This window comes from Anser brachyrhynchus (genome assembly GCF_964034855.1).
Source record: "Anser brachyrhynchus genome assembly, chromosome: 1".
NCBI lineage: Eukaryota > Metazoa > Chordata > Aves > Anseriformes > Anatidae > Anser > Anser brachyrhynchus.
The window spans coordinates 18,979,444-19,238,792 of record NC_137694.1 but is presented as its reverse complement, the minus strand read 5'-3'; the positions used below and the strand labels follow the sequence as shown (position 1 = coordinate 19,238,792).

Sequence of the window (259,349 nt, the reverse complement as noted above, 5' to 3'; positions counted from 1 at the left end):
AACAAACAAAAAAAATCAACAAAACAAAAAAAACTAATGTTAATTTTAAAACATCTAAATGATTATGTTGAATTTCGTGACTGTGAAGAAACAAAATATTAATGTACGCAGGTCATCATCTAAATGATAAAGTATGTAAAGCCAAAGATAGCTATTCACCTACAGTATCTAAGAGAAGCCTATTTTAATCTTACTTTTTAACTCAGCACCTTTAGTCATAGGGTTATTTTCTGTATGACTTTGTAAGAGAAATTAAAACATAATTAATAGGTGTGCTCTGCATACTGTCCATAACAAAAATTAAAGACAGATTACTGATACTCTTTTTCATTTTCTGTGTAGTATATACATAGATTCTGGGATCATCATAATGAAATGCGACTCATGTTATATATATACATATAACATATATAACTGTTTTGTGAGCTGTAGGAGTGAGAATTTTCATTGTTTACATGTAATCTCCTCAGAACACCTTCATTGTGAAGATATTTCAGCCTGATTTAGCTTTTAAATCCAGGATGAAGGCCTAGTTTCTTGATGTAGCTGTAACTATATATTGAATTGATGTCAAAAATCTTACTTCCAGGTGTATTTCCATGGTTTGATTAGTTTTATTATGTTGTGATGCTTTGCCCATGAGGTGCAGTAGAAAAAATATGGTACATAACAGTGTGTGGGGCAAAGCAGAGGAAGAACACATACAATGCTTTGCCATTTTTTGAGCACTTGGTCCTAGAAATGCATATAAAAACTATATGACTATCAGACCAAATATTACACACACATATTAAAAGAAATCTTTTTCCCTCTTATCGCTATCCTAATTAGTTTCAGTACCAAGCCAACCAATTAATTATACCTTTGGAAGATTAACTTTTCCCCTTCTAAATTCATTTAAGTCATTCCCTTCCCCTGTCTTCAGGCTTTACATGTTCAGTTTCAATTTTTTAATCACTTGTAAGTATTAAAAATAAAAATAAAAAACTTTCAGATTACCTTGGAAGTCCTTAATCTACGTAGAGAGATAAATATAGACATCAGTCTTATGAAAACAGAACAAAACAAAACTGTAGAGAAGTTTGCAGTTGGAAGTAAAGAAAAAAATAATGGTTTATACCAGGGATTTTTTCTGTCTGTATGTGTTTCAGCCTAGTAAATCATGGTGAAGAATATGTCAGTCTTTGATACAAATTTATTTCCAGTGAGTTAATGATATTTAACATTTTTTTTGGTGCCTCAGACACACATGAACTTTGGAGAAAAATGTAAATGAAATTAAGTCCTTTTAAATATGTATCCACACACAATCTCTAATTTCATAATTTACTATTTCTGTTTCTGAAACACCACCATGAAAGCCTAGTGTAAGGTATAAAAACAGTTACATAGCAGTCAGTTTCAACAGTCACATTACTTCTTTATATGTAACAAATTACAATAAGTTTCCTGTAAGTGAAAAGTGCAGCAATTATAATAGAAACCACCACTGGCATAATAGTGTTGAATTTGGTTTTGTGGCTTCATAAATTTCAAGAACTTTTTTTTTTTTTTTTTTTAATGAATCAGAAAAGCAACTATGAAGTGTCAAGACTTAGCCATTACGGTCTATAACTAAGATGCCATGTTTTGATGTTCTGTGCTATATAATAGAAATATACATGAAGACTTTTTTGATGTTTACAAATTCAAAGAATGCATTAGATTACATTAAAAAAAAAAAAGCAATTAGGCAAGGAGCTTTTGTTTTACAGTTCAGATTAAATGGCTAGTATGCATACTAATGAGCTAATTTAGACTATCTGAAGAAATAAAATCAGGAGATAAACAACCTAGATGTTCTGAGCTTAGACTCAAAAATGCCATGATCCCTTGTGTTTCAATTTCAGCACTTTATTTGCCTGCAGGAACAGAACCATGAAAGATCAGAGTTGTCCAACCTGCAACCAATTCTGAAACCAAGAAAAAAAGGTTTCCTTCCCATCTGCTTTCACACCTTCTTCTTTAGTATAGATAAAACAATTCAGATCGAGATCTCAGTATTCCTACTGTGCAATACATTTGTTAAAATATTAATTCTGGGTCTTATCTCCAATTACCTTGCAAACAGTTTTCATGCTGTCATTAAAGTCAGCCACAAAAAAGAACAGCATTATGTTTGTGTGTATGTTTGTCAGTATGTTACAATTAAAATACTGCTCAGCATACAGAGCCACTTGACCTCAATTTTTTATATATGCACAACAAAATATTATTATCAAAGTATTTACAAAGTCTGTTCAATATATGAATGAAACACAGTAAACAAAATAGAGAATTGATGGATGAGCAATAATACACATATGAGGCCCTCAAAAAATTATTTCTTTGCATAGAAGAATATTTGATAATATTGATAAAAGGGCAAAACACCTTGCCAACACTTTAATCATAAAGAGATCTTTATTTTTCTTTCATCTCATAAATATATTCTTCTCAGACTGGTTAATATGGTTCACTATTTATTCATTTTAAATGTGTGAAAATAACATACCATTTATAAATTACACAGAGACAAGTATACTCAAATAGGATTCAGGAAAGTTTTCAAACATTGAAGAACACATTTTTTCTCACTTCTATCTGAAATTTAAATTGGCCAAACTTCAAGAGTACTGAGATTTTAGTCTCTTACACATAGACAAAAAAAAATAAAAAAAAAATCCACACACGTTGTTTCTAAATTCCTCTAAAAACAAAAACAAAAACAACTATTTTAAACTCTTCCATTTCTAATTCTATAGGTAGACTTTGTAGAGATTTTGAAAATTAAATTATGGTAACATTGTGGGAAATTCCTGATATTTTACTTGAAGTTTTCAAATAATGCATAAAGTTTAGTCAAAAAAAAAAAAAAAACAACCCTAAAAATCTAATTTCCCACTGATTTTAACTTAAACTTCAGTGAAGCCAGTAAGTGTACTCTAGTACACTTAAAGAGTTGCCATATCAGGTCATATGAGGAAAAGGAAAAAAAAAAAAGAAGAAGATTTTTTTCTCCTTAATTTGATATTATTTTATAATATAATTAATATTTTAATGTTATAGTCTCCTGTGTGTCTATTTTCGTTCTAGATAAGGATTACATTTCAACATGCTAGTGTGCATTTTGATCTAGTACTCAAGCTTGTGTTTATTATAATAATCTGAATGATTAGTCCCATTGAATTATTAGGAGCTAGTAACATGATTGATGATGATCACCTAGCCCAGTAAGACTGCATTGGAAAACTTAGCATGTGAGATGCAACCCTTTGAGAAAGAAGGTCTAAGACATGATTAGCAAAAGAGCATTGAAAAGAGATTTATGGTAGACTTTCTAATATCTTGAAAAATAGTGTCATTCAGGTTTACACAATGCATTAAAACCAGACACCTTTCTAATAAATGCAACATAGAACAAAAATAAATGTGATAATCTGTTAGCGTGCCCAAATATTATAGGTCTATCAGGTAAAATCCAATAGAATCCAAAGAATGCCACACTTTTTTAATACCAAATGTTAGAAACACATTCTAAAACAAAGCTTTCAAAAGTTCAAATAGTATAGAAAGAATTATATCTTTACTAATATCTGCTGTAATGTAATGTAATGTAAACCATTAGACAGAAAAGACCATAGAAAAACACTGCATTGTTTCTCCTCTCACTGAACATCAGAACTCAATGAGATATACTACTAACATAATATGGAAGAAAACTCATTTGTGCTATTCCATAATTATGTTAACAGCAATATCTTAAATATAAAATTGTGAATAATCATCACAAGGACACCTACATTCCATTAAAAAATGCATATACATCTCTGAAGTAAGAAAGCAGGACAGTGCAGAAAAACATAAAATTTAAATTAATATATGTTTACCAGACTCTTATTACATTTTACAGACTCTTATTACATTTACAGACTCTTATTACAAGTCTTACAAGAAGCAGCTGAGGGAGCTGGGGGGTTTTAGCCTGGAGAAGAGGACGCTCATGGCTGACCTTATCACTCTCTACAGGTACCTTAATGGAGGCTGTAATGAGGTGGGGATTGGTCTATTCTCCCATGTGCCCAGTGATACGATGAGGTGGAATGGGCTAAAGTTGCACCAGGGGAGGTTTAGGTTGGATATTAGAAAAACATCTTTACTGAAAGGGTTAGGCATTGGAATAGGCTGCCCAGGGAAGTGGTTGAGTCACTATCCCTGGAGGTATTTAAAAGATGTTTAGATGTAGAGCTTAGTGATATGGTTTAGTGGAGGACTTGTTAGTGTTAGGTCATAGGTTGGACTAGGTGATCTTGTAGGTCTGTTCCAACCTAAACAATTCTGTGATTTAAATGTAGCTAAACTTATGGAAAATATGAATTCGCATGAAATTTAGGATCCAAGAATTTACTTACTTACCTGTGAGCTGTCCTGGTGATTTTTGTTGTTGTTTGTTTTGTTTTGTTTTGTAGGATTTAATTTACATTTATCTACAGTCAACCTGATTTCATGTACATATGCTTTTATACATTAAAAAAAAAAAAAAAAAAGAATAAGAAGAAGTGAGGAAGGCCAGATGCCTCTATCCTCTTTTGAAATCCTTTGGTAACTATCATAAGTATGTTTAGAACCTAAATTTGACTGTTAAGTAATCATGATGGTATTTTAAAGCACAGTCAGAGAACCTACTTTTAAGAACATGACGTTGCTTCCCAGAAGGTGCTTCGTGTTCTATGAATAATACTTAGCCTTTTGCTTATTTTGTGTTTGTCATAATAATAAGAATGCTTAAAAAAAAATGGGAAAAAAAAAAAAAAAAGACTACTTTGGGTATCTTAGAGTTTCTATCTGTTGATCTGGTTCAGAAAGCAGAAAATCAGGAAATCCATCTTTATCAAAAGAGGAATGTTAAATCTCAGTTGCTGGTGAATGGAAATATCACTGGATGCACACACTTTATAGTTTTTCATTTTAAGGTCACATTTAGCACAATGACTGCATGCACTGTGGGCACAAAGCTGTGAAAGGAAGAGGGGATCCTGAGCTGATCAAAATCTCAGCTAGCCCTCTTTACATATTCAGGAGTATTCAATGTATACTTCCTCAAAGTAGTCTCACTGCGATAAATAATAATTAAACTAAACAAGACATAAATCACCCCCGGTGATTTATTCAGTGTCATAAGGATGTTTTTCATTTAGTTCTCTATCATTTTCTCAATACTTCCTAGCACTTGATTCCAAAACCAATAAGTAAAGACCACTGAATTGCAGGTGCACCTCATCTGATCATAGAATCATAGAATCGTTAAGGTTGGAAAAGACCTCAGAGAACATCTGGTACAACCATCCAACATTTCCACCAGTATTACCCACTAAACCATGTCCCTAGGCACCATGTCCAGCCTTTCTTTGAACACCCCCAGGGACGGTGACTCCAACACCTCCGTGTGAAATGTCTTCCAATGCCTAACCACTCTTTCTGAGAAGAAATTTCTCCTAATTTCCAACATGAACCTCCCCTGGTGCAACTTAAGGCCATTCCATCTAGTTTTATTACTAGTTTTCTGTGAGAAGAGGCTGACCCCCAGCTTCCCACACCTTCCTTTCAGGTAGCTGTAGGGAGCAATAAGGTCTCCCCTGAGTCTCCTCTTCTCCAGACAAACCAACACCAGTTCCCTCAGCTGCTCCTAATAGGACTCATGTTCCAGGCCCTTCACCAGCTTCATAGCCCTTCTCTGGTCATGCTTCAGAGCCTCGATGTCCTTCTTGTACTGAGGGGCCCAAAACTGAGCACAGTACTTGAGGTGTGGCCTCACCAGAGCACAGGGGAACAATCCCTGTTCATCCACGATGGTCTTCTTCCCCACCTCCACATCTTACAGTAGATATTAGAAAGATATCTAAAGTTGATTTCCTGTATTGTAATGTACTAAAATGGCAAAGAAAATTAAAGTATTGCTAATATACAAAAGAAAAACTGGATGGGATTAAATTCCCTCGACTAGCAAAGACTGATGTCAGTTTGTATTATGCACTGGGTAGACATTTGTGGGAATGTAGCAAGAATGTAAAGAAGATGAAAATTAAATACCCAAAAATATGAAAATAAAGATCGAGATACATAATGAAATATGCTTTCCATATCCCCACCATTTGGTAACACTTCATTTATTTTGAATGCACTTATTATGTGAAAATATTTTCAAAATCATTTGCAGATATTGCTTGAGCCAGTAAGATATTCTACAGATTTTGAATTGATTGCATAGTTCATGTATTATGGGACTTATCCTTGAGAATATGGAATTACATGTACAAATCTAGGACATATCACCCGTGTGTAGACGAGTGACAGTTGTGAAGGATTGGTCCATTCGTTTGTAAAAAAAAAAAAATGTTTTGAAAACTGGTCATCACAATTATGGGTTATTTTTCATTCACAGAATATGATTGGTCATGTTATTCAACTTTCATGATTGTTTATGAATTATCTTAACAGAAGACTAAGAATAAAGAAATCAATATCAAAGGAATAAATGTAATTAATTTATAATAAAAATTCATCACAATTTCTGGAGTTCTAAATATGTTAATAATCATAAATACTTTATTCCACAGATTTGTGTATAACTCGTAGTGCACATTATTGAGAAGCAGTCAATCAGTTTTGACTTGTATCCTCAACAATATGTTATCATATCCATGTTTTATTTTTATTTAGTTATTGTTAGTCCAAACAAGATGATGAAAATAAAAGCAGTTATAGCTCAAACAGTGGAATAAGATTATTTTATTTTATTTTATTTTATTTTATTTTATTTTATTTTATTTTATTTTATTTTATTTATTTATTTTATTTTTTCACGGTAAGAGTTTTTGCCACAACTGAAGGCAGAAAAAATGCAATCTATTTCTGTTTCTACTCAAGCATGAAGACCTGAATATTAATTTAGTTGGTGGCAATTATGTGGTCAAACAAAGGAAGGAAGATGCAAAGAAAGAAGTCTAATATTATGTCTAATCTTTAGCACCTAACTGAGATGCTGGAAACTTCTTGGGCTAGAATACCCCCTATACTGCAGCTTTACTTCAGGTACAGAGATGAGGCCATAAATGGTGATTTATTAATTTCATGTTTGAAACAACATTCTGGGTTTCAAACAAGAAAACAAGAAAAATAGCTTTTCTGAAAATAGATTTATGTAATCTAAGTAACCAATATTGGTCTGAGTAACCAATATTGCTAATGCAGCGCAATAAAGTAATGCAATGAAAAGACTCTTAATGGAAGTGTCCTGGTTTCAATTAGGACAGAGTTAATTTTCCTCCTAGTAGCTGGTAGGGTGCTATGTTTTGGATTAGGATGAGAAGAGCACTGATAACATGCTGATGTTTTAATTGTTGCAGAGCAGTGCTTACACCAAGCCAAGGACTTTTCAGCATCTCACTCTGTCCTGCCAGCGAGCAGGCTAGGGGTGCAGCAGGAGTTGCAAAGGGACAGACCCAGGACAGCTGACCCAAACTGGCCAAAGGGGTATTCCATACCATCTGACGTCATGCTAAACAATATACAGGGGTGGCTAGCCGGGGTGGGGGGGCCGGCTGCTCGGGGATAGGCTGGGCATCGGTCAACGGGTGGTGAGCAATTGCATCGTGCATCACTTGTTTCGTACACATTATTATTAGCAATACTATTATTATTATTGTTGTTGTTATTATTATATTCCTGTCTTAATAAACTGTCTTTATCTCAACTCACAGGCTTCACTTTCCCGTTTCTCTCCCCCATCCCAGAGAGGGAGGGGGGAGGGTGAGCGAACGGCTGTGTGGTGTTTAGCTGCCGGCCCGGTTAAACCACAACAGGAAGGAAGAACAGGGGGGAACAGGGAAGAACAAGTGGGAAGCAGGAAGAGTGAAGGAAGTGGATCATATCATTGTAATAAGTGTTTATGAATTCAAGGTAGTTGCTGCTATTTTTCTGTTTTGTAATTGTTTGCTTTCTTTAGCATAATATACCCACAAAAATTGACATTGAAGCTTTCAGACCCAGGATTAGAAGTGTATTTGCTTGATCATTTCAGTTTGAGATTGGAAACTGCTGCCATTCAGTGACTTTCATGCCTTTCATGTCACACTCAGTGAGACGTGACTTTCATGCTCTTTAACCTGCTTTATAAAAAAAAAAAGCAAATGCAATTCATCTGAAAATACAATATATCCTTGAAATATCTTCCAGATAACCAATGGGATCTAACAGTCAGTTTGCACTGATTGCATACACAGAGGCACTGATTGCATACACAGAGGAGTGTTATATTCTGCCCAATAATCACAAACCTATAAAGTTGGTGTTTCAATGTAAAAAAAGAATACCTTTTCCCTTGAGATAAAATATCATCAAATGCCATCTGTGCTGCCTGTAAATTTCATCATAAATCCTTGTTGTATTTATCATAGATTTGTTTTTCAAAATAGCTAATTTTCATCTCAGATTCAGCCATACTCTAATTTTCTTGCTTCTTTCTTGCTGAGAAATCTGATATAATAGCCTCTCATAGAAAGGGTTTGGCACTTGCCCAAAACGAAATAGGCTCATCTGCTTGCATAGAAATAGTTTCCTTAATAGGGCAGCAACTTAGAATCATTAAATACAGTAATTAAGAAGAAAAAGAAAAAAGGAAAAAAAAAAAAAGGAAAATAAAACAAGGCAAAGTTTACAATTAAATTTATATTTAAGCAATTTAAACTCTGAGGGTTAAAGGATCATGCAGGCAGAAAAAAATAAAGTATTTGATATATGAGAACGGAAGGAGCATGGAAACATTACCAAGTCTGAACATCATATGGCTTTTTTGAATGACAGATAATATTCATGGGAAACATACAAAGTATGTTTCACTTATTACCAAAGACAGAATGCCTGCAACAGAATGAATGAAGAAATGCCCCAAAACAATGTGTCCTCAAGCATGCCAGTTTATTTTTTTCTTACATTCAGTTGCCATTTATGAATTTAGTCTGTTTGTATTTTAAATTGAATTGCTGCTCATTGCTCTCAAAGAAGAGTTTTGCATTGGTCAGTTACCCTGACCAACACCCTGAGCTTCAACCCAAGAACTTCGGAAACAGGAGTCAACACCAAATGCAGAATCACAGGATCAAAGAATGCCTGAAGCTAGAAGGCAGCTTTGGAGAATGTCTTGTCCATCCCCCTGTTCTAAGCAGTCACCTCTGCTGGGAGGTTGTTCAGGGCTGTATACACTCATGGTTTTAATTTCCCCAAGGATGGAGATTCTACGTCCTGCCTAGGCAACATGTTCCACTGTTTTACCAATTTCATAATAAAAAGTAAAAAATATTTAAAAAGAAAAAAAAAAAGTTTTTTCTTATGTTTATATAGACTCTATTGCATTTTAGTTTGTGCTCATTTCCTCTTCTTTCACCGGGCAGGACTGTGATAAGCCTGGCTCTATCTTCTTTACTCCTCCCATCCAATATTTTTCCACACTCTTAAAAGTGCCCCGAGCCTCATTTTGCCCAGGTTGAATAAGTACCAGCTCTCTCAGCCTCTCCTTGTATGACATATTTTCCAGTCCCTTAACCTCTTTATGGCCCTTCACTGGAGTGTCTCCAGTATGTCCATGTCTCCCTTGTAGTGGGGAGGCCCAGCACTAAACTATGCACTCCAGATGTGCTCTCACCAGTGTTGTGTAGATGAGCAGGATCAACCTGCTTAATGCAGAATGGATGATCTTACTTTCTGTTAGAGCACACTGCTGGCTCATTTTCAACTTGATATCCATCAGAATCCCTAGATCCTCTTCTGCAGAGCTGTTTTCCAGTTAGTCAGCCCTCATCTTGTGCTAATGCATGCTCCTTCACCCGATACAGGACTTCACCTAACTAATTAACTAAATAAATAAACAAATAAAAGTAAGTTTATTTTTTTTTTGTGCCACAGCACAGAATTTCTAAAATAAATAAAAAATCTGGTCCAAGAAGGAATTTTGTCTTATTGATTTTGAGCATCAACCAATTTTCCTTTGTCTGCAACACTTATAGTGTTTTCACTGGACTCTCAGAGATAAGTTTAGATCTATGTTAAAATACTGTAAGTAGGACCAGAATTTGGCATTAGAGATAGAAAAAATGCAGAACAAACAGTGAAGAATATAGCACCAAAAATCAGGCACTGTCAAAGAAAATCATAAATCATTCATTAGCAGCACCACACAGCATAACAAAATTTACTGTCTTTCCTTCTTTCACTTTATTACTATACACAATTTGAACTTTCTGAAAGCCAGACTCCAAATTAGGCAGCTGTTCAAAACATGCAGAGCAAGAACAAGTGGTTCCAATGGGAATCTCATGAAAGCTCTCAGTGCTCCTTTCTCATTGATTAACACTTTTAATTGCACAGGATAATTCATTACCATTTTGCACGATTCACAAATAGGCAAGTACATACTATGTATTTCACTGATTTTTGTTTGTTCGTTTTCTCTGCCAAAATTTCCTTGTGCAATGTGTACAAACTGGAACACATGAGGTTCCATCTGAATAGCAGGAAGCACTTCTTTACTGTGTGGATGACCAAGCACTGGCACGTTGCCTAGAGAGGCTGTGCAGTCTCTGCCCTTGGAGATCTTCAAAAAACATCTGAACATGGCAGCTGGTGTCCCTGCTTGAGCAGAGGGTTGGACTAGAGGACCTCCAGAGGTATCTTCCAACCTTAACCATTCTGTGCGTCTGTGAAATTTAAAATTCTTGAAAGGATATGAAGGAAAGTCCTTACTACAGTATGGGATATGTATTGATGGGTTAGGTCATATATATCAATTGCATCTATAAGCAGACAATGCTTCAGATGCTTAAAACAAACAGCAAATTAAAAATGGGTGTGTGATAGATGCCTTCCAGTGTGCCTTCTGCTCTCCTTGCATGGAAGGCACAGCTGGGAGAAAAAAAAGATGATATTCAAGATGATGAAGGTGAATACCAGTCACATAACCTGTCATTTGGAAGCCTCAGAGAAAACAGAAATGAACAAAAAGATAATGTTGCAGCCTTTCAATACTTAAGGAAATACTTTCAATACTTTATAAAAAAGATGGAGAGAGATTACAATGGCATGTAATAACAGGACAAAGGGTAATGTTTTCAGACTGAAAGAGAATAGATTTAGATTATAGACTAAGGAAGACAGACAAGGATTATAGATGAGTAAGAAATTCTTCATGATGAGGGTGGTGGAACAGGTTACCCAGAGAAGTTGTGGATGCCCCACACCTGGAAGTGTTCAAGGCCAGGTTCATGAGTCTTTTGGCAAACAGACGGAGTAAAAGATGTCTCTGGCAATGCCAGGGAGGTTAGACTAGATGATCTTTAAAGGCCCCTTCCAATCCAAATCATTCTAGGATTCTAGGATTGATTCTATGATTCTATCTGTGAGCCAGCCAAAGGCTTAAAAAAGAAGATAAACACGAGAAACAAATCCAAGCAAAAAAATGTAAGAGATTTAACCTCTATATTAGTTTTCTTTCTTTCTTTAAAACATCTTTGAAGGAAGACTAAGAAAAAACAAACAAACAAACAAAAACAACAAACAAACAAAAGAACCTAAATGTTACAGATGTAATACTTAAACAAAACAAAATTTTAGAATTATGTCCCAAATCAGCCAGTACAAGAATAATCAAGTAAAATTATATTGCTTATTATTTTGTTCTTCCTCTTAATCCATTGTTCTTTTTATGCTTCATTGTCTTTATTTTCATCCCTTTGTGTACATTTGTGATGATACATTCTCTGTCAGTTTATTCTTCTTTTTGTTAATTTATCCATCAATCTGATCAATCATAATTCAGATTAGAGCTGTATTTTAACCTACAATTCAGATTTATTGGAATAAAAATTCTAGTATGAAATAGGCTTAAATTATATGCACAGATATTGAATGCACATAAAACTTGCTGCTGTTTTAAGAATCAAGGTGGAAGACAGTTTTGGAGAGATAATTGTTGCTATTTATAGGAAATGGGTGCTCATTAAAAATAAAGGTTAAATGAGGAAGTTATCTCCATCCTGACAGAGAAATTTGCATTTCTTTGTAAAGTGACAGCTTTCAATAGCAACAAATTCTAAATTTAACTTGCTATATAATAGACTTCCTTCCTTATTAAATTCATTTTGGACTTAATGAAAACAACTTTTCTTAAAGTTTATTGCCGCTTATACTTGGCTTCCTCCTTACAGCAAATATTTCCAAACATTAGAAAGATTCAAAGATATCAGGAAAGGGTTTTTCACCAAGAGGGTGGTCAGGCACTGAAACAGACTCCCCAGGGAAGTGATCACAGCACCGAGCCTGAGTTCAAGACAATGCTCTCAGACACATGGTCTGATTATTTATTTATTTGTTTGTTTCTTTGTTTGGAGTGGTCCTTTGGGGACACAGGAGTTGGAAGAGATGATCCTTGTGGGTCTCTTCCAACTCAGGACATTCTATGATTCTGTGATTCTATGATTAGACAAAAATCCCTTCAGCCATTTTATAAGAATAAGAATGAAATCTTATTTCATAAGATCATGAAATGCATATTCCCATGTAAATGCTAAATTTGACCACCAGTTTCTTGGTGGAATAGGTTATTCAAAACCAGCTGAACTTTGCAACTTTTAGCTTGGACATGTGGATGCTCCAAGGAAAAAAGGAAGGGAGGAAGGGAGGAAGGGAGGGAGGGAGGGAGGGAGGAAGCAAGGAAGGAAGCAAGGAAGGAAGGAAGGCAGGCAGGCAGGCAGGCAGGCAGGCTTAGAAAACAGTAAAGCAAGGATTTTTCCTCTGTATATGTTCTAAAAGATTGTTTCTCCCACAGCTCAGACCTTGAGGTAAATGTTATGATGCAGAGATATTTTTCCAAGGAAAAGGATTAAAGTAGAAGTTGCAATGAATACAGAGAAAGATGCATCATATTTTGACAGAACCACTGCTTAAGGAAGCTTCTGCTCATTGGCAGAACAGACTCACATCTACTTAAGAATGAATGGCTAGATATTCAACAGAGAAAAAATGCTTTCTCTCCAATATGTCTAAAATATTTTCTTATTTCTTAGAATGCTTTTCTAGGTAAAGCTTATGACCACAAATATTACTAACTTTAAACTGGAATATTCATGACAGAAATAGCCCATTAGGTTCTTAGCTAGAGATGTGCAGAAGGAAGCACATTTCTGACTAATGTCTTGCCAAATGGATAGAAGAAAGATTCCCATTCTAATGATTTTTTGTTGTTGTTGCTTTAAATCTGATTTTCAGCTGATGATGTTTTTTGGATGATATTTTCGAATTGTGCGTGATGAGTCAAACTGAGTCAATTTTTCAGTAGCTAGAGTACAGTTAATCTTCATGCAATTCTCTATCAATTTCTACATTGACAATTCTTGTTTAAGAAACAGAACATTGTCCTGTCACTAAACAGAACATTGTATTTAGAGGGAATTGTAAATCATATTAAAGGGACATACCAGCTGTATAAAGAACTACATTGTAGTAAGGAATAACCACTAATGAAAAGTTCTCCAGTAAATGCATGCTTTTTTTTTTTTTTTTTTTTTTTTTTTCTGAAACGCTTAAGAAGTGCTGGGAGAAATACAGATATAAGCACTATTGCTTCTATTGAAGAGTCTTGAAGAAAGTTCATGGTTTATCTTTTTGGTTGCCATTCTTTAGGTATTAAATGAGTACCTTTAAAAACAAAACAAAACAAAACAAAACCTGTGATACTAATATATTTTACTTTTCTGTAGCTGTTTAGCTCTAGCAGGAACATTCCTTTTAGATGTTTCTATACAGCAATTCTCATAAAAAGAAATAAAATAAAGATTGTGAAAAACTGCTTACAAACTACTGACTACAGGTTGCTAAACATATGGAAATGAAAGTGCCAGGCACAAGAAATACTAAAATTTTCCAATCTGTAGCAAAGACAGCCCTCCTTGCATGAGATGTACCTTGACAGCAAATCTTCTAAACCTAGCAATTCATTCTTTACTAACTTTATGAGTGTATGTATTATCTTCAAAACAGTTCTGCGTAGAGACACAACTGCTGTTATAAACACAAGTAACAAAAGAGAAGGCAACAGATGTATAAACATATTTTAGGTATTTATTAAATATCTGCTGAATTGTTATAATCCTGTTGCCTCATTAATGAAATCTCTATGGATTAACTACTGACTCCCAACACCTTCATCTAGAAAGATGCAAGGAAGATTTACATTTTCACCTTATCATTATCATTATCATTTCACCTACTCATTATCATTTCTTTCATATGTTACTAATTATAGGCTCTTATATGTCTTTGCTCTTTTCTTCTTGGTAAGGGCTGACAGAATTGCTGACTGTATTGGAAAACAAAAGGATATGTAAAGGAATCCAATGAATACATACACCAAACTAAAAATTTCTTTTTCAAATTGATCAAAGTTAAGAAGTATCAACTAGCAAAAACCAACCAAACAACAACAACAAAGTCTTAGTTTTTAGAAAATGAAAAGACCACGAGGAGTCTGCTCATAACAACAGGATTAATTTTGACTCCACTACATGTAGGTTTATAAATTCCTGGAGAAATTTCTTTCTTTTCACACTGTATAGCTGAATAACTGGACACTTACAAAAACTTTAGAGAGCATCCTTTCTTAATATGTATAAGTCAGGAACATCTGATGTACATTTTGCATAATAAGTAAGCTTTTCAGAAGCCATATCACAAATTCCACTTTCTGGACCCATCAGGGTTTATATTTAGCGTGTATGACCCTAAGAAAGGGAAGATATAACCTCTTCCAGTCAAGTCCTCCCACTGTTACAGAAAATGTGCCGCTGTCAATAGATGAATTTCATTCATCTTCCCAGTGTAATCTTTCCCAGTGCTTCATATCAGAATTATTAGCTCTAGCCCTTAACTTTTACCCAACTGTCATAACCAGTCAATGTGCTTGCTTCCTGTTTCCCTCTACTATTCAAGGATTACACCCCACAGGTTAATACAGCAATGCAGAGACATGTCTGTCCTGAAGATCATAAACAGGAGTGACTGAGGCAAATTGAAACAAAGGATATTCTTTGTGTTAAACAGCAACTACACCAGGATCAGTTTGCATTTGGATTCTGTACTTTTGAGAAAAAATCAAAGTTTCATATCAAGTAAACTTTTTGGTCATGACTTGGCAAAATAAGTCTGTAATTTTGTTTTAGGTTCTGGAAAACTATTCTCTCTGGCCTTCAGTTGCAGCTAAAAAATACTGAAAATGTCTCTTAGTCATCCAAGCTCCGTGATGATACCTAAGATACACAGCTGCATCTCAAATGGTACTAGTTAGCTTTATCTAGAAAGAAGAAACTAGTCCCTAGGGTGGAATCACTTTTGAGATTGGGACTGCTACATTTGAGGGTCTATATATTCTCATGTGTTTAGTAGTCTAAACCTCACTGGATATTTATTCTGTACAGGTGATGTAGACTAAAGAGAAATAAAGGTAGCCAGCCACCAGGTTTCTAATGTAGGGTGAAAAGACGCATCCTCTAGGCTACAATGACTTTGCCAATCAACATATATGTATGTTTGTATTTATTTATTTATTTATTTGTTTGTTTGTTGTGGACTTTAGGCATGTTTCTTATAGATAGATGCACAGACAGCATGTTTTGTAAAGAGAATTGACACAGAAAAAGCCTATAAGGGTAAAACAAAACAAAACAAAAAACAACAACAAAAAACTGGTAGTTACACTTCTGGAACAGTCAGGAGCTGTCAGAAGGCAATGCGGAGAGGAAGTTCTAATGGGCCATAAAACCAGTGTCTTATTTAATCCCTGATTTTTAGAATGCAGTGGAACTATTCCCAGGCTTGTCAGTTGAAGGTATTTTCATGGTCTCCCTTGAGGATCACGTCTGAGAGATTTTTCACTTGTTTTGTGAAAAAATATTTTCTTAATGGTTCAGGGCATTTCTGTCCTTTATTTATGTCTGTGTGAGTTCCTTTTGGATGACTTCTCTTAGGGCTCTCTAAGACTTCCAGTAGTGAATTGAAAGTTGATGAGTGAGACTAGTACATCCCCCACACACATTAAAGTATTCTTATACTGGATCTGCAATGGGTTGAAAACTGCTGCAGTTTATGAGCTGACCTAGGAATGGATTAGACTGTTTTTATTTTAGGTGTAATAACAGCATCTAGCAAAGGACAAGTCGGATTGGTGAAAGTCTCAGACAATCATATTTTATTCAATATCATGTCTGTCATATCTTGTTGTCCATAGTATTTCTTTCAAAGTGCATGTACCACTCAGTATATTTCCCACAAATTTCACTATCTTAGCAAATGCTTTTAGACAGACGTCCAATAAATAGATTTTCATTTCTGTCCACAAGTACTTTCTCATTTTAAGAAAAGAACATCGGAAGACAAAACATCATGTGAACAATATATGTAGTAGTTTTGTTCTACGCATTCCTGGCCAAAAGTAAATAAATAAATCACATCTCACATAGTTTTGCTTTATGATTTTAAGCTAGTTTGTTACCTGAACTGATTTTTATTTACCTAAAAGGAACAGTCATAATGGACAGACATGCTTAGAATAAAAATTCAGGATTAACCTCCATGATTAAAAAAAAAAAAAAAAAAAAAGGAAAAGAGGAAAAGTATTTACTCATTAAAAATAGCAGTAATAAACTAGCATGTAAAATACTATAAAATGGTAAAATGTCATATGAAGTATTTTGCATCACTGGATTTTGACTGGAGTTATTTTCAAAGATATAGTGTACAGTATCACAAATGTGGTTTGTAGGAAAGCATCTCTGAAAGCTTTGAGGTATTATAATACTCTTTGCTTATGGTACATTATATATACATGCATATATTTTTTATTCTATTTGCTAGTTCACAGTTGTTGATTTTGTTTCACTTTTGTGTGCAGCTAAAGAGGACAAACCAGGAAATCAATTCTAATGTGGGTTGTTGAAGCAAAGAAATGTTGGAGACTGTAAAGAGCTAATCTGCACTCAACACATTGACTGAGAATATAGAAAAAAAAAAAAAAGTGTTAAAGACAAGAACTTGAGTCAGTCCGCATTGCATTAAAAATCAAGGATACACTGGCCAGAACTCAATCACCCCAAAGAGAAAGAAAGAAATAGGATTCTTATTCATAAAGAATAAGAAGAAATGGTCAAATTCACAGAAACATGACATGGACCTACATGGGTAACTGAAGGAAAGATATAGAGAATGACTTCAATATCACTACATTTTTATTAACTTCTCTCTTCCTTCCATATTATACATTTAACTGGAGATAAAACAAGACAGTAAGGCTCATTAAATAGCCAATGATTCGTGGAGAGGTCAGTTCAGACCATCTCCTCCTGATCCTTCTTTTTGTCTCCTCAGAATATACAGAAGGAGAATCCAAAGGAACATTATTGTAGTAAAAACTTCAAGCTTACCCTTATCTTCAGGGAGAAAAGCTCTGACAGTCTGACAATTCTTTAGATGAGAATAGCTTGGCAACAGAATACCCCAACATCCAGCAACCCTGATTACAGTGCTCATGAAAGGCTCTACAGGTTGAGTCTTGTTATTCCAGTTAATTTCATCACTGTTCAAGGAAGAAGAAATGTAAAGAAATGGTGACAAATAGGCCTGATCCACTTGAAAGAATACTGGGCAGTCCAATGAATCTGTAATTGTCTTTCCTAAATCTCCTTTACTTCTGAGGTAACTACAGCCTATATTGTATTTCTGATAGCTGAATATATCAGAATTACTGCTATCTAACTCCATTGTGTCTTAACATTAATACACTTACTGTTTCTTATTATAATTTAACACCGTCTTCTATATGCAACAAAAGTAAAAAGCTTTCCAGACACATGTCACTGTGTGAGAGCATAGGACAGTTAGACAAAGGAAAAATAATTTCCAAATACCTGGAAAGACTGTTTGTTGAGATGGATTCATGGAGAGGTATGACAACTCTGAGATATAAGAGACAGAGCTGAATGATTCCTTTGCTGTTAAGGAGCATAGCCACTTCACAAACTTCAAAGAGGCATGAAAAAGATTGAAGATCCAATGAAATTTTCCTCTTCCTTACTCAACATTTGTTATTCCCTACTACATCTATTAGGAATCCCCTTCGGAGCTCATATGAAAACCAACACTTGTTTGGCAAATTTTCTTAGTTTTCACATTATGATATATGTGCTGCTTGCCACTGAAGTCAGAAATGGCAATAACAACAATAAAAGTTAAAAAACAGAGAGGTTTTCATTAAACAGCACTAAACTGAACTTGTGAACAGCTTGTGCTTTTTTTTTTTATTCAAGATTATGAGTGCTTATAACTTTTTGAAGCTAAGAACTATCCCCCAACCACCAGTCTTTAATGCCATTTTCTTGACAGAACTCTGACACTGACCACATAGAAATGCAACTTTATTTAGTCATTGTCCTGGTTTTAGATTGGTGCCATGTCTAGCGGTGATATATTGCTAATTTATTTTGTTACTAGACTTTAGGATGGGTACGAAAACTTTTTCTGTATGGGAATACACAATTAATAGAGCTAGCCTAGATTTGGCAGAGTTGGCTCTGGAAATAATATACCAAACAGAAAATAATATTAATAATAATAATAATAATAATAAATAATAATAATAATAATAATAATCCATGCTATTTCTGTTATGTTTCATTTTGTTTTAAAGTGTGTAAAAGGCAACATTTATAAAAGAAGTCCTATAATTCTATATATTTAACAATTTTGTAGAAATCAGTTCTGTGGATGAGTCATGCTCTGACAAGGAAATAGAGTATAGGAATAATTTATTTCTAGTTTTTACAGAGCTAGAAATTAAACTGTCAGGTATGTTGAACATAATGAGAAGAACATGTAGCAGTCACAAAATGGTGAAAGCTGTAACTTTAAGAAATCCTCTGTCCCAAACCCCTGCTTATACCAGGATAAGTTAGAATAGGTTGGTGAAGTATGTGTCCAATCATAGAAGTACAGAATCATAGAATCATTATGGTTGGAAAAGACCTCAAAGATCATCTAGTCCGACCTACCACCGATGTCATCCACTACACCATGCCCCTGAGTACCACATCCAACATTTCCTTAAACACCTCCAGGGACAGTGACTCCAACACTTCCCTGAGAAATCTGTTCCAATGCCTAAACACTCTTTCTGAGAAGAAATTTCTCCTAATTTCCAACATGAACCTCCCCTGGTGCAATTTGAGGCCATTTCCTCTAGTCCTAATTATACGCTAATACTAGTTATCTGTGAGAAGAGGCCAATCCCCAGCTTCCCACACCTTCCTTTCAGGTGGCTGTAGGGAGCAATAAGGTCTCCCCTGAGTCTCCTCTTCTCCAGACTAACCAATCCCAGCTCCCTCAGCTGCTCCTAATAGGACTTGTGTTCCAGGCCCTTCACCAGCTTCATAGACCTTCTCAGGCCATGCTTCAGAGCCTCGATGTCCTTCTTGTACTGAGGGGCCCAAAACTGAGCACAGTACTTGAGGTGTGGCCTCACCAGAGCAGAGTACAGGGGAACAATCACCTCCCTGGTCCTTCCAGCTACACTATTCCTGTTACAAGGCAGGATACCATTGGCTTTCTTGGCCACCTGGACACACTGCCAGCTCACATTCAGGTAAGCACTGACAAGCACCCCCAGATCCTTTTCCTCTGCACAGCTTTCCAGCCACTCTGACCCAAGCCCGTGGTGTTGCCTGGGGTTGTTGTGGCCAAAGTGCAGGACTCAGCACTTAGCCATGTTGAACCTCATTCCATTGCTCATCTCTCTGCTCATCGATCCAACTTGTCCAGGTCCTCTGCAGGCCTTTCGTACCCTCCAGCAGACTGACACTTTCCCCCTAGTTTGGTGTCATCTGCAAACTTACTGAGGGTGCACTCAATTCCCTCATCCAAATCATCTATAAAGATAATATAGAGGATGGTCCCAACATCAGCCCCTGGGGAACACCACTCAGGACCACTCCATTCACCACCACTCTCAGGGTCCAGCCATTCAGCCAGTTTTAAACTCAGCAAAGAGGGTACAAGCCATGGGCTTGTACAAGCCATGGGCTGCCAGCTTCTCCAGGAGAATACTGTGACAGACTGATTAAAAGGCCTTACTGAAGTCTAGGTAGACTATGTCAACAGCCTTTCCCTCATCCACCAGGCTGGTCACCTGGTTATAGAAGGAGATGAGGTTGGTTAGGCAGAACTTGTCTTTCATGAACCTATGCTGACAGGGCCTGATCCCCTGGCTGTCCCATACATGTTGTGTGATCACATTCAAGATGAACTGTTCCATAACCTTCCCTGGCACTGAGGTCAGGCTGACAGGCCTGTTGTTCCCCGGGTCCCCCTTATGACCCTTCTTATAGGTGGGAGTCTCATTAGCAAGTCTCTAGTCATCTGGGACCTCTCTGGATGACCATGATTGCTGATAGGTGATGGAGAGAGGTGCAGCAATCACATCTGCCAGCTCCCTCAGCACCATCGGGTGGATCCCATCTGGCCCCATGGACTTGTGACAGTCCAGGTGTAGTAGCAGGTCTCTAACTCTTTCCACCTGAATCGTGGGGTGTTTATTCTGCTCCTGATCCCAGTCATGTTTTGAATATCTCCAAAGATGGAGACTTCAATATCTCTCTGAACAAGCTGTTCCAGTGGCTGATCACAATTACTATGTTTATTTATTTATTTTTCTTATGTGTTTCAGTTTGTGCTTGTTGCCTCCTGCCCTTTAACTGAACTTTGATGAGTCTGGTTCTGTCTTCTTTATTCTTCCCATCAGGTATTTTTTCACATTGAAAGGGAAGGAAAAGAGGCTTTCAAGTTTCATAATCTTACAACTTTTTCCACGTTTTTGAAATGTTCGGACACCATGCATATTAGTTTCAATGTGTACATTAGTTAATAAAAGCCAGAGAGGTCCATTAATATTAATATATTTTGGCCAGGTGACAGTGGTATCTTCATCCACAATTTGTGAACTGGAATCTATGTAACCTTGCATACTGTGTGATCATTTACACTTGTAATAAATGAATGTGAAAATTACTTTTTCATTCTGTAACATTTCACACTCATTTCACAGAAGCAAATGACAAGTACAATGGTGTATTAAACTGAGAATACGATGTAGTTGTAATCATGCTAAATACCTTTTAAAGGAACCATCTTAAAAGAAAAAAAAAAAAAAAAGCCCTCAAGGGATTAACATATTTAATGTAGATTTGAAAGTCTTTATATATTGAATTCTTTCCTTTAGTGAAATTCTTGAATTTTCCTTTGTACTTAGGCAGAGTAGATTGCAGCCAATTTTTATTGGAAAACTACTGACAAGCACTTTCCTTCTAGCTTCTGGCTATAGGTCTTATCATTTTAACAAGATTATACTCACAGGTTTCTACAAGCAAAGATGGTCTATCCAAGTCCGACTGGATCAAGTGAAAGCATTCTAGCTTTCATATTGCATAGTCCTGTTAAGTGGGAAAAAATATTTAGGACAACAAATGAAAAAACAGAGGCTATAGATGATTATTTGTATGTGTTCGTGTGTATCATCTGTTCTCAAACTTCAGGCATATTTTTAGATACAACTATATACTTATAGTGCTAAAAATATTTGAATTTAAATTATAAAAATATGTATATATTGATAGAAAATTATAATTAGTTTAGGGACTATTCCTGAAGCCAGACTTATATGTGTCAAAATCAGAATTTTAGCATTTTTGTTATGTTAAGATCTGAAGTGGTATAAAGTCTATTTTACACAGTGAGACTAAAGTGATCAAATATTTCATTTATCAAAGGGAAGGCTAAGACTTGATCACAGTCAAGAGAAACAAAAAGATTTCTAATAGTATAGGACTGTTAAATTTGTCCCAAGAAAACATACAAATTTTCAGTTTCTGTAGGGTAAAGGAGGATCATTCAGATAATGAAATAAAAGATGTAATTTTGGCAATACATGCAATTAACCACTAGGACAATATACCTTCTGATGTAGTAGTTTCTCTAACTACTGCAAAATCCCCAAATGTCTGGATGCCCTTTTTCTAAAACATACACTCTCAGTCCACTGGAATGTACAGTTTCATGGAGAAACTATTTGGCAATTCAGAGTCCTTCCCATTGAGGAGAACATATTGCTAAAGCACTGCTTCATTCCAGTCATCTTTGTCTAATAAGCATTTCCTTAGGCTTCCTTACTGACCAGCAAAATTCACAGCAGCCACATGGGTGCTCTGATACACACTGCAGTACACACTGACACTCAGCTGCTATGACTATTGAAATACTCAGCTAGACCAAAAAGCAGGGGCTAGAGTAATTAAAAATGGGAAACTTCCTTTGTTTTGGTGAATCAAAACAATCTGGGAAAGTGAGAAGACATTTAAAGCTGCAAGTACATTTTTATCATGGGACTTATTTTTGCTGCCCACCACATAGGAAGTTACGACAGTCAGGCTTTCCACATCTCTTGAATCCCTGAACCTCTAGGCAGGGGCTGGGGGAGCAAAGCTCACTGTAAGCAAAGAGCAGGTTTAAGATCACCTGATGCAACTGAACAGGTAGAAGTCTATTGGGCCCAATGACATGCACCCCAGGGTCTGGAGGGAACTGGCTGATGTGATTGCCAAGCAATGCTTCATCATATTTGAAAAGTCCTGGCAGTCAGGAGAAGTCCCTGGTGACTGGAAAAAGGGAAACATCACTCCCATTTTTAAATACTGCAGAAAGTAGGACCTGGAGAACTACAGACCAGTGGGCTTCATCTCTGTGCCTAAAAAGATCATGGAACAAATCTTCCTGGAAGCAATGTCAAGGCACATGTAAGACAAGGAGGTGATCCCAGACAGACAGCACAGCTTCACCAAGGGCAAATCGTGCCTGACCAATCTGGTGGCCTTATATAATGGAGTGACTGCATCAGTGGACAAGGGAAGACTAAAAGCTGTCAGCTACCTGGACTTCTGTAAGGCCTTCGACATGGTCGCACATGACATCCTGATCCACAGATTGGAGAGATATGGATTTGAAGGGTGGACCATTTCGTGGGTAAGGAATTGTCTCAATGGTTGTACAGAGAGTTGTGATCAACATTGTGGCTCTGTGTCCAAGTGGATGCTGGTGACAAGTCATGTCCCTCAGAGGTCTGTCTTGGGACAGGTACTGTTTCATATCTTTATCAGTAACATAAACAGTGGGATCAAGTGCACCCTCAGCAAGTCTGCAGATGACACCAAGCTGAGTGGTGCAGCAGAAGAAGGGGATACCATCCAAAGGGTCCTGGACAAGCTTGAGAAGTGTCCTGATGTGAAACTATTGAAGTTCAACAAGGACACGTGCAAGGTGCTGCACCTGGGTCAGGGCAATACCATACATGAATACAAACTGGGTGAAGAACTCATTGAGAGCAGCCCTGAAGAGAAGGACTCGGGGGTTCTAGTGGATGAAAACCTCAACATGAGCCAGCAGCAAGCACTTACAGCCCAGAAGATCAACTTCATCGCCAGAGGCATGGCCAGCAGGTTGACGGAAATGATTGTCTCCTTTTGCTCTGCCCTTGTGAGGCTCCAGCTGAACTACTGCATCCAGGTCTGAGGCCCACAGCACAAGAAAGATGTGGATATGTTAGAATGGGTCCAGATGAAGGCCACGAAGACGATCAGAGAGCTGGGTCACCTCTCCTGTGAAGAAAGGCTGGGAGAGCTGAGGATGTTCAGCCTGGAGAAGAGAAGGCTCTGTATGAGGAGGCCACATTGTGGCCTTTCAGTATTTAAAGGAGGCTTATGAAAAAAATGGAGAGCCACTTTTTACTTAGGCAGACAATGACATGCCAAGGGGGAATGATTTTTAAACTAAAAGAGGGGAGATTCAGATTAGAAGTTATGAGGAAATTCTTTACTGAAAAGATGGTGAGGCACTGGAACATGGTGCCCAGAGAAGTTGTGGATGCCTCATCCCTGGAGGTCAGGTTGGATGGGGCCCTGGACAACCTGATCTAGTGGGTGGCATCCCTGACCATGGCAGGGGTGTTGGAACTAAGTGATCTTTAAGGTCCCTTCCAACCTAAGCCATTCTATGATTCTATGATCTATATTTAGAAAAACTGGCAGAAGACCCAGTCATTTCATTGCCAGAAGTACTGATTCATTTTCTGTAAAGTGGCATTCCCAAATGTATTATTTACTACAGGAATTGCTTTGGGGAATAATTTTAATAATGCATGACATGTGGCTAGGGGAATAATACATCTAGATAGGGTAGAATTTTTTTATATTCAATAATCCAAAACAATTGTGACTAATGAATGGTAAATGTAAGCAAAAATGGGCCTCATCCTCTGCTGCATGCTAATTGCTTGGCAATTATGCGTAGAAAAGGCTAGCATAAAAGTGTTTTCCAGCTCAGTATGCTCTAGATTTGCAGAGGTTAATAACTGCACAATAGAGTGTTATGTAATATTGCCCTTTAACCTCAAGAATAGGAGAATAACAACTATTCTGCATGACTAACATTTCTGCCAGAGAATGTTCAAAGATGAAAAAATTCACTGCCTTTCTTGAAAGACTGTCTTTTGAAACTTTAGCTGACATTTTTTATTTGTGAAACAGGTGATGAACCTCATTAGGTCTCCAATATGTGTGTACAAACTAAGGCACTGTGCAAACTTCTAGTGACCGTATCTTCCTTATTCAGAATGGAAGCTGACGGCAAGTTAGACTCCATTTACTGTGCATGTAAGAGACCATGGAGGCTCAAAGAACGGAGGTACAAGGATTTCTGGAGAAAAGAGTAAAGCAATCCCATTTCTGCCGTTGAAGCTGGACACAAAGAATACAATGTTTGAAAGCAGAACAAACAAGATTAGATTTTTGTTTGCAGCTCAGTAATCCCAAAGATTTTCTAAGATATGGAAGTCCTGAACTCCAGTCTCTGCTTCTTGGATTTCAGAACCTTGGCTGTATTTAGCCTGGGGGAAAGTTCATACAGCTGAGTCTGTATCATCTACCCCTGTGATCAAGCAAATGAAATGTAGGTTTTATATAGATGACTCACCTACCTATCCATTCTGTTTCACTGCCCCCCAAAAAAATATTTTCATACAACCAAAGACAATCATATTCCAATTAGAACTAACTAGAATGATCAGGACAAAGACTCCTTCATGCTGTATAATTTCAAGAGGCATCCTTACTGTAGAAACCAAACTAGTAAATTCATACTTTTAAAATGCTTTAAATCTGAAAAGAGCCACAGAAGAACTCATTATTTTTATTCACCTTATTATTAGATCATTACATCAAGAAGACTCTTTAAAGATACATTATCTGTTATTGTTATCCAATCATTTCCATTTCTCTCTCTCTCTCTCTCTCTCTCTCTTTCCTTGCTAGCCTGTGCCAGCAGAGATTAAACAGAAATGTAACGGATAAAACAAAATTCCTAAAACCCATGTAACTTGCTTAGGTGCTATAAAACAGATCCAATTTTCTAACTTTGCACATATTTGAAGATGTGCACCTTTGTATTGCAAAGTATGAGCTATATTAAGTGATTAACACTGAAGGCTAAGTATTCAACTTGTCATATATTGTTAACCATCAGTAACATGATTTTAAACCATCAGTAACACTATCAGTAGCACCACCAACAGAACTGTTTTTACTAGTTTTGAACAAAATGAATGCTATATTCAATGCTACTAGGTTACAAAAATCTTGCATCATTTTTATTTGGAGCAATAAAACACAATCTAATTTTGATATGATGGGATAAATATCTCCCAATACTTTATCTTTTCCCTTTAACATTGACTGTAAATTAAATAAGACATTCCACAGTTCTGAATTTTAAACACAGTGAAAGGAAGCTGTATGTATTTGAAAAAAAAGAGTTCTAAAATTTACTGTTAGTGCTTTAATTAAATTGTTTGGGAAAACACACTAAGTTGTAGAAATTTTTGACACCATCTTCTTCAGCACATAGCAAGAATGCTGGTCAAGGGTTTTAAAGATCAGAAATTTAGAGCAAGGATAAGAGCCTGTTGTGGTTTAACCCATCCAGCAGCTAAGCATCACACAGCTGTTCGCTTACCCTCCTAACCCACTCTGTGGGATGGGGGAGATAATTGGTTGGTATTAAGGGAGAGTTCGTTCGTATTAAGGGTTTTAAAACTGGTGACATTAAAAGAAAATATTTCTCTGATGAATTATAAACCTCGTATATTATTTTCAATCTGAAATGAGTTTTGACTAGATTGTGCTTATTTCAGGTATTCTTGTTGAGACAATAGAAGCAGTAACTGTGAAAACTAAAACAATACATAATTTTACTTATTTCTATTTTTAAAAGTAAAGTTTGTTTTCCTTTACTAAGTGTGGTAACGCCAACATTATTTTACCATGTATCCAACCCACAAAGGCGCCTGCCAGGACATACCAATTTTTCATTACACACAGACAAGAATATTTTGGGAAAAAAAAAAAAAAAAAAGTTTCTTCAAAGGAGAATGCTTTCTTTCCAGAACTAACCAGACAGCTATGACTGACCATAGATAGAACTACTTATGCAAGTAACAGAAACCACAACTTCAGCATCACTATAACAGAAACTACAGCGTATTTAGATCTAGAATCATTGTTAGAGCAACAAAACCAAAGAAATCCAACACTGTTTTACTCACCGGTTCACTCACATGAAAGTGACTTGTCAAAAAGTAGGTAGTTATAGCAAAGAGGTTTAAAACCTTACACCTTACACAGAACTTATTGAAAGATACTATACAGGACAAAAATATATTATTCCTTAAGTGTTATTGTTTCAAAAGTAATGAAAGACAACATGAAAACTGTGAGATAAGGGAGGTTATTAGAGAGAAGTTACCCTTTGAAAAACTAATGATGTGTCTAAATGAAGAAAGTAAAAAGCTTTGTAAAGTCTATCAGATTACATGTGAAAAACCATAATACATCCCAAAGACAAATTGAAAAAAATAGCAAAAAGAACAAAAATAAGTACTATATATATATTTTTATTATTTTTTTTCAAACAAATGAACAAGAAGTTTGCAAGAGAACCTATGAACTCACATGATCATTTGGATATAAAACAATCTTTTAGAGGGTTGAAGGCCACCACAGCCTTGCAAATGTATATATATTTGCATCAGTGTTCACTGTGGAAAAATGGGGGTCATTCTTCTGAAATCCTGAAATTCTTTTTTATTGGAGACTCAGCAGAAGTTCAGTCTGAAATCAAAGTGACTGCACAAGGATTATTGGAACAGACTGACAAAATATTCTTTTTTTCATCATCTGAGTTGTAGAGAATACTAAGCTTTTGATGCAGTTAAGAAGAGGGAGCTATGTGGTAGTTTCTGACAAGGATAATAGAATCATAGAATGGTTTGTGTCGGAAGGGACTTCGATGATCATCTAGTTCCAACCACCCTGCCATGGGCAGGGACACTTTCCAGTATAGCACGCTGCTCTAAGCCTCGTCCAACCTGGCCTTAAACACTTCCTGGGATGAGGCATCCACATCTTCTCTGGGTGTACTCCAGTTGCCTCATCATCCTCATAGTAAAGAATTTCTTCTGTACAGCTAATTTAAATCTCCTCTCTTTAAGTTTAAAGCCATCACCTCTTGTCTTGTCACTATAGTTCCTGATAAAAAGTCTCTCCCTATCTTTGTTGTAGGCCCCCTTTAGGTATTGGAAGGCTGCTATAAGGTCTTCATGGAGCCTTCTTCAGAATTTGTGTGGGACTTGCTGCTTCAGCTGGATGCATACAAGTCTATGGGGCCCAATGGGATTCATCCCAGGGTACTCAGAGAGCTGGCTGATGGCATCACGAGACCATTCTCAACTAGTTTTCAGTGGTCTTGGGAATGTGGAGAGGTCACAGCTGACTGGAAGCTGGTAATCATTGTTCCAATTTTCAAGAAGGGCAAGAAAGAAGACCCTGGTAATTACAGTCCTGTCAGTCTCTCTTCAGTGCCTGGAAAAATTACGGAGAAAAATATTCTGGGAGTTATTGAAAAACACGTAAAAGATAATGCAATCGTTGATCATAGCTAACATGGGTTCATGAGGGGAAGGTCCTGTTTAACAAACATAATTTCCTTTTATGACAAGGTTACCCATACAGTTGACCAAGGGAAGCCAGTTGATGTAATCTTTTTGGATTTCAATAAAGCTGTTGATACAGCATCCTCTGGACAAACGTCCAGCATACAGCTAGATAAACATGTAATATAATGGGTAAACAATTGGCTGATGGATTGGGCTCAAAGAGTGATAGTGGTTACATCTGTCTGGTGTCCCGTCATCAGTGGGGTTCCCCCAGGCTCCATTTTAGGGCCAGTTCCCTTTAAAGTTTTCATAAATGACTTGGATGCAGGACTTATTACTCAGTTATACTGAGTAAGTTTGTGGATGACACTAAATTAGGAGGATCTGTTGACTCCACTGAGGATAGAGAGGCCTTGAAGAGAGATCTTGACAAATTAGAGAGCTGGGTAATCACCAACAACATGAACTTTAACAAGAGCAAATGCCAGATTTTGCACCTGGGAAGGGGCAACCCTGGCTGTATGTACAGACTGGGGGGCAAAAGGCTGGAGACCTGCCTCACAGAAAGGGATCTGGAGGTTTTGGCTGATGGAAAGTTGAATATAAGTCAACAGTGTGCCCTGGAAGAAAAAAGGCCAAGTATATCTTGTGGTGCATCAAACACAGTATTGATAGATGGTCGAGGGAAGTGATTGTCCCACTCTACTCTGCACTGGTGAGGCCTCATCTCTAGTACTGTGTCCAGTTTTGGGCTTCACAGTATAAGAAGGACATAAAACTATTACAGAGTGTCCAAAGGAGGACTACAAAGATGAAGAAAGGTCTAGAGGGCAAGACTTGTCAGAAGCAGATGAGGTCACTTGCTTTGTTCAGCCTAGAGGGGAGACCTCATGGCAGCCTACAGTTTCCTCACAAGGGGGAGTGGAGGGGTATGCACTAGTAACTTCTCTCTGTTGAACAGGGATAGGACCTGAGGGAATGCCATGAAGCTGCATCAGGGGAGGTTCAGGCTGGATGGTAGGAAAAGGTTCTTCACCAAGAGGTAGTCGGGCACTGGAACAGGCTCTCCAGGGAAGTGGTCATGACACGAAGCCTGTTGGAGTTCAAGAAACATTTGTACAATGCTCTGAGCCATATGTTTTGATTTTTTGGTGGTCCTGTTTGGAGCCAGGAGATGGACTTGATCTTTGTGGGTCCCTTCCAACTCAGAATATTCTATGATTCTCTTCTGTAGTCTAAACAACCCCAGCTCTCTCTCACCCTGTCTTCATAGGAGACACGGTCCAGCCTTTGACCATCCTCATGGCCCTCCTCTGGACCCTCTCTAACAGGTCTATGTCTTTCTTATGTTGGGGACTGCAGAGTTGAATGCAGTACTCCAGGTGGGGTTTCATGAGAACCGGGTAGAGGGAGAGAATCACCTCCCTGCACCTGCTGGCCACGCTTCTTTTGATGCAGCCCAGGACAAAATTGTCTTTCTGGGTTGCCAAGCATACATTGCCAGCTCATGTTGAGCTTTTCATCCACCAGTACCCCTGAGTCCTTCTCCACAGGGCTGCCGCTCATCCCTTAGCCTGTATTCATGTTTGGGATTACCCCAACCCAGGTGCAGGACTTTGCACTTGGCCTTGCTGAACTGCTTGTTGTTTGCATGGACCCACCTCTTGAGCTTGTCAAGGTTTCTCTGGATGGCATCCCTTCCCTCTAGTGTGTCAACTGCACAACTAGGTTTGGCACCATCTGAAAACTTGCTGAGATTACACTCAATTCCACCATCTATGCCACCAACAAAGATATTAAATATTACCATTCTCAATACAGACCCTTAAGGAGCACCACTCATTTCCTCTTGGACACTGATCTTAACTTAAAGCATAAAATGAAGGGAACTGAGATGACCACGTTAGTTACAGGAAGGCCTTGGTTTTATGACAGATAGTTCTAATGCTCAGTAACTGAAAAAAAATAATAATAATAATATAAAAAAAAGACAAAAATAAAAACAAGTGTCAGAAAATAATAATAATAATAAAAAAAAAGTGAATGAAATGGAAAATACAATTATGCCATTGTGTAAATTCAGGTTTCTACAACATTTTGAGTACTCTGTACAACTCTTGTCCTATACTTCAATCTGATTCAATATACTTCCTGGAAAAAAAAATACATAAATTTTTCATTGACGTAATATCATCAGTCTCACATTCTGTTAATTAATGTTTTGACTGGTTTCAGACATAACTTGATATTAGTCAATAACACATTCTTGCAATTATAACAGTGAAACTCACAAACTATGCAACATTTAAAGAGCTTAGACATTTAAATCCAACTAAGGGGTTCTCCATTAGAAAAACTCTACAATACTTACGATCTATTTAATTGTTCTACATGGGGGGGGGGGGGGGGGGGAAGTAGGATGTGAGAAGAGAAACGTTGTGTTATTTTGAAAAACAGTGACACTAATTTCACAACTATCATACACTCACATGTTTTTGAGGTCTTACAAAGGAGAATGAAGCAAGAATGTAGTGGCAATTGATCAGTGAGTGTATTAATCAACTGTGCCCACTTAACTCTTGAGGAAAAAAAATGAAACATTTAGGCTGTAGCAACTGTATTCTGGTTTAACTTCATGTCCTAACAACTGAGAAGAGGAAAACAATTCATGAAATTAACTCCCCAAACACCCTATTTTCTACAAGTCCTATGTATAAGACAGAAACCAGTTTTCATGGGTTATTCTGCATGTTTTGGAGCTTTTTGAATAGTTCCGAAGTGTGGCTGAAGGATTATCTCAGTTTATAACAGCAGTCCAAACAAGGTGAGTAAAGCTGAGTGCAGTGAGAGGTTATTACAACAGATAGATTATGATACACCTAGACTAGCTGCCTTGAATTTTTCACTAAAGTATTATACATCAAAATCTGTCTTACTAGGTTGATTTTCTCTAAATAAGATACCCAAACAAGCAATAAAAATGTCTTGCTCTTTCAGTTCTTTTTCTCATTGAAGTTAGCCTATCTTCTGCCTCTTCCAAAATATCCTCCTCAGTATTTGAGTCATACCCAAAAAACCAACATATCCATTGTTGTTCAGCTCCTGTAGTGTTTTGCTCTCTAGTGGAAGTAAGATTACTTTATCAGCAGGAAGTTTTCTGCTACATCCATTGAAAAGCAGATGCTTTAGAGGAACATTTTATATGATTATATGAGTTGCAATGACCACAGAAGAATCAATGGAGGCAAGTATCAGCATTATGCTGTTATAAATTTAGAACCTAGGTCAAACTGAAAGGATTCTGATCATCTGGGAGTTCTGATGGAGTTGAATGTTTTAGTTAAAGAACTGTTATTTAGAGTTCACGGTTCCTCTTGATTCTTTTTCCAATTGTTATTCTGTGAGTTTGTCAAATGCTAAATTAAGAAAGTAATAAAAAATGAGGTGACCTATCTGGCTATCTTTTGATTTGCATCCTAGCAAAGCCAGTTAGCAAAAAAACACATTTTTTTCATTTAAGACTTCAATGATTCTTTTTCCTGAAATCTTATAAAGCATCAAGATAGATTTAAGAAATACATAGATTAAAATAAATAAATAAATAAATTTCAAATTAAAAAGATAAAAGTTCCTTTATTTGAGAACATGCTTTTTGGAACACTAGGTTTTATTTGTGGATGGCTTTTTTCTGCTTTTTAAGTCACTTTTAGAGTCATTTGATTTTTTTTTCTTTTTTCTTATTTTATCTTCTGTTTCCACAAGGCCTGGATTCGACACTGGATTAGAATAATTTCATATTTTTATAATGCTTGACAGAAATTTTGGAAATGTTTTCTTCCTGTTAAGCATTAACCATAATGATTAATGAAGCTAGAAACTACAAAAAAAAATAAATGACAAAGGGAAAAAAAAACAACTTTTATATAGACTGCTGATTAGAATCAATTACCTTCTTCTGTGCTATTATGAAAACTTTCCATAAAGGTATTAGTTAAGGTGAAATTGAATAATATGAATGCATTCATTTATTGCTCTGGTGCTACCAAAAGTGACTCCTCAAAAATCACTGATTCCTGAGCTCTTCTGATACTCTACCTGTATCAGACCAGGGAGCAGGCAAAAAAAAAAAAAAAAAAAAAAGTACATTTCTGTCTGAGAATGTTTTTTGTCTGTTTGTTTGTTTGTTTGTTTGTTTTTCTGTTAGTGAGCTGAACTGTGTTAATGAGTGTTGTAGTCATCACGACCAAATGTACAAACACACAGCGCTGGAAAGTGAGATTGCCACTCTTGGCAGCAGTGAACTTTCAGATCTTCTCTAGTGTATCATGGAACATCATCTTTAGGATTTGTATTTAAAATAAAAGGTATTTTTTTCAATAGACTAAATAATCAAGACAACAAAAATAGTCATTTTTACTCTAAGATTGCAACAATCATAATCTTCAAGTAATCATTGCAAATATTTTCAGCAATTATATTTTATCTCTGTCTCTTCTTGATTTATGTTACTACTCAAATATTCACCAAATGAACTAATTCTAATGAAAACTGTTATAATAAATTAGCAGTCATTTGATCAATATTAATTCCAAATTCACAAGATAAAATTTCTTTTATGTGATCACCAATTAAAAAAAAAAAATAAAAACAATTCATCAGTTTCATGTATCACTAAGAGACAGTTTGTCTTATTACAGCATTTTATTAATGTCCAGAATCTATTTAATTTCACTTTTAACTGACTGCAGCAATTAGATAATTCATTTAATCTGGCAGGCTTTGGTGGCTTACATTACTGTGAGTTGGTAGTGATACAAAATGTCAGCATCACATGAACAAAATTTATGGATGTGAGAGAAATGATATTAAAAATCTAGAGGGCATACAGATTACATATAAGTTATAAAGGACATAAAATTTTTTTCCTCTTGTAGTAGGTTGTTTGTTTTTTTTTTTCCTCCTGTGGGCCTCATTTTGTAGTTCAACTCTGTGATGAGTGTCATGCACAATAGAAATGAGATGAACTGAAGTTTGCAAACGCATTTTTTTAGCCATTGGGGAAAACAAAATTTATAGAAAAAATAACTCTTGAAAAATGTTTCCTCTTTTAAAGGGAAGGATGGTGATTGTAACCTTGTTATAAGCAGGTTATAATACAGGACTCTACATTAGGCTCTGTATGAGGGCTGGAGGCATGGCTTCTGTGAGGAGTCCAGAAGCTGCTCCATGTTAGTTAAGAGCAAGCTCCAGTTGGCTCAAAGACAAACCCGCTGCTAGCCAAAGCTGAGTGACATTTTTTGTGCCTCTGTGACAGCAGATTTAAGAACGGTAAAAAACTGCTGTGCAACAGCAGCTGGGAGAGAGGAGTGAGAAACAACCAACCTGTAGATAACAAGGTCAGTGCAGAAGGAGGGCAGGAGGTGCTCCAGGCACCAGAGCAGAAGTTCCCTTGTGGCCTGTGGAGAGGCCCCTTGTGGAGCAGGCTGTTCCCCTGCAGCCCATGGGTCCCACATGGAGCAGATCTCCACGCTGCAGCCTGTGGAGGAGCCCCTGGTGGAGCAGGCGGATGTGGCCTGGAGGAGGCTGCGGGCCATGGTATCTCCCTGCAGCAGCAGGCCCCGGGCAGGAGCTGCAGCCTGTGGAGAGGAGCCCACGCAGGAGCAGGGGGTCTGGGGGGAGCTGCCACCTTTCGGGGGCCTGTGTTAGAGTTGTTTGCTCCTGAGTACAGACGGTGGTACAGACCCATGTGGGAAGCCCACACAGGATCAGTTCAGGAAGGATGGCATCATGTGGGAGGGACCCATGCTGAAGCGGGGGCAGAGAGTGAGAATGAAAGAGTGGTAGAGAGGAAGTGTTATGGACTGACTGCAACCCCCATTACCCATTCCCCTGTGCTGCTTCGGAAAAGGTAGTATAAAAGGTTGGATGGTGATAAAAGCATTTTTTAGGTTTTTTTTTAGTTGCTCAGTGCTCTGCTCTGTTAGTAACAGGCAATATATTACATTAATGTCCCTATGCTAAGCCTGTTTTGCCAGTGACACTAATTGTTGTTGACCTGTCCTTAGTAAACCCATGAGCTGTTCTTTCATCATATTTCCTCCCCCTGTTCTTTTGAGTGGGAGAGAAGTGTGGTGGTGCTTACTTAGCCATCACTGTGAAACCACCACAGACTTCTAATATTTAGTATCAATACAAAACAAAGATTAGCATTGGAAACTTGTGTCTGAAGATACAAAGAAAAAATACATATTTTTAGATAATACTTTGGTATTACTAAAGATGATAGGGATTGCTAGGGAAGAAGAAACTTCTCAGCATAACTTCCAGATATTTTTACTGAAGGTGTATTTCAAAATGAGTACATTTTCTAAAGTTGTTAATCTGAAAAAGGAAAAATACTTGTAAATATTTGTAATTAACTGTAGAAGGAATCTAGGACAAAGAATCTAAATGTTCAAAATGAAATTAAAAAAAAAAGTATCACAATATATAACAGTTTACAGTGAAGTGTCTTCTTGTTCATGTCAATAGGAATCAAGTTTTTGACTTAAACAAGACAAAATTTTCCTAGATAGAATGTTATTTGAACGCTAATGATTGGCAAAATTTTCTTGTGATAACCAGACTATCATTCAGAACTTCTTTTCTTGGGAGCAAAGACTCTGCTTTACCTGCAAAGGCCACTAAGGACACAGTGGAACTGTTTTTATGTCAGAATATATATTTCTGGCTATTACTACAAATAAATAAATAAAATCATCGTGGTCATAAAGTTATGATTTACTCAGGAACCACTAAACGTACAAAGTTCAAGTTATATCTGTTAATTATTTCATTAAAAAAAATGAAGGTAATTTAACCTTATTTTCAGAAATATAACTGAAATCAAAGGAAATTTAAAAGTCTAAAAATTGTATAACAGTGCAACGAAAACAGTATGGCTGCAGCAGACCAGGCTCCAAAATGTACTTTCTTAATTACATATGTAGACTATTCAGCCTATTTTGATTGTATGTCAGAGGTGTGAGATCCCTAAACAACTCAGATATGTTACACTACAGAATTGTTTCTGGTTTTCTTTCAGTTCAGATAAGCTAAGAGTTGGTTTTGCTAAAGGTAAGGTGTCTATCAGAGCTCATGGTAGAAGGTATCTATCACAGCTCAAGGTTGCTTTTGGAAATTCAGTGAGAGGTACTTACTATTACCTTTGTTTTCATTAAAATAAAGATCCTAATGTCTGCTAAGGGCCTGACTGTGTGGCCACACGTCTTGATGAATTGAGTATAAAGGTCTCAGTGTGAAAGAAAATTAATGGTCTTAATGATCAGTCCAAATTTTAGGACCTGTTATTTAATTTATTTATTTGCATGTGTGTGTGTGTGGTCATAGACAAGAATATCCTTAGGGATATATTAGGTATGTAAATGTCTATTCACACACTGCATATTACCTAGTCATAACAGCCATGAAGTTGAGTGACTGGAGAAATAATTTAGACCATCAACTATTACAATTTCACACCACCACCACCACCACCCCCCCATATGAGACAGGATTCTGATTAATACAAATTTTTTAAGAATACATTCTTATTTTATCCTTTCTCATCAAACAATGTTAATTGTTCAGTGAAAAGTTCTGTAATATTGATTTTAAATGCCTAGCATTTGGCAGGTCGATCTGTATCTTCAAGATACAGAGATGGGACATTTACTGGGGTTAAATGGAAGGTTGGGGTTAAATGGAAGGTTGGTTGCTGTCTTGCTGAGAATTTTGAAGTCCCTAAGTGCTAGCAAAGACCTGTTATTCTAGTAAGAAATTAAAATTTTAAAACTCCTGATCTACTGTTGTTCAACCTATATACCTTGAGGATCATACATGCCTGCTGTTTGATCATTTTTGTTACTGAAATTTCTTGTTTCAGTGTGTGTTACACATCCTGTTGAGTGTTTGGTCCACAGATACCAGTAACGCACTAAGTTAACTTAGTCAAGTCAAAACCATATTTTATTTATTTCTAGACATGACCTTTTGATAGCATTAATTAAATATTTTTCACTACATGCACTGACACTGTAACACCGTGTAAAATATATGAATAAGGAATATATATTGTATTCTTTTAATTATTTTGCATACTTTAAAGCATTTAGAAAAGTTTTGAAGCACAGAAGATGCATTTTAGCATGGGAGTGTTTGCTTGGAAATTCACATATCAATGCCTGTAGTTGTACAACCATAAAGTTATTGAATGATAAAGATACTGCCTTCAGTGATGAGTAATCTCTGATGTTGATAACATCCTCTGAATACTGACAGGTATGAGGGCTGCAAGGCAGAAGTGATATTCAGCTAACTTCTCTTTCAAGTAAGATGATTTTAAGAAGACAAAGAATCCTACGATACTTCATATATAAACAACCAAATCCCAATGTAGGGAAAGCTCATATAAATAGCAGGTTATATTATATGGGATACCTACTATGTGTAGAGATTGTCACCCCAGAGAATATGGACATTACAAATAGACTTCCTAGTATCCCTTTCTTTTTCAAAATCATTTTTGTTGATCCTTCTTTAATCTTAGAATCTCACTAAAACCACTATTTAAAGAATTTAATTAGTGCCTGCCACATTGCATGGCTGATATTTATAAGACATTATTTAAAGCTCATTTATATACAGAAACCTGAAAGAAACATCTCTTTCTTCATATCTCAAAAAAAAAAAAAAAGACAATGTAAACTGATATAAACATACAAAATCTGTTTAAAATTAAAAAAAAATAAATTCTTTTGTCGGTTTAGCTATTTACCCCGTGTTCAAATTACAGAGTATTGCAAAACCTAGACCAAAATAGTAAATTTCATTAAGCTTTATATTCGTTAAGCTTTTATTTATATGCTTGATTTTTTATTTATTGCCAGAAATTCTCTGTGAGTTTCCAGAGGTATGTGATGTGAGCATTTACCACTTCAAGGTGACTCACAAGGGACCACTGGAAAACAATGTTTTTCAGCTTATCATGACACTAATGTAAATCTGAAGCCAGAACGTGTTAGCCACGAGTTAGTCTTGTGACTCTAAGCTGTTTTACTAGGTGAGATGTGAGGCTTACCTGAGATATTGGATATTCTGAAATGATAATCTTGTCATGTTCACGTATTTTTTACATTATATATACCAAATTAAAACAAACAAGTAAGATAGGTGGCTTGTGAAACAATGTTGGGAAAAAAAAATTGTAAAACAAAATATAACTTACTAGAGATGTCAATTTGTCAGCTTTTGTGTTATTTTTTCCATTAGCATTTGCAAAAAAAATGCCTGCTATTAATGCTGAGGGAAACAAACCATACTATTTGCATTTTTTAAAATTGTTTTATCATCCATTCAGAATGTGCACAGCTTGATAAGATTCTGTAGTTTGTTAAAGATCTTGAAGTGTGATATCTTTCTTCCTCTTATAAAAGATCAAATTTGTTCTAAAAAAGCAGCTGGTAAATTATCAATAATTTTCTTCATGTGCTTAAAAGTGATTGAATCAACATAATAACATGCTACAAATGAACAGGTGCTTGAAACATGCCTTCAGACATCTCAGAAAAGATCAAACCAGGCTGAATAAGCTCAGTTACAAAAAGTAATCTTTTTGGTATTCCATCAGTTTTAAAATAGTGGAACGTTCTGAAGATGATTTTATTCAAAGCATGAAGAATCGGTTACCCTCAATTAAGCTTTTCATAAATCTCCCTGCAGCTTACAATAGTCACAGAAGACTGGTGGTTTTACCCCAATTATCCACGGTCCTGAGAAACAGCACTTCAGCAAATTCAGCGTATATGAAGGCATTTTTTGAGTTATGTGATGCATCTATTTCTTTTTTCATTTTAAAATGAACCTAATAATGTAATGTGCTTTTTTGTTTTGTTTTGTTTTTGTTTGTTTGTTTGTTTTTTAATAAGCTTCCAATGGTATGCAAAGCCATCTTTGGAGCTTCTTATTCCTGCTTATTCTTTAACAATGGGGTTACAAGATAACAACCCTTGGCTTCTCCTCTTCCTCTAAGAGGAAAGTTCAGTGTTCCTCTGCAAATCACAGTTCACTGTTGGAGTATGAGGTTTGTGGTGAGCTTTATCATACCAGTACAGGTAATGATAGCTAAAGTGACATTTTTGTCAACAGTATTAAGATTTTTACATGATACATTTACAAAGCACCTAAGCCTTACAAGAAACAGTGAAGACAAACAGTGTTTGTTACTCTATGAGCAAAGCCGTATCTCTATAAATTTATGGTAATGTGATAAGACATAAAAAAATGCCATAAACAAAGTCCCTAACTGATATCATTATTGCTTTAAACCAATACTGTGCTTATGGTAATCGTTATCCCAGATGCACCATGTAAAAGACTTTTTTAACCACACTAATCAGTTCACATTTCTTTGTCAAGTCAGGTCAAAAAGACATTTATTTTTTTGCTTAATACAAGGAAACTTAACTGTGCCATTATTCCATTGCATGAACCCAACCAATATGTGACAGGTATGATCATATATTATTTATGTTGGAAACACTGGAGATATCAATATGATAAATATATTAATTTTACTCCTTCCATTTTCTTTAGTGTAATTTTAGAAAGTAAGTATTGACTCCTGTTGTAATTTCTGGAATACAACAATGAATTTCTTAATTTATTTTATTTTTTCCCAGTGTAGTTTCCCATTTAAGTTCCCATAGCTTCTTACTCCTAAATCCACATTTGGATAGAAATTAGTCGTATGTATTCACCACAAAAGTATTCTACCTCCAGTATTTTTTACTAAGTAAAATTCTCATCTTTCTCTGAGATCTGAAATTAACAGTACAGAAGTAAAATGACCTGAGTTACATCACAGTAACAGTTAAAAAAAACCTCGTGTTTCTACTCTTCTTCTACTTTTAAAATTCTGTGTTAACCACAAAATAAGCCATTGACTTGATGCAGGAACTTGATTCAATAGCTCAGATTAGGATATGTATATGACAGACTGCTTTCCTCTTAAATATTTCTTTGGACTTCTAACACTATCCACCTGATTTTCAGTTTTGGCTCAGCTGAAAAATAGTTTATGCTTTTCTGCATTAAAGAATCACATACAAAGTGTCAAGCATTTAACTTCACATCAAGTAACTTTTTTGCATGGACAAATACTACCTCGGTGGCTGGTTTGGGACCTGAATAACTCATGGCAGTGTGAACAGCAGTACAGCTGGTTTACAGGTACCATCTCAATGCTTTGTGTGATGGAGCGTAGACTGTAAGAAAGTTGTGGTTTATGTTCTGTTGTGAGACCTATCTAATTCTTATAAGTGGAGTAGGGTAAGGTTCATAAGCTTGTTTTATTCTTTAGAGTATGTGATGCTCTGGGTTTTGTCAAAAAGCAGAACTTGACTTTATTTTTTTGCTCAGTTATTGGAAGGCTTCTAGACAGGGCTTCATTACACCCTAGATGTTTGGCCCTGATTTTTTTTCTTTGTTGAGTCTATTCTGTAAAGAGAACTATGAGACTTCCATAAAAGTTGAAAATTGAAGCCTTTCTGCCTTCTTTAAGAGAAATTATAATAGTGATATTTATAAAATAGAGCTATCACTCCTTAAAAAATATAATTCCCATATTTTTTCTTGTGAAAAACATTTTATTTGTCCTGCTTTGAATTTGAAATATAGTATTACAGACCCAAAACATTTCCTACTGTCCTATTAATCAGTTTGAGATATTTGTCTAAATTGTCACATATGCAAAATTATCATATATAAGAAACCACACATGAACAAAGAAGAATATACAAACCTTTTCAATAACAAACTGCAGCTATTTGTGAATACCTAGTTACAAATGAGTGAACAGTACAGTGTTACTTTCCCAGAGCACATTCCAAGATTCCATCAGTCTATGATGCAGTGTACATACCCGATGACTTTGCTTTAAGAAGTCTTTGATGGATTATGTTCTGTGAATATGTTCAGTTAATTCTGAATTCACACAAACTTGAAACTCCATCTCACATGTCTTTTCACAAATTATTATTATTTTCTTGTAAGTTGTGTGAAGAAGAAATACTTCTTTGCCTCCCCTCTGCCCTCATAGTCTTGTTCTGTCTTGAGACTCGACAGAGTTGCCCCAGCATGTGGTTAAAATGCATTCAGTCAGGGTCGGGGGTGGGGGGGGAGGAGGGAAGGAAGGGGAAGAGCTGAGGAGAACTGAGAGTCCATTGAAGGGATTAGTTGACAATTCCTTGAATTTCAAGAATGGGTGAATGCCAAACTACAGGCACATACAGTAGAACAGTCTAAATGATCTTAAATTTCTCAGCTATAATTTACTGAACTGATATTATGCAGGACAAAGTCAGTAGAACCCAAACAATTCATGATCATACTGTGAATTTGAATTAATTCCTTTCATGGAAAGATGAAGCTGAGATACTTTGACCATATACAGTCAAAGCAGACCTGGGTCAACTATCCATATGAAAATCCCAGTGACAAGCATCCATACTACTGCACTCTGGAATCCTCCTAGTTGTAGGCATCTCCTTATGCACCAAAAGAAAAAAAAAAAAAGGGGGGGGGGGGGGAGCAGAACGAGGAGCTCCTGTTACAGTAACTAGTGTATGAGAGAAGCTTTCCTCTACCTTCAATGGGAACAGGGAAAGTTTCTCTATCTCCATTTTTATCTCCTTCCACATCTGCCAGCTATCTGCTACTATTTAACTGTTTCTACACCACGTGAGAAGTCTGACTTTTTTTCAAAAACCTTTGCTTCTAATGAGTGAAAACTCATCACTTTCAAGCATAATGACATCTCCAAAATACCACTTTGTGGAAGGTCATCTTCTAAGACTGTTCTCAGTGATTTGGTACAGATGTCAGTACAGAGGAATTCTGAAGATAAGAAAGATCATCAACTGTCAGCAATTGCAGTCACCATTATTATTACTTTTCCTGTTCATTCATTATTTATACATTAAGTATAACAGTCCCAAGTAAAAAAGCGACATGAATAATTTCCTCCAAAGGAAACCCTTCTTAAATTTATCCCATTCATGCCAGTTTTCATAACAGCCTAAGGGAACTTTCTAGTATTTGCTTCAACCAAGTGAGCCATATTTTGCTTCAATATTTACATTATTTGTTTTTCTACAACAGTACACAGCGTGTCATGCTTCAAAGATAGCCAGCATACAGAAACAGTCTCCTGAACATAAAAGCTAGGATAAACACAGTCCAAAGTCACCCCCATCCATGTACAGGATGCTATTTCCAGTATCATGTAGATTTTCAGTGTTATTTTCTTTTTTCTCCCTCATTTTACCCCGATTCCTTCCTTAATATCCAAATTCCCTGACAGCTGGTCTTCTAATGGTGGAACTGTTGTGAGTGAATATAGATAAATAAAGTGGTTTCCTTGGAAACAGAAACTAACATACAGCATGTAAAAGATTTTAAAACATTTCTATTCCCACTTACATCCAGCCAGCAGTTTTCATATCATTTGTTCTTTTTTCATATCAAATGTTCTTTTTTTTTTTTTTTCTGATTAATAGCAGTACAGTACTGCTATTCCTTCTTCTCCCTCACCTCATAAGCTGTTTATCAATTCTACTGTTATATGAAACATAATTTAGTGGACATCTACACACTTTATAATGATACCAAAGATCTGCACATGTAAACAAGTGTTTTGTTTGTTTGTTTTTATATATATTTTCAGTAAGACTGCTGCTCTAGACTAAAGAGTTTATATAGACTTGAACTATATAACTGCACTAGGAGGAAATTCTAGAGATCATAATTTACACCTTCCAGTAGTGTTATTTCTCTCACTCTTTAAGTTCAGCTGATTACAAACAAATATGTGGCTCTGTAGAATTTTGATGATGGAAATTCAGAAATACATTTGTTGTTTTACCCAGAACTAGGTCCTATTCATTACCATGAACATATAACAGGGGCTTTCTCTGTTTGTTTTTTGTTTGCTTGTTTGTTTTTCTCTGTAGTCACCTAATAGTCATCCTGAGACAGAAACATTGCATTTCTAGAAGATTCTTGAAACAGTTGCTAGCTTAGTATATGGAGTTATAAGCTTAAAATCCAGTTTAGTGGATTTTAATTAAGTGGCTATTTGATTTGCATACTGATACATAATAAGGTAAACATAGAAGTGGCATAGGTGTTCGTTAGCAAACCCTTAACTCTGAGTTAGTAGTCACAAATGCTGGGGACTGCCAAGGAATTTATCCTAGTGTTCAAAGATACAGAGAGAATGATAAGGCAGAAGTTTTCCCTCCACTTTTACTCAATGACTATGGACAAAACATGAACTGCATGACCAAGTTCTTTTCCCACTTAAAATTTTACACACTAGAGCATTACACACTACAGAATACTTTGAGATCAAAGCTTGAGACAACACCACTCCCCTTATTCTCTGACTTAGTTAGGATGAATAGTTTACAACTGATCCATAGTCACCTGAAACAAGTTATAAAAAAATACCCCAGGTTGCAATAAAGAGTTATATATACTAAAATAAAAATACAGATACACACATACAAAGCCAGAAAGCTAAAAAAGTCTGTAAGACTTTGACTCTTATTTAGTGGAAGGAGAATAGAGTCCTCCAATGTTCTCAGTATATTGGTTTGCTGAGCTTCCAGCTCTCCAGTGGAACCTGTTATCTGTCAATGAGGGGGCACTACCCTCTCACTCTTTTATTGTCTGTGTGAATTAAATTGGTAAATCTAGGCATAAGCAATTTTTGCCTGGGACACTTTAGACACTCTTTTTCTTTTTACTCAATGTCATTCATTTTTTTTCATGTTTTTCAATTAAAATTACTTATATGATACTTATATTATTACTCCAAGTGGTTTATATTGAATAGAAAGAATTACAGAAACTAAATTGTGTTTCACTGTACCAGAAGCAGCATGCACCTCCCCGTTGAAAGGAGATTGGTGCTTGTAAATGACATTGAGGTGGAAAGAATATTAGTGAACCAAAACTACTACTTTTTTTTTTTGTTTCTTTGTGTATGTGTGTCCAGTGTTATCCCAATATAGAAATTAATCCATTTCTCCTCCCTGTGGAAGGGAAGCGTTCCTGCTTCAGGTTCTTTGATAAATGCTAATAACTAAAAGATTCCATTAGAGAGGACTTTGGCTACAAAGTTGAAATATAAATATTTCAAAAACCAATCTCCATTTTTGCTATATTAATTCAAAAATGGGATCATACTTTTCTGATATGACACAAATAGAGACTGAGCTCTATCTGGGTTAGTACAGAGTGTTTAGTATCTAAATTATTCTCTCTGTATATTATCAGAATATAATTTCTTTTTTTTTTTTTAAACAGCTTTCAGTGCTGTAAATTCTCTTATATAGACACTTTCTGTTTTTGCTTTCAGTTTATTAAATCTTCAAATGTTCTGTACCATGTTTTTCAGTTCTCATAAGTCTTCTTGAAAGCGTACTATTTTTAATCCTAGCATGATGAAGAAAAAAACTCTCAGATTTTGTGTGTTTTGGACCATGGAGGTTATTATTTGCCATCATAAGTTCTGAATTGATCAATGATTATAGGATGACAAATGACTCTCAGAACACAGGAATTCAGCTTTAATTTGTTTATACATTCTAGAGGATATGCCTATAACGTTTTGCTCAAGGCAACCTTCAAAATAAGTGATTGTTTTCCATACCTCAAGGCTGCATGTATGGCTTCAGGTGGAGACAGCAACTCCCTGAACCCTGTCCAACCATACCTGAGTTGCTATTATAATTTCAGCATGATTCACAAGCCATCACTTTAATGGAGATCAGTGGCATGTGCCTAAAACAGATAGAAAGATATTTTAGAACAGAATTTCTTATAAGGTTTCCAAAAAATCTGTTCATGATCCAGCTATAAATATCACCCAATCACTTATAAATTACGGCATGCTGAAATTCAGCCCTGTTAGAAATCCAGCAAAAGTTGTTACATTACATGGGATTTAAGCGGTGGATAGGCCTTGTGCTACATCTTCATATAGGAATAAATTTAATTGAGTGAGGACTAAAAAGGCTTATTTAGAAGTAAAGGAAAGACGATGTACAGCTCTTTTCTTGGTCAGTGTTTGATCACATTTGCTAGTCAATTTGTTTTAAGTAGATCTATTATTTTTTCAGCTATATTAATGATAAGCAGTTTATTTGGACTGTTTACCATTTATGTTGAGACACTGGTGATCCATGTCACAGGCTGTTATTTCCTCTAAACGGCTGGATGACTGAAATATGGTAAATTGTAGAAGACGCAGAAAAAATAATGAGCAAATAGTACTGATTTTCTATTAAATAGATATTTCTGCAGGAAAGGCTAAAACTTTGAACACAGAATATAGCTAATGAAAACCTTTGGCTAAGATCCAACTAATTAGTTGTAACCAAATAACACAGCCACTGAAACTACAAGATATTTAATTTTTGTTGACAGAAGAAATATATCATTTTTAGTCTTTTTTTTTTCCTTTTTTAAAGTCAAATTTTAATGCCAGTTTCAGTTAAAAAGTAGAACAAAGAAGAATGCAGCCAAAATAGTTGTCATTTAATAACCAAGAAAAAGGGTCCTTTTTATTTTGTTCCTAATATTGGAATAACTTTAATGAATGAAAGAGTTCTTAAAGTTATTAAAAAGCTTCAACCATCAGTGAACATACCTAGCTAAATGAAAACTGAAGAACTATTCAAATAAACTTGTTTCTCTAAAGGCGGTTAATTCTCCATAATAGACCAGATACAAATAAAAATATTATTTTAATAAATATTAAGAATGATAAGGCACCATAAGTTCTCATATACACGCACTCACAGAGGAATACTTTTTTGATTCATTCAAGGAAAGCAATTTTTCTCCTTTTTTTAAGTTAAGAAGGAAAATAGTTTTCCTGCCATACTTGTTTCAATATGAAGCACATACATGTTCAAAAAGCAGAACTAAAATCTGCAGATTATCTCAGGTTAAAGAAAAATACCTGGGGTTATATGTCAGCTAAACCTTAGTTTAAAAGGAGCACTCTATACTTTATTGATGCATGCATAGCATATAGCACATGACATATTTAATATTTGTATCTAAAAATATAGTGGGTCATACAGGTCAAAAGCAGCAACCTACTGTTTCAGTAAAAAATCATAATATTAAAAAAAAAATCCCTGTTTAAACAGATAGTAGGCGTAGGAGTAGTAGTACATGTGGACACATTATATTCACGCCTGTCTTTCATTCAGCAATTAATTTGAAAAGCCACGATATATACAGATATGTAGCTATTTCTCAAAAGGCTTTGATACCAGTTGCAGTGTAGCTAGAAAAGTGATTAAAATTACAATAACAAGTTAAGCATAATGATATGTAATTTGCCGTACAAGAAGATGAACCACATGATCTCTCATACCTCCGTCAATAAGAGGTAAAAATTACATGTAAGGTGACTTATACCTGATCTGGTGGGTGGCATCCCTGCCCATGGCAGGGGGGTTGAAACTAGATGATATTTAAGGTCCCTTCCAACCCAAGCCATTCTATGATTTTATGATGCACTATGACAGTAAAGCACAGCAGGTATTCAGTAAAAGCAGCCAGACTTTGAGATTATGGAGATCTTTATGAAGAAGGGACAAAAATTCTTAGATAAAGAATGCAAGTAAAGACAGAACAGTGGGAAAGGACAGAGAATTAGAGCTGTCAGCTGGCTTCGCATTTAGGATAGAAATGGAATGTCTTGTCAAGCTATTTTCACCATTTACTCCTGTCTTTTTTCAACTTTGCTAGCACATCACCCAGGGCTCTTCTGACTTGTGAGTATACTTGGATTGCCTAGAAACTTGATTGCTGTTCTCCTGAATTTCATTAATAAATAATAATAATAATAGCTTATTATTATTAGATTATTATTATTATTATTAGGATTACTATAAATGCAAAGTCTCACTTGCGAAATAATCCTAGATAATCTGAGTCACTCTCTGTGAGTATGTGTTTGTAGCCAGGTTCTTGCTGAGTGAGATAGATCTAATCTTTGGGATCTGGTTGAAGATTTCATATCTACTATACAACTGATTACTACTCATTACTGTATTTTATGAAAAGCTCCTAAGAGATAAATCCAGTGCTATTAGAGTTTTGTGACTGTGTGACTTGCATCTCTGAAAAGTAGGAAAGTAGGTTCTAAAAGCAATGGCCAATATCTCCAGTAGAAGACATAGTGAAATGCAGTATATTTGTAATAATATTTTTAAGATTCCCTTGAGCAGGAGGCTAAGCAATAAAACCATTTAATGTTCTTTGTGATGGACTGATGATCATAGAATCATTAAGGTTGTAAAAGACTTCCAAGATAATCTAGTCTAACCATCCCCTTCCACCACCATCACCCACTAAACCATATCCCTAAACACCACATCCAACCTTTCCTTAAACAACCCCAGGGACAGTGACTTCAACACCTCCCTGCAAAACCTATTCCAATGCCTAACCACTCTTTCTGAGAAGAAATTTCTAATCATTTCCAACCTGAACCTCCCCTGGTGCAATTCCCTCTTGTCCTTGTTGCTAGTTACCTGTGAGAAGAGGCTGACTCCCAGCTCCCCACACCTTCCTTTCAGGTAGCTGTAGAGAGCAATAAGGTCTCCCCTGAGCCTCCTCTTCTCCAGACTAAACAACCCCAGGTCCCTCAGCTGCTTCTCACAGGACTTGTGTTCCAGGCCCTTCACCAGCTTCGTAGCCCTTCTCTGGACACGCTCCAAGGCCTCGATGTCCTTCTTGTACTGAGGAGCCCAAAACTGATCACAGTACTTGAGGTGTGGCCTCACCAGAGCAGAGTACAGGGGGACAATCACCTTCCTGGTCCTGCTGGCTACACTATTCCTGATACAAGCCAGGATGCCGTTGTCCTTCTTGGCCACCTGGGCACACTGCTGCCTCCTGATATTGTATGCCAACACTTTTGCAAAGTAGGTACATCATATCTTCTCTTTTACATGTAGCATAATACAAAGTTGCTTCAATGTACAAAACATATTTCAGTTAATATGAAAAGTATCAAGAATCTAATTCTGACTTTTCATATATTTTACTATTATCATTTAGCAAACTCTTCTTAAACACCAGTTTATTTCCTTTAGTAATACCTTTGGCAAGACACCTCTTTCATGCATGTCTGGGCATGATTATTTGATTATAGAGGTTCCATGTGTGTATGTCTAACCTTCCCTCTTGTTCCCTAATTTTTTCACACACTGATTTCAGAATACAAGGTACAGAAACTGAAAGCTGCAACTCTTGTGAAAAGTCTTTAGAATCTCTGTTCAGTACTGCCAAAAGGGATAAATCATCCAAAAAATAAAGGTAGATATACTGTAAAGTCACAAATTGAAAGATCTAGACTGCATGTGCATCAGGAATATACTAGAAAACGTGCTATTTATTAAGGGGGAAAAACTGAGGAAGGAAAATTCCTGTCACTAATGAAAATAGACTTTAAAATAAAAATCACATTTCATTGTACAGAAATCAAACTGTTTTCTGATTCAAATTACCTATATAACTCTCAGACAAATAATACAATCCAGACTGAAACACAGGAAGTCTAGCTATTATAGGTGTGCTGTTGAAGTGATATTGTTCAAGTTAAAGTGATTAGTACTTTACTAATAGGGCAATAAGTAGGATGCCTGCAATCCTTCAAGACACACCTACAGTACTATATGATTTGCAGCTTAGCAAACATTTAAGTATAGCATCAAAAAGGTATATAACATGGACTGAACTTATGTTACTGATAATGACTGCAATTTGAGTATGTACAGTAAATGAATGAAGTAATTAACTGATTAAAACACTTGCTAGATGGCTGTAATGAACTTGACCAGTGTACATTGAAGAGTTAATGATCCACATGACAGCAAACCTGGGTAGGCACATTCCTGTACTGTGCTGCAGGTATAGATATACTATCAGTCACGTGATGCTCTGCAGGTATAGCTGTGCCATCAGGCCTGTGCTGTGCTGTGCATATTGCTCAGCTGCAGGATAAGCTTAGCCCAGTCACTGAAACAGAGGAGGCTGTAAGCAGCTCCTACTTGGTACATCCCCTTCGTGTCCTTGCATTTATCTAAAAGTGCAGCAAAAAATTCTCACATGAACATCTTTTCTGTTTCCCAGTAGAAGTTATCTTTTCTTTTGAGCAAATCCTCTAAGAAATTAAAAGACCAAAATGGGATGATCTGTCCACAGATGGGATCTGCAAAGTGTGCTGCTGCACCTTGAACAGAGGTCCATTCAATACCTCACAACCTGGTGCTCCCAGCATCTGAAGGAATGTAAGACTGTCTATACTATCCTCTTTCTTTATAGTATTAACTATCCATGATAAATGTAGTTACAATATAGAATAATTATATTAATTACAGTGTTAACATAGTTAATAAATGGCATTTTAAATGATACTTAACAGAATCTAAGAGCCTTTCTTACAGGAATCACAATGACCCAGAACCTCCTGGTACAAAACAATTCCTCACAATGCAAAACAGTTCCTGACAGATGAAAACAAGCAGTGGGAAAATAAAAGATGCAGTTTAAACATATAGAGAGGGAGCAATGGCTTGGATTTTGGACAAATTAATAAAAAACTTAAATGATCAAACCAATTTTATCTTAGTCTGTGATAAAGATAGCTGGGTGAATTCCTAATTGATAGAAGAAATCATTGAGTAGTCAGTCTTAACATTGGACAGTAGGCAAACTACAACCCTAGAACATCAAAGAAGGAAAGAAACACAGAAATTGAGATCCCATAAGAAATAATAAGCCAATTTAGCCAATTATATGAACACATGAGTTTAAAATACAGATAATCATGTGCAGAAGGATTTTATATTGCATGATTAAAAAAAAAAAAAGGAATAAGAGCTAGAAGGCAGGGGTATACTGAGCATAGACACAGAAAGAGAAGCCAACAAAAGCTCTGAAGTACTGATTGTTCTTTTCCAAATTTTTAATTCAAATTCAAAATCATTATGTGAATAGTGTTTCATTTCATACCTTCTCATTTCACTTGTATTCACTAAACCATAGAAGTATTTAAAAGGTCTAAATTTGCAAATCAACAAACATTAGACCTCACTCAAAATATGAATTAGCTAATTAACACAAGTAGTTCCTGAAGCCAACGACTTAGCAGTATTTAAAGAATAGTTTATTTAAATATTGGGTATGAAGCGTGTCCTGAGTTCTTTAAAACTGGACATTGGGGTAGTGGAATGGTGTGGAGGGAGAGAAATATATTCGGAGAAGAAGATTATGTAATAATTTAAGACAAATTGTTGAGATCCTTATTGATATTTCAAAAGGATAGCCAGGAAAGATTCCTAGGCCATAAATTATGGGAAGATAACGCTAATTTCAGCAGACAGTAAGTGGCAAATATAGTCAAACTTATTACCTATGATTAAGATACATTTCATTTAAAAATAAAAAAAATAAATGACAGCATAAAACTGGAAAGAGAATTAGAGTGATCAGAATTAAATACATGTCAGTAGCAGAATAATTCAGTATGGGTTTTGCAGGCAAATACATATGTCCAGCATATAATCCCAAAATGGATGTCCATTATGTCAATGAAAACTGTCATCAGAAACATGGAAGGATCACATGTTAGATGAAAATTGGATTCCAACAAGCTAGAAGAAAATCACTATGGGGAACAAAATTGATGCAGAGGGAGATTCTGTCAGATGAAGTGCAATACTCATGAAGGACTTGGAGCACCTTGAAATGACATTTAATCAGGATCATATTTTTTTTTTTCTCCTTTCCATGCTGTAACTTCAATAAATTCAATCAGACTGTTCTGGCTTGAGAAAGAAATTGTAAATATAAGTACAGATTTCTTGCGGTTCATTCTAATCTGTTCTGAGTTCCTCCTCCTGTTCTTAGCATACAACTATAATCACATCTTAAACATATACTTAAATCAGTGTCCTTTGGCTTTAAAAGTAACAAAATTATCGAAGATCTTAACTGAAGAAATAACTTAAAATAAAGCTAAGCAGCTTTCAGCTGTCTAAACATAGGCATCTAGAATTGTTTTAGGTTCTGTTGAGTAACTTGCCAGGGCTGCAGCTGTAACTTCAGAAGGGTGCAGGTCTCCCATGAAGGCTGTTTCACATGTGGCAGCAGATGTCACTTAATACCCTAGACCATTTTGAAATGGCATATCTACTGACAAACAAGTTAATCCCATCCTATCTGAAATCTCTTGCATGAAAAAACGACTAGATAAAATAGTTGTGAAAATCACATACATTTTTTGATGATTTATAAACAACATGAATATTTTGTTGCTGCTAATCAGTCATTTAGTTGAGCACTGCTGAAATCACTAATAACAGGATGAAATAGTGAAATGCTGATGAGTTGGAGTAACTTGCTCCATTCTTGTTTTTGTTACAATGCTGAACATGTGAGAGTAAAACTCTTTAACTTTGAACAATCTGCTTTCCGACTTGATATTAAAAAGTAAAATGAAAAAAAAAAAAAAAAGAAAAAAAAAGATTCAGCAAATATGTATTGAGGCATTAACCCCAAAGTCAAATCAACTGTGGAAAGAGTTCACCCATACATAATGGAGGTAAAATCTTGAGTGCCGTGACCTAACAAATACTGTTGGATGTTAGAAAATTGTCCCTATTGGGCTCTAGTGCATGTTTGAGAAAAAGAGAAGTTGAAAAACTGCATAAGTGCTGCCAAAAAAAAAAAAAAGTAGAAAGAAGGAAAGTGTCATGTATGAAATTATATGTTTCACTTTTAAGAGAGAAACAGCGGTATATCTATTGATTTCATGTAGTGATCTAAGAAACCTTAATCTTTGTTAAAGACTTAACGAGATTCAAGATGGGGATGGACGCTTGATTATTTACTGCACAGAGGACAGGGTAAGTCAGTCATGTCAGGGAGACCTTCCCACTGAATCACAAGTACCACGCTTCATTTCTAAATTCCCTGAACCAAAGAGGGAAGGAGTCTGGCTGCAGCTGACTCCACTCCTAATCCCAGACTTGATCAGTGGTTTATATCTAAGAATTATGTGCGCACAACTAATCTAAGATATAATCTTAGTGAAATTTACAAAGTTTAGCAAGCTATTAATCATTTACCGAGGATCTGTTGTAGTAAGGAATCTCTTGAGAGGAGTAAGGGATCACTGCAGCAGGTGTGACCTTGAGAGGCATCCTAACTCGTGGAGATCCTGCCATGCAGCCAGCTGCTGTGTGGAAGAGCTCAAAAGGCTCTTGGCCTGATCACAATTTATGGAGTAAGATGATGGACTAATAGTCACATTGGGTTTTGGTGCATACTTCTTTGTCCCTCAGCTGCCAAACAAGACATCTGTCTGTCAGTTTCTCCAGCACCCAGGTTAAGCTGATATTGTTGTCACTATCTGCCTGAGCAAGGCCTTGGGTGTATCGAGGACACCGGCCTCTGTCTGAACAAGGCCTTGGACACAACGGCCTGTGTTTGAGCAAGGCAACAGCCAGACTGAAGGCAAGAAGTGTGTGTGTGGGAGGGGGAAGCACACCATCACAGAAGGAGAGAAGGAAAAGTGAGGTTGTGTAACTTTTTTTTTTTTTTTCTTTCTCAGTGGAAATTAGCTGATTCTTGCATAGCAAGGGACAGACACTGGATGAGGGGAATGAAGATGACTTGAAGGAGAGAAAGTATTGAAATAAAAACTAGGATTAAAAACATAATAATTCAGTGGAGGAAATGAAAAAGATAAAAAACAAAACAACAAAAAAAAAACCAACAGTGGAAGTCATGCATAAGCTAGTACATATTCCCCAGAGGGATTGAGAAAGTGCTAGTGATGTGACCACATGGATGAACTATTAACTAAAGGAACAAGAAAAAGAATCAAAAAAAAAAAAAAAGGTACAAAAGAAAGAAAGTAAGAAGAATCATTCATCCTTTGTGATACAAGAATTGTTTGATTTGTTTGTCTACAGTTTATTGGAAGCAGGTCATTTCTTTCCCTGAAAACTGTTACAAATGGTTAGAAGCTTCAGAAGCAACCAGAAAGAGGAGCAGCAAGAAGGGGGAACAGCAGCATAGGTATGGTGACTTAAGCATTTGGGGTCTGTTGATTAATTGTTTGAAAGAAAGGCAGGGTAAGAGAGCAGTTTTACTGTCAGGTTCTGGACAAATCAAGGTCCCATCTTATCATATCATATCATATCATATCATATCATATCATATCATATCATATCATATCATATCATATCATATCATATCATATATCATATCATCATATCGTATCGTATCATATCATATCAAAGAGGAGAGGGAAAAGGGGTCAAGAACAATGCAGAAAGAGCTGAACAAAGACATAATGCAGATAGATTGGAAGTCCACTGAGAGCGCTGATAGACCAGCGCTTGATTTAGAAGTGAGATGAAGGAAAAAGTAGTGCCAGTTTGGCACTGCAGTGGTTCTGCAGTGATTAAATACTTAGTCATTTTACTCAAGTACTTAGTGATTTTGACTCAAGGACTTTTCAGCTTCTCCTGCTGCCCTGCCAGTGAGGAGACTGGGAGTGGAGAAAAAGCTGGGAGGGGACAGAACCGGGACAGTTGACCCAGAATGCCCAAAGGGATACTCCAAAAAATGGGATGTCATGCTGGATAATTATATGGGGTGGCCATCCAGAGAGTTGGGGGGAACATTGCTCAGGGATGGGCTAAGCATCAGTCAGTGGGTGGTGAGCAATTACATTGTGCATCACTTGCTTTGTACATATTATTATTATTACTATTATCTGCAGGGCCTGCAGGGATGGATGACCTCTGTGAGAAAAATCATAGAATCATAGAATGGAACAGATTAGAAGGGACCTTAAAGATCAGCTAGTTCCAAATCTCCTGCCATGGGCAGGGATGCCACGCACTAGATCAGGTTGCCCAAAGCCCCATCCAACCTGGCCTTGAACACCTCCAGGGACGGAGCATCCACAACCTCTCTGGGCAACCTCTTCCAGTGCCTTACCACCCTCTGAGTGAAGAATTTCCTCCTAACCTCTAATGTAAATCTCCCCTCTTTTAGTTTAAAACCATTCCCCCTTGGCCTCTCATTGTCTGCCTGAGCAAACAGTCATTCTCCATCTTTTTATAAGCCCCCTTTAAATATTGAAAAGCTGCAATATGGTCACCCTGGAGCCTTCTCTTCTGTAGGCTGAACAGCCCCAACTCTCTCATCCTTTCTTCATAGGAGAGGTGCTCCAGCCCTCTGATCATCTTTGTGGCCCTTCTCTGGACCCATTCAAACAGGTCAATAGCCTTCTTGTGCTGGGGGCCCCAGACCTTGATGCAGTACTCCAAGTGGGGCCTCACAAGGACAGAATAGAGAGGAACAATCACCTCCCTTGACCTGCTGGCTACAAGCAGACACTGCTGGCTCGTGTCAAGCTTTTCATCTACCAGAACCCCCAAGTCTTTCTCTGCAGGGCTGCTCTCAATGAGGTCTTCTTCCAACCTGTACTCATGTCTGGGATTGCCCTGACCCAGGTGCAGCACCTTGCACTTTGACTTGTTGAACCTCATTAGGTTCACGTGGTCCCACCAGGTAGGTTGTCATCAGCTGATTTCTTCAGGATCCTGAGATGCATGACATCAGGTCCCATTGACTTGTACTTGCTTGGTTTTATCAGGTGGTCTCAAACCTGCTCTTCACTTACAGTGGGAGGGACTTTGCTCCCCCAGCCCCCTTCATGTTCAGGGAAATGAGAAACATGGTAAGCCTGACTGGCAGAGAAGACTGAGGCAAAGAAGTCACTGAGTTATGTCCATGTCTCTATGTCTTTTGTTAACAGGTCACCCTTCTCATCCATCAGAGGTGGTATACTCTCCTTGGCCTTTCTTTTCTGAACAATGTACCTATAGAATCCCTTCTTGCTATTTTTTGTGTCCCTTGCCAAACTCAGTTCCATCTGTGCCTTGGCTTTCCTGATCCCATCCCCGCACACCTGGAGAAGAGATCAAGTATGCCAGACACAGCTGGTTCCAATGGCTCCAAAATGGACTCACCACTGACTAAAGTTGATGCCATCCACAAAAATGGTGGTTGCACCACAGTGAGAGCATATTTAAGAAAGGATGAAAAACAATGTGCAGCAGCAGTGACAGAGGGAAGTGAGAAAAAAAATGTGAATCAGCTCTGCAGACATCAAGGTCAGTGAAGAATGAAGGCAGCAGATGCTCCAGGTATAAAAGCAGAGATTCCCTAGCCAGCTTTAGAGGACTATGGTGAAGCAGGCTGTCCCCCTGCAGCCCATGGAGGACCTCACTGGAACAGATATTCATGCTGCAGCCCCTTGAGGACTCCACACCACACAGCAAGTGGATGTGCCCTGAAGGAAGCTACTGCCCATGTAGAGGAGCCCACAGTAGAGTAGGTTTTCTGGCAGGAACTGCAGCCTGTGGGGGACCCATGTTGGAGTAGTCTGTTCCTGATGGACTGCACCTCCTGGGAAGGACCCATGCTGTAGCAATGAAGAAATGAAGCTCCTGAAGAGCTGCAGCCTGTTGGAAACCCATGTTGGAGCAGGTCATGAAGGACTGAATCCCATGGTGGGGACCCCATGGTAGGGCAGGGGAAAAGTGTCAGGAGAAAGGAGTTTCTGAGTGTTCTCAACCCCCATTTCCTATCCCCCTGCACATCTTAGTGTGGGGAGGAGATAGAAGTCAGAAAGGAAGAAGTAAAGTTGATCCTGGTAAGAAGGGAGTGCTGGAGGAAAGGTGTTTTTCAGTTTTGTCTTCATTTCTCATTATCTTGCTCTATATTTAATAGGTAATAAATAAAAATCATCCTCAACACGAGTCTGTTTTGCCTGTGACAGTAACTGGTAAGTGATCTCCCTGTCTTTATCTTGATCTACAGGGTTTGTTTGTTTTTTTTTTTTCTTTTTCTTTTTCTACCTGTGCTGTTCAGGAGGGGGATTGAGAGAGCGGCTGGGTGGGGGTATGGTGGACAGACAAGGTTAACCCACCATAACTGCTCTTTATGCTTTAATGAAAAAATGCCATTTAAGAGTAAAATGGTTGTTAAGAACATAATCGGGGGCATTTCTTGGTGACAAATCAATCAGAAAAATGCTAATTACATATGCTCTAGTAGGCTTGTATTAATTTATTAATAATTAAAATGAAGTTCAAATCAAACATCTATCTAAATATTAGCCAAAAGGCACAAATGCCTTTTTGTTGACCAGTAAGACAATACTATTTAGCTCATTGCAGTAAGACTGCTTATCAATTATTTCAGGTGCCCAGAGCCCTAATGACATACTAAAACTAGTATTTAATGAAAATATATAAGGATATTTTATTTTACAGACACATAAGGTGAATTTTGTATTATTTCTGCATACCTTACTTATAAACTGAATGATGCATAAATATATATATATTTAATGAATACCTAATACAGAAAAATGAAGTCCTTTGTGAAAGATATAGGAATTTAGATGAACACAATCAGACTTTTCAGTATGATTTCCTTTCTCACTACAAATGCAGGTTGTGAAAACTTGCATAGTTTACCCCTCATGCTGTTTAATAAGGCTTCAGAACAGTGGAAAAGACTCAGAAGTAATTATATACATCAGACTTTCTTTTTTTAACCAACAATAAAGAACTGATCATATTTTCTTAAATTTTATAGAGTCTCATTTTAGAATTCTCACATATTTCGTTTCTGACACTATTGTAGAAAGATTTCTCAGATAGACTTCTATTGGAAAATATTCTGTGATCTCAACAAGATTTATTTGTCTTGTTTTCATCATACTGCTCTTCATTATATACTTTATTTATATATTTAATATAAGATGCTTTGGTGTTTGCACCTTTTACTCATTACTGTCTTATCTTTATTATCTTGACTTCTTTTATTTCTCACTCAATCCATCCTTCTGATTCCTCAATCTTACTAATTTTACTATTTGAACTATCTTCAGCTTGTCAATATTTCTAGAAGTTCAGGTGTTTCTATATACCAAGAAAAAAAAAAGTACTAAAAAATCAGAATTATTAATTCCCAATTCATCATATTGTTTTATCATTAAGCCCCATTGGAATCTTATCTTTAGTTTTCCATCACCTTCATCTAAGGTGTGATTTGGCTGTGCCATTGATTCCCCCCCTCTTCTGAACACAGAATTTATTACTTATTTTTCCAGAGATTTATCATTTTGTTTTATACCACCATATAATTAATTTTATACTTTAACCATTGTTTTCATAAACATAGTGTTTACTCTTTCTTCCAGATTACTAATAAAGCCATAATATTGCTCTTTCATAAAATAACTGACCTTCTATATAAAAGAAATGCAGTAGATTCATGTTACCTTGGATTGAGTGATCTGTTTGATGTGGTTCACTCTGATAACACAGTTCAACACCAGGGAAAATCATTTAATAAAAAGAATCATAAAATGGATAAAGAACCAACTAAACTATAAACAAAAAGTACTTCTTAAGGGAGAATTATTAGTCTGTAGTGAAATTAATAATGTAAACTCTCAGGCCTGTTCTTGGGACTAATTTTATTTCATATTCTCAGTGACTATCTTGGAAGAAAAAGTAGGCATGAGATAGTGAGACTCTACAGCTAGCGACACACTGAAACTCATCAGCAGCACAGAGAAATATTGGAATATTATAGAGGGAGAACTGGAAGATCTTCAGCACAAAAGTAATAGAAAAGCTATGAAAGTTACTAGTTCAAGGTGCAAAGTGATGCAGTTAGGAACTCAATGGTTTGTTGGTGTTGTTTGTTTATTTTGTTTGTCTGTTTGTTAGAAATAAAGGGATTTATCCAGTGAAAATACTTAGAGACATAAAGATATATCAGTGAGCTGCCACTGTGATGCTGCTGACTAGAGAACTAACTTGGCTAAGGACGTATCAATTGTGGAAGAAATTGGGAAGTATTTCTGAAAATTTACTTGTGAAGTTTTTGGAAGAATTCATATAACCCACCTTTAACTGACAAAAATATATGCTTCTTTGCTCAAGTCACCTAGGAACAATTAATTAGCATGGGTTTTTGTTTAACTGAGAAATAGTAAATTAAATGCAATGAAAGAAATTTGGGCATAAACAGATCCACTTATATATATATATATATATCAGATTCTGTAAGATGGAAGAGGTTAAAGAAACTATGTTTCATGTGAATGTAGACAGATGATTTGTCATTTCTTTGGATTTTGTAGATCCTGTATACTGGGCAGTTCATCAGAATATTAGTGTTACTGTATAATATCAGGACAGGGGAATATTTATATGTGAGAATGACTATTATAAATGCCTTCTACGGAAGTCATAAATAACAAATACCCAAATTATGGGTATATATACCTGAAGGGAGGGTGTAAAGAGCCAAGCTCTTTTCAGTAGTGCTCAGTGACAGGAAAAGAGGCAGTGAGCAAAAACTGAAACACAGGAGGTTCTGTCTGAACATCAGAAGACACTTTATCATCATAAGAGTGACTGAGCACTCACACAGTTTGACCAGAGAGGTTGTGAAGTCTCTCTCCCTGGAGGTATTCAAAAGCTGTCTGAACATGGTCCAATATAACTGACTCTAGGTGACCCTGATTGAGCAGAGAGGTTGGTAAGATGATCTCCAGATGTCCCTTCCAGCCTCAACATTTTAGTGCTTCCGTGATTCTTAAGTTTGGGTTGGTTTAACATGCATGAATAATGATTTAATTTTATTAATCTCTGGGTATTTATACATGAGTTTGCTTGTGTAAAGAGCTAATTTAAATTCATAGAAATCAATGAAAATTCTGGAAGCTTTTTAGGCTGTGGACTGAAAACCAGGCACTTCAGATTGCTTCTATTTGTTACACATTCATAGTCTAAAATTGAGATGTCTGGTTTACTCTAGACACTCTGAGGTCAGTGAAGCAAGGACAGTGTTTCCTTTGTTTGAATCATCAGGTTTCCTGTAGAACACTTTCATCAGATGAGAAGAGATTCCGTCTTTGAAGTCCCTGTTCTTGTCTCTGTATTTAAATTGCTTCTGAGGTAGCCTAGATGATGAACAGAATAAGTGTATGATATTTAGAAAGCAAGAATGTGAGTGAATCTTGGCTATTATTTGGAACACTCTGAAGAATTATGACTGACTTCACTCAAGAAAATGGATTATATCTGCAAAACAGGTTTTATATTGGAAAGCTTTGGCCACTGAAGGATGCAAGGATCAAATACATTATCACATCAGTGCTAAGGGAATATTTCCATTGAGTTTGTCTTCACTCTGTGTACTTGAAAAATCTAAATTGTATTTTGTACAGTGACCATCTCCCTTTCATAGTCTATCCATTCATTGTCTCACATCCTGACTATAGTTGTCATTTGCAGTCAGAAACTCAATTTGTCAATTTAGTCATATCCACTTTACAAAGTTGTCTTCTGACATCAGTATGTTTAAAGCAGAAAGTATGCTCACACAACAGAGATACTTCTTACTTCCTGATTCAATCTAAACAATTCCTCAATTAAAATAACAAATAAGTACATACTCCGTTTGGAAGGTGTATAAACTCCAGTGAAACTACCAGCTTCTTTACATAGTGAACTTCTTACAAAGTCACCAGATTCTATAGTTATGTATAACTCTTCTCAGTTTATAAGAGACACTTCATGTTATTTAATCACCTTTGGCATCTTTTTGTATGTGTCTATTCATTTGTCTATCCCATGTAACCCATTGTGAACTCGATCAAATAAAGGTGCATGTATGGGGAGAAACAACTCTGTCACTTCAAAGACCTTATTATCCCCTTGTAGAAAGAGAGCAAAAACAATTCTGAAGTTAGATGAATGATACTCATGCAAAAGAAAAAGACTATTCATTACTAATGTTTAACATTTAAGATGATCAAAGGTTATATTTAATGGATCCCAGATGTCTCTTCATTGACATTTCTTAAAAGCATTAAAATATCTCCATATATCACAATTTGTTTTAAAAAATACTAACTACACAGTATAATCATATTGATGAAGATTAATGGAAAAAAATGTAAACTGCAACTATTAATACCCTTAAAAATGGCTCTGTCTTCTTTTAACTTCTCATAATCTGATAATTTGATATTTAAAATGTCTTCTTATAATGAATAAGAAGCTTGTATGAAATTAAAGGTTTACTTCTTCTTTGTTAAAAGGAAGGGGCCAAAAGTCTTTTGGGGAAAGACATGATAAATTAAATCTCCTTTCTTCACCATGATACTGTGAAGAAGGACTTGCATGTAAGAAATGTACACTGATTCCCTGATAAGTGTGTGCAGGTTAAGGTGACTTTGACTTAACAACTGAGAATGCAGCCAGGGAAGACTCATATAATTTGGCTTTGCCTCTTGGTCAACCAAGAGAGAATTTAACAATAGCTTGGTTAAACATATTTTCTGCATATTGTTACTCCACAGTATCATATAACTCTGTGATAATGTGAAAAAGCATAGACTGTTTTCAAGCAGAGAAAGTTCTGAAGTTCTGTCACCAATTAAAAAAAAAAAAAAAAAGAATTCAGAGGAGTGCATATGACAAAAAAAGTTCATCACATTGCAGTATAGAGCAGATACTGTCCTAATATGATATTAGTTGATGCAAAAAACTGAGGGTATCTTAGAACAGGACTCTGTAGTAAACATTGATCTTTTAATAGTATAAAGTTGCTGCAAGTTTTATACTTTTTACATAAGCAGGCAAATAAAATTTTTAAGTGGCCAACAATCATATGTATTTAAAAATAATATAAACACAGTCATTTTCTTTGTCAAGAAGAAACACTTGCTATTAACTGATGCTTTAACTACTGTGCCATTTTTGGAAATATTGCTGGTTTTCGTTTAAGCTTTTTTTTTTTTTTTTAATTATTACTAATCTATCCTTATTTCAGTGTAGAGAGAGAAGAAATCGAAAAGGAGGTGCACTAAAGTTTTAAAGGAAAAAAAATATGTATGCAGCAAGATTGCTTTCCAGACAGATAGGTAATGAATATCTATCTGTATGCAAAATTCCTAACTAGTATACGTATACTTCCAAAATCTGCACAAATTTTCAGTTTGCAACAAAATTGAAATATTAAAAAAAAAAATCTATAGAGTTTTTTTTTCAGTGAAGAGGAATAAAATTTGAAGATTCAAATTTTCTTAATCATTAATAAAACATCTTGAAGGGATATCAATAAGAATTTCCACTTTCTACCTTCTTTTTACTTCTAAATCTCACAGGATGAGGAATTGATTTTTATTTTATGGATTGAGGAATAGTTGCATGAGTTTTACTTCTATTTTTATACAAAGAAATGACTGTGAATTGGTTTCTTTAAATTCTTTAGTGATTTAAATACACTGTCTCTGATACGCTATTTAACAAGGTCACAGTATCACAGTATCACAGATTTCTAGGTTGGAAGAGACCTCAAGATCATCGAGTCCAACCTCCGACCTAACACTAAGTACTCCACTAAACCATATCGCTAAGCTCTACATCTAAACATCTTTTAAAGACCTCCAGGGATGGTGACTCCACCACCTCCCTGGGCAGCCCGTTCCAATGCTTAATAACCCTTTCGGTAAAGAAGTACTTCCTAACATCCAACCTAAAACTCCCCTGTCGCAACTTTCGCCCATTCCCCCTCATCCTGTCACCAGGCACGTGGGAGAACAGACCAACCCCCACCTCTCTACAGCCTCCTTTAAAGTAACTGTACAGAGAGAGAAGGTCGCCCCTGAGCCTCCTCTTCTCCAGGCTGAACAAGCCCAGCTCCCTCAGCCGCTCCTCGTAAGACTTGTTCTCCAGACCCCTCACCAGCTTGGTCGCCCTTCTCTGGACTCGCTCGAGCACGTCCATGTCCTTCCTGTAGCGAGGGGCTCAAAACTGAACACAGTACTCAAGGTGCGGCCTCACCAGAGCCAAGTACAGGGGCACAATCACTTCCCTAGACCTGCTGGCCACACTGCTTCTTATACAGGCCAGGATGCTGTTGGCCTTCTTGGCCACCTGAGCACACTGCTGGCTCATATTCAGCCGACTATCAACCAATACTCCCAGGTCCTTCTCGGCCAGGCAGCTTTCCAGCCACTCATCTCCCAGCCTGTAGCTCTGCTTGGGGTTGTTGCGCCCCAGATGCAGGACCCGGCACTTGGCCTTGTTGAACTTCATACAGTTGACCTCAGCCCATCGCTCCAGCCTATCCAGATCCTCCTGCAGAGCCTTCCTACCCTCGAGCAGATCGACACACGCACTTAGCTTGGTGTCATCTGCAAACTTACTGAGGGTGCACTGGACGCCCTCATCCAGATCATCGATAAAGATATTAAAGAGGACCGGCCCCAGTACCGAGCCCTGGGGGACACCACCAGTGACCAGCCTCCAACTGGATTTGACTCCATTCACCACAACTCTCTGGGCCCGGCTATCCAGCCAGTTTCTAACCCAGCAAAGCGTACGCTTCATTTACATAGGTCGTTTACATAGTTTGTTAAAAGATGTCCTCAAAAGAGATGGAACTTCTTATAAAATTTTCTTCTGCTGCTACTAGCATTTTGAATCTAAATGTGATTGTGGAATACAATAAATTTAATTTGCATGGGAAGTGACATAGACTTGTCTTTAGTTATGCAGATTTTCCTTAAGAAAAGAAAAAATACCTTCATGTGGTCTAAAATGGCTATTCTGTTTAGTTGGATTTCAGAAATAAAATCATTATGAATATGACATTAACAGTTGCAAAATATTGAAAAAGATATAATTCCACAGCCAGCAAAGGTGACCTCACAAGGAACAGTTCCTCCCAGATACCCTGTCATTAAAATCAAAGAAGTGAAATTACAGAATATAGATTCTGTAATCTATAAGCAAATCAGAGGGTCACAAGAGGATTTACTTGGTGAGAGAAGACTGATGGAATAACATAAAACCAGAGAAGTCATTACCATTTCAGCATACTTTTTCAGTAGATCACATTGTTTGCCATTTCACTTTCCCTTGAATGGTCTCTTTTCAACTTCAAGAAAAGAAAAAAAGAATCATCTGTAATATCACATGGAAAAATATACCATGTTAATACCCTAAAATAAATAAATTTTTAAAATCACTCTTTCAGATCAGTTTTAAATCCTAGGTATTGCTTTCCTATTTGGAGGGAGAAATTGCCTTGCATTTTATCCTATTTTAAGACTGTTTGTCTAAACATTTTATACTGCTTCCTCTGTGGCTAAAGTTTTCTCCCTCCACAGTTTAACACAATCAAGCTTGCCAGTAGCATACAGATATACACCAACTGAAAATGCATTATATCTTTGAACTTCAACATTCTTAGGACAAATTCTGCAAGGAAAAGCTCTGATTGCCTTCAGCTATCTTATAAAAGGGAATTTTTATTAATCTCTTATTGTTTTCCCTCCATTATTTTTATAATTATTTACTTTAAGTACTGTAGAATAACTTCCATTTATCAAAAATGTTATAAAAACTCATTAGGTAAAGATATTGTTTGTTCTCCTTTTTCTTCTGGAATATGCTAAAAGGTAGTGTTTGCAGGCCTGTAGGAGGCATTTCCACAATCTTTGCATGGACTGTTTATGAATATGAATCTTAACTATGTCTTAAGTTAGCTTTAACTTCTCTATATTGGTCAAGATTTTGGATTTTAAGCATATCAGATTTGTGAAGTATTCACATCTTAGAGCAAAGAAAACTGTATTTTTTTTTTTTCTCTGAACTCCATAGCTACTAATAGATTAGTAGGGAGAAACTACAAATTGTATTGATTAAAGACAAGCACAATTCCAATAGAAAAATGGTTTCGGTTTCTGCTTACTTTTCCCACTGATAGCCACCACCTGCCAGCCTGACTTCCACCTTCTTCAAAATGATCCTCAATTAATATTCTCAGTAGAAAACAAAGAGGCTACAGAATTCTGGTCTTGACGGACTCAAGATTTAAAAAGCAACATTTCACTTTATGGAGAACAAGTAAAAATGTTTTTAGAAAGATGTATTTTCTGTTGATATCACGAACTTATTTTCTGGAAATTATTTCCATCTTCCAGAAAAAGTCCTTTTCTGCCTGTTATAAAATGTTATTGTTTTCTACCCATTTTAAGAAAGAATTAGAAAAATAAGGATGAAACAAGTGAGAGAAAAGTTTTATACTGTTACTTAATGTTGATGTTTTGTCAGTCCAATAATCCAGAAAAAAAAATAAATCTGAGAATTCCTCAAGTTTCAATTTAATTTCATCAAAATAAATAATGAAGGGAATGGAAGGGAGAATTGTGAAATGCTTATGACCATAGTATAGAATGAGATTTATTTTTTTAAAGGTCTTTATCCCTAAAAATAGTTGATAGACAAAAAGAAATGTTTACTCCAAATGGAAAGTAAAGAACTCTGTTTTAGAAGTCCTCCAAACAAAAATATATAAGACTTGAATTTTGTCCTCCACCTCTTTTTTTCCCCTTCAGATAGAAATATAATTTTGATCAGTAGGCTAACTCTATTATTTGTGATAATATAAATATATTTTGTCTTTCAAAGATATTTTTGGCAAACACACAGAAAAACTAAACAAAACAAAACCCTCAAGTCTACATATTAATGGTAAAGCCAGAAGAAAGAAGAAATAAACAGAGACTTTTTGCAGGAGTTTTGTGTGTATATATATATACACATTATATATATATATAAACACTACGTACTTATATGTACATATATAAGTGCATAGGCTGCTGCTGCTCAAAATTACAAGTATTATTATTGTATTTTATTTGACTTCATAATGTGATGAAATTTTCAATGAGCCAATGAATCTTTCTGTGCTCTTTCATATTTGTTTATTTATTTATTATTGGAGGAAGTGTAAGAAAAAGAATTACAGTTTGCAGCAGATATAAGTGCTTGAGAGTAAAAATGCATTTCTTCTCCCGCTTTCCTAATTTTTTCCCAGTAAAAATATGAGCTTATTTAAGAGTTTTTTCTTAAAAGCTGTATCAAGTTTCTCAGAACTTTAGGAATTCAAGAGCCTGGGCCAGCCTTAATTGATCTAATACAGCCATTGTTTTATCTTTTTCTGAGGCAGTGGTGGTGTTGATCCATTTGTGAGGTTAGACAGTAGTAACCTTATTCTGTCAGGCATATAAACTTAGCAGAAAGAGTTACAAACATCGCTAAAATTTAAGCCTGCCTTTTCAGTGATGACATTTGACTGGAAATAAGATAAATTTAGTCTTTGACCCAATCATCTTCTATTAGCAAACAGAGTTGATAAGAATCACCAGTATTGAAATGGAGATATATGAATTTGTTAACCACTGATATGTTCATCACTAGTAAGTCTTTCATTTTGTCTGCTTGATAAGGTAAAGATAGCAGTGAGTTAGCAGTTCTTAGCAGGGCTAGCAGAAACAAAAAAGCATCATCTTAAAGTCAACTAAATGTACTTACAACTCTAACAAAAAAATGAGTCAACTCTTAAGAGCTAGATACATGTAGGTAACTGCAGGTGACTAAAAGCTAATTGTTTAGTTCAAGCTAAAGATCTAAGCTTCACTTTTATTCATAGATAATGTCTTTTGCAGATATATTGTGGTACATTAACCTTGGCTGTCTGCTCTCCACATCTAGCTGCTCTCTTACTACCCCTCCTCAGCAAGATAGGGGAACAGAAAAAGATGAAAAAAACTTGTGGGTTGAGATAATGACAACGAAATCACCCACCAGTTACCATCACAGGAAAAACAGACTCAACCTGGAGAAGACTATTTTAATTTATTGCCAATTAATAGAGCAGTAAGAAAAAAAGACAAAACTAAAAACCACCATTGCCTCAGCCCTTCATTCTTTCCAGGGTCTTCACTCCTTCCTTCCTGACTCTCCTACCTACTCCCCTCTCACTTCCCTACCCCCCAAAAAAGGTGCAGGGAAGATGGGGAATGGGTGTTGCAGTCAGTTCAGAACACATTGTCTCTGCCACTCCTTTCTCCTCGCACTTTTCCCCTGTTCCAGCTCCAGACCCACAACGGGATACAGTTGAGCCCATCAGCCAAACTGGTGGCATCTCTTGGAAAACATTTTTAGGTGCGAAAAATGCTGTGAAGCATCTGTGAAAGAAATGAGAGAGAAAAAATGCAAAACAATCCTGCAGACACTGAAGTCAGTGAACAAGGAGGGGACAAAATGCTCCAGGCATCAAAACAGAGATTCCTGAGCAGCCTGTGGAAAGGACCATGGTGAAGCAGGTTGACTCCCTGCAGCCCATGGAGGCTTATGGGTGAGCAGGTATCTGAGCTGCAGCTGCTCAGTAGAGGACCCCACTCTTCAGCAGGTGAATATACCCCTGAAGGAGGCTGTAGCCCATGGACAGCCCACAAAAAGAGCAGGTTCCTGGCAGGAACTGTGGCCTGTGAAGAGAGTCCATTCTGGAGTAGGTTGTCTGGCAGGAGCTTCAGCCGATGATGTTCCTGATCAATTCTCACAGAGGTCACCCCAGCAGCCCCGAGCTGCCAAAACCTTTCCATGTAAAACCAGTACTTCTAGACATGTATCGAGGAGAGATTTACACCATTCCAACATAAGCTTCACTGAGAGCAAAAGGTTGTCTCAGTGCTTATGAAGAAAGGGTGAGAGAGCTAAGCCTGGAAAGAGAGCTTTAGCATGGAAAAGAGAAGGCTAGGAAGGGATCTTATCAATGTATATACATATCTTAAGGAAGGGTGTCAAGATGATGGGGCCAGACTCTTTTTGGCGGTGTTCAGCAACAGCACTAGAAGCAACAGGCACAAACACAGGAATTTCCATCTGAATATAAGGAAAAAAATTCTTTATTCTGAGGGTAGTAGAGCACTGGAATAGATTGCCCAGAAGGCTGTGGAGTGTCCTCTGGAGCTATTCAAAATCCTTCTGGATGTGATCCCATGCAACATGCTGCAAATGACCCTGCTTGAGCAGGAGGGTTGGACTAGATGATCTCTCGAGGTCTCTTCCAAACTCAACCATTCTGTGATTCTGTACTGAGTTGATCAAAGACGAATAGTTTAGTCATAATAGATCACTTCAATAAGATCAGTTGCAAAATGACGGCAGCTGGTTTCTAAATTAATCTTAGGAGAGTTTGGTTCTCATAAAACTGATTGCTCCATAGATAATTTGAACAGCACTGTCAAAAGTAAATTTGAAGTAACTGTTTTTGTTTGGCTAAATTGGTTTTACGTTTGTGCAAAACCAAAGCTCACAGGTACGTTGTGCTTGGAATTTCTAATTCAACTGTTACAATCCTGTTACCCTTTGCAGTTAACTTAATAGCCTTTTCACTTGTAAACAAACAAATAAATACATAACAATTATTTTCAAAATATATTGATACATTTTGTGATAAGCCACTGGGGTCACAGGCATCTTGTCACTTGTTAATCAGAATGTGATGGTGAAGGTGTTATATGAAATCAATTATAATACAGTTAAAAAAAAACAAAAAAAAGACTTCATATGACCTCAAATGATATATGGGAGGAAATGTCTCAAAATTACTAATCTACTTTTTAATATTTTTAATGAAACTATCTATCCTTTGATCCTGACAGATCTTTGTAATTCACTCTTTCCCTAACTTAAAAGAAAAAGACAACACTGACAGCACTGATGATTCAGCTTCATATCTTCTACAAGCATCCTTTCAGCTTCTCTCCACAGACTGAATGTTGCTTCATCATTTCTCTGCTCTTTCTATTAGTATGTAGCATTTTTTTTTTTTTTTCAGCAGAGGTATGCTAGTAGGTGAAACAGCTAATGACAAAATTCTCATGTACATCAGCGAATTCAAATGCCACCCACAGTCAGCTTTCTGTGTTCTTTTACGTGGCAAGGATTTGGTAGCAGGATTGGGAAAGAGTCTGCAGGAGTAGCCATTGTGAGAAGAGTTCAGAAGCTGCCCCATAAAAGCCAGTTCCAGCTGCCTCCACAGGGACCCTGTGCTGTCACCAGCTGAGCCAAAGAGAACAGATTTAAGAAAAGAAAAACAATTGCCGTCCAACAGCAGCTGGGAGAGAAGGATGAGGAAATGTGTGAAGAAAAACAGTCCTGCAGACACCAAGATCAATGAAGAAGGAGGGCAGGAGATGCTCCAGGCACGCAGCAGCAGTTCCCCTGCGGCCTGTGGAGAGGCCCCTGGTAGAGCAGGCTGTCCCCCTGCAGCCCATGGGTCCCACATGGAGCAGATCTCCACGCTGCAGCCCGTGGAGGAGCCCCCGGTGGAGCAGGTGGATGTGGCCTGGAGGAGGCTGCGGCCCATGGAGAGCCCCCGCAGGAACAGGCCCCAGGCCGGAGCTGCAGCCCGTGGAGAGGAGCCCACGCAGGAGCAGGGGGTCTGGGGGGAGCTGCTGCCCGTGGGGGACCCGTGGTGGAGCAGTTTGTTCCTGGCAAATGGACCCCGTAGTACAGACCCATACTGGAGCAGATCTTGAACTGCAATGTGTGGGAACCCCACACAGGATCAGTATGGCAAGGACTGCATCCAATGCAAGGGACCCCATGTTGTATCCGGTAAAGAGAATGAAAATGAAAGAGCAGCAGATGACAAAGTTTTATGGACTGGCCGCAACCCTGATTCCCTGCTCCTCTGCATTGCTCTGGGTGAGGATGTAGAATAGGGTGAATGAGTGTAAAGGTGTTTTTATATATTTTTTTTGTCTTTTTCCTCACTGCTCTAGTCTGTTAGTAATAGGCAATAAATAATAATAATTTCCCAAGGCTGAGTCTTTTGCCCATGATGGTAATTGATAAGTTAGCTCCCTGTCTTTATCTCAATTCATTTTTTTCATCATATTTTTTCCCCCTGTTCTACTGAGGAGCAGAAGTAAGACAGCAGCATGATGGTGCTTAGCTGTCCATTGGTTTTAATCCACCACACTAACTTAAAATATTTTGAGAGATATAGATTGACATTTTCCTCCTTCTCTTCCTGTAAAATACTCGAGAATTATTTATTTAATCTTTTAATTTGCATCTTTAAAAATTTCTATTAAATTTCTCTATCAGATAATCCATTCACACGGACAGAGACTTGGTTGAAATAGGAACTGATTGAACATAAAACAAACAAAAATACTTTTGTTCACGTGCAGTGAAAGACAAGATATTCTAAATATTTTCTTTATTGTTAACTCTTAAAAGAGTGGATTTTATTAAACATAAATGCAATGAAGAAGTCTCCAAAAGTAATACCCCTCTTTTCTTATCAAAATAAATGAGTTAAACTGAAAAGCATAGTTATTTCTTGTACTGTAATGAAAAGCTGCAAATACAGTCACAGTGTCTAAATTTATGACCTGTAAACTGAGCTCCTTTCAGCAATGAAAACATTGGAGATATATGCATTGTCTTACACTCAGCATTACTTCAGATGGGAAGAGACTGATAAAGAAGATTCATAAAGTAAAAAATATACAACAAAGAATACGATTCTCCTCCATTAAAATAAATTTCATAGTTACTTCAAACCATACTAATGGCATATAAGCCAATGATTTAGAGAAAAACTAAGGAAAAATAGTAATAGAGAATTCAAATGCACTGTTAATATACCTTTTTGTGCTGATGCCACAACAAACTATTTTGCTACAGGACTTGACAATCACACAAGAGGAATAAGTTTAATGTACTGTATTCTAGGTCTTAAAAACCCCTTTTACTATAACCATGACATTCTACAACTGAAGAAGATGGCCCAAAAAGCCCCGAGTGGTAATTGGAGATATTTGTTTCAACAGTTAGAACCCACCCACATGATCTAGATGAATATGCAATATTTCATTAACTCTTACTGTCCTCTACTCACTCAGCTTCATCTCGCTTCACTTGGGATTCCTATGCCTTCTGGAATGGTACAATCTCTGCAGGAGACATCAGTCCTTCAGTTGGACCTTTTTAATTTCCTGAGAGAGAACACAATAGCAACATCACTACTACATGCAATGAAATACAATGTAGTTAAGATAAAATAGTGCATCATGTTTCAGAAGCATTCCTTGAGCAACAGACATTAGTGAGCCCTTCTCTACTAATGGCTGATGGCTGATGAGAAACTCAAAATGAACTGGCAACGGTGCACTTGCAGCCCAGAAAGCCAACAGTATCCTGGGCTGCATTAAAAGAAGCATGGCTAGCAGGGCAGGGGAGGTGATTCTCCCCCTCTATTTTTGCTCTTGTGAGAGCTGTACTGCATTCAGCTCTGGGATCCCCAATATAAGAAGGATATGAACGTATTAAAGCAAGTCCAGAGGAGGGCCATGAGGATGGTCAAAGGGCTGGAGCACCTCTTCTATGAAGACTGAAGGAGTTGGGGTTGTTCAGCCTGGAGAAGAGAAAGCACCAGGGAGACCTTATAGCAGCCTTCAATTACCTAAAGGAGGCCTACAAGAAATCTGGGAAGGGACACTTTGTCAGGGATTGCAGTGATAGAACACGGAGTAATGGTTTTAAACTAAACAAGGATATATTTAGATTGGATATTCAGAAGATATTCTTTACCATGAGGGTGGTGAGGCACTGGAACAGGTTGCCCAGAGAAGAAGCCCCATCCCTAGAGGTGTTCAAGGCCAGGCAGGATGGGGCTTTGAGCAACCTGATCTAGTGGGAGGTGTGACAGGAGGGCTGGAACTAGATGATCTTTAAGGTCCATTCCAACCCAAACCATTCTATGATTTTATGATTCTATGATTAATGTAGAAAGGATAGAATTAAATAGCAGGTTTGGTTAACAGATTTTATAGTTAGATTTGTAAGAATCTCCCTATTTTATTTTTATTCTTAATTACTTGGAGGCATTCAAAGTTATCTCTGATTTTAATTTCTACTTTTTTATTTTTTATATTAGATATTTTAGCTATGTTTTGGAATTGTTTGATAATGCATGACTTTTTTTTTTAAATAATGCATCAGATTTTTATATATGAAACACTGACAATTTGGTTTGTATCTTGCTTTACACACATACACACAACATTTATGACTTGCATATATGTGGCCAGTATAATAGCAGTGCTTTTGTTTAAACACTTTCTACTATCTAACATGAGCCACACAGTTACTAAACAAGGCCATACTGCTTTTCAGCCTCCTTTTGTTCTTGGTATATATATAGCTGAAAATAAAGTACATTTTCTTTTACTCTGACATGTTGAATAGGAACTAGCCCTTCACATGCTCTGATAGCATCAAACAGCTTGAATATTGCTCAGTCAACAGAATTTCTCAAAACATTTCAAAAACAAATCATCAAATAGTATTTTGAGGTCCATTAAAGGGAAACAAAACAAAACAACTTTGCTTGCAACATGTGAAGTGATATTCATAGGTGTATTTCCAAAACTGGCTCTATTTTCCTTTTTAAGGAATCCAGTTCATTTTAAAAGCCAGCCATACATTGATGGAAATAAAGGAAAATTACAGCCATTAAATGCGGACAGGAAATGTGTGCACCAGCTTTAACTCAACATGAAAATTAAATCCAAACTAGGTCTAGGTTTTAATGTTAATTGTTCACATGCCCTCAATACAAATTATTCACACTAACGTGCTGCATTAGCCAAGCCTGTCACTTCTACAATTATTATTTTTGTTGTTGTTGTTTTGTAAATGTCACCTCATTTTGTGTCCATTGTGGGAATTTAGGTAAGCTGCTTTAGTTGTAAGAAAGTTCTGAGCATAACATTTAAGGCTGCTGCTGCAGTTTCATGGATCATTAACAATTTGCTAATATTGTTTTAGCTTGCAAATTAGTGCAGCTTAGTGACTAAGGAAAGGTTTCATAGCTGTCATCAATCAGACTAAAATTCTTCATGCATGAGATGAAAAACGATTTTTAGCCTTTGAGGCTCAGACAGCAATTACTGAAAAAAAAAAAAAAAAAAAAAAAGCAGGGGGAGGAGTGAGGGGGAAAAGAAAGTGTTCAAATGTAAAATGTTAGTAATTCTATTAAATGTATTTCTTGTTGCACTAGGAAAGAACTAAAACATGCTATGTAACCATGCCTTAGCCTCCTCCTACACTAATGAAGCGACAAACTTTAGAGGGGAAAAAAAAAAAAAAAAAAAAGCCTTTCCTTGAAAATGACAAGAGATTGGTGAATAATGAAGCAAAACAAAACAGACAAAAAATAACAAAACCTGGGAGTTTTTAGAAATATATTTCCTTCAGCCGTCCTCCCATTCCTTTTGTATTTGCTCATCTTGAACATCTGAGTGACTGAGTTTTATTCACGTGGATGCTCACAGAAACTAAATCCTTCGTTTCCATGCTCTAGGACTCAGAGAGAGAAAATTTTAAATACCATGTACACACATTTTCATGAAAGTGGAAAATATCAGGCTTTTCAGCTTCTCTTGTCAGAGTCCTACCACAGTACTGTTAAGAAGGCAAAAGGCAGTTCTTTGGGACCACTCAACAACTGAGTGCAAATTCTGTTATTGCTGAATTTCTTCAGAGCAACTAGCAGTTTCAGTCCACACAGCATGAGCCTGCAACTCACAGTGGGGTTTCTTTGCCTGCCTCTCCAGCACAGCAGAGGGCAAGGAAAGATGCATTACAAAGAGTGGAAAGCAGAAACTCTAGTGAGCTGTCTTGTAGCATAAACTAGCATGTGGTCAGTCTTCAGCTTCACTTAAACGAGCAAAGTAGATTTCTCATCAGGTTGTTTTTCATTTTGTTTTTTAACCAAGCTATTGTGGTTTACCCCCAGCAGGCAGCTAAGCACCACAGAGCCGCTCACTCACTCTTCCCAGGTGGGATAGGGGAGAGAACTGGAAACGAAAAAGTGTAAGAACACATGAGATAAAGTCTTCACCTTTATACTAGGTAAAGCAACAGCTGCATGTGCAAGCAAAGCAAAACAAGGAATTAATTTAATAGTTCCCATTGGCAGGCAGGTGTTCAGGGTACATCATGCATAACAGTTTCTTGGGAAGACAACGCCATCACTCTGAACACCTCCCTCTTCTTCTTTCTTTACCCCAGCTGTTATTGCTGAGCCTGACACCATATGCAAGTATGAAGTATCCCTTTCGTCATTTTGGGTCAGCTGTCCTAGCTGTGTTCCCTTCCACCTTCTTGTGCTCCCCCCGCCCCCCCAAGCTTCCTCACTGGCAGGGCAGCACATGCAGCATAAAAGTCCTTGGCTCTGTGTAAGCACTGCTCAGCAACAACTAAAAGCCTCAGTGTGTTATCACCACCATTTTCATCAAAAATCCAAACCACAGCACCATACAAGTCTCTATGAAGAAAATTAACTCTATCACAGCGAAAAACATGAAACAAGCCCTCTCACTCCAAGTATTTTTCTCTCATTCATCATCCTAATATTCTCAGCTTTTCTGTTTTCCTATTGCTTTCATTGCTGCATATTTCCTTGTAGCCTTTTCCAGTTTCATACTTTCACAAAACTTCCAATTGAATCTTCTCCTTTCCTTTTCCTTTCCTCTACCACTTCTGGTAACTGTCTTGGTCTCATCTATCCCATTGTGAGTCAACAGTCCTCTCTTTCAAATTCTTTCACCTCTGTGTGGAACCTTGTAAAGTTTATCCATTGGTTTATAAGCTGTACTAAAGAAATAGAGAAAACACAATGTACAGTAACATCCATATCATGGTGATACTGCCTTTTGTCATCTTCAAACCATCCACCTCTATCAGGGATTGTACAAGCAATTTTTCTCCTGTCAAAGAGAAATGCATGCAGAAAAGAGTATGTGTCTGTACAGCAGCCATAGCAGTTGTCATCAGTGTTTACATTAAACCCCCAGAATCTCAGATAGTGAACTGGGGTATTAATATGAGAACAGACATCACTGTAGTGCCATCACATTTTGTAAAGTTCTGTCAAGGCTGCTGGAAAGAAAGGCCTCATTTTTCAAAGTTATCTAAATTATTTTCAGGATCAGAGTCTATGTTCTTTATGTTTGGGATGGGAGAGAGGTTAAGCGTCAGACATATCCATAAGTCTCCATAAACATAATGCAATATTAGTAATCAAGATAATGCAAAACCACTGGAAATATATTGAGATAAAACAATATTTTATCAGTGTACCATAAACTAGAATATTAAGATGGCCAATATTTTCTAAGAAAGAGCCCACTGTAGCTGAAACAAGAAAGTTTATTTATTTATTTATTTTGTCTACAGTTACAAGACAGTGACTCATTTCAATTTTGTCTGCCTTCTAAGATAACCTAGTTTTGTCTGGTTTCCACCTCTCTCGGATTAACTTCCTAAGGAACAGAAATCATATCATGTAATGTACGTGATGAACCAAAACTCAATATAACTCTTTTTTATTGGGCAACTGCAAAACTGCTTACAGTCAACCAATACAGTAAGAAACCAGAGACAAAGAAATGGACATATTCTGGAAAAGCAAAAAAAAAAAAAAAAGTTTTGACAACTTATTTCATAGAGAATATTTGCTTAGCTTTATAGCTTTACATTAAGATATTAATTAATTTAATAAATTAGTAAATAAGACAAAGATTTGATTACTGTAATCATAACGAGGCATTGTGTCATTAAAAGAAAAAAAAAAAAGGCACATCAATTTTAAAATGGTAAAAATAAAAAAATAAATCTTAGCTCTGATCTCAAATCCAGCCTAATTTAATGTTAATTTAATTGAATTTGACCAAGAAAGTGCATACTTACCTGTGTTACATCTGTGCCAATTAACCTTGGTTAACACGTCGAGTTAGAATCTTATACTTAAGAAATTTCATACTGAAGACTACTCCTAGTTGATTTGATGGTACACAGGTATATGATGATCAGGGTTGCCATGCCACAATTAGCAGATGTGAAAATAGATAGATTTTCATCATGGTACCAAAATTTTGTTGTGTCAAGAAATTTGTTGAGCTTGTTATTTGAAATTATGAACTTTATTTTAATTATTTTAAAAATTCTCTCAAAATGATGATTTCTGAATTTTGGAACAATATGGAAAAACTACAGGGTCACATTAAATATTTTACCTTTTTAGGATCAATATATAATAAATATATATATATTTAAAACGTTTTTGACTTTGTTATTTTTAATTTAAGATAGGCATAGGCAAAAGGACCTGAGAAATCAGGTGGCTGCATTTTAACATTTCAGCTTGACCGCAATAAAAAATCTATAGGACAAGAATATAAATATGCTAAATCTAAGATCTGAAACATGGTTAATCATATTTGACGTTTCTAACAGTCTTAAACTGTACATAGGTATCATATTTTCTTGGTATGCTAAGTGTTAATTTGGTAGTGTATGCCATATACATATTTCTAATTATGACATTTATAATCAAATTATCAAGGAAAAGTTATTACAGTTAGATTTATTTTATACACCCACTGTATGTAAACAACATAATGCAATCAAACAATCAAAAAAGTAATAATTTACTGCTGTTTCTTTCCATTTATAAGGACTTTTTTTTTTTTTTATCAGCTTGACAAAATGAGTCATGAGTTCTATTTCAAAATTCACTTTCCTTTAAAAGTTTATTTAGGAACATCAGAAACACAAAAATAAGAACTAAAAAGAAAGGGACAGAGAAAAAAGTACTTCTCTTTCAATATTTCCTAAAGAGTATATTTTAGTTGTTGTTACAAATAAAATTTATTGTTATTATTACATTATTATTAATGTAATAAATTTGATGTCATGTGTTACCTAATAGGAACACAGTATATATTCTAGGCTAATCATTTATTTTGCAGTCAATGCATATCAGGTGTCAGTCTTTGCTTTCAATAGATAAAAAAACTTTCATGCATCTAATGCAAGGGGAAAAAAAATCTTTAAACATATTATAGATTTCCCAATTAATATTTTAGAAAATGATTAGTCAAACATTTCACTCAACAGGTATCAACTTTGAAAGCTTTGAAAATGGTACCCAGTAGAGGTTTTCTAGTTTTATCTCTGGGTTTCACCTTTTGTTGTCTTTTTTCAATTTTAATTATTATAATTTTAACGTGTTTATTTAGCTAGAAGATCTCATTAATATATAAACTATTATAAAGCAACTTACAGTATGGTAGCCCTGGTGAGCACAGATGAACTAAAAATAAGAACAAAAACAAGAAAACACCCGCCACTTGCAATGAGTTAACTTTCCTCCACACCATGCAGAATGGAAACTAAACAGTGTTAGTGTTTGTAATGTATTATCTCCTTATGGTTAAGCAATTTTGTATAGCTCTCATGGAACTTTGTAGTTTATTTGTAGTTTGGATAGAAGATTCATCTCTAAGTACTATTTCTGTGTGTTTAGGTCTTGTAAAGAAGTATAATGACTAAATTAATTTAAAATGATAATATTATTTGCTTTCTTAGAAATACTAGGTAAAATGAAATATTTTCTAAGGCGAATTTATGCTGTTTACAAAACAACTTTTATTTGAACTTCTACTACTTAAATAAACGGAAAAATTTACCCGTTCTCAAGGCTGCATAACCATCAGTAGCCTTACTGTACCAGTCGAAATGCTGATCTAATCATCAGTATATTGGAAATCCTTGCCATTGCACCCACCTAAAACTCATCTGGCTTTTTGTCTGTGCTAGGACTTAATTATTGCTACTTTTAGTTGTTGAGAGACAAAAGGCAATAGCCAAATGCAATTCCAATATATAAATACATATTTTTTCCCATTGAAAATGTTATTAAATCACTCAAATCTCCTTACAATCCCATAGGAGCAATATTCACTAGATCATAATTTATTTAAAAATAATTCACTAAAACACAGAACACTGACCAAAAGAAAACTACCAACTATGAAGAAGACTGCACAGTGTCTTTGCTGGGTGTACTAACCTTTTTCCAAAAAGCTGGAAAATTTTGTAGTTAATCTTTTCTGTGCATAATGTGGATTAAACTATATTGCCTACTGACAGTGAATGTTACTAGTTTTAGCAGTGGATAAATTCAACCTGAATTGTGCCAAAAGACTTGTATATCTTATTCAGACTCTAAACAAGTAAAACTCAAAATCAAAACAAAATAAACTGTCAAAAGCGACCATCTTATATTTAAAGGTTTTTAAAAGTAAAAAAGACAATGCATATTTTGTCAGTAAACAATCAGTAAAATACTATTCTAAAAATCAATTTACATGTATTGTCATTATTTAATAAATAGTATTACACTTAATGTCACAACACATTGCAAGTGTACATTGCTCAAAATACCCTTACACCACTATTATGGACAGCATTACAATGGAGCATTAAAAGCTTCCGCTGTTCTAAAGTTGTTAATGGTCTTAATAGCATGCCATAAAAATAGCAAGGATATGATTCTGTTTAATTATTACTAATTATTTATTATAAACATGTTTATAAAAGTAACCAGCAGAGAATCTGATCTCCATCTCTAAACAATATTTAGACTGGACTGTGTTTAGTATGTGTTTTGAAAAACCATTAACCTACCTTGGTCTGCTACGTAGCTTAGCAGACTATCAGATGAACAGGTTCATTCTTTGTTTCCTAGACAGGAAAAATGAGGATGCAAATTAGTATCTTTAAAAATCTCTGTCTACAGTCATTGCTCCTCTCCATGGACTGCAGTTCCAGCCTGGAGTCTGCTTGTGTGGGGCTACTCCATGACTCCTCCACATCCACCTGCTCCACCATGGGCTCCTCCACAGGCTGCAGCTTGGAGATCTGCTCCGCCATGGGACCCATGGGCTGCAGGGGGACAGCCTGCTCCACCAGGGGCCTCTCCACAGGCCACAGGCGAACTTCTGATCCATGCCTGGAGCACCTCCTGCCCTCCTTCTGCAGTGGCCTGGAGGTCTGCAGGGCTGGTTCTCACTCCTCTCTCCCAGCTGCTGTTACACAGCTGTTGTGGTTTTTTTTTTTTTTTTTTCCTTTCATAATTATGTTCTTACAGAGGTGCAAACAGGGTTACTTGCTGGCTCTGCTTTGGTCAAAAGTAGGTCCATCTTTGAGCCAGCTGGAACTGGCCCTTATCTGACATGGGGCAACTTTGGACTCTTCACAGAGGCCATCCTGCAGCCCACTCCCTACCAAAACCTCTCCACATAAACCCATTATATCAGATGTTAAAAATGTTTAAAAAATGATTTATTTATTTATTTTTAAAGCTGTTAAAAAAAGATGTTATAAACCTATTATATCAGATGTATCGATCACCAACCACATGAAGTTTAACAAAAGCAAGTGCCAGGTCCTGCACCTGGAACGGAGCAACCCTGGCTATACGTACAGACTGGGCGACGAGACACTGGAGAGCAGCCCCGCAGAGAGGGATCTGGGGGTTGTGGTTGACAGCAAGCTGAATATGAGCCAGCAGTGTGCCCTGGCAGCCAGGAGGGCCAACCGTATCCTCGGATGCATCGAGCACGGCATTGCTAGTCGGTTGAGGGAAGTGATTGTCCTGCCCTACTCTGCACTGGCACGGCCTCACCTCAAGTACTGTGTTCCGTTCTGGGCACCACAGTACAAAAAGGACATTAAACTGTTGGAGAGTGTCCAGAGGAGGACGACGAAGATGGTGAAGGGCCTAGAGGGGAAGACGTATGAGGAGCGGCTGAGGTCACTGGGCCTGTTCAGCCTGGAGAAGAGGAGGCTGATGGGGGGACCTCATCGCAGTCTACAACTTCCTCGCGAGGGGGAGTGGAGAGGCAGGTGACCTATTCTCTGTTATCACCAATGATAGGACCTGTGGGAACGGTGTTAAGCTGAGGCAGGGGAAGTTTAGGCTAGATATCAGGAAGAGGTTCTTCACCGACAGGGTGGTCACACACTGGAACAGGCTCCCCAGTGAAGTAGTCACTGCACCAAGCCTGTCTGAATTTAAGAAGAGATTGGACTGTGCACTTAGTCACATGGTCTAAACTTTTGGACAGACCTGTGCGGTGCCAGGAGTTGGACTTCATGATCCTCATGGGTCCCTTCCAACTTGGGATATTCTATGATTTTATGATTCTGTGTTGGTCACACTACATTTGTACTGTTTTGGTATGTTTGTATTCGTAAGGAAAATTATATTTAAATATTTTGTAAGTAAATTAATATTTACTATATCCAGTTTTATATATTTTTAATTAACAGGTGTAACAGGTCTCTGCTTTTGCAACAAGAGGAGAGACAAATGAGCATCTTACACAGTGTTATTCTTTCACATATAAATAAACCAAGAGACTTTTATTCTTCACTGTGAGAAGAAACAAATGTAGTACAAATGAAAACTTGAACATTTATTTGAGACAAGTTTTATCTCTAGTCTTAATAAATTTACCATTCAATGGTTTCATGGAAATTTTCTCATGACCTCTATTTATGTAACAATAGGAAGAAACGCAAGGTATCCTCGAATTAAAACATTGATTTAAACCTAACCTTAGTTCCCAAGCTTTTCCTACGATTGCTGGCTCAGAAAGAAATACTTGTAAGACTAGATGCGTATTCCCTTAAGCTGGGTAATTCTGCCATGTATGAAGCTTTGTTTATTTTACTTCCAAATGAACACAATATATAAGGTGCAATGTACCAAGACAAAATGTAACAAAGATCTCTGAGGATTGGAGGTGTGTTTGTGAAAATTTTCCAGGTATTTTGAAATATAGGAGCTTTCAATATGCAATGTAGATTACTTCCGTGTCAATCCCAGGATCGGGGGGGAGGGGGGGGGCAGGAAGGGAAAGAAGAAAGAAGGGAAAGAAGGAGGGAAAGAAGGAAGGAGGGAGGGAAGGAGGAGGAGAACATCATTTCACACCTAGATTTAAATTAAATTTAGTGTTCTACAATACTATTGATCCAGCAAATGAGCTTTCCATTGTCAGGGAACAGCAAGCATAAGCTGCTCTACATAGAAAAAGGAGGCCAGGAGCTAAAAATCTCACTAGGCAGATAGGTCAACAACCCTGCCAGCAAGGGACACCATTACAGAGTACCCATGTAAGAAGAGAAGAGGATTGGTGGCTATGATCAGGAGCAGCCAACAGCCCTGTGATAGACAACCTTGACTATCATTAAAATGAATGTCTGAGATCTGGCCAGAAAGTCAAATTAGCGGATCCAGGTTGGGGTCAGCAAGTGCAATGTCAGGCAAAGGCACAGATGCAATGAGCTAAAGCAAGGGCCTGAGCTTAAACACAAATCCCAAGCAAAGGATGCAGAAACCCCAGATGAAGCTCGAAGAGCTTACCTGTTTTCACATCACTCTGATCCCAGGTTACAAAGCTGAGCAAAATCAGAGGTGATTTTGAACATGGATAGCCAAACACCTAGAAGGTGTAGGAAGAGGCAGTAGATCTCGACAGTTCCTTCAGTGTTCTGATACCTGAATCAGTCAAATTTTTGTCCAGTCAACAGGAGTTTAAATGCTGTGAGAGTTCAAAGCCTTAGCTACTGGACAAATAAGAACAGGACAATCTGCTGAAGCAGAGTATTGCCTCAAGATTTCCAGCAGTTTTCTTTTTGGTTTGGTTAAGGTGACTTCTGTACTTTAATTTCAGTCTTGGAAGGTACTCAGATTAGAAGACTTAAAAAAAAGAAAAAACAAAAACCAACCAGAATTACAAAAACAATCAAAAAGGTGCTTGTCTGTTTTTCATGCAGTTTTGAAGGAATCTACTTTAACTTGCTTTTTCGATAGGAAAAGTTGTGCATAAGTAGAAGCATATGTAAGAGTTCCATTTATCTAATTTATTTGCTATCTCTTCACCAGGAGAAAGCACTCTTCCAACTGTTTCAGTATCACTTTCACAATACTGTAATGCATTTAAACTGTTTCAATGAAATTTGATAATAGCCACTTGTTTAACAGTTCTACCAGATTGTGGCCCTTTATCTAAAAGCTTGTAAACAAAATACATGAACAAAATAATAAAAATTCTTAACTGCATTTTTACACTGAAGAATTTTTATTTATTTATTTATTTATTTACAGATGGGTAGATGTTAAAGTGCAGTAGGGGAAATGTATTCATTGCCATATTCCTTCACCAGTTTAATGAAGACTCCTCCTTAAACTGAAATTTAGGAAACTCTGATCTTTAAACTTTGAAAGATAAGAAGCAGATACAAAATTCTATATCACGTTGAAAAATGCTTCCCCAAATGTATAATTATTCACGTGGAGTATAACCAATAAATGATATCATAACCATGATATCAGACTACTTTTCATCCAACAGGAATTTTTTCTTTCTCCTAGCCTGACTTGGCCACTATAATGTTTTGTTCTCTTTATCACGATACATAGATCTTGTTTGTCATCTGGACAGAAAAATCCACTGTTCACCCCAAATAGTATTCAATACTAAGGTTATTGAGTTTGACCACTAGCATCATGCATCTCAAATTTGCATATCGTAAACTTTATCTGCGGTATGTATTAGATCTGTTCAGACCAGAGGTGATGTTCTAGTGTTTCTTCCCCTCCACAGTAAATTTCAGACAAGTTTATTGAAGTCTTTTAAAAACAGATGCCATTAAATACATCCAAAGTATTTCAAAATAATAAAATCACTAAGAAATAGAATCTGCAAAGCTGTTTCAGAGCAGTGCTTTAGTTATTGTGAAATTCTAATTTTCTAGTTGTGGTTAATGATGTAGAAAGAGTATGTGATGAGGCCTAATGTCAGACTGCTACCAAGTGCTAGAAATTGCAGAAGTTACCTACTTAGAGTAATTTATTGCTAAATAATATCTAACCTGCTTCAACTGTATTCCCAACAGCCTCATTTTTTACTCAGCACATCTAAATGATTAAGAATAAAGCCATTGAAGTCAATACATTTGAATTAACACTAATCAAAGTCAATGGAAAGCAACATTTTTTTTTTCCCACTAAAACAAAGCATAGTAAGCACAAGTCAAATTATAAGTAAGATGGTTTGGAAAGCTACATTTCTTCGATTTTTTTCCATCACTAATTCCACTTCAGAGATATGAAAAATAGTTAGATATAAATTCTGGTCTACATTTCTACAGCGTTCATAGGAATCATAGTGTTTTAGTGAACAAAACGCAACAAAACCACTCCTGAATTTCTACTCCTGTAATCACATCTGTAACAGCTGATTAGGAACATTCTGCTTTTGCAAATTAAACACAAATAAGCTAGCTGCAGGAGGAGCAACACACTGGAGAATCAGACCTATTGCCAATAGAAGGGATCTTCAATAACTGTCCAACATTACAGAATTCCATCAATGAAGGAAAAAGTAGTTTGCAAACTACTAGGGACTTTGTCCTGCATTTAAAACAAACTAAAACACATAACATCATAAATTTTGACAAAATCCCTTGAATTTGCAAATGATATAGCCTTGTAGTTATTTATATATTCAGTGATGTAGCTACAAGGTTGAAGACAACATAACTACTTTAGATAATGAATTTGTGAACTTCTTGTGTTCCCCATTTCTAGGATCAGAAAATGACTTGCCAGAGCTACTCTGACACCTTTTTGGGTACAAACCAAAGATTTAGCAATGGCAGACAAATTATATCTGGTATATTTCCTCTTTTTATCTTATCTGATCTCCTAGTTTTTATTAATCTACTTGTTTCACCTTGAAATATTCACTATACTTACAAATTTGGGATTGATGTTTTGTCCTGGGACTGAAGATTTGTATTAAATAGCTACCAAAGAAAAGGACACTTAGCAACCTCCCTCATTGTCTCTGCCTAGAGTGCCATGACCCCATGTCAGCTCCTGCCCCAGCGAGGCTGCAGTAAGGCTGGACTCCTCCCAGCCTTATTCTGCCTGCCAGCCATGTCCCCCACCAAACTAGACCCACCCACAGACCCATGTCCCAGCCTGTTTTTGGCCTATCCCTGCCCCAGGGAGGTGCCTGGTGCCACCAGCAGTTCCCTAGGGGGTACCTTTGGCTTTTGGAGGTGGGATGGGCCCTGTCTGTGAGGCACTGCCCTGATCTCTCCTCAGGCCCCAGTGCCCAGCTTCCAGAGAGCTACCAGCCCTTACAGTGCCCTGACAGAAAATGGAAAGTTTTCTGTTTTCTCATTAATATTCTGACCGGAGGTAACCAATATGCTCTTTGTACATATTCTATTCTAACCAACTGTTCACTATATATACGTTTTCCGTAACAACTTTTCGTCATGATTCTCAATATGGAGTCAAACCAAATCCGTTTTCATTTTCAGGATGTCATTTGGTTTTATTTGTCTAGTCTCTACAGTTTTTGAGTAAAAAGCTTGTAAAAAGCCTAGTAAAAGCTTGTTATGCAAAATTGTCCTTAACTGGGGCATACCTAGCACAATTCCTCGAGCAGATCTTTCAGGGGATATAGGGCTGGCACCAAAGAATGCCAAAAATTGTTGTTTGGTTATATTTTATCACCTCTTAGGTATGTGGCACCATTCTTGTCTTACCTGTCTTGCACCCTGAATTAGATCACAACTTGAATTAATCAGATTATTAAAAGTCAATGCACATAGGATTCAACTGAGCTGGTTATCTTGGCTTTCATTTTTCAGAATGAGTCCTCCATTTTAAATATCTATTTCAGGTCTGTAGGTTCATTCACACACATACACTCCCAAACACACACACACACACACACACGCGCACACATATATATACACACGTTTATACCAGGCATGTCACAGTATAGACAGTACTTTATTTTCAGTTACTACCTCAAACTTTTCCAACCAAAGATATATCAGAGGGAAGTCCTACCTTTTGGGTTAGATTTCTTACGATCACAGGTAGAAACCCCAGCTGCACAGCATAGCTTTGATATGACTGCTCTGAAAAGATACAGAAGAAAACAGCTTTATCTTGAAAATTCAGGATATCCTCAGGGAAACTGCCAATATGATGTTTTTTTTCCCTTCCATGCATTCTCTCACTGTTGCCTGGGTAGTTCAAACCTGACTTGGACATTACACCAGAGGGATCCCTAAACCTGAGTATAAACCTAATTTAAGTCAGGGTAAAGAAACTAGCAGCCTGAATTGGAGATTCTGAGTTGGAAGTCCTGGTGGTTAGGGGCAAAATCATATATTTTTGTTGTTCTTTTAAAATGAATAGTTTTCAAACTGAGATTGCATACCCACCTAGGCATTCCTCTGATTGACTGTGTGCTTTAATTAACTGCAGCAGAAAATAATGACTCATCAAATTAAGAAAAGAAACAAAAAAATCTTGTTGAAACAGATGGAATATCAGCATGTTAGTCCTTACCTTACTGCAGTGATTCACTGTAATCACATCTTAATGAAAAATTGTGCAACTTCCTTATGTATAAGATATAAGCAAATGTAACTGGGAAAGGGCCAAATTCATGAACTGGAACTTTTAAAGATGAATAGTCATTTCATAACATCTATTAGTTTCAAAGAAAAATATTTCCAAATTTATTAGACTGTTTTGAAATTGTTAGTCAACATGCCTAGAACCCTGTGGTGTTGTTATTATGACAGCCACTTTAAAGCAAACAAAAGAATTATTTGCTGTATGTCAGAGAGAAATGTACTTACACAAGGACAATGAACACGGTTTTATATAAACACAACAAGGTAGTATGTTCAAATATTTGCCCGTATAGAAATAACTCTTGCTTGTCCTTTTTTAAATGACCTTCGAATTAGAATATCATACTTTGTATTTGTGATGAATTTGAGGAGGCAGTAATTCAGTTTTTCACATAGACCGGTGAGACTGGACATGTTTTACTCAGATTGGTTAAATATTTTATAGATCAGTTTTCTGCTTCTGTTGAATTAGAGTATTATCACCACATAATATTTTCTTTACTGTCGAGGAACATGTCAAATAGCTTTTTATATTTTATTACTCTTTTCTGGTGTAGTTAATTTATGCATCAGCATCACTTCAACAGCATTTTATTTGATGTAATCTGACAGAATTCTAAGGGTGAATCAACAAACCTGGCAATCTGAACAGAATAATGTGTAATGTTGGCTAATAAAATGCATTGATTGTTTCTTGTCTTTCACAGGAAGGAAAAAAAAAAAAAAAGAGTTCCTGATTTAATTGCTGACAGGAATACACAAAAGTTTTTTATTACTAAAATTATTTTCAGCATATTATGATTGTATTTGGTCTGACTGGAAAGGAATTATCTTTCTCCATATCTTTGAACTTGTGACTCTGACAGTGTTGATAACACACCAATGTTTCAGCTATTGCTGAATGGAGCTTGATGGCATCAAAGCTTTCTCATTTTCCCACTCTACTCTACCCACCTCCACAACAAGTAGGTTGGGAGTGGGCAAGAAACCGGGAGAGGGCACATCTTGGAGATCTGACCTGAACTGATGAAGGGGATTTTCCATGCCATATGACATTGTGCTCTGCAATACAAACTTGGGGAGAGTTTTTCTTCTAGGGTAGCCATTGGTCAGACTAGCTAGGCATTGGTCTGTCATCAGAAGTGGTGAGATACTGTCTTTGCATCGGTTTTCTTCTTTTTATACCTCATTCCTTCACTTACTAAAAATGTACTTATCTTGACCCATGAGGGTGGGGGTGGGAGTGAGGACGCAGCTGTGTGAGTGCTTTGATACTGGTCAGGGTCAGCCTACCACCATGATATTCAAGTGTTAACTACCTATACCAGTATTTTAAATCTTATTTCTGATTATTCTGTACTTTGGTCATGCAACCACATAGAGACCTGTCTTAATAAGGTTTTGATAATATATCTGTTCAGACAGATATATTTGCAAGGCCTGCTGAGCTACTATTTTTGAGATATGTCTGCCAGCTGACTAACAGAACCCAACAGAGTGATCTAAGTAGCATCGTATCTATCCAGCTCTGTCTTTCTGACTATCCAGTCTATGACTACGGCTGCATAGTCTCTTACAACAAATCAAATCTTTATCTGTTGCGAGGAAGGTAGACACTATCATATCCTTCAGATGAGGGAAGATTTTTCTCTTAGTTTCCAAAGATATACTGGTAATATCTCATCCCCTCAAAAATGTTCTGATTTCAGGGGAAGATGATAATTGGAATATGTGGGTTGGTCTTAGACCATTTGGGAGTCTCCATGCAAACCTAGCTTGTGCTTTTTCAGAACTTTTGTTAGCTTGTCCACCATTTCAAATAATTTCCCTCCTTCCAAACACTTCTAAGGTGTTGTCATAAGAATTACTCTACTTTCCTCTGTCAGTTCAGGTGAATTCCACTCATTTTTTGTAAAGGTCTTATTTTTATTTTTGGGAAGTGAACATAAGATAATTCAATTTTCACTCTTTGTTGAGAACAGACTATATATATAGTACATGTTTCATTAGGTTTGAAAACAGCAATGAAAAATGACTCACCCATTTCTAGCTCATAGAAATTCTTAACTGTATTTTGGCAATTTTAAGCATTTTACCTGCTTTTCTGCTACCCTCCTTAACAGGGAAGCAACAATAATGCTTGTGTCAATTAGCATGAGTTAAGCACAGTTAGTACAACTAACTTAACCTTAACCTGCACTTTACTCTCATAGAAGTAGATAAAATATGATCAAGCAGCTGTCCTTAATAAAAGGGTAGTTTTTGTATGCTCAAGAAAATAGATAACCAAATTATGCAAATGACATTTTGACAAGTGCAAATGTGTTCAGAGGTGTCTGGAACAGATTGTGACTGACAAAAACAGGAACAGCAAATCAGACAATGAAAGTGAAATTTGAATGGACTAATCACCAAGATATTTTCTATTCAATCCTGTAACTAAGGAAAATAAGAGTCTTGAGATAAGACAGAGCACCTGAAAAACTGTGGGGTTTCTGGGAAACCCCATGACCCTGCATCTGGAGACAGAACCTTCCCTGCAAACTCCGGAGGACCCAGGGGACAGAAGAGAGCCCAGAGAATGCCACAGCCCTGCACAGGACTATGCACAGCACAGCTGGATCCACTTCACTGACTCATCTGACTTCGCTAGGACTCTCCACCCCACCCCACCCCACCTCCCCTCCCCCCCCCAGAAAAAAAAAGAAAAAGAAAAAAAAAAAGTTGTGTAATTTGTAAAACTGCCTAAATCTGTGATTACAGTGTTTTGGTATCCAAATGCATTTACCCTCCACATTATCATTAGGTCTTAATCTGTGACAATATGCCTAGCTATTGCCCTCCTGAAACAATATGTTTCCCAATAAAATATCTGCTTTTCAGTTAGAATGTGTAGAATGTGAAAGTTTGCATTATTAAACAACTTGCTTAATAATGTAATGAAATCACTTCCTACAATTGTTAAAAAAAAGGCCTGGCAAACTGTCCCTCTAAATACTTCCCTAATGAAAAACTCTGTCTTTAGTTTTAAAGATGTACTCACATTTAAACACAAATCAAGCCCCGAATTACAATGAAGTGAACAGATAATGTTCCAGACTGTAGGGAATGAATGATTCCTTAATTTGACTTAGTGAACCATCTTTTCCATTTAGTTGGGGATAACTTTTCTTTGTTGGTATATTTGCCCTAGGGACACAGCATGACTTTTTCATTATTTCAATTTCTATTGTTTATATGTGTGTATGAGACCTATCTTCCATGACCGAGCAGAGTGGCTGTGAATGGCATCTGGAATATATATGTATCTGGAGCCAGATACAGAGCAGGTTTAAACCAGCGTAGTTCTTGAATCCATCTGACTGATAGGATTGCGCATTCACATAGGATCAGTCTTCTGTTATCTGTTGGGTGCATTTTCATTGATAGTTACACAGTCTGTTTCAGATGAATACATATTTTACCCAAATGTATAATTATTGTGGATGACAGTGGTAGTTAATAAAATTATTTTTAATAAAAAATAATAACAACAATAATAATAAACGCATATCAAAACAAAACCAAAAGTCCATTGCATATCAGAATTTTGCATTTTCAAAGGGTATGCATGGAAGGACATAGAGCTTTCTTAGTTCTGATATCTGTTTGTCTACGTGTGTATCATTTTATCTTTTCAACCGCTGTACATAATCAATATAAAAAGTATTTTCTCCTTTACAAGATTCTTATTTTCCAGTCATTACAAGACAGTTACAGTCAATTCTTTGGTTTTAGTTAACCATCTAAATATAAGTAATTATGAAGTTTTTGTTCTACCTTTGATATGTTAAGTGAATTCAGTAAAACGTTCTGTTATTTAAGATGGGAGTAGGGAGAAAGGTCTGATTTTACACAAGCATACTTCTAGAAAGAAAAAATGAAATAGAGCGTGCTGTAATTTAAGGTTAAGTTAGGAAAAAAAAAACTTATTTGTCATGTCAGTTGTTCACTATTTTAATTACGTGCCAATGAATAAATTCCTAGAGGTTTTAAACAGGAACAAGGTGTAATGGTTTTAACTCAAAGAGGGTATGCATAGGTTAGACATTTGGAAGAAATTCTTTACTGTAAGGGCGGTGAGGCACTAGAACAGTTTTCCTAGAGAAGTTGCGGATGCTCCATGCCTGGAAGTGTTCAAGGCCAGGCTAGATGAAGCTTTGAGCAACATGGTCTACTGGGAGGTATCCCTGCACATGGCAGGAGGGTTGGAACTAGTTGATCATATGAAAACCGGAGTTGGAAGGGACCCATGAGGATCATCGAGTCCAACTTCTGGACCCTCAAAGGACCACCCAAAAAAATCAGAACATGTGCCTGAGAGCACTGTCCAAATGCTTCTTGAACTCGAGCAGGCTCGGTGCCAAGAACACTTCCCTGGGGAGGCTGTCCCAGTACCCGACCAACCTCTCCATGAAGAACCTTTTCCTAACACCCAGCCTAACCCTCTGCTGTCCCAACTCCATGCCATTCCCTTGGGTCCTGTCGCTGTCCCCAGAGAGCAGAGCTTAGCGCCTGCCCCTCCGCTCCCCTCGTGAGGAAGCTGCAGGCCACCATGAGGCCTCCCCTCAGCCTGCTCTGCTCTGGGCTGAACAAACCAAGGGACCTCAGCCACTCCTCATACGTCTTGCCTCTGGACCCTTCACCATCTTTGTAGCCCTCCTTTGGACACTCTCTAAAAGTTTTATCTCTTTCTTATACTGTGGCACCCAAAACTACACTCAGGACTCAAGGTGTGGCCACGCAAGCACAGAGTAGACTATTGTCAATCACTTCCTTCGACCAGCTAGTTATGCCATGCTTGATGCACCCAGGATATGGTTGGCCTTCCAGGTCACTACGGTACACTGCTGTCTCATGTTCAGCTTTCTGCTGACCAAAACCACCAGAACACTTTCTGCAGAGCTGATCTCCAGCATCTCATGCCCGAGTCTGCACATATAGCTAGGATTGCCCCTTGATCTTTAAGGTGCCGTCCAACACAAAGCATTTTATGATTATACGATTCTAAAACTTCATTTAAGTGTTCTAAATAATTTTTATCCTTAAAAAAAAAAAAAGTTTCATGCAACCTTAAATAAGGGGTCTTAAAAATCCAAGTGATAAATGAATGGGTTCAGAAATACTTAAGAAAATCAGAGGTCAAGAAATTATATTTGAGATCAAATATGTTCTGAAAAAGAATGTGTGATTTTTATACTTTTATATTCTTCTATAAATAAATACAATTACAACTTCACTTTCTTCATGTTAAGTGGAGGACACACTTAGTCAAGTAGAAAAAGTCTTAAGAATCAAAGCTATGTGCAATGGGAATAATGAAAATTTGGTTTGGATTATTAAAACCTTTGCAATAAAACAGTAATAATTCTTTTGTTTATCTTAAGCTGATTTATTTATTTATTTATTTTAATAGGAAATATATCTGTGTTTTAAATGTGTTAGAACTGTAAAAGGCAAATGAAGGGAACCCCAAGAGCTGATGTGAAAGGTCAGGGAGGAAGCAAGGAAAAAGAATGAAATGAATGAGAGGGAGGTTTATCTATAAGTGAAAGAGGAAGAAGAGGAAGTATGGGAAGAATGGTTTAAGAATGTTCCTTTTTAAAGTAAGTCTAGTTTAAAATGCAGTTTAGTTATGGACTAGATTCTATGATGGCACATTCATCACATAACTGAACTGATTATTCACACACAATTAGATTTAGTTAGGATAGGGACTCTTATGGGCACTTTAATCATTTGCTCCTTGAATTGAAAAGGGGCATGGATTTGATTTACTGTCATCTGGGTGGGTGATGAAGAGCAGCTAGTTGATAAATGTTGCAAATGAATTTGCTGATCGAAGCTATCCTTTCATTTGTTTTGCACAATAATTAAAGATTAATTAAATCAGACATGCCTCTAATGAAAGACTCTTACCTGCAGTTCCCTTCATCCAACTGGAAAATACAAAACAGATCAAGATGAAAATTCTTCAAAGAGTGAGGGCTTGGATAAACAGAAAAGGGAATGTTTGTACTGTTCTGTAATTATTGATGCAAGCAATGCATAATGCTTACACTTTACCTATTTAGAACAATAATTACTTTGGACCTGACATTGGTAACATTCAAAAATGAACATGTAATCAATAGAAAACTTGTAAAACACTTTTTTTTTATTTGAAACAAATTATATGCTTGACAGATGTAAGCATAAACTTTAACTGAACAACTTCTAAAACTACTATTATTGTATTAGTTATTAGGAATAAATTCTTTATGATGAGGGTGGTGAGGTACTGGAATAGGTTGCCCAGAGAAGTTGTAGATGCCCCATCCCTGGAAGTGTTGACAGTCAGGCTGGATGAAGCTTTGAGCAACCTGATCTAATGGAAGGTGTCCCTGTCCATGACAGGTGGGCTGGAACTAGATGATCTTTAAGATCCATCGCAACCCATACCATTCCATATTAGTGGTGCACGATAAGAACTTTTCTCATTAGTGAATAGAAAATAGTTATTTATTAATAGTCTTTTGAAATGTTGCTATGTTTTTTTCTCATTCTCATTCTGTTATTTCACAGATATATTGAGCAGCAGTCAAGAAAGCATATTTGTTTGTCATGATCAAAGCCCTAAATTCATCCTCAAAAAAATTACTCTTGCAGTGACTAATTACGTTTGCTCAGATACACAATGCCTTATTTAGGAGATCTCAAATGACATGAGATCTGTTTCTATGTGTTGGACACTGTTGGTTTCAATGTCTCTAATATGCCCATTTGCTCTTTCTATTGTGTCCCTATTAGATTCACTATCACAATATGTGGTGTCAGAGTTCAACTTCTTAGCTTATGCTTTAAACTCTAATGTTGGAAACTACTAAATTAACCGAAATTAAATTTGAAAAGAAAAAAATATATATATTCATGGCATATGTGTTTGAAAGGCCATATCAGTTTTTCAAGATGATTTGTTGGAAAATTGATTGGCGCACCAAGAATATTAAATGCCTAAAAACACTTATTTCAGGGGCTTGCCAGAAAGATGCAGGAAAAAATCACCTTGAATTCATCAGTGTGGAACATAATATGAGTTAATGTACGGAAAGTATATTTCTCCCATATGGGGGAGATATATTTTTTAAAGTTTAGCTATTTAGAAGTCAGTTGTCCATCTTTCTTTCTTTCATAGAATATCCTGAGTTGGAAGGGACCCACAAGGATCACCAAGTCCAATTCCTGAGTCTGCACAGGCTCACCCAAAATCAGACCATATGACCATATATCTGAGAGCACTGTCTAAACGCGTCTTGAACTCTGACACACTCAGACCACAACTCTGACCATTTCCCTGGGGAGCCTGTTCCAATGCTCAACCACTCTCTCAATGAAGAACGTTTTTCTGATATCCAACCTGAACATCCCCTCCCGCAGCTTCATGCTGTTCCCTTCGGTACTATTTATCTCCAATGTATTTTAGACACCTATTTTCAGATGGGATGATGCGGTGACCGTAGGTGACAGCATGAGAGGAAAAATAGGTGATTAGGAACCTAACCTTTAGATAGTTAAATCTATGTTATATGACTTCGTTCGTGGTGATTTTGCTGAAAACAACAGGTGATCAGAAAGATAATTCTTTATAAAAGTGATGCAAATATAGAAAGCAAACTTTTACATAACATCAAAATGTACTTTCATATGAAGATGAAAGGGACTATGTAAACTTTTCTTCTAATTTTACGCTGTATTTAATTTTAAAGAGCATCTGGAGGTTGACAAGGTACTTAGCTACAACTCTTAGCTGCCAGTAACTACAGATTTTGTTCATTAACTATATTCTTCTCGTTAAGGAATAAGAAAGCTACTAAATTAAATAGTTACACAGGCTACAAGCAATGCAGCAGTTCTGATTGATTTTAATAATTAGAATGCTAATCTCATGATAATTCTACTTATTCCTGAATTATGATAATCATGAGTATCCGCAATAGCTTTTAATTATGTCTGAATTAAAAATAGTCACATGCTTTCCCTGGGTACCCTTCTAGTTTTATATTCCTTGGGCCATTTTATGTTTCCGGAAGCCACTGTAGAATTGGAAGAATGAAGGAGGATTATCTTCTAAACATGAGCAGTGCAAATGGACAGAGTTGTCTTTACAACGATGCTAGGATATAGAGTACACTGGTGAGGGAAACTTTCAACTTTTTAAAAATCATACCTGGTATTCTCCCAGAACAGTCATACTGTCGTATATCAAGGGCTGGACCAGAGCCGCAATCTATGCAGTAGACACACAGTGCAGAGCAATGCAAGCTGCCAGTATCTTTCATTAACCTCTATATCCCGCAAACTTCAGTTGTGTTATGATTACCTACCATGCTGCTTATACTTATCTATACAAAGGCATCTGGCCCTTTATGTGACTGAAAATGTGACATAGAACAGACAGACAATAATAAGAAAGAAAATGTAAAAGCTATTAAGAAAAACAGTTCTAATCATGGCTAAAATGTCATCTCTTTAAAGCATGAACAATAAATAATTATACACAGCATGTTTTGGTTAACATTATACATCAGGTTATGTCTTTTGCAGTCAGAAATCAAAATATTGTCAGAACTCTCAGTGGTAATGGTAAATTTCACAATATGAAATCCACCTTAAAACAAAATCAGGACTGGAATTCAATGCTCCAGCTCTTTTCAGTTTGTTCTCACAGACAATTTCTGATATCTTGACAAGTAGGCCTTCTAGCATATTATTAACAAAGACTGATCTTGAAACTAAACTTGAAAATAATGTATAGAGTGAGACAATTGCCTCCCTGCCCACCAAAAAAAGACTATATTGGTAATTTGCTTTAATTGAAAATATACCTCATGGCTCCCATATAGTTGATCATAGTTGATTTTGTATCATTCAGGTATCAGGATACCCTTGTTACAGAAGTTCATGTTTCAAGTCTTTGGAGTACAGGCCAAATAAGAGAATTAGATTCAAGGTCAAAATTGATAAATTTCAGTAAAATTCAAGGGAAAAAAAATGCTACCTGCTTCTTGTGTCTTTGTTCATTAAATATCTATAAATATCAATTTGAACTCTTCCTGATTTTTAAAAACTGTGCTTGAAAACTTTGACTTCCTGCCCTCATTTGATATAGTCTTTTATAGTCTTTCATTTATTTAATTATTTCTCTTGATATCTCTGAAAGGCTGATTGACAGTATTCCTTCCACACATTTACAGACTTTGAATATAAACCTTTGTTTATATCCCAAAAACTTGTTTTGCATACTTGAGTTTGATGATTTTTTCTCTCTTATATGTCTGCTTTTCTGTTTGACGTGTATACTTAAAACTTCTGAAGTTATTATTATAAAAATATACTGCAGGCCAGAGTGGGTACAACTTCAAAATTGCAATGTTGCCTTCAAATGTTTTCAAAACTCATTATTTTTGTTGGAATGAAAAAGTTAGTCTGTTTTTGATATTTATAAACATATAAAATCTCATTAATGGAAATTAAAGTAACATTTAGAGAAATTCCAAGTTAACATCCTGTTCAAGAAAAAATATTGTTTTGAAATTAGAGTTCTTTTGTCAATGTAGTTCATATAGTTTTGAGATATTTCTTCAGAAGTGTTAAACATATCTTTCAGTTTTTAATCAGAGTTGGGATGCAAGACAGAAGGATGCAACTTCTCATAAATTCTGTCCGTTTTACTGACATCTCAAGAAATTATGGCTGTTTACCTGCCTCCAAAAACTGTTGCATCTGTGTGCCATGGTGAACTGATAAATCAAAGACATCATAAGTGTCTCAGAGAACTTTATATTTTTGCAGGGTAAAATATGTTTTCCAAATACAAGGTGATTATACTTGTACTACACACTTTTAATTATTATTATTATTATTTTTATTTTTATTTTTTTTTTTAGATTTTGCAGATCAGTTTGTTTTATTCCAAAGCTTGGTGCTTTTGCTTAAAGAGGGAATGATAATGGCTGTCTTCCTTTCCATGGTAACATGGTTATGTTTTAGTCTGATATGGACTTCCTAAAATTAACATTAGTTGACTATAAGAAAGAGAGATTGCAGATGCATAGCCAAGTGAAATTAATTCACAGAAGGCTAACATATTCATCTTTGGTCAATCAACACCAAATATACACTTTTTTTTTTTTTTTTTCCCTCACAAAAAATCACTCATTCTATGAGTTTTGTCCTTAAAGTATTTCTTTAATTTCAGTTAGACAAGTCTGAAGGGACATCATGATTATCAAAATTTAGCTTATTAAATTTTCTAACACAGCCATCAAGTTCTTATTTATAGAATGGCTTAACAGAAAGATGTCCTAGATGACCTTTTAAGTATCCTTCTTTGTAATAGACTTCTATTACCCAATGGAATGAAGTCAAAAGAAACAGAAATGGACTGTTTAAAATTGTATTTAGGAACTCAGATAATTTGAATTTGTCAAAATATGATGTTTAATTATTTGTGCATGTGAATTTATTACATGAACCAGTTATTGTTTCATGGTAATTTCTATCCTTTTTCAGAATTTCTCTAGAAGAAAAGTAAATCGTGCAGAACATTGAAAATCATTAACCTGAACAAATGCCATAAGGCTAGTGGTTATCCTAACAGGGAAAACAAAGATACTTTGCAAGTGGCAAAGACAGGACAGACCAAAATTCCTCTTGTAATAATATGACTGTCTTTTATGATGTTGTGGTTACTTTATGTCCAAAATCTGACATACTGTTATCACATACTTAAGCCACATATTGAAGGCGGAGGGAAAGTTTGACATAACATTTGGTATTGATGCAACAGAACCTGTAAATATGATTTTTGCTGTTCCTACTGAAAAGCCTTTGACTCTGCTATGACCTGAGAGTGCAGATCTCAAGGCTGGCCTGGGTTGACCTTGGCTTGTTTTAAGCACCTGCCTCATGGCCAAGTGCCTGTTGCCTCTTAAGGGCAGAGCTTAAATTTTGCTCGTGCCTCTGTGGGAAGGGTCTGCAAACACAGTCTTTTAGTTGCTTTCTAAGAAACAAAAGTCTGTTGGGAGGCTGAACCTGGGGAGGCTGTGGGGCTATGCCCTCAGCTGAGAGCAGCCAGAAGGCAGCAACCGAGGATGACACATTAAAATAAACCCAAACTGATTACAGGATGGAGGAGGTCCAAATCACACTGATCCTGGCAAAGAAATCAGAATGATGGTAATGCCGTAAAATCCTCCCCTTCTTCTTAAGGAGGCCGGCACCCTCCATCATCACCCTTGAATCTTAGTGAAGACTGGAAGGGTAAGCACAGTACTGAGAGAATAAGGATGATACATAGGAAGGGCTCTTTTGAGATAGCAATTTTAACTGTAGTAGGGTTTTTCTGTATGAAATATTTGAACTGTTACATTTTGTGGTGGTTTTGCCCAGCTGGGCTGCTGAGCTCCACCACAACCACCCTCTCACTCCCCCTCCTCAAAGGGAAAGGGGAAGAAGATATGATGGAAAGGGCTTAAGGGTTGAGATAAGGACAGGGAGATCACTCATCAGTTACTGTCATGAGCAAAACAGGCTGAGCATAGAGAGATTAAAATAATTTATTGCCCATTACTAATAGACTAGAACAATGAGAAACTAAATGCAAACTAAAAACACCTTCCCCCATCCACCCTTATCTCTCCCTAGACCCCTTGCTCCTGTGTGGGCTCCTCTCCACGGGCTGCAGGTCTGGCCCAGGGCCTGCTCCTGCGGGGGCTCTCCATGGGCCGCAGCCTCCTCCAGGCCACATCCACCTGCTCCACTGGGGGCTCCTCCACGGGCTGCAGCATGGAGATCTGCTCCATGTGGGACCCATGGGCTGCAGGGGGACAGCCTGCTCCACCAGGGGCCTCTCCACAGGCCGCAGGGGAACTTCTGCTCTGGCACCTGGAGCACCTCCTGCCCTCCTTCTGCACTGACATTGGTGTCTGCAGGTTTGTGTTTCTCACTCTTCTCTCCCAGCTGCTCGTGTGCAGCAGGTTTTTTTTTTTTTTTTTTCCCTTTCTTAGATCTGTTCTCACAGAGGTGCAAACAACATTGCTTATTGGCTTAGCTCTGGCCAGCGGCGGATCGCTTTGGATCCAGTTAAAACTGGCTCTTATCTGACATGGGGCAGTTTCTGGACTCTTCTCACAGAAGCCACCCCTGCAGCCCCCTGCTACCAAAATCTTGCCATATAAACCCAATACACACTGTTAAAAGATACTGGACTATAATTATAATGTTAATTGGACTAACACTTTTTTTTTTTTTTTTTTACCTCCATCTGTACATGTGTTTGGTTTAACCCAGTACAATTTTTTGAGTGTACCACTGATGGTGATGCGTTCTGAATATTTGGCAGATTTTCTCTGCGGGTAGGGCAAAAGAATTCTTATGAGGTAATAGGAATGACATGAAACTTTAGCTAGAGATATTTATGGAGATGTAAAGATGAAGTGTTCCCAACAGTGCTTCAGCACCAAGAACAGTTCTAGTTTACCAGTAATCCCAACTCCTCAGTAGGAAATATCAAGGGAAGTTACTTAAACCAATCGACAAAAGCAAGTAGACAAACTCAACCCCTTGTTTTCATGTTTGGCAGTAGGTCAACCATCTTGAAAACAAGAGTTTTTATTTATTTATTTATTTTTTCTCCATCTATTTCTCTAATGGATAGCACAAATTTGGATTTCTTGGCTTTGACTTAGGTTGGACAAGTAATATGTCCAAACCCTTTTGTCATCCAAACTGATTTATTGCCTTAAAAATCCTTATGTCTTCATTATACCTACAAAATAAGCAAGGAGTCAGCCACTGCAAAAGAGCATGCTTCAAAAGGACAAGGGTTAATAAAGACAGCAAATAAAGACAGCATAAAAGCATACTAGATGATGAACAGGAGAGGTAAAATAGATTTTCTTTTTCACTGAACATTGGATTTTTTCCTTAAAAAGGGGGGGGGGGGGGGGAAGACAAACCCTCCAAAGTTATGGCATAGTAATTATTATAGAAACACAGTAATAAAACTGAGAGAGATTGATTCAGCTTTGGTGATTCATAAAGCAGTTTCACAACCCATTAGCATCATTATAGGGCTAAGCTTTGCTCTATTTTTCAATTAAAATGATTAAAATACAAAAATTAAAAAAAAAAGTACTTTTCCCCTACATTTTGATCTCAAGGACAATTTTCATAGTAATTTTTTTTCCCATTCAAACTGTTGATTTGGGAAGTTCACTTTTATTCAACTTAGTCTAATAGTTCACAGTTATTTATGTAGATACCCTAGGTGCAATTGTAAAATATTTTTTATTTCTCTTCTGTAAGACTGAACTGAACATTAACTATGCACAGTTATTAATACTTGGTAGCCATTGCTCACATTAAATGTGAATGCAGAGATGTTAATTAAGAGAAAAAGAAAACTGATTTTGGCTTCTGGCAGTTTTGAATCAGGTCCATGAAAAGGATTTTATCTAGCGAGTAGGAATAAAGTGTTCCTCTTATTACATTACAATAAAAATGAATCCAAAATAAGCCAGAAACTGAATATGGGATAAATAACAGAGGAGCAAACATACAGAAAAAGGAAAAAAATAATAATAATAAAGAAAAGGAAATAGAGAGTTCACAGAGAATGTTTTAGAAATATGTGCATCAAACCTTATTAACAATAGATGACAAGTGTTTGATAACAAATAATAACATAATAAAGGTTATAGCTATTCACGTTTTTAGTATTTAGAATTTTTTTTTTTTAAGCAAATAATCAAGTTTTCCATTTTTGCATACAGGATACATTATTTACACTATACATTTCGGGCTGAACTAAAGAACTGTCAAAATCTGTTACAGATTTTTTTTCAAATCTTCTAAATGATTGTTACCAGTTTTTAGGTTTGATAATTTTGAAAAATAAAATTTAGAAAAATAAACTTTGCTAATGAAGCTTAAACAAAAAAAAATAGATCTGATGTCTTGAGGTTCCATTACGTGGAGATATTTAATAGATGCAAACCAAAAAATTAAAGCAAGATCTGTCTTTCTGAAGAGCATAAGAATCAAACAGGAAACAATGTCTATTAAAAGACTCAAAGCTCTGACCTAGACATATTGCATTTTTTTTCCCTGAACAATTATAGCAGAACTTGTTCGAGTACTTTTTTTCCTTTTTTTTTCTTTTTTTTTTTTTTTTTTTAATTAAAAGGAAGTTGAAAAAACAAACTTAGATTATATAAATGTATAGTAGTCAGGACAACAGATTTGGAAACTCCACTTCTGTGCAAGAGTGCATATATTGACTGAGTCTTAATGAATAAGAAGAAATAGGATTTGTTTTTATTGCTGTTTGTTTGTTTCTACCAAATAGAGAAATCACATTAAAAATAGGTCCTTAACATCCCAAGATGGATTTTTTGTTTGTTTGTTTAATTGTTTGGGTTTTTTTGAAGCAGGACATTTCTGTTAGAAACAATAAGCAGACAATCAGATGCTGAATGCCACAAACTTCTTGTACTGCTAGCATGAGCAGATATGTGTATGTCTATATATATATTTAATCACAAATTATAATATGAAATTATCATATTATTTGGCCGGCAGCTCTCCCAAGTGCAGCTGGCAAGGCATGGGCAGGTCCAGGAGTAACAGCAGCAGATTTAAACATGGTCTAATCACCACCACTAGTCCCACACAGAGGCGACCAGCTTGGGGTGGGTGTGTTCCACAGCGGAGCCTGGGATCAAAGCATACAGGGGGGACTCCTCAGCTGGGGAACCCCCAAGGGTGCATGGAGACTTGCTAGGGGCCTGCAGCTCTTCTGAGAGTGGCTGACAAGGCATGGGTGAGGCCAGGCGCAATGGTGGCCACTCTCCCATAGGCAGCCCCTAGAGACCACGAGCAACCCGGAGTGCAGCTGCAGTGCTGACCTCAGGCCGCAGGAAGTGCCTAGACCATTCTCCTGGGGCAGGGACAGGTGGCAGACCTGCATGCAAAAGGCATGCCCAGATGGAGAACCTCCTGCAGCAGGTGGCCAAACTGCAGGAGGCAGTGAGAAGGCATCAGGGAGGCTGAGGAGGAGTTAGACAGCTGGATCCTAGCACAGACGGCAAGGGACCTGCAGCCCATGACCAAACAGCCTCAAACTCTCTCATCAGCACTCAGAGAAGGGGGGGGGGGGATGGGGACAGGGGGCAATAACACTGGAGAATGGAAGCTTGTTGTTACACCTGGCTACCAGTGATACAGCCAGCAGCAGCCTGAGGAGTATCAAGAGGGATTAGAAAGCCCTGGGGGCAGCAGTAGAGGACTCAGAACAGGTAGTTTTTTCATCAGTCCTCCTGGTCAAAGGGAAGGGGATTGAAAGGGACAGTCAAATCTGGCAAATCAAGAGATGGTTTAAGGACTGGTGCTACAGCCAGGGGTTTGGATACTTAGACCATGGGACTCGCTTTGAGAGACCTGGTCTGCTGAGAGCTGATGGGTCCATGGGTCAGAGAAGGGGAAGTACTTTACTTCACATAATCTACATTGACTGAGCAGCCAGGGATCAGGTTAGGAAAGCTAAAGCCGTATTAGAATTAAATTTGGCCAGGGACATCCAGGGCAACAAGAAAGGCTTCTGTGGGGATGTCAGTGATAAAAAGAAGACTAGGGAAATCATGAGGCCTCTCCGGAAGGAAACAGGATACCTGATTACAGGAGATACAGAGAAGGCTGAGGTACTCAATGAGTTTTTTGCCTCAGTCTTGTCTGGCAAGTGCTCTAGCTACACCACCCAAGTCACAGAAGGCAAAGGTGGGGACTGGGAGAATGAAGAACTGCCTGGTGTAGTAGAAGAGCAGGTTCAAGACCAGCTAAGAAATCTGAAGGTGCACAAGTCCATGGGACCTGATGAGATGCATCCACAGGTCCTGAGGGAACTTGTGGATTAAGTTATTAATGTCCATCATATCACTGTCCAACATATTTGAGAAGTCGTGGCAGTCCAATGAAGTTCCCACTGGCTAGAAGAGGAGAAACATAACCCCCATTTTGAAAAAGGGATAAAGGAAGACCTTGGGAACTACAGGCCAGTCAGTCTCACTTCTGGGCCTGGCAAGATCATGGAGCAAATCCTTCTGCTATGTTTGCTATAGGCTATATTTGTTTTATCATGGTATATTTTGGTTTCTGGCTTCCCTATTTACACTTAATTTGCCTATTGACAAGGTCCCTAATCAGAAAACCTCACTGGAATCAGCACTTTCACTCTCACATGTGTTCATAAATTGGTGTTACTAACCAGGTTTAGTTCCCATCACCACCTTTGTTATCATTTACTGGTTTGTGTGCCTGTATATTCTTTATGGCCTTTCTTATTATCCCTTGTTCCACTGAAAAAGGTCTTTGACCAGATTCCTTTAAAGGAGTTGGCAATATCTTTTCACATACTCTTACAGTATTAATAATAATGAGCTCTGTAGTAATAATGCAGGTTAAAAGTAGATTATGTGAGGATGCTTTCACAATGCTCTTGCATCTTCCTGGTCACAAAAGATAGATTGGCTGTCAATTACAGATGTAAGTAAAAAATGCAAGAAAACTTTTTTTGTTTAATGACACCTATGCAGTTTCTCCAGTGAACAGAAGACCTACCATCTCCTGTATGGGCTGTATAAAACTGTTGTACCAAGCAGAATAATAATCTATTATCAGAAAAGTAATTCCGAAGATTCATATGCAATGAGACACAAACCTGGGGAAGATGTTCCAGTCATTCTCTCTGTCATGCCTCACTTTTATTTTTTGCAGTGAATATTGCATTTTAAAGTGTAGATTTAGAGATGTGCTAGAAGGTGTTCCTCCAGTTCTGTGAAACTAAGTGATACGGAGAATTTCAGAAAACCAGATCCTATATATTACAAAATAATTAATTTAGACGGCAATCAATCTGCTTTGATATCTCCAGTTACGGAACCTTTTTGAAAAAAAATGCAGGACTTACCATGGCAGTGATGAAAAGTCCTGCCAGTTCTTCATCTGGAGCTCTTACACTTCACTGAAATTTGTGATTTGATCTTATGCTAGTACTTCATAGAATTCTGATTCTTTGTGAGAGATATGTAACATTGCTGAAGTCATATTATGACTATTTTTGGTGGGTTAACCTTGGCTGTCTGCCAGACCCTCACCCAGTTGCTCTCTTACTCCTCTGCTTCAACAGAACAGAGAGAGAAAAAGAAAGTGTTGTTGGAACTCCTCCACAGGCTGCAGAGTGGATATCTGCTCTGATGTGGTACACCATGTCAACAGGGGAACAGCCTGCTCCACCACGATCCTCTCCACAGGCTTCAGAGGAAATTCTGTTCTGCTGCTGGGAGCAACTCGTTCCCCTCCTTCACTGACCTTGGTGTCTCCAGGGCTTTTTCTCACATTTTTTTTGCACTCGTACCTTTCCTAGATGCTGTGCAACATTTCTTATCCTTTCTTAAGTATGTTATCACAGATGGATATCAGTTTGGCTGATGAGGTCAACGTTGAACAGTGGAGGGTCAATTTTGGAGCCAGCTGGAACCAAGCGTGTCCAACATGGGGGCTGCCCCCAGTCACCACTCATAGAGGCCACCCCTGCAGGCCCCTGGCCACTAAAATCCTGCAACATAATTCCAGTACACTCTTTCAGGTAAAGTTGTTTTCTGTTCAAATATTCAAGTTTCTTATACAAGAAAACCTTATGAATTTATCCATCCACTTTCTAAGCTATAGTTTTATAGGCTAGAAGGTTTTTTGTTTTTTGTTTTTTTAAATATATAATTTATTTATTTATTTTCCCATCATGTTTATATATCGACAATTTGTTACCTGCCAGAAACATCTGGGGTAATTTCTTCATGCTATCCGTAGCACCCACATACTAAAGTTTAAAGACAACTATGAGATTCGATGTAATCTTGTTTAGCTGCTGTTAAGGGTTAAAAGGCCATCAAACAGCTACAACTAGTGACTTACGGCTGATTTAGTCCAGAGGAATTACAAGGTGTTGAGGGAATTGCAGGATATGAAGGACCAAGCGTATGTGTCCAAACGCATGTGAATGTGGCCAAATATATGCAATTTTCTGGAAAAGGCAATTCTAGTTCATATGAAGAAAACAGAAAATTCTTGATGAATCCAACTTCTAGAAGTAAGCTGCTGTAATATGTTAGAGCTGCTGTAATATAAGTTACTGTGTGGTCTATACCATCAATTATCCTGTGAATTACTGAGAAAAAAATGTTCTACCTTCAGATCATGAATTATGTGCAACTCATGCAAAACTTAAGGTTTAGGCTCTCATTGTATATAAGATAGTTTCAGTTACCCTCTTAGAAGGCACATGCAGTATTAGTGATTCTTTGGAATAACTGAAGAGCAGGAAGTGTCTGAAATGACTTTACTTGCATTTATTTTTTGTTATAAGGATAATAAAATTCATAATAATTTAACAGGTAATGTTGAGAAACAATCTCATTATCTTCCCTAGATGTGCACTTTGTTTTCCTACGGTAGGTTTTGATTTCATGGTTGCCACACTATTGTAGACAACAGAATAACTTGCTTGATGAAACTCATGACTCTCAGTCTGGGTTACTGCAGAGCAATTGACAGTTTTTGTTTTTTTTTTTTTGTTTTACTTTTTTTCCTTTATTTTGAATCACTGGTGTTATATGAAATTTCTACATTTGACCAAATACTATATTGAAACTGAGGGGTTGATTCTTCATGGTCGCTGTATTAAAATGGATGCTCTTTATTTACTCCACTGCCTGTCTGTGTTTACTATTTTATTTAGAAATTCCTCTGTATGTAATATTATGTATTCAGGCAAGGAGGAAGCATACAAAGATTATTTTTTATAGAAATAATATAAATATTTTTTGTTCCCCCAAAGCTATTATTTTCAAAGCCACAACTTTCACAAAGCATTTATTTTTCTGATGTGAGGCTATTTTGCAGGTGGACTATTTAAAGGATGCTATTGCAAACAACAAGGCTATTGACTAGGTTTTGGCCTGAGGTTAACCTAAATGAAGATAAAAACTACTGGATATGATTTAAGAAATTGCTGAACGTAACATAATGGGAAGCTGATGGCACTTATAAAGACAACTCAGTGAGGGATGGCTGGATATCACTGGTGTTTAAGGGGTATGAGAGATTGTGAAACTGCACAGATACTTTGAGGGGAACATTGGAGACCTTTGGGGAGGTACAAGCATGCAAGGCCAACTATCTAGGTAACCACATCAGTAATACCATATATAGCTGGGATTACCTAGGAAACAAATATAAAATTTCAGCATAGAATTAATTAATAAATTAAATTAAATATATTAAATTAAAAATAAGATGATTTAAATTAAATAAATTAAAATACTAAATTTCAGCATAGTTAAGGACCGGACTGATAAGGGACAGCTTGTGGTTGGGGTCTATTATGGGCCACCTGATCAAGGGGAGCCTGTTGATGAGGCCTTCTTGCTTCAACTACAAAAAGCATCGCTCTTGCATGCTCTCATCCTGATAGGGGACTTCAACCACCCAGATGTCTCTTGGGAAAGCTACACAGCAGGCTGTAAGCAATCCAGGAGACTCCTGCAGTGTGTCAAGAATAACTTCCTGGTCCAGGTATTAGACAAAACAACCAGAGGAGAAGCATTACTGAAGCTGGTGCTCACCAATGCAGATGAACTCATTAACGAGGTTAAGATTGGAGGCAATCTGGGCTGCCAGTGGGAGTGACCACTCCCTGGCTGAGTTTGCGATCTAGAGGATTATCAGCCCGTTGAAGAGCAAAGTCAGGACCCTGAACTTCCGAAAAGAGAACTATGAACTAGTTAAAGACCTAGTGGACAAGATCCCCTGGAGCACTGTCCTTAGAGACAAAGGAGCTGAACAGAGCTGGCAACTCTTTAAGGATGTTTTTCTTAGAGTGCAAGAGCTCTCCATCCTCCTGTGTAAGAAAGCGAGCAGAGAGGACAGAAAACAGGGACCTGCTGGGCAAACTGAGGTGCAAGGAGGAAATGCATAGGCAGTGGAGGCAGAGACATGTGCCCTAGGAAGACTGTAGAAATGCTGTCCAGATGTGCAGGGATGGGATCAGGAAAGCCAAGGCACAGATGGAACTGAGTTTAGCAAGGGATGCAAAGAATAACAAGAAGGGATTCTATAGGTACATTGCTCAGAAGAGAAAGGCCAAGGAATATGTACCCCCTCTGATCGATGAGAAGGGTGAACTGGTAACAACAGACATGGAAGGGATGCCATCCAAAGGGACTTGGACAAGCTAGGTAGTGGGCCAGTGTGAACCACATGAGGTTCAACAACTCAAAGTGCAAGGTGCTGCACCTGGGTTGGGGCAATCACAGACAGGCTGGGAGAAGACTCATTAAGAGAGCCCTGTAGAGAAGGACTTGGGGGGTTCTGGTGGACAAAAAGCTTGACATGAGCCAGCAGTGCACTTGCTGCCCAGAAGGCCAACTGCATCCTGGGCTGCATCAACAGAGGTGTGGCCATCAGGTCAAGGGAGGTGATTGTTCCCCTCTACTCTGCCCTTGTGAGGCCCCACTTGGAGTACTGCATCTAGGTCTGGGGACCCCAGCACAAGAAGGATGTGCATCTGTTCAAGCGGTTCCAGAGGAAGGCCATGAAGTTCATCAGAGGGCTGGAGCAACTCTCCTATGAAGAAAGACTGATAGGGCTGGGGCTGTTCACACTGAAGAAGAGAAGGCTCAGGGGTGACCTCATTGCAGCTTTTCAATACTTAAAAGTGGCTAAAAAAAAGAGGGAGGGCAGCTTTTTGCTCAGGCAAACAATGACAGGACAAGGGGGAATGGTTTTAAACTAAAAGAGGGGAGATTTAGATTAGAGGTTAGGAGGAAATTCTTCACTCAGAGGGTGGTGAGGCACTGGAACAGGTTGCCCAGAGAAGTTGTCAATGTCCCATCCCTGGAGGTGTTCAAGACCAGTTTGGATGGGGCTTTGAGAAACCTGATCTAGTGGGTGTCATCCCTGACCATGGTAGAGGGGTTGGATGTATATGATCTTCCAACCTGTTCCATTCTATGATTTAGCAAATTTGTACTGAATGGGCAAAATGTAATTAAGGCAGTTTGTTCAGTAGAGCAAGGAGGGGACTGAGATGGAAAATAAATAAATAAATAAATAAATAAATAAATAACTATTACAGGGATGATGTAAGGACGGCCAAGAAACAGGAAAAAGAGTAATAATGCATGTGATCATGTAAATATTGTCCAAGGGTACTTGGGAAGCAGCCCTGTTTTTGATCATCTGAGCTGGAGCAGGGCAATAAACCAAGCCTGTTGTTCTAACCATTGCACAAGTCAATTCTCCTGCTTTCAGGAGGATGGCAGTGAGAGTGGGGCAAAGGGCTTCTCTTGTCTGTGAGAGAACACCATCAAGGATGATCAAGCATGCTGTTGTCACCATGTTGGTTTAAATTCCTGGTCTTATAGCACTGACAACTATTCACTGCTTCATGATATACTCTAAACAGAGTTTTGTTTGTTTATTATTTCTTTTGATTTGTTTTTCAGTTCCATTGTTTGAACAGGATTATATTCCTGATTTTGTTAAAGATCACTCAGTGTAAATACTGCTGTAAAGGATTCTAATAATAATAAAAAAAATCATGTAGGACAACAACATGAACAATAGGTTATATGGTCTGATGGAAAAATATCTAGCTGTTTATTATGCTAGGTCACCTGTGTTAATTATTTCATACAGAGATTTCTAATTCAGAATAGCTCCAAGATATAATATCAAAATACTGATAATTTCAAAGTGAGTTGTATCATTTTGCCATAAGCCAGTACACACTGCACTTCCTTATGCTATCAACTACCTTTCTGTGTTTTTTTATACCTAAGAAAGCAAGGCTGATCTTTCTTTTTGCAGATGGTGAAAATTGGTGTTCATAAATAGGTACTGCTGGATCAATTAATGTGTTCTCAGGACACAAGAAATGGAGGTTTATAATGCAAGGGCAGTGTCTCTTGTTCTCTATTGATTTTTTTTTCTATTGATTCATATAATTGATAGTGCTTACCTTGTAACCTGTTCTCAAGGTAGCCTACAGTGTCAAGATGGAATTGTTTTGTTTTTCTAGATCTTTTCAAAAAAACATACTAGCTATATTATGATAGCCAAAAAAATAAATAAAAAATAAAAAAATAAAAAGAAAAGAAAAAACTTTTCTATAGCAAGACATAGTAAGATTGTAGCATGTGTGGGTGCTTTCAGGGGCATAAAAATTTGTGATACTAGCCATTGGTCTAGTATACTTGGTGATACTAGACATCATAAACATCATTCCTTAAAAAATACCCTGCATATTTCACCATATCCCTTTTTTTTTTTTTTCAGAAAATCCTCCTCAGCCTTCTTAACACTAGATCTTCTTCCATGTGATTTTTTTTTCCATGTGATTTTTCCACTAATTTTTCACGTTCAAAGGAAAGATATTGAAGATTTCAGGTTACTTGAAGAAGAGTGAGATTAGCATTTTAGGGGTATTTCTCATATCTAACTTTTCCAGATTTTTTCATAGAATTATCATAGAATTGTTGGGGTTGGAAGGGACCTTAAATAACAACCCCTTGCCATGCACAGGGACACTTTCCACCAGGTTGCTCAAAGCCCCATCCTGCCTGGCCTTGAACACCTCTAGGGATGGGGCTTCTTCTCTGGGCAACCTGTTCCAGTGCCTCACCACCCTCATGGTAAAGAATATCTTCTGAATATCCAATCTAAATATATCCTTGTTTAGTTTAAAACCATTACTCCGTGTTCTATCACTGCAATCCCTGACAAAGTGTCCCTTCCCAGATTTCTTGTAGGCCTCCTTTAGGTAATTGAAGGCTGCTATAAGGTCTCCCTGGTGCTTTCTCTTCTCCAGGCTGAACAACCCCAACTCCTTCAGTCTTCATAGAAGAGGTGCTCCAGCCCTTTGACCATCCTCATGGCCCTCCTCTGGACTTGCTTTAATATGTTCATATCCTTCTTATATTGGGGATCCCAGAGCTGAATGCAGTACAGCTCTCACAAGAGCAAAAATAGAGGGGGAGAATCACCTCCCCTGCCCTGCTAGCCATGCTTCTTTTAATGCAGCCCAGGATACTGTTGGCTTTCTGGGCTGCAAGTGCACCGTTGCCAGTTCATTTTGAGTTTCTCATCAGCCATCAGCCATTAGTAGAGAAGGGCTCACTAATGTCTGTTGCTCAAGGAATGCTTCTGAAACATGATGCACTATTTTATCTTAACTACATTGTATTTCATTGCATGTAGTAGTGATGTTGCTATTGTGTTCTCTCTCAGGAAATTAAAAAGGTCCAACTGAAGGACTGATGTCTCCTGCAGAGATTGTACCATTCCAGAAGGCATAGGAATCCCAAGTGAAGCGAGATGAAGCTGAGTGAGTAGAGGACAGTAAGAGTTAATGAAATATTGCATATTCATCTAGATCATGTGGGTGGGTTCTAACTGTTGAAACAAATATCTCCAATTACCACTCGGGGCTTTTTGGGCCATCTTCTTCAGTTGTAGAATGTCATGGTTATAGTAAAAGGGGTTTTTAAGACCTAGAATACAGTACATTAAACTTAATCCTCTTGTGTGATTGTCAAGTCCTGTAGCAAAATAGTTTGTTGTGGCATCAGCACAAAAAGGTATATTAACAGTGCATTTGAATTCTCTATTACTATTTTTCCTTAGTTTTTCTCTAAATCATTGGCTTATATGCCATTAGTATGGTGTGAAGTAATTATGAAATTTATTTTAATGGAGGAGAATCGTATTCTTTGTTGTATATTTTTTACTTTATGAATCTTCTTTATCAGTCTCTTCCCATCTGAAGTAATGCTGAGTGTAAGACAATGCATATATCTCCAATGTTTTCATTGCTGAAAGGAGCTCAGTTTACAGGTCATAAATTTAGACACTGTGACTGTATTCGCAGCTTTTCATTACAGTACAAGAAATAACTAGAAGTAGAATATTCAAACTTGAAAAAACAAGCAAATAAAAATGTCTTAGTGTAAAACACTACAAAATGTATTCTGATGTGTGACCAGTATAACAAGTGTTAATAATTAATTTTATGAAAGAAAAGCTTGTCTTCTTAATTTAACTATGGTTTCACGTTAGTAATCCATCAGCAGCAGTTGCAAATGATTAGGGCTCTGCCTCTTCTGTTCCCACACTTGCTCATTCCTCAGGAAAGATTACCATCCCTGTTCAGTTCAGTTTCTGTGTCACCTTGTTATAACCTACATTTCCTGAAATGATCAACTGAAATAAATAAAATGATGTAGTGTGGTTTACTCTTAAGATGGCTTGTCTCACTTGTCTGGTTTAGACCAAGGCCACACAGCTGAATCAGCACACCTGAGGGTGTCATAAAGTCCTGCAAAGGATGGGAGCAAAATATCTTAAATTAGATCATTCTCCACTGGAACAGTAATGGAGAATGGAAGTCACAAACAGAACGAAATTGGATCATGTCACAAATTCCACGTCTTTTACAGCTGTAAGAGAGCAATCGAATTCCTCTGCACATATCACCTCCTCAGCTGAGTCAGCCCATGTATCCTGGAGGTAGAAAGCAATATAAGGAAGCAGAATCTTCACTGCTTTTGTTTTGAATTGTTTCATAGGATCTTGAGTATATCCTGGGGTCTCAGTTCTTAGAGTATCAGGCTTCATTCCCAGATTGCAGAAATGTATTTCTGATGCAGTGTAGCATTAAAGTGCATTTCTATTCAGAAGAAGCCATAGATTGGCAAAATCATACCAAAGCCACTGGAAAAGTTGTTTGCAATTGCACATACTGTATAAGTTTGTCACTGTCCCTGTAATATACCTAATGACAGCAGTCAGACTTTTTTTAAAGACTGAACTACTACTAGCCTGCACCACTGGAAAGAGAAATTGTGTAATCTATGCATTTAATCAGTAATACTGCTGACAGCTATATGTCTATGTATATAATGTACTTTAGGTGACACTTAAGCATCTTCTTCAGTCACTTCTTACAGTATGGTTATCACAGTAAAAATATATTACCTGTAGCATATAAAAATCATTGGACATTACACTCATTCTTTCAAGATTAAGAGGAAGGATAGTCCTTAACAGTTTAAGTCACCTTGCCAAAATATCACCTAAAGCAGTGGGATTCAAGTCTAATTATACATTTGACAGGCTCTAGAAAAAAATGAAAATTATCCCAGGAATGTTGACAAGTACAAGACACAAAAGGAGAGCTGTCCTGAAATGGTTAGTAGCCAAGCTCATGAATTTCTTGCAGAAGATGAGATAGGAACTTTGAAAATGTTCTGAGCTATTTCTAAGATATTTAGACAACCCTGAAAATGAATATTTGAAAATAAAATAAGACATAGTTCATAAAATTCGTGTTATGAGTTTTTCAAATAATCATGTGTTAAAACAAATCCTACAAACATACAGTTCTGTATCATGCCCTAGCCTTACATTCTACAACCACTGGAACCATAGTCAGACATGGCTTTAATATTTACCTGGTATATAAACAGCAAAACTGGAACTGAGGCTTTCTCATGGAAGAAAAGTTTTACCAGCCAATTATTTAGCTTGTTTTCTATGACATTTAATGATTCTTAGAAGAAGAACTTACAGTTTATTTGGTATAAGCAAAAACAAAGACAAAAACAATGTCACTTAAATAAAAATGCATCTTTCATTCATCAGTCATAACCAGGAACAGAAAAATGGTAGCTTTGGATCACCTTTAAATCTGAAGAGAAGTGTTTAAGGCCATATAAAATTAACCAAACCCCAAATAATTAAACATTGAAAAAGTCTGAGTGAATTTTTTAACCACCATTGACATACTGACTACCTGTTTGTAAGAAACAAGGTTTCTTTCCCCTTATTCATGGTTCCTACAAACCCAGTTTGTATGTATTATTTAAGGATGTATTAAAAAAGAACATTTTAATGTGATCTTCCATGCTGTTCCAGAAAACAATTTTCCCTTAATCAATGTGCATGTTTTGTTTTGGTATGGTGATTTAAGAATATGGCTATCTTCAAGTTTGAAGGATCATGGCTTTCAAACGCTTACTGGAGGGTAATGTTCAATCACTGCATATTTTTTTTCTATTTCTGCATCCTTGCTTAATGGTGTTTTTTTTTTGTTTGTTTTTTGTTTGTTTGTTTTTTCTCCAGAAGACTATTTCCTTGCAGCTTTGGCCTGAAGTCTTCTGCCTTTCTCTGCATGACTTAATTTTCCATAGCTGCTGATACAAAGAATGATATGCCCCATAAACCATTTAAAAGCTTGTAGTTCTACATGTACACCATCAGAAGAGGAGTATGGAGAGGATGTGCCCTCCTTTGACACTTCACATGTGTAAGGTAGAATCAAGTTCTCTGACAATCTGAGAGAAAAATTCAAACAAAACATTTCAAGTTAACTTTTGAGAGATGTTCAAATAAATAATATGCTACTGTTACTGTGTCTGTTCTCATACATATTAAATGGTTCCCAGAAAGCCTGCTGAGGTCAATAAAGAGTTTCTCATACTATTTATTTTGTAAAGCTCATTCCAAGAACAGGAAATATCACTTATATGATTTTATACGATACATATATATATATATTATATAGTAATATATATGATATATATATATATCATATTTATAATATGATATATTTATATATGATATATAATGATATAATCACTATATCACTTTATATGAGCCTAGTGTGATTTCCTAATTTTCTTTATTTACTTTCTTTCTTTAAAAAGAAAGGGAAGAGTGACAAACACTTTTAGTTTTGAAAGTAGTAGAAATGGATAATGGTAGACAATTTCTGTCCTCAGAAATTCTTAACTGTGTTGGTCTGGAAATCTACAATATCACAGAAATTTCTTTCTGTTTCCTTTTAGGATTATAACCATGGCTGCATACTTCAGCTTTATGTCAGCATTAATTTGTCTTTGACAGATGAATACAGGTCTGAAATAATATTCTGTTAACATTAGTTTGAAGTCACATCATGCCTTACATTGATTTGCTATGTTTTGAGAAGTGCAAACTATGTCAGTTCATTCTTCTCCTATATCCCTTTCTTTATGTCTCTGGACATTTTATCCAGAGTCCAAAATGTTTTTATCCATAAACCAATGAATTTATCCATAAACCAAGGAAATATAAATACAAAAAGTAAAGTTTGGAATCATCACCCATAATTTTGTCTTTTCTTCATTATTTTTTCCCCTTTTTTTCAGTGGTGTTGATGAAACACAGAAAATCTGACTTTTACAATCTAGCACTAATACAGTACAAGCTGATGAAAAACTGCTTCTGTTTACAGCACCCAGTATTTCTAGATGACCTCCCAGTAAGTACTAATTCTACTCAGCTCATAATAATACAGTATGTCTTCAGCCCAGCTTACCCAAGAAGAAATTTCTCCTGTTTCAGAAAAACATACATGGCAAGTCTCTGCTTAATATAGATTGCAGATGTTTTCAAATGTTATTCAGGTTTGTAAAGTTATCAATTTCATTAACAGAGACAATGAGAAAATGATCACTTTCTTGATGAAATTTTCATCCAGAACAAAAACCTTGCAAACCACAGAAAATATTCCAGTGGTCAATGTGTAAGGGACATGTGGGAACTCAGCAGTGGAAAGATGTGAAAAAGACTGTCTCTTGCACAAGTCCTGTTCTGGTCTCTGGTAGCTAGATACTGGATGAGGTATACATGTCCTTTTTACATTATTATTTTTTAAATATTGTAATAGCTTTCATATCCCTCTAATTCACACTTGAATACTCCTAGATCTAAGTAAGAAGAAAGACTGTATATTTAAGTTATAATTTAACTATTTTATAATTTATATAATTTTTAATGAATTTATAATTTGTAAACCATTTTGGAAATAGTATGCTTTGTAGTCTAAATAAAGGCCCTAGAATCCAGTAGACTTTTATTATAGTCAGTCTGGTATATTCACTGTGGTTGTAGTAAGTATATTTGGAGACAAGTCTGCAGAAAAGCTGAGAGAACTGAGAGCTTAAAACATGAGTCAGCATTCAGATCATGCATCTCTGATTGTTTATATTGTAGGCAGAGAAGAGTAATTAGAATTGAGCCCTATGTGAGTAATGTGTGTTGATTACTGTTAGCTGACCAGTGAGATGTGAAGGACAACCTAGAAGTTGGCAACTATGATTAAAACTGGTAAGTTTGATTCCTGCAAAGAATAAAAACAAACTAGTTTGCTGTCTTCAGACAGATTTGTACTGGTTTGTATAAATATAAAAGTGGAAAGCATAGTGACTGTAGTTATGGCTCAGTTATTTCTTGATTGACTATATATATCTTTCTCATATACACACACATGTGCAGTCACTGTGCATTCTTTGTGTTTGTTTCTTAAATTATTGACAGCATTTCTAGAATGTCTTTATTAAAATCATAAGTTTGAGGAAATCATAAAAATATATACTTTTTCTTTTATCAGAAAAAAAATGGGGTGAGGGAATTGAGTGTTCTTAGAGATTATTTTTTTTCTACTGATAATACTATTTTTTCATAAATCATACATATTTGTGGGGCCTGAAAACAAACAAACAACAACAACATCAAAGGTATTTTGTCCATAGGGAAGATGCAGTCAATGAAAAAGAGAAATTACCAGTTTACCAAATGGGTAAATGACCTAGGAAAATATACAATTATGATTTAAGTTATGAACATTTATAGTTGCTTTCTCTAATTTATGTATTGAAAAAAGTAAAGAAAGAGAAATTTGGGGAAACAAGGATATAGAGAGACAACTGTAGACTTTTTAGACAAATTCGGAGAATGATGGAAAAATTGACTTAGGAGATTTAGGAGAAGCATATACAGTGGTTATAGTTGAAGGTGAATTATACTTTGAATTCAGAATTCTAAATTTTTTTTTTTGCATTTTGGGGTCTATGGATAGGAGCATAATAATTATAAAGAAGCAAATTATAAATAAAAAAAAATGCTGGACACTGCTATGATCAAATGAAGAATAGTATAGAAAAGTCTTATTTATGATAAAAATTAATAATTCTAAATTATTTTTCCCAAAGGGATAGAAAATCAAAATCAAACCGAAGCATATATTTTTCATAATATTTTCCATAGCCAACAGCACTTAACCCATAGAATATATTTTCCTTGGTAAAGATGGTAGAAGCTGCTCTTTAAGAAATGTAAGCAATGAATGCTTGTGTTCTACTTTGAGAAACAGTGCACTTGACTTGCATTTAGAAAATAAATGTCAATTTCCAAGTAATAAGCTCTTGAATTTGACATTTAATAATCAAATCTATTTAAGTTCAGAGAAAAAAAGGAGACATACTATGAGTAGTAAATGCTTATTACTACCAGGATAAGACCTACCCCCATACTTTAAAATAATGTGAATTTTGTAGATGAAAGCAGAATAGTAAAGAAGATGTACCTGATAATTTTAGTCTGCTTTGAGGTGATGATTGCATCCAGTGATGAGTCAATAAGAATTGTGTAAACTAACAGCTGGAGAGACTGAAGCTTGAAGGCTTTTTCCAGATTGTTAGCATAATGACAAGTTCATCCTGAATCATAATGAATCAAATAAATCACAGCATACTACACAGCAGAAAAAGTCATGACACCTAGCATTTCTGAAATTCTTCTGGTAAGGAACTACTTTTGATAAACAAAATAAGTCACATTTTCTATCACCTTTATCTTTCTCTAGAGACTGTCCGTAGGCTCTAACTACTAATAGAGAGAAAACTCCTCAAAGCCTTGGAATTGATTATGTCTACTTTGGTGTCAAATTTTTAGTTTATATTAATACAGATGTTCCAGCACTGATAACAGGAAACATTAATATTGTGCTTGGTAAAGAATTATCTTCTAGAATGAATGAAGAGATTAACAAATCATAGGACATAAAATTAACTTGTGTTTAATTGGCAAAGAGGCAGTATGGGTCATATAATGTACTCAAACTAGATATCTACAGTTAAAAAACGTCTGTTTCTACATCTGGACTACTGTTGACATGTTTATCACAATATATCTGTGTATATCTATATCACTGTTTATCTCGGTCTCTGCTGTGGTATCAGGAGAAAGACTGAATTTCTTTTCAATATGAGAGTTAAAGTAGGCAGTCAGCTGCTCTCACAAAACCTTTACTGGTCACTTAGCTGTTCATTTGTATCCTCTTAACTGAGACAATAATATTCTGTGGATGCTTCTAATACTTTTAAATCCAAAGGAAAAAGGTTTATATAAACCATTGCTGAGGATATGGAGGTTTTTTGTTTGTTTGTTTGTTTGTTTGTTTTGTAGGACCTATCAGGTGTACAGGCATGTGATTGCTGTAGAGGACCTTGTCATTTAAAACTGGTAAATGGAGGAAAGGTTTTTAAAAACGTTTCACATTTGTTACATTCTTAAGTGACTTTCTTTGTTTCTTTTATTTTTGTTGTTATGACTGGGTGATCAATGAGACAAAGGTATATGTAATTAAGTTTTCAATGGACAAGTGAAGAGCTCAGTTAGGATCTAGAGAAACCATCCTTCCTCCTTTGAGTAAGAAGAAGAATACACACTCTATAGCCGAGCTATTTGTCAGTAGCTGTTTGGAAATTTGACCGCAGGATGAAAATCATTCTGCAAAGTCCTCCATTTTTCAAGAACAATAAGGGAGTTCCCACAAGATATTTGAACAATACTCTGCTCTTTTACATCCCAGCTTCAGCTCTTTAAGCTTGTAATCACTCCGTAACATCTATGGGGCACACAGACACCTGTGTGAGAAAAATAAAGTAGAAAGGATAATGTGAAGCCAAGCCTGCTTCACTGAGGCAATACAAAAATTACTTATCTTGACTCTTCCATTAAGTTTGCCAGATGGACAATATGATACAAAAATACAACATTACCATTCTGTTTTCAAATTTCTAAATTACATAAAGTAGCCCTAATGGATATTGAAACACATCTAATTAATTACTGTATAGTGTTTCTTAATTCTGCTTTAAGGAACAGGTACATATTTTAGTATTTTCAGATTTATCGGACACTTCTTTTTCACAGGTGCATAATTATCACCCAGTTTGATCCTGCTCCATGCTTTCATCAAGAGTAGTTTATATCTGTAATATAATAGCATTATTTACATTTTTTACATTTTATTTAAGTTATCCAAAGTTCTTCTGTTGACTGTGATCATTTTATGTTATGTATTCAATCCTTTATTCCTTTTCATTTTTCTTCTAGGTTATCTTCTGCAGAACACAGTTTCACACACACATTCTATCATCTACTACTAAGGTAAATAAAATAATTATATGAACAGTGATATCAGTTGACCACAGATGTGCTACTTAATACTTCAGTTCTAAATGAATGTATTTTCTATTGTGGATTAAGCCAATTCATAGCTTAAGGCAAATTTTTATTAATAAATCTTTTTCTCCTGGTATCTGCTTATTGGTATCTGTCTACAAAGAACACTACTGCTGTATTCCACCTTTCCAAACAACTTTCAGGGTAATCCCTATAGTCATTGACTCATATTTTTGATTCTGTGGTGAGGTCAGATGTTCACGTTAAAACTTATAACTCTTAGGAAAGTGATTTCTGTGTGCACCATATTGCAAGGAACCAGGTAATCCATAACAACTATCTTGAGCAACTTGATCTAATTTGATCTGGTGCTGAGCCAAGAGTTGGACCAGAAGCCCTCCGGAGGTTCTTTCAAGCCTAAATTACTCCATGATTCCATTAGTTCATCAAACTAAAATTAATCATTGGAGTAGATGTCCATCTGACTGGTTTACCATCTTTTGTGAATAATTCTAATGAAAATGTTTGAGCCCAGAAAATAAAAGCAAATAAAACCAAAGCCAATTATATAATACTTAGTATGTAATTTTCTCTTTGTACATATACTCTCTTCTATACATACTCTCCTGTCTTTGAGGAGAATATTATGTTAAATTAATCTGTCTGCACCACTTGACTAACTCAAATGCCCTTTGCAGAAACAGCAAGATTTCTTTTCTGTCTAGCATACACTTAACCACTCCTTTATATTTTTCTTACGTGCTTTTTCCTGTACCTTTTTTTCATTACATGTCACACCTAATAATCATTTCCCCTCCTCCTGTATATTAACTTCATATTCTCACTTTCACACCCCTCTTCTGAAACATATTGGTAAAAACACCAACAAATATATGTTGTCAGTGACTGTGGCTTCATTTCTAATTGAGAACAAAAAATATTGAGTAAAACAATAGTATGAAAAGAAAGCAACATGCACATGCCTTACACTTTATATATATTTAATCTTTCCCCCATAAATACTCTATTAGGAAGACAATTTTACATTTCTCTTTCTAAAACATAGACACATAGAGAAAAAAGTTATTTCTGGTAAAAGCTGTAGTCTTAAATTTCATAGCAGTCAGTGTGACAAGTCGTATTTTAAACTTCTCAGAACCAGGATATCTCTACATTAAAAAATTGATCCCATATTTCCTTTTGTTCAATATTAAAAATATGCACTAAGATGTTTTCAGTTTAATAAATAAGGCATTAAGTGCTTCTATAGTTATAATGGTTTATCTATAAAATCAGTTACTGAAGATTATATAAAATGGAAATAATAACAAGGTATGTTTGGTATCAAGCCAGCAACTCATTTTCTTGCTATTCTGAATTCTAGAAATGATATCATTGATGAACCTGATTAAAATACTGATTATGCATCAATAATAAAAGGAAAAATTCATTATAAGCTAATAATCTAACATCAAATATTAAATTTCATTATAATATTGATCAGAACATCATTTATGTTATTTAAAGGAATCTTATCTCCTTGAGAATAAAAAGTTACAAGAGATAAAATATTTGGATGTTCTTTTATAGTGACAGTTATTTTTTGACTTAGGAACATATTAAAGTTTCTAAATTTTAATAGTAAGTTTTCTATAAATGTTAACCGTTCATTTGCCTATTTTCATTCAGAATATACTGTGTGATAATTTCAGATGATATTGTCAGATAATTACTTGCAGAGACATTGGAGATACTCTGAATGATAGATTTCTGTAGATAAAATGTACCCAGGATAAGTTGGAAAAAAAAAAATTATGGTGGGGCTAGCATAGCAAATTATTATTTCATTGTGTCATCTGTAGAGATAGAATAAGAATTTTAAAGAATTTATATAATTTTGATCCTAGTTTTCATATTAAATGTGTTTTAAAATTTTTAGAAATCATAAGATCTTGCATCTATTCAAAAGGTTGGATTAAATCAAGAGGTGCTTTTGATTCAATATCTTTTTTTTTTTTTCTTTCAGTTGCAGATTCTTAGAAGACTAAAAGAAAGTCAACTCTGAAGTGAACTGATTTCACTAATAACCCCCAATTTTAGCCTATTAATGACTTAAAGGCTTCCAGACCCAGAGTTATATTCAAGCTAGCCTAGATTTACTCTGAAACTGACCTTTTCTGACATCTTTTCTTTGCTATCTTAAACCACTTAGTAATCCATGGAAAGATTTTCTCACATACAGTTACAGCTTAGTTCCCATAACTGGAATTCTATAAAGCTTTTCCAAATCTAAGTGTATTGTATCAAACCAGAGCTGCATATATAACTCCTTCAAAGAATACTGGAAAATTGATGAGGTAAGATTTCTCTCAAGAAACGTTACTTCTTCCCCTATGCAGCATGTTTATCTGTGATTATTAATTTTATTATTTACTATCATATTCTTCAGTACACAGTCCATTACATATGATTTTTGCCACCCCTAGTAAAGGTCCAGGGGCTGTGCCCTGAGCTGTGAGCAGAGGTCTCAGGGCTGGCCTGGGCTCCCGCAGGAGACCGCAGCTGGGCTGAGCTGGTTCCAGTGCCTGCCTCTGGGCCGAGTGCCTGCTGCCTCCCCTGCCTGAGCTGGGCTCTGCCAGTGCCTCCGTGGGAAGGGTCTGGCAAAGCCAGGGAGTTGCTGCCCAGCAAACAAGAGCCCCTGTGGGGCTGAGCCTGTGGGATGTTGTGGGGTCACGCTCACCCTGCTGGGAGCAGCCAGGAGGCAGCAGCCTGGAGAAAGGAAATGTATAAAATAAATTTAAGAAAATCTCAGTACAGAGGAGGAAGAATGCCTCTAAGAAGTATTGGAATGACTATTAATAAATTCTTAGTGCGATAAATGTGGTGAGTTTATTTTTGCTCATAACAAGACTAAGTGTAACAAATACAGAGATCATATCATGACCTTTTTAAAACCTTTAAAAACCTTTTTAAAAAGTGTCTAATAGAATCATATGTCTGAAGTTCATTATGTCCTTTCATAGTATAAGGATTAAAGGATTAATACATGATCACATTTTGTCTACTGCTTTTGAGTGATTTCTTTTTTCTTTTTTCTTTTTTCTTTTTTCTTTTTTCTTTTTTCTTTTTTCTTTTTTCTTTCTTTTCTCTTTTCTCTTTTCTCTTTTCTCTTTTCTCTTTTCTCTTTTCTCTTTTCTCTTTTCTCTTTTCTCTTTTCTCTTTTCTCTTTTCTCTTTTCTCTTTTCTCTTTTCTCTTTTCTCTTTTCTCTTTTCTCTTTTCTCTTTTCTCTTTTCTCTTTTCTCTTTCTCTTTTTTTCTTTTCTCTTTTCTCTTTTTTTTCTTTTCTCTTTTTTTCTTTTTTCTTTTCTCTTTTTTCTTTTTTCTTTCTCTTTTAATTATGTTGACTATTCTGAAATTTCAAGGTTACTTTTCTTGCTGAATACATTTTCATGGCTTTGTTCCATATGTAACATGCAGTGCCCCACTGGGAAGAGAAATAGGAAATTACTAGAGTGTAAGGTGGAGTACTGACAGTTATGTCCTTATAATTTCTTGTGCATTGGGCAAAGAGTGTTTGATAGATAGCTGCATCGCTGTCAGATCTCAGCAATTTACTTACTAAAGAGTTGAGGGTGATGTCCAGAGGCCTTTTAAAGTTAAAAGAAATTATGAGAATGCAGAACTATTATCAGATCATACTTTTCTGGTTCACAAACATCTCTCTCTCTCTCACTTTCTGTGAAATGGAAACATTTGTGTGTGTTTTTTGTTTCCCAAGAACAGACTGATAAACAGTTTCTAAAAAATGGACAAACACCTATAAACAGATGGAGGTGAAAGCTCCAAAACTGCCTTCTTTTCAACTCGGCTTTCTGTGTTCTCTGCTATTGCCATTACTGTGATTGTTGCACTCAAGCTGCAGCTCTGAGGACAGACAAATTGCAATATCCTGCTGATACAAAAGGCAAGATTCCTAGTAATTCACAACAGAAGAACAGAGCAAATTGCTATATAAAAGGACAAAGCATCATTTCACAACATTTGAAATTCCTCTCTTACATAGAGCATAGTTCTACAACATAAGAAATGTTGACCCGAGCTCCAATCTATGGAGCAAAGTTGTACCACTGCATTTCACTTGTGAAAATTCACTTGCCAAAAATGTTGCTGTAAACTGTTTTATATATGTCTGTCCACCAAGTTTGCACTAGCATCAGGTTAATTAATTAGTAGCTGTACATGCACAGTGATTGCTATTTCACCTATTAAGAAGAAAATACAGTTTATTTTAATAGAGTATATCATTCAGTCTGTGTGACCAGTGTATCAGGACTTTACTCATGACATATCTCCATGTATTTGCTACTTTTTTAATAAGTGATACAGACACTAAATGGCAACTGAGTAGCCTGTTGAGAACAATTAACTCAAAGCAGATGGCACTACAAATACGACTCTTAAAGGCTCTTTCTTGTCTGGGATTTTCGCCTTCCTTGTTGATTTTGCCCCCTGGGTGAATTAAGGTCTTTACTGATAGATTTAAGATCCCCCTGACATTTGATTAAGCAAACTTCTTACAGAGATTGTATTAAATTTTAATGTTTGTCAGAACTGAGCAGCAGTTTTTATCGGATGTTTCTCACCATGTCTAGTGTTAAGTATCATATAAAGTGACTGATAGCTCAGCAACAACAAATCCTTAGAATGGAGTACTAGTGCAAAGACCTGAACTAACAACAACTATGAATCATTAACCCTAAGGGCCAATAATGTCATCTCCAAACAACGTGGTTACTTTTCAAAGACATCAAGAGATATGGAAAGTAATTTTACTGAGCTGTATATAGAGTACGTATTCAAAGTACTTGAAGCATCTAAATGCTTATCCTTCAAGAAGAATTGTTCTTCTGGACTTCATTGAGTTGCTGCATGTGTGAACATCTGCCCATCAAGATTTCAATGAAATTTGAGGCCTTGTGTATATGTAAGGATAGCAGTGAAGCATCTGATGCTTTACAGACAAATCAGTGTTGAAGATGTGTCCATCAGGTAAATTCTACTCTAAAGGGAACAAAATTATCCCCAAGCAGTTTCCAGTTTTAATTCAACCATCAGTTAATTCAACCATCAGTTCCAATGGTACATTAAACAATGGCATTTGCTGCACCTTTAGTTGGTGCTAAAAGCAGATTACTTATAGGTATACATATGGATAAAGTATCTATGGATATTTTAAGAGTCCATACGTATGATACAGCATATCTTGGAGGTACGGAGTGATTGACAGGAAAGTTTGTAAAGGTATTAAGTACAGTCCTAGAACTGAAAATCTCAACGATGGTCACTTTTTTTTTTTTTTTTTAATAAATATTCGGTCCAGGTTTTGATAAATATATATATATATATTACTAATTTTCACTGAAAGGGAAAATAAAATAAAATATATTGCTATGCAGGATTCTGCTTTTATAGAAGCCTGTAATACAGCTTACTGTATTAATGTTTAGCAGAGATGGGAAAAACTCGAAAAAAAGCTGTTAGCACTGTTCTGAAAAAGCAGCAAATAGAAGACAGCACTGTATCAAAATTTAATAACTGAAACAACTTCAACAGTGTTGCCTTGAAAGGAAATCCTTGAAAGAAGTTTGTTTGTTTGTTTGTTTGTTTTTCTTTTCCTGATTATTTTGCTGCAGTTTTCTGGGTCCTTCAGAATCCAAATAATACAAGTTTGAATATTATGGTACTATTAGTTTGAATATCGTGTACATACGTTACATGCTAAATTCTTAATCAAAGGCTGTCAGCATGCAATATTACATAAGTTTAAGAAGTTTAAGGAACTACCTCTTTTTTAAGGTTATCATCATGCAGAATATAAATGTAAAGATAGCAATGTAAAGACATGAAGTATCTTCAGGTAAAAGATGGGAAATGTAAATAATAAATAAAATAATTCTCTGAGCCCTAAAAGCTAACCAGAAACACCACAACAACTGTTTCAGTAGAGCCATACTACCCTAAGATTCTTAATAAGAGTTTTATTCTCCAGAAGACATCTTTATCTCAGTTTCAGCAGCCATGTAAGTTTTGACTCGTTTTCAGGAAATAGGAGGCAGAAATGCCTCAATAATCATTTTGCTGGGACTTTTTCAGGCTTATAATAAACATTATTAATAAAACTTTTGGTGTAGATTTAATTTTTATCCTTGTTATCCAAGCAACTCTATAAAAGCTAGCAAAATTATTAATATGAAAAGAATATACATTAGCTATCTGCAAGAGGTGCAAAATTGTACATAGAACGTGAGAAAATAGGGATCGACCAGACTAGGTTCTACATATCTAATTTGCTCACAGCTTCATTTTTATATTAAAATTAAGTTTCATTTATGACTTTTGACTCCTATTAATGTCATAGAGACATAGTGATGTGTTTACAGGGGTATTGTCTTATTCTGGGACAGATTCCTCCTAGAAGAGCTTTTACAATTTTTTCATTTAGATTTTGATGATGACAGGAGAACTTTTGTTTGTTTGTTTGTTTTGCTTTGTTTTGTTTTGAGGTGAACAAAAAGTACTTTCTGCATATTCTGATGAATCTCAGGTGAAACGTGACACCATTGGGCTTCACCCATGCTAATGTTAAATGTAGGGGAATGAACCAGCATTTGTGGACATGAGAGTGGAAGGATCTTTGGAGATAAAACAGCAAGATAAAGTCCTCCAGCTGTTGCCTACTTCTAAAGAAGAAGGCAGAGTCACTACCAATCATCAAGCTATAGTATCTTCCACAGACCTGGGTACTGCAGTATTGCACGGTACTGTAAAGGATAAATGAAGAATATTTCCTTCTCATTGACTTTGACCCAGTGTTTATCCCAAATGCTAAGGAAAAATTTGGGCTATAGAATTTCCTGGTTTTATTGTTTCACATCATATGCAGCTTCAATAATTTCAAATTTTATTTGTGAAATTTGGAAATCATAATTCTTTCATATAGAGAAATCAATCGATCAAAAGTTAATGAAGCTTTTCCAGATACAGTTTAACAATAATTATCAAACAAATAGGACAAGTATATTATTTTGTTTCAAAAATCCTCCAGTATGTATAGTAATACCTAAAACAGTGCCCATTGATCCTGATCCCAGATCACCCAGTTTTTAGTAAAGCCCCATTGTTTCTCCATCTTGTAAAGTAAGTTACAGATGCTCATCTATATTTTATCTTACATATTTGAAAGCAGTTTTCAATTACATTATGTCTTTGCTGAGGGAGCTTTATCCATACACACCATGAAAAGAAAGTGTTACCTGACAGATTATTTAGAAAGGATTGCAATTTTAAGATTAAAAAATAGATTTTCAAAATCAAAAATTAGGAATAGAAAAATGAAAAATAAAAAAAGGCACTTACATTTTTCAAGATAGGATTTTTTTTTTCCATACAATAATGTATTTTTCTAGTGAATTACTCAGTCTAATAGGAAATCTTCCATAGTATAATGACTGATATAGCATATTACAGGTGCCTGTAGTTTTTGATTCTTTGTTTTGTTGGTGTTTTTACTTTTGTTTTGTTTTCTGAAGTTCAATTTGTTTCTGTCTGTTTTATTTGTATATCTTCTACTGTGGTCAGACTATCCCCAGACTATCCTAAAAAACAAATGGTAATTAATTGTAGAGTACATTAAGGCATACCAGCAGGATAACAAAGTTATGAGATGAGTGAATATAAGCACATTAGAAAAGATAAGTTTTATTACACTGGAATAATCTATTTTTAAAAAAGCAATTAAATGTTTACCTTTTGTCCATCTGGAGTCTAATTCTGATCTACAGTGCAAGGTAATATTTTGTTTTGATGGTTCATTACTTTACACAGAAAGTCCTTATTACCACTATGTAGACCTATTTTGTTATCCTTGGAGGAAAATGCTTTATATTTTTTAAAAGTTGTGATGATTGCTAAACATTTTAAAGTGAAAAGGGATAGTTGCTTGCATAAATCTTAGCAAGATAGGTAGCCATAAACATGCCAACAAAATTTTAAAGATCTGATAAAACGAACACTTTAAAAAGTCTTCAGAAATGTATTAGAAACCATCTGTAAAGCAAAATGAGTCACTTTTCCATCAGGGTTTTTAAGGTTCTAAAGTTTACTGTTATTGATAAAGCACATAAAAAAGTTAACTACTTCTGGAAAAGAAAAAAAAAAAAAGAAGTTAAACAGAAGTTAGCGTTTACTCAGTTCAAAATTTATATGTATGCAAAGCACAGTTTTAAAAAAAAAATATACATGTTGTAGCATCATTTGCTTAACTTCACAATAGTAAATTTATGAAACATCTGAATGTCCTTGTGTATGGGATCCCTACATAAGCACTTGTCTGCTACCTGACCTTCAAGGAGTAGCTTCATATTCCTAGGATTCACTTTTTGCATCCTTCTTTTTATAATTCTACTTAAACTATTAAATCTGTGATAAACTACCTCTCATATAATGGTTCAACCTGTCCTTTTGGCTCCTATTTAAAACAGAAGCTTCAGCTATTGTATTCAATGGAGGATGCAACCTCTGGAGGTGCATATTGTGTGTCTCCCAGATCAGCCTATTGATCAGAAGGTAAGAGCTCTGCAAAAGAATTGTAGGTAACAGTAGTTACCCATTTAAACACATTCATCACTGTAAAGCTATAGCTAAGAATACTAAGTGATCTTTGGGTGTATAAACTGGGAATACCAAGCAAGGATACAGCATGTAGTTTAGAGACATTTCTAAAGAAGAGAAACTTGTCAGCTGATGGATTTCCATTCCTTTTTAGCACTTCAATTTTACATATATTTGTCATAACAGAGTGGAATAAAATGATTATTTTTTAATAATGCTTAGGGAAATAAAGGTTTTGTAATATCAGTACTGTTCTTGATTTTTTTTGTTAACAAGATAGCAAGTGAGATCACTATGACTATATAAAAAGGAAATGTCAAGTTTAATTCTCTAGACAGACCTAGTACCTAGTATGACACATTTTATAGTCATCAAATAATTGAGTAACATTTCCAAAAAATCTGATTATATGACAGTAAAAATAATCCCCACACTAAGATATTTTTTTCATGTATGAAGATTTTTGGAACAGATAAATGAAGATTAAGATTCAGTATTTGCATTTTTGCTTTGTGCGGCTTTGTATGTATACATGTGTTTCTGAATGTATAGATAGTGTATAAACATATTGTGCAATCAATATATTCAACTATTTTAATATACAAATTATAATTTTTGCATTCATGTTTTATATTAATGTTAATTTTTTAGTAAAATCCATACATATTGTCTGAATACAATTAGAAAGATAAATCTATGTAAAAAGATTCAAATAATTCATACTAAATTTTCACCAGTCTGCAGCTCTAAGAGGCTTTAAAACACTTTTTTCAATATGCTCATTTCCTTTAGAGTTCCTGTTGCTATTTAAAACCAGTGTTCACTGATTCATTTATTTTTGAGGAAGCTATTTTTTCAGCTTTCAAGGTTCCTAAGACCCTACATTGCAGTTCATCTCCGGACATATTTTGCAGTTCATCTTCGGACATATTAAGGTACATAATCAATTACAAGAAAATGGAACCTTTGTATTTCACTTGAAAATGCACTTTGCCTGTTCTTTAGTTTTTGCATTATGTGAAAGAACCATTATTGGACATGTTAGTAATATCATATGTTAATCAAAATGTATGTAATATCTTTTTAGTACAAACAAACTACAGAACATTTATATGCTTCCAAGAAATTATTTAATTTACTGACACTCATGTTTTTACAACCAATTATTTTTCTGCTCATTTCCTTTTTTTTTTTTTTTTTTTTCTGACATGACAATCCAAAATGTTTTAGCATTTCTTTCTCTTAATTAAATTGGATTTTTGGCTCCAAACCTATTCCTTTTAATATTAATGGAGAAGAGTAAGCCTTACAACTTGCACATTTTTTCCAATCAACGTGTCAGCCATTACATTCTAACTGTAACAAAGGATACCACAGTCTGAAACTTAATATACCGAAAGGCTCCAAAAGCTACCCTTGAAGAAACAAACTGAAACAAAAGAATTCTTTTTTTCCTATTCTGTAATATTTGAAGGAGATTCCTCACTTCATATAACAGAGGGTTTAGGTTTTATTTATACAACTTCTGCCAACTTGGATGAGTATTTCAGAGTGACAGATTTGTAGCTTTCAGTATTTGCTCATTTTGATTGGATTTTGTGACTAATTAAAAAAATATATATATAATTTTCCAGTTATTCAAAATGCATCTGAACTGTCTATGAACTATTTTGGAATTGTGTAACTGATGATAAAAAAAAAAAAAATCTAAACTGTCTATACACTGAGCTGCACAGGGTTGCTCACCATCTGTATCCTTACAAAAAATCATGAAAAATCTTCTTCTCCATGAAACATATTTTCTCTTTAAACTATATCTCCAGATATACATTGGTAGAAAATAATGGCAGAGTTAACACAATATTTACTTGTTCTACCACCAATCCTTGTCTAGATGACATTAAAGCATAACAGCATAACAATCCTGCCTAGGTGATACAGGATATAAAAATTTTTCTATAATACATTTTTCTTTTTTATTTTTCTTTCCATTGATTCCAGAGCCCATAGAAAAATAGAAGATATTTTAACAAACCGAAATATATATAAAGACTCTTGGTGTTTTGTGTTTTTGTTTTTTTTTTTTTTGTGACACCAGTCACTGTTTAAAATCCTTGACATAGATCTCATTTAAGTAATTGAATTCTGGTCTGAGCTCTGCTAATTCCAGCTAAGGAAGTCACATATTTGAATTAACTTAAAACAGTTCCCAAGGGAAGGCTGGATTCTTGACTAAAGTGGTATGTCTCACCACTTCTGAGAGCATTTTGGACTCAGGCTAAACTAGCTGACCACTTTATACAGTGGCTGCTCTCTCAAACTGAAGGAAATTGTTATATCATTTTCTATATTGCCCCTTGGTTGGGGGGGGGGAATTTTTATAGTAGTACTCAAATGTGATTTGTGAATTGCCTTCAAATGCCAATTAAATTCCTTTTATTATACAAAAAGATTTGCTTATCATAATATATGTATATTTAAACCTGCTTGCTTTCAGTGGCTTCTATAATGAACAATTCTCATACTTCTTAGCTTGTCTTTAAAACATTTAAGGAAAATATGCCAGTTTAATTCTATAAATATTAAATTTATAGGTGAAGTCCATAAAAAACAGCAAAATATTTGAAGGAGGGAATGAAGAAGACAAAATATGGATACAAAATTAGATTTCCTCTTAAAGTTGAAGACCCATTACCATTTTGAAACAGCTGATTTCAAGATCATCAAGTTTACCTTTACTGGTCATATTCACTATATGTAGTCTTTGTAAAAAAAGATGAAAGAAATTACTTGAACTGGTTGTAAAACTTTAGTTCTGAAGTCTATGTACTTTTGTTAAAAGACTTGTTAAAAGAGTAGTCCAAGGTAGCTACTACTGTTTCTGAATTAAAAAGTTGATTCAGGTGGTAAAGCAGAATGCTTAGAAGACTTGAGTTTGTCTCAATTCTTTAGATTTTAGGCAAATGAATAAAACTTAAACAGAAGGCACTTTACAGGGTTGTTTTTTTTTTTTTTTTTTTTTTTTTTTTCTCAAGCAGATGGAGATATAATAACTTAGTCTACAAGATGTGAACAGACAGCTTGCTGGAATATATCCACTGTTGAATCTCCATCAAACACTCTTGAAGTACAGAAATAGGATTTGTCAAGGAATTATCAGCATAAAGCAGCAATAAATCTGTATGTTGTCTGCATAACAATGATATTTTAAGCCATTTTAGGTATTAACGTCAGTGTAACCACGGATAGAAAGAAAGAATCTCAGAAGTAAAATTTTAAGGTGGATGCTAGGAGGAATTCATACAAATCCTGTTAATCATAATAAGCAGAATTTGTGTTCTTATCTCTTTATATACTGGGTTAATTTGTTACGTAATACATAGAGATTTGCACAGTAGAGACCTACCAACAGAATTAGACCTACTGCATAGGCACAGGTAGCATTTATAGGAAGCCAGTTATAGTCTGACCATAGTACATCTATGCAATCCAGTTAATCTACACAAGCAGGATGTATTCTACACATCTGAAATATTTGCAGCAGCTTTACATCATACATGCAGTGAGTTCAACATATCTGTACAATCATTTTATTTAGATCATAAGCAGCAGTCACTCAGCCTGAAACTGAATAGATCTACTGGAAAAGGAAGTAGCTATTCAACCTGACAAAACAGAATTACCATCCCAGCTTGATGAATTAGACTGATATGAAACTGAAAAATAAATTTGTGATCTAAAGGAAAAAAAAAGGGGGGGGGGGATTAATATTCAGATGGAGTGTCTCTATCATGAACTGTCTGAAGTTACTGATTTTGCATAGTTGAAAAAAATACATGACAGAGATCTCACTGTAGCTCACTGCAAAATGCTGATTTCAGAATAAGTTTTTTGTCCATATTAAGATCTCCCAAATTTGGTTATTTATTACAAGTAAGCTGGAAGATATATTGGATAATTATATTTTCGGAATGAACAGTGAAGTAGAATTTTTAGATTTGCAAAAGAAAAAGTTAGATGTGGATATTTTGTAAGCACTCCTGTGCTTATATAATGCGTCATCCCTAAATGTTTTCATACTATGGGCTGGGGCTTGCTTCAATATTTAAAGAAGTTTGAAACAGTTGGACATTCTGAAGTTTTTCTTTCCTAAAAAAAAAAAAAAGTATCCATATTTTTCTTTGACCTAAATTAATAATTTTCTTTGAACTAAATTGACCATAATTTTATTTGACCTAAAAAATGTAATGCATATTTTTTTCCTTGAGAAATATAGGTCATGAGATTACTTAGAAGACTCAGAATAGATACTAGCTACTACTGTATATATGCAATTCCAATTGTATCTAGATTAAATTAAGATTATGTTTTACTAGTCTGTTGAGATATTTATATACTCTGGTTAAGCATTTCCTTTTCACAAGTTGCCTAAAATTTATATTTCAGTCATCATAAAATTTCATAGAAATCAGAATGAACTCAAACACCTTCAGATCCCTACAATGTAGGTATCTTAAATTCTACTAATCACCCCAATGCAATAAGCCCTACAGTCACACACACACACAAAAAAAGCACTTCTCAAGAGTTATTTACCTTTTGTAGAATCTGCTTACATATCAGTGCTGGGAAGAAGTGAGTCATACCTGGAAGTGTTTCCTTCTATCTAATGGCTATAAAACAAGTAAAAATGCTAAGTAGATATTTAAAGTTAGGAAGTGAACTCTGTCTTCTCTCTTGTTTGCTTCCTTGTTTAATTGTTTTCAAGTAATATTATCTAAAAACTTATTTAACTTCAAGAAAGAAGAAAATTAGGCAGTTGTATCCAGAGTTGGAAAATCCACAGAAATTCAGAGATCATTACCAAATTTCCTATTAGAATAGCCAATTCTGTCCTGTTGCAACCTTCACCTCAGCATGCAGTTACTGTTTATTCATATTGCCTTAAATTGTCTTCCTCAGCAGTTTCTAACCTCTCTGTTTCACTGAGCATGTTCTGCCTAATGTCAACAGCATGTTCTTGAGAACTTTGTGATCCTGTTTATTAATAAGTAGAAAAATATATGTAATATTTTTGGTAATAACAGAAGTTTGGCAAATACCAGGAAAACTCTAATCCTCTTCAGGGAATAAATTAATAAAAGTCCTGGACAGAGTACTTTTGTGGTTACTGGTTAGGGTTTCTATACATATATATATATATTGCTTTTACCTAGAACTATGTTAATAGTTTAAATGTTAATGTTTAAAGGAAAAAGTAATATTTGTGATATCGATAACATACTATTCTAGTCAATGGGTTTCATCTCTAACATATTACTAAATCACATTTTATTTTATTTTATTTTATAATTTATTTATTTTATATTTTATTATTTTATTTTATTTATTTTCCTTGAGCATACATGGATATTCCAGAACCTACAATATACTTAACTTGCATTAGAGGATTGCACCAACTGATTCTGCCTTATATCTTATCTAAACCATTTTAGATTTTGAGGTTTCAGAATATCATTTAGTTTCTTGTAATTTTTTTCAGGGAAGATTAATTCTAAACCATTAAAATGCTGATATTTTAGTATTTAATAGAAATTTTGTATGTTTGTTTATTTGTTTGTCTTCAGTAAAACACTACTTGTTAAGGAATATATAATTTATCTCAGTAGGGACAATCACAGAATCTGTAGAACTATTCAGACTATGGAGAAAAAACAATTGTTTGTTCCTTACACAAGAAGCTTCCAATATTCATCATAATCATCAAATGTAAAATTCATACTGATCTACTAACTTGAAATTATACATCTATACTGGTATCCAGGGTTGTCTGATGAAGATGAAAGAAAGACTCATTAGAATAATATATGATCTTCTAAAAATCTCTTAGGTTATTAGATTATTTTAGAAAAAAAGTTTTTGTAATGAACACATTTATTTAAAAAATATTTTTCACCTATATAGATTTAACATTTCTAAACAAAAAGTCTTTGTTTTAATATTCTTCATACATTTTCGAGGTATTAGATTACCCTGGCTTTCAGATTGTGAAGGAATGGTTAGTGGGCTTTTGTTTTGTTTTGGCAAAACAAAATGCCCAATATGGAGATGCTATCACTGGAAATACTTAAGTATAGTCAGTGAGGTATTCAATACTTTTAGAAAATGTATGAAGTGGTTTCTTGAGATACCTTTCAGCTTCAAAGTCCTATTATGTCTTCAATTGTATTTATTCTAGTTTAGAGCTGTTAGTGTGGAATTGATGTGAAACTACCAGAAACTACAAGACTCATTGACTAATATCACAAACCAGATTTGAGCTCAGGTATTTTGTGGATGGACAAAAGTTCATAAAACACTTATACTGTATTGTCCTTAATTGAATCTGTATTGAGGTAACCGCACCTTTCTACAGAAATATGTCTAAATTAAGTGACAGATAACATTGCTACTGAATTTCTTTGCTCCAGAAAGTTGAACACATAAATAGGGAAATAGGATAAAATAAGTGAGTTAGAAAATTTATTATACCACATTTAATGATATGGATGAAAGGGAGAGAAAGAGCTTCTCTTAGCAGTTAGGATGCCAAAAAGGGAACAGGAACTGCTGTTCTTTCCATGACAGCAAATAACAGCATTTTCCACTTTCTTTCTCTTATCAGGTTACTACATGGCATATTGTCCCTTCACCAGAGTCAAATGGTTTTATAGATTAAGTTGAGAAGTGGACAGAACTTCAATAACAAATCATTTCCAAACAGCAATTTCTCTTTTTCATTATCAGTGGCATACACTTGATTGACAGCATCCATCGCAACATAAGTACGTTTCCAGAGGTTGTATGCTGTTCTTAGTACAATGCATATGCACAACCTCTAAAGACTGAGACAATGTGAGGACAGGAGTCTTATTTGGTTTCTTATTTTATTGAACAGTTTATCTGTCATAACTGTAAGCTTTGCACCTGCACCATTCACAGTATTGCCTGTCAAATATCAATTATCTACACCTGAAGATTCAGGTGTAGTTAATATACCTCTTGCTGGCTTTAGATGTTAAATCTCTTAAGTGCTATGTTCTGAGCCTATCAAATACTTTTTTTTTTTTTTTTTTAGTTCAGCAAGTACTTAATACTACTCATTTAAAGCTAGTAAAATAATTTAGCTAAGAATAGAATCATAGAATCATTTAGATTGTAAAAAAACTCTGGGAACATCAAGTCCAACCGTAAGTATTATTTAGCATTATTAGTACTGTTAAGTTAATTGATAATTGACCTGCACCAATCTAGTGTTGTTTTCAATACCATGCACAAATGTGTGTTTGGGGTGGGGTATAAACAAATCAAAATAGAAAATTACATCTCAGCGACATGTCCACAAGAAAACACTTATCTGAAGTTCCGTTCTGCCTACCAGAATTCAAACCTGGCAAAACTGAGTAATAATTTATTTTTCTTAGTCTTCTATTTTTTAAAGTTTAAAAATAAAGTCTGCTTGCATGAAATAGAATTAAAAATAAAAATAAAAAATAAAAAATAAAACAAATAAAAAATAAAACAAATTAAAAATAAAAATAAAGTAAAAGAAGCATGAAATGATTTATGTAATCATACATTCTTGTACTGAACCAAGAACCCTACTGAAAAGTGTTTTATTCTTAAATTTATCTGTTACCTATAGAAGAGAATGTTGTTAATAAAATCCTGTCCCTGCCTTTGTCTTAAAGTATGATATACTCTTTTCCAAGATGGTCAGTGAGAAATTCCGCATTTCAGGTAAAATTTCAGCCTAGCATTTTATATTTTTTTTCCATAATGGCATGTAGAATCACCTCATTTACAATGTTTAAATTTTATTTTTGAATAATTAGGTGATGGTAAATACCACCTTACATTGCTGATCTCTAAAAAATAAATAAATAAATAAATATAAAGAAATAGAAAATACCCCCAAAACTACTCCTGTAAAAGTAAAGACTTATAAGTCTTTATAAGAAGACTTCATCTGAAACACTTAGCATACTTTGACCATAGCTCTTTGAGAAAGAGTGCATTGGAGAAAATCAAATTGACTACAATTTGATCTAGAAAACATAGTCATCATGAATCACTGGAAGATGTGGTTTTGTTGAGTTTGAAAGTAACTGATAAAATTAACTTCAAATACATAAATAAGAGTTGTCAAAAGAAAGGAATTAAAGGTTCTTCATGGAAAACAGAGAAAATGAGGAGGATATATAATAAATATGTTTGTTCATGTAAAACAGAGGACTTTGAAACTAAAAATAAGAGTAAAACTTTATGTATATGGAAATACATGTCATCATTAATCATTTTGTACTAGATCTCTTTATTTTCTGAGGTTTTCTTTCTCTAGGCATAGTAGTTCAGAGGCTGGTACTTGGCTTCTCAAGTGATAAAAGTGATTAGACGTACTTTTCTTGAACAGTTTTGGGACTATCAAAAAAAAATAGCGTGAAAAGATGAAATTTTTCCTTTTCTTAATCTGATTAGTCTCATGATATTAATAAACAGTTTAAAGTAGAATTCTTTTGACATTCAGGCTAAAACATCCCAGCTGCATAGTACCAATCAAAAGAATAAGCTTGTCTTCATAATCTAGCATTGAAAGAATTATCTTTCAGAAACTGTAGCAAACAGTTAAATCTTACACTTATTAATCCCACTGGATTCCGGCTATTCTAGGCTATTACGGGTTGCAAGTCTTAGACCAATTATTCTGCAGTAGACATTTCAAAATGATGGTTTAACATTTAATTTCTGAAAAGGTAGGGAAAAAAAGAATCTTGTACATTTCTAGATCATATTCTCTGTAGATCAAATAGTCTGGAGCATTGTTATGTAGTTAACATATTTCTTAACACACCTTTGTGAAGACATAATTAGAAAGAGAAAAATCTGATGTAAATTCCTTACCTCTGTTCATCTGGAAAGGTGCCTGTGACAAAATACACGCTTCCATCCACTTATTCTTCTACCTATCATAACTAATGACTGCAAATGCAGAATAAGATTTTGAAAGAAAGAAAGAAAGAAACAAACAAACAAAAAATATCCCTAATCTCTTTAACATCTGTGTAAATTTTTATTTTAGCATTGAGTAAAAATTAAATATATGCTTAAGTAACATATTATCCTAAGGACTAAAAGAGGAACCCTGAGAAATTTTAGTGATGTTTCCTAATTAATTTCTAACTCTATCGTTTTCACTGTATTTTCATTATAAGCTATATTTTCACTATTTTCACTATATGCAAAACAAGATCTTTCAGCAGGATTCTGTAAAAGTGAAAAGGAAAAACACTGAAGTGAAAGTGATCGACAAGTGCACATTAAACTCAATTTATAAAACCAAATATGCAAGACTATCTCAGAGGACATGCACATTCATTCAAGCTTTGAAAAGTGCATTTCTTCACTAACGTACTTTAACTACATATTCCATCCTCCAACCATGTTTAAATACCGCCCATAAAAACGTATATGATTTTCAATGAATTGATAAGAATATAGCTGTGCAACAGTGCATAACATATCGTAACCCTGTATTCATCATTTTAGGATGTGTTAGGCCAAAAAAGCAATGCAGTTTTATTGGCAAGCATTCTATGATCTACATTTAGTGGCTAACAGATTTCTGAATTAACTAGACCAGTTGTATAAAGCAAGTGATCTCATATTGTAAAAGGTTTCCTCATGATGATAGATGTGTTTAATTCCTTTTAGATATGAAAATTAGATCTGAAAAGGTCATGGAAATGCTTACACATAGCATAATCAGGTAATTAAGTCAGATAATTCAAATCATCTTTAGGTGATTAAAATTCATACTAGTGACACCTGATTAAAATAAATATTTTTTTTAATTCTACGTAACTGCTTTTTATAGTGAGACAGTGTATGAGGAGAGAGCTGTAGGTAAAATCTACCTTGATTTTAGCATGGCATTTGAGCTGGTTTCTTGCAGTTTCCTTGCTAATTAGCTGCTAAGATATGGACCGAACAGATGAACAAGATCAACAGAAAACTGGCTAAAATTCTGAAGCCAAAGGGTGGTAGTTTATAGCTCGACATTGGACAAGTGGAGTTTCTTGGGGTCAGTAGTGTCCCCACTACTGTTCAGTAGCTTTATGAACAAACTAGATGTCAGGACTGAATGCACTCTCACCATAGTTGTGGATGACATGAAACTGGGAAGAGATGTAGATAAGGCTGGGGGGAAGAGCCACCCTTTCAGGATGATCTCAGCAGGCAGGAAGATTGGCCAGCAAGAACTGCATGATGTTTAACAAAAATAGATGTGAAATCCTGTACCCAGAACAGAAACATTACGAACTCTGTAATTACAGGCTAAGGACTGATGGCTGGGGAGTAATTACAGGCTAGGGACTTTTGGCTGCACTAAAAAGTCCCTGGGAGTCCTAGGGGACAGCAAGCTCAACATAAGCCAGCAGTGTGGCCTGGCAGCAAAGAAGAGGTGTCCAGGGTGTCATCAGAAAGACTGTAGAAAGCTTCCAGGATGTCATCAGAAACACTGTAGTCAGTGGATTGTATGATATGATTATTCTACACTATTTAGCACTTGGTATATCACCCTTAGAAAAAGTGTCCTGTTCTGAACTCCACTGTTCTGATCCTGCTAGTTCAAATGAGGTACGGAAAAACTGTAGAGGGTCTATCAGAGGGATACCAAGATGATGAGGTGGTGCTTGACTTATGGGAAAATAATAATAATAATAATAACAACAACAATAACTTCTTTTTTTTTGAGTTTTTGAGGAATTGAGTTTATTCAGCCTTGAGAACAGATGACTCAGGGCTGACAGGGCGTGTGTGAGGGGAAAGTGTGGAACCACATTCAACCATGCTGTTCCATTATGTTAAAAGTCCAGAGAAGATGGGATTACTATCTTCATAAGGATGCACGGTGACAGAACAAGAGGCAATGGGAAAAAGCTGCCTTAGGGGAAATTACATATGTAAGAAGAAAAATCTTGATTTTGAGAACAATTAACAACAATGAACAATGTTCTGCCTGAAGAAGTGATGGAACATGTCTCACTGGAAATATTCAAGACTCAACCTGACAAGGTCCTAAGACCCTGGAAAATCTGAGTCCTTGCTGGTTGAATCAGATGAGCTACAAAGGTCTATTTCAACCTAGACTTTTTACGATTAATGAATAATATACACAGGTATCTGTTTTTAGATGGTGTGTGTTTAAAGATTAAATATTTCTCTGTTCACAAGTATGATTTTTTTTTTTTTTCTGATCCATAAAGCCACACTAACCTAGAAATTAACATAAATTCTTTTTGGCCCTTAGCACTAACCAGAGTTTAAAATTCTCTACTGTGAATTACAAAATTCAATTTAAACAAAATTAATCATGGAATATCCCCACTTGGAAGGGACCCACAAGAATCATTGAGACCAGCTACTGGCTCCATGCAGGACCATGTACTATGCATTAGAAAAACATTAAATGTGATAATAAAGTGCAGTCACAAAAATAAGTTGTTTGCTTCTTTCTTTATGTCTTCTATCATGAGCTATTTATACTTTTCAGATGTTCTTTATTATTTCCTCATTCCTCTTTTTTTTTTTTATCATTTATTTAATTAAATTATCAGAGTAAAAAGTTCTATGCTACAGACAATAACTTCTGTGCAAGGACCATGCCTAAGTTCTTGCAAAATTCAATATAATAACAATACTGTAAAAAAATATTGATCTATCTCCTATATCCTGAAGAATTATTTTTGAATGCAATTTCACAATAGAGTCACAGATTTAAGTTTGTATGAAATCAAGATCATTTAGTCTACTTTATGCAGGTCCTGGTTTCTTAGATAAGGCTGCTCAGGTTTAGTCAAGTTTTAAATATCTCAAAGGACAGACATTTCACAGCTTCTCTTGGTCACCTGTCCCATTGTTTGATCACCCCCATTTTGACTTCTTTTTCTTTATATATAGTTTAAATTTCCATCATTGCAACTTGCGCCATTGCATATTTTCCTGTTATTGCACTTCCAATAAATGTGGTTATGTTAACTAAACACTGGTTAAGTGTTTGAAAACAACAAAAAGTTTTTCCTCTAATCTTCTCTTCTTAAGGCTGAATAAAGTCAACCTTCTTTGAGCCTCTCCCTGTACAACATGTGCACTAAACTCCTAAGCATGTCAGTAACCCTCCATTGGACTCATTCCAGTTTGTTACTGCCTTCTCACACTGGGGAGCCCATACAGGGACACAGTACCCCAAACATGACCTTGAAAGTGCCAAATAAAGGGGAAGAATCACATCCTTTGACTTGTTGGCTAAGTTATACTTAAACAGCTTTGTTTTGCCCTTAGCAAACTTGTTCTGGTGCTCCCCAGCCACCATGGGCCTGGTCACGGTATCCAAGAATATTTTCTCCATAATATTCCCAGAGACTGAAATAAAGCTGCCTATCTTGTAGTTACCTGGATCCTCCTTCTTGCTCTTCTACAAGATGGATTTGACATTTTTGCACCCATCAAGACCTCCCCTGTTAACAATGACCTTCCAAGGCTGATAGAGAACAGTCACACAATGATATTGGCCAGCTCCTTAAGAAACCTTATATACATGTCATCTGAGCTATGAATGTCTGTACATCCACTTTACTTACAAGGCACATCTTTCTCTGCTGTAGGTAATGTGTCATTCCTTCACCACTTCATTGCTTCATAGTCTTTTATACTCAAACTACGTTTCTGTATTTCTCTGGGTACTCCATATCTGCTTCTGTTTTCTGTGCTCTTCCTTTCTGCCTCTGATTTTAGTCAGGAATTCCTTGTTTATCCATGTTGCCTTCTGCTATTCCTGCTCAACTGGCTGCACATTACAATGGACCATTCTGTGTTTTGAGGCGGTGGAAGGCTCTTTTAGGTCTGTCTAACGTGGGATACTTCCAAGCAGAGATCACTGAACCAGATCAGATCTTTTTTGTAGTTCAGGGTTTGTATCCTATTATTTGTCTACGAGACTTTAAAATCTACTGGCTCATGATTGAAGCTTCTAAGGCTGTCATTGGTTTTCTTATCCTTGAACAGTTCTTCCTTGTTCCTGAGTAAAAATTCAGTGAAAGTCCACTACTAGTCACTTTCAAACATCTAACAGTTTGAAGTACATGTGAATCATTGACTTAAGAAATATACATATCTAATGCCTGATTAAAATTTCTTTATAGAAGGCAGTGGTGAAGTGTTGGTAGCAGGAGAGCTGTAGATGTGGCCACTATCAGAAAACAACACAAGCTGTCCCCATGCTGGACATAGCCATTTTCAGCTGGATCCAACGGACCCACTGGAGGACGCAGCTGAGCCCTGAGTGCCTTCTCCCCCCAAGCAGCGCAGGGGAATGGGGGACTGGCGGTTGTGGTCACTGCTTAATGCTTCGTCTCTGCAAGAGCACTCTCTGCCCCTTCTCCAGCATGAAGTCCCTCCCACGGGATGCCGCCCTTCCTGAACTGATCCTGCATGGACTGCCCACAGGCAGCAGCTCTTCAAGAACTGCTCCAATATGGGTCTGTACCATGGGGTTCATCCATCAGGAGCAAACTCCTCAAGCATGGGTCCCCCACAGGCAGCAGCTCCCCCCAGACCCCCTGCTCCTGCGTGGGCTCCTCTCCACAGGCTGCAGCTCTGGCCCAGGGCCTGCTCCTACGGGGGCTACCATGGACCACAGCCTCGTCCAGGCCACATCCACCTGCTCCACCGGGGGCTCCTCCACAGGCTGCAGCATGGAGATCTGCTCCATGTGGGACCCATGGGCTGCAGGGGGACAGCCTGCTCCACCAGGGGCCTCTCCACAGGCCACAGGGGAACTTGTGCTGCATGCCTGGAGCACCTCCTGCCCTCCTTCTGTGCTGACCTTGGGGTCTCTGCAGGTTGGTTCTCACTCTTCTCTCCCAGCTGTTATTGTGCAACATTTTTTTCCCTTTCTTAAATCTGCTCTCACAGAGGCAAAAACAACATCACTCATTGACTTGGCTCTGGTTAGTGGCAGGTCCCTTTTGGAGCTGGCTCGAACTGGCTCTTATCTAACATGGGGCCGCTTCTGGACAGTTCTCACAGAGGCCACCCCTGCAGCCCCCTGCTGCCAAGCCCTTACCATGTAAATACTGAGAGAAACAATTCTTTAGACACCAAAGCCAGAGAATAAGGAGGTGGATGAGATGTTGCAGGTGCCAGAGCAGCACACAGGAGGTGACCATACCCTGAAGGAAGGTGCAGCCTGTGAAAAGTGAGGGGATCAAAACTGAACACAGTACTCGAAGTGTGGCCTCACCAGAGCAAAGTACACAGCGACAAACACCTCCCTGGTCCTGCTGGGTACACTATGCCTGATACAAGCCAGGATGCTGTTGTCCTTCTTGGCCACCTGGGCACACTGCCGGCTCATGTTCAGAAGAGCATCAATCAGCACCCCCAGATCCTTTTCCTCAGTACAGCTTCCCAGCCACTCTGCCCCAAGCCTGTAGCATTGCATGGGGTTGTTGTGGGCACAGTGCAGGACCTGGCACTTAGCTATGTCTAACCTCATCCCATTGGCCTCTGCCCATCAATTCAACCTGTCCATGTCCCTCTGCAGGGTCTTCCTACCCCCTGGCAGATCAACACTTCCCCCCAGCTTGGTGTCATCTGCAAACTTACTGAGGGTACACTCAATTACCTCATCCAAATCATCAATAAAGATATTAAAGAGGATGGGCCCCAACACCGACCCCTGGCGATGGACTGTACCCACCAGAAAGGATCCATACTGGAACAAGTCTTCAAGGACTACAACCTGTGAGAAGAAGCTATCTTGAAGCAGTTTTTGAAGGACTGCATCCCACGGAAAAGATCCCATGCCAGAGCAGGAGAAAAGCATGAATAGAAAGGAGCATCGGTGATGATGTTCGGAACTCACCACAATTTCTCATTCCACCTGTACTGTTTTGCAGGGGGAAGAGGTAGAAGAGTTGGGATCCAAGTAGTGAAGTTGAACCTACCAAGAGGTGGGAGGGGAGGGTTTTTTAGTTTTATCTTTGTTTCTCACTATCCTACTCTATTTTTAATTGCAATCAATTCAATTAATCTTCCCAAGATGAGTCTGTTTTGCCTGTGATGGTAATTGGCAAGTGATCTTCCTGCCCTTATTTTTACTCATGAGATTTTCCATTTTATTTTCTCCATTTTATATTCTCTGTACTTTTGAGAAAGGGGAGTGAGAAAGAAACTTGGCGGAGGTCTGGTGCTCAGCCAAGGTTAACCCATCACAGTTTCTTATCTAGCATTCTGCTGTATAAACCTAAATAATAAATTACTTAAAAAAAAAAAAAAAGTTTATTTTCCATGCATGTACATTGCTATCAAATAATCCACAACTACCTTAATGTCAAAGAGCTTATATTGGGTAAAATATTTATCAGTATCAGTAGATTAATTTAAGGGTTAACTGTTAATTTAAGGTCATGGGGTTCTTTTCTAGCTTGTTATGCAATCATACAGAGATATACTTTTTCCATTAACAACCATCACTGGTTTGCAACACAGAATAAGCCCAATATTTCTGCTGTCTGCCTTCATAAATAACTGAACTATTTCAAAGATTGTGACCTTGGAATGTATCAACACCAGTATCTTTTTTTATCTTTTTATAATAGCACCTTGTAAATGTCCAGCTCGTGATACACCTTAATTTGGTATATCAGCTCTCAAACACAGATGCTAAATCACCTAATCTTGTTGTAAAATATGCATATCTAAAAAAGGTAACCTGCATGAACTGTTTTAACTGTATTTAATACCTAAGAAAAGGGTGGTAGCCCAGATCTCCAGTTTTGTCTGTCTTCCTTTTTAACAACGGATTAGTTTAAGGTTGAAAACATAGATTTTATTTTCTTTTTCACAAATAAAAGATCAAATTATTATTATTATTATTATTTAGTGGGAAATAAAGCGAGGAAGGTATAAAATAAAAAATACTGAAGACTGACAATCTGTCTAGCTATTGCCTTACATTTATGAAATAACCTTTGAAGATCCTTTTCATTTCACACTCCTTCTTAATTTCTTCAAGACTGAAACTCTTGTTTTTATTACTTATAACCTTGTTTGACAGTTGTTTTTTTTTCCTTCTAGTAGGAATTAAGTTTCCATGATTTACTTACTTTATCCCAAAGACATTCACACCGATTCACTTTGTTGATTCCACCTCTCCTCTTCTGTCTTTTCTTTATGTCTTGCATTGATCCCTCCCATTCTCCCCCCTGCAAAACCTTTTTTAATGTAAATGAAATATTCAGTACTTGGCCTTAGGGCTGATTCATGGTAAAGTAAGCATGCTGTTTTATCAGGGGTATGAGGGAGGAATGATATGTTGTTTTCAAGACTGTTATAATACTTTATAAATTATGTACCATTAGAAGTATTTACTCTACATACATATGTGTGACTACCAGCCATCTCACTCAGCCTTATCATAAATAACTGGCAAATGCCTTTGTCACAGGTATGCTGATAGGTCTGAGAAAGAGGTACTTGCATGGTTTCTGGTGGAGAAATATGTACCTAATACAATTCAGCAATTCACTTTTATTTGGATCTGATGTAATGCTCCCTATAAATTAAAAGAACAATACTATTTCTTCCTCCCTGTCTCTTTTTCAGAGAGACATTATGTTTTGCAACAAATCATGAGATGAGAAAAGCTTTTAAAAGAAAATATTGCTTCTCTGTTTATTCTCACATCAGATAGTAACTTCTCCTCCCTAAACTCACTATCTGCACAATAATAAGATCTGAGTCAGTTGGCTAACCATAGGCACAAGAGAATCTGACATGCCCTACGATACCCAAGGGCATCTTATTAGGGCTGGCAAACATGGGATTTACATGAAACCCACACTTTTCTACTTTTCTGGATGCCAGGAAAGGACATAAAAGCTGGGCTATCCATGTTTAGGCAAGTTAGTCCCCCTCCCTGTTGTCACCTCACACTGAAGTAGAAAGCTAAATGTAGAATTTATCCTAGGCATCTCGCAGAAATCTTATCCCTTCTCAGCAAAATAAAACTAAACCCCAAACATATAGTCACAACGCTTTAGTATTAATGTATATGTAAAATTAAAATATATATATATTCTTTTATATTATTATTATTTATTTTAATGGCCAGCTCAAAAAAGACTATTTGACAATATACTTTGATTCTTCTGCTCTAAAAATTCATTCATGCACTCCTACTTGATGGAAATCAATGAAAAAAACTACATTTGGTATGAAGAGAGGATAAAAGAGAATGACATAAGTTCAAATAAGTTTTATTTTATTTTATTTTATTTTATTTGTGTGATTCTTTCATAGAATCATAGAATCATTAAGGTTGGAAAAGACCTCCAAGATCATCTGGTCCAACCATCCCCCTACCACCAATATCACACACTAAACCATGTCCCTAAGCACCACATCCAATCTTTCCTTAAATACCCCCAGGGATGCTAACACCACCACCTCTCTGAGAAACCTGTTCCAATGCCTAGCCACTCTTTCTGAGAAGAAATGTCTTGTCATTTCCGACCTGAACCTCCTATGGCACAACTTAAGGCCATTCCCTCTTTTCCCTCCTTTCACTATCTATCTACAAGAAGGGGCCAACCCCCAGCTCCCCACAGCTTCCTTTCAGACAGCTGTAGAGAGCCATAAGGTTTCCCCTGAGCCTCCTCTTCTCCAGACTAAACAACCCCAGCTCCCTCATCTGCTTCTCAGAGGATTTGTGTCCCAGGCCCTTCACCAGCTTCGTAGCCCTTCTCTGGACATGTTCCAGGCCCCCAGTGTGTTTCTTGCAGTGAGGGGATCAAAAACTGATCACAGTACTCGAGGTGTGGCCTCACCAGAGCAAAGTACACAGTGACAAACACCTCCCTGGTCCTGCTGGGTACACTATGCCTGATACAAGCCAGAATGCTGTTGTCCTTCTTGGCCACCTGGGCACACTGCCGGCTCATGTTCAGGAGAGCATCAATCAGCACCCCCAGATCCTTTTCCTCAGTACAGCTTCCCAGCCACTCTGTCCCAAGCCTGTAGCATTGCATGGGGTTGTTGAGACCAAAGTGCGGGACCTGACACTTTGCTGTAATGAACCTCATCCCATTGGCCTCTGCCCATCAATCCAACCTGTTCAGGCCCCTCTGCAGGGCCTTCCTACCATCAAGCAGCCTAACTTGGTGTCGTCTGCAAACTTACTGAGAGTGCACTCAGTTCCCTCACCTGAATCCTCAAAAAATATATTAAAGAGGATGGGCCCTACCACTCACCCCTGAGGACCACTCATATCCGGTCTCCAGCTGGATTTCACTCCATTCACCACCACTCTCTGCGCCTGGCCATCCAGGTATTTTTTAACCCAGCAAAACATGTACCTTTCTTTTGACTCTAAGCCTTGACTTTGAAGGTCTTGTCTCCTTTAATTACAGTTACTTTCACATAGCTACATATGCCATTTGTACAAGTTTTGTTTTTTTTTTCCATTTTACAGATGTTTTCAAGAAGCCTTTTTATTGGGTTTTCTGGTGAAATCTAAGTTCAGTGAAAAAAAAAAATCTTGAATTATTTTGGTAGAGATAAATAGTACAAAAAAGGAAATGTAAATACTACAGAAAAAGAAATGTAGTTCAGTTTAAATTTCCTTTTGAGCGTTACATATTTTTTTCTATAATTTTAAAATAGATGTACAGTAAAAAATTATTCTTCCCCTAAATCTATACTGGTGTTACAGCTGAGATATGCTTAGTCCAAGATAGAAACTGACTACCTATTTATTCTTTTCTCCTTGCAGAGAAAGTTCTTTTCATGTACCTCTTTACTTCTCTTGCAGTTCTACAAACTCTTGACAGCTTCATTCTAATATATGCAGAATACATTATTCCTTATGAGCATTATAACCACATCTTAGATATTGTCAAGATCTGCTCAACACTTTTTCCATGCTTTTTAACACTTTAATAAAAATAATTCCAGTGTCTCAGTATTGTGGATAAACATTGTTTTAGAGGCTTACAGAATAAATTCTGGGCTCAGAAAGCACTTGAAGCATTTCTTGACTTTAACCTGAGCCACATTACTCATCAAAAATTTATCCAGATTGTACATATCTTTATTTATGTTCAGGGATATTGGCTACGTTCCACATAAAATTCTCTCTTCTGTCCTTCCCTTTACTTCTGTTTTTCTATTTAACGTCTTCATGTCTTCAAGGGGCATTGAAAAGAAAACAAAAAGAAACACAAACACCAAAAACCAACCACGGAAAAACACAAGAAAATGAATGGAAGGAGTACAGTAGGTTGACCTACTGCAGAAACCTCTGATGGTTTGTTTGGTATGGGTAGAATCCACCTATCACTGTACAGAAAGCTTCATAGGAAATCATCTTTTTTCAGTTTGATAGTGTGGTTAGTGGAATGGGGTCTATATTTAACATGTTTCAAAAGGAAAAAAGTTATATGTTTATCTAGTTGGGAGACTGCGTTAACTTGCACAGATTCTGACAGACTGCACACCAGACCCTCAAAACCAGAAATTTAAAACAAATACAGCCCAACATGTAAAATGTCTTTATCTACTTGCCAGCTAAATTGTGATAGATTCCAGTGGTGTGGGGGCTTATTTATTTATTTATATTCAAAGTATTTCTATATAATCAGAACCCAAGACACAAGTTTTGAGGGAAAACAGAAAATGAAATTGTTTTGAACTCAACACCTAAATGACTCTCATCTATAACTGCTCTTTCACCTCTTCAAAAGATTTCTTTTAGAAAATGTTTTTGCCACTAACAAGCAACACACGTTAAACCAAAAAGTGGAAAAGTTATTTTATAATGTTCAAAATATTTTAATGGTAAAATATATTAATACAAAGTATGTTTCTCTCATTTTTTGGTTATGTATTGATTATGTACACAATGAAGAAAATTGTCCCTTGTGAACAATAAGAATCTAACATGTCTGCTGGACAATAAATATTTTTTAATATTTTTATTTACATTACCTTTCCTAATCCAGGTTTCACATTTCATGACTTGATGGCTTTACAGTTGTTTATTTTTCTTATCACAAGGGAACATGCTGAGAATTTCTGTCACTTATCTGCCCTCAAGGACGCGTGTACTGGACTTGTGCAAGTTTTTATAGAGGATAAAATGTCTTTGTTTCACACCACCAGAGAGCACTGTTGGATCATTAAGATTTGGCTTTTTTTCTATCCAGACATTAGCTAAAGTAATCAGAACCAAGGAGACAAATAAAACTTAACTAAATATTCTTTCTTACCACACGACAAATGTCACCAACACATAAGGCACAATAAATCAATTTGTCTTTTTTTTTTCTTTTTTATTGTTCTGCATTCTTTCAACATTCTTTTCTTTTAAATAAAGTCCTGTGTTCTCAAGGTTCCAATTAGTGATACCGTTTCTACCATAAACTTTCATAAAATTTGTTTTACTCACCAGTCCAGTGGCACAGCAGTGAGCTATATCACAGAACATCTATTAATATCACTTTTGCTTTCTCATTCTGGGAAAAAGAACCATCATCCCTTAATGTCTCAGTAAGTAATACTGTGTGATGCTGAGGTCTGTGCGTGTATTTTTGTACCTTACCAATGTGCCAATCAACATGAGCTAGCAGAAGCTACCATACTTTCAACTTTACAGGGGAGTAAAGAAAGGCAAACAAGTTCAACTAGGAAAAAGAAAAAAAGAGAGATGTCAAACAATGAATGATGAAACAGGTGGTAGCTTGGTTTTCCAACAACTTTCTGCTACAAACAAGATCTACAGTGAAGAACCTGAACTTTTGGTAGGTTAGAACAATATTCCAACATTTGGTGTGTCTAAGTATAGACATGTATGCCTATGGCTAGACGCACACAGCACACACATAGAATACTAATTTATTTAAAAATCTCTTAATTTTACAAAGAAGTGCACCTCTCTCTACACAGATGTTTAAATGATGCTTTTCTCTAAATTGACTGAGCATAGGTTTGATGCTTTTTTCATAATGCAAAATCTAACCACTAAAATTATTCAACCACTTGGTAGTTCACAGTTTTAGGATTTAGGATTTCAAGGCATTTTAAGATATATATTTTTTAGGATTTTTCAGAGATAGGGGATTATTTGAGGCCCTGACTTTTACTTAAATTTCTAACTTTTCATTTAGATTTAGGTGTCTATATGCATTTTTCTTTTGAAACTTGGTGGTGAAACAATGTAAGAAAAGCTGAAATTAACGTGCTTTTTAAAACTAATTATGAGATTTCTACTGTATCAAAAATTAAAAAATATATAGAGAAAAAAAATTCTAGACAATGAAATGTGTTCTAGAAAAAAATGTCCACCTGAAAAATACATCTCATAGTTTTTTACACCTAAATTTAATTACATGCTTATCATATTGAGGAATATTTTCTGAGAATTCTATTCTTCTTGTGCTACTAGGAGAAGACAAATTAAAATGAATTAAAATGAACAATAAAAAATGTCTTTATTCCATCCTTGATGATGTCTCATTTTTCCTAATTTTCATTTAAAAACAATAAAAGGAAATTATTCTGAAATTAATATATCATGATTAAGTGTTAACTAGAACATTCTTACCACATTGAGGCTTGGGTATTGCAATATATAACTATTCAAGCTGTAACACAATAGCAAATAAATCCCTATTTTTTCTTGTTGCTGTTGTTGATTCCTCAGTATACTTTGTACTTAGAGTAAACTCTGGAATAGAATATAATGCAAGAACATCTTTCAGTGTTTCCAACGTTCATGGTTAAACAATCTTTTCCTGTTGGTGCATCTGCAAAGTAACCATGTTTCCTTCCTATCATTATTAAAATATAACGAGCTTTCTTCTGTTATCACAGCCAAGGCCAAGTTGATACAGATGCCACTGAAATTATTTGAGACTTTCCATTGGCTCTAGGATGGTGACAGAAAATATTTGTTAATTTTATGTCCCTCCACCAGGCTTTACTGAGAAAAAAATGTGCATTGGAATTTTTGCTTGGGTAAGGACTTCAAAATATTTATATATTCAAATGAGAAGCAGGACAAATATGATAATCTTCTTAACCTGTTTTCTTGATTATTGCATTTGTCTGCTATTGCATTTTTTCATATCTATATCATACATTATTTATCCTCAGAGTGCATTCTCACACTTTAAATAACAATAAACTCAACAAATATGAAGAAAAATATTCTCTGTAAATAATACTTCCCTCTCATAAAATTGTTTTACATCTTTAACATAATTTTTGTAAAGATATTCTTATGGGAACAGCTGAGAATTTGGAACGAGTGTGAAAGGAAGAAAAAATTGGGGGGGGGGGGGGGGTCCTTAATTCGATTATTCTGATTATTGATTATCAATGTTTTAGAGTTTCCATGTAGCACAGTTGTATTTCAATCACAGTTGCTTTATGATATCAGTGTAATATCAGGGTTGCTGTTGTGACTTTAAGCAATTTACAAGTAATTGAGAAATTTAGTCCAAAGTAATTTCTATATGTACCCCAACTTGAGTAGTATTTGCTGCAATTCAAAGTTAGAAAAAAAAAAAAAAAACGATCATGTTGTTTCTTCAGAAACATCACCCAACTATTCAGGAGACCTTCAGATCAGTAGTCATATTTCAGTTAAACAACATAACATCCTACACTACAGCTGCCGTAGCATCATTAAGTCTAGTAAATTATTTTCACCAGATGACAGTGATTGTTACAAGTATGTCCCATTTCCATGATGCTAATCCTAAAGACAACATACATCCTCTGATAAAATTTGTTCAATTCATTGAAGTAATGGACTGTGTTCAAAAAGAGTTCAAATCTAAGTACCAAGGACCTTCTGCCATAGATTCTTCTTCATGTGTAACATGTGATTACAACATCTCTTCATGTTAGTAACACGTTTTAATATCCTCTCCTAGTATCTTGTTCCATTTCCATTTAAGGCCCCATCTCTGTACTGTTACGGTATCCTATGGGGTTGATAAGGTTCTGTTATAATAACTTCTTTTTCCTTTCTGAAAATCCTTTTTCAGTGGTGGAATTGACATGAAAATTTCCTCCATATCATTTGTGAAAATCAAGTATTAAAAAGAATTTTAATAAGTGCAATCATATTTTAATCCAAACCCATTTTGAGTAAAGCTCTTTAATCAAAACTCTTTCACAATGCAGGAAAAAAATAGGACGAGATTTATGAACTTATTCAAATGACATGACAGTAAAAATAGGCCAGTGGGATGCAGAACTTTCTTATACAGACTTTTGTTTCCAACTCTATATTTTGCTTTGAAATTTTGCATTCATTGGCCATTCAGTAAGCCACTTATACACATCATGACTGCAAAATCTACTAGCTTAAAAAAATTATAAAGTCCTTCCTTTTTGAAGGAATAAGGGCATGTATATTTTGTATTTGATGTTAAAGAGACAGCCAGCCCTTCTAATAAAGAAAACAACCACACTGACCCTTCTTAGACACCAAAGCCTTGTTGAAGTCAGCTGGAGAAGGTGGGGGTAGAAGGAGTACTCCATTCTCTCTAAAACACTAAAACACTTTTCCCTACCTTTCTCTACTGCTGTTTTTCCTGTCAACTCTGTCATTTCTGTTTCTGCTACTATCTACACAAGAATAAACCTTATCTTTTTTAGAAATCTGTTAAATTAATTCATCTGGAAGAATTATGAATCATAAAGCACAGAGAAGTATATAGCCACTGTGAATAGAATGTCTAGAGTAAACAGAAGTTTAAAAGATAGTTATACAATAAAGATGTAAACATGTTAAAAATATTTTCTATCCCTACAGGAAGAAAGAAGACATTTATTACTATAGGTATTTAATTTCTTCTAATTCTACACAGTGAATAATTTAGTTATGGAAAGGCAGAAAATTTACCATGACAAAAAAAAAAAAAATCACTTTCTGCAAATACCAATTAAATGAGCTGTAGTAGATCAATTAAACAGTCCCATTCCTTAACTTCTCTTTTAAGTTAAAAATCTTTTTCCTTCTAAATTTAAAGATACAACATTCTTACTCATAATACCCTTGCCTAGTGCAATGTATGCTTCTATAAGTTGGTATCAATCTCCTGTAAGCTGCTGAGCAGCCTAGAGCAGGCTCACTAACCTAAAGAAAAATTCCACCTTCATGAAATAGCAAATTCATCTTACAGAGTAAGGTATATTAGAATAAATAGCTAAACAGTTTATAAACTCAATTCTATAGCTGGTTGAGTAAATATTCCTTTTGACTCCAGATGAGGTCCCCTGCAGAAATATAATATTCTACACAGCTAGAACAGAGTATAAATCTCCAATCACTCTTCATGGACTGCGTAAGGAATACACTTTTGATTTATCTTAAACTTTTAATGAATTAGACTTACTTCCTACTCTGCATGGACTATGCCGTACTTGTATGTATAGTTGTGCCCTAGTCATAAGAATAGTGCAAGGGGTCCTTGAAAAAAATATTTTGCAAAATACTCCACAGTGTCATGTTTACTACTAAAAAGACATGAATAAAAAGAAAATTTTAATTAGATAAATATTGCAGGAGAAACACTTTTAATGATTACCACTGATTACAACTATATATACATATTATTTTTTTTTTTGGACTGGTGGGCTGATAGTAACTGAAGAAAGTATTATTAAAATTGTTATATGAACATTCCTAATTTTCCAGTGAAAGTTCTAACTACCAAATTAATGACCATGGTGGCACTACTTTCACCACCACTCCCCCTCTTAACTCTTGTGCTGCTCCCATTAACTTAAATTCTGAGAAGAAGCTAGGCTGGCTACCTAAACTGGGATCAGAATTAAGCTTTCAGAAGCAGGTAAGTGTCTATCTACTCAAAAAAAAAAAAAAAAAAAAAAAAAAAATCCATGCAAGGCTATGATCAGCCATCCAGGAAACTTTTAGGCTTAACAGACTTATCCAGGCAAACTCTATAAGAATTTAAAAAGGGTTGATCTCTTATACCAAAGGCACAAAATACACTGCTGATGAGACTAAAGTAGCCAATATTTCATCTGTGCTTTTTAAAGTCTGTGTTCAGAAGTTTGTCATCATTATTTTAGAAAAAACGAATTTTTAAATTTTTTTATGACTGTATATGTTCTGGATTCTAAGAAGGCCAGCCTTACCCTGGGTTGCCTCAACAGAGGCGTGGCCAGCAGGGTGAGGGAGGTGATTGTCCCCCTCTTCTCTGCCCTCCTGAGGTGTCACTTGGAGTACCGCATCCAGGTCTGAGGCCCCCAGCACAAGAAGGATGTTAACCTGTTAGAGTGGGTCCAGAGGAGGGCCGTGAAGATGATCAGAGGGCTGGAGCACCTCTCCTGTGAAGAAAGGCTGAGATAATTGGGGATGTTCAGCCAAAGAAGAGAAGGCTCCAGGGTGACTTTATGGCACCTTTTCAATGCTTTATGGAGGCTTATAAAAAAGATGAAGAGTGACTTTTTACTGGGGCAGACAGTGATAGAACAAGCAGGAACAGGTTTAAATTAAAAGAGGGGAGATTTAGATTAGATGTTAGGAGGAAATTCCTCTCTCAGAGGGTGGTAATGCACTGAAACAGGTTGCCCATTGAAGCTGTGGATTCACTGTCCTTGAAAGTGTTCAAGACCGGGTTGGATGAGGCCCTGGGCAACCTTATCTAGGGAGGCTGGAACTAGATGATCTTTAAGGTCCCTTCCAACCCAAGCCATTCTATGATTCATATGTTATGGACTATCCCTTTGGCCAGTCTGGGTCAGCTGTCTCCTGATTCTGTCTCCTCCGAGCTTCTTGTGCACCCTCAGCTTTCTCGCTGACAGGGCAGTATGAGAAGTCCTTGACTTGGTGTAAGCAGTGCTCTGCAAAAACTTAAACATCAGTGTTTTATCAGCATTATTTTCCTCCTAAATCCAAAACATGGCACATACCAGCACCTATCAAGAAAATTAACCCTATCACACCCAAAACCAGGACAATATTAAACAGCACCGGTCCCAAGACCGACCCCTGATGGATACCACTCATCACCAGCCTCCACCTGGTTATAGAGCCATTGACCCCAACTCTCTGGATGCAACCATCCAGACAATTCCTTATCCATGTAATATTACACCCTTCAAATTCATACCTCTCCAGTTTAGAGATAAGGATGTCATGTGGGACCATGTCAAATGACTTGCAGAAGTCCAGGTAGATGACAGCAGTCAGTCTTCCCCTGTTGACTGATGTAGTCACTCCAACATAGAAGGCCACGAGATTGGTCAGGCACGATCTGCCTTTGGTGAAGCCCTGCTGGCTGTCTTGAATCACCTTGTCTTGCATGTGCCTTGACATTGCTTCAAGGAGGATCTATTCCATGATCTTCCTGGGCACAGAGGTGAGGCTCACCGGTCTGTAGTTCCCTGGTCCTCCTTCCTACCTTTTTTAAAAAATGGCAGGTTCCCTTTTTCCAGTCACCAATGTCTTCACCTGACTGCCATGACCTTTAAAATAGGATGGAGAGTGGCTTGGCAATCACATCAGTCAGTTCCCTTATGACCCTGGGATGCATGTCATGAGACCCCATAGGCTTGTATGTGCTCAGTTTCATCAGGTGGTCTTGACTCTGCTCTTTGCTAACAGTGGGATGGACTTTTCTCCTCCAGCCCGTGTAGAGGTTCAGGGACTCAAGAGACATGGTAAGGCTGACTGGCAGTGAAGAATGAGTCAAATAACTTGTTGAGTACCTCAGCCTCCTCCATGTCTGTTGTTACCAGTTCTCCCTTCTTGTTTATCAGAGGGGGTACACTCTCCTTGGCCTATGGGTGAAAGTACCTATACAATCCCTCCTTGTTATTCTCTGCATCCCTTGCTAAGCTCAGTTCCATCTGTGCCTCGGCCTTCCTGATCCAATCCCTGCTCAAGAAGATGGCACCCTTGGCTATTTTGGTGGCACAGGTTCTAACACAGGTGGTTGGTTGGTCCAACTTTGTATGGTTGTCCTTTCCTGGGTCTTGACCATTACTCACACACTCTCCTTTTTCCAGCCCCAGAGCATCGTATCTGTTTTGTACGGGCACTGTGGGGACAAGGGGGGGACTCCTGCTGCTCCAAGCTGAAATGAGGGTCCAGTTTCCTTTGTCTTGTGAGTCTGTCAAGTCCATCAGCTCAGGGTTGGAAATCAGCTTACCTTTCCCTTGCCAGGACTTAAGGCAGGGCTGTCTCTTAGCCATGTCAGCGCACAATACCGTGCATCAATCTCTCACTCTGGTTCCTGGATGCCACATTGCCTGGTGCGCTCCTCTCGCAACATGGCAACTTGCTGGAAAAGTTGATCCAGCTGGTTACGTTTGCACCTACAGCACCCACCTCTGCCTTCAGGGGACTTCCAGATTCAGGAGTTCCCTGGAACTGAGGGTCTGGGCAGCTCTTTCACAGAATCACAGAACATTAGGGATAGGAAGGGACCTTGAAAGATCATCTAGTCCAATCCCCCTGCCGGAGCAGGAACACCTAAATCATGTCACACAGGAATGTGTCCAGGTGGGTTTTGAAAGTCTCTAGAGGAGACTCCACAACCCCCCTGGGCAGCCTGTTCCAGTGCTCTGTCACCCTTACCATAAAAAAGTTTTGTCTCATATTTAAGCAGAACCTCCTAAGTTCCAGCTTACACCCATTGCTCCTTGTCCTGTCATTGGGTGTCACCAAGAAAAGCCTGGCTCCATCCTCCTGACGCTCACCCTTTACATATTTACAAACATTAACAAGGTCACCCCTCAGTCTCCTCTTCTCCAAGCTAAAGAGACCCAGCTCCTCCTCCCTTTCCTCATAAGGGAGATGCTCCACTCCCTTAATCATCCTCGTGGCTCTGCACTGGACTCTCTCAAGCAGTTCCCTGTCCTTCTTGTACTGAGAGGCCCAGAACTGGACGCAATATTCTAGATGTGGTCTCACTAGGGCAGAATAGAGGGGGAGTAGAGGGGGAATCCTTTCAGACTTTGGGAGGTCTGTTTGGGTGTAGGTCTCTGGCTGGGCAGGTTGTGGCCCCTGCATCTGGGTTCCAGGGTTCAGCCTCATGCAGGCATTTGCGGCAGGTGGACATTATTTTTGTTTCAGTTGAAGGCTGTTTCTTGTTACTCTCAGAACAAAGTGACTGCCTTCTGCCCTCCTGGCGCCAACTGCCACACAAACGGCTGCACCACTGCCTGGCCGCACTCCTAGGGGATGGTTTTGTACGTGTGGGGGCGGCTGCTGCTACTCCTGGGCCCGCCAAGCCTCATCAGCTGCTTTCATGAAGGCTGCTGGCTCCCAGCAGCCCTCTCCACTTCCTGTGGTTTCCTTGATGCAGAAAGACCTTTGCACACCACGATACCCCGCTCTGCTGCAGAACCAGAGCTGATTGCCTTGGCAAGTCAGTATCTCAGTATATGCATATTTTTCCATATTTCCAGTATTTTTAACAGCTGAGCTATTTTTTTTTTCATTTTTTAAACATTAATATACAAAGGAAAGTTAATATTTACCTTATTATATCACTCATCATTTCTTTCATATCCAAGATTCTTCTTTATCAATATTTATTTCCTAACAAAATTAAGTAGTTGTATCAGGCAGGTTTGATAAGTGTTGCAGTTACTGCAACTCATAAATAGGTATGGATAAATATATGATAAATACACCAAAAGCACATGGTTATTGTGTAATAAAGTTTCCAAATCTAGAATAAAGACATCTGGCTTTTAATAAAGACATCATGACATGTCTGAACTTCATTAGGTACAATGCTTACTAAGACAGAGATCCTATGTACAGTTACATTCTTTCATACTTAAACATATATTAAATATCCAAAATAATTCCTTGGTTGTCACTTTTGCCTGAATGAATAAAATGAGAATGTTGCCTTTTAGCTCTATTCCAAGGACACTTCACACACTGTATATAAATTTACTTGCAGCTCTTAGTAACAATGATCTACATAGATTCAAGATCTGCTACACCCCTGTTGGAAAGCCTGCACTCAACCTAAATCAGAAATCATAATCATTTTTTTGGGTATTTTGATACCTAAAAAGTAAATGGTATTTCAGGAACAAACTGATTAAAAAATCTACAAAACAGTTAACAAAGCTGTAAATGAATCTCCCCTTTATTAAATTCTAGGGAGTTTTAAAGCAACATCCATAACATTATATAATGATTCCATCACATTTTGTCATCACATCTTCATTAAGCTCTGTTTGTGCAATAATAAAAATACACAAGTACCTGAAATTAACAGAATTATAGAATGGTTTGGGTTGGAAGAGACCTTTAAGGATCATCTAGTTCCAACTCCCTTGTCATGTGCAGGGATATCTTCCATTAGATCAGGTTGCTCAAAGCCCCATCCAACCTGGCCTTGAGCACTTCCAGAGATGGGACATCCACAACTTCTATGGGCAACCTATTCCAGTGCCTCACCACCCACATAGTAAAGAATCTCTTCTGAATAGCTGATCTAAATCTCCCCTCTTTTAGTTTAAAGTCATTACCCCTTGTCCTGTCACTATATGCCCTGATAAAGAGTCTCTCTCCAACTTTCCTGTAAGATCCCTTTAGGTACTGGAAGGCTGACATAAGGTATCTTCAGAGCCTTCTCTTCTCCAGGGTGAACAATCCCAGCTCTCTCAGCTATTCTTTATAGGAGAAGGCCTCCAGCCCTTTGATCATCCTTTTGGCCCTCCTCTGGACTCACTCCAAGAGGTCCATGTTCTTCTTACAATGGGATACCCAGAGCTGAATGCAGTACTGCAACTGGGTTGTCACGAGAGCAGAGTAGAGGTGAAGAATCATGTGCCTCGACCTGCTGGCCACGCTGCTTTTGATGCAGCCCAGTATACAGTTGGCTTTCTGGGCTGCAAGTGCACATTGCCTGTTCATGTTGAGCTTCTCATCAAACACCATCACCAGCTCCTTCTCCTCAGGGCTTCTCTAAGCCTTTCTACACCCAGCCCGTATTTGGGTTTAGTTTTGCAGGACCTTTCATTTGGACTTGTTAAACTTCATGGGGTTTGCACATGCCCACCTCTCAAAACTGTCAAGGTCCCACTGCATGACATACCTTCTCTCCAGCATGTTGACCATACCAGACAGCTTGGTGTCATCAGCAAACTTACTGAGTATGTACTCTATTTCACTGTCACTTTTGTCTTCAACAAAGATGCTAAATGGTGCTGGTCCCAGTACTGACTGCTGTGGAACAGCACTCATTACTGATTTCCACTTGGACACGGAGCCATTGACAAGTCTTTGAATGTGACCAGCCAGCCAATTCCTTACCCACCAAGTGATCCATCCATCAAATACATGTCTCTCCAATTTAGAGACAAGGATATCATGGAGGACAGTGTCAAATGTTTTGCACAACTCCAGGTAGATGATGTCAGTTACTCTTCCTCTATCCACCAATGCCATAACCCTGTCATAGAAGGCCACCAGATTTCTCAGGCACGATCTACCCTGAGTGAAGCCATGTTGGCTGCCACCAATTACCTCCTTATATCAAGGTGATCTCTGATCACCCCTACAGGTACATAAAAAGGACTGAAATTATTTTTAAAAATAAACATATATGGCACAGATTTGATATATTGCACTGGTCTAGGAAACAGAACATCTGGCTTTATGTCTGTACATCTGAGTCTGTTTTAATAGCACCCAGATCCACACAGTTTTAAGCAGTGTATAACAGCTTTAGGCTGTAGTGTTTAAAAGGCAAAAGGAGCTTAGTTACACATTTTTCAGTTAGTTACAGTGGCAACTGTCAACGTCCATTAAAAATATTGCCTTCAAAGGTACTAATTCTGTGCTACACAGGCATTTGTTTTCATTTGAAGTTTGGGAGGGGGCTAGTTTGTAAAAGATAGTTTTCCTTTGTTCTTCAACTGATATTTTTTCTTAATTTCATTTCAAAACAAAAGCAAGTGAACAAACAGACCTGCATACTCTTTACAGACAAATGAAATAATTCATTTTGGTTTCAGAAGTTCTCTGAGCTGTTAAAAATAGAGGGTCTCTCATCAGGTGTTGGTATTCTGCAGGAACATAAGTCATGCTACCAAAACTGTACACTTGCGTGATTGGATGTGCGCCCATCCACTGGTCAAACACATTCCTTTTTATTTGACAGGCACATGCTCCTTCACCTGATGAAATATAAAAGTTGTCTCAATTCACCTAATCCAACAGTTAAACTTTTGTTACATGGGCAAGCGTGTATCCAGTGTACAATAGAAACCCCTAATACGGTGCTGGCATGGAAGATGTACACTTGGTAACATCTGGCTTTATGTCTGTACATCTGAGTCTGTTTTAATAGCACCCAGATCCACACAGTTTTAAGCAGTGTATAACAGCTTTAGGCTGTAGTGTTTAAAAGGCAAAAGGAGCTTAGTTACACATTTTTCAGTTAGTTACAGTGGCAACTGTCAACGTCCATTAAAAATATTGCCTTCAAAGGTACTAATTCTGTGCTACACAGGCATTTGTTTTCATTTGAAGTTTGGGAGGGGGCTAGTTTGTAAAAGATAGTTTTCCTTTGTTCTTCAACTGATATTTTTTCTTAATTTCATTTCAAAACAAAAGCAAGTGAACAAACAGACCTGCATACTCTTTACAGACAAATGAAATAATTCATTTTGGTTTCAGAAGTTCTCTGAGCTGTTAAAAATAGAGGGTCTCTCATCAGGTGTTGGTATTCTGCAGGAACATAAGTCATGCTACCAAAACTGTACACTTGCGTGATTGGATGTGCGCCCATCCACTGGTCAAACACATTCCTTTTTATTTGACAGGCACATGCTCCTTCACCTGATGAAATATAAAAGTTGTCTCAATTCACCTAATCCAACAGTTAAACTTTTGTTACATGGGCAAGCGTGTATCCAGTGTACAATAGAAACCCCTAATACGGTGCTGGCATGGAAGATGTACACTTGGTAACATCTGGCTTTATGTCTGTACATCTGAGTCTGTTTTAATAGCACCCAGATCCACACAGTTTTAAGCAGTGTATAACAGCTTTAGGCTGTAGTGTTTAAAAGGCAAAAGGAGCTTAGTTACACATTTTTCAGTTAGTTACAGTGGCAACTGTCAACGTCCATTAAAAATATTGCCTTCAAAGGTACTAATTCTGTGCTACACAGGCATTTGTTTTCATTTGAAGTTTGGGAGGGGGCTAGTTTGTAAAAGATAGTTTTCCTTTGTTCTTCAACTGATATTTTTTCTTAATTTCATTTCAAAACAAAAGCAAGTGAACAAACAGACCTGCATACTCTTTACAGACAAATGAAATAATTCATTTTGGTTTCAGAAGTTCTCTGAGCTGTTAAAAATAGAGGGTCTCTCATCAGGTGTTGGTATTCTGCAGGAACATAAGTCATGCTACCAAAACTGTACACTTGCGTGATTGGATGTGCGCCCATCCACTGGTCAAACACATTCCTTTTTATTTGACAGGCACATGCTCCTTCACCTGATGAAATATAAAAGTTGTCTCAATTCACCTAATCCAACAGTTAAACTTTTGTTACATGGACAAGCGTGTATCCAGTGTACAATAGAAACCCCTAATACGGTGCTGGCATGGAAGATGTACACTTGGTAACATCTTTCACTAAAAATCTGTGTCCTCTTTCCTAAGAATGCAGTAAAGAATAACTTCTAGACAGGATTAATTGAAGTTTTGCAGAATAATCTGGTTGTGGATTAGTGGGGAAAATAAGGCAAAATTCTTTTTGTTAACTTCCCACAAGTAAGAGAGCATCATGAGTATACATTAGGATGAAACTTAGTTTCTGTTCAATTTCTGTAACAAATCCGTAACCACAAAGATGTTTATTTTAAAATATAATAAAGAAGTAAGCAAATAGCACATTTTAAAACTGTGACAGAAGCTATGCAATGCAGCCCTGAAGCCTTCTTAAAAAAAAAAAAAAAAGAAAAAAAAAAAGAGAGAACTTTTAAACAAGTTTTACAATGTCCTGACAAAATGATAGCACACTACCAGTAGCACAGTACTGAAGAAGAAAACTTCTGGTCATTAGGGAATGCCAAAACCACCGTAATTCTGAGCTTTGTGTATTTATCTTGAAATGTATGTGATCAACATCTGTTCCACTACAATAAATAAACAAACAAAACAAACATAAAGAAGGAATGAGCTATTCCTTGCTTCCTATATAATCCTGCTTTTGGTTATATAAATTGGTACAGAACTCTTTTATATCGATGTGGAAAGCATACAGAAATATGAAGATATTCATATGATACATGAATAGTGGTAAAATATGATTCGCAAATTGGAATGGTAAATTAGAAGTAGGTTTACATTTACTGAGAGAATTATATCTTTTGGGGATATTTCTTTATACAGAAGAATGACTTCATGGCTTTAGCCAGGACTGAAAATAGAAAAGAGCCTTTGATATTCTCTTCTGGGTCACCTTGTTTTCTTCTTCTTTTTTTTTTTTTTTTTTCATCTCCACTGGCTTTACTAACTAACATCTGAGTCTTGTTTTAAGCTTGCTGATTGCATTGAGTTTGTATTTGCTATGCAATAAGCTGGCACTAAGAAGGATTTTGATCTTTAATCTGGTTCAAGGGATTCTAAGCAGCTCTTACTACAGCCATAGGCAATACATGCTCTAAATGAGATTGAAGGACAAATTAAAATAAATAATGTTTGAGTAAATCACATTGTCCTGGTTAAATGCATTTAACAATTTCATTTTCCCTTGCAAAGCAGGTTTTTAAGAAATTAACAAGTGCTTTACTTTTTTGATGTAAGCACCATGAATCTTTTTTCCACCCTGAAAAACTAATGTCATTAAAGTTGTCTCTCCTCCATGTATTACAATAGCTTCAAAGCTTCTGGATAGAGAGCTAGAGAGAAGTCAGAGATCTGTAAAACATATTGCTATATTTATTGCCAAAGGCAAAACATGGTAAATTGGCCAAGACTTTCTTAACAATCATAGTTCACTTGAGTAATGATATTTTAGGCCTTTTGACTAACAGTAGGTCCTGCAGACAGACATTAGCGAATTTATATAGTTTGCATTTTTCTAAGAAATAAAGATGTTGTGGTTTAACCCGGCTGGCAGCTAAACACAGCCGTTCGCTCACCCTCCCCCCTCCCTCTCTGGGATGGGGGAGAGAAACAGGAAAGTGAAGCCTGTGAGTTGAGATAAAGACAGATTATTAAGACAGGAATATAATAATAACAATAATAATAATAGTGATAATGATAATAGTATTAATAATAATAATGTGTAAGAAACAAGTGATGCACAATGCAATTGCTCACCACCCGCTGACCGATGCCCAGCCTATCCCCGAGCAGCCGGCGCCCCACCCCAGCCAGCCACCCCTATATATTGTTTAGCATGACATCAGATGGTATGGAATACCCCTTTGGCCAGTTTGGGTCAGCTGTCCTGGGTCTGTCCCCTCCCAGCTCCTGCTGCACCCCCAGCCTGCTCGCTGGCAGGACAGAGCAAGAAGCCGAAAAGTCCTTGGCCTGGTGTAAACACTGCTCTGCAACAATTAAAACATCAGCATGTTATCAGCGCTCTTCTCATCCTAATCCAAAACATAGCACCCTACCAGCTACTAGGAGGAAAATTAACTCTGTCCTAACTGGAACCAGGACAAAAGACTAGTAATGAACTAGCTAAAGAAAGAACACCAAAAACAGGTTAATTTGATCCAGTTATTTTAGTAATCTTCCACCTGCCAATATCTACGTTTCTTCAGTAACATTTTTATGATGTATTTTTATGCATATGTATATTTTATGTATATATACATAATATGTATATATACATAATACATATAAACAATATATATATTATATACATATACATATTTATACATATACATAATATGTATATTTTATGTATATATATATTTTATGATGTATATTTGCGGAAAAATGAATAAGTTACTGAAAAGGTTGTCCAACATTATAATAAGAGGAAAAACTACAAAAGGTAACACATATGATTTTGGAAATATTACTCTAAGAAGCAAATTAGTAGAATAACTAGGATTTGTCAGAAGGTTATCTAGGCTAGCCAGGTAAAGTGTCTTATCATTTATCTTGTGGCAATGTAGCCCTGTTAGACTGGATGTCCAGAGAGAGAAGAAAGAAACAAAAAACAAAAAAAAAATAAAAAACAACCCTCTGAAAAAGATATCACAGCACCTTGGAACGTACCCTATTAAGTTCATCATTTACTTCAGTTATACTTTAAAATAATACAAATCAAAATAACTTATTTCTGTATGTGTATATGAATGTATGTGAAAATCTCTTGCTTCTGTATGTGAATATGTTTATATACGAATATATATGAACATATGAATATGTTCAATGTCTGTAAATACAATATGTCAAAGCAGCATATGCACAGGTTTAGAAAGGAAGAATAATTTCAGAGTAATACCTAAATGATCTTTTCTGACTTCTACCTTTTTTACTGTTTAAATTCATAGTTCTGGGGAAAAATCCATACCATTTTTGAAACAACTTTTTGCCCTTACAGAATTCAGGATAAAGTCCTGAGGACTTTTGCATTATTCCTAAAACATGTGGTGATTCCAACAAGGTTAATATTCTATCCATTTTGGATTAGGAGTAATTCAATCCCTATTTATTTCATCCAGCATTATTTTTCCATGCTTCGGTATTTCCTTTCCACTATGAATCATTTTTCATGTAACCTCCTCACATTTAATATGGAAAGACCTTGACCTAATTTGACCCTATAGTACCAGTGCTCAGAGAAATCTAGTAGTTGGGATGTTCACTATCTGCTAATAGTCAAAGTCCTTGTTCAAATACAGGCTTACATTGCTGTTTATGTACCATTCCCCCTTGCTCCTCCCCATCCCTCAGCTCTCAAAGAGGAATGTAAAAAAAACACCACCAACAACAAAAAAACTTCTGGAGATCTTGTTGCAGGAATGATTGTGTCTTGTCACACAACTGCAAACCTATACATTTTTTTTACCTATAACTGAAAAGAAGTCTTTAGGCTTATTGAAGCTGTACTCTTCTTCAGTCGTGCCCCATGTGGGATGCAGTGTATTCTCACACTGCTGTTTTGAAAAGAAATAGGATTAAAATAGGATTAAAACTGTTTAAGTTCTTCCATTATGGAACCCAGTACTGATTTTTTTTTTCCACATTCTGTTACCATATATTCAGCTGATAACTATAATATTAATCATGAAGACACTGATTTTTTTTTTTTGTCTCTTTTACAATACCAAAATCACAGAATCACAGAATTGTAGGGGTTGGGAGGGATCTCAAGAGATCATCAGGTCCAACCCCCCTGCCAAAGCAGGTTCCTTAGAGCAGGTTGCCCAGATAGGCATCCAAATGGGCCTTGAATATCTCCAGAGAAGGAGACTCCGCAACCTCCCTGGGCAGCCTGTACCAGTGCTCTGTCACCCTCACCATGAAGAAGTTCCTTCTCATGTTGGTGCGGAACTTCCTGTGCTTCATTTTTTTTGGCCATTTTCCCTTGTCCTGTCCCCACAAACCACTGGAAAGAGGTTGGACAAATCCCTCTGTCTCCCACACTTAAGGTATTTGTAAATATTGGTAAGACCCCCTCTCAGTCTTCCCTTCTCAAGGCTGAACAGACCCAGGTCTCTCAGTCTTTCATCATAGGGAAGATGTTCCAAGCCCCCTATAATATATGTGGCCCTCTGCCGGACTCTTTCCAGGAGATCCCTGTCTTTTATTTTATTTTTATTTTTTGTACCAGGGAGCCCAGAACTGGACATAGTACTCCAGGTGAGGCCTGACCAGGGCAAAAAAAATGAAGAATAAAATTCTAAAAATGGCCTTTCTTTAGCTGCTGTTGGGAGCTTTTCTGACCCTTCTCTACATTGTCATTTCACTCAATATTTTTGGTCTAGGTCATTTTATATTCTATTCTCTGGTAGTATGCCATGAATTTGAAGGACCACCATGCACTGGTTTCGAGAAAAAAAAGAAACTAGATCTAGTTTCAAAAATTATTTTTATTTTATTGAATATAAATCAAGTAAAAATGCTGTTTAATTCACATTGGAGACAAGTTCTGATGCTGTATTCAAAAATTGCTGGAGAAACAGTTCATATCCCTGAAAGAGTTCCCAGTTGCATGAAAATAGACAATTTAAAACTATGATTCCCAGTAGAATATTTTAATCACCACACTGTAACGTACTCCAATGCAGAAGGTGTTAAAAAGGTATTTAGAGATCTTTAAATCTGGAGTGCATCTATAGACAGAACAACAGATTTGGGGGATGGAGATGCCTGGAGGACATGGACTTTTAGTAAGGTTTTTTTTGATAAGAGAAAGAGATGTAAAACATTTCTATTTCCTCCGAGGAATCAGCAATGTTGGCAAAATGCCTCCAACTCACTTAAAGGAAAACAGTCATTCTTTTCCAAGATAAGGTTAAACGTTACAAAATATTTCAAGTGGATACAGAGGGGAAAAAAACAAAAACAAAAAAAAACGCATGACATTCGCTTTCCCACACTACAAAAAGCAAGCAAACAAACAAAAACACCATGGGAAAGAATGAGAGGTCAGTGCATCCCTTGCAGTATATCAACCAGATGAATAACACGGAGTTGGTCATCTATGTGACCAAACTAGCAGGGCATAACAAAATACAGACTCCTTGAAATAGCTGTTAAGAATGCAGATGGCTATAGATGATGGCCAGGGCTTGATATGACTTTGACATGCTAACAAAGATTATTGTAACTCTCAAGTAGTACAGGGATAATCCCTGATTAATATTAACAGTCCCATTCACATGATTTCAAGAAAGGCAATAAATGATCTTCTTTGGATCGTTATACAAAGCATAGAATATTGTAAAAAATAAATTATTGACGGATCAGAGTTGCAGTTCTGTGTGTTTTTAATCAAATACTGTGCCACCAACAGTATTTAATGACTATCTTTTGGAAATATTCAGTCAGAGTTAGCAATAAAGTGCAAGAGGTCCCCTGGAACCTCTTAAACCAGAAAATATTTAGTGTTCTATTCAGGATTTTGTTTGACATTTGGAGAGCATAGTAGAAGATCACTTGCTCATAGATGCAACTAGTATTTCACCTCAGCAATGTGTATAAATACATGAGGGGAAGGTGTCAAGAGGATGGAGCCAGTCTCTTTTTCAGTTTGTTCCCAGCAAGAGGACAAGAGGCAATGGGTGCAAACTGAAGCACAGGAAGTTCTGGCTGAATATGAGAGGGCACTTCTTTACTGTGAGGGTGACAGAGCACTGGAACAGGTTGCCCAGAGAGGCTGTGGAGTCTCCTTCTCTGGAGATATTCAAAACCCACCTGGACGCCATCCTGCGCAACATGCTCTAGGTGATCCTGCTCATCAGGGGTTAAGACTAGATGATCTTCAGAGGTCCTTTCCAACCTTGGCCATTCTGTGATCTTGTTTAATAGTTTGTGTGTGCATTATTTGATAGCTTATGACATCTTTGCATTATGAAGCAGCATTATAAGACTCTGCATTTAATTAAAAACAATACAAAACAATAACAAAACCAATGAAACAAATAAATCAACAACAGTAACAACAAACAACACACAGATGTTTGTGACTGGCCTTTTCATACTGCACCAAAACTGCACAGCGCTCAAACCTATATAACACTATCAATTTACCTGTAACATACACAATGTTTCTCCTATGAAAGGTTAGACTCATTCCTTTCACCAAACATGAAGATTTTTTCAGCAATCTCTATCAGAAGTCAGGGAAAAGAACCAATCATCACAAGAGCTCCCTTTATACTAAAAGCTGTTTCCTTCTGTCAAAAAAGCATCACTGGTCCGAAAAGCTTCTTGTTGCCATTAAATACTAAATCATGTAATTTCTTCCTTTCTCTGTGATCTTCTCACTAGCTGGTTGATTTGCTTATTGATGTCTGAAACAGGGATCTGTTGATTATGTGCATCTACAACCACAGTTACAGAATCTTCTCTCCAGATAAATTAATTCCCTTCCTTCAGATTCATCTCTTGATAGATTTTGATCTTGACATTGACTTTTCTAAGAACGCTAAAGTGAAGAACAAAGTAAGAACGCCATTAAAAAATAATAAACTTTTAATATATATATGTAATCTCAAGAAGCAGTTTTTACTAAAAAAAAGCTGCATATGAATATTTGCTTGAAAACAGACAGTAATCTGTGCATGGAATAGCTGTTAACCTTTTAAACCCATGCAAGATTTTTCTAGAAGCTAAATTACAGAAGTCAGTGGGTTAAAACTGGTGTAAATGCCATGAGTGTAGAGACTCGAAACACTGTTCAATCAAAAAGATCATATTTGATAGCATAGGCTATTTATGCTTCTCAAGACTTTTCTGGCTTTTATGTATAAAATGTATCATTAGAGAAGGGCAGAGAAAACTAAAGGCCTAACATTAAGATAATCAGAGTATTTTCAATAATTTTAAAAAAATATGACTGGTAACCTTTGAATTAGCAACTTCATAGTAAAATACAATCTTTATGTACTAATAACACAGTTAAAACACTTTCTTGGTCACATAAGGCAGCATGGATAGCATGAAGCATTTACATATAGAACACTATGCATAACTCCCGAGTGAAGTAAATTCTTTAGTAAGGTCTTTCTGCTATATCCTTTTTGGTTCATTTTATTGCCTTTCACAATAATCCATGCATACTGATAGTCCTAAAACACATTTAATTCAAACAGTACATCAAACTGCTTATTTTACATTATTATTTAACTTTGATTAGGTGAAATTTGCAAATTGTTAGAAGACAAAAATATTACAATGGGTACATTAGATTATGCAGTTATGACATGCTTAAAGCATTAAATATAGACAAGTTACAATGCTCAGTAGTCTAGGGACCCTAAAAATTTAATAAGCTTTAGCTGCAGGCAAGAACCTAGCAGCTGCAGGGAAAGAGGAGGAGGAAGGTCTAAACTATTTGTAGTTATGTATTTTGTTGGCAAAAGTAATGTACCATCATAACCATTCTTTCTGTTTTATCCCTGCAAGTTCTCACAAATTGTCATCTCATGCACATATCTATGCAATTACCTATTGGTGTTTTTTTTTATAGATTTTTTCAAAATAATAGGTAAAAACTCATAATCTAAAGAATCTTATGTCAATGTTCTAGAAATATTAAGACTCTACATATTTATTATTTTATATTCTGAACATGCTCTGTTCCCAATAAACTGTCTATGACCACAAGATTAAACTTCATATATAGAATATCTTTTTGATAAATGCCCTTGAGTTTATCATTGATATATCACAATATATATATTGAAACAATATTCCATTAAAAGAAAAATAGTTCTCTCTTAATCATATTAAGAGTCAGCATAGGAGTTAAAGTCATAACAAAACATTGTTTTTCTGCTATTTACTCAGATCTATTCTCTAACATTATTTTCCAATTTTGATGTAGAAGGAATGACATTGCAGATGATGCATATATACAGAAGATTAATATACTTACAGAACATGAATTGTTGTTCCTACTACAACAGAGATTTCTGGAATTGCAGGCCGCAGAAATGGTGTTTGGTCATGGTTCCAACCAACCTTCTGCCTTGCAAGTTTCACAGATCTTGGCAAAACTCGAATAATCCCATCACCTAATTTACTTTAACTGAATCTGATAGAGTCTGCTTCTTTATTACTAAATAGTGTTCTGAAAAAGAACTGTTGCATATCTCACCATTATTAGATTATGATGTTAAAATGTCAGGATTTAGATCATGCACTATCGGTGAAACATTCAACTCCAAAAGATACTAGGAAAATCATTTTAAGTCATTTATTCCAGAGATACTTCACTCACTCTAGGCTAGTCTTTGTGAGGTTAACAGACTTTTTTGTTGTTGCTGTTGTTTTGCTCTAATTTAAATGCTATTAGATGAATAGACTTTTTTTAAAATTTACCTAAAACCCTATCTTGGCTAGAGAACACACAAGGCTAGAGTCAAAGAAACATTAAAAAATAATAATACTTGTTCTTACTTGCTGGAAAGTAAGTCCTCAAACGTAATGGCTACTTGGAAAGTCAAACACCATAAGCAGGAACATCACACCTATCTCCTTCTTTCCCTGAGAATTTATTGATGAGCACAACATGCATATAATATGGAATATCCCTTTGGTCAATTTGGCTCAGCTGTCCAGGCTATGACCCTCCCAGCCTCTTGCCTGCCCCAGTCTAATTGCTGGGGATGTTAGGCAGGGCTAAGGGAGAAAAAGGGCTGGGGAGAAAAAGCCTTGACCCTGTGAAAGCACTATTCAGCAATAGCAAAAACATTGGTGTGTAATTAACAGTGTTTTAACCACAAATCCAAAGCACAGCACTACGTGTGCTTCAACGAAGAAAGTTAACTCTATTCCAGCCAGACTCAGTACAAAAATTTTATCTTCCTTAACTCATCAAGGCGGTTTGGCACTTAAAGATAAATTCTGCTTGGGAATTTCATTAGTTACAATTAGTGTTAGTACTACAATTTTAAGAACAAATTTATTTAGAATCATTTAAGAAGTATCTTAAGGGGAAAAGTCCTTCTTAAAATCAAACCTTTAAAAATGTTTCCAGTTAAACAAAGAAATATATAAATTTATTTTAAAATGCTAGCATTGGTGAATATATTGTATCTAGGGGTTTATTCATAGCAAGCACAAAACTTTTCTCTTATTCAGTACTTTATGCAGTTAGGTTAGCGATAATTGCTAGATAGCTCATAAATAGATCATAAAATAGCTTAATAATTGTATTTACAAACAGAGAATAGTCTTTTGATCTTCCAACCATTGCAAATATTATCTAAAAAAGAAGCTGAAACACCAGACCTACAACCAGGAAATTCAAAACATGCAAAGGGTTTATCAGAAAAAAAATAGACTGTATCTTTTCTGAAGCTGTCAAAGCAGTACGGTAAAATTACAGCAATTTTCAAAATAAATGAAGATTCTCATTCTCACTTTAAGCTGAGTCTTACGGTATGAGGTCAATAGAGAGGCAATAGGGTATAACAGCTTTAATACAGCTGGCATAAGGAAAAAACAGTCAGTGCAAGGCTCACCCAGTTGAAGTATAAACTGAAATACTACTTCTAAGTATCAGTCTAACTGATAATCCGTATAGAGAGAAATATCCTTCCAGACTACAAGTTTATAATGTTTATATTTTAATACATTTTTCATGAGAACCATCACCAACTATACAGCACTTTATGAGTACTGTAAATCTGTGAATAATTTCTGTTGGGAGACTTCACTTAAATGGAAGAACCACTTGTTAGCTTATAGAAATCAGTCAAAAGACTAACCAGAGTTTAAATTGCACTGCCACAGGAGGTAAAGTTCTGAATCCTCCATAGAGGGGGAGTGCTATGTCACTCCTGCGGGACAGTGGAATTACCTCTTAGTCATCAGATGGAAAGATGTAAAACCACCAGAGACTGAGGGGTTTGCCCTTTTCCAATAGGGTTTCTTCCAAAACTTTCTTCTGCTTCACTAGTAGTGTTTAGAAAGTCACCAAGTATGGAGTAAGGTAGATTTCCAGTACAGAAGTCCTAGAGGCTTGATTCCCCTGCTGCATCTGCCTTTTTTGTTGATTTTGTATACTTTAGAACCCACAAAAAATAGATGTAAGGATCCATCAGATCCACGGTGCTACAAAAAAAAATTACAAAAAATGACATTTCTAAGAGCAGAATCCTAACTTTTTTTCATGCTTAATGTCTCATAACAAATGACAGAACACCAAAGGTAAATTATATTAAATATGAAAAATATAATAACATTACCTTTTTATATTAATATTTCAACAACAACAACAAAAAAAGCGCTAAATTTGAATACATCTAGGATAAACTAGTAAGTGTCTTGTAAGTTATTTCTAGATCAGTCAAAGAAATAATCCAGGAAAAATGTCAGGATAAGGAATACATCAGTACAGACTGTATACATAGAGGAACCTCAATGTAGCTTTTAATTTGTACATGGCATTAAAAATTAATTTAAGCTCAAACAATATAGTTACACCCATTTTATCATGGGGAAGAGAGAGCTCCAAAAATCAAGTAACGCACCAGCATAATAATATCTATTTTCTTTTTATTACAGTAGGTTTTGAACCGAGTAAATATTAAGGAGAAGACTAATGAAAAATGTTTGCAACACCATCTAGTTTATCTGTGATCATAGAAGAAAGGCTGATTATCACGGTATGATTTAATAGAAGATGGTATTAATCAAATGCACTAATGACATCACTGAGTATGTTGAGCTGTAAATTATAAGTTTTTCCATACTCTTATCACCAGACAGTGAGTGAAGAGCTTCTCACAGTATTAAGGAAATTATATATTTACCAGTTTCCTATTGTCAAAAATATTTCTTAAGCCTTCTCTCTCCTGTTTTTATTTCATTATTTATTTATTTATTTATTTATTTATTTAATTTATTTTTTACAGCTTCCCTTTCTTATCATCAGAAAGAGGTGTTTTCAAGGAAGAATCATAGGACAGAGTGTAGAAATCATTTTGATCCAGCTTCTACCTAGGATTAGATTTGCTGTTTTGGAAGTAGTTTCAGCTTCATTCTCCTCACAACTTGTATGTTGCATTTTTGTGGCTGTCAGTGCTGCTCCATTTCACTCTTTCTTGTTCTGTACTGATCCTCTACTAGAAAATCAATATTGTAGGGAACATTCCTGCATTTTTTTCTTACAATGAGACAACAGCAAAACCTAAGAATGACACTGTTGAAGAGTTATGTAACTGTCTATCTGATAAATAGGAAGAATAATACACACTCCACTGACAGTGAATTTGTCATAGATGCAGACATGAATGAAGTATACCTTTCCAAAATGTGTAAGAAGTATTTTTCACACATGGCCTGTATTAAATTAATTATTTGTAACCATATAATGTCTGGAATAATAAACTTCTTTAAAAAGAAAAAAAAAACAACAAAGAAACAAAAAACAACACTTGTACTTCTGGATTTCTATTGAGATGCTAACATACTGAAATGTGGCTGAAAAATGTGGCATGTAATATTAAGATCAAGACAAATCCTTCATAAAGACAAGTCCATACAAAACAAAATATCCTCTGTTGGATATAACAAACATTCTTAAAATGAATAGGTGGAATTTATGTGCATGGCTAAGCTTCTAAAATAAACAAATGTTCATGGGGCAGTTGTCACAATAAAAATTACGCTGTCTGACTTTTGCTAGGAAGCATGTACACAAAGAAGTGGCAGGAAACATTGCTTTGTTTTGTGAGGATTCATAATGCTTCTAGTTTCTTTATTTCAAAATATCTCCATGCTCCAGTTATAATCTGTAATAAAGATTCTGGAAAATGGACTTTTATGAATATAAGCACAAGAAAGTATTTGAAGTGATTTTACAATGGAATTATTTTCATGGATGACTTGAAAAAAGATGATAATTTGGTTTTCTTTTTTCTTTTTTCTCTTGTGCAATATGGTGATATAACAAAGTGCTTGTGAAGAGCATATTTTCAGATTTTAAGAGAATTAAATAAGCATCAAATGATCTAAGTAATGAATTGGGCAACAGCAGGAGTAGAAGATGAATAAAGAAAACTTTAGGCAGCCATTGAATTAATCCATGAATTAGTCATAACTCAAAATTAGTTTGCATGAGTATTTTTTTAAATGGTTATCTGTAAGTTATGTTTATTACATTAAAAAAAAAAAGAAAAAAGGCAGAGATACACATTTATTAAATAAGTTGTCAAAGTAACTTATCCTTAGCTCCCACACAAAATGTACAGACAAAATAATAGCATTCCTGAGAACAGTCCTCCAGCTAATCTTGATTCATAGTGCCACTTTATGTATGGGTAGTAGAACTGGGACCATTTTATCTTTTCCTAAATGTCTTTTGAAGTTTATGGTCATTGAAAAATCCATGCAAATAAATTGGTGAAGTAAATGATATATGCAGGTCTCATACAGAGTACCAAAGCACTATGGTGGCTTAAATCCCTATAGAAGTGACAGGAGACAGGATGAAAGAGTTTGCTAACAAATGTCTGAGTTTTTTTTTTTTTTTTTCCCATTCAGATGAATGAGTTCTTAAAAAAAGAAAAGAATATTAGAAGATCAATTTATAGTAGCTCTAATAGTTTATGTTAAAGAATGTTAGAAGCAAGACCACCTTCTCCCACTCCTCTGGCCCAGAACTGCTCCTGCTGGGCTGCTGGGGCCTAGACCAGTGCCTGGAGACCAAGGGTCTCTGCCCAGGCTGGAGGATAAGGCTGCTGCTTTTGTCTCTGCGGGTTCAGCCAGTAGCAAAGCTGAGCAAGTATCCCTGAGCCACAGACAGGACACTGATGGTGTGGGTCAGACAGACAGCCACAGGCAAGGTGCTGCCTTCAACAGCACAGGACTCACATAGAACACAACCACCCACAGCCACATCCCCTCCTTCGCTTGTGCTGGCAGTGACAGCAGGTCTCTGGCGCAGGGGCCACACAACATCTAGACCATCATCCCACGCACATTCACAGATGAACTGAGCACCATCACAGCTCCTCTGCCCCTTTGCGTGGTCCCTGGGCCACCTTAACTGAGACTCCACTGGCTCCAGAAGCTGGCACCACAGTCCAAGGGTGCCCACACCCTGGTCTGACTCCAGCAGCTGGAACTCACTCCGCTCATACCAACCCCCCAGTAACTGGCTTTTAGTTCTTGCAGCACTTGTGCCCAGTAACTGGCCCTTAGTTCTTGAGTCCTTGAAGCACTTGTGCACATGAGACTAAGCGTGAGATCACTCAGAGAGATAGCTAAGAAAGGATTGAATAGAAAGATAGGACAGACTGCACTGATTACGTGCATGGTTCAGCCAGACAAACTGTACTGGGTTTATATGGCAAAGTTGTGGTAGCGGGTAGCTGGCTGCAGGGATGGCCTTGGTGAGAAGAATTCAGAGGCTGTCCCATGTTAAATAAGAGCCATTTCCAGCTGGTTCCAAAGGGACCCACTGCTGCCCAGAGCCAAGCCAATAAGCAATGTTATTTGCACCTCCATGAGAGCAGATTTAGGAAAAATAAAAATGCTGCACAATAACAGATGAGAGAGAGCAGTGAGAACCAGTCCTGCAGACACAAAGGTCAGTGCAGAAGGAGGGCAGGAGGTACTCCAGGCATGCAGAAATTCCCCTGTGGCCTGTGGAGAGGCCCCTGGTGGAACAGGCTGTTCCCCTGCAGCCCATGGGTCCCACATGGAGCAGATCTCCATGCAGCAGCCCGTGGAGGAGCCCCCGGTTGAGCAGGTGGATGTGGCCTGGAGGAGGATGTGGCCCATGGTAGCCCCCGCAGGAGCAGGCCCCAGGTCGGAGCTGCAGCCCGTGGAGAGGAGCCCACGCAGGAGCAGGGAGAGCTGCTGCCTGTGGGGACCCATGTTGGAGCAGTTGGCTCCTGATGGATGAACCCTGTGGACCCAGACTGGCCTATTTTATACCCCTTTCTGTGTATTTTCCCCTTTGTTCCTCCCATGTCTCTTCCCTTGCATGTTCCTTCATCATACCCCCATGACCCCTTCCAATATCCTGGTCCCTCAGGTTTGCATCCTTGCTAATTTTAAAGACATGGTTTGTCAGCGGTTTGGTGACAGCCAATCAAGTAATGCCACTGATCAGGTTTTGCTTCTTGTCTTTGCCTCCATATTTTTTGTTTGTCAGGCTGGTGTCTCAGTATATGTTGCTGATAGTGCCCCTTCTTCCTTAGTCTGGCAAGGTCCTCAATCAGATAATCTTCCTGACATAAATATTTCTGTGTTCTACCTACTGTTATCAGTTCCCATTATTGCCTCCCTTACTATTTTGTTCAGGTTTATGTCTCTGTATGGCCTAATTTATGCCCCCCCCCCCCTTTTTTTTTTCATTATCTCCTTGGGCACAGAAAATTCCTTTAAGCAGATATCCTTAAAGGAGCAGATGATTTCACCTTTCATGTACCCTTACACTTTAATGAAGCTTCAGTACTTGACATATCTCCTCTTAGACAGCATATTTTGGCTTAATGCTCTTTCAGAATGTATATTTCAGATTTAACAAATTAAAATTTTTTTTACAATTTTTCCTTACCTTTGGGTAATTTTGTAAGTATTAATAATGGTACCATAACTAAAATTTGATTCCATTTTGAAATAACTGTTTCTTTCTTACTTTTTTTTTGTAAATGCATTCCTGCTGTCCCTCTTTCTGCATTTGAAGTTAAATTTTATTCATTAGAAATTTGGTCCAGTTTCAGACTTGAATAGAAATGAGACAAAAGCTCACCATGCCACTTAACCAAAAAATCCTCCAGTTTAGCTCTGCGCACTACAGCACTCAATTACATTTACTTCTCTCAGAGAAATGAATTTTAAAAATACTTCCATGCCAAGTTGATGATAGTTATCACAATTAGTGGCTACACTTTATATTCTTTGCTATCCTAAATTAGATCAAGTAGATAAAAATATTAACAATAAAGTTAAATACAAGATTCTTTCATCTAATTGCATTTCTAACTGAATATGAGTTGCCTTTGCTGGCTTGTCATTATATTTGGTGATAAGTTTGTTGCTTCACTGTCCAGCCACTTAATTTTATCTGTGAACATCTGAACAGGATGTGTCATTAGATTCCCAAGCTGAATAACTTCGAGCTTTAAGAAATGAAGAGAGTACTCTCATAAACTAAGCTGTCATATTTTTATTATGAGTTAAGTTACAGTGACATCGCATGTTTTCTGGAGGGGGAAAAAAAAAAAAACACAACAAACTAACATTTTCCTCTTGCTGTGTGATTAAACTTTCTGTGTGAATTTCATTTTATTATTTTCTCATGTTATAACTAAGGGAATGAACTGAAATGTTCTCAATTAAGTATTAAGAGTGTAAACAACTTACAATGACATTTGGGTGGGTGGGAAGAGGGAATCTTTGTCTCTTGCTGGAACTAGACAATTCTTGAAGTAATACAAATATTAGACCAAAACCTGGTTTTCCAGGTAAATAAAAATATGTCTAGTTTGAAGAAGACTATTATTCTTAGGGTCTTGGGAGAGGTAAGTCAGAAAAACAAGCCTCTTTTCAACACTCTTAAATGCACAGGACAGGATTCCTTCTGCTACCGTAAAACCATATTAGTTCAAAACCTTGAAATGTTTAAAATGACCATACCATATTAAGTTCTGCTCCCCTTCCTATATGACCACAAAGGATATGTGTATATATCTACAGAAATAATTTACTGAGAACCCAAAAAGTATGTGTCCCAGTGGAAAACACTCTGCTTGCATCTCCTGACACAGACTGAGTTTCATTTGCATAAACTTTCTATTCATAATTCCTTCAGCGACACATGGGAGTGATCATCACTATACACAAACCCTTAATTAGTTGAGAATTGGAATTGCATGGAGAGAGGTGACAAGGGATTTCTTTCATGTAGCTAAAAGAACATCTGTGAGGTAAGGACTCACAGATGTTCAAGCATCCTACAAGTTATTAGTTGTCAGACTATGTGCTGTTGAGAGGTGAAATAGAGGTGCCTCCTTAAATGAACCTACAGAGGGCAGAAGAAGAGCTAAGTGAAATCCTGTGATTTATTTATTTTTTTTCCCATCAGGAAAGCTGCACTTCAGTGCTTTGGTTCTTTCCTATCCATTAACCACAAAGGAGCATGGAGCATCGGCTTCTTTTCTTCCTTTCTCTTCCTTCCTTCCTTTCTTTCTTTCTTTCTTTCTTTCTTTCTTTCTTTCTTTCTTTCTTTCTTTCTTTCTTTCTTTCTTTCTTTCTTTCTTTCTTTCTTTCTTTCTTTCTTTCTTTCTTTCTTTCTTTCTTTCTTTCTTTCTTTCTTTCTTTCTTTCTTTCTTTCTCTTCTCTCTCTTTCTCTCTTTCTCTCTTTCTTTCTCTCTCTCTCTTCTTTCCTTTCCTTTCCTTTCCTTTCCTTTCCTTTCCTTTCCTTTCCTTTCCTTTCCTTTCCTTCCTTTCCTTTCCTTTCCTTTCCTTTCCTTTCCTTTCCTTTCCTTTCCTTTCCTTTCCTTTCCTTTCCTTTCCTTTCCTTTCCTTTCCTTTCCTTTCCTTTCCTTTCCTTTCCTTTCCTTCCCTTCCCTTCCCTTCCCTTCCCTTCCCTTCCCTTCCCTTCCCTTCCCTTCCCTTCCCTTCCCTTCCCTTCCCTTCCCTTCCCTTCCCTTCCCTTCCCTTCCCTTCCCTTCCCTTCCCTTCCCTTCCCTTCCCTTCCCTTCCCTTCCCTTCCCTTCCCTTCCCTTCCCTTCCCTTCCCTTCCCTTCCCTTCCCTTCCCTTCCCTTCCCTTCCCTTCCCTTCCCTTCCCTTCCCTTCCCTTCCCTTCCCTTCCCTTCCCTTCCCTTCCCTTCCCTTCCCTTCCCTTCCCTTCCCTTCCCTTCCCTTCCCTTCCCTTCCCTTCCCTTCCCTTCCCTTCCCTTCCCTTCCCTTCCCTTCCCTTCCCTTCCCTTCCCTTCCCTTCCCTTCCCTTCCCTTCCCTTCCCTTCCCTTCCCTTCCCTTCCCTTCCCTTCCCTTCCCTTCCCTTCCCTTCCCTTCCCTTCCCTTCCCTTCCCTTCCCTTCCCTTCCCTTCCCTTCCCTTCCCTTCCCTTCCCTTCCCTTCCCTTCCCTTCCCTTCCCTTCCCTTCCCTTCCCTTCCCTTCCTTCCTTTGCTTTTGAAGGAGCTTAATAAAAATTCCATTCTGGATTAAAAAAAGAAAGAAAAAAAAAAGGAGAAAAAGATAAGAAGAGCCCTTCATTTCTTTAAATCAAGTCATTTGGATAAAAGCTCTTCTCACCATGTGATTTAGCATTAGATTGAACATGAGTAACAGACAGCATTTTATGCAATACTCCAGAATGTGCATCTGTAGTATGAATTTATTTCACCATTTTGTTTCAGTGCTCTATTCTTCTGGGCATACCTGCAAGGATGTGAATATGCTCCTGGGCTCTGTTCTCATAGAAATTAAGCTGTTCTCTTGGTAGGAAAGTAGACTGTATGTACATGCCGAGATCTACATCCAACAGGTCATATGGATAACTTTGTTTCTCCTGTTTGAAATACTTTTTTAATGACAAGCCCACATTTCCCCACTTACAGCAGTCCTTCATAACAGCAAATTGGATACTTTCATGCTATTTCCTATAATATACATTTCCTGATTTCAGCACAATGTTGTAAGAAATCTGGAAAGCTGCAAACACCATCTTGTTTTTCATTTTTCTGTCTCAGGTATCTTCCAGCACACAGAAGCTGCAAGAGATTAGGGCTCTGGCTTCCTCCTGTAGGGACCTTGAGCTGTCTCAAAGACAAGTTGTCAGGAGGATTGCCAGAGGTATTACAAGGAGGTCATTTGCCATATTTGCCATATGGTCAACATGCCACAGATGGTTGCTGTTACTCTCAAAAACTTGTTATGAGCAAAGGGGAACACACCTTGTATGTAAAGCCAAGAATTTATTAGTAGTATAATTAATATTTTAACAGTCTAATCAGAATACAGCAAACAGTTATCAGTTCAGTTACAATAATAGTAACATTCATAGACTAAATTATCTAATTAGTTCAGAAAATTCTCTTTCATAGTACAGCTAAAACTGTTATTGTCTAAAAATAATTAGCTATTGTCTACCATTTTCTAGAGTATTGTGCTCACCCTTCTAGTGGTCTTCTAGTCCTAGGTGCTAGCTAGTCTTCTTCAAAAAGTCTTCAAAAATCATGGAGAAAGTGTACAACAAATCATCCCTACTTCTTCCCCTAAGAAAGTGTAAGATGTGATGTTCATGATAGGGAGCTTATTTATTAAAATCATATTTACCTGGTGACATTATGAGTTGGTGACATATGAGCCTGGGTAACAATGAAAATATTAAAAGCACCAGATGCTGATGTCACACTTCTCAGCTGACAGGCTCAGCAAGAAGATCTGATATTCTGTAGGGAAAAAAAAAAAAAAAAAAAAAAAAAAAAGATGACCATCTCTCTTTGGTTTAGACAACATGTTCCAGATGCAAGACTGACTGCAGACTAAAATGAGATATAGTCCCACAAGGGAGAGAAATGACAGTTAATTTTCCTAACTTCACGTTACTCATCATGGGTTTGTGTTATAAGGGTCCTGAGAACATCCTCCCACTGATATTGAGGGTTGGAAAGACCACCATGAGTGAACCTAAGGAGAGTTGTGAAAGAAAGCTAGAGGCCTCAGAGGAAACTAGTCCTGCATTTGCGAGCTGTATTTAACCTGTTGATATCCTGTTGCGCCTTGCCTGAACTATAGTTTCATGTGCATCACAGACATGTCCTTGCCTAGCCATGCGTTCCTGTGATACAGAATATGGCTCTTATAGCTGGCAATTTCATACCTTTCCAGGCAATTAGAGTTCAGCTGGATTGTCGCTGTGGGAGTCCACTGCCACCCTAGAGCTTTACCAATGAGCCTTAAAAGTTTGAATGTATCAAACAAAATGTGATATTTGTAGGAGACTTCTGTGGCAGCTGCCAGTGTGTATCATCGAAAGGAAACTATGAAAGAAACAATTTCTGTGTATGTTTCACAAAATTCTGAGAGCAAGATGGTAAAAAGGAGAAACACAGAAACACAATCTTTAAAAAGGTATATTGTGATATAGTATCTGTTTAGATTTTAATGATATTTTCTGTTAGACAGATCCCTACCAGGAATACAGCTCATAGAAATTGTGAAGATGCAGAGGACAGTCTAGAAGATGACATCACAGAATGTGACCATAACCCTTCCTCAAGCTGACTAGTACTCCCAGTACTAGGAATCAGGGGTTGCTAAACTCCACATGATGGCATAAAATCTCCTATCCATAAGACAGGAAACAATATATTATAGGAATCCTGTGTTTCCCTGTATACAACTATAATAACTAATGTAGCTAATACAACTTTTTCTATAAGACAGTTACCAAGAATGAAACATCTAATGTGTCCATCTATATCTTAAAATTCTGGATTCTCTTCCTGTTGTTCTAGTACCACAAAAGAGTGTAATTTCATAAGTCATCTCTTTATTGTAGAGGACCAAGGCTGACACACTTGCTAATGACTTACTTCATTTAGATGGCATGCAAATTTAACATCTCTGCATTCATAGATACTAAATAGCTATTGCTAGCAAAAATTAAGGGAAATATTACCTATTGAATTTGCCCATTTTTGTCATTAAGTTGTACAAGGAGCAAACATGGTGTAAACTAAATAAGAAAAATGCAAAAATATTTGAAAATAATTCTTATTCAAGAGCGTACTGATATGCAGTATTGATCTGATAATATGCAGAAGCTATACATCAGCCCTTATCTGTGGTATAGAAATCTGAGTTCAGTTCCTGGGACATATGACAACAGCAGTACAAGCATTGTCCATGAGCCAATACTCAAAACCAGAGCTGCACTGAACCTCATGAGTGCCTGGACAGCATGCCAGTTGGATATCCTTTCTCTAGTTATTCACTGAACCTGTAACATCATATAAGTTATTCTATAAGGCCTCAAAAACATCTAAGGTGAATCACAATGTTAAAATGACATAGCTATTAATCTAATATGACTCGACACTTCTAGGCAGAAGGGAAGATCTAAATTTGAAAGAGAATAGATTTAAGTTAATCTTCAAAATCTTCCCAGTCAACAGCAAAGTAAACTAATGACAAGAAAGAGGCATTCTACTTGCCAGTTCAGCATCAGGCTTTTCTTTGTACAATCACAGAATCATGTAGGTTGGAAAAGTCTGATATAGTTGAGAGGACAGATTGTCCCATTCTACTCTGCACAGGTGAGGCCTTAGCTCAAGCACAATGTGCAGTTTTGGGCAACACAGTGTAAGAATGACATAAAACTATTAGAGAGTGTCCAAAGGAGGGCTACAAACATGATGAAGGGTCTAGAGAAGAAGACATACGAGGAGTGGCTGAGGGTCCCTGGGTTTGTTCAGCCCAGAGCAGAGCAGGCTGAGGGGAGGCCTCATGGTGGCCTACAGCTCCCTCACGAGGGGAGCGGAGGGGCAGGCGCTGAGCTCTGCTCTCTGGGAACAGCAACAGGACCTGACGGAACGGCATGGAGCTGGGACAGGGGAGGGTCAGGCTGGGTGTTAGGGAAGGGTTTGGTACCCAGAGGGTGGTTGCGCACTGGGACAGGCTCCCCAGGGAAGAGGTCATGACACTGAGCCTGTCAAGAGTTCAAGAAGCATTTGGACAACGCTGTCATGCTTATGGTTTGATTTTTGGGAAGTCTTATGCAGATCCAGGAGCTGGACTCGATGAGCCTTGTGGCTATCTTTCAACTCAGAATATTCTATGATTCACTGAAAATTCAAGAAGGTATCAATGCAGTGCATGTAAGTGGTTGATGTTTCCAAGTCAATCTTCAGTTTTTAGGAAAGCAGGACATTTTAAAGCTTATGTATTAATTTTTATTTTTTTTCATTTTTATTTTATTTTTATTCATTTTTTTTTATTTCATTTTTTTTTTTTGTAAAACAAAAAGAAAACTTGGATATCATTATGTTTATTCCATGAGTTACAGATAGAAAAGCTGTTCTTTAACATCCATTGTAAGTGAGCTATTTTAAATTGCAAAAGAGAGCTCAACCCTTTATGTTTTTTAGGAAAAAAGTCATTGATTCTTCTTAATCATATTTTCTTCAGATCTATTTGGATAATGATTGTATGACAATAAAAGACTAAAATATCATGCTTTAGTTCAGTCCCTTATTGTTTGTTTTAATACGCTTAAAGAAGGTTTAGAATATAGCCTGTAATGACAGCTAGCTATATAAAGATCTTCAGAAAAGGATAATACAGTATTTTCAATACACTTTACAAGTGCCCCCCACTCTGCACACCAGATTTAGCATTTAGTCTGTTACTCACAATAGGATTACAGTTATAATCACTGAAACATTTCATCCTTTCTTAATTTTCTGTTTACGTGCATTGTTAACCCAATTTTAAAACTCACAGCATGGATCTGCTTCATGTGAATGAAAAATATTAAAAAAAAAAAATTATTGCCTTCTTTCAATGGTTTCACTTGCTTTTGTTATCAAAAACTGTTTTTACAACAACTGTGTATTAAGCTACCATGACATAGGAATTAAAAATAAATCACTACAAAGTGTTGCAACAGTTCATTTTAAATAGAATTAAATGAACTTCTTTGATTAAGCCTTCCTTCTCTGCCATGGAATGTGAACTTAAAATAAGTATATAATAACCTATTATAGTTCTAAACTTTAAGGTTGTTCCAGAATAACTGATACAAAGCCAAAAATATATCAGTTGTTTCTGGTAATGTAAAATTAAATATATATATATACATATATATGTATATATGTATATATATATGTAAAAATAGTACAACACTTCAAGCAAAAAGAGCTTGGTGTCACAATAAGATAGGCAGGAGGACTTCTCTCTGCAGATATTGGACCTGTCTTCCTCTACTGACTATATGAAACACTTAGTCACTTTAGGGGAATAAGCTTATACTTCAGGGACAGACACCTAACATTTACTGGAAAAAATTCAGAGATTTAAGTTTAATAGACTGGGTTCGTTCTATCCCTTGTTATCTTCCAGAATATTGTCAAACTCAACATTTTCCTATATGATATTTCAGTTTCTACAGATCAGCATTTTCTTACTGCAGCTTATTCTAGGGGAAAGTTGCTAGCCGTGTTTAAAACACAAAGTGTAAATTCATATTAATAAAATGATAATGATAATAATATAACTAAGCAAGAATGTACACTGAAAAAGCAAGTTCTGTATAAATAAAAGCAGAGATGAAATTCAGCTTACTTACTGGTGTATATATATATATAATATGTATATTATATATTATACATTAATATTGTTATATTAATATTAATATTATAAATATTATATTATATGATATACATACTATATATATAATATGTATATTATATGTATGTAAAACAGAAAAAAAATATATAAAAAAAGACAGTAGAGGAGCCAAAGAGCAAACATATCGTTAGTTGTATACATCTTATACAACACAAATGCAATTTTTTAAGGGTTCATTATGAGTCACCTGAGCAATTTTGTTTTAAAAACAACTACTTTTTCAACATACATGGATTAAGATTTACTTCTTTTTCACTTATTGTAACTCCTCTTGGAGCCTTGCCAATGTCAAAAGATCCTTGTGGATTAATCTGTGGATAAAACACATCATATTACAATGCTTAAAGTGTATTTTCATTCTGAGATGCAATTCACTGCAAATGATATTATGTTGATACCATGTTTATATTACCCTTGATGCCAGCCAAGACAACATTTGCTCAGTTTCAGTTAAAAGACAATTCTTCCAGTTAATAACCCTGGAAAGTCACCCTGGAACTCAGAAGTTAATGTATGTGTGCTCATGTCTACTAAATTGAAAATGAGGGCAGAATTTGTTGTTGCAATTAAAACTTAATGAACAGTTCCGTTGATGATGTTCAAGATACAATAGAATTTAACCTAGTCTTTCAGATTTTCATTATCTTGAAAGACAATAAGTTGCAGGTTTTTTTTTTATTATAATTATTTTTATTTTAAATGAGCAGACATGACTACAAAATGTATGTATGAAGTAGATCCATTCAGTGGGAAGCCAAACTGTACAAATAATTGCTCTCTTAAAAACACTCCGCATATATGCAGTGTCTGGCTTCCTCTGCCTAGAGGAATATTATAATATTCCCAAATAATATTATAATATTCCCAAATACTTCAGTTCCTAGATATTATAAAATGAAATACAGTCTTAAATTGCATTTCTGCATTAAAGAAGTACATTAAATAATGTGACTGGCTCCTAGAATAATAGAAACATTTAAGTCTAGTATTTGGACATGATTAATTGACATGATTTTGTTTTTTACCTTGCCATTTCAATTAGGTGGGTGACACTGTATCATAAGTTAAAAAAATTGTTCAAAAGCTAGGAAGGAAACAAATGTATCAATTTTATTTGCATAATGTTATCAGTGGGATAACTTAATGGATACTGCAAAAATCTGACTCTGACAGAAGAAAATGGGTTCATCACAACTGTGTAAATTATTCCATCACACAAATGGCCTTTACTGGTGTGACAGTTTGGGAAAGGAAGTGAATAAATTAAAATGAAAATCAATTTCTAGCTCCTTGATCACAATTTGATGGTCATTTATACTTAAATGTGTTGTAAGCAATTTATTTTAAAGAGTACAAAGGACTTGAATCATTACCATTTTCTGGAAGTGAGGGTTTTACACTAATTTCATTTATTCCAATGACGTTATAATTATGTCTTGAAAGATAGATTTAAATTATAACAACTGCTTAAGAATCAGGGGTCTATAAACAATTCAATCTTTTGCATAACTTATGAGAACCAAACCTTATCTGTGACTGTTGAGTTTACTTTACAAATGAATTCATTACTGACCATAGGTACTTGAGAGGAAGAAATCTACTAGTCAGTGTTTAAAAAAGTGAAAAGCTAAAGCCTTCAAAGTCTACATTTTAGTTACCAGCTAAACATGCAAAATGCCAAATACCTTTTATTTCAATGGCAGCTGTTAGAAGCAATTCAGAAAGGTACATTCTCAGATCAACTCAGTGAACTGTGGAAAAGAAGTTACTCCTGTCTTTAGCTGGCACTGGGTTCAGGTTCTCAGAGAGCCAGAGATTCACAGATTTATTTTGAATGTGCATAATAAAATAAGGAGTAGAGCAGACAGTGCAGTAATTATCCTTTACTGATTTAGTTCACTTGCTTTTCATGATAGCATTCTCTTTTCTTTCCTTTTAAAACAGAATGTAAATTATTATTATGTTTTCTATCTAATTGTTAAAATGCTCGTAGTCATACATGTGCAAATATTTTTTTATCATGCCTGTCACCAATTCACTTAGAGTAATATCCATAATCATTTTGTGTCACAACTAATGGATTTTCCACTTGTTGTTAGGAGTATAAAACATCTAAATCCTTTTTAGTTCTGTTTTCCAAGGATGTGTCTAACATCTAGAAGTGAAATGCTTACCTTATTGTGAATTCAACTTACATGATGTCAGGTGGCTGCATTTGGCCTAAAGTTTCTCTGTTATTTCTGCCAGCATTGGGCAAACATAGTGATGTTGAAGTTGTGTAAACAGTGCCTATTTAGTGGTAATGTAGTATGGGGGAAAGCAGCTGGACTATTTCTCTGTTTTACTACTTTACAAACCCAGCAGTTTGTTATTGGTCCCCAATAATACAAGGGTCAATATCAATGCTACTATTATTAAAGAATTTCTTCTATGTGGAAAACCATTAATCTGCAGTGATTTTCACTTTAAATACATCAAGGATGAGAGTAGAAGAGAAGCATGTACATGCTGCAGCTTTGGGAAGTACCAGTGTGTTTGAAGGAACACATCTGATACCTGTAGCCTATTTGCTTGTTTAAGATTTTGTCCTAGAACAGCAATCTATGGCTAAGGCATATGTCACTAAATCTGAAGTAGTTAATTAATTGTCTTAATATTATATCATCTAGTTATAATGGGATTGTATGATTCTTCAGAGACCCTAGGCAGGCCTGTGTATTGATAAGACTTTCATTTTCGTCTCATGTTTATAACACAGCAGAACCATTGCTGGGTAACATTAAGTATACAGCTTAAACTATCTTTACATTCACTATATATTAATTTTTGTGCCTCGTTGCTCACATGTTTTCTTCCTATTTCCAAAATGTATTTTTTAAGTTAACTAATTTTTAGATACAAGGTCAAATCCTCTAATTTCCTCACAAAGATTTTGTGAAAACGGTATCACGAAATAGTTATAGATAATTCATCCAACATGATTTTAAATCATAATTAAATTTCATATTTTTCCTACTACGTTTTCACATTTTGATATAGGCTTATAATAAATGTAACATTTAGCTGCAAGACTGCACAATATTTCTAAATGTTTACAAAAGTAAAACTTACGGTTATTAAAAATTTTAAAGTCTTCTTTGCCCATATGTTGAAATTTTGTAAAGACATCCCAAAATGGAGAGCAGAGTGTTACCAACATTAGGAACCACTAATTTTAGTAATAATTAGAATTGAAAGGAGAAATTGAAATGACTAGTGTAACAACTCTGTAAGAAGAAGATGAATGTTGTGTGTTTTTACATTTGGACTTGATGATCCTTGTGGGTTCCTTTCAAATCACAGTATTCTTTGACTCTGTGATTCTTGAAAACATTTGTAAGTTGTCATGATACAGCTGTTACTCAACATCTTGCAGTAATTGATCTATGCTTCTGATCAACTTCTGGACAAAGTAAAGTGGGCTAACATACATTTAGCAATAGAATTACAAAGTAATTTGAACATTTCAGTATACTTATTTGTGTTATAAAGCTTTGGAACTGTCTAGCACTTTTAAATAGGTCATTTTCTTTATTCCAGAAATGTAATGGAAGGCCAAGAGGCATGCTTATGAAAACATTGCTACACTCTTAATCTTACTTGTTAGAGCTGGATTGCCAGAGCATTTTTCCATTTCTTAATGAATGTCTCAAAATACACAAATAAATCTGATATCAGTACTTGACAACAGCAATTAAGATATGCCCATTATATTTGCATATTCTCTTCAGGAAAAAAAAAAAAAAAGATTCAAGTATTGCTCTAAGACACCAAATCTGATTGTGTACCATTCACACCAGCAGTAATTGGATATATTGCTATAAATAGTATGTTAAACCCCCTTGTACATTCCTTGTAAACTTGATTGATTATCTCTGTTTAACTCATGCCCTTGTGTATCTCTTTTGAGAATTATAGTAGACCTACATAGAATTAAATACTCTTGGCTCACAGTGGACTCCTAATATATTACAATATACTTAGAAGACAGACCTGATTTTTCATGAGTATGTATTATTCTTGAAGTATTACTTTTTTGAAATCAGAGCTTGGATGATTAGAAAATCTGATTAGCAATCAGAAAGGACTAGGTCACAATAGACAGTCTTAAAACTAAATTTTTCTTTCAGGTTTCTTAGTGTCTATATATTTATAAGAAATTCTCATACTAAAATAATTTAAAATGTTGTTATTCCAAAGGTACAGTTTTGATAACTGCAACATTTAAGAGATATTTTAAATATATTTTATATATAAATATGAATATAAAAATGTTATAAAAACATTTCTACTTGAATTTTCAACTTCAAAATTCGTATCTGTGCTTATATGTTAAAATACATGCAGAAAACACTGGTTTATATAGTTTTTTTTTTTTTTTAAAAAAAAACCAACTATTTCTGAACTTGCATACAATTGGTCGTCTTGTGAGGGGGAGCCCTAGCATGCAGACCTGAACTTTTTCCTATATCATCCTTACAACCCGTATCATCTTCCTTCCAAGAAATGTTGCATATCTCTGGTATAAGTAGTTTTGTTCATTGGATTAGCATAAGTGAAAAAACACTGTCTACTATCTCCTGCTTACTTATTCCAGTTACTGATCCTCCTCCATTATAATAAACTGTCTCATCGGATTTCTGTGTATGAACTTCAAACCACAGGTTCTTTTGGGAGCCCAGCATGGGCCTTTATACTAGCAATAGTAGAAGACTTACTGCCAGCAAACCTCAGTTTTACTACATTCTTGAAAGCACAAGATACCTCTTAGTAACAAGAATGTCTCTGGATGTTATAGAAGTTTTGATTAAGGTGTATAAAATATAAATTTCTCCTCCTTTTCCTCAAGCCCTAGCAGAAATTTTTAAAATAGGGACTCTCAGGAAAAAAGACAGAAAATATTGTAAATAATTGCTTTTAGAAAGTAAAATAAAATAAACACACACACACACACACACAAATCTAAGATGGGAGAAATCGGGTCCTGTGGTATTCTATTAATGGATATAATTTTGACATATACAAGATTAAAAAAATTGTCATTTCTCTATTCAAAATAACTATTTGGTTAGGATGAATATATGAATTGCCCTTTTGATCTTTTCATTAATTTATAATGACATTGGCCCAGTCCATTCTACCATTATTAAATTTGACTTTCTTACTATGAATTATATCATTTAAAAAACATCATCTTAGATTAGGTGTGCACAGCTGATGTATTAGCCTGTGATACAGGCTTATCCTGCTATATGCAACAGTCTGTGATGATTTCAGTATTCCTCCTGTATTTAAAGAATTTGGTGATGCCCTCCACACCCCTCAAAAAAAAAAAAAAAAAAAAAAAAAAAAAAAAAAAAAAAGGTTGTCCTATTCTATTCCATTTTGTGCTTGGAATTATCAAATGTTGTCATGATGCACTGAAAGACAATAGAAAGTAATCTACTGGCAAGTCAGGGGGTAGAAACTTTCACTGCAACTGTTGGAAGGTACTTCTATTTTATTGCCAGTTTCAAGGTTTCAAGTGAAACATTCATAATTACAGGGGTATTTCATTATCATTAGTCTCAGAGAAAATACACAGGACTTGATGGTATCATAAAATCCTATGTACTCACTGCATGTACACTATGTTCAATCATAATGAAATATTTTATGGTTGTATAGGATACGAAAAATTACTAGAAAACAAGACAGAAAATTTTACTTAATCTTATAGTCTTTGAAAAAAAAAAAGAAAACTTCAATAAAATGAGACTTGTTCACCTTTCAGTCTGCAGAAAATATGGGAGAATAATCCTTAATCTGGAGGTTTGTCTCATATAGCAAGTGAGATCTGTCATAAAACTTTAATTTATGTATTCTGTCTGACAGCCCCTCTGAAAGAACCTTTCTTTCTCTCTTCATTTACCTTATAAGGAGCATGTGGTCATCACTCCTGTACTCTAAGATGTTTAATTTTAGGCATGGTAAATATGTCTTTAGATATGGATTGGCAAATGATAATGTTGCAGCTCCATTGAGAGCACAGGTGTAATGAACATGAGGAAGAACCTTTATACCTACTGGCACAAAAAATACAGAATCACAGAATCATCTAGGTTGGATAATTATACACCTGGGACCAAATTCAGTTGCCCATCCAACTACCATTTGAGATATCTTGTATATCCAAGGCATGCACACTGGGCTGCAGATAGAGCAAAGGAAATACACATGCTCTGGAATGGCAGCTAAAGGCCAAGTGGGATACACTATTCAAAATGATCTGTGACCTTTGGTCAAATAAATCAGACTTTGGTGTCTGTACAGATGGTCAACAGCAACCTGGTTCTGCAAGAAAATAAGCAACGGGAAGATTTGGAAGAAGGAAGTATTAACAAAACAGGACCTTGCCCACTGTTTTTACACAATTATTAAGTAATATTCCTTTTGTTGAACTTTACTTTGCATCAATGTTCCAGCTTTCTGTGTCAGGTGTTATATATACACCCTATTAAGTAAATGGCACTTTAACCCTGAGAATAAAGATTGGATGTCTTTCAGGCAAGCACTTTAAACTTCTCTCGTTTATATATGTCAGACCTAAACAAAAGTGCCAGAACCTTTTATTGGTGAACAGTTCGTCATGATGATCGTATTTTTGCTTTTTCTAACTGTTAATGCACAAAGTATACTTTTCTTTGGTAATGAGATTTTGTGGGTTTTGTTAGGTAACCATTTCACAGAGATGTATCTGTCTACTTGTGGGAGGTAGAAAGTGATTGTCTTTATACATGTTGTTTTGTTTTTCTTTTCCTTCCTTCCTTCTTCCTTCCTTCCTTCCTTTTTCTTTCTTCCTTTCTTCTTCCTCTTTCTTTACCTTATTGAACTCTCTTTGTCTCACTTTTGCTCTTATTCTTCCCCCATTGCAGGTGTGGAAGCGAGTGAGCAGCTGTGTAGTGCTTAACTGCTGATTGGGCTCAACCCAACACAGGGTTTGAGTATTGCAAATTAAAATCACTGAAGAAATATGAACAAAATATATATCCTTCCCCAACTGCAAAAAAAAAAAAAAAAAAGTTATGTCTTTTAATAATGTAAACAATGGAGCAATATTTGAATATTTGAATCTTAGAAAAAGGTGATTATTTATTTATTGTCAACAGCACATGCAAAATGAAGAAAGTTAGGAAACTCTCAAAGAAGAATTCTGTTTTCAAATGGAAAGACACCCTCACTGATACACAGAGAAAGACAACGCCATTTATGTTGGAAACTATCATGTTTGAAAGTATAAAATATACTATAGTAGTAACAATATTAAAAACTTCATTTGAAACGAGTACATAAAACAAAATATCTTCCATATTCATGCATCACTCATCTCATGAGATGATTTTATAGCTTTTCGCTCTTCCAAAGTCATCAGGAAGTTAAGTCAAATCTCAAAAATTTTTATTGCAAGCTTCTTTGACTTTGTCCCAATAGCTAGATTAAAAAGAAAGAAAGAAAAAAAATGCATAAGGGATGTACTATCTACTTTGTATTCATGTCTATCTACTAGACTTATTAATTTTGACACAAAAGCCTTTGAACAAGAAATTTATTCTTTTCATTTAAGTAGTCCATCCTCGATATTTTTTAAAAGTCTAGCATTCCTGGGAATTATATTAATTATTAACCTATGATCAGGTTCATTTTTATTTTCTATCTGTCTGTGTAAGAGGAAATGTTAGCTGACTCCACTGTAGCTGAAACCACAATGACACTGTGTATTACAAATTAAAGCTTAATATTGGTGGCTGCTGAAAACTGATGAGGGAGGTGTGGGATGAACACTTTAAAATGTTCCTAGTTTCAGGGGAACCATAAAGGGATATGCTAGGAGGAGAGGTGACATACAATATCCTGTTCAAGCTTTCAGATAAAATTGGGCCGTTCAGATGAGAGTTCAATCTCTGGCAGAATTTGGAGCAACCTCTTGTTCATGCCTCAGGCTGCTTTCCATCTTCTTCATTTATCCTAGTCTGATCTTGTGACTTGTTTTCCATCCTACTTTATTTCTCTGATGGTTTCTACACTGTTATTTAGAAGCTCTCTTGGGGTGCTGTACAATTCATTACTTTCACATGTCCTTCTTTTCCTATTCTCCTTATTTTACTGATCATTCCCCTACTGATTCTTCAGAATATCCTGCTGTTAGCACATCCTTGTCAAATGGCCCAGTTAAAGCCACCGCCCCCCCAGAAAAGCCCCAAATGATTGTATAGGGAAAAAGCAACTTTTTTTTTTTTTCCAGTAGGTTGAGTGCCTTAGGCCAAGTACCATTAAGTTAAATATACAGCTAGACGCTTTTTATGACCCCTGTGCAAATATGGGCCAATGCATGTTGATGTCTTCTGTTTTCCTGAGTGTATGTAAATCACTTGATATGGAAGGATTCTTCAGGGCTCACAATTGCACATAACACAGGTCTCTTGAAGACCTACACTGAGTTTCTATGAGTATGAAAAAAAAAATAAAAAAATAGCCTCAGGAATGTCTCAGTGGGTGATTGCTGAAGCTTCTCAGAGAACTGGGTTTGAGTAAGTGTTTGGGCTTTGAAGTCCTGATTGTCACATAAAGAACTTCAGTCCACAGTCACAATTTCAGATAAGTAATTTACCCATGAAATCTTAAGTCTTAATTTTCTTGTATTGGTCATCTATAAATGAGAAGAAATTTGTTAAAAAATAATGTTAATAAAAAGACTAAGTATGGGAAAGAATGGATACCTAAAAGATTTTGTCACCGAGCTGAGATGCAGGAAGCTCATATGTTGTAACATCTGGGAAACAATTCCACTGTCCATGTCTACTCTAAGCAGAATATTTTTCCATTGAAACTAAAATTATTAAACACTAAAATTATTAAAAACTAAAATTATTAAATACTTAAGTTGCCATCAACTAAAAGTGAGCATTCACACCTTCCTTCACAGTCATGTACTGGAAGTTCTTCTTTCTGTAATCACTGGTGCAAGTATTCCTGTAGATTCTCCTTTGTATTCACCTCTCTCCTCATATGAATAAAGTAATGTACTGTACATTCTTTGTTAATATTACTTATAAAATCAGTGTTGTGGCTGTACATAGTGGATTCTACTATTGGTTACTTATGTTTTATTTCAAAAAATTTTCAAAATTAATTTAAACGGAATTCTACAATTTATAAGTCATAACAAAGTAGGTCAAAAATCAATTCAAGCAAATGAAGAAATTATGCTTTTTTGGGGGGTGGGAGGCGGTATTATTGTTATTTTTTAGCATCTCTTTCAGGAAAAGGTTTCTTTAGCCTTCTTCATGCCTTCCCTCTTCTTCCTTTCCCTTCACATTGTGTTTCTTTCTGCTCCTTCCCTTTCTCTTTCTGCACTTTCCCCTTTCTCTTCACACTCCTTTTCCCATTCCCCCATTCTCCCATTCCCTTCCCCTTCTTCTTACTCTTTTTACTTTTTCTCATGAATCACGATAAACACAAATATTTAACTTAAAAAAACTTCCTGATATTTAGTCACAGATACACAGACTATATTAGATAGATAAATAGGTATGTAAATAGGTAGGTAGGTAGATAATAGATATAATAGAGTGCCATGGTAGATAGACTGCCATGGTCATAATTTAATGACCAGATTATCTTCCCATTTCTCATAACTTGTTTTGGATTCAGTTCTCTATCTGTATCAACAAAGCCCTTAATCATGTGACTATATTTAAATATATACTTAAGTCTAATTTATATCTGTAGGGTTTTAAAGCACATCCTATGTTTTTAAACATACAGTCTATATGTTAATTTTCTATATGTCTAATCTAATTCATATATAACATATATATCAACAACAAATTTGATACCCACGAAATCATGCTTGATGAAACTGTACTTCTATGGTTGACAGTTATGTTTAGGAATTCTTGAGATCATCAGCAACAGTTACTGAAACATCTCACAGTTTCCAATCTGAGTTCATTTATTGGTCATTGACAAAATTGTGTGAGAAATGGGTGAGTGTTTCAGAGTGCAGCTAATACTGTTCTTTGTCAGGCTGTGGTAGTCTTCATCTTTTCTGTAGTTTTAGTTATAAACTCTATACGGTCTCTATAAACAACAGATTAAACAATTTGTTAAGTATATTTTTTATTATTTTATTTTAATTTATATATTTATGTATTTTTTTATTAATTGGTGGAAGAGTGTGACTCTATTAGAAGCGCTTTAAATTCTCTTTGGAATTTATCACAGAATCACAGAATCGCCTAGGTTGGAAGAGACCTCCAAGATCATCTAGTCCAACCTCTGTCCTAACACTAACAAGACCTCCACTAAACCATATCACTAAGGGCTACATCTAAACGTCTTTTAAAGACCTCCAGGGATGGCGACTCAACCACCTCCCTGGGCAGTCCATTCCAATGCCTAACAACCCTTTCAGTAAAGAAGTTCTTCCTAACATCCAACCTAAACCTCCCCTGGCACAACTTTAGCCCATTCCCCCTCGTCCTGTCACCAGGCACGTGGGAGAATAGACCAACCCCCACCTCTCTACAGCCTCCTTTAAGGTACCTGTAGAGAGCGATGAGGTCTCCCCTGAGCCTCCTCTTCTCCAGGCTAAACAACCCCAGCTCCCTCAGCCGCTCCTCGTAAGACTTGTTCTCCAGACCCCTCACCAGCCTCGTCGCCCTTCTCTGGAATCTCTCGAGCAGCTCCATGTCCTTCTTGTAGCAAGGGGCCCAAAACCGAACGCAATACTCGAGGTGCGGCCTCACCAGAGCCGGGTACAAGGGGACAATCACCTCCCTAGACCTGCTGGCCACGCTGCTTCTTATACAGGCCGGGATACTGTTGGCCTTCTTGGCCACCTGCGCACACTGCTGGCTCATATTCAGCTGCCTATCAACCAGTATTCCCAGGTCCTTCTCTGCCAGGCAACTTTCCAACCACTCATCTCCCAGCCTGTAGCGCTGCTTGGGGTTGTTACGCCCCAGATGCAGGACCCGGCACTTGGCCTTGTTGAACTTCATACAGTTGACCTCAGCCCATCGGTCCAGCCTATCCAGATCCTCCTGCAGAGCCTTCCTTCCCTCGAGCAGATTGACACACGCACCTAACTTGGTGTCATCTGCAAACTTACTGAGGGTGCACTCGATCCCCTCATCCAGATCATCGATAAAGATATTAAAGAGGACTGGCCCCAGCACTGAGCCCTGGGGGACTCCACTAGTAACTGGCCTCCAACTGGATTTGGCTCCATTCACCACAACTCTTTGGGCCCGGCCATCCAGCCACTTTTTAACCCAACAAAGTGTACTCCAGTCCAAGCCATGAGCAGCCAGTTTCTTGAGGAGAATGTTGTGGGAAACGGTGTCAAAAGCCTTACTGAAGTCAAGGTAGACCACATCCACAGCATTTCCCTCATCCACCAAGCGCGTCACTTGGTCATAGAAGGAGATCAGGTTCGTCAAGCAGGACCTACCTTTCATAAACCCATGCTGACTGGGCCTGATCGCCTGCTTGCCCTGCAAGTGCCGTGTGATGACATTCAAGATAATCTGCTCCATGAGCTTCCCTGGCACTGAGGTCAAACTAACAGGCCTATAGTTCCTCGGGTCTACCCTCCGACCCTTCTTGTAGATGGGGGTCACATTTGCTAGCCGCCAGTCAACTGGGACCTCCCCGATAGCCAGGACTGCCGATAAATGATGGAAAGCAGCTTGGTCAGCTCCTCCGCCAGTTTGCTCAGTACCCTCTGGTGGATCCCATCCGGCCCCATCGACTTGCGTACATCCAAGTGCTGTAGCAGGTCGCCAACCATTTCCTCATGGACAGTGAGGGCCACATCCTGTTCCCCATCCCCTTCCACCAGCTCAGGGTACCGGGTATCCAGAGAACAACTGGTCTTGCCCCTAAAGACTGAGACAAAGAAGGCACTGAGCACCTCAGCCTTTTCCTCATCTTTTGTAACTAAGTTTCCCCCCGCATCCAGTAAAGGATGGAGATTCTCCTTAGTCCTCATTTTTGTGTTGATGTATTTGTAAAAACATTTTCTGTTATCTTTAACGGCAGTAGCCAGATTGAGCTCCAGATGAGCTTTGGCCTTTCTAATTTTGTCCCTGCACAGCCTCGCAACATCCTTATAGTCCTCGTGAGTGGCCCGCCCTCTTTTCCAAAGATTATAAACCCTCCTTTTTCTCCTAAGCTTGAGCCACAACTCTCTGCTCAGCCAGGCCGGTCTTCTTCCATGCCGGCTCGTCTTTGCACACGTGGGGACAGACCGCTCCTGAGCCATTAAGATTTCCTTCTTGAAGAGTGCCCAGCCTTCCTGGACTCCTTTGCCCTTCAGAACCTTTCAGAACCTTATCTTCAAAACCTAACAGGTTTGTTTCATGGTGAGAATAAAACTTCAAGAAAAATGGTTTGACCCAACATATCTGAAAATAAATCAGCTACAATTCTGTTCTTCCATGACCTTAGATGTGAACTGTTAAGGTAAACCTATCCTAACTTAACAGTGTCGGGGAATGGGCTGAAACAATGATAGGAAATTAATGAATAGTTATACCGTTAGCATGTTCCTTGGTATGAGTTTGGCTCACACCAACTGCTGCTATCGAAAGCAACCTTCATGGTTTAGTTGTTAGGAAACCCAAAACAAAACAAAACAAAAACACACCTGCACAGACACACACGTACACAAAACAAACAAACAAATAAACAAACAAACAAACAAAAGAGGCTTTTTCTTCCAGGCCACTTAAGTGAATCAACTATTCATCACAGAAACACAATTAAATCATAGGTGTATTTTTCTAATAAATGTGTTTGGTCTCACATGCTTGAATGCATAGACAGAAAGTAAATAACTGCTATTACTGCCTGCAATATACAAATATGTATGTCTTACATGATTTTCTAAGGCAAGTCTTTTTCTCCATATTACAAAGAATAAGCATAGAAAATCTTTTCCTCCTACCAAAACAAAACGCAGAATTTGAGATGTGTGTATAAGATATATTAGTTTTGTTTCACTACTTTTAATTTCCAGCAATTTTAATAAACTAACAGTTTATATCAGTACTGGGATCCACTAAATCAAGTTTCATCCATGGTAAACCAAAACTATAGCAATTGCCTTGGACAATGAATTGCATTGCTCTGAGTCATCCTGAAGCCAGAAACATTCATTAGTTTTTGTAATAAATCCTCGGGAAGGAAACTGTTTGGCTTCAGAGAAATCTTTCACCAATTCCTCTCATTTTTTGCTGACTTCACTTTCTCCTAGCCCAAAATGATTTTGTGAAAATGGATCTGACCTTGAACTATATTTTTCTGTGGGGTGCATTTTGCACATGATATCACTACTGAACATTTGCACAGCTTTTCTGAGGTGTTTATCCCCAGAAATAAAGTAAAACCCAAGTATGGCAATTCTTTGTTTAAAAAGAAACTTATCCGTAATTCTTCTGTGTATTGTTTTTTGTTTCTTTGTTTTTTCTTCTCGGAAGCAACCAGAGGATTAATAGATGATTCATGGTGTATTCCACAGACTATTCATTTTCTGCTTTTCTGCTTTCAGGATATTACTAGATTTCTAAATAAAATAAGATCTTTTTATTTTCAGTCTACTAAAAATAATAAAATAACCAAAATTATGTCTGTGTAAGCAATTTAAGCATTGAATAGTTTTTTCTTTGGCAGCAAATAATAACTTGATCAGATTTTAAGACACAGAGGTGTCTTTTGTGTGTGTGTGTGTGTGTGTGTGTCTCCTTGTGGAAATTTAAAATAACTGAGCAGTTAAAATTCATGATCTACACTTTTGTGTCATTATTATTGCATTAGCATGAAATTATGGTTCTAGTTAGTCATAATTATACTCATAATTATTCAATTTATCACTATAGGTCCTCCTGGAAATTTTATTGGAGGAGTTATTAACATTAATAAATTGTTTTTCTTCATATCCACATTATTAATTCACCTCGTGTGTGATACGAACTATCAGCCATAAAATTATTACAAACTCTGTTCCTTGTGTAGTTGACTTAACGATGGAGAATCTGATAACCTTTAGCTATTTTGCTGGTAGAGCTGTTTTTCTTCACCAAAAGTAAATAGAGGGAGACGGGTAAACCGTGAAATATTCAGTCCCAAATGCATCCAAGGGACTTGACTGAATAGCATAGCATCCTTTCTGTTTGTCTAAACTTTGTGACAAAGCATTTTTAATAAGAAAATCTTGATTAGCATAGATGACTATTTCTGTTAAACCACCCATGCATTTTCCCTGACAGATATTTCTGGTCTAACCCACAGAAATGCTTGTCACAATCTAGAAAAGCCTCTACGATCCAGATACTTACTGCAGAATCAGACCTTGCAAATACATTTTCCTGTTGCTTTAAACTTGTAAACCTGCTTGGGTCTTTGTGGTGTCTCAGAGCTGTTCATAGCTGACCTGGATCCAGAACCAAAAACACTATAGGTGTATCAGTGTAATTATTAAGGAAACATAGAGTATTATCCTGCACACAGGTAATACTTAGCTGGCTCACAGTACCTAAATTTGCCCTCTACATAGACCTGCACTGTTGGATTTATCTCCACATTTTCTGAGTCACAGTCAACTATGTATTCTTATATAGATACCAGCATGCGTGTGTGTCTATAGATACTGACTTCCTTCTTTCCCACCTATTACCTCTCCAACAAGCCCACTAATAAGTGTGAAGTTCATCATTACCTATTAAAACCCCAAAATTTATATAAATGAATTAATGTCCTTAAATTTATTCTTTGAACCATGTCGATCCAAAATAAAACTGAATATGACTGAACAGAAATCTCAGGACAGAAAAAAAAATAGCTGAAGCAAAAACATTTATATATATATATATGTCAGAGAGCACAGCAATTTATTACTTAGTCCTGTGGTTCTTTTAGAACAAATATCAATACCTGCATTACTGTAAAAATTGATTTTCTAATTGTCAATTCCTAGTTCTTTCCAACTCAAGAGGTCAGAATATTGTAATTGACATTTAATCTTTCATTTAATAAAAATGCTGATTTACATTAGATCCTGACATTGAAACTGAGAATTTTGTTTTTGAAGTAGTTTTTATTGTTCCCAATTTCCACTTTCTTTCATTAAAAATCTTTATAATTTCTAGAGCTTTTGCACTTAAACAAGGAAGGTAAGTGATCTGAAATTTCACAGTGTAAAAGTAGATAGGAGAAAGAAATCAAAATCTACTCCCAAAGAATTTTAAATCCTTTGAAATGAGGTCTCAAAGATTATTGTGTCAAATACTTTTGATGGATTTTCCTGGGATCTGTAGAATTTATTCATAGATAAGTTCCATTTCTATGTAAAAGGCTCATTGTAAAGACTGGCATGGGACCATAAAACAGACGTTTTCCCCAAGTAGTCCCATACCGCATGCTTTCTTTTTTCCTTGCCTTGCCTTGCCTTCCCTTTTTCTCTTCTCTTTCTGCTCTGCTCTGCTCTGCTCTCCACTCTTCTTTTTTCTCTTCTCTTCTTCTTGTTCTTGTTCTTTTTTACAAATACTTTCATGCTGTGTTTGCATTGCAAGATGAATTTTTTCAGATATGTTTGCTATTCGGACTTTTTTTTTTTTCCTGAAATGAGCCTAGTACTTTCCAAACAAAAATAATCATAGAAATCATAGCACTGAAGGAGTCAAGAATGTCAAGAACATTGCATATATGGGAGTAGGTGCTGGAGGATATTCTGCCAGGGAAACACTAGGTGTAGTATTTATTCACTTCAATTTATAATACCAAGCATTTTTAAGTCATTGTCTGAACTGGCTGAGCCCTGCAACTTTGGATCAGATAAAGAATAGCAAATTAAAGATGCTTCTGTAATTGATATTGCTGACAAGGAAGTGTCACTGGAGTTACAGATGGATTCAAAGCTGACACTGAGAAAAAGGTATTCAAATAGCTCATGACTAAGTGCTCATTGAGAAACAAAGTGCAGATCAGGGAATAGCAGAGGAAGCTGTTGGTGGTCAGTTTCAATCTAAGTGAGACAGGAAGAATGAGAAGAATTTGAATCTGAAAAAAAGGGTTTGCAGGAAGCAGGTCAATAGACAGACAGGTCAATAGACATCCAAGTACAACCAAGGAGAAAGCTGGTCTGTCTTCAAAAAGATATGTAGGACATGTAAAATAGAGATTAATTTAAATGAAGAGATTATTGATGGACGTAATTCACAGGACAGAGAACTGGAGAAGAATGATTTAGGAAAGGAATGCATAAAGAGAAGACACCTGATTTACAATTACAGGTGAAAATATAATTGGAAGGAAAGACTTTTAAGATAAATGCAAATGAAGTATCCACTTTAATATTATGGAAAAACAAACAGGCCTAGCATAATAGATAAACTTAATGCCAATAAATATACAAGATGATACACTCTGAGAGTAAATAATTAATAGAGGAGAGGAGAGGAGAGGAGAGGAGAGGAGAGGAGAGGAGAGGAGAGGAGAGGAGAGGAGAGGAGAGGAGAGGAGAGGAGAGGAGAGGAGAGGAGAGGAGAGGAGAGGAGAGGAGAGGAGAGGAGAGGAGAGGAGAGGAGAGGAGAGGAGAGGAGAGGAGAGGAGAGGAGAGGAGAGGAGAGGAGAGGAGAGGAGAGGGGAGGGGAGGGGAGGGGAGGGGAGGGGAGGGGAGGGGAGGGGAGGGGGAGCCCTAATTAATCTGGATTATCCATCTGATTATTATAGCTATAATCACACAAAATCAAACACCATTCAGGTACTTAAAAGACATTTTGTTCATGCAGTTGATAAGTATCTAAATATTTTCATGGTATTTTATTTTGTACAATGGAAACATAGGCAAAAGTATATATTAATTTGCAAAAAAAAAAAAAAACAGTCATGAAGAGCCTCACACTGGTAGAGGAGTTGCTTTTGGGTCATGTGAACACAGGGACAGACATGTATGGAAAATGTAAGCCATCTCTAGGTCAAATTTTGACCTTCTTTTTTGAAATAACAACTTACAGAAAATTGACAACTTCAAAAGCCAAATCTGAATAGTTATTAGTAAAAATATTCAAATCCTAAAGATGGGGATTCCCAAATTCCCATCCCAAATTTTTGCAGCACACCATGAACAACAAAATATGTTATAAATACACGCTTATTATCAAATAGTATTGTATATTCCCCAAACCATTGCAGATAAGCTGGCAAATAAAAGACTGTCCTCACAACAAACGTTACATGCCTTGAAATTGATATAGCAAAAAGAGGAGATTTTCTGAGGACCACAAGTAGCATGGAAGTGATGGTCTGCAGTAAACATGACACATTGCTCATGAGACAAAAAATAAAATAAAGTTGACTCTTTATAGCACCTAAAAAGCCTATAAAAGCTGGCTGTGAGAAATAGGACAGTGGAGAGAAGAAATCAACAGAAAAGAATCTCCTGACCTAATATCATCAATGAAGAGGACCAGCAGGTGTGGAGAAACAAAACGTGAAACTAGATTTCCCTGCAGCAATGCAAAGGGAAGACAAATAAACCTATCTTAATCATTGTTCTACTTGGCTGTGATTTCCTTGGCTAATTCTGCATTTAGCCAACAGTTAAGTGAGACAAAAGTAGTCTCTAAGTTTAGTCCAGATGGTGAGAGTTGCCCTCAGCTGGTGCACGATGTTGTACGCCTTCATTATTATTATTATTATTATTTTTAATATGTTACTGAAACAAAATACACTGAAAAAAAAGAATATCATTAGGGGAAGATCTCTCCTTAGGTTTATAGACCTACTCAGAAACAGAAATTTAGGAATTACTTCAGTGGTGTTTTTTGTTTGCTTGTTTATGAGTACTTAAAAATAATAATAAAAAAATAATATTAGACTAGCCTTATAATAAAAACAGAACCCCCAAAAATTTAATTGGGAAAATAATCTATTGGCTAATAAAAACGATAAGGTAAAAAAAAAAAAAAAAAGTAGTGTATTAATATAATTTAAATATTAAAGACCTCTCCTTTAGGGGATTAAAAACCAGTCAGTTATAAGGATGAGAAAGTGTGTGCTGTCCTCTGACTTTGATAAAGAATCTAAAGAGTCACTGGCACCAAAGAAGGAATATATTAGAATAAAGAAATAGACTTGTCCCTAAAGCAACTCTCTTTCTCTCAAAGAAAAGTTTCTGCCTAGAATGTTCCACTTGACTGGCTTTATTCCAAAGAAAGAACATTCACCTTCAAGGGATTCAAATGTTGCTATAAAAGGGATAGATGAAATTCCTGGCCCATGTCAGTGAGGTTTTTAATGACAAAATCCATACGAATAGAAGCTATTTACAATTTATGAGAGAAAGAGAACAGCAAGTAAAGAAATACCCTTCTTTTGTCTTCATTTGCAGTCATTATATTATATGTCTGGTATGTTAGACTGGGGCATCAAAACCTCTGGTGTAAAGCTCTCAGGAAGCTTCTGCAATAGAGAAGTTGCAATGTAAACTCTTACGGAAGGATTCCTTTTCTCCTGCCCTGCTCATTGGTGCAATGCAAGGCTTCCTGGCTTCCTTGAAGTGACTTTGCTGCTCTTAAAATGGCTAAGCACTGACTTTTTGCATTAATTCAGGCTTCCTTCCTTCTCCCTGATACAGCTGGTATCTAGGTGAAAGAAATATCCTGTGCCTCACAAGGAGTCTGCTGCACTTCAAATTTGCCTTCTTGAGCCTCAGGGTGTTGTCTCCACAGAGCAAGCAAAGTGCCTGAGGCTCTGCTGCTTTAGTTTTATAGCAGCATTTCTGCTTTCAGCTTCACAGACCATAGCTGGAAGCTATGGTATTTCCTTCTTGCTCACAGAGAGTTTTCTTTTAGTATTATTTTAATAGTATTATTTTAAATGATATTTACATGCACTTTCTGAATGCTAGGATATTTCATTTAGGATTTCTTATCTATACAATTTTCTTTTGAATATACCTTATGCTACTTTTCTAATATGCTTTTTGAAGGCTCTTTGTCTCCTTGTTCCCAGTACAGCATCTCTTATGGGGTGTGTTGGGGGGTGAAGGGTGGGGTGCAGGGAGAAAAAAAGATGCTATGCTAAGCAGAAAAGTATTTATTCACTGAGACTGTTGGACACAAAGAGGTCTCTAGAGTCCTCTCTAGTTCTTTTAAATGGGTGAACACTCAGGTTTCTCAAAATGACTGCCTAAACAGTTTCCTGCTGAAATACATTATTATATACACCATTTTACAGGTCTGGGCACCTGTACTCTTGAAAGTATGTATGCTTGCTAAAAGAAAGCAAGGGGTTTGCTTGCTACACATTTGAAAGGATATAAGAGGCACAGCAGTTGCAAATTCCAGCAGCAGCTTTTATATATGTGTAGGTTTCATAGGAAGGGGATGAGGGACATTGAGAGAAATCTCCCTTTTCTATACACAAATAATATTATCTGAAGTTACCAGCATTCCTCAGTAAATGTCTTTCTTTTTTTTTTTTTTTCTTTGTTCTGATGTCCCAGTTATGAGATGGGAGGGGATAGAAGATAAAATTTCCCTTACCCTTCTTTTTCAAACAAATACAGGGCCCTGTGCGCCATATAGAATGATAGTGTTTCTGTGGATTAAATTTCAATTATTGTCTTATATTCTGGCCCTTACAAATTTTCACCCAGTCAGCTCTTCAGAATAGGTATTTGAAATACTAGTTTTGCTGTTAACTGTGTCTTAGGAAAGTGAAGTCTATTGGTTTTCAAATGGGTTGCTGTATTCAGTCTCATTCATGATAACTGTTCTTAAAATGAGGCTGTGGAAATGAGGTGTCCTATGAGATGGATGATCTCTTTTTCCTGCTTATACTAGCAGATGTTGCTTTGTAGTCTGCTTCTTTTTATATCTCATTGGGATAAATGGTCAACCCAGCTATAGGACACTGCAGCACAGACTGTCAATGTCCACCCTAGAGATTTTTGATTCTTTGTACTGGGTCAGGCTGGGATGTTAACTTTCCCTGCAGCAGCCCATACAGTGCTGTGCTCTGCACTTGTAGCTAAAACAGCAATGGTATCACACCAGTGTTGTGTCTGCTGCTGAGCAGTGCTGGTACAGCATCAGGACTCTCTCTAACCCCCCTAGGGGTGGGCAAAGATGTGAGAAAAGAAACATCACCAGGGCAGCTGACCTAAACCAACCAAAGGGATATTCCATACCATATGATGTCACACTCAGCAATAAAAGGTGGAAAAAGGAGGAAGAGGGGAGGGGTGGGCTCTCATTGTGAAAACGTCTGTCCTCCTCCCGAACACCGGCTACATGCGTTGAGGCCCTGCTTCAAGGATGTGGTCAAGCATCGCTCATTTGTGGGAAGTAGAGAGCAATTTCTTTCCTCTACACTTCCACATAGCCTTTACTTGTTTTGTTTAGTTTTCCCTTTCCCCCTCCCTTTTCCCCTTTCCTTTTTTTTTTCCCCTTTAGTTAGATTGTTAATTGTTTAGTTAAATTGTTTAGTTAAATTGTTTAATTAATAATAATCTTTCCTTAATAATTATTTCTTTTTTTCCTTTAATTAAATCATCCTTATCTCAACCCGTGAGCTGTTCTTTCCTTTACTTCTTCCCCTCCTCATCTAAGGAGAGGGAGTGAGAGAGTGGTTGTGGTGTTCAGCTGCCTAGTCCGGTAAAACCACCACATTCTTGTAAAGGAAGGTACAAATGTAAAAAGCATTTAGACACTGGCAGGACATATATATACATATATATGTATTTTATTTTTTTTTAAATGAACAAACAATCAAAACAAACAAAAAATACAAAGTCATTAAAATTGCAGCAAAAAAAATGTATTGTCAGAAAATATATATTAAACCATTTGTTACTATCAAAACCGTACTGCCTTTGCCTAAACATGTTAATATATTTTATATCCTCATTATATTTTATATTGATAGGACAGGAAGGAATGGCCTCAAGTTGTGTCAGGGGAGGTTCAGGTTGGAAATGATGAGAAATTTCTTCTCAGAAAGAGTGGTTAGGCATTGGAACAGATTGCACAGGAAGGTGGTGGAGTCAGCGTCCCCAGGGATGTTTAAGAAAAGGTTGGATGTGGTCTGTAGGGTCATGGTTTAGTGGGTGATATTGGTAGTAGGGGGATGGTTGGACTAGAGGATCTTAGAGGTCTTTTCCAACCTTAATGATTCTGTGATTTTACATTCATAATTTTTGTAGCTTGTTGTATATCAGGTTTATCTAACACACAGCAAGAAACATAATCCTGTAAGATTTCCTTTTAGTGTGAATTACAGAATTTCTTTGGACCAAAGGGTAAGGTCAGACTAGCTTACTATTTTTCTATTCTTAACTTTTCCGGTATTTTAATGTGGTTTGGAATGTTTGACTACTTAGAAGTGATATACACATGGTGACAACAAATATTAAGGCTATTCTATTAGATATTAGGAAAAGCAAATGAACATTGACTTATTTGGAAAGTTTTTTTCCTTTAAAGATTGAAAGGTTGTATTATTATTTTTTTTTTCATTCTGTATCTAAAACATTTCTTTAATAACTGTAATATCTAACCATCATAAAAATCAGTGGTTTATCTATACTTTTGACAGATCTATGTTGTTCCCTCAAGCACAGATTTTCTGTCAATACCAAAAGCAAACACATTGTATAGGAACTGCTAGAGGCTGCCCTCTGGAGACAGATGCTGCCACTTGTAAATTACTATACTGCTAATATGGCATTAGTAAGACAGTAGTTGGCTTACCTCTGTATGAAAAGCAAGCATGTCACAAAATGTAATATACATACAGCTGACTAGTCCAGTGGCCAGTCAGTCTCACCTCTGTCCCTGGAAAGATGTTGGAACAGTTTGTTCCGGATGCCATCTCCAAGCAATTGGAAGAGAAGAAGGTTATGAGGAGTAGTCAGCATGGATTCACCAAGGGGAAATTGTGCTCGACCAACCTCGTTGCCTTCTGTGATGGCATCACCAGCTGGGTAGATGGGAGAAGAGCAGTGGATGTCATCTACCTTGACTTTAGCAAGGCTTTTGATACTGTCTCCCACAACATCCTGCTAGCAAACTGAGAAAGTGTGGGATAGAGGAGTGGACAGTAAGGTGGGTTGAGAACTGGCTGACTGACTGAGCTCAGAGGGTGGTGACTGGTGGCACAGAGTCCGGGTGGAGACTTGTGACTAGCGGTGTTCCCCAGGGGTCGGTGCTGGGTCCGGTCTTGTTCAACATCTTCATTGATGACCTTGATGAGAGAATAGTGTCCACCCTCAGCAAGTACGCCAATGATACAAAGCTGGGAGGAGTGGCCGACACTCCAGAAGGCTGTGCTGCCATTCATCGAGGCCTAGACAGGCTGGAGAGCTGGGCAGGAAGAAACTAAATGAGGTTTAACAAGACCAAGTGTAGAGTCCTGCACCTGGAAAGGAACAACAGCATGTGTCAGTACAGTCTGGGGGATGACCTGCTGGAGAGGAGCTCTGCGGAGAAGGACCTGGGGGTTCTGGTGGACGACAGGTTGACCATGAGCCAGCAGTGTGCCCTGGTGGCCAAGAAGGCCAATGGGATCCTGGTGTGCATTGAAAGGAGTGTGGCCAGAAGGTCAAGGGAGGTGACCCTCCCCCTCTACTCTGCCCTGGTCAGGCCTCACCTGGAGTACTGTGTCCAGTTCTGGGCTTCCTGGTACAAAAAAGACAGGAATCTCCTGGAAAGAGTCCAGCGGAGGGCCACAAAGATGATACGGGGCCTGGAGCATCTTCCCTATGAGGAAAGGCTGTGAGACCTGGGTCTGTTCAGCCTGGAGAAAAGAAGACTGAGAGGGGATCTTATCAATGTTTACAAATACCTGAAGTGTGGGAGACAGAGGGATTTGGCCAACCTCTTTTCAGTGGTTTGTGGGGTCAGGACAAGGGGCAATGGCCACAAGATAGAGCACAGGAAGTTCCGCACCTATATGTGAAATAACTTCTTCACTGTGAGGGTGACAGAGCACTGGAACAGGCTGCCCAGGGAGGTCGTGGAGTCTCCTTCTCTGGAGATATTCAAGGTCCATCTGGACGCCTACCTGGGCAACCTGCTCTAAGGAACCTGCTTTGGCAGGGGGGGTTGGACCCGATGATCTCTTGAGATCCCTTCCAACCCCTACAGTTCTGTGATTCTGTGATTCTGTGATTCTGTGATTCTGTGATTCTGTGATTCTGTGATTCTGTGATTCTGTGATTCTGTGACTAGAGCTAGTCCATTAAACCTCAAGGTTTGAAGCCACTGGATTCTTGACAGCTACATGAAACAGATATATGAAGATAGAACTTTTATTAGAAAAGAATGCTGTGATTAGGTTATAGCTTGTATATAATCTTTGGTTTTCTTGTTTTCTGTTGTTATCCATCAGCACAGTTTTTAAGATTATTCATGTGAAAATAATAATAATAATAATAAAGTAATAGCACTTCTAGTGGGTTATATTGTTTCCTTCCTTCCTTCCTTCCTTCCTTCCTTCCTTCCTTCCTTCCTTCCTTCCTTCCTTCCTTCCTTCCTTCCTTCCTTCCTTCCTTCCTTCCTTCCTTCCTTCCTTCCTTCTTTCCTTTAATTTATGAATTTCATAGAATCATAGAATGGTTTGGGTTGGAAGGGACCTTCAAGATTATCTAGTTCCAACCTTCCTGCTGTGTGAGGCTGAGCAAGTGCTACTAGACCAAGTTGTTCCATCCAATGATGACCAAAACTCCATCCAACCTGGCCTTGAACACTTCCAGGGCTGGGATATCCACATTTTCTCTGTCTTTTCAAATGTTGTTATGCCCTAAAAAAACATATTTTAAATATTTATATATATATATAATTTCTATTTCAAGTTTATCTTGGAAATAACAAATAGTGATTTATCCTAGTATAATTTAAAAAGGCCTTTTAAAGTACAAAATGTTATAATTATAATATGAAAAGTGTTTCTAATTTTATGCAAATCTTATTCAGATGTATTTGTTTTTTATGATAAGCATTTCTAATTCCTGTAAAAAATGTAGACCTTAGTCAATCTTTAAAAAGTTATGTGTTATTTTTTATTGTCAGTGCAAATGTAGGTTTGATGCTTGATCTACTTTTGAAATTGTAGCAGTGAACTGATAATAATAATATCTTATTAAGCATATTTGGGTCACAGATGCCTCGAAAGTATTTACAAAATGATATAGCTTGAAAAATAGTTTTTGTAGTATCCACTGGTTTCATACTTTTCCAGAAGAAGAGAGAATTGCATACAAATTCAGGGGAGAAAAAAGGCAAGCATTAAAACTGAAGCACACATCTATTTTAAGACTTCTAAGTAGAGAATTAAATACCAAACTATTCTATTCCACAGAGTTAATCTTTACTTCCATTATAATCTTTGTCACAAGATGAATTAATTTTATACAATTTTCTTTTCTCATTACACTCCTTGACATGAATATAGTCATATGTCCTTTTCTGATTGAGCAGACATTTTAGAATTCAGAATAATCCTGTCTACAATCCTCAGAGTAACTCCAGAACATGCTGAAAGAGTTACAGTTGTATCTGTATCATGATGCAACTGAACAGCTATTTTTATATGGCCACAGAACACATCAGAGGTTTCCTTTCTCTTTTGGTTTTTAGCACAGCTCCATTTCTGATGTTAAGACAGATGAATATTATCTTCTGATGACCACGTTCTTTCAGACATTTTCATTATGTTACAATACTTGGTCATTGTCTGCTTCCGGAAACACATTTTTCCTCAAGAAGTGATTTTATGACTTGACAATCTCAACTAAACAGAATGGATTTATACATTTTCAGAGTTCCAACAAAACAGTACTACATGCTCATTTTTTTATTGTTACTGCTTTGTTTCTATTTCATGTTTTCCAACATTGCAATGTTACATTATTGGTATTCTTATTTCTTTTGTTAATAAGGACAAAATTTAAGGTGTATAAATTAGATCCAGTTATGGAAAAGAACAGTGCTCAAGCCCACTGTTTTTTGTTTTGTTGTTACTATTGCAGTAATCCTATTTATTTAAAAGTATTCCACAAAGTCTTGCTACCAAGGACACAGCACAAATCAAAGAGAAGGCAACTGTTATTAACAAAGAAAGAGATATGCCATTTTCTCAGTAATATTTAGGAAAAAAATAAAAAAAAGAAAAAACACTAAATTTCCAAAAAACTACATTTTCTGTCTAGGTGTTTTTCTGTATCTTCTGTTCCCCATTTTTTTTTTTTTTTAATTTTTTTCAGCGTATGGCCAGTGAAATCACAGAAAAATATATATTAGAAACGAATTTAAGGCCATCTTGTCCAACCTCCTCTTCAAAAAAGGATATCATTAAGGTTAGAGAAGGCTGCTCAGGGCCTTCTCCAGTGAAGCCCTGAAAATATCCAAAGCCAGTGATTCCCCACCCTCTCTAGGTGACCTTCTACAGGGCTTAACCCCTCTTCATGTTAAGCATCCTTCCCTATCTTGTAACTGGAGTTTCCATTGATGCAGCACTATGACTATTGATTCTTAGATCTTTTGCTCTGCATCCTTAGAGAGGGTCTGCCCCCATTTTCTCCATAACTCCCTTTTAGGCAGTAGATGAATACTGCCTCTTCAGGCTAAGCATAACCAGTTCCCTCAGTTTCTCCTTTTACATGAGGCACTCCATCTTCCTAACTGTTTGTTTTTTCCCCAGTTTGCAATATATTTCTTCTGTTGGGAGATTCTTGTGGTTTAACCCGTCCAGCAGCTAAACACCACACAGCCGTTCGCTCACCCTCCCCCCTCCCTCTCTGGGATGGGGAAGAGAAACGGGAAAGTGAAGCCTGTGAGTTGAGATAAAGACAGTTTATTAAGACAGGAAAATAATAATAATAATAATAGTAATAATAATAATAATAATAATAATAGTATTACTAATAATAATGTGTATGAAACAAGTGATGCACAATGCAATTGCTCACCACCCATTGACCGATGCCCAGCCTATCCCCGAGCAGCCAGCCCCCCCACCCCGGCCAGCCACCCCTATATATTGTTTAGCATGACGTCAGATGGTATGGAATACCCCTTTGGCCAGTTTGGGTCAGCTGTCCTGGGTCTGTCCCCTCCCAGCTCCTGCTGCACCCCCAGCCTGCTCGCTGGCAGGACAGAGCGAGAAGCCGAAAAGTCCTTGGCTTGGTGTAAGCAGTGCTCTGCAACAATTAAAACATCAACATGTTATCAATGCTCTTCTCATCCTAATCCAAAACATGGCACCCTACTAGCTACCAGGAGGAAAATTAACTCTGTCCTAACTGAAACCAGGACAGAGACCTGAAACAGGACAACACATTCAAAAGATGGTAAAGTTGATGGAGATAATAACCTCTCTGGACCTGCTATGTTTTTGTTCATGCAGTTTTCTCAAGGACATACTACTGACTCATTCTCAATTTGCTGCCCAGCAGGATCCCCAGGCCCTGTCCTACAGAGGTGCTCTACAGCACGTCATTCCCATTCCTCTATCTTTTTGTGTCTCAGGTTAATCTTGAACAGATGTCTGCATTTTTGGAAGTAGCAACTAGAGCTTACAAACTCTAATTCTACGCACAAGTATAATTTTTGACTACTGGTTTTGTCCTAAAAACAGTTCACTTCAGGTTGATAAAATCCACTTTAAAATAATAAAAGTCTGTTCCCAAACCAGCCGTTAAAATCTGACTTAAGTAATCTACATGCCTCAAGGTTATTGCCAGTACCCCAGGAAGTTTTACATTTTTTTCTCCCTATTTGCTCAGATTCAGTTGTGGAAATTCTCATTGTCCAAAATGCGTAGATCTGACTGGTTGCCACAAGCTTCCCTTATGACTCAAATTCCTTCTTCCTGGAACAACCCCCCAAAGTCAGGTATGTTTTCAACCCTTAAAAAAACATTGTTTTCTACACTTAAAAAGTGAAGAATGGATCTTCAGCCATGTATTTCAATGTGTTCACTAAATTTCATTCTTTTCATAAAGGAATCTAAATTGTCAGCATGTGAACAATATCCAAAATACACTTTAATTATTCACCCAAGACAATAAGGAAATATGTAAGTAAAGAAATTGCAATTGACACAATCTTTACTGTTGACATATTTTCATGGTATCAGACCAAAACAGGGTCTTTTTCAAAGTCTTCCTTATCATACCTAGTATTGAAGGTGAGTTTTTCCCTCTCTAGTTTCTTTTCATCCATCAAGAAGAAAATTCCTTTAATGTGATCCTGAAAAATGTTTAGATTATTTCTGTGGAAAAAACTAAGAAAAATATTACCATGAAGAAAATATCAGTTCCTGTTACAACTTTTTATAAATCTAATTTTCAATACTTATATTCCATGGAGCATGGAGTGTTCAGGGACATGTCAGATTTTACAATTAAAAAAAAAAAAAAAAAAAGGAAAAGAGGGGAGAGAATAAGGGAGAGATGCTATTGGTATTTGAATGAGGTGCTGAGGAGCCCTCACAGCATTTAAAGCAGAATATTTATTTATTTATTTATATATTCAGTGTGAGCATCACATTTCCTTAATCATATTTTCTTAATGAGAGACTTGCTGCTTCAGTTGGATGCATACAAGTCTATGGGACCCAATGGGATTCATCCCAGAGTACTCAGAGAGCTGGATGATGTCATCATGAGACCTCTCTCAATTACTTTTCAACAGTCTTGGGAATGTGAGGAGGTCCCAGTTGACTGGAAGCCGGTAAACATTGTTCCAATTTTCAAGAAGGGCAAGAAAGAAGACCCTGGTAATTACAGGCCTGTCAGTCTCTCTTCAGTGCCTGGTAAAATTATGGAGAAAATCATTCTGGAAGTTATTGAAAAACATCTGAAGGACAATGAGGTCATTTGTCACAGTCAACATGGGTTCACAAGGGGAAGGTCCTGCTTAACAAAATTAATTTCTTTTTAAGACAAGTTCACCTATCTAGTTGACCAAGGGAAGCCAGTAGATGTAATTTTTTGGATTTCAGTAAAGCTGTAGATATTGTTTTTCTCAGTATCCTTCTGGACAAAATGTCCAGCATACAGCTAGAAAAAATGCATAATATAATGGATGAACAATTGGATGACAGATAATGCTCAAAGGGTAATAGTAAATGGGCTAGCAGCTAGTCACTGGTGGAGATCCCCAGGGCTCAATTCTCTTTAAAGTTTTCATAAATTACTTGGATGTAGGACTTGAAAGTATACTGAGTAAATTTATGGATGACACTAAAATGGGAGTAGCTGTTGACTCCATTGAGGGTAGAGGAGCCTTCCTGAGAGATCTTGACAAATTAGAGAGGTGGGCAATCACCAGCAGTATGAAGTTTAACAAGAGCAAGAGCTGGATGCTACATCTGGGAAAGGGCAACCCTGGCTATACGTACAGACTGAGGGATGAGAGGCTGGAGAGCAGCCCCATGGAAAGGGATCTGGGGGTTTTGCTCAATGGCAAGTTGGACATGAATCAGCAGTGTGCCCTGGAAGGGAAAAGGGTGAACCATATCCTGGGGTGTGTCAAGCACAGCATTTCTAGCCGGTCAGGGGAAGAAATTGTCCTGCTCCACTCTGTGCTGGTGTGGCCTCACCTCAAGTACAGTGTGCAGTATTGGGCACCAAAGCATAAGAAGGATTTAAAACTATTAGGTAGTGTCCATAGGAGGGCTACAAAATGGTAAAGGGTTAGAGGGCAAGATGTATGAGGAGCAGCTGAGGTCACTTGGATTTTTCAGCCTAGAGAAGAGGAGACTGAAAAGGAGACATCTTGGTGGCCTACATTTTCCTCACAAGGGGTAGTGGAGGTGCAAGCACTGATCTCTCCTCTCTGTTGACCAGTGACAGAACCCAAAGGAATGGCATGAAACTGTGACAGGGGAGGTTCAGGCTGGATGTTAGGAAAAGGTTCTTCACTGAGAGAGGGGATGGGCACTGAAACAGGTTCCCCAGGGAAGTGGTCATGGCAATGAGCCTGTCAAAATTCAAGAAGCGTTTGGACAACACTGTCAGACATATTATCTGATTTTTGGGAAGTCCTGTGTGGACCCAGGAATTGGACTCAATGATCCTTGTGGGCGCCTTCCAACTCAGGATATTCTATGATTTTATGATTCTTATCAGCCTTCTATGGCTTAGCTGCATTTTACTTCGGTAAAATAAAAAGATTCTAGCATTGTGTAAGTTTTTTTGCCAGGTTCAAATGAAGAATAGTTTACAAACACAAAAGTTCTGTAATCTTTTTCAATGTAGTTGGTTTATCACAGTGATTATTATACTTTGACTTAACCTATTACTTATACAGTATTTCCAATATTGACTCCAAGATTTACTACCGTGACTAAACGAGCATTTATGATAACCAAAGAAGGTTTCACAGTTTCACCAATGTATGCAAATTCAATCATATTTGAGAGAACTTTTCCTTATGAAAATGTATGCATCTGTTAAGTTCATAATTGTTTGGAAGCTCAAAGCTGATAGATCCACAGGAGTGCAAACTAGGAACTATACCACATAGAAATGTGTTAAGACTAAAAAGTAATTTGAACCTGAAGTTGACAGTGCTCAGAATTTCTACACTACTTACTTCTGTTAGTGTTAAAAGTATAGAAGTCACATAGAAACTTTACACAGAAGGCCAAAAAGTAGTATTGTTTTTATATATCCTTTTGTCAGATTCCTCCTCTGTAATAAAGCCATAATAATTAAAAGAAATATTGTCTTAGAAGCAAATCATGTTTAATGATCCAGATGTGTGTTTCCAATCCTGAGTTCTGCTTTTACTTCCAAAATCTTGGCCTTACTTGTACTTTATTTTTCTACTGTCCATCTGTATGTTTTTTCAGTATCCTTTTATTCTAGTATATATATATGGCTAGATGAACACTGAGATAGTGGAATATGGAATATACTTCCTGGTGTGTTGCACTGTAATCAAAATTTCGAAAGTAAAACTGAACTCTATTACGTTGTTTAAAAATTTGGACTAACGAATGCCATAACCAATCTCTAGCAACATGTGGGGCTTTTTACATCAGTGGACTATAATATAAGTTTTCAGCTATAAAAGTAGGAAACCCATCATAAGCCCTTAAACAAATTACTTTAATACTTTTGAAAGTATTGGCATGTAAAGTCGTTAAGGATTTGAGGAACGTTTCCTTAGGGGATAATTTTAATGAAAGACCAGAAGCATTTGAACATGGTTCAGAGACTAGTTCTTGCACACATTTAAATTCCTTCCCTCATTCTGATTATTTATGGAAGAAGTATTTGTTTTCTCAAAGTCTTCATGGCCAATAGAAATTAAACACAATTCCCAGTTCCTTGAATGGAAACAATACCTTTTGATCTTTCCCTCCTCGATACAGTCAATGCACAAAATTTAAAATAATAAATTGAGTAAGCATGTCTGTGAAATCACAAAAAATAACATCCATATGAATGCTATATTTTTACTGTATTTAATATTAGAAAGGATGCCAACTGGTATTAGTAGTAGAAACAATTAACAGAATTAAACATAATTTAAAATGAATTAACTGCAACAGAACAAAAATGTAATATGTGGAAGTGAAAATCATCATCAACAACAATAATAATAATAATAATAATGAAGATTGTAGAAATGGGTCAAAAAAATCAAATCCTCCACCTTTTGTGTGTTTTTAAATGGAAGATTGCATACAAATATTATGGTTACGTATTTAAGCAAAAATGCATTAAATAAAATCAAATTTTGATTTGAGAACATAAAATCTGTTGAATCATGAGTAATCTATTGTTTTAAATCAATATTATCATGCAAAAGATAAAAGAAGTATTTAACAGAACACACAATGAAATCCACAAATAAATTAACACCTAAAACATATTATTCTTAGACTGTGCTATTTGCATTGTATTTCTGCTTACAAATGAGGTTTGTAATAATAATGTACTAATACAAGTGTTGTCTCAAAAATAAAGTGTTCTCAAAATATTTTTTTTCTCAATTATCATAATTGATAAAATAATTAATTACTTGGAAGTGACTTTGAAGAAAAGAAAATAAAATCTTTTTGAGAGTGTTTAGTTCTTGGGTAGATGTGGAATTTCATACCACGAAACTTGTGACATTCTTTTAACTAATACTGTTCCGCTTTTCCCTACCTAACATTTTTAATACCAAGAGACATTTTGAGAAAGGACTAAAATCAAAGCCACGGTGATTGAGGGAAAAAAAGCATCAAATCTCATACTCATTTTCACTGATATGACTATATATTTTCTCTGTTTTGTGCAGGAACATTTCTAAGAATGCTCCCAGCTTGTAGCCTACTGCTTTTTCTGAGCAAGCATGTATCGGAGAGTGACAGCAAGATTCCTGTTATTTTAGCACTTTCTGTGATGCAGCAAGAAGACAAGACAGTAATTTGCTGCAACATGATGCAACTCACTGCATCAGCAGGGAACATCCCCGTGGTCTGCAAAGCACATGCAAAGCTCAGTTGATATGTGTCACATACATCTATTACATTACAGCTTTGCTGAGACATGCATAATTGTTTGTAGTTAAATTATCTTTGTTCAGTAATGCATGCCTGTTGCCATATTCGCAATGCTAATAAATAAAGGATGATGAAGTGGAATCCAGGACTGCTGCTGCTTCTGCAAATTTAATTTGGTTCCTTTAGAATCATTGAATGCAAACTAAGCCACTGAGAGAATCAGTTCTGTCCAATGCTTCTGCTAGCATTACCATTTACATTTTCAAAATTTAAACAGTAACTGGAAGAGGTTACCCATGAAACAAAATTTAAACAATTGTTTTAGCGGAAGTCATACATCAACATAACAAAATATGGTTCTTTTATATGGTTCTTTACTTGGTTGGAAATAAGAGGTCAGTCTCTGAAGAGGTGTAAATAAATTAATCTGTATGATGGACTTCAGTGTTGCTCTGCTAATAGAACTAAGTATGGATCTAATTTAGTCAGATGTGAAAAAGGTGTTACCCAACGTTCACCAACAAACAAAGCATGTCCTACACAATTCAAACCAGATAATCACCTCTGCCATCACAACATGATACATGTATCATGTTAGCCATCCTAACAAACAACAACTCTGCATGAGCATAACCATGAATATTTACAGCTGGGTTATTTTCTTAATCTGTGTAACCAACCTAAAATATAGAGTGATTCTTCTATTTATTTGAACATTTAGAGAGATTAATAATTACTGTACTATTAGCTTCAGGCTCATCTATTTTGACCCCCTTCTACCGCTCAGTTATAAATGTTTCAATTTTGTTAATAATATTATGTACAATTATAGTTCTCTCATTGTGACATTCAGTTTAGCTACAAATTAGTGGCTGATTCTTTAAAAACACCCCTGTGTCAGTCTCAAAAGCATGTTTCCTAGTGTTGTTAAAAAGCTACAGCCATACTTCTGTAAGTCTGCCCCAAAGAAGCTGAAGCAATTACAGAATTTTAGCCTGCAAGACTTTTGCAGAATTTTACAAAACTTAGAATAACTATCACTGGAAAATAAAGCTACTGCTGTCTGTTACAGAAGGACACTTGACAGAACGGAAGGTTTACTCACTGTACCATACCAAGCTTAGGTCTTCAAAGTGAATAATTTTAATGGAACAACACATGGCTCATTCTTCATATACATCCTGTTCATGACTTTCATGCAGAGACCAGCAACAAAAGTGCTAACTAATGTCAAATGCAGTTGGTATTTAACATCTTGAAAACCTGTTTTGCAGCAGTCACCAAACACACAACAATGGTAATAGCTTTTAAACACTAGTTAAGAGAACAATGAAAGTAGAGTGATAAATGTCTAGATAGGACTTTAAATCCATTTAAATGAAACCATAAATTTTAAACATTTGCACCTTAATATATAAATTTATAATCATCTAAATGTCAGTATAATATAAACAAAGAGACAAAGTAGTAAATATATGATCAATTTTAAATGTGAGTAGAATTCTGTATCAATGAAAATTTAAATAGTTTGTTCTAGAAAACAAACAAACAAAGAAACAAACAAACCAGATATTATAGTAAAGGGGTTTATTTGAACCAATGTGTGTAAATCTACTCTATTTCACTGTGTAGGAATATTTATTGATTACATTGAAAATATTACAAATAAAGCATCCAACTTTTTTAAGAGATTCAAAATTCAATAGCCCTGTGTTTATTCCTTCATAAATATTACCAGTTTACTGACATCTTGATTTCACATGTTCTTAATAACTTAGTGGAATAAATTCAGTAAAGAATTTAACTTAATGAAATATATATTTTTTTTCTTTTCATGTTTATTTCTAAAGTTAACACATAAGTCATTGCTACTCATAATGAGGTTTCAAGACACCCCCAAATACAGATGAGAACTGCTAACATGCTATGGCTCCTTTTAAGCAAAATAATTTAACTTATCCTGATGAATTCTCATAAATTCATTCTCCTCCAAATATTTGTCTGGAATCTAGTGAGTACAAGTCATTCACAGCCAGTTACAGATCTTGTACTGTTCACTGTAACTGTTCAAGTTAACAAGCCTCTGTCTTTTCTCTTTGAAAGGAAGATCATAGCACTTTTATCTCTCACAGACATACTGTGAAAATAAAAATATATAGAAAACTCACATGTGTTGCTGTTGAGGACAAGAAAAGTACTCACAGGAAAACATAATTAATAAGAAGATAGCATTAGGACAAAACCACTATTATTTAATAATTTTTATTCTTTGATGCTAACGAAAAAAAAAGGCATATACAATGCTTTGTCATTGTCAATAAAGTCAATGAAATGCTGTACATGGTTCGTCACATTTTAATATCTTTATGAGAAATAATCATGCGTCTAATGTTAACAATGCACAAAGCATCTGTTTGTCCTTTAATGACAATGAAATTCATTCAGCAGCTATGAGCTTCTTTAAATATGTTAGAGGTTTGAAGTAGCATAGCTAAATTCACATCATCATATATTGATTGATCAAAAGCAAGTTCCTTAAACTTTAGAGAGACCTTAATAAGGAGGGAATTTCCATTGTTCTCTCTCAGAAGAATGCTGTGAGATCACAAACAGTGGATACTTACAGTAATTTTGTTGAACTGATGAAGTTCCTTCTGATGAAGAATAAGGCTGACCAGCATTGGTAATTTCAAGCAGCATATGCACATTATAGTCCATTAGAATACCTAGAATAAAATAGAATAACCTAGAATACTATATCATAGAATCATAGAATCATTAAGGTTGGAAAAGACCTCCAAGATCATCTGGTCCAACCATCCCCCTATCACCAATATCACCCACTAAACTATGTCCCTAAACACCATGTCCAACCCTTCCTTAAACACCCCAATATTAATAAGTAGATGTGAAAATAAATCTAGAAAATCACCAAAGAATGTGCAGGAATGAAGGAAATTCAAGTCTTGACTTAGAATTTTAACTGAGACCTAGCCCTCAACTAGCATTTAAAAAAAAAAAACAAACAAAAAAAAAAAACAAACAAACAAACAAACAACAACAAAAAAAAAAAAAAAACAAACAAAAAAATGAACAATGACAACAACAAAAAACATTAATCTGACATCACTGGAATCACTGGATAACTACTACCTAGAAATACACTGCACATACTCCAAAGTCCAAACATCAGTATTCCAAATGATACACATTCCCCTTCCCCTTCCAAGTGTCACACAAGCAGAATATCACTGTTCCATCTGACTAATCTGCCAAGAGAAGGAACTTAGATGATTCAGTTAAGCTGATTGCCTGATATATACGTTTTATCAGTGCTAGCCTGGCCATTTTTATTTTATTTATTTATTTATTTTTAAGATAGCCATGGTAGACCACAGCAAAAAAGAGGTTTCAGATGCCTTTCAATTTCTTCTTGAGGCAAACATGCCATTTGTTGTATTCAGTGAGGAGTCTGGCTGCTTGTCACGTTCCAATTAATAAAGCAGATGTGAAAGGTTTACAATCATCACCTTAGTCCTCATTTTCTCTTGAAATGAAACACTCTTAACTATGCAGGAATTTAATAATTCTGTACTTTTTCCCCAAATTAATATTAATTTCCATTACAAAGTATGTCATAATTTTAAAAATATTCTTCAATACTATACCTACTTTTACTGTTTCTTGGACACTTTTGTGGTTTTGGCAAGTTTGGTAAGTTTTGTCATAATCATCAGTGGGAACAGAAGTAGTTCCTCTAATATGATAAGTATTTTAAGCCCAATCATAATATGTAACAGTCAGTAGTACTCCATTGCTATACTACCACCTTGTTGATAAGATACACTAGTAAAGATGTATTCAAGATTTGACTTTGTTATATGTCAGTTTCAAATCATTTTCTATCGCATTATCGGAGTTTCTACACATAACAAATATAAAGCCTTATGCATACCTACATGATTTTTAACATAATGTAGTTAGGCAGGGGGGTTGGACTAGATGATCTGAAGAGGTCCTTTCCAATATCAACCATTCTGTGATTCTACGATTCTGTGATTCTGTGATTTATACACCTCACTTGGAATAAATCTTATTAAACTAAAAACAAAGAAACAAAAAATCATTTACAGTGAATTCCCAGTTTATTAAAACAAAATTGTTTTACTCAGCACATAGTTACTTCATAGCTACAAACATGGTGGATATTCTCAAAGGTCAAAAAGGAGAAATTACATAAGAGTTAACGAACAATATTTTACATGGAGAATGACTGTGAGATTTTCAGGTGTTTTTACGGCCTCAAATATTTCTATTAAAGTAATGGCAAAGAAAAAAAAAAGAATTAGAAGGAAGAAGGAAAAATAAAGGATGATGCTGTCGAGAAATGAGAGTTGTAAAGAGTAGATGCTCAACATCTAGACATTCTTGCAAATGTATTATCTTTAATAAAACTTGTTGATGTAATAATAGTTACAAATAAGATAACGTGAAATAACAATGTGGTTGTGAATGCAGTTTTCATTTCAGATTTACTTTCCCATGTACTCCTTCAAAGGTGTTTTATACTATTTTCATCACTAGACAGTACGTGAGCAGTGTTAGGAGTGATTTAGAAATCATTGTGGCTGTTTTGTTAGTTTGTATGGCATGGTTTTGTGACTCTACTGCTCTGGTCTTATGCTCTGCTTGTGTTTTAGTACTATGGTACATAAATGAATATAATAGTATAAAGATATAAATGACATGAAGTCATAAACACAGGTGTCCTCAATATTCTTCTTCCCAGTAAAAATTTTAATACTACACTGTGCTGTTATTTTCACAAAAACATTGTTTTTCATTAGTTGACCAATCTGAAAGTAATGTATCATTTTTAAGCCAGTATTTAGGAAACTGAGATATAAAGTTGCCAGGTTACACTTAAGATATGTATTGTTGTCACTGAATGCAATAGAAACAATTCTTTGCATTAATTTTCAATTTATCGCATTTCCAAATCAAAACATGAAGTTAACAAATTGTGTTCCTTTTCTCTGGAAAAAATAAATAAATTGCTAAATCATATTATTCCAGTTAAGTACAGTGTCATCAATTTATTAAGTTACCATTGCATATGTCACTAGGGCCTCTACCGAATGTGACAGTTACATTTCGCTTTTCTAGTTGACTGTTTTTTCCACAGCCCATGAAACAGCTATAGCATTTGCTGATTAGCAAGCAAATATTAAATAAATGCTCTAAGATAGTGCCTAATTGGGAATGAGTGAACAAAGTCAGCTGAAACTGAATCTAAGAAAAGCATGTTCATAGTGGCTTGATCAGCCGTGCTTGTTAATTCTAATCCTGACTAGATCATTTATTTCTGGAAGTTTTAGTAATAGCCGATAGTAATTATTCCACAGTGAAGGAGAGTGCAAGGGGTCAGTTTCTCATTAAAAAAGGGAAAATTAAACATATCAGATTTAAAACAGTTTTTCACCTTTTATTTAGCATTATTTTGGAGAATCCACTTCCACTAATCACAAGTAATTTATGTAGAAAAAAAAGATGATTTTTATCCTTTTTAGACAAAGAATGCTTTCATCAGGTTTTCATGCAATGTCTTCATGAAATAATGCATTCTCAATACCTGATGAAATACCATATGAAAATCTCTTTTAGGATACACCATGATCAAAAATACTTTAACATTAGCACTATTTAGGAAAAAATAGTTCCTTTCACCATAGCTGCTTCTAGACCAGAGAGCAGGTTCCATATCACAAAAATATTATTATTATTATTATTTCTATCGAGGTGAAGTTATGCAATAAAAGTATTGATCATCTTGTCTATTATGGGTCAATAGAGTGAAATATTAACCAGAAAGCTACTTTAATACAGTTTCAGTTTATTTATTAGAATTCAATGAATTAATTTAGTCATAATTCATAACTCTTAAGTAAATTTACTAAGGATTAAACCAAATGATTCATATATACATCACTGAATATTTAATATCTAGTTCCATATAATTGTATAGTTATGACTTCATTAAGAGACAGACAGTAGATGCAGAGTGGAACGGTTCTTATATATTTTTAGAGATGAGTACCATAGTCCTTTTCCTTTTGTGAACTAAGGTAGGATCTAAGGATTTTCCCTATCATAGGTATAGTTTGATGTGTAAATACACAGCAAATACCTTTAAAATTCATTCTTTTTCATGTAGAAAAACATAAATATTCAGAGATTTGGTTTTAATTTAATATCAGGATTGCCATATTCCTTTCCATAAGATTAAAAGAAATTTTGGGGTGATTATGTCCAGACATAAGACAAATTAAAGCAGATAATATCCAGTGCAATTACTCGATGAAAAACAGACAAAGAAAAAAAAAAAAAGAGCCAAGCCCACATAGGGTCCAGTTCTGTGTAATGACAGACATATATGCATTCAGAGCAATTTGTTCACATAAAAGTAATCACCAGCTGTCAATTCTGACTAAAATTTGACATTTATAAAAAACTTACAGTGGGAATAACTTTGAATCTGTAAAAATGAAAGTGAATATTATTGTTGTTGTTGTTATAGTTTTTAGAATTATTTGGATAGGAAATAAACAATTCCTATTTAATCAACTTGTAAAAATACAACAAAAACAATTAAATTAAAATTAGCTTAAAATTTTCGATGGGTAGGATTTCATGAAAAGTTGTATTGACAAAGTAAATCAAAATTGCAAAATTTAAGCTCTCAGTGATGTCCACTCACTGAGAGTGATACTCAGTAATATTGTAATTGAAAACTTGCATCTGGAAGGAAAGTAAATACTTGGTTTGTCTTTTTGAAATACAGAAATAGTAATTCCCCCTTCTGGTACTCATAAAAGCATAATAATGCATGTCCAGAAGTCCTCTATATTTTGTACGAGTTAGATGTTAAGAGCTCTCTACTAATTAAAATGCTGAAAAACTCTGACTTAGATATAAGACCATGAATAACTGTGGCAGTTACCCAATTGCACCTTGCCAGTTCACCATTTAATTTCAGCTGTGAATACCATTTTATAAATTGATAGTTTTTCTTCTAGCTGAAAATAAATGCATAATGAGTATTTTTATAGCTATTTACTACTTTAATTTTCAGTATTCAGTGTTTTTTCATCTGAAGTTCAGTGACATGTGACCTAACGTATTAAACAAATCACCTATAATATATGGTGAAATATTTATCCTAAGTTTCTTTCTACAATGATGTATAGGTATATTAATTTATGGAAACATTAATGGTGAGTCAGATCTTTGAGCTTATATCCTGATATTGTGTCAATTGTTTTGACTTCACTGAATCTTTTTATTTTTGTTATTATTTTATTATTATTATTTGACCTGAGTAAAGGTTTTGCAGATAAATTGGAAAAAAAATAAATAAAATAAAATAAAAATAAAAAAAGAACAAAATCATGGTTGCTCTACAATTCCAAAATCAAATAGTTGAATATGAGAATGAAATAAATTGCACTCCTATGCAGTGCCAAGTGCAACACATATTTTTATATATTTCCAGCCTTACATTCCTGTCTCATTTCAGTCAAATATTCCAGATCCTTTTCAGTAAAGAATTCTGAGAATGCTTTCACATCACCATAAATTATTTCTAAATTGTACTTCAGTGAAAGTAGAAAGAGGTCCAGCTCACTTATAATTCATATCTTAAAACACTGCTTTTGCTCTTTGCCAACACAGGTTGAATATGGTTAAACACTTAAAACACAAATAGATTATCAAGAAGTGCGCATATGTCCAGGACTTTGAGAAACAACTGAAAGGTTATTGTTAGTTTATATTGACTGCAGTATATCTCATCGCTTAATCTTTCTTTAGCTATCACCTTTCTACAACATTTTGTAGTGTTTCCACAGAGAATGATGCAGTACTGAACGGAGCAATGTAATTTGACCAACAAAACACAATTCTGCAGCACATACTCAGACATTTAGTGCTATTCAAAAACTCATTGTTATTTAAAAATTTACAGGGAACTAGCAGTTATGAATTTACAGAAAAAAAAAAAATATTGGAGATCCATGCTCTGCTAAACAACGTCAAGTGTGTAAAATCATGTCCAAGGAGTCACCCTCTTTAGAGATCCTCAAAAGCCATCTGGATGTGATTCTGGGCAATCTGCTCTAGGTGTTCCTGCTTGAGCATTGGGGTTGGACCACATGACCTCCAAAGATCCCTTCCAAACTCAACCATTCTGTGATGATGTAACTACAACTATGATCAGGCAAATGAAACTATAGATGGCTACTTTAAGATGAGCTAAATATCTCACAAAGATTCATCGACTATATTAATGCCCATGTTTTTAACATCTCCATGGCAAGAACGAAGACACTTTGTGCTAAGGCATCTCATGCACACACAGATGCCTTCATGCAGGCCTATATGTACATGCATTTGAAGGTAGTTTAACTTCCAAGTACAATAACTTCAGGTATTTTTGTCCCTTACACAAAAATTATTGGTGGAGGTTTACTCATTTCATCTTTCATTTTTGTCTTTTTTTTTTCTTTATTGGATAATTACTGCCCCTAAGGCAGGATTATACAATAGAAAGTAACATTTGAATTAATCTAATGTTTACTGGTTCCAAGTCTGCTTTAAGATTTTTCATATTTTTTTCCTCTTATGGGAGAGAGCTACAGTTTATATGGCATGTACAACTGAAAAAGATCCAGAATGTGGAGAGACAGTGAGTTTCAGAACTACAAGTCCTTCTTAGGATTTGTTCAGTACAGAGAAACAATGGAAAAAGTTATCACAAAATTTGTAGTCAATTGAAGGTACTGTAATAGATTTTTGTTAATTCAAAACAAAACAAAACTAAGCAACAAAAGTCCCCCTTTATTCACGCTACTTGGGTTGACTTTCCCATTAGAAGAAGAATGACAAATAAATGAGTTGTTGAGGTTTCCTCATACTAAACAATGAATTCCAAAAGGGGATACAGTTGGAGGTATTTGAAGGTTATCAGGACACTATAGATATTATGATGGATTTTTATAGATATTATGATGGATTTTATAATCAGAGTCCTAGAAAAGAATTGCATCTAAACAAAGTGACTAATAAAAATAAAATAATATAAAATGTTCAAAGGCTGATTTAAAATGGGTAATCATGATTGCCCCTAATTTCCACTGGAGTCAGTGGAACCCACCATTCAGATCATATCGATAGAATTTCCATTGTAATGCAAGAGTTAAAGATAAACAGATGAAAAATAATAATAATAATAAATAAATCTGTTCACAACAATGACCCTGTGTACTAAAAATAAATGAATTCAAAGCAATACTCAGGAGACATGCATATTACCATAGCTAACACACCATCTCATTTTCCTCTTCCCTAGTTTTCCAGAAAAAAAATGCATATTAATAAGGAGACTTTTTGCAAGGGGACACACATTTTTTGCTAATGAAGCAAGTCAGCAGAGTAACAGAGATGGAAAAAGGGTAATTGGATCTTACTTGAAAACCTTCAGCTTGAGTTGTGGTCTAGAACGGACAGAATAGAATCTGTCAATATTTACACATATTTATTGTTATGCTATGTATGTTCAGAATGACACACATTTTTCTACCATAATAAAACAAAATGTCCAGTGTTATTACCCTATTTTGAACTTTTTGTGTGTTTAAAATACAAGAAGATTTTTTTTAAAAACAGCATAAAATTTACAATTAACTGCAAATTCTTGCCTGTTTTTGTTAAAAACAAACAGATAATTAAAAAAAAAAAAAAAGCTCATTATCCTTTACATAAGTAAAACAACATCTAGTAAAGCTAGGAAAGACATGTTCTGCATGCTTAGAGAATGCATTTTGCTTATTTTTCTAGTGTGAAAAACAATCTGCAGCCAATAACACAGGCTCAGGCAAATATCTCAGTGAAGTAGCATTTTTATTTGTGATTGCGATGGTGGGTGTCCTGCAAGCAGAAGTGCACAGCAGAATTGTATCATAGCCCTATATCCCCTATTACCTGATGAGTACTACAGGTTCACAACCTACCCGATGCTTGTTACAATGCTCTGTATGTACAACATTATTTGACCAAACTTGAATTTCTCTCTTTTTTTTTTTTTTTTTTTTTTTTCAGGGCGGGGTGGAAGGGTGTGGGGACAGGATCGACGGGGACTGGAGGATCATTTCGTAGCTGGATCATTTCATAGGGACTTGACTCATCATTTCATAGCTTCCTGTTCTTGCTGATTCCACAACTGCTTGTCTTATTTTTCTCAGCCATCTTCCTTATTTTGGGACAGTGGGACTTTCCACTGACCCCTTATCTGCTTAACATATCCCACACTGTTATGCCTGTGCAATCACTTTTGAATATGCAAGGTTAGTGGAATTTTCCTCTGCAAAAACACAACTTTAATTCTTACACTAGTACCCAGATGTGGTTTAACACTGGTAGGTAGCGTCAGACAGCCACTCTGTCATTCTCTTCCCCTGCTCCAGTGTAGGGTCCTTCCCACAGGATGCAGTCCTTCATGGACTAATCCAGTGTGGGTTCTTCCCATGGGCTGCAGTTCTTCAATAATTGTTCCAATATGGGTCTGTACCAGGCACTTCAGGCACTAAATTCTCAAAAGTACCTACTCGGAGTCGTGGAGATATATCCAGGAGAGAAACTGAGACCTTATCTTTGCTAGATCTTCCTGACTGGCCTGTTTTGCATATGTCAAGATTAAAAAAAAAAAAAAGCAGAAAAAAGAACCTCATCAGAAAGTAGCTAACGTGTTTTTTTATAGTAAATTTTGTTAACAGCACTGTAATTTCATCTTTATTTCTCCCTAGATCTGCTCCAGAAAGAAAGAAAAAACTTTTAAATATTTTTATTTTTGATTTTCAGCTGTTAAAATATTTTATACTATTGCTTTCTAGTCATTAAGAGATATATTACATAGTATGTAAATATAACTAGATTCTGATCTCTGTTACATCTGTAAAATAAATAATATAAGATTGCCTTACAAAACAAGCAAGAGTACAAGCACAAGCACACTTGGCCTGTTCAGCCTGGAAAAGAGGAGGCTGATGGGGGGACCTCATCGCAGTCTACAACTTCCTTGCGAGGGGTAGTGGAGAGGCAGGTGACATATTCTCTGTTATCACCAGTGACAGGACCCGTGGGAACGGTGTGAAGCTGAGGCAGGGGAAGTTTAGGCTGGACATCAGGAAGAGGTTCTTCACCGAGAGGGTGGTCACACACTGGAACAGGCTCCCCAGTGAAGTAGTCACTGCACCAAGCCTGTCTGAATTTAAGAAGAGATTGGACTGTGCACTTAGTCACGTGGTCTAAACTTTTGGGCAGACCTGTGCAGTGCCAGGAGTTGGACTTGATGATCCTTATGGGTCCCTTCCAACTCGGGATATTCTATGATTCTATGATTCTATAAGATGTAAAAATGATTGATAATTGGAGCTTATGAGAACATACAACTAAGGGGAATAGAGATAAACAAAAATTAATCAGATGTTTGTGAGGAAGAGCAAAATAAATCTTTATAGATTATTCTTCTCCATCAGACAGGTATAATTGTATTGTTTCAAAACTTGCTTATCAATTCAGTTCACAAATTTGTTAAGGTCTTTGGAAGCACGTGCTTTGCAGTTATGAGCCATCTCCATGAGCCTATGCAATGCAGTCATTTGAGAATATCACTTAAAAATAATCTCTAATTCCAGCTCTGTGTATGGGGTATTTACTGCTTGTAATACAGAATGTAAGGAGGAATCTAAAGGTCATTTCATTATATTTTCCTCCAAACTTTCCAGAAGAAAATAAAAAAAAATACATCTTTCAAGACTTTTGACTATTAAACTTAAAATGTTGCAATCCTAAGGGTCCTTCTTCTTTCAATATATCTATTAAAAAGGCTAACACCATTTCTCCCTCCTTACAGAGGAGCAAAACTGTTCTTTATTTCCAAAGCATTTTGCAACCTTTCTATAAAATAAGTCAAGAGAGCAGGTTGCCCCATAGGAAGGCATAACAGTTGTCTTGACAGGGTTATTCACTGTAAAACACTTGCTGCCTAATTTACTACTGGCTACAGTTTTGAAGGGAAAATGCTGAGTATGCTAAGGGAGAACACGTTGTAAATTCATATCTTATCTCTATCAGCTGTTTTTGCTGATCATGGCCAGCTGGCTAAACACCTATAAACCCTGTTCAGTAAAAGTGCTTGAAAGAGTGGATCTGAAGGATGAAAAATATGTTTATGATATCTTTCTGCTGTCAAAAATGGTGCTGAGTGTATCTGAAGAAGGCAGATGATGAATCAGTGACTCAGGCTAAGAGAAGGACATGAAGAAGCTTGACAATTCTGTCAACTGGCTCTTGGTGGAAAGCAATTAGGTTATGATGAATAAGAGGAATAAATCATGCAGAAACTGTGGACATTTAATTACAGGAAATAATAAAAGTTGGGACAAACTTTCAAAGGAGAAACACAGATTGTAAAAGAAAAATGAGATGGCAGAGGGGAAGAACACGACTATTCACTGAAAATACTCTGAATTAATTTAATTCCTTCTTCCCTTCTTCCTCCTTCCTCTCTCCCTTCTCTCTTTTCCCTTTCCTCCATCCCCAACTTAATTTAAATTTTATTATAGAGTAGCTATCATGTCCTCCATCTCAGAAAGGAAGTACTGAGAAATACTCCTCTAACGACAGGAGTTCAGGAAGATCAAGGCCTCTGTAGCTTGGGAGACAAGAGAAACAAGAATAATGAAAATGTGGTGGGAGATAAGTATAGGCTCAAATAGACAAGGTAGCACTCAGGAGAGCAGGACATGTCACTTCATCTACCTCTGAGAGGGTATGAAGAAAGTGTAGGACATAGAAATTTCAGCATCAGGCAGCTGTCCTCTTTCCCTAGTTTGTCCTCAAATGCAGCAGGAATAGGCATAGTGTTTAAGGGTCAGAGCTAAAGACAGGCTGATTTTAGTTGTTTGTGTGTGTGCATGTGTTTTCAATAGAAGGGAACCAGGAGTAAGACTATGTCATTCTCAATCATATCTAAAGCCTGATTTGCTACTTATGCTTCAAGTAAATTTTGCAGAAATTACTCAATCAAATACATAATGCTTTAGACATTTGATTTAAGTATTTTGAATAATTTCTCTGGAGTTTCCACATTCTCTTTTTTGTTTGTTTGTTTTCCATTGACTAAACAGAAATATGTTCTTCTACTTAACCTCTGAATTACAGTTACCCTGGTTAGCTGAATTAGCCTAAAAATAAAGCTGTGTGTAGCATTGTATTTTCAGTATTAAAAGGAGAATGTACCAAAACTGAACTCAACACTACTCATATTCTACTGTTGTGGAAAAAGGTGTGGTTTTGGTTTTGTTTGTTTCTTTGATTTTTTTTTTTCACTTTCACTTTATTTATTTAACAGAGACAAGTTTTACTTATCAACTCAATAGTAAAACATAAGGAAACCGTCTTTCTGACTGTCAAGAAAGAAGTGTCACATTAGGGAATTTCCAGTGTATTAGTGGTTTTTCTCTCTTAAATAAGATCTTTCCCCATTAAAAGTTTCAGTTCTCATTATTTTCTTGGAGTATTAACAAGCTACTAAAAAGCTGCTTTATAAGTAGGATTCCTATCCTGTAAAACAAGTATTCCACCTGTAAAACAAGTATTCCCTGTCTTGTGGCAAGGACAAGAACTGGTATTGAGATTTTTTTTGACTCTAAGTTTCTCTTTTACCTTTCTGTTAAACCTTCTTGAAGAAATTCTAGAAAAGATGTTATCTAGAGTACCATCAGAGAAGAGATGACACAAAGCAGCAAGGAATAAATAGATGCTTATTATACAGATATATAAAATGGAATATAAGATATATATTAATTCATTGAAGATAGAAAAAGTGTTACAAGGATCTCCTTTGAGTTTACATACAGTTGTTTACCTATAAGCATAAAGTCTATACAGTGTAGATTCAGACTGTATATAAAGAAGGGAAAATGGACCCTGTAAATAATGGAAGTGATTGCAAAAAAAGAAACATAAAATATTTAAATAAAATACTTTAGGTTTGAGTGCAGGTTAAGTATTCCTGGAATAATTGCATACTTACCTAAAGCAACTGCCTGTTGCTTTACAGAGGAAGAGACTCCAAAACATTGAATTAACTGATTTTCTCCATTTAAAACTAATTTTTCATATGACTTTCCTCTTGGTGACTTTTGTGCGTGTGAATTCATATTACTGATTGGATCTTCTACTTATCTCCAGCAAAATCTCTAGAAAAAAGCAATCCATTCTGCCACTTTCCCAAGAGAAATTGTGTTGGGTAATAAGGATTAGGTACCACTAACATCTGTACTAACTGATAAAGACTGAAATAAGGCATGGATATTTACTTACCTGTTCACATCTGTGTTTGGTGCCTGTCTCCTTTTGGAATAAAATTAATCTCCTCTCCAGTAAAAAAAAAATAATAATAATAATAATAATAATAATAAAGGGTTTACCAACCAAAATCATAGTGGCAATGGTTTCTCTTCTCTTACTGTAATCTGCTATGCTAATCTTCCTCTATGGAAACAAAGAGACAGTGTACTATACTAAAAAATATGTTTCACAACTTTACTTCAGAAAAGCTGTAGTGACTAGAAGTAATCCAAGACTAAGAAATTTATTTACCTTATTCAAATCCATTAACCATTATACCATAAGCAACTTGCATAGGACACTGGTGCTAGTCCAGTTTCAAATGTAAATAGGTAAAACTCTTGGAGGGATGGGGGGAGGTGGGAAGGTATGCATATATATATAGTTATACAGTTAGTTTGAAGGACCTGAGCCTGAGCTTAGAGAGATTAATTCTTAACAGATATTTTTATTTTTAAGTGTTAATTCATTAATTTCTGCACAGATAACTGGTTTTGAATATAACCTGTGAAGCATAATGTATGCATGTACATTCAATACACAATAAATTAGGTTTCAAGGGCATTAATCACCTGTGTTTCTCATCAACACATAAGTAGGTTGTATTCAGTACAGTACCTTTTGTTCAGGGAAGATAGCAGTAACAGAAGCAACTGTCAGAAACTGATAATGATTCAAACTGTGCTATCATGAAATGGAAACAGTCCAGCAAAAACTAACAGAATCAGAGACTGACTGAAGTGATGTTGCAATTCAAACTGAAAAGATTGAAGAAGATTAATAAATCTATCATATTGATATTTACTGTAAATTAAAGAAATATTTTGAATTTCTTGTAGGGTATTAGCATTTTTCCGTTGACAAAATGAGCACAGCCAATACATATATCAATGGCTACATCTCTTGGGAATACACATCTGCATTTCCCACTGGATGCCACTGTTTGATAAAATTTAGCAAAATAAAAACATGGAAAAATCTGAAATAAGACATTAATTTATGTTAAAACCTGGATTGCAGAAAACATATGAAGCATATTTTATTAAAATGACTGCAGCACAATTGTTATGGTTTCAGTATGGATTACATAAAATAAAAGATTGTCTGAAGAAATTAAAAAAAAAGAAAACTTTATGAGGTGGATTTACAAAAACAAAGGCAGGATAGGAGAATAAAACAAGTTACTGATGTATATAAACAGAACATACTTGTTGAATACCACAGATAAATATTTCAAGACCATTTTGTGTGTAAGTCTGTAATTTGAAATTTGCTAATGAAGATTTGCCACTAAAATTAGAATATTTCACAGCTGGAACATTAAGTACTTTTTCTTCTTCTTCTTTTTAATAAAACTACCTTAGCTTGAAGAGTTTCATTTACTTCTACAGGCTTATAGTCTAGTTTTATTTTCACTGGAATCAATGGTTTTTTCACCACTCACTTTCAGGGAAGGTGCTCAGATCAACTTGAGTATTTTTGAACGTCTGACTCCGTGAAGCAGCATGGTTCAAATGACAGCAGTAATTTTTGAACAATGACAGATGTTTTAGTACAAAATAAGAAATGGTCTCTAAAATCTGGGTTCTCAAAATGCAAGACAAGATTATATGATAAGAATAAGAACATACCAAATAAGAACTAGAGATATGAGGGGCAGTGAAAAAGCAAACAGTGCAAGTAAAATGAACTCGGTTTTAAGAGATTATGTCAAAATATCAGGTTTTATAAGAAATTTTAAAAGAAACATAGGAAGAAAGAATGGTGACAATATTGTAAATCTACTGTTTTGTCTAGATTCCCATACACTCATCATTTGTATGGCATTTGAAACTCTGCTCTTTTTCTTTTTTTTTTTTTTCTATAACATGAAGTTTCACATGAATTCTGACAACACAACATTGGTTAATGTAAATGTTTCATATGAATTTTTGAAATCTCTAAGTACATTCCAAAAAAATGTACCACAGCTAAGTATTCAGTTATCTTACAACAAGGATAGAATATGATATACATATATGAACATATATGTTTATTTTTGTGATCGCATTAAAAAATCTTTCCCATTACTCATCAGCATCCTATAAATTGCATACCATTTTCTGATCTGTTTGTATTATAATATTACTAAAACTCTGAAAATGCATCATAAATAACCCTAAAATACATTCCTAAAGTTGACTCTCCTATGCTTGGTAAATGGTCTGAAGTCAAGAATAACAAATTCTACCTGTGCTAAAGAAGTCTGTATACCATGTATGAGTTTTATGCAACACTGCAATTCACTATTTCAAGACTGAGTTTTCTAGATTGTTTTAAAACTCAGATTGTACACTAAACTTTGAAATGTTTGTAAAAGTTGGCTAGAACAGTGTCATATACTTTTCATGGTTCTTTCTGTCAATATTTTCTAATATTCTAGAACAGAAAATATTTAGTGTATTGCTAGGAGACAGACAAAATGCTGTTTTGAGCTTTTGTTCAGCAGACACAGTGCTGGTATGGGACAGTCCGGGTTTGGCAGAGAGATGGGATCGCAGAAGTCAAAACATGGAAACTGAAAAAGGAAACTGACAGTGGAGTCAAAAATGTGGAAGACAGACTCAGAAACAAGTAAAAGGGAAAGGCTTGGTAGTAAGTGAAAAATAAAGGATCAGGGAAAAGAAAAGGGAGAAGTAAGATTACAAGTGTTTTATAAAACTTGTTTTTAATGTTTTAATGTTTTTTATGATTTTTAATAATTATTAATAATGTAGTTTTTAATGATAATGTACAATTTTAATGATTGTAATAATGATTCTTACTTGCATTTATTCTGTGTTTTTTTTAACATGATACACAATCTCAGGCAGAATCAACGTGTATGCTTATATTTTTATCCACATATACATATATATATAATTGTCTCTGTGTACATATGAGTTTATGTATGTGTATTTAACTATACCAATCAACATATGAAACACAGTCCCACTTTCTCTATCAAGCTGTCTGCAGCTGCAATTTTGTTTCTTTAATGAAAACAGTGTAACCAAATAAAAAAGACACACACACACACACACACACACAAAAGGAGATTTTGGATGTCTCATCCAAAAGAGAAAAGAGAATAAAGAAAAAGAAAAAAGAGAGACAGTCACACATACACAAATATCTCATATATGTGATTGCAATGTTAAAAATATTCCAGACACTGATCCAAAGTACAAGTAAGTGAGCAGGAATTCTTCACTGAAATTCAAGGAGTTTGTGAGATAAACACAGAAATTAAGTTTTCTGTAGTTTTAATGACAACTTTTCATCAGTCTAAATTAAAGTATAATCCACTGGATCACAAACACTAAGGAGAAAAAAGTATAACAGTCCTATTTTATAATTTGTAACTACTTTGAATACACTTGTCAACATATATCCCCTATTTCGTTTCCATTTAATGAAGTAGACTTTTTCAGAGAAGAAAGCTATTTTTGACTGCATTTCATGATAGCATCAGAGCTAACATGACCTGGTTTTATGTGGATAGAGAAAAAAAAAGAAACTTGACAAAGTCACAGGGTTTGGTACTTGGTAACTTTGGATCATGTTGCTTTAAAGACAAAATTATATAGAAACTGTCAAAAGGGGTTCAGAAAGTATACCATCTTTTTGTCTCCGCTGTTGACTATTGTTCTAACCTCAGTGCTAGAAATATTAGGGCTTATTAGTCCAGTAATTTATTTGACAGTTTTATTTATTTATTTATTTCATAGTGTTCACAATGAGTGATAGTGAATACACATACAGAATGAGCACATTAAAATAATGAAAACTCTCTCTTTTTTAATTTCAGGTACTAGAAGTAGAAACAGAACTGTAGGATATTAAAAATGAAATTATTTGGTATGGTTTTTTGTACTATATTTTGCATTTCTGTTTATCTCTGTAAAACATTGGCTCTCTTATACAAGATGTTATTTAGATATACCCATCCAGACATATGGGTAAACTTTTGGATGAGAGACGGTTCATGTCAGAGGAGCTTGAAACAGGCAGAGAAAGCTCCTCTATTACAGGAACTGAAGTTGAAGACCTTTATACCCTGTGCCACTGTTTTCCAGCCAAAGTACTTGAGCAGTGAGCTGCAGGAGGCATGTATGGAAGAGGACAGTCCAGGTGAATAAGCCATAGCAGGTCTTTACATTCAGGGCATTGCAAGAATCCACAAGCAATGAAAAGGCATTAGTAAGGGTACAGAAAAAGGAAGACAAACAAGGTAAGCCATAAAATAGTACTGTAGACTAAACACAATGACTGGATAGAATGGAACTCAGTTTTCTGTTGAAGATGATTTCAGATGAATTTTCCTTTTGGTCTTATAATATCAATTAAATTACAAAAAATTACAAAAAGTTAGTGTGCTGATCATCCATGCAAAGGCTGAAAAGCACTTCTACATGCCTGAAATGATTAAAAAAATCCTTTTCATATTACTGAATTTTAATAGTTCCTAAAATTACTTACCTAAATTCAAGCCAGTTGTGAAGTAGAGCTATGAGATCAGATTTTGTTCATTCTGTTTATGCACAAAATAATAATAAATTCTGTGCTGTCTTAATTGATGTTATTTTTTTCTTATTTTTTTCCTTTTTTTTTCCCCTGCTACATAAATACTTAATTCCTCCCCACAGACCTATCTTGTCATTTAAACACACTGTAGACCTGCAGTTTCTTATTATATACTATAGTGGTTTTTTTCCTTTTTTTTTTTCTCTCTTCAAAGATTTACTAAGAAACTTCACCTGTAAGAAGCAAGAAAATAAAAGTTTTTTTTTCTATAGGATAAATGAAGTATAGTCTTTCAGATTTGTCTGCTCTTTAATATTTAAAGTAATTCTTGGAGGCAGCATGGTTACCATGTAGTATATGAGGTCAACGCAAGACCATCTTCAGCAAAGCTATCCTTCTGTGGCTTTTATGACCCAGCTAGAAAAAAATATTTTTATGACATTTCCATATGTTTTTATTGACAAATTTTGATTTGTAATTTGTTATGATGCAAAATATAAAGATATATCATTCTTTTTCTTGGCAACCATATATTCTTTGAAAAGTCTTCCCATTGACTTAAATACTATTAAAATAAAAATATTAAAATTGATTTGTGACCTTACTGCTGTCATATTTATATCTGAGCCATGGTAGTTTAAGGATTTTCAGATAATAAAATTCATCATAAACACATTGATGTCAATGGAGTTGCTTTGATTTTTGGAAGAAAATAAAATTATCCACCCCATTTTTTTTTTCTGAGTTCATAGTATTTTTTGGAAAATTTAAACTATTTTTTTTAAGGAAAATATTATTTTATATATATATATATACCATATAATCTGTACATAAATTATGTGATTTATATAATTAAAATTTAAGTTATTAAAAACATTTTTTTTTCTGCTATTTTCTTAAGACATAAAAACAAAGTTTTGGTCTATGAAGTTCAGGTTACTATATTAAGGTATTAAAAAGCCATCCTTATTTAAAGTCTCTGGAAAAAAAAATAAAGAAAAAGAAATAAAAAATCCATATATTGATTCAATTCATTGTTAAAATTAATATCAAATCCACTGCAGGTCTTCAGTATGGAGAAGGGAATTTTTATAGAAGGGGTTAGGGAAAATATATCTCAAGAACGTTAAACTCTAAAATAAATTCTACTCTGTGACCTTCATATATTAAGGTTAGTAGGAGATCTGTCACTACAGTTTGGTGATAAAACAACTGCAGTTCTTTTTCTGAGCAAATGCTCTACAAATGCAGCTACTTTTTTCCAGAATTTCTTTTCCTATATTAAGCTACCTTGTGTACCTTAGATATTGTTGTTTAATCTATCAGTACTCAAAGATATTATACAAGTAGATAAAATTAGCCATAATCCCTGCCTCCAAAGAGTTTCATTACCCATTACTATAATGATATGAGAGAAAGCAAAACAAAAGAAAGGATACAGGGAGATAAGGAAGGAAATCAACTATTAAATCCTCAGTTTTACTGGTGCTTCACATAGCTTTCTATTTAGATAGATTTTTATCTTTCACAGAGGAATAATACAATAAAAAACTGATGGGAGCTGTGGAACGTATGAGAAAGCCATGAATACTAGGAGGAATAAAAGAGTCTGTAGCCAACAAGTACGGACAACTGAGGGAAGGACATGTGAAATGAAATGTGTGCCTTTACAAGGTTTGGAAGAAAACCAGTTGTAGTCAGTGGCTTGGGAAAGGTACATTATATAAAAAGCTGATATGTAAGAATTTGGTTATATGACAAAGCAAGCAGCTACCAGATTCTACAACTTTGAGGATTTCTGATCACTTTTCTGATCACTGGAAAAGGTGAAAAAGTCTGAGGAGAATCATCACATCTTTGAAGATGTAGACACAAAACTGATGTACATATATATAAATATAAGATTATTTGGGGGTTTGGGGGACATTTGTTGCAAGAAAGAGAATATCACTGTCAGAAGGGCTAACTGCTATGAACATGAAGAGATTCAGAAAAACAGGCAGTGGTGGTTAATCTGTTTTCTTCCTATTGCTGTTCTGCTGCCTCTGCTTTATTTTTTCAAACTGGGTTTCTCAATAGAATTGAAGGTCTCCTGCTCTGAAGGACGGATGCTTCAATATTTTGTGGAAGCATCTGTGGAACAAGCTGAGGTGGAGTATTTCAAAATGTATTTACAACACCACAGAATTAGTCAGTAAAGCATCAATGTATTAATATATCTTCTGTTCAGAAGCTTTCTTTGTATTATTTCTGCTACCCCGTTTTTTTTTTTGTTTGTTTGTTTGTTTGTTTGTTTGTTTTTGCGATTGCCCATAAAGGAAAGCAGTGGAAAAATGTAATGTCTACTTTGCCTTTGTCTTCTCTAAAATCGCCCAGGTTTGTTGAACTGCTTTTTGTCTCATATATATACATATATATATGTATATATATATACGTATATACTATATACAGTACAAACATACTAGATGTCCCAAGGTATTATACAAATTCCAGTCATGGAAAAGAGCTAACAGTTTCTATCTCATAGAATCACAGAATCGCTGAGCTTGGAAGGAACTTCTGGAAATCGTCCTGTCCAACCCCCTACTCAAAGCAGGACCAGTAAAAGCAGGTTGCTTAGGACAGTATCTAGCTAGGTTTTAAACACACCCAAGTACAGAGACACCACAACCCCTCTTGAGAACCTGTTCTGGTGTTCACTCACCTTTAGAGTAAAAATGTTTTCCTCTGTTTCAATGTCTGCCTATTGGTTCTTCTCTTATCACTGAGTAACCCCTGAAAAGAGCCTGGCTCCTTTTTTTTCCCCTCCCCCATCCATATTAAATATATGTAAGATCCCTCCTAATTCTCATTTGCAGGCTAAACAGTTCCATATCCCTTGGCCTTTCCTCATGTTACAGTCTCAAAGGTAATTATCTTTGAGGCCCTTTGTTGGACTCTCTCCACTATGTCCGTGTTTGTCTTGTACTGAGGAGCCCAGGACTGGGCATACTACTCCAGATGTATTTTACCAGCCCTAAACACAGAGGGAAAATCACCTCCCTCAGCATGCAGGCAACACTCTGCTTCGTGCAGCTCTGGAGGCTGTTGGACTGCTTTGCCACAAAACTGGACAGTCAACTTGGTGTCCAACCGGATCCCCAGGTCATTTTTTGGAAAGCTGTTTTGACTGCCTCCTCCCAGCATGGCTCCAAATATGCCTAGAGTTGCTCCTCCCCAGGTGCAAGAACTGACACTTACTCTTTTCTTCATGAGGTTCCTCTCTTCCTGTTGAGGTCCCTCTGAATGGCAGTAAAGCTATCTGATCTAACATACAAGAAAAAAAATTCAACTAAATCTCCAGTACAGTTAGAGCATCAACTGTCTAAAACACAGTTATCAAGGGAACTGCAAGTATGCTACCAGTTAGACATAATTGTTATAATTAAAAATTATTTATAAGTACATTTTTAAATATATAAATATTTATATATAGATATATAGATATAGATAGATAGATAGATATACACACACACATATATGTATTTAAATACAACAGTATTTATGTCTCCCTAAGGATTTCTTCACTGTTTTTCAATGAAGGCTGACATTTAGAAAGTTCCTTTTGATAAAGTTTATTCTATAACAAACCATATACTGCGATATCAAAAGTTTTTGCATTTGATAAATTTATCATCATGGATATTTATTTTTCTGTAAATCAGACCCATGAAATATAACAAGATCTAAAATGTACATCTTTCTCTTTACATTGATAAATTAGCAATAGTGTGTAAGAAACCCATGCTGTGTCAATGAGAGATAATACTCTTTCAAACTGTGCAGAAAGATGAATCCCCTGAAGTTTGAGCTATTAGGTTTATGTGGGACAGAAAATATGCTCTTGTAGAATATTAACAAGACAAAATGACAGCAGGACATATGATTCCCTGAAACTGGAGCACTAAAACAGTAGCAACAGGGAATGAGCTATGAGAGAAGCGGGGGACATGCCCTTTGCTTCCCATATGGCAAACTGATCTCACACCTGAGTAATACGTGAGATGCAAATTACTCAGTCTTGTTTTTTTCTTTCATTTTGTTGTTGCTAGAACCTGTAGCTATTTGTTGAGGTAAAATCACTGATGATTGAAAAAATATGAAAATGTTGTCAAGAAGTTGGTGAACTGACAAAAACATACTTCAAACGTGTCTTTGATTAATTCATTTTCTGTATTTATCTGAATTATATCATCTAACCATAGTGGAATAAAGAAAATTACACAAATCTGAAAAGCTGTGATTATTCTGTTAGTCCACACTGGAAGAAAACAGGAATGGGCTGAAGAAAAAATATTATTTTTTTATTCAAAGTTCAAAATGTTATGGTGGTCATATCTTATACTAGTGACTAGTGGAAAATCAGGAACGTGTAATGTATATTTTAGGTGTATTTTTGTTTTAAAATTATTCTTCAAGTTATGAATGTAATTATTTTAAAAATGTATGTATTTCCAGCATGATAAACAACTATAAAACAAGAAAAAATAAATCTGTTGTCTTATGTCCTTATGTCCTCCATGCTCTCTTCTCCAAATCTCTTTTTAGTTACTTCTGCCTAAAAATAAAAACCTGTGGCATCAGTGAATCCTCATTTCCTGACATCAGGGAAAAAAAGAAATACAATTATCAGGTAGAGCAGACCAGTTTAAAAAGAAGAAAGCCATCATAAAAGTGATAGACATGTTAACATAATAATTGAATAAATAATCTGTAGCCCATAATCTGAGCATTGGTTTCAGTATATTTAGAAACAACTTCTCATAAAAATACACTGCTGGGAAAATCAAAGTACATTAAAAAAAATATGTTTCCAGATATGCTTTTCTTGCCCAGTAGGTAGTGAGATACAGACAAAAATTGATGTGTAGAATATAATTGAATATTTTTCACTTTTCTTGACTTTGCATGCCATACTATTAATGCTGCAATTGTATGTGGGATGAGATAGAGTCACCAAGACAATACTAACAATAGTCACCAAGACTATTGATTCTGTTTGGTTTTGTGGATACACTGGGCACGGGCCTGGAGTAGTGTAGAAGTAGAATGAATGGCTAATAGTCTTCACTCCAGAAAATGAATGAAACTGTTAATTCTATTACTATTGTAGGTCTACTCTCTGAAAGACACATCTGAAAGAGAAGCTATAGAGCTGTGTGGTCACAAATATGTGTCAAGACAATGTCCATATCATGCAAGTTAATGAAAGGGATAAAGTGTCCTTCATCAATCTATGCATCTGTAATGTGACAGGAGTATGTCCATGTTCATTAGCAAATTGTTTCTTTTTGTTCTTCTCTTTTTCTGGTAATTCAAGCACAATCAAGCAAGCCAAATCACAGGAGTGTCTAGAAATATATGACATAGAGACTCTCCCAAAAAACTATCAAATAATTTGAATAACATCAGGTGAAGTCACTTTATTTTTGGGGGTAGGCTAGCTTTATCATTTGATCTTATTTAAACTGTAAATCTACAAACAGTTTAAAGGAAAAATAATAATAAAAAATGTTAAATAAACTTCATGATCTTGGAAAAGTTGCAGTCATGCATTTCATCCACTTATTTAAAACACAGTACTTTACAGGAATGTATCACTTGTTTATTCCCAGAATAATTTACAAACATTTATAACAGAAGAAAATAAATTCTTAACTCAATACTTTTTTTTATATTTTATTACTAGTGGTTCCTTTTCTTCCCTTCTCAAATTCTAAAATTGCACCTCCTCTGCTTTATTAGTGCAAATTTATTATTAGTCCAAATTTCTCTGACAACTCTTGTGAACAGGGATGGATTATTAATCATTGTCTCTCTGACTAATTACTGTTGGGCTGTTTCTCAGATAATTAAATAGTATATGGATAATGGAAAGGTTACTGCCGTGGATCAAACCCATAAAAAACAGGAAAATTTTGGAAAGATAGGGTCTGAAGGGTCTACATAAGGTCTACATTTAAACCTATCACCTTAAGCTCTCTTCTAACACTCTGTAACTTAAAACAAAACTTCATGTCTTCTCAAGACTTGTGTAAAATATTCCAAGAGAATCACCCCCAGGAGGTGCTTATTTCTTTGACTGTAAAAGAAGTCACAATCACTTGTATGATTGATACTCAGGCATCTAAAGCATGATCAGTTGAATTCCATGCATGAGAAACTCTTCTGCACTACTTCTGACACCTAAAGACTCCTTAGCAGGTCCTTGCACAACAGGAACAGATAAAATGAGAAAAAGCTTCTATTTTAAGTCAAATATACACTATTCTTTAGCTTAAATAGAATATGATGATGTGCCTAGATGTAAATGGAAATGAAATTTTATCATAGGCTATGATCTGAAGATTTGAATGAAGGCATCATGGTTGCTTATAGTCACAAGCCAACTATGGTATGGTAAAAAATTATCTACATGAATCTTTCATATTCATATGGAGGATTCATATGTAGATATTAAAAACAAACAAACAAACAAAAAACACCAAACAAAACTGGGATTTAAATCACAGTTTTTTTTCCAAAATTAATGCAAAAGTCTCGTTGTTTAAAAAAAAAAAAAAAAGGTAATTCAAAGAGTAATAAGATAAAATATAATTTCCAATTTTAGTAATAAATGACTGGTGGTGGCTAACACTTTTGGATAAAATGCATTACAGCGTCACTAAGTTCTGACAAGATTTTGATTATAAAAAATTCTTAAGATTACTGACTAATCACTGCTGAGATTAAATTTGTCTTTATTCTAGATTCTCGGGGTATGTTTGTTGACTTCTGAATAGTTTAGTCTTTTACTGAATAGTTCCTATGTTTTAATCATGCCAGTCACACTGAGACACTCACCTGTGCTGGACACTGACTGCATGTTGAGATAGGATTTTGTTGTACATTCCGCTCTGAAAAGTATGGCCTCAAAAATCCTTTCTTTATCCATTAACTGAAAACTGGGCTTCTGGGTTGCTGCTGCAGTGCAGTTTTGAGAACAAGAAAGGACAAAGAATGTCATAATTGTCTGCTAGCAGCCTAGAATGAGGATATCACTCTGAAAAAAAAATAAATCTCTACTGCCTTTCTTTCTGCTCTATAATCAACACCCTAGCAATTAGTCAGATGCATAGCAACTCAGAAATACAATTCAAATGATACATTTGTGTAGGCCGTGAAAGCTCATTACTTGTTGTAAGAGCTTTATGTACAGAAAGGGAGAGAATATGTTGTTAATTTTTTTTTATTTTTATTTTTTGACAAATCATTCTCAAATGTTTTGCCGCAAGTCGACAGAGAGATTTCTACTCATCCTATGCCTTCTATCCTACAGACCTCACTGTAATAATCATTTACATTTTGGCTGGAGGAGAAATAATATCAAAATATTCATCTATTTTTCTGTCATGAAGATAGAAGGACTACTCTCCTTACCTGCCTATACATACTCCCATTACTGATGCGCTTGATATCCATACACTTGGTAAACTGTATTTCTAAACAGCTACAGGATGTCTTCTACAGCTCTAACCCAATGGGGGAAAATTGTCTTTAAACTGCTGTAGTGAACAATAACTATCAAATTAATCAAAAATCCAAAACAGGAAAACAACTGAAGGAATATAATTTATAAGTATTTGCTATAAAAAATTATTATGGTTCCCAAGATACTTTGCAATAAGAAGATGGTGTCTTTTTTTCAGGTTGATGAAAAAACAACTAAAAATCCCACAAAACCTTAAGCTGATGAGTGATGAGCTTTTATTTTCGTTCTGGTACATGGATGTTACACTAACATGGTTTCTCTCTTGGTAGCAATGTTTTAATGAAAATACCAACAGAATTGTGATTAGGATCACATTATTCTCAAGCCTTATTTTTTAATGTTGTGTAGTGAATTCTCCATTCATGTGGTTGCTGTATGCAAAAGTATGTGGTTGCATAGTAGCCTGAATTTAATAGCTAGTTATAAATCTGGAGCAACTTCATTGACTTTGATGACCACAAGGGACCACAAAGATGATACGAGGCCTGGAGCTTTTCCCTGTGAGAAAAAGCTGAGAGACCTGGTTCTGTTCAGCCTTGAGAAGAGAAGACTGAGAGGGGATCTTATCAAAGTTTATAAATGCCTGAAGTGTAGGAGACAGAGGGATATGGCCAACCTCTTTTCAGTGGTTCATGGGGACAGGACAAGGGACAATGGTCACAAAATGGAGCACAGGAAGTTCCGCACCAATATGTGAAAGAACTTCACAGTGAGGGTGACAGAGCACTGGAACAGGCTGCCCAGGGAGGTTGTGGAGTCTTCTCTAGAGATATTCAAGGTCCGTCTGGACGCCTACCTGGGCAACCTGCTCTAGGGAACCTGCTTTGGCAGGGGGGTTGGACCCGATGATCTCTTGTGACCCGAACAGTTCTGTGATTCTGTGATTCTGTGGTGACCTTATTGAGAAGAAGTGATTAACTGTGGATTTATGAATAAGTAATTTATATTTCCATCTAACCTACAAAATGAATTCTAAAAGGTTTATTTACACACCCAGGAAAGGAAGGGTGAGACAAGGGAATTAACCTCACCTAACTATAAGCATGTAACAGAAGCATATAAACGATAAGCCTAATCTTTCCACAGATACTCTAGAATGGCAGGAGCAGAGAAGAGTATCTTCCTTAAGAAGATATATCTGCCCTAGGAAGCATCCATTTTTCTTCACAGGTTATACACGAAGTCTAGAATGAAAAGTGTCATAATGTAAGTATCTTGTTTGGATGTTAAATTTAGCTGATACAATTTATTCACATCATAGAATCTATGGTATAAAAGAATACATGTTAAACTGATGCTGTCTCTCAGTCTTACATCTGGAGGTTTATTGGATGCTTATGAGCACAGGTACACATTTTCTCTGGGCTTGTCACTTCATTCCTTGTATGTACTAACACCTTAGTTCAGACTCTCAGATGAAACCTGTTCATGCTGTTCATGTTGATCATAGAATTCATTTCCTCAAAGTAATCTCAATTGAGTATTAAGTTGCTCAAATTATTATTTTTTTGATAAAGAGTTCTAACAATGGGAAGAAACACTATAGAAAATGTTTTTAAAAAATACCAAACAAACAACCAAAAAAAAAATACCAAACAAAAACAACTACAGTATTATAAATGCAAAATACTTGTTATGTCATCACTTTTTCGACTTAAAGAATGGTCTTAGTGGTAGGAACTGTATTTACTTTAAAATATCTTGTGTATATGTTGCAGCAATTAATATTCCAAATACAGGAATGATATTAGTATTTTGGGAAGATTTCTGCTAACGTCATGTACCAGAAACCATTATCTTAAACAGAATTTAAAGAGCTGAGGCCAGAAAATACAAGTCTTCTTTCTTTCCAGGTGTCTTTGTCACAGAGGGCCAGACATATGCTGTATTTCCTCTGAATGTCATTAAATTGCATACACACAGTCCTTGGAATGACCTAGGGAATGCATTTTGTCTACATTCCGTAGTCATGTAAAATTTTAATTATTTTGCTCCTCTTAATATATTTTTATTACATTCATAGGGATCAAAGAGCATCCTCTGTTGCCTAATACAACACCTGATTCTGTTGTGCTACTAGCTTAATGTAGCTTTGTGAATAAAGTAACTGTTGATGTTATGAAAGGATATGGGTTCAATTCCTGTAGAGGATTTTCTTTCATTAAAATTTCTTTTATTAACATCTACCTTCTTCTTACTGGGATATGACTAAATTAATTCTTAGTTTAAAATTATTTTTCTCATTTTTCTAATTGGTGTATCCAGAAGCCTGGGAGTATGAAAACAACAGGGAAGACATTAGAATTACAAAAGAGATCTGTAGACCAATTTTCCATTCTAATAAAAAAAAAAAAAAGTTATTGTTTTTTTGAAGAGAGACCTCTAAGTCATGACCTAAACTGCTAACATAAGTTTATAATACGATTTACAGTTTGAACTGAACAAGATTTGGGTCCTATCGTATGATTAAGAATAGCAAATACAGTAGATGTATAGGAATAAGTTTCTTGTTAAAGACAGAGCATCCCATGTACTGGACAAAAGATCAGGACTTTTCCATGAGTTCAAGATGAAATGTAGCAAAAGATTAATTAAAGTCATTGTGAATTTGTTCTGGGTCATCAATGCCACGAATATCTGTTGGGTTTGATTATGATCATTCTTTTCTATATAGGCCGAGCTATTAACTTTTGCTGTCACGCTTATTTCAATACTCTTTCTTCCAGGCCAAGAGTTAAAGACTCATTAGTTGAAAGGCCTCTCAAGTGGGTAAGCAAGAGCATTTACCTACAATCATAAATTTAAATCACCATTATCTCACACACAGTATGTTGTTCAAATAACATCACGTCAGAAAAGATATTGCAGAATCAGAAATATTCGGGGGGGGGGGGGGGGGGAAGTAACATCACTTGATGGAATGACTTTAGTTTGTTTACTTTTCATATATATGGTCAAATTCTAGAACCCCTTGCCTTAGATGCCTATAAATGCTTTAAGAGCTAAAAAGCTTATAAATTTAAAGAGAAATTGAATACATTAATAAAAGAAAAAGCCACAGATACATATAGGGACTTTACTGGCTCAAATAATCCCAGACCTGAAACATATCTGAAAGTATTAATGCAAATTATCATTACATATTTTGCAGTTATATCTGTTCCTAGGCAGCTACATCTAATGTTGTTGCAGACAAGTGTTCTATACCAGTACAGCTGTTCTATGTAACTTACACAGGCCTTAGATTCACTGTTTTTCACAGGCAGGAATTCTGGCTCATATTCTGGTAGAAGATAGCCAACTGTCTACTGAACATGAAGCAAACTAGACTTACTGTACGTGAAACATACAGCTTGCCCTATATTTGGCCACACTGCTCTTGCACAAGCATGTCCATGACAACACTGTAGTCAAGGCCTTAAGAACCTTGAAGACTATTTCACTTAAAACTGATTTTGGTTCAGCAAAAAACACTTTTTTTTTTTTCTTCCTTCTTTAGGCTTCTGCCTATACCTGTACCAGCTAAATATACCTGTATCCCTTCTTCAAGGGATTTAGCTATATATATATTCAAGGCCTACTTTTGTAGAATCATAGAACTGTTTGGGTTGGAAGGGACCTTAAAGATCACCTAGTTCCAACCCCCCTGCCATGGGCAGGGACACCTGCCACCAGACCAGGTTGCTCAAAGCCCCATCCAACCTGGCCTTGAACACTTACAGGGATGGGGCAGCCACTGCTTCTCTGGGCAACCTCATAGGAAAGAATTTCTACTGACTATCTAATCTAAACCTACCTTATTTCAGTTTAAAAACTTTGATGTGGTCCAGCTGCATAACTTTGACTCAAACTTCTGTGAAAATTGCCAAGTTGTGAAAAAGGGTTGTGAGAAAGTACATAGAATGGAGCTGTACGACAGAAGTAAAAATACAGAAAGAGGTAAGATTGCTGATACAGGCATAGTTAGCAGTTCAAGGATAGAGGAGGAAAAACACTGACATGAAACTATATAAAATCCTAACAGAAAAAAAAATGTAGTGAGTCAGAAGAGGCAGCTCAGCAGCATTGAATATCAGCCCATTGAAAGCAGCAGTGGAGGACAACCTGTTTAACCTGATTGATAACTGACAAGTATACAAAGTCCCTTTAACTACTTTGTTGGAAGTGGTGAACATATTGATGGCTAGCTGAGTAACTCCTTTGTCCTAAGTATATATCGTGTGTATTAGACATAGATATCTATCCTATGCTTTCAAATTATGTTGAAAGAAACACTGTGGAATTTCTTTGCACAAAGTAAATTTTAAATTTCACTATCTATACTTGTTTCTTGGCCATTCTCAGATGTAACAGCAATTTTTGCATGATTTGCAATTCAAATAATTGGACTTATTTCAATTATGATAATGCTATGCGTTTAAAATTTGACTTGTTCCAATGAATATAAATGTTAATTTTTACCCCATTGCCTACAATAGGGTGCAATTATTTTGCAATTGCAGATACAGTTTGGAAAAGCAGTGACTGTTCAATTTAATAACAATATGGACCTTGTCTGTGGTGAGTTTACAAGTTTACAGGCTGTCTTTTTTTTTTTTTTTTTTGATAACAGAAACTGCTCTTAAAAATAAAATAGTGATCTTTATGTCTTTCTTAATTTAAAGGCACTCACTTTTTGTTTTCAATCTAGAGACTACTTTTGATACATGAAGTATTACAGAATAATTCCAGAATTATATAAATGGCTTATTTCAGAGAAGTCTAATTTCATGTTTTGATGAATATTCATAAGATTAGGTGGTTTTTTTTCTTTTGTTATTGTTGTTGTTTGTTTGTTTTTAATTTAGGCATTGCAACTGGGAGATATTTAAAAAGCAGCTTGTCCTGTTATATGCCAGCAGCAGATGGCAGTTTTAAGTGTCACAGAGTTTTAAGTTTATCAGAATTTTAAGATCCCAGGATTCCCTAGTGATCACAAGAACACTTGAGACTCCCTAGTCAGTTTGGTATGAAGACTCTCAAACATTGTTTTGATTCCCAGGTTCAGATGCACAAGGAAAATTCTGCTTTTCTCAGCTTAATTTTATCTCTACGGGCAGCATTTCGTTTTCTGTATGTATATGTAGAGTTTCAATTAACTACAGCTGTAGCTTTAGGTTTTATCTCTCCAACAGTCTAAATGATTAAAGATTTAGCAACTCTCCTTGGAGAGTTCAAAAGTGTAATTGCATATTTGACTGTCTTCTGCAAACTGTATCAGCTAAAGAGGAAGCATTTTTCCTTTTGCTGCTGAGAAAAGAAAACCAATGGATTTGAAGCCAGTAGATCACAGTTGGGATTTAGTAAACTCCATCCACAACACACATCTAGACTGCAAGATAACTGCTGTTAGCTAGTAAGTCCACTGTAAAAATGAACTGGTTTAAGAGTGGAAAACTAAGCTACATGTAGAATTTTAATTAGTCACTTCTGTTGATTATAATTGAATATTTTCCCCAGAACTTTTCATATGATCCTCTAACTTAGAGTCATTATGAAAGTACATGCCTCACATTTAAAATTTTCTGAAGTTTGATTTTCTTATCTCATTTTTGATTTCCCATCCTTTCTTTTCCTTTTATTTAATTTTAATATTTTCAACACTTGGGCCCTCAACCATGTTATATGTTGACTAAATGTCTGAAACTTTTTCAGCACAAGATACTTAAATATTTGAGTTTAGTTACAAGATTCATTAAAGTTTCCTTTTTCAGTAGTTCCATGTTCTTACAGTGACACTTTATCATTCATTCATTTATTCACTCACATTTGGCTGCATCAATGTTTTGTGCTTTTTTTTTTCTTTTTTTTTTTTTTACTTTAACAATTTATTTACAGTTTATCTGCAAGTATCACTACAATAATTACTCTCTGTGTGTTTAGCTATTGCAATCTTGTAATAGATTCTGAGACTGTAATTCATTCCTTATGATTGTATTTGCATAGTTTCAGATTTCCTTGGTGTTTTCAAAAAAGAAAAAGAAAGTCAAACAAATAAACCAAAGAAAAACAAAACAAGGAAAAAAAAAAAAAACAACTGATGAGCTATTTTTGAGATACTTCATCTCTTGCCTTATGCCCTGTGCAGAGCTGTAGACCTTGATGTGTTCTACACTAAACAGAATAATATAGGTTTCTTAGGTTGAAATGTTTTCTTAATTCTCTTTTAGTTAAAAGATTGGTTTTGAAGCATTTCCTCCTCACCTGCTCACTATTTCTAAACACTTCCAAATTATATTATGCTGTGACTGTTAATAGTGTCAAATCTCTATCATCAGTAACAGAAAACTGCACATTTTCACTAATTCACTTCTATGGTTTACTCATTCATTCATAGTTATGCAGCTGGAACAGCAAATGGAAGGCCAACTGTAATCAGAGGGTTCTACTAGCACAGGGGCTTCTAGGTTGGTGTTCATAAGGTCCATCAGAGGGCTATTTGATTCCTCAGGGGCTTATATCAACTTCCCATCTTTATGCATCTATCAGCCATCTCTGGAAGTTATCAGAGTTACACAGTCACACAATTGACACAATTGGCGTGCATTTGTGCTAGTGGCCTTGTGCAGATATGGCAGACTCTGGCTGTCCTGAGTTTATCAGTTCTTGGAGAGACGACATGTCTATTTATCACCAGAGCTCATCAGTTCTTAAAAAACTGTCACGTACTAGCTTCTGAGCAGGTGCATTTCCTCTTTTGTCCTGTTGCTTTCTGGTATTTATCTATCCACACCCATAGAATCGCACAAAATTACACAGGAGCCTTTATAACACTTGCAGAGTATATTTCTGAGAAAATAATAATAATAATAATAATAATAATAATAATAATAATAAAAAGGAGAGCTGAGCTCTTTTCTTCCTACTCCCTCATTTTAAAATTTTACGTACCCTGTAATGAAGCTCCCATCCAATAAGAACCAATATTTTTGCAGTTATATCTCAATGGGAATGGGCTAAAGTTGCGCAAGGGGAGGTTTAGGTTGGATGTTAGGAAGAATTTCTTTACTGAAAGGGTTGTTAGGCACTGGAATGGACTGCCCAGGGAGGTGGTTGAGTCACCATCCCTGGAGGTCTTTAAAAGACGTTTAGATGTAGCCCTTAGTGATATGGTTTAGTGTAGGACTTGTTAGTGTTAGGGCTGAGGTTGGACTAGATGATCTTGGAGGTCTCTTCCAACCTAGACGATTCTGTGATTCTGTGATTCTGTGAGAAACAGTTTATCAATTGATGCACTCAAGACTGAAGAAAGTATCTTAGTCTTCTTTGTGAGAAAACAGAAACTTTTCAAGGTGCTATTCATTTTTCCTTTCTAATATCACCGAGATCTTGAATAATTCTGTAGCCAGGGCTTTCATGAGAGATATAGGTGATTCAGCTAGGAGTCTGTTCTGCTGTGGTGGTTTTACCCATCTGGGCAGCTGTCCTCCACCGTTCTTCACTGCCCCTCCACAAAGGGAAAGGGGGAAAAAATACGATAAAAAGGGCTCAAGGACTGAGATAAGGACAAGGAGATCACTTCCCAGTTACCATCATGGGCAAAACAGACTCAGCATTGGGAGATTAATATAATTTAATACCTATTACTGACAAGCTAGAGCAGTGAGAAACTAAAAGCAAACTAAAACCACCCACCCCATACACCCATTAACCCTCTACATCCTCCCAAAGAGTGGTGCAGGGGAATGGGGAATGGGGGTTATGGTCAGTCCTTAACACTTCGTCTCCGCCACGGTCACTCTCTTCTCCTGCTCCAGCATGGGGTCCCTCCCACAGAATGTCATCCTTCCAAAACTGATCCTGTGTGGGCTTCCCACAAGCAGCAGCTCTTCAAGGACTGCTCCAACATGGGTCCATACCACAGGGTCCATCCATCAGGAGCAAACTGCTCCAGCACGGGTCCCCCACTGGTGGCAGCTCCCCCCAGACCCCCTGCTCCTGCGTGGGCTCCTCTCCACGGGCTGCAGCTCTGGCCTGGGGCCTGCTCCTGCAGGGGCTCTCCATGGGCCGCAGCCTCCTCCAGGCCACATCCACCTGCTCCAACAGGGGCTCCTCCACAGGCTGCAGCGTGGAGATCTGCTCCATGTGGGACCCATGGTCTGCAGGGGAACAGCCTGTTCCACCAGGGGCCTCTCCACAGGCTGCAGGGGGACTTCTGCTCTAGTGCCTGGAGCACCTCCTGCCTTCCTTCTGCACTGACCTCAGTGTCTGCAGGGCTGGTTCTCACTCCTCGCTCTCCCAGCTGCTGTTGTGCAGCAGGGTATTATTATTATTATTATTATTTTATTTTTCTTAAATGTGCTCTCACAGAGGCCCAATCAATGTTGCTCACGGGCTCAGCTCTGGCCAGTGGCGGTATTCCTTTTGGAGCCGGCTGGAACTGGCTCTTATCTTACATGGGACAGTTTCTGGATTCTTTTCACAGAGGCCACCCCTGCAACCCCTGCTACCAATGTGCCTTCTACATATGTATCATCTGACAGATCATTAATTAATGTATATAAATGCATTTACCTCGTTAATAAATATAAATATCTGAGGGGAGGGTGTTGGGAGGATGGAGCCGATCTCTTTTCTGTTGTGCACAGTAACAGGACAAGAGGCAATGGGCACAAACTTAAGTACAGGAAGTTCCAGCTGAATATGAGGGCACTTACTTCTTTACTGTGAGTCTCCTTCTCTGGAGATATTCAAAACCCACACGAATGCCATCCTACGCAGTGTGCTCTAGGTGATCCTGCTCAGCAGAAGTTTGGACTAGATCTTCAGAGGTCCCTTCCAACCTCAGCCATTCTGTGATTCTGTGATTTTGTCCTGTTGAAACAGTTTATTCTTCTCTAAATAAATACTTGATGAATTAGAGCAGGCAATCAAATAATTCAAACAACAACCTTAGATACGAGGAGCATGTTAAAATCCTCACCAATGTGAAAATCAGTGGAAAACCATCCTTCTGTCATGGTATGTGTCATACGTTGTATGTTTTCATATTGTGCCCAGTTTATGAGTAATGGGAACATCATTAACATCCCTAACATTGCTATAATTAATAACATCAACATTACTATCAATAGTATTGACATTATTCACAATATTCTGAATACCCTGAAAGAATCCTGAGATGAATTAACTGCAAAACTAGTTGTGCCTATTTTGTAGCTATAGAAATAGAAGTAATAATAAAATAATAATAATAAAAAAGTTCAAGAAGGCCTAGCAGCAAGAAAAGAAGGTTGCAGAGTTGCCGATAATGGACTTTTGATCAAGGCCTGAGTTTCATACATGCATTACAACTCAAAGTTAAAAGACAGTGATCAGAGAAATGAAGAGATATGGGTGTGGTGAGATGGTACTCTGACCTACGTTGGCAATAGTAAGTGACTTACACAGTCCAGAACAAAAGCAGTTAATATAAGTTACCAGGTGCTCCCACTCAAGGCATAATCTACATAATCTGTGGCATAACCTGTGTCATCTAGTCCCTCCTTATGGAACAGGTTTGCATTGCTCCATTCAAATTGGGTGCAACAACCTGAAACAATACATGTTTGAAAAGGCAGCATGTCTAGCTTTATTGGTCAAACTTTGTCTACTGGTCAAATTAGGCTACAAAGTTCACAGCCAAGGTATGCAATAAGTATAAAGTTTGAGAGACCACTAATTGTAGACCTTTAGTGGCTGGACTGGAAGGGCTGCCCGTCAAAGAAGATATCTTGATGGAGAAATATGAGACCAGTGTGCAGTAAGGATTTGGCTTTTAGTATCTTTGGGGTAAGAGGTCTAATCAACTTGAGCTTTAGCCATTACTTAATGCTTTATTTATCCTGTTTGTTATTTGTTTAAGCCTTTTGCTTATCACTGGCAAAACTAGTCTTTGATTTCTACAATAAATATGTAAGAAATTTCTACAATAAATCTGTAATAAAGCCTACCATACCTGAAAAGGCAATAAAAGTTGAGATTCTTTTTCTTTACTAGCATATAATTATTTCCACAATGTTATATGTGGCCATAGTGCTGATGGACTTTCCACAGAAAGAATGCTCAATGATAAATTTGTAAGCTGAAAGAAATGAAACCATTACTCAGAATAGAAACAGTAGCTCCAACAGCTGATGGGTCAGTAGCTGCTTGCAAAGCTTCTGCTAAACAAGCAGCTACAGTCACCATTTATTTATTTATTTATTTATTTTAATTTATTTTTGACTTAGATGTTTTCAAGAGGTAGAAAAACACCATACAGTTATACTATGGACCTTCTTACACAAAGAGTTAGTGCAGAGTTACCCAAGATGTGTATTTGCAGTTCACTAAACATATCTCACAGTCACTGGCTGCTACTTACACCATGCAGAAGCATTCTAAACGTCGTAGACAGATATTTACTATTGGGGCACTGCACAGTACCTACTGTGTTATGCATTATCTTACACTACAGTTGTTTACTTTATAGTAACCCCCCAATACTGATAGATTATCTTTACAGATCGACAGAAGATTAAAGATTTTTTTTTTCCTTAACATAAAGCAAGTGTGAATATTAATAGACGTAAAATTTTGACATCAATGAACACAACTGTGAGCACAACATGGTCCTGGTCTTGGGCACTCTTGTGCACAGCCATGTCCATTGATTTTATCAGAAAATGTGATTCCTATGTGAATAAATTTTAGGATTCTTTTAAATAAATGAATAAATAAATAAATAAATTTTAGGATTCTTTTGTAAAATAAGAATTTAAAAATTCCATTAACTCAATGTTGTGAAATGTCATATATTCTTCATTTATGTCAATTTCAATATGGATTGAAATTTCTTAGAATTTTCATTTTCATTATTAGAATTACAATCAGCTGTTAAATCCAGCTATGAAATGCTATACAGATCCTGAGTGTTTAGGAATTGCTGGTAAGTCAGCTCAGTTATATCATGGGAAGAGTAACCTAATAAAAGGAAAAGATGAAAATTAGCACTCAAAATGTCATGCTTCTAAATAGCAAACCCCTTCTTGTTGCAGCTGCAGAATAGTATTTTGGATCCAGTCCACTCATCTCCCCTTTAAAATGACTGAGAGAATGCAGCTGCTGTCCAGTATGCTTTCTACTGGGACCATTTGTATATTAGTCAAGGCAGTATAAAATTGAGCACATAACTGTTAAAGGCATTAAGCCAGGTTTACCTCTGATGTAACACTACAGATTTCAATTTATCTATAGTAAGTTTGAGGTTTTTTTATTTGTTTGCTTGTTTGTTTATTTTAGTGCTTTCTTAAACATATTTTTGGCTTATATTGTTTTCTCTATTGTTCATACTGTTCAATATAGTAAAAAGAAGCTACAGAATAATTCTAGCAAGACATTCAGCTGATGATCAGCCACAGAAAAGTTTTTTAGCCATATTATAAGAAACGTTTGATCTGAAACTTCAGTTACTTTTTGCTTCACAGAAAAAGAAAGAATGAACTTGTTCTTTTTCATAGATTCCTTATCTGACAACTATGAAGTAAAAATGGACAAAACATTTTCTTGTGTTGTCCCAGTCAGGAGAAATAGACTAATGTAATAGAAAGCATAGTCTTTCAGCCTGTATGTATGAGAGCTCTTACATTTTAAGAGAGCAGTTATTGCCATGTATTCCTGCTGAATAAGCTCAGTGTTTCTAGAATACCTAAAGTGTTTCTAAAACCTGAAGTTAAACACATATTTAGGGATTTTGCTGTAGAGCACTGACTATGCTACTCATCAGATTAAAGGAAACCGTTCTTTCCAAATGTTCCATATGAGATGGGGTGGTTGATAAATCACTGAGATATGTAGCAAAGTGGTTGATAAAGCACTGAAACAAACAAACAAACAAGCAAACATTTCAGTTTGTTGGTAACTTGCAAGATGAAAATGAAGACTTCAAAATAAATTTTGTGAATATTATTTTTAAACAAAGTGCTCGTTTTTGAATTTTAAAAGATGTATAAATAAATCTCCTTATGAATGTAACATCTAAATATGATTTAGATGTTTCCCAGATTTTGCCCCATCCATAAACTGAAAATTCTCAGTAAAGATTTATTTAGTATGAACATTCTTATCTCTGATATTAAGTTTTACCCATTATATAGATATAACAGACCAATTCTGTTTTACATCTTTAACAGAAGAAATAGTGTAATACAGTGAGCACTGAATATTTTAGGCAAGGAAATAATAAAATTATTGTATCCAGTACTTCAGTGCTACCAACACACTTTTAAAATCTCTCCATATATTGTGGAGCACTGTTCTGTTCATTCAGAAAAAAGTGTTTTGCATTCTTCTCAAAGATGGACTTGTTTATGTACAAACCCACTTTAACCATTGAAACTGACTGTAATAAGTATTTTTTTTTCTGATAGTAGAGATACAATAACTAGTGCTAAGTAGATTTGATCATTTACTGACACCCTTTATAATCTTCTACTCATGAAACTAAGCAGATGTCTCTGCTGTGTAATCCAAAGGCAACCTTAAATATATTTTTTCTCTGAACCAGGAGAAAATTCTACTTGTGTTCAGATCAACACTGGTGCATTCCAGGAACAAACAGCAAACATACCAGTTTAGCTTTGAAATACCATCCCAAGTGGTAGTAGTTCCAATAAGATTGTGTTTTTTTTTTTTGCCCCAATTTGTTTCACAGTATTTCACTTTTTCAGTCCTGTCACATAAAAGAGTGAACAAGCAGTGGGGATACTGTATTTACATGACAACTCACTTCAATGAGAGTGGTGAATTTTTATCTGAATAGGCAAATAAAAATTGAAACAGCCCTTAGGTATAAAACCTGTCTTCTACTGTGCTTTAATAATAATAATAATAAATATAATGTGGTAAAAAGAAAAAGAAGAAACAAAAAGACTGATAGTAGCAATGAAAATATTATACAAATATAAAATAATAGATTGAAGATGAAATAAAGTATAAGTAGGAAAGCAGACGTTTGTTAGAAAAAGTGAGGAAGGGTGTAAAGGGACACGTTATAAAACAGCTATGGAAGACAGCCCCATATTGTCTCATCCCATATCAAATATTTTGAAAGGTAAGAGGCATTTCTCAAACTGAAAGAATTCAATAAATACAACAAAATAAAATCCATAAAGTCTTGAATTAATAATAAAGGTTTCCCTGCAGCATCTGTAAAACTGCTTTGTATACCATTTTTACGTATATGCTTTGTGTACTTATTTTTCTATCTTAATCACTTTTATGAAAAATCCAGATTTCAAAACAGAGCACTTCTGAACTAAAATATTTTTATATCAAGTCTGTGTTCTTCAAGGATGTTTAATGTGCTTATAGAATATTTTACTTACCTTAGAGATCTGAAAATGGTTTATTTATCTTACATGAAAGACTAGAAAAGAAGTAAAAACAAGACCTCCCTTCCCCTTCCTGTACAACCCTTTTTCCACACTGGAAAGAACGCAGCTGGCTGCTGAGGCTGGCAGTCTTACCAGTATACAGACGCAGTTTTGGAAGAAAAGATGGAGTTTCCCATTTCCCTCCTACAGCCTTTTTACTCCAGCCTTTGGGAAGAAGGTCCTAGATTCTTAAAAAAAAAAAAAAAAATCAGTTAAGACCTCAAAACAACTAATCACTTTTTCTTGCAGTTAAGTATTTTTTATGAATAAAATCAATTAGGTAGTTCTGCTGCATTATTACTTAATTATATATACTCAGGTATCCTTTTTTTTTTTTTTTCATGGAGGTATGATACTATAATAAGGGTGAATAAAGAAATAAATATAACTTGTATCTAAAAATGTACATGCCAAATAAAATTGTTAAAAAGTTAAAACTATCCTGTATAAAAACTTATCATTCAAATTGCTATGAAACTGCAATATAAGGCAAGGAGCAGGCCACACAGTATTCAAAAACAAACAAACAAAAAAAATGAAATAGCAAGAACTCAGTTTTGAAGACTGTTTTCATGTCACAGTTAATAAGAAAACCTGCAGCAACTCAATATTATGTTAAGAAAAACAAAATAATGTAGACAAATATATGAAATATACATTGCTAAAATCATCAGGAAGAGTATCTTCATTCTTGGTTCCAATGGCAAATAAAATCATCCAGACTAAAAAAAAAATATATATAAAAAAATAAAAAATCCCAGCTGAAGTGCATTTGCCAAACAAACAACAAAAACAAAAACACTTTTTTTTTAGGAAGGTGACAAATTCTTTCTTTCTATTAAATCTCACTGGAAAAGATACACCTACAAAGTGAAGAAACTGCATACAAAATAACCTCACGTCAAGTCACTCAACAAAGACATCTGTCAGTCTGCTACCACTTGTTGTAACATTAAGTTCAGACTATTAAACACATTCCAGGACGTTAAGACTCTTGAGTCAAGTGATCTACAAAGTGGCTGAACTCTCACAAGGTAATTGTAGAATTTACTGAAATTCTCTTATCTAAAATAAAAGAAGTGCTTTTTATTCCACTCTTATTGATATCACCCATCTTTCCTTTCCTAAGCACAACCTGTTTTCATGATACAGTTCTCCACCTTCATATTTTCTCCTCCTAGCAACAATCCATTACTTTTGCAGTCTTCACTTCCTGTATCAAAAAGTTAATCAGAAACACACTGCATAAACTTGTTGGACTGTTACTTGATCTAGACTTTTCCCAAGGGATATTCAACTAGATGAAATCTGATATTATCAGCATGTCAGAATTCTTCTACTTCATTAAATGAGTAGGAAAAAGGAAAAGGAAAGAGGAAAGGGGAAAAGTAGGAACAAGGAAATTCTTTTTCCGCTGTCCCAGATGAAAACTATTTAGCTCACACAGTTTACACATACACAGGATCTAAGCACTACAGGTGAACTACAGATTCAGGATCAAGATTGCCAAAATTACAGTTGAACAGTGTTTACTAAAGTATTTATTTATTTATTTATTTATTTATTTATTTATTTATTAGTATTTTTAAATATCCTTCTGTAACTAGTCTCTCCCCTCCGTAGGGTCTATCTCCCATAGAAATCTTCATGATTTCTTCATACTGCTTTTCAAGCTGATCCCTTTTTTTGTTGTTGTTGTTTTTCAAAATTCTCTTTGTAATTCCCTGGGAACAGTTTAATCTGATTGGTGGTTGCCTTCATCTTTAATGTGATCCATCTGGGGAATATCTAGACTGTTTTGGGTGTCACACACACTGTTTATGCCCACAATGCTACAAGAGGTACTAGCTATGACTATATTCCTTTTTTACTGCACAGATATTGACAGGCCTACCTCACAGGAACATTAGGCCTTTGATTTGTAGGTACTCCTTTCCTTTCCCCCATGCCTAGGCTTTTTGAATAGCTGTACATTTCGACAGGAATATACCAGTTATATTCCCTAACCTAAGGGAACATAACTCCTAAAATTCTCTGTTATGCCAATTAACTTATAAATTTGTTTATATGCTAAGACTTCTAGTCTATCCTGCTTATTTTAATATTATTTCTTAAACTGGCATGCATAATATAAAACTTTTCAGGAGACTGACTCACTTTTTTTTTCCTGTCTGTCATAAGACTCTTCCATGAAGAGCAAGAGAATGCCTTTTAACATTTGCTTTTCCCCAGACTTTTAGAGTTTACACTTAGTTAAGGCCTTATGTGTCCATCCACCATTGTTTACAGTTTACAGGCTTTTCCAATGAGAGTACTAAGCCTCTATGTTTGTGACATTTAATCATTTCTGCTCAGCTGCCCTTGTTCTTTCCCAGTGACATCAGCCAGCCAGTGCTGTCTTTCCCTACATGGCTCCCTTGTGTGGTGAAAAAAAATACAGGTGAAGAATACCATAAAGTACCCAGTTTTTTAATAACTCATCCACTTACAGTTACTCCCAAAAGCATTCAGATGAGTGACTGGCACAGGGTCATTGTCAGTGGGTGGAGCTGGAGCATGATCTACTATCTCAGCAGCTGTCTCAGCACAACATCCCAGGACAATTAGACAAGTCTGTAAAAAGGTTCATTCCTATCAGTCACTAGTGAGCAGTCCCTAGGCAGCTAGTCTTCATGTCCTCTTGAGGGACAATGAGTTTGGCAGGCTTTGGAGTTCTCTTCTTCTGCTCTGACATCAAGGTGGGATTATGCCACCAGAACCTTATGATGTGTTGATTTCAGCAGTGGCAATGTGGAAAAACCCTATCTCTAATGACACTTTACACTATCTTTTTCCTGTGTTGCAATATGTTTTTCTCTGCTGCTTCTTCTACACAGTGAACTGCAGAATCTGGACACTTTTCTAGAAGAAGCTTTTGCACGTACAAGAGGAGACAGAGTTACAACAAGCCAAGGTGATCAGCTCCAGTGCAGGTGCATTCTGCAGCAGATCAGGAGATCACTGTACAGGGGAATTCCTGAGATGGATCTCCAGCTACTTGAGCAAGAAGCTTGAGAGAGAGCAGCTGACCAGCCATGGGCAGGGCCAGCAGTAGCAGCAGGCACTCCCTATACGTACAAAAGTCTGCCTTATGTAGCCATGGCATGGCAGCATGGCATGGTAGCATGGCACTCAGGGACTGGCACAGCAGCTTGCACAAGAGGGTGCCTCTTTGAAGGAAGGCCATTCCATTGGCTCTATGGGAGACTCACAGTACACAAAACCAAGTAACTGGGAACTATTTCGTAACTATCTGCATTGGTTGGTGGCACTCATCCTATTGGTCTCTCAAGACAGAATAGTGTGCACTTGTCTTAGACAAAGAGCGAAGGGGAGGGGAGGGATTGGGAGGAGTGTGAGTTGACCTCTATATCAATGACCAGCTGGAGAGCATGGAGCTCTGCCTCGGAATGTATGAGGAGATGACTGAAAGCTTAGGGGGTTAGGATTAAAGGGAGGGCACAGACGGTTCAGATTAACCTCATGAAGTTGAACGAGGCCAAGTGCAAGTTCCTCAACCTGGGTCAGAGCAGTCCCGAGCACAAATACAGGCTGGGTAGAGGAATGTTTGGAGCAGCCGTGATGAAAAGGACCTGGGGGTGTTGGTTGATGAGAAATTAAATATGAGCCAGCAATGTACAGTTCTGGCTCAGAAAGCCAGTTCTATCCTGTGCTGCATTAAAAGAAGCATGGCCAGCAGGTCGAGGGAGGTGATTCTCCCCCTTGACTCTGCTCTCATGAGACCCCATTTAGAGTACTGCCTTAACCTCTGGTGCCCCCAGCATAAGAAAGACATGGACCTGTTGGATTTAGTCCACAGGAGGGCCATGAAGATGATCAGAGGGCTGGAGCACCTCTCTGATAAAAACAGGCTGAGATCTGGAGTTGTTCAGCCTGGAGAAAAGGTGGTGACAGGGAGACCTGAGAGCAACCTAAAGGGAGCCCACAAGAAGGCTGGAGAGGGACTCTTTGTCAGGGAGTGTAGTAAGTGTAGTAATAGGACAAGGAGTAGTTTGTTTGTTTGATTGTTGTTTGTTTTTAATTATTTAATTAATTAAATAGTAAATTTAGATCAGATATTTGGAGGAAATTATTTACTCAGAGGGCGGTGAGGCACTGAAACAGGTTGCCCAGAGAAGTTATGGATGCTCCATCTCTAGAGGTGTTCAAGGCCAGGTTGGACACCTGGTCTAGTGGGAGGTGTCCCTGCCCATGGAAGGGGGTTGGAACTAGGTTATCTTTGAGGTCTCTTCCACCCAAAACCATTCTGTTGATCAGACTTATATGTGAAGAAGAAATATTATCAGTAAATGGAAATCTTTTTGGTTTTGTTACACATGCTTTCTTCCCTCAGATTCCCTCTCAGAATTTACCTGTCTGCTGTTTCTGTTAGCTAACCTCGTGATTTACTATTATGTAATGTTAAAAAATATTTAAAGATGTGATCAGAACTATTTCTAATTATAACCAGTGTAGAGATGGAATACTTAGCTTACTGTCACCAATATTTTATCACTCTGATGAAAGTAACATGGTTTTATTGCTTACAAAACTTGGTCTTGCATTTTTTTCTTTGATTTTAATATTTTGGGTATTCATTCTGGGTTGGCTTTCTTGGATAAAGAAGTTTTACTAGATAAATAGTGGTCTTATAGACCACTAGGTCATAGACTTTCCGTGAAAATTTTGTTTTGTGTAGCTATGAACTTTAAATTCACATCCCAGGTAACTATTCAGTAATTTCTACAGAAATATGTGAGCTAAAAGTATTATAAAGTTAAACCATATTAGTATGGGTAGCTGTGTCAAAACTGAAATTAAAAACCACAGTTTCAGTATCTCATGTAAGATCTGTCATTAACTTTCTTGTGCTTACAGTATAGAATAATACTAATATGACAAAAAAAAAAAGCTTAATTTACTAAAGCAGTTTCATTTTGCTGTTAGATTATGCTGTTATACCTCAACAGCTAAAAGAATAATTATAAGAAAAAAAGAAATCATTGAAAATACCGTAATTTGTCAAGTTAAAAGCATGTTTTGTTATTTTAAACACTGAATATAAAATGAAAGCCATTTGTCTTTTTAACTATATGCTATGCTTATACTGAAGTAAGCAACCCACAGGAAGCCTCATGGGCAGAGAGAGAATTTCTACAGTTAAAATGTGTCCTTAGTCTATTAATCTGGAAATACCGAAGGTTCTTTGAAGACTTTGAATTATACATGTGAAATTATATGTAAATTACTTCACATATTTTTAATTCACAATGTACCTATTTTTAATGCACATATGATTTTATTGTATTCCTGTGACAGATTTTTATTATTAACCTCCATTTTTAGTCATGCCTAACTTAGCCACAGAAGTGCCATGTGATAGGACTAGCTATACACTGAAATCCTTTTCTCATTCATTTATTTCTGTTATGTGAATAAAAACATAAAGTGATTAAAATGTTATGTGAAAAAAAAAAAAAGCATTTGGGTTATGGTACTTTTTCAAGCAAAACACCAAATTTTCCAAAGTGCATCTGTTATATACATGACAAACACTTTATTTTACAACCATCTTTTAGTCTAATCCTTTTCTTATGCCACAGGAGTAATTCTATATAAGTCATGTTCCTGTAAAATGGGATTTGGTTTTTCATGAAGCTTTTACTGGCAGAAGTGACAGGTATTTAGAACCTTCAGAACTGACTGTAAAGGCTCTTGTTCCATGTTGTGTGATTTCCCCCTGCATCATTGTTGGGATGTACTGCTGTCAGAGTTGTCTTCCAATATCACTAATTTTACTCAGATAACACATTCATATTTTCACACAAGAACATGAAGAACACAGTGGACAGCACAGCTGCTCACCTTCTGTGGTTTCCTTCATTCCTTAGTTCCCATTGACTAAGGGCAATGGCATCATGTTTCACTGTCAGAAATAAAAACACAGTAGTTAATTTGTGATGGAGCAAAGTGAAGCCCACACTTAACTTAAAAGAGTATCTAGAAAATACTCTGAGCATTTTTTACTTTGAGCTTTTTGCTCACCCTGCTCTCGTATATCTGCGTTTTAAGGGACATATACTCTCACACACTAAAAGCATGGGAGACCCCAGACATGAATATGGTTCAGAGGCAGCATGGAGCTCCTTTACATAGAGCAGAAAGCCCTGTATATCACAGTATAACAAATTCAGACATGTAACTTCATCCACTTTTCCTCAGCATGTCAAGCACCACTTACATTCAGTGTTTCTGTTGGGGTTAAAAATGGTAAGATACACCGGGTAGAAAGGGGAGGTTGATCCAGAACCCCAGGAAAAACTAAGCACTAATTAATCATTACAGAGCAGCTTACTGTTAAAAAGACTGAAGAGTTGATGGTGGAAGGTCCATGGCCTGTGACAAAATGGTGTTCCTTCAGTGGGATTCACCACATAGGAGACTTGTTATTGTAGCAAAGGGTGAGCCCAGGTAAATGAAAGAGGTACTAGATACTGAGCTGTACGAAGTTTTCTACAGGGGAAAAAAAAAAAAAAAAAAAAAAAAAAAAAAAGCTAGTTGGGATTTACAAAAATGACTGAAGGGATACAGAGTGTTACATAGAATTTCTTTACATGTCAAGGTTAAAAAACTTTATTCAGTATTGTATCAATTCAAATGGCATCACAACCACCAAGGACCTTATTTATTTCCTTTTCATCTTTAAGTATAGATTCTAGCAGAATATTTTAAATGATATTAATAAATTGTTTCAAAATTAGCATCCATGTACAGATAGCATTAGACTTTCCTATGTTGCATCTAATGCCCAAACTAAAACAGCAGCAGTGTCATTGATCTAGACTTTAAATGTGCCATTGCTGCAGATCCATTCACCATTCATGGCTTAGACTTCAATTTTATTTATTGTCAACAAAATACATTTTGTCTATAAAAAGAAACAAGTATCAATAAAATGCTAAAGTTTAATTATTATAACCCACAATATAACATCATTTTAATACACTTTCAAAGCAATTTTCCCAGTTGAATTAGCAAGAGATAGATTGTTGGTAGCATGGTTTTTGTTTTTTTTTTTTTTTTTGCTTTTTTTTTCCCCTCCTTTTCTGATTTCTGTGTACTTTATCCTCAAGAACAAAAATTAAACAACCTTCTCTTACCCAGATAAATTCCAACTAGTCCCCAAAGACAATCCAAGTAAATTTTATCAGGAATATTTTTATGATCCAAGTGATCTTTCAGCCATTTGGAACAGCAAGTTAATGCAAACAATAATTTATCAGAACAAAATGTAAATAAACCCATGAATAAAAAGCTTCAATAAATATTTTACAGAAAGAAGAAACACAGATCTGGCTGGAAGTGAGAAAGAAACATCAGGGTAAACCTAACCTAAAGCAGTCTTGTACAAAAAGAAAAGATAAACTGGAGGAATAGGAATAATATGCTTTACAGAGGTAAAGTTAACAAAGGTAGGACAATGAAAGAAGTTGACAGCTAGGGAAGAAATTAGCAATTTAAGGTCTGAAGACAATTGCCAATGAAGGCAAATGAAGTATGGGAAAGCTTTGCCAAGGGAATAAATGCAGGTGATAAGCAATAAGGCTAAAAGTGAACAGGAGGTTGAGTTGAAGGGGGCATATGACCTGTGGCATGAATGCAGAAGCATGCATTAGACTGTGCAGATTAACAATGCTCAGGAAAAATGGAAGTTAAAATCAATGTAATTTGAGGTGGTCATTAGCATCATCCAAGATGTTCGCAGTGGTGCAACCAGAAAGGAAAAGGCCAAAGCTGAAGATTATATCTGAGGTAGCCTGCAGGTGGGAGTTAATCAACCAAGGTGGATTTCAGATTAAAGCTATTTAATGGGTTGAAACAAGAAGACTGGGCATTAAACGCACTCAGAAACTCACAAACTGGAAATCATTCTGAGTTTTCAGATAAACAGCAAATAAACTTGCAAATACTAATGCAAATTTTAAGTAATTTACTTTGGAGAACCTATCTGAGACTTTTAAAGGAGTTTAAGGTTATTGATGTTGTAATTTTAGGGAAAAGGTGGAAGAAATATCTAATTTGTGTGTCACATGCAATTCTAATGCATTTGTTGAACTGTGGAATTTGTGAGATATAATAATGAAATTTCAGCTTGTCATGTTGTTAAACTGGTGTAGCCGGATATCAGTGCTGTGAATATGTGTGCATGTTCTGCACTTAGGACATTAATTTCCCATGTGGTCCAGGAATTCACTAGCTAGTCATATATATCAATGAGGTAGTTGACTGCTGTGAGACATCTTGGTGATTGGCTGAAGTGCTATCTGCCTTCACAATAAGGAATTGAATTAATTGTTGCAGGGTCTCTCCAGGTTGGGAATTTTGTACTGTTCTGAAGATTCCCTCAGTGCCTGGAGTTAACTGTACATTGCAATGTGCAATTGATTAAGATTCTGGGAGAAAAGCTGGACCTTCTGGAGACTCCCAAAGAGTCTGCAATTACTGCAGTATTGACCAAGTTATACATCAATAAGACACATTTGTACATGGTTTACAATAATAGCAATGGGGCAGATCATTCCCGTGCTGGAGTGGTCATGTAGGAGCATGAACCAGCTGGTTATGAGTACTCAGGTTGAGAACTGAGCATAGCAGCATGGGGGATCTTGTCCAGTCCAGACACTGTTGCAAGGACCTTTGTAACAGAGACTCCTCTCACCTTCTGGATAGT

General features: G+C 36.2%; 5 long non-coding RNA genes across 13 annotated transcripts; 2 read left to right on the top strand and 3 right to left on the bottom strand.

Annotated features, from left to right (window-relative positions):
• Positions 1–43,973: 43,973 nt before the first annotated feature.
• Positions 43,974–158,321, bottom strand: LOC308181553. 5 transcript variants are annotated; one of them, XR_013941500.1, is made up of 9 exons: positions 158,289–158,321; positions 83,108–83,178; positions 79,598–79,732; positions 76,855–76,911; positions 74,074–74,158; positions 71,547–71,679; positions 69,218–69,314; positions 62,319–62,389; positions 43,974–44,086 (listed from the first exon to the last, which is right to left on the bottom strand). It is a non-coding gene; the product is annotated as an uncharacterized lncRNA (long non-coding RNA). The 5 variants fall into 5 exon arrangements; XR_013941501.1 differs by lacking the exon at positions 74,074–74,158 and having other exon boundaries at positions 71,547–71,685; XR_013941502.1 differs by lacking the exon at positions 74,074–74,158.
• LOC308192259 lies at positions 54,478–59,732 on the top strand. The gene is made up of 3 exons (XR_013948681.1): positions 54,478–54,525; positions 55,145–55,199; positions 58,309–59,732. It is a non-coding gene; the product is annotated as an uncharacterized lncRNA (long non-coding RNA).
• Positions 111,016–133,409, top strand: LOC308181521. 4 transcript variants are annotated; one of them, XR_013941488.1, is made up of 8 exons: positions 111,016–112,026; positions 114,166–114,222; positions 117,194–117,524; positions 118,946–119,131; positions 121,820–121,985; positions 123,708–123,792; positions 124,630–124,772; positions 126,432–126,860. It is a non-coding gene; the product is annotated as an uncharacterized lncRNA (long non-coding RNA). The 4 variants fall into 4 exon arrangements; XR_013941489.1 differs by lacking the exon at positions 121,820–121,985 and having other exon boundaries at positions 111,021–112,026; positions 118,951–119,131; XR_013941487.1 differs by lacking the exons at positions 121,820–121,985; positions 126,432–126,860 and adding an exon at positions 126,876–133,409 and having other exon boundaries at positions 111,022–112,026.
• A 4,189-nt stretch (positions 158,322–162,510) lies between the features above and the next one.
• On the bottom strand, positions 162,511–165,201 carry LOC308179864. Its single transcript, XR_013940643.1, has 3 exons — positions 165,057–165,201; positions 164,533–164,738; positions 162,511–163,080 (listed from the first exon to the last, which is right to left on the bottom strand). It is a non-coding gene; the product is annotated as an uncharacterized lncRNA (long non-coding RNA).
• Positions 165,202–209,942: 44,741 nt separating this feature from the next.
• LOC308181534 lies at positions 209,943–257,680 on the bottom strand. Of its 2 annotated transcripts, XR_013941496.1 has the most exons (7): positions 256,974–257,680; positions 256,484–256,544; positions 250,673–250,767; positions 245,839–245,999; positions 225,005–225,056; positions 214,518–214,663; positions 209,943–213,288 (listed from the first exon to the last, which is right to left on the bottom strand). It is a non-coding gene; the product is annotated as an uncharacterized lncRNA (long non-coding RNA). The 2 variants fall into 2 exon arrangements; XR_013941497.1 differs by lacking the exons at positions 250,673–250,767; positions 256,484–256,544; positions 256,974–257,680 and adding an exon at positions 250,532–250,619 and having other exon boundaries at positions 214,522–214,663.
• Between the last annotated feature and the right edge of the window lie 1,669 nt (positions 257,681–259,349).